General features: G+C 38.8%; 2 protein-coding genes and 1 non-coding gene across 3 annotated transcripts; 1 reads left to right on the forward strand and 2 right to left on the reverse strand.

Moving 5' to 3' along the window:
* Positions 1 to 44908: 44908 nt before the first annotated feature.
* On the reverse strand, positions 44909 to 80213 carry BEND2 (BEN domain containing 2). The gene is made up of 16 exons (XM_070366623.1): positions 80091 to 80213; positions 75402 to 75509; positions 74415 to 74519; positions 73510 to 73915; positions 71886 to 72008; positions 70260 to 70430; positions 68919 to 69068; positions 67359 to 67544; positions 64735 to 64854; positions 63070 to 63177; positions 57227 to 57397; positions 54702 to 54902; positions 53346 to 53461; positions 51006 to 51222; positions 48228 to 48428; positions 44909 to 45105 (listed from the first exon to the last, which is right to left on the reverse strand). Exons 1-16 carry the CDS (start codon positions 80211 to 80213, stop codon positions 44909 to 44911), a joined length of 2703 nt encoding a protein of 900 aa, XP_070222724.1.
* A 42088-nt stretch (positions 80214 to 122301) lies between these two features.
* SCML2 (Scm polycomb group protein like 2) lies at positions 122302 to 243441 on the reverse strand. The gene is made up of 15 exons (XM_070365948.1): positions 243280 to 243441; positions 219569 to 219614; positions 217196 to 217264; positions 210338 to 210408; positions 209274 to 209508; positions 205856 to 205944; positions 195624 to 195867; positions 156098 to 156315; positions 153555 to 153681; positions 151582 to 151785; positions 150468 to 150650; positions 129704 to 129817; positions 128764 to 129018; positions 125212 to 125369; positions 122302 to 124113 (listed from the first exon to the last, which is right to left on the reverse strand). The coding sequence occupies exons 2-15, from the start codon at positions 219588 to 219590 to the stop codon at positions 123985 to 123987; spliced, it is 2118 nt and encodes a 705-aa protein (XP_070222049.1). The 5' UTR covers positions 219591 to 219614; positions 243280 to 243441; the 3' UTR covers positions 122302 to 123984.
* Positions 150123 to 150194, forward strand: TRNAY-GUA (transfer RNA tyrosine (anticodon GUA)). The gene has a single exon. It is a non-coding gene; the product is annotated as a tRNA-Tyr (tRNA).
* Positions 243442 to 248266: the final 4825 nt, after the last annotated feature.

Raw genomic sequence — 248266 nt, forward strand, 5'->3', positions numbered from 1 at the left:
TGGGAGGGATTGGGGGCAGGAGGAGAAGGGGACGACAGAGGATGAGATGGCTGGACGTGAGTCTGGGTGAACTCCGGGAGTTGGTGATGGACAGGGAGGCCTGGCGTGCTGCGATTCATGGGGTCACAGAGTCGGACACAACCGAGCAACTGAACTGAACTGAACACATATATGTGGAGTTTAGAAAGATGGTAACGATAACCCTGTATGAGAGACCGCAAAAGAGACACAGATGCATAAAACAGTCTTTTGGACTCTGTGGGAGAGGGCAAGGGTGGGATGATTTGGGAGAATGGCATTGAAACATGTATAATATCATATGTTAAATGAATCACCAGTCCAGGCTCGATGCATGATACAGGATGCTCAGGGCTGGTGCACTGGGATGACCCAGAGGGATGGTACAGGGAGGGAGGAGGGAGGGGGTTTCAGGATGGGGAACACGTGTACACCTGTGGTGGATTCGTGTTGATGTATGGCAAAACCAATACAATATTGTAAAGTAATTAGCCTCCAATTAAAATAAATTTAAATTTTAAAAAATGAAAAAAAAATTTTTTTTCACCATTGAGGATAATGTTTTCTGTGGGTTTATCACAGATTGCTTTTATTATGTTGAGGTATGTTCCTTCTATGCCTGCTTTCTGGAGGGTTTTTATCATATATGGATGTTGAATATGTCAAAGGCTTTCTCTGCATCTATTGATATAATCATATGGTTTTTATCTTTCAATTTGTTAATGTGGTGTATCACATTGATTTATTTGCAAATATTGAAGAATCCTTGCATCCCTGGGATAAAGCCCATTTGGTCATGATGTATGATCTTTTTAATATGTTGTTGGATTCTGTTTGCTAAAGTTTGTTGAGGATTTTTCCATCTATGTTCATCAGTGATATTGGCCTGTGGTTCTTTTGTGTGTGTGTGGCATCTTTGTCTGGTTTTGCTATTAGGGTGATGGTGGCCTCATAGAATGAGTTTGGAAGTTTACCTTCTTCTGCAATTTTCTGGAAGAGTTTGAGTAGGACAGCTGTTAGCTCTTCTCTAAATTTTTGGTAGAATTCACCTGTGAAGCCATCTGGTCCCGGGCTTTTGTTTGTTGAAAGATTTTTGATTACAGCTTTGATTTCCATGCTTGTGATGGGTCTGTTAAGGTTTTCTGTTTCTTCCTGGTTCAGTTTTGGAAGGTTATACTTTTCTAAGAATTTGTCCATTTCTTCCAAGTTGTCCATTTTACTGTCATATAGTTGCTGATAGTAGTCTCTTGTGATCCTTTGAATTTCTGTGTTGTCTGTTGTGATTTCTCCATTTTCATTTCTAGTTTTGTTGATTTGATTCTTCTCCCTTTTTTTCTTGATGAGTCTGGCTAATGGTTTGCCCATTTATCTTCTCAAAGAACCAGGTTTTAGTTTTGTTGATTTCTGCTATAGTCTCCTTTCTTTTTCATTTATTCCTGCCCTAATTTTTATGATTTCTTTCCTTCTACTAACCCTGGGGTTCTTCATTTCTTATTTTTCTAGATGCTTTAGATGGAAAGTTAGGTTATTTATTTGATTTTTCTCTTGTTTCTTTTTTTTTTTCCTAATTTTATTTTATTTTTAAACTTTACATAATTGTATTAGTTTTGCCAAATATCAAAATGAATCCGCCACAGGTATACATGTGTTCCCCATCCCGAACCCTCCTCCCTCCTCCCTCCCCATACCATCCCCCTGGGCCATCCCAGTGCACCAGCCCCAAGCATCCAGCATCGTGCCTCGAACCTGGACTGGCAACTCGTTTCCCACACGATATTTTACACGTTTCATTGCCATTCTCCCAAATCTTCCCACCCTCTCCCTCTCCCACAGAGTCCATAGGACTGTTCTATACATCAGTGTCTCTTTTGCTGTCTCGTACACCGGGTTATTGTTACCATCTTTCTAAATTCCATATATATGCGTTAGTATACTGTATTTATGTTTCTTGAGATAAACTTGTATTGCTATGAACCTTCCCCTTAGCACTGCTTTTACTGAATCTCATAGGTTTTGGGTTGTCATGGACTCATTTTCATTTGTTCCTATGCATATTTTGATTTCTTTTTTTATTTCTTCTATGATTTGTTGGTTATTCAGAGGCGTGTGTTTAGCCTCCATATGTTTGTATTTTTAATAGTTTTTTTTTTTTTTTTCCCTATAGTTGACCTCTACTGTTACCACATTGTAATCAGAAAAGATGCTTGGAATGATTTCAATTTTTTAAAATTTACCAAGGCTAGATTTATGGCCCAGGATGTGATCTATCCTGGACAATGTTTTGTGTACACTTGAAAAATAGGTGAAATTCATTGTTTTGGGGTGAAATGTCCTATAGATATCAATTAGGTCTACCTGGTCCATTGTATCATTTAAAGTTTGTGTTTCCTTGCTAATTTTGTTTGGTTGATCTCTCTATAGGTGTGAGTGGTGTATTAAAGTCTCCCATTATTATTGTGTTACTGTTAATTTCCGATTTCATACCTGTTAGCCTTAGCCTTCAGAGAAGGCAATGGCACCCCACTCCAGTACTCTTGCCTGGAAAATCCCATGGATGGACGAGTCTGGTAGGCTGCAGTCCATGGGGTCGCTAAGAGTCAGACGCAACTGAGCGACTTCACTTTCACTTTTCACTTTCATGCATTGGAGAAGGAAATGGCAATCCACTCCAGTGTTCTTGCCTGGAGAATCCCAGGGACAGGGGAGCCTGGTGGGCTGCTGTCTATGGGGTCGCACAGAGTCGGACATGACTGAAGTGACTTAGCAGCAGCAGCAGCCTTATTGTGGTGCTCCTATGTTGAGTGTGTGTGTGTGTGTGTGTGTGTGTGTGTATTTGTTATATCTTCTTCTTGGATTGATCCTTTGATCATTATGTACTGTCCTTCTTTCTTTTCAAGGCCTTTATTTCAAAATCTGTTTTATCTGATATGAGTATTGCTACTCCTGCTTTCTTTTGGTCTCCATTTGTGTGAAATAGCTTTTTACAGCCCTTCACTTTCAGTCTGTGTGTGTCCCTTGGTTTGAGGTGGGTCTCTTGAAGACAGCATATATAGGGGCCTTGTTTTTGTATTCATTCAGCCAGTCTTTGTCTTTTGGTTGAGGCAGTCAACCCATGGACATTTAAGGTAATTATTTTTTTAATTTAATTTTATTTTTAAACTTTACATAATTGTATTAGTTTTGCCAAATATCAAAATGAATCTGCCACAGGTATTGATAAGTATGATCCCGTTGCCATTTATTTTGTTGTTTTGGGTTTGAGATTATAAACATTTTCTGTTTCCTGTCTAGAGAAGATCCTTTAGCATTTGTTGAAGAGCTGGTTTGGTGGTACTGAACTCTCTCAGCTTTTGCTTGTCTGTAAAGCTTTTGATATCTCCTTCATATTTGAATGAGATCCTTGCTGGGTACAGTAATCTGCATTGTAGGTTTTCCTCTTTCATCACTTCAAGTATGTCCTGCCATTCCCTTCTGGGCTGAAGAGTTTCTATTGAAAGATCAACTGTTATCCTTGTGGGGAATCCCCTTGTGTGTTTTTGTTGCTTTTCCCTTGCTGCTTTTAATATTTGCTCTTTGTGTTTGATCTTTGTTAATTTGATTAATATGTGTTTTGAGGGGTTTCACCTTGGGTTTATCCTGTTTGGGACTCTCTGGGTTTCTTGGACTTTGATGGCTATTTCCTTCCCCGTTTTAGGGAAGTTTTCAGCTATTATCTCAAGTATTTTGTCATGCCTTTCTTTTTTTTCTTCTTCTTCTGAGACTCCTATGATTCAAATGTTGGGGCATTTAACATTGTCACAGTGGTCTCTGAGGTTGTCCTCATTTCTTTTAATTCTTTTTTCCTCTCTGCTTTAGTTATTTCCATCATTCTATCTTCCACCTCACTCATCCTCTCTTCTGCCTCAGTTATTTTACTATTGGTTCCCTCCAGAGTGCTTCTGATCTCAGTTATTGCATTATTCATTCTTGATTGACTCTTTTTTATTTCTTCTAGGTACTTGTTAAACATTTCTTGCATATTATCAATCCTTGTCTCTAGTCTATTTATCTGTAACTCCATTTTGTTTTCAATATGTTGGATCATCTTTACTATCACTATTCTGAATTCTTTCTCAGGTAGACTCCCTATCTCATCTTTGGTTTGGTTTGGTGGGCATTTATCATGTTCCTTTACCTCCTGTATATTTCTCTGCCTTTCATTTTGTTTAGATTGCTGTGTTTGAGGTGGCCTTTCTGTAGGCTGAAAGTTTGTGGTTCCTCTTTATTGTGGAGCTTGCTCCCTGTGAGTGGGGCTGGACTAGTTTGTGTCAAGGTTTCTTAGTTAGGGGAGCTTGCATCTGTGTTTTGGTGGGTGGAGCTGCATCTCTTCTCTCTGCAGTCCAATGAAGTGTCCAGTAGTGAGTTTTGGGGTGTCTATGGGTTTGGCATGGCTTTGAGAAGCCTGTATTTTAATGCTCAGGGCTGTGCTCCTGCATTGCTAGAGAATCAGCATGGTATGTCTTGCTTTGGAACTTGTTGGCTCTTGGGTGGAGCTTGGTTTCAGTGTAAGTATGGAGGCTTTTGGATGAGCTCTTGTTTATTAATGTCCCCTGGAATCAGGAGTTCTCTGGTGTTCTCAAGATTCGGATTTAAGCCTCCTGCATCTGGCTTTCAGTCTTCTTCTTACAGTAGCCTCAAGACTTCTCCATCCATACAGCACAGATGATAAAACATCTAGGTTAATGGTGAAAAAATTCTCCACAGTGAGGGACACCCAGAGAGGTTCACAGAGTTACATGGAAAAGAGAAGAGGGAGGAGGAAGATAGAGGTGACCAAGAGGAGAAGAGGGGGAGTCAAAAGGGGAGAGAGCAATCAAGCCAGTAATCACACCCCTCTTTTCAAAGAGAATGGGCTGCCTTTCTGGGTTCCTGGTGTCCTCTGCCAGTGTCTAGAAGTTGCTTTGTGGTAGTTGCTCAGCATTCAAATGATCTTTTGATGAATTTTGGGGAGAGAAAGAGGTCTCCCGATCCTATTCCTCTGCCATCTTGGGACCACCCCGTCACTCCAGTATTCTTGCCTGGAGAATTCCATGGACAGAGGAGCCACGCAGGCTATAGTCCATGTGGTCACAAAGAGCTGGACATGACTGAACTACTAACTTTCACTTTTCACACTTTTAAAAGGTGCTTGCTTCTAAAAGAATCTTGAATCACCAACATTAAAAACTTACTACTGAGGTAACACATCTCTTAAACTATAGTCTTCTATTGTTTAGAAAACACTGAAGATTCTGTCACAAGGGTTATGTTATGAAGACTCCATATCTTATGAAGATTTCAAATGAGACTTTATCTTGAAATAATGACACTGCACTTCATTCTCCCTTATCTTTCTCCCCCTGCCCTAGTTGAGAAATATGTATAGTCCATTTCTCTTGTAACAGCCCCAGTTAAATTTCCCAGTTACCTTAGGAGCTTATGGACCAGTCCAGCTTCTAGCATCCCTAAAAGAGAGAACCTCAGGTTCTATCTCACCCACTGGTGAACAGCAATTCTGTTTCTGTTGCTATAGAGAACACAGAGTCCAGTAGAGTATGGTTGGCCCTGTTAATATTTTGAATATTAAAAGGAGACCTCAACTGTATCTAAATGTACCCTAACTAGCATGCATGCTCAGTCATGTCCTACTCTTTGCAACTCTATGGACTGTAGCCTGCCAGGCTCCTCTATCCATGGGATTTCCCAGGTAAGAATACTGGAGAATGTTGCCATTTCCTCCTCCAGGGGAGCTTCCCAACCCAGGAAATGAACCAACGTCTCCTGCATCTCCTGCATTGGCAGGCAGATTCTTTACCACTGAGCCACCTAGGAGGCAAAAATGTACCCTACCTAAAGCTACAGTGAACCATGCCAGATGCATATACATAAGAATCTCATATGCAACAAAGGTCATCATACTAATCAGTGGTGAACTAAAGGCGTATTAAATACACTCTCTTGGGCCAATTAACTAACTAAATCAGAAAAAGAAAAATAGCCTCAAAGTTAGATTCTTTCACTATACCACAAAATAAATTCTTGATGGGTTGATAATTAAGAGAAACACAAATTTAAATACAAATGCTTAAATCATATGGACATGGTACCATACTTCCAAAATATAAAAGCAGAGAAAGAAATCAATATGATCATCTATGAACACCATAAACAAAATTAAAAGGCAAATGAGCAAACAAGGAACATATTTGTACTATATTTAATATTATTGATCTAGATACTTTAAAAATCTGTTTCTTTTAAAAGATGAAATGGCAAAAGTTGGTGAAGGTTGTGATAAATACTTCACAAAAGAGGAAATAAAAATGGCTAATAAATGTGTGAGAGAGTATTCAACTTCCAACTAATAAATGAATGCAAATTAAAGCAAGATACTACTTTTACCTTTCAAACTGATAATTTAGAAATGATAATTTAGAAACTGTCCTACTCTGTTTTGATAAATGTGCAGTGACATGAACAGTCCCATTACCATCTTCAAATGCTATAAATTGGTAAGACTTTCTGAAGGGAAATTTGGCAATATTAGAACAATGTCTTTAGAAAATACCACAAACTTCATCCAATAATTCTTTTTCTAAGGATTAGAGATATTAATACTAAAGAGATAATCAGAAAAGTAGGCAATGATGAATGTACAAGTATTATCCCCCCAGCTTTGTCTACAATAGAAAAAAATGGGAATCACCTAAAAGAATGGCTAAATAAATGTCCCTTGGACAGCAAGGATATCAAACCAGTCAATCCTAAAGGCAATGAACCCTGAATATTCACTGGAAGGACTGATGCTGAAGCTGAAGTTCCAATACTTTGGCCACCTGATGTGAAGTCGACTCATTGTAAAAGACCCTGATGCTGGGAAAGATTGAGGGCAGCAGAAACAGGGAACAGAGGATGAGATAGTTGGATGGCATCACCAACTCAATGGACATGATTTTGAGCAAACCCCAGGAAATAGTGAAGGAGAGGGAAACCCAGCATGCTGCAGTCCATGGGGTCACAAGGAGTCAGGCACTATTTAGCAACTAAACAGCAACAACACCACTTATTTAATAAAACCTTAAGAATCCAGTAAAGAACATATTTTCAAAGAATACTCAACTACATGAGAAAATGCTAAAAATATAACAGAAAAAGCAGGATATAAAACTGTATACTTCATGTCACAATTTTATAGTGAAATGCAATGAAGAAATGTTAGTAGCAGTCTCTGTAGTGAAATTATGCATGGTTTCTAGTGTCTTCTTTATTCTTTTCAGTGTTTATCCCCACATTTTTTATTTTTAAAAGTTATTACCTATATAATCAGGAAAAAAGCAAATGATATGTTATAATCCTTTTTAGCTTTATCATATTTCCAGAGAGAAATTCTGTCTTGATTATTCATAAAGTGAAATGTTCTTTTTCCAAGTTGGAAGAGCCTATACATGCTAAGGACTGACTCTAGGTCAGCTATCTGGGTGGGCCTGGCAAACTCCTTACTTTGTTCCTCAGGCAACTTCCCAGTTCAATGTTTTCCATGCCAGCCTTCTCTGTGGCACAGCTTAGAAGTTCTGAATTTTTTAAGAACTCAAATGAAGATCCTCAGAAAACATATTTGGTTAGTAGTTGCCAATTCAATGAAGCAGTGAAAGTAATGGGGAGTAAAGATACAGAATTCTTTTTAAAAGTACTCATTTTACTTGAATTATTTATAAAGAAAAGAAAAGGGAGGAGGGAAACCCCTTGGACCTAAAAAATGGCTGCAGTGTCCATTGAAGGTCACCATTCTGGTTGTAGGATGCTGTGTAACATCAGTTCAAAGCTTACTGGCTTCATACAGAGATAATCTATTATCTCTCATGGTTTTCTGAAGTTCAGGAATCTGGGTGAGTCTGGCTCAGTCTCTCATGAGGTTGCATTAAGATATCAGCTTGACTGGGGCTGGAGGAGGATTCACTTTCAACATGATTCACACTCATGGCTGGTAAATTGGTACAAGCTGTTGTCTGCAAGCCTCAGTTCCTCTCTCTGAGGGCCCCAGCACAAAGCTACAAAGGTGTCTTCATGGCATGCTGCTGCCTTCTCCTAGCGGGAGGCATTCAAGGCAGAGGACCCAATGCTTCTTAGGACCTAGCTCTAGCAGTTACACTGTCACTTCCAGAATATTGTATCGGTGACACAGGTCAGCCCTATTCAATGTAAGAGGAAAGGGGAGGGGAGGGGTCGGGTGTGAATACCAGGAGGCAAAAATGGTGGAGGCCATTACGGAGGTGGACTGCCCAGTTACCTATCCAGAATCTTGACAATGACCACTTCCTGACAAAACCACAGGCTTTTGTTTAGATGTCTTTCTTTTCCCAATCCTGCCACAGTGAAAGGAATCCAACCCATCCCCAATGCCACTGGTGAGACTAATTGAGCTAAATGTAATTATAGTCCTTTTGACAGTGATTGGCTCAAAATTCCAGAACTAAGCCAGTTAGCACAGGATATTCTCCCAGCCTCCAGAATTATTCAGGTCAGTGAGGCATAAGAGGACACTTTTGGGGTGCTTCTTAAAAGAGAACCACCAGAATGTAGATGCAGACGTAGAGGACAGATTTATGAACACAGGGTCAGAATGAATTGAGAATGAAACATTGAAACATGTAAATTACCATATGCAAAATTAGATATCCAGTGGAAATTTGCTGTATCATGCAGGCAGCTTAAATCCAGTGCTCTGTGACAACCTAGAGGAGTTGGATGGGGTGGGAGGTGGGAAGGAGGTTCAAGAGGGAGGGGATGTGTGTATACCTATGGCTGATTCATGTTGATGTATAGCAGAAACCAACACAATATTGTAAAGCAATTATCCTCCAATTATAAATAAATACTTTTTTTTAAAAGAGAACCATCACAAAACATTATTCCTGTCTTCCTCAGGTGTTTTGGGGTGTGGATCTGAGCCCCAGGGGTGCTAAAGCACCATCTACCAGCCTGAGAATCAAGCCACCCAGTGGAGGAGAGCTGAGAAATACTTAAGAGAAAATAAGTTGGTCTTCTTAGGACCAGAGCTGATCACTGCCCTGACAATGAGCTAGTCCTTTATTTGGGGGTAATTAACTTCCTATATTTTTGAAGGTACTTTAAGATAGGCTTCCTAGTATGTGCAACCAAACCTGATTTTTCCCACTTGCAAAATGGAGATATCATGAGGCTAAAAGAAATGAAAGACAAATGCTTTCACTAAAAAAAAAAAAAAAAAAACCTTGCTTTTCAACATAGGGGTAATTAAATCTACTTGAACTACACCAAAATTTGGGACAGCTAACCTGATATGTGGATAAAAGTATTACCAAGCAGGTGTGATCCAACACATCCAGAACCAGTAATGGTTACATCGAAAGGCTGAACAGATGACTGCTTTGGGGGTGCAGTGTTGGGACTGCCTGAACAAGATGTGCTGGGATCTAGGGCCCAGGCAGGTGGAACCATAAGCTTGAGATTTTTGAGCTGTGGCAGGGGACACCAGGAGGGGTCACATAAAATTGGTCTTCGAAATGAGCATCAAGTGGCCTCAAGATGTCCATCACTTCTGGCCAGTGTCTGAAATGCCATAGGAGCCTTTTTATTTAAGGCTGAGAGGAGAAACATGATGAAGATTTACAGTCACTAGCATCATACCATGAATTGAGGTCTTAGGCCTGCCTGAGATCTGTGTGCAATATTTGTACAGAATAAAGGAACATGCCATGGAGGTGAAGGGACAAAGAAAGAGGTCCAGGAATCTGGAGGGCACTGAAGACTAACTTGGCTGCATCACACTTTTGCAGATGGCATAAAAATTTGAATGATCTACAGTTTCGCCAATGGCAGGTTTATTTACAATATTTATGAAGCACATAAATAGACCTGCTATAACGACAGGCACTGTACTGAGGGCACTGCATTTACTTATTTAATCCCTTCAGCAATCCCATGAAATAGATATTCTTATCATCCTTATTTTACAGACTAGGAAACTATAAAATAAGGCACAGAGATATAAGAAACTAGCCCAAGGCCACATAGCTAGTAATCAAAGCACAGAGAGTTTAAGTGACTTGCCCATGGTCACACAGCTGATAAGTGGTAGAGTCAGGATTTGAATACAGCCTTTGCTGCCAGAGCCCATGCTCCTAACCACCATGCCTGCTGTCTATGCTATCATATTTCAGTTTCTTTGCAGATTTGCTGCTAAATGTTCCCTGGTAGGGATGTTCCTCGGAGAAGGCAATGGCACCCCACTCCAGTACACTTGCCTGGAAAATCCCATGGATGGAGGAGTCTGGTAGGCTGCAGTCCATGGGGTCGAGAAGAGTTGGACATGACTGAGCAACTTCACTTTCACTTTTCACTTTCATGCATTGGAGAAGGAAATGGCAACCCACTCCAGTGTTCTTGCCTGGAGAATCCCAGGGACAGGGGAGCCTGGTGGGCTGCCGTCTATGGGGTCACACAGAGTCAGACACGACTGAAGCGACTTAACAGCAACAACAGCAGGGATGTTCCTCTCTGCATGACTATTCAGACTAGGATCTTAGTGAAGCTGGAGCAGATTTAAGTACATGTGGTAGCTGTGGGTGATTTTTCTATCAGGCCTGGCCCTCAATCCTGGGACACTGGGTCACCACAAACTCTAGTTATTCTGTCTTCAACCAGCCTGATGAATAGCCATAACTTTGGGCCTGTTAAAAATGCAGCCAATCACAAGGGACTCAGGCCAACCATTTCCCTCTTTGCCCAAGCTTCCTGATCATTCCAGGCCTCTGCCCATTACACGCCCTCCTTCTTAAATACTATCATCAGTGCTGGGGTCGTTAGGGAGAAAACCAATGAAGAGGAAATGATTGTAAAAGTTACATCTGCTGTTCGGGCAGCTGTTCTCTTTCCTCATTAGGACAATCAATCATTTTTCACCATCATTTTTGTAACTGGGAAAAGCCTTCATTTATTCTAAGATCTAAGGAGCAGGAATGAGGGAGTTAGATCCCACAGGTCTTTAGCTGATGGGATTTTTTTTTTTTTTAATATTCTGTCCTCGCCAATGACCTAATTAAGCTTTACAGAGAATGATAAACTCTCAGCTCCTCTGTCTCATTTCCATCTGTGCTTTTGCAGAAAAGGCACTCCATGCCCCTATCAGTCCATGCCTTCTCTTTCAGCTTTCTTGTATGTCTCATCTCTGCAGACTAAGCTCAGCTTTCTCTGACTTCCTGTGAGGGCTTCTTAGAAATGTATTTTCATCACTAAAACCTCATAGCCAAGTCACAGATTGTCATGGAGGCATTAAGTCATATATCCATGGAATCAGAACTGTAGGGGAGGAAATTCACCACTTGTAAAGATGATGAGTCACAACTATGGGGGCAGACTACCCAGGTTCAAATAGTAACTTTGCCCCTTACTAGCTATTTGAGCTTGGGCACATTACTGTGCCTCTTGGTGCCTTGGTGTCCTCATCTGTAAAATAGAGAAAAGTATGTACATATGCCCTAGAGTTGTTGTTGTGGGGATAAGTTAAATAATAGTATATATAAAGCACTTAAAACAGTGCCTGGCATCCAGTAAACGAAATTTTAAGTGTATCTATTATTATTGTTGCTGCTGTTGCTATTGTTATTATCTAGTTCATCTGTCCATGATGCTTATATACCCTCTTAAACATCTTCCTCTTCAAACCCCTGAAATCTGATCAGCCCAACCATCTGCCTTCTCCATGCCTGTGTCCTGACTGTTGAGAGCTTTGGGGAAAATCCAACAATTGTGTGGACTGCCAATTCATGTTCTCCAGATACTCCATCAGTGTGCCCCCATGCATCAACCAGGATCCAGGCAGAAAGACAAAGCACTGCTATTTCAGTAGAGGTAAACTAGGGACAGGAGATGAAACTGATGAAACAGACACTGAAGAACTTGAAAGGTAGATAGGCGACACTAAATAACACAAGAATTAGTGGCCTCCTGGGGACGTGAAGGAACAAAGGGAAGAGGTTGAAGTTATCAGAACCTAGAAACCTAGAGAAGGGACCCCATGGGGCTGCGACCCAGATCCTCATAGAGGTGATAACACCCATCTACAAGGGGACATAGGCTGATTATGAGAGTGCTGAGAAAAATGCAAACTGGATGGGAATCAGTTAGTGCTAGCATGATGCTCACAGCAACAGGAAATAAACATTAAACTCACAGGAAGCAAACGGGAAGGAACAGCCACCTGGCCTGCCTACCATAGCCACACTGATCTTTCTAAAAAGCAAATGTGGCCAGGTCACAAACCTTCTTAGAGCTGTGGCTTTCACTGCATCCCTAGTAGAGTGTGGAGCGTAGCTTGTTGTACAGACCTCCTAGAGCTGGTCCTGGTCTGCTCACTGGCACTGTCTTTTCCCCTGCTCCAAACCATCTCCCTGACCACATTCATGCCATGTTGAAGTCACTGCATTCTTCCAAACACTCCATGCCTTTGTTCTGGCCTGGAAAGCTCTTCTCTATGAAGTCTTTGTTGATCACCCAAACTAGGAATGGCTAGCCTTCCTGTGTACCCTCCCTGTAAACGCAATGTACTTCCTTTAGCAGATCCAACTGGGGCCCTGCCCACATCTCCTTGGAAGAGATGTTTACTAGGACAAGGAAGACACAGAAGGATGCTTACTATGAACACCTTTGATTCTATATTGGCCCATCAGAGCACATTTGGCCAGGTGTGCAGGAGGAGTGCCAGGGAGTTAATGCCACTCTGGGCAGCCCCCAAACACTGATGAAGAGGGATCTGATGGCTAACTGCCCCAGCCAAGTGGCCCCTTGATTGGAAGAATGAGGCACCTTTACATCAGCTCCTAGAGTTTCCCAGGGAGAAAGAACCCTAGCTGCCTATGGTAGTAACTAGCTTAAAAATGCACCCTTAGTTAGATTTCTTCTGTTTCCTGCCTCAATTCCGAAATCTTTTCTACCAGTGTTCCCTGGCATCACTTCCCAAATAAATTACTTGCATTTAAATCCTTGTTCCACAGGCCTACTTTGGGAGAAACCCAAATTAAGATACTTCTCTCACAGCCCATTACATAGTGCTGTACTTCAGTTTAAAGGTCCCTATTGTATCCTCCAGTTATAATACAGTGCCAGGAGGACATAATATGTCCTCCATCCATCCCTTATGAGTAAGAGGAGAGATCTGAAAAGCAAAGTAGTGGCTCTTTATAAACATGATGTGTGATGAGCAGGTGTTATTGAAGAAGGATGGCAAGGGGCTTTGAGATTATAATTCACGTTTTTGGAGATAGGGCTACTTGGGGAGCCAAAGAAAGGACATAGAATTGTTACTTTTAATTCCTCTGTTTCTTCAGAGGAGATGAAAATAGCAGTAACAGAATCATTCATACACACACACACACACACACACACACACACACACACACAGAAATGTGAGAGACAGGAATTTTGCCCCTTTCACCATGCCCCATAGCTCTGGCTCCCACAGCAGCTGTCACCTTTAATTCTAACAATTATATATCCCTTTATGCTACTCTAAGAAATGCCATGCCCAAATCACATCACTATGGCAGCCCTTTCACTCTGAGAAGCTCAGAAAGCAGGCAGTTCTAACATTGTCTGGCATGGCTGATGTCCGGCTTAGAGGCCATCTGCTCCCTCTCTAATCAGGACCAGCCATGGTGGGAATACTCCCTCCAACTTAATCCTTCCTGTGAATGAGACTGATCATAAATAAGAGCCTTGTCATAATGCCCAAGAGTGTCCCAATTCTCTTATGACTGCTAGCATTAGAAATAAAACCTCCATCCTCAATTAAAAAATAAATAATTTTTTTAAAAAAAGAAAAGAAAGAAAACCTTCACAGTCAAATAAAATACCACAGTCATTTCAGCTTTTTGTGCAGGAGGGCTTCTGTGCAGCCCAAGGACTGGGTTCTATTATGCAAGTTATTCTGACCTCATCCAGCCAAGCTCCACATCAAAATTTTTCACTATTTGCCCTCCTGCCTGGACAATCAACGCATTTCATGGTTCTTTCCAATAATATAACTACTAAAGAAGATTTTAAATTATAATTGTTTTATTATCTAACTTTTTTGAGCACCTACAATGTGTCAGTACCACTTACAAAGCGCTGCACAAAGTATTTTACACACAGCAGCTCTTTCAATCCTCAAAACAACTCAGTAAGAAAGGTAAGTGGATTAGCTTCATGTCACAGCAGGGGAAGCAGAGAGTATGCCTGACTAGCTTAAACACAGGCTTTCCAACTCTCAAGCATGTGCACTTTACCATAGTATTATTCTGTCATTATTTCAAACTTCATACAGTAGAATTTTAACACTGAAGAGGACCACAGAGATTAACTAGCATCTAACCCCCTTCTGAGATGTTATTCCTTGATAATTTAACACATGGTCTTGGCAATCAGATAGACCCGAGAAGGAGTTCCAGACCTGCCACTTAACTAGCTGTGTGATCACAAACAAGACATTTACTCTCTTTAAGCTTTTAGTCTCCCCATCTGTAAAACAGGGCTAACAGGCCTCTCCTGAGAACAGGATTGTTGTGAGGAAGAAAGGAGATTCTGTATGAAAAGGACTTAGCTTGTTGCCTAGCAAGTCTCTATTAAATATTAGCTAACACTAATGTAGTACTAACTACATTCAGTTCAGTTCAGTTGCTCAGTCGTGTCTGACTCTTTGCAACCCCATGAACTGCAGCACACCAGGCCTCCCTGTCCATCACCGACTCCTGGAGCCTACCCAAACTCATGTCCATTGAGTCGGTGATACCATCCAACCATCTCATCCTCTGTTGTCCCCTTCTCCTCCTGCCTCCATCCCTCCCAGCATCAGAGTCTTTTCCAATGAGTCAGCTCTTCGCATCAGGTAGCCAAAGTATTGGAGTCTCAGCTTCAACATCAGTCCTTTCAATGAACACCCAGGACTGATCTCCTTTAGGATGGACTGGTTGGATCTCCTTGCAGTCCAAGGGACTCTCAAGAGTCTTCTCCAAGACCACAGTTCAAAAGCATCAAGTCTTCAGTGCTCAGCTTTCTTTATAGTCCAACTCTCACATTCATACCTGACTACTGGAAAAACCACAGCCTTGACTAGACTTTGTCAACAAACTAATGTCTCTGCTTTTTACTATGCTGCCTAGGTTCATCATAACTTTCCTTCCAAGGAGTAAGCGTCTTTTAATTTCATGGCTGCAGTCATCATCTGCAGTGATTTTGGAGCCCCCCAAAAATAAAGTCAGCCACTGTTTCCACTATTTCCCCATCTATTTGCCATGAAGTGATGGGACCAGATGCCATGATCTTCGTTTTCTGAATGTTGAGCTTTAAGCCAACTTTTTCTTTCTCCACTTTCACTTTTATCAAGAGGCTCTTTAGTTCTTCGCTTTCTGATATAAGGGTGGTGTCATCTGCATATCTGAGGTTATTGATGTTTCTCCCGTCAATCTTGATTCCAGCTTGTGCTTCATCCAGCCCACCATTTCTCATGATGTACTCTGCATAGAAGTTAAATAAGCAGGGTGACAATATACAGCCTTGACGTACTCCTTTTCCTATTTGGAACCAGTCTGTTGTTCCGTGTCCAGTTCTAACTATTGCTTCCTGACCTGCGTATAGGTTTCTCAAGAGGCAGGTCAGGGGGTCTGGTATTCCCATCTCTTTCAGAATTTTCCACAGTTTATTGTGATCCACACAGTCAAAGGCTTTGGCATAGTCAATAAATCTAGGTATTCTTTTAAGTACTCGTCGCATATCAAATTCATCTTAATTCCCACAAATACTTTAGAAAGTAGCTGCTATAATAATCCCCACTTTACAGATGGATTAACTGAGGCATGTATCAGCCACCTAACCACAGATCTAGGAAGTTCAAAAGAACACTAAGTAGGATAAATGCCCAAAAAACTACACCTAGGCTTATCACATTCAAGCTGCAGAAAGTCAAAGATAAAGAAAAAAATTCTTAAAAGAAGATAGAGGGAAAACTTATCTTACTAATATAGAAGCAAAGATAAGAATTACATCTGATTCCTCGTAAACCATGCAAGCAAGAAGAGAGTGGACCAAAATATTTAAAGTGTTAACAGAAAAAAACCACCAAACTAGAACTCTGTAACCTTTGAAATTATCCTTCAAAAGTGAGGAGAAATAAAGATTTTCCAGGATAAAAATTGTGGAGAAGGCGATGGCACCCCACTCCAGTACTCTTGCCTGGAAAATCCCATGGACAGAGGAGCCTGGTAGGCTGCAGTCCATGGGGTTGCGAAGAGTTGGATACGACTGAGCTACTTCACTTTCACTTTTCACTTTCATGCATTGGAGAAGGAAATGGCAACCCACTCCAGTATTCTTGCCTGAAGAATCCCAGAGATGGGGGAGCCTGGTGGGCTGCCGTCTATGGGGTCGCACAGAGTCAGACACGACTGAAGTGACTTAGCAGCAGCAGCAGCAGGATAAAAATTGAGGGAATCTGTTGCCAGAATATCTGCCTTGCAAGAATGTTACAAGAAGTTCTTTAGACAGAAGGAAAGTGATATAGGTCAGAAACTTGGATCTACATAAATAAAGAATAAGAGAATGAATTTAAAAAGGAAAAGTAAAAATTCTTGTTTTTCTTATGCTTAATTGCTTTACCAGAAAACAATTTGTTCAAAATAATAATAGCAACAATGTATTCAATTATGTACGCTTATATGTATATATACATACTTATATATAAATGAAATGAGTAACAGTAATAATACAAGGGATGGGAGAAAGGAATTAGGAATATTTTGCTGTTATGAAGTACCTGTGCTACCCATGAAGTGCTATAGTGTTACTTGATAGTGGACTTACATTTGCTATAAATGTATATTGCAAACTCTAGAGCAACCACTAAAAAAGTAAATAAGTATAATTGATATGCTAAAAATAAGAGAAAATGGAATCATACAATGTGCTCAGTTAAAACCACAAAAGGCAGAACAAGTGTGAAAGAAAAACAGAAAAAAAAGAATAGGGGTAATAAATAGAAAACAATAACAAATATGGTATAGTCATTCAACTATATCAATAATCACATTTAAATATCAATGTTCTAAATACACCAATTAAAAGACAAAGACTCTCAGAGTGAGTCAAAAAAAACAAGATAACTATATGTCTACAAGTAACTTACTTTAAATATAACGATGCATATAGAAAAGTAAATGGATGGAGAAAGATGTATAATGCTACCTAACACTAAGAATCAAAACAAAACTGTAGTAGCTTAAATTAGTTTTCAACAGAACAGACTTCAGAGCAAGAAAAGTCATCAGAGATAAAGAGGGGCATAAAATAATGTTAAAGGGTCAGTTCTCCAAGAACACATAATATGCATATTTTGGAAGCAGCCAAAATGTTCTTTAGAAAGTGAATGGATAAATAAAGTATGCTACTCAGTGGTAAAGAATCCGCCTGCCAATGCAGGAGATGCAGAAAACGGGGGTTTGATCCCTGGGTCAGGAAGATCCCCTGGAGGAAGAAATGGCAACCCACTCCAGTGTTCTTGCCTAGAAAATCCCATGGACAGAGGAGCCTGGAGGGCTACAGTCCATGTGGTCAGAAAGAGTCGGACATGACTTAGCAACGGAGCACAGAGGCATGTCCAGACAATGGAGTGTTTGTTATTCAATGCTAAAGAAAAAATGAGCTATCAAGCCATGAAAAGACATGAAGGAAACTTAATGAATATTACTAAGTGAAAGAAAACAATGTAAAAGGGCTACATACTGTATGATTTCACCTCTATGTCATTCTCAAAAAGGCAAAAGTATGTACACAGTAAAAAGATCAGTGGTTGCCAGGCATTGCTGGAGAGAGAAAATGAATAGCCAGGACACAGAGGATTTTTAGAGCAGTGAAGCTATTCTGTATAATATTACAGTGGTAGATGTGTGTTATTATACATTTGTCCAAACTCACAGAATGTATAACATCAAAAGTACTTTCCACTCAGTTTTCTGTGAAACTAAAATTTCCCTCAAAAAATAAGTTTATTAATTTTGCAAAAAGTAAAATAGAACATTCTGCAATGAGCAATATAGTTCAAGCTTCAGCTAGATGTAAAAACAAAAACAAGCAAACAAAAAACCCTAGACAAAAAAGTGTTACAGGTAACAAGAGCAAAGCCAGAAATTTGAACCTGGCAATCTCTCTGGAGTGAGTGCATTTGCCCACTGTACCACTCTGCCACTTAATTGTTGATTACTATTATTTGCAAATGGGAAAATGGGGATTCAGAGCGATGAGCCACTTGCCAAGTTCCTACATTCAGCGAGAGACAGTATAAGATTCCAGGTTTCCTGAACCTCCGAATCCCAGTTCCTCCTCCAGTCTCACACAGTCTTTGCATTTCTCCATGTCTTCCTCATCACAATATCTGGGAGGATGCATGTCTATTGTCCTGAAAAGGGGAAAATTTTTGTTTCAAGTATAACATAGAATACTCAAAAGCTTTTGAAAAAAAAAAGAAACATCTCCTCTTCACTAATGCAAACAGTCAGTGAGTAAGTGGTGAGTCCAATCTGCGTCAGGACTCCAGCAGTTTTAGCATGCTTGGGTTTGGCACCAATTTGCATAGTTTCATGAGACACATAGGATAAGTACAACACAGACCAGAACGGAATGTAAGTAGATATATATCTTGGAAATGGCTGGTAGAAGGAGTTTTGTTTTTTTGTTTGTTTGTTTGTTTAGTTTTTTTTTTAAAAAGACATTGAGAGTCACTAGAAAAGAGGAGACTTTTGAATTCTTTCAAAGTTAGTCCAGCTGAAACAGGTATGCTTTGGTATAACTCCCTGACCCATTTTTTTCTCCTGAAAAGAGACAAAGAGCCAAGATAGCCAGATGTGAGGGACAGTCTGTCTGTAGAAGGCCCTTATTTGATTAGACACTACTTTCATTTTATACCAGTTCATATTTCCAAGAGCATTGCTTTGCTTCATTTTACATCCCAACTTCTATTTCCTTCCACAAAACCCAAGGCTCAGTATTTTCGAGTTAATACCACACTGCACCAGAATGCATGATTATGTGCAGTCTAATTTCCTTTAGGTCATGTTCACATTCAGATATTTTATACATATTGAGAACAGAGCCATCTTTGCTTTGAATTTTTAAGCTGTGAGTTTGCTCTGCTCTAAGATAAATTAGACATTTTTCCTAAGGCTTAGTATGCTCTGGTGAACTACCCTAAGGCCTGGGAGTTTCAAACAAATGTCTTCTCCTTTCAGGAAACTAAGCTGAGTCTCAAAGAATGTCCCTAGCTATTGTGATTTCTTATTATTTCCTTTCATTAAGAAATCTCATAGTTTAGCATGATCCAATGCTTCAGTCACAATTGGCTGAGTGATGTTTGCTTAAATAACAGTCGTTCCCAGATGGCTGTTTCTAGCTTCAGGTCAAAAGATAATGAAACTAAAGAGTGATCAGGGTTCAGAAATCATTGCCATGTTGCAGGGTGTGTAAGCATAATGCAAGTCTATCAGGTCCTCTGCTTCATGGCAAACCTGAGAAGGAGAAGAGAAGTTGGAGGGAGGCTTTTTCTTTTTTACTTTGAGTTTTTTGTCTTTTTAGTTTTTGTTTTCTTTGCTTGTTTGCTTGGAAAGTTAGAGAGAAGAGGAGCTTCTGGTTGCTCAGGGTGAGGGCCTCAGAAAAGTGAAAAAGGAGTGTGTGTATGTACATTGTTTATACGTGAGTAATGGGATGTCACATACAACAATCACAATAGATATCCCATTTCCAATAACCAGTCCAGGGAAGAATGTCCAAGATGATAGAACTTCTCATGTATAATTAATCCTGTGGTAGTTTTATTGTCTGGGAAGTTATAAGCATCTTAAGGAGCCTGGCAAAAAATTAGGCTTGGATGTAAATGGTACTTTCATTTAACTTCATCCTAATATACTTCTATCAGAGGCTTCCCAGGTGGTGACAGTTGTAAAGAACCCACCTGCCAATGCAGGAGATGTAAGACACCAGGTTCAATCCCTGAGTTGGGAAGATCCCCTGGAGGAGGGCATAGCAACCCACTCCAGTATCTTTGCCTGGAGAATACCATGGACAGAGGAACCTGGTGGTTGTAAAGAGCTGGACACGATTGAAGTGATTTAGTATGCACACATACATACTTCTATCAAGACATTCAAATTATGAAATGTCAAAGGTCCATTTACAATCTCTATTTTTACCCCATGTGAAAAAATACATTATCCCATTAAATATACTTGGTATATTCTGAGATCAACTATAAAGAGTCCTACCAAAGAAGGAACACCTTTCTTTCACTCTAAAAATTAACATTCAAAGATAGGTAAGCCAAGCAATGATCCCCTTCCTGTGTATGCTGATTTACAGTTTACAAGCCATTTTCACACAAATAATCTTTGATTGCTACAATAACTCAATGAAAAAGGGCAGATATTATTTGTGTCATTTTACAGTTGAGGAAACTAGAACCCAGAGAATATGGGAGAGACTGGCCAGTTATTTACCAAGCTGTGTTCCTTTTTAGCATATAGATCCCTTGAAGTTAGTCATGAATATGTGATTCCTGTCCAATAGAATGCGGGGAGAAGTTATGTGTACCATTTCACAGCCTGACCCTTAAAACCCTCCAATATATAAGCTTCTAATCTTTTTCCTCAATGACTAGATGAATGAAGACTATTACAAGGACTTAGAGGACAACACGGAGAAGGCAATGGCACCCCACTCCAGTACTCTTGCCTGGAAAATCCCATGGACAGAGGAGCCTGGTAGGCTGCAGTCCATGGGGTCGCTAAGTCAGACATGACAGCGATTTCACTTTCACTTTTCACTTTCATACATTGGAGAAGGAAATGGCAACCCACTCCAGTGTTCTTCCCTGGAGAATCCCAGGGATGGGGAGCCTGGTGGGCTGCCATCTATGGGGTCGCACAGAGTCGGACACGACTGAAGCAACTCAGCAGCAGTAGCCAGCAGAGGACAGCAAAGCTACAATATGGAAGAAGTCCAAGTCACCACTTGGAGACTCAAGAGAATTGTCCAGGAAAGTCAATCAACCAGGCATATGTATTGGATTGTTGTCTGAGTGAGAAATAAGTTTATGTTATTGTAAGTGATTGGAATTTGGGGGTAGTTTGTTGCAGCAGTACCCTACATTAATACAGAGAACTTCAATGATTTTACCCAATGCTATACAAAGAGTTTTTAAAAAGAAAGCGAGAGAGAAAGAGAGAGTGGGCACGCACACCAAGACTAGAACTTTGTTCTTCTAGTGCTTAGTTTAATATTCACTTGTTTATCATTACCAATGATATGTAAGGCACCCTGTTTGTAATCCAGTAATTGAAGGATTGAAAAGTATGACAGGTAAGTCATATGGAAGCTCTTTATGTCTCTCCCCTCTCTGATGGTCTCCTCTTTTTGTTTCTTCCATGTAATCTTCTTGTAGTTCCTTTCTCCAGCATCAAAGCAACAACCAAATATAGTAATAGATACTAGCCTTTACTGACCTGAGAGGACTCATATCTGAAAATTACCTCTCCTGTGTTCCCTTCCTTCCTGACAGTACAACCAAGAATTAATAAAGCATATATTCTCTCCTGTGAAAGTGTTAGTTGCTCAGTTGTGTCCAACTTTTTGTGACCCCATGGACGTAGGCCACCAGGTTCCTCTGTCCGTGGGATTTCCCAGGCAAGAATACTGGAGTGGGTTGTCATTCCATTCTCCAGGGGATCTTCCCGACCTAGGGATAGAACTCGGGTCTCCTGCATTGCAGGCAGATTCTTTACCTGGTCTGAGCTACCAGGGAAGCCCATTCTCTCCTACTGACACAATCTCAAATAGACTTCCTTTAGAAGGAACCTAATAAATGAAGCTTCCAGTACATGGAGAAAACAAACAGTGACTGAAGTTCCATTAGGTATGGTCATAAATTATGTCAGAGAGTCAGAGGCCAACTGCCAAGGCAAGCAGAAGAAGTGAATCCTTTAAGTGAGAGACACTAGTGAGCTGCTACTGCTGCTAAGTCGCTTCAGTCGTGTCCGACTCTGTGAGACCCCATAGACGGCAGCCCACTAGGCTCCTCTGTCCCTGGGGTTCTCCACGCAAGAGTACTGGAGTGGTTTGCCATTGCCTTCTCCAGACACTAGTGAGAGGAAGGTACTATTAGGCTGTCGAGACGCAGGCAGTTGTTCAGGACCTTGGAGAGCTACTGGTGAGCACCACTGCTCTGAGATTATTTATTCTGAGACCCAATCACATAGTTTTGCCCTTCCTTCTGAATCTCTAGTTGATAAGGGGGTCCTGTCCTTTCTATGAATGTTAGTCTTTACAGAATAAGAGATTCATTCTCATTTTTTCCGAGAAGTTCAGGGCCTATGTCCAGTAGGTAGGTTGGAGCTGTTTCATCTAGCCTAAAGGCCACATGAGATGTTCACACCTCAGAAAATCTAGAAGAGTACATAATCAAGAGACTTCAAAAAAAAAGAGAGAGAGAGAGAGACTTCATCCTCTTTATGTTCTAGAAGCTCTCTCCCTCTCTTCTGGGTGAAAGGCTAGTGCTTAGCGGGGCCTGAGCTCTAAACTTTTCACCGAACTGAAACTTTATTGCCAAATGAACCACATCATTAAGTCTATAACCCCCAAGAGGAAGATCACCAAAATGATGGGCCCCCTTCTTTCAGAAGGCATGTTCTCAAGCAACTTAATATTCTATGAAAAAGAGATTATATAGAAAAATAAATTTGAGAAACCCTTAATAAAAATTCTAAATACTTTAAGGGTTTTCACATATATTTTCTCTCTCTCTCTTTATAAAATACAATGTGATGAACATCTTCAGACACGTTTTCTTCCCCTCTTTGGATTAGTTTTTCCTCTGCAGACATGTTCCCCAAAGTAAAATCCCTGACTTAAAACAATATTATCACTTGATAGGTATGGCCAAATTCAATTGGGATTGCATAATTTTACTTCCCTCAGCATTATATGAAAGTATCAGTTTTTCTAGTATCAAATTAGTTATTTGATTTGTATTCTTCAATTACTAGTACCTAGTACTCTTGCCTGGAAAATCCCATGGACGGAGAGGCCTGGTGGGCTGCAGTCCATGGGGTCCCTAGGAGTCAGACACGGCTGAGCAACTTCACTTTCACTCTTCACTTTCATGAATTGGAGAAGGAAATGGCAACCCACTCCAGTGTTCTTGGCTGGAGAATCCCAGGGATGGGGGAGCCTGGTGGGCTGCCGTCTATGGGGTCGCACAGAGTCAGACACAACTGAAGCAGCTTAGCAGCAGCAGCAGAACTGTGTCTAGCCATAATACTATATTCAATAAGTATTTCCCATATACTTCTTTATTTAGCATAGATCCTCATTTGGAATTGCTAGTCTTTTTCTTCTTTATTATTAAGATATCATTTTTTAAAATTTTCCTAAGATATTAAAACTCTGTTTTTCATATTTGTTAAAAAATATTTCCCCTGTGTTTTTAGTTTCTTATACACTAAGCTTTAAATTTTTACATAGCCAGAAATTGTCAGTTCTAATTGTGATGGCTTTCATTTTAAAGCTTATAAAATTTATAGAGAATGCCAGAGACCACATAAAGTTCAATGTTTTTCCTTATGAATTAATTATGTGTGTGTGTGTAAAAGTGCTGCACTCAATATGCCAGCAAATTTGGAAAACTCAGCAGTGGCCACAGGACTGGAAAAGGTCAGTTTTCATTCCAATCCCAAAGAAAGGCAATGCCAAAGAATGCTCAAACTATCACACAATTACACTCATCTCACACACTAGCAAAGTAATGCTCAAAACTCTCCAAGTCAGGCTTCAGCAATATGTGAACCATGAACTTCCAGATGTTCAAGCTGGTTTTAGAAAAGGCAGAGGAACCAGAGATCAAATTGTCAACATCCACTGGATCATCAAAAAAGCAAGAGAGTTCCAGAAAAACATCTATTTCTGCTTTATTGACTATGCCAAAGCCTTTGACTGTGTGGATCACAATAAACTGTGGAAAATTCTGAAAGAGATGGGAATACAAGACCCCCTGACCTGCCTCTTGAGAAACCTATATGCAGGTTAGGAAGCAACAGTTAGAACTGGACATGGAACAACAGACTGGTTCCAAATAGGAAAAGGAGTACATCAAGGCTCTATATTGTCACCCTGCTTATTTAACTTCTATGCAGAGTACATCATGAGAAACGCTGGGCTGGAAGAAGCACAAGCTGGAATCAAGATTGACGGGAGAAATATCAACAACCTCAGCTATGCAGATGACACCACCCTTATGGCAGAAAGTGAAGAGGAACTAAAGAGCCTCTTGATGAAAGTGAAAGAGGAGAGTGAAAAAGTTGGCTTAAAGCTCAACATTCAGAAAATGAAGATCATGGCATCTGGTCCCATCACTTCATGGGAAATATATGGGGAAACAGTGGAAACAGTGTCAGACTTTATTTTTGGGGGCTCCAAAATCACAGCAGATGGTGATTGCAGCCATGAAATTGAAAGACGCTTACTCCTTGGAAGGAAAGTTATGACCAACCTAGATAGCATATTCAAAAGCAGAGACATTACTTTGCCAACAAAGGTCTGTCTAGTCAAGGCTATGGTTTTTCCTGTGGTCATGTATGGATGTGAGAGTTGGACTGTGAAGAAAGCTGAGTGCTGAAGAATTGATGCTTTTGAACTGTGGTGTTGGAGAAGACTCTTGAGAGTCCCTTGGACTGCAAGGAGATCCAACCAGTCCATTCTAAAGGAGATCAGTCCTGGGTGTTCTTTGTAAGGAATGATGCAAAGCTGAAACTCCAGTACTTTGGCCACCTCATGGGAAGAGTTGACTCATTGGAAAAGACTCTGATGCTGGGAGGAATTGAGGGCAGGAGGAGAAGGGGACGACAGAGGATGAGATGGCCTGATGGCATCACCGACTTGATGGAAGTGAGTTTGAGTGAACTCCAGGAGTTGGTGATGGACAGGGAGGCCTGGCATGCTGCAATTCATGGGGTCACAAAGAGTTAGATACCACTGAGCCACTGAACTGAACTGATATATATATATATATATATATATATATATATATATATATATAAATCTGGCATTGTGGTGTGATGCATGAGTCTAAAGTGTTTTTTCTCTAAATCAGTAACAGATGTGTGCTCAGTAGCTTTAGTCATGTCAGACTCTGTGTGACCCTATGGACTATAGCTTGCTAGGCTCCTCTGTCCCTGGGATTCTCCAAGGCAAGAATACTGGAGTGGGTTGCCACGGTCTCCTCCAGGGTATCTTCCCAACCTGGGATTGAACTTGTGGTGTCTCCTGCATCTTCCACATCACAGGCGGATTCTTTACTGCTGAACCACTCGGGAAAGCCCAGTAACAGATATCCCAATGCAAATTCTAGTCAAGTTTTCTTCTTCCATGGTGTCTTTTGACTTTTAACAGTGGCTCTTGGTAACACATGTGGGTTGAAACAAGAGGGTGAGTTTCAAACTTCATTAGGGGAAATAATATGAGATAAAATAGAATTATCTAACACTTCACTGTGTGGGTTTAATCACCTTGCTCTCAAAGGGTTAATGATCTTGTTGTCAAAGGTCAAAGTTTTGTTTACTCCATTTATGTATCTGACTATAACAATCTAGTGGCAGTAAGGTATTTTAAAGTGGGTGTTGACATTTCACTTATGCTACAATTCAGGTGTGTAGTGTAACTGTGGTTTATTTCTTAAAAACCTAACATATTATTCTTCACAAACCCCAATGGCACTTATTTTCAATGGCTAGGGTCTTCTCAAGGTTAGAGCTTGGATGATGGAAATGGGTTGATCTTACAGAGATGTCCTTATATTCTCTCATGCTGTGTTCACTGCTGGCTGTAAGAAGTCAGTGTTGCCAGCTGATGAACTTGTGATGTGCTTCTGGTTTTGTGTTTTTGGCTCAGTCAGTGTTCTAGGAGAATATTGGCCCTCTTCATGTGGCTGTTTCAATCTCCTCTCTAGAAATTCTTCTGAGTCCCTGTTACAACCTCCTCTTTGCCTTCTGCAAACAGAGCTCACTCTTTATCCTCTACTCTAGATCACTGTGCCCTGTGATGTCCAGTCCCAGTTAGGCTTCTGGGCTCCAACATAAGATCCACACCACAAGGGAACTTAGATTGACTCAGGCATACTAACCAAGTCCTCACTGCAGAGGATACTCTTTTTGCTCCACAGTGATGCCTGTTACAAACTAATTCACCCCTCCCTCCAGATGTTGTGAAGTGGCTGCTAATAGTTTACAAAGTCCTTTTCTTTGGAAAATTTCCCCCAGCTGAGCAGGAGCCACATGTTTAGGAAGCTATGCCCGCTTCCCACCTTTGGGGTACAGCCCACAGTCAATGACTAAATGCCACATAGGTATGTAATTCTGGCCTCCTTATCTCAAGGGGAAACAGTTCTGTGGTGAAGTTCATGCTATAGAACTCCCTGTGGGTTAAGGCTAAAGCTAAGAACACATACTTGCCTAGCACCTTCCCGTACCCTATCACCCTTCCCACATTCCCTTTCTCCTAGGCGCATTCCTCCAATAAACAGCATGCACTGGAATCCCTGTCTCAAGCTCTGCTTTGAGTGAACATGACCTAAAATATTATGTCTGACCATGCCTCTCTTTATTAGGCTGAGACATCCCATGATGGCAAAAGGTCTCTGTCCAGAAGACTCCTCTGAAACTTTTAAGCAGTAAATGAGGCAAAAGTTCATTGGCCTCAGTTTTCCCCAAATGTGTCTGTCAGAACCACCCTCATCCTTTTCCTCAAGACTTGCCTATATGAGTTTTTAATACACCAAAATACTAGTTTTGTCAGTTGCAGAAGTTTGCAAATATCTTCTCTCACCCTGTGATTTACCTTTTCACTCTTACAGAGTTCTGTAATAAACAGTGCTTAAGTTAATATCTAATTTATCAATAATGCCCCTTTCCTATGGTTAGGTATCTTCTGTATCTTGTTTATACAATTCTTCCCTACTCCCCAACCTCATGAAGATACTTTATATTGTCTTTTAGGAACTTTTTATTTTTCATGTTTAGGCTTTTAGTACACCTGTAATAGATGTGGGGATATAGCATGAGATAGAAGTTTAATTTAATCACAGTTACACATTGTCACCTAGAGGCTGACATCCTGGAGTGCGAGGTCAAGTGGGCCTTAGGAAGCATCACTACGAACAAAGCTAGTGGAGGTGATGGAATTCCAGCTGAGCTATTTCAAATCCTAAAAAGTGATGCTTTGAAAGTGCTGCACTCAATATGCCAGCAGATTTGTAAAAGTCAGCAGTGGCCACAGGACTGAAAAAGGTCAGTTTTCCTTCAAATCCCAAAGACAATGCCAAAGAATGTTCAAACTACTGCACACACTCATCTCACACACTAGCAAAGTAATGCTCAAGTTCTCCAAGCCAGGCTTCAACAGTATGTGAACCATGAACTTCCAGATGTTCAAGCTGGATTTAGAAAAGGCAGAGGAACCAGAGATCAAGTTGTCAACACCCACTGGATCACAGAAAAAGCAAGAGAATTCCAGAAAAACATTTACTTCTGCTTCACTGACTACATCAAAGCCTTTGACTGTGTGGATCACAAGAAATTGTGAAAAATTCTTCAAGAAATGGGACTACCAGACCACCTTACCTGCCTCCTAAGAAATCTGTACGCAGGTCAAGAAGCAACAGATAGAACCAGAAATGGAACAATGGACTGGTTCCAAATTGGGAAAGGAGTACATCAAGGCTGTACATGGTTAATCTGCTTATTTCACTTATATGCAGAGTACATCATGAGAAACGCTGGACTGGATGAAGCACAAGCTGGAATTAAGATTGCCAGGAGAAATATCAATAACCTCAGATACGCAGATGACACCACCCTTATGGCAGAAAGAGAAGAGGAATTAAACAGCCTCTTGATGAAAGTGAAACAGAAGAGTGAAAAGCTGGCTTAAAACTCAACATTCAAAAAATGAAGATGACGGCATCTGGTCCCATCACCTCACAGCAAATAGATGGGGAAACAATGGAAACAGTGAGAAACTTTATTTTGTGGGGCTCCAAAATCACTGCAGATGGTGACTGCAGCCATGAAATTAAAAGACGCTTGCTCCCTGGAAGAAAAGCTATGACCAACCAAGACAGAATAGTAAAAAGCAGAGACATTACTTTGCCAACAAAGTCTGTCTAGTCAAAGCTATGGTTTTCCCAGTAGTCATGTATGGATGTGAGAGTTGGACCATAAAGCAAGTTGAGTGCCAAAGACTTGATGCTTTTGAACTGTGATGTTGGAGAAGCCTCTTGAGAGTCCCTTAGACTGCAAGGATATCCAACCAGTCCATCCTAAAGGCAATCAGTCTTGAATACTCATTGGAAGGACTGATGCTGAAGCTGAAGCTCCAATACTCTGGCCACTTGATATGAAGAACTGACTCATTGGAAAAGACACTGATACTGGGAAAGATTGAAAGCAGGAGAAGGGGATGACAGAGGATGAGATGGTTGGATGGCATCACTCACTCGATGGATATGAGTTTGAGCAAGCTCCAGGCGTTGGTGATGGACAGGGAAGCCTGGTGTGCTTCAGTCCATGGGGTCGCAAAGAGACAGACACGACTTAGAGAATGAACTGAACACATTGTCTGGGCTTCCCAGGTGGCGCTAGTGGTAAAGAATCCGCTTGCCAAGGCTGGAGAAGCAAAAGATGAGGATTCGATCTCTGGGTTGCAAAGATCCCTTGAAGTAGAAAATGGCAACCCACTTCAGTACTCTTGCCTGGAAAATTCCATGGACAGAGGAGCCTGGCGAACTACACCCCATGAAATTGCAAAGAGTCAGACACGACTGAGCTACTGAGCATACACACACGCACCCACTGTCTCAGTACTATTCATTCTAAGGACTGACAATTCTCTTCTAGAGTGCAACATACACCATACATTAACCTTAACTGTGGATATGTTTCTGGATTATTCATTCTACTCCATTGGTCTATTTTTCTATCCCTGAAAAATGATATACTGTCTTGACTACTATAGATTTATAATAGCCTTCTTATCCAATGGATCAAGTTTTCTCCCTTATTCTTCTACTTAAAAGGGTAATGGTTATCCTTGGCCTTTTGGATTTCCATATGAATTTTAAAATCAGTTTGTCAGGATACAGGATGCTTGGGGCTGGTATGACCCAGAGGGATGGTACGGGGAGGGAGGTGGGAGGGGGGTTCAGGATGGGGAACACATGTACATCTGTGGCAGATTCATGTTGATGTATGGCAAAACCAATACAATATTGTAAAGTAATTAGCCTCCAATTAAAAAATTTAAATTAAAAAAAATCAATTTGTCAATATCCACCAAAAAACATTCATTGGAATTGCATTAAATTTAGAAATGAATTTGGGGAGAATGGGCATCTTTTGTGTTCATATTTACTACTGTATATCTTCCCATTCTTATATTCTTTTAATGTCTGAGAATAAGGTTTTATCATTTTTTTCTGTAGAGTCTTGCACATCCTTTATTAGATGTGTTTCTTGGTATTTTATATCAATTTCTTTTCAGTTTGTTGCTGGTATGGAGAAATATATTGGATTTTGGACTATTGAGCTTTTACATCCAGGGTCTGTGCTAAAATTCTCGTATTAATTTAAATAGTTTATCTGCCAAATCATTTGTATTTTCTATGAACATAATCATATATATAAATAATGACAGTTTTCTGTTTTTTTCTTTACAATTCTTATGCGTTTTTCTTGTTTTGCATACTAGCCAGAACACTCTGAACAATGTGGAATTACAGTGGTTATCAGGGCATCCTTCTCTTATTCCTGATCTCGAAGGGAAAGTTTTCAACATTTTATCATTTAGTATGTTCACAGTAGGGCTTCCCTGGTGGCTCAGATGGTAAAGAATCTGCCTGTAATGCAGGAGACCTGGGTTCAACTCCTGGGTTGGGAAGATCCCCTGGAGGAGAGCACAGCAACCCACTCCAGTATTCTTACCTGGAGAATCCCTTGGACAGAGGAGCCTGCCAGGATGCAGTCCATGGGGTCGCAAAGAGTTGGACATGACTGAGCGACTAAGCACAGCACAGCATGTTCACAGTCTTTTAGAGATTAAGGATGTTCCCATCTTCTCTGACTTTGCTAAGAATTTCTACCATTAAAGGATGTTTAATGTTATCAAATGAATTTCTACAGCTATTGAAATGATCACATCCCCCCCCCTTTATTCTATTAATGTGATAAATTAAAAAGCTGGATTTTCTAATTTTAACTCAACTTTACATTCCTGAGTCAATTTCTATTTGGTCATGATTTATTATGTTCCATGAATATTCTAACTACACATCTCTTGGTGCACTGTGCACACATTTCTTTCTGTGCTACATATATAAGAGCTGGAGAAGGAAATGGCAACCCACTCTAGTATTCTTGCCTAGAAAATCCCATTGATGGAGGAGCCTGGTAGGCTACAGTCCATGGGGTCACAAAGAGTCGTACACGACTGAGCGACTTCATTATTCATTATATGTAAGAGTAGAATTGCTGGGTCATAGAGTGTGGAACGGAGAAGGCAATGGCACCCCACTCCAGTACTCTTGCCTGGAAAATCCCATAGACGGAGGAGTCTGGTAGGCTACAGTCCATGGGGTCGCGAAGAGTCGGACACGACTGAGCAACTTCACTTTCACTTTTCACTTTTCACTTTCATGCATTGGAGAAGGAAATGGCAACCCACTCCAGTGTTCTTGCCTGGAGAATCCCAGGGACGGGGGAGCCTGGTGGGCTGCCATTTATGGGGTCGCACAGAGTTGGACACGACTGAAGTGACTTAGCAGCAGCAGCAGCAGAGAGTGGAAGTTGCTTTCAAGGAAAGAGTATGACTTTAGGTGCATTTAGTTAAGGCTTTAGCAGGACCTGTACGGGGAAAACACACAGCAAGCAATTAAAAACATGGAACTGGAGTTTGAGTAAAAGACAGATGCGGATTTGGAAGGCATAAAGTTTGTATTTGAAGCCAATGGAATGGAATGCTCTGTGTAGGGCAGGATCACAGAAGAGAGAAAAGGACTCTAGATCAACAGGTGGAAAACACCTGTAGCTAGGAGGCAGGAGGACAAAGAGTCAGTAGAAAGAGGCATTACTTCAGATGGGTGGGAGGAAAACTGTGAGTATCAAGCTTTGAACACTATGGAGAAAAATGAGGTCCTTAGATTTGGTGACTAAGAAGCATTCACACTATTTTCTCCATTGCTATAGTTGCTGCTACAGCTACTGCTATGCTTCTTCGTTCATTTGCTTTTAATATTAACAAAGTTCTTTAGTACTTTTGGAGTCATGCCAATTTGCAGGACTGTTATCACCCTGGCAGCTGCTAAGAACATTCTCTACCATCCCACAGAAATACTCCAGACAGAGTACTTAATGAGCACTTACTAATTATAGGCCTATCAGTCAAAATTATGACCTCCAAAATAGAAGGCTTTGGAAAGTCAGCTGAAGGTGCATGTGTCACAGCACAAAGCTGTCACACAAATGGAGAGAGAGGGAAAAAAATAGGCTCCCTTGAAAAACTATTAATTTTACAGAATTGGGTAGCTGAGGCTTGGGGACTTGACATACCTAACTTTCCTTCATGCTACCTCTTGCAACTCCTGTCACTATTTAAGGCTCCTTTCAAAGGCTACTGGAGAAAAATCATGAGGAAAGAGAAAGGGGAAGAAAAGGGAGGGTCAGCCAAATTATGTGGATAGAAATGCCAAAGAAAAGTTTGGGAAGATTTCAGTACTTTGTGCTTGTATCCTCTGTGCATGGAATAAAGCAACATATACACTATACATCATTAGGTACACAGATGCTGCTGCTGCTGCTGCTAAGTCGCTTCAGTCGTGTCCGACTCTGTGCGACCCCATAGACGGCAGCCCATCAGGCTTCCCGTCCCTGGGATTCTCCAGGCAAGAACACTGGAGTGGGTTTCCATTTCCTTCTCCAATGCATGAAAGTGAAAAGTGAAAGTGAAGTCGCTCAGTCGTGTCTGACTCTAGCGACCCCATGGACTGCAGCCTACCAGGCTCCTCTGTCCATGGGATTTTCCAGGCAAAAGTACTGGAGCAGGGTGCCATTGCCTTCTCCGAGGTACACAGCAACAACCCTCAAATGTGCCATGAATGTTCTTCCATAAGATAAATGTTTATAATATTTTCACTCTATTCCATGATAAGGAAAGACAATTAACCTTGCAGAAAACATCTCATTAGTATAACAAAAGGTCAAAAAGCAATTCAAAATGGGAGTAAGAAATGAATGACAAAAAAAAAAAAAACTAGAGTGGATAACTTTCAAACCAGAAGAAAACAAAAATGAAAAAACAAAGAGGAACAAAACAAGAAAGGAAAAATTAACCCCAAATACAGCAGTAATCTATGGTTTTTAATCACTATCTTTAATAGATAAGTAAATCTATTTCTATTAATATTTGGTAGGTGAAAAACAAAACCTAGATATGGGCTATTTATAGGAGGCACACCTAAAACACATAAATGACTAAGATAAAAGGATTAGAAAAAATATATGTATCAAATAACAACAAAAAATCTATCTAGCAAAATTAATATCTGGCGAAACAGAACTTAAAGGAGAAAGACAGAAAGAATAAAGCAGAACCTAACTAGATGATAAAAAGAACAAGGAAGCTATAATAATTTTGAACCTGTATGCACTGAATAACGTAATTTCAAAATTCAGAGTCACATTTTTATAACAGATTCACCATCATTAAAGATTTCTACTTCTCTCAAAAAGTTATCAATAAGGTAGGCAAGAAATATATATACATTAAAAACAGTAAAGATTAAAAAAAATAAAAAATAAAAACACTAAAGATTAAATCCACACTAAAAACACAGCCTGATCTAGTATCTATACAAAGAATATTACACTCAATGGAGAATACACACTTATTTTGAAATGTAACAGTACAAAAATTGATTACAAAGAGACTATTAACCTTGTATTCCTGGTGGTAAGAGATCTGCTAATACTATTGGCTCTGTTTTTTTTTTTTAATTTTTTATTTGTATTTATTTGGCTGTGCAGGGTCTTAGATGTAGGATTTTTGGTCTTCATTGCAGCATGTGGGATCTTTAGTTGTGGCACGTGAACTCTTAGTTGCAGCATGTGGGATCTAGTTCCCCTACCAGGGATTGAACCCAGATCATTGCATTGGAAGCATGGAGTCTTAGCCACTAGACCACCAGGGAAGTCCCTATTGGTTCTCTTAGTTCAGAGACTGAGACAGTCTGAGCTTCATGTGGCCAAGTCAGGAACAGCTGGTCAACAGTCCCAAAGTACATGTCAGATTCAGTACATGTCAGAAAGAAGGCTTTCTGATGAATCAGGAAACATGAAATAAATGAAATCACTTCAAACTCCACATTTTGGGATTCAGAAGCAAAACCACTTAAAACACAGTAAAACAAGAAAAAAATCTGTGAGTTTTATTTTCCAGTTTTCTGTTCGTCCTTGGTTCATTTTTCTATCCATTGCAAACAATCAAATCATTTTAACGTCCATCTTCCGTTTCTGTTGTACTTTCACGGATATTATTACTTGATCCTTACATTAAATCTGTGAGGTTGAAAAAGTATTACTATTCTTAGCTACTAAACTCAAGTAAATGAAACCAGCCTCCCGCCCATCACCAGAAAAAAAAAATTCTTTAATGATAGAAGTGCCAGATCTTGTTGAAAAATATTGGCATATAATTCTGGATATCCAACAGCATGTTTGTAGCACCCACACATATCCCTAACCCACTAACATAAAGCCCATTTTTGCCACCAGGGCTTTATGAAAGTGCTAGAAAATTAAGGCTCCCTCAACCCTCACAGTCCTCAACCCAGAACTGACGGGATCTGTCTACGAAATGCTTCAGCTTCCTCACCCTCAGGTAAGAGAATTCTGAGTTTCTTATACCACCTCCCAGAGATCCTCAGTAGTTTTAAGTTCCAGTAGCACCTGATATTAGCTCCTTCCCATGTCCGTCTCATTTCCTCACCGCACTCCAGTGTTTCCTTCACCTCTCAGTTAAATGATTTGCACTTGAATCCTTGTCTTGAGATCTATGTCTACAGGAACTCAAACTAAGACAATCTTTCACACTTTAAAAAAAATTGCATCATGTTTTGCACAGTTTGTACTTACTGCTTTTTATTGCTGTTGTTACACTGGGTCTTTGTTGCATCAGGCTTTCTCTAGTTGCAGTGCAAGGGTTTCTCATTGTGGTGCTCAGGCTTCTCTAGTTGTGGTATGTAGACTTACTTGCCCTGTGGCATGTGGGATCTTAGTTCCTCGACCAGGGATCAAATCCATGTCCATTGCATTGGAAAGCGGATTCTTCTCTTTTTAACAATTTTATTTATTTACTTTAATTTTTGGCTGTACTGGGTCTTCATTGTCGCAAAGGTTTTTCTCGAGCTGCAGCAAGAGGGGACTGCTCTCTAGTTGCAATGTGCAGGGTTACCACTGTGGTGGCTTCTCTCGTTGCAGAGCATGAGCTCTAGAGCAGGCAGGCTCAGTAGTTGTGGTTCCCAAGCCCTAGAGCACAAGCTCAGTAGTTGTGGCGAATGGGCTTAGTTGCTCTGCAGCAGGTGGGACCTTCCCAGATCAGGGATTGAACCTGTGTCTCCTGCATTGCCAGGTGGATTCTTAACCACTAGACCACCAGGGAAGTCCCTGTACTTACTGCTTAATGTCAGAGATAATTAAGTCATTAACATTTCATTTTGATCTTCTGAAATATAGGGAATTTATTGTAAAATATAACCAATGAACACAGTATTTAGTGAGCACCCTCAGCATGCATAGCTGGGTACTAATGGTCTTATGCACAATATGACACCATAGAATAAGAGCTGTACTAGGCTATTGCAGAGGGAGAAAGTACTAAAGAAGAGTAGACTATTTAAGGTCGGAATTCAGTAAGGACATGGGGCCAGGAAGGGGTTAGCAATTCTTCATATTATGGTTGTCACAAATGATTTGTCTATGTATGCTCTAAAAAGTTGCATAGGTCAACTCTCCAAAGGCATCCTGAGACTGCAGTGGGGTTTCCAGGCAGCAACTGCAACATTCAACACTGTCACTTTCAGTGGGGACTGCTCTTTCTCTGGAGACCTTTCGTGAAAGCAGCGACTGTCTGGGCAAACCTGCCCACTCTTGTATCCGTGTTTTAAAAGGCCAAATCCATTCTAAAGTAACTAAGGCTTTTTTCCCAGGAAGAATAACTTTGAATTCTCTGCAACATGTGGGCTCTGCTTTTGGAATTATTGTTTTTTTCCTCTAGGGGGATATTATACCCTTGTCTGAATAAATGAAGCTCATATTAAAAACTGTGGCAATGAGGGAAACAAGAAAATCAGAAGGAAACAAGTGCTTAAAATAACCAGGAAAGAACCTCCCTTGTTCTTTCTTGTTCTTGTTCCAGAAAGTGGCCAGTGCATGCAGACAAGGCAAAGAGTTCTTGCTCACTTAGGATCAAAATGGATGGGCTCAGCAGAGTCAGATACCAGTTATACTGAGCATCACAAACTTTTTATCTTTTATTGTTTTCAAACTTCACATGGCATATCTGGAAGTCAAGCACTGTCTTGCCTTGGGTAGAGACTAGAGAAGAACTCTAGACCAATAGCTTTCAAGGGGCAAATTCCTTTTCATGTAGACTATGTCTTACTTGAATCTTCAATATATAAAGCAGATTTAAAAGTGGTATTTGTCTAAATGTATTTTATAAATTCTAAGTCAGATAAGCAGCACTCAAGGTTTACCAAAAAAGAAAGAAAGGTAAAAAAGAAAACATAAAACCTACAACTGTGTGTAATATGATGTTGACATAATGAGAACTATTACAAGTTCTTTTATTTGGGGATGATGACATATAACTGAGCACAGCACACATGAATGGGGGCAGTATTTTACATGAGGACCAATCTACAAGCTTAAATTACTCGGCGGGGGGGGGGGGTGCCGGGGGGGGGGAACCACCACCAGCAAAACAGAAACACATGACAAAGCTGTAAACTTCCAAAATAATAACACATTTACATGAATATGACTCCAGTAAACAAATGAACATACCAGAAAGAAAAACTGCATAGAGGATGCTGCGGTGAGCCACCCAGACCTCCCCTTCAGGACAGACATGCCCATCCCCCAGGTGCGGTGTTTGAGGCTGACAGCTGTCAGCTGAGGCCTCATCTGGGAACTGCTGTCAGCCAAAGAGAGCCACCTCACCCAAAGTCACACACCCAATGGCAGGCAGCTCACACCCAATGACTGGTGGGTGAGGAGGCATAAAGCCTTCACCCCCATGCTTCAAGGAAGACAACAGGGGAGGGCCATCCCAGCCACAGAGCTAAATGATTTGAGCTGAGGCCTTAGCTGTGACTGACTCCTCCTCCTGATGAATCCTGCTGCCTTCATTCCCCCACAAAAGCACTCCACCACTACCTTCTGCAGGGAAACACCTGCCTCAGTTTCCCAGACAGTTGAAGGAACAACATATACCCATGTAGCCTACACCTGGATCCAAGAAGCACTCTCCTTTTACTATGTTTTAACGCTTTCTCTCCATATACATGTAACATATATAAGTGTTTTATACACACACACACAGTTGTTGTTGTTTTATGGATGTAAGAGTTGGACCATAAAGAAGGCTGAGTGCTGAAGAATTGAGGCTTTTGAACTGTGGTGTTGGAGAAGACTCTTGAGAGTCCCTTGGACTGCAAGGAGATCCAACCAGTCCATCCTAAAGGAAATCAACCCTGAATATTCATTGGAACGACTGATGCTGAAGCTAAAGCTCCAATACTCTGGCCACCTGATGTGAAGAGCCAACTCACTGAAAAAGACCCTGATGCTGGGAAAGACTGAGGGCAGGAGAAGGGGGCGGCAGAGGACGAGATGGTTAGATAGCATCACTGACTCAATGGACATGAATCTGAGCAAAACTACGGGAGATAGTGAAGGACAGGGAAGCCTGGCATGCTGCAGTCCATGGGGTCACAAAGAGTCAGACACGACTTAGCGACCAAACAACAACATATATATAGGGCTTCCCTGGTGGCTCAGTCAGTAAAGAATCTGCCTGCAATGCAGGAGTTCTGAGTTTGGTCCCTCAGTGTATACACACAACTTCCCCTAATTTTTACTGAAAATCATCAAATCTACAGAAGGATTAACACCACAAATAATCATATACTCCCACTGAGATTCAGTAATTATTAGCATACTTTCTTTTTCCCTATCTTTTCTTTTTGCTATACAATTTGAAAGTAGGATTGAAGACATAATCTCACGTGTCTCCTAAATACTTTTGCAGGCACCACTCAAAAATAAATGCAATCTACACCACCACAATGCTATCATCACACCTAAGAAAATGAACAATCATTCCATTAATGAGAGGTTAAAGTTTTTTAATGCTGCTTTCAATGATACTCTAATCAACCATTTTTGAAATCCCTGGGGTTTCTTAGAATAAAGTTTGAAAGCTATTTTTCTAGAGTAATAATCTAGAAAGCACAGGCCCATTTGAGAAAAAAGAGTCAATCTTTAATATAAGAACAACAAAGCTTGACTCCCTCTGCCACCCCTCAATAGACCCAAATAGTATTCAATAATAGCCTTGTGTATCATACTCATCACACATTAGAATACTTGCTTGCATACGCAGATGCATGCTAAAGTCTATGAATTAGTTACTATGATTTAGTGACTGACAAGCTGGTAAATGTGCCTATGTGAACACTTCTGTTCTTAAGCCCACAGTTTGTAAATTTGGTGACAACTTTACTCAGTATTTTTAAGCACTGGCTTCCCCAATGGTAAAGAATCCACCTACAATGCAAGAGATGAGGATTCGATCCCTAGGTCAGGAAGATCCCTTGGAGAAGGAAATGGCCACCCACTCCAGTATTCTTGCCTGAAAAGTTCCACAGACAAAGGAGCCTGGTGGGCTAGTCCAAAGGGTTGCAAAGAGTTGGACACAACTGAGCACACTGAGCACATTCTTAGGCAGATCAAAATGGTGTTAAAACTGTAATTACTCTTGGAGCCCAGTAAGTAAGCACAGATATAAGTACAGGATACTACATTGCCAGGCACTGCAAAAACATATCAATATATTACATCTTCCATAAATAGGCACCATTCATCACTTAAGTAAACCAATTAATTTGAAAATGCAAGCGTTAATAGAGAAAAGTGATATCCACTAAAATGAATATTTTATTTCAGTAACATCACTTTAAAGAAAGTGACTTACCTAGAAATTCACTTAAGTGGTGCCATTAAAAACCTGAAGTATCAACATTCTTGAGAAATGAATATGTTAGCAATGTAAATATATTAGTGCCTCCTCAGGCTGGGCTTGAATGGGCCTGTCCAAGTCAGATATCTCAGTTAAGCAGGACCTTTATCTGGTCATCTGGGCTTCCCTCATAGCTCAGTTGGTAAAGAATCCACTTGCAATGCAGGAGACCTGGGTTGGATTCCCGGGTTGGGAAGATCTGCTGGAGAAAGGATAGGCTACCCACTCCAGTGTTCTTGGGCTTCCCTTGTGGCTCAGCTGGTAAAGAATTCACCTGCAGTGTGGGAGACTTGGGTTCGATCCCTGGGTTGGGAAGATCCCCTGGAGTAGGGAAAGGCTACCCACTCCAGTATTCTGGCCTGGAGAATTCCATGGACTGTACAGTCCATGGGGTCGCAAAGAGCCAGACATGACTGAGCGACCTCCACCTTCACTTTTATCTGGCCATTTAGGGATAAGGGTAACATATTGGTCCTTTAATATATATGTTATTAATGGTCCTGGTAATAGATATGTTCCTTTTTCTCTATGTGTCTGTCTGTCTCCCCCCACCCACCAACCCGACCCATTCCCACATCACTCTTTCTGTGTTTGAGATGGGGAAAGAGGAGAAACCTACCATTGACTACATCTTGAAGGCTGGAAGTTGGCATTTCCTTTAAACAGACATCTAAAATAGCTTTTGTTTCTTGATGGAAGGAGAGTTTGAGGGAGAATGGATACATGTGTATGTATGGCTGAGTCCCTTTGCTGTCCACCTAAAACTATCACAACATAGCAAATGAAGCAACTGACAAACAACTAATCTCAAAAATATACAAGCAACTCCTACAGCTCAACTCCAGAAAAATAAGTGACCCAATCAAAAAATGGGCCAAAGAACTAAATAGACATTTCTCCAAAGAAGACATACAGATGGCTAACAAACACATGAAAAGATGCTCAACATCACTCATTATCAGAGAAATGCAAATCAAAACCACTATGAGGTACCATTTCACGCCAGTCAGAATGGCTGCGATCCAAAAGTCTACTAGCAATAAATGCTGGAGAGGGTGTGGAGAAAAGGGAACTCTCTTACACTGTTGGTGGGAATGCAAACTAGTACAGTCACTATGGAGAACAGTGTGGAGATTCCTTAAAAAACTGGAAATAGAACTGCCTTATGATCCAGCAATCCCACTGCTGGGCATACACACTGAGGAAACCAGAAGGGAAAGAGACACGTGTACCCCAATGTTCATCGCAGCACTGTTTATAATAGCCAGGACATGGAAGCAACCTAGATGCCCATCAGCAGATGAATGGATAAGAAAGCTGTGGTACATATACACAATGGAGTATTACTCAGCCATTAAAAAGAATACATTTGAATCAGTTCTAATGAGACGGATGAAACTGGAACCTATTCTACAGAGTGAAGTAAGCCAGAAAGAAAAACACCAATACAGTATACTAACGCATAAATATGGAATTTAGAAAGATGGTAACAATAACCCTGTGTACGAGACAGCAAAAGAGACACTGATGTATAGATCAGTCTTATGGACCTGAGCACCACAACTAGACAGTAGCCCCCACTTGCCGCAACTATAGAAAAGCCCCTGTAGCAACAAAGACCCAGCACAACCAAACATACATTTTAAAAATTAAATATAAAGAAGAAGTATATGGAGAAATGGATAAAACCCATTTCCCGTGATGCAAAATAATGAAGTGGCAACCAAACAATTCCTATGAGCTCCAGGGGGACCTAGAAGGAGTAGAGATCAGAGCTGCTCCATCTCAATGGGTCCTGTGGACAGAAATAAGGATCGTTCTGGGCCAACGACTAAAGAGCAGAGGGGACAACTAGCTATCTCAGCTGAGGGCTAAGAAAAATGGCAAGAAAGCGATTTTGAAACCTCTCCCCAGCCATAGCACTGTGTAAGACCCCTATAACTACGGATAAAAACTCCCGCCAGTTGGTATTCTCCCCAACCTACTATCTGCATTCACATCCTAGGGGCTCTTCTCGCAGTTGTAGGAAACTCACATGCCTTGAATAACTAATGCTAAGTTTCCACTCCAGCGCGTGGAGGCTGAAACCCGAGCCTAAGAGCGACGTCATCAAGATGGCGTCACAGGTCGCTCCGACTTCGCTCACCCTCACAGGAACCACCAATCATTCGTGAAGAGGACACCACTGAGGGGAGCCTAGAATGCGGGGGTGAGGCTGAAGCACCCTCTGCACCGCAGAGCCCCAGATACCGCGTGGAAAGTTCGGGGAAGAGGCTCCACACACCACCCTGCCCCTCCCCCATGCCCGCGCAGCTCCTCACTGCTGTCTCCCCCGAGTCTCTGAGTCCTCAGGTGGGAAAGGGGCTGGGGGCAGGTGGTGGCAGGAAGCCAGTGACAAAGTGGGTCACTTTGTGGGAGCCCCTATTCCAGTGTCGCCCCACAGGGCTTGCCCACTGGGAGTCAGACTGTGACTCAGAAGGGGCCGAGGGACTGGCAACAACCCAGCACTTGTACCGGGGCTGAGACCGTACTTGCAGCGCCCGAGCAGTAGTCCCAAGCAGCCCCTGCGCTCAGCTGCAGCACTTTGACCAGGCCCCTTGGTGGGGCCCTCAAACGAGGATTTCTGCCGGCCCCAGAGCCTGACTTGCCTACTCAGGCAAGCGCTGAGGAAAGCGTCTCCTGGCCGGTCTCTCCAGAGGAGCAGACACCTGGACGCTGGGACGCCAGCCGTGCGGGAGCTGAGAATGGGTTGGCGGGGCTGAAAACCTCCCGAGAACAGCCGGAACCTCGTGAAGGGGTCCCGTGCTACCGCCCAAGGTGGAGAGGAATTCAGAGCCGAACCCTGCCTGGAAAGCCTGGCATTACCCGACCCGGTCTGCGCAGCCTAGTGAACTAAAACCTAGCCCTGCCCACTGGGGACTCCCGGGGGCGGGGCGGGGCGGGGGTCTTGGCCCAAAGCGGCTGGCGAGATCACCTGAAAGCTGTGAAATCAAAATAGGAATTGTTATATAGAAAAAGTGTCTCTTGCCCATCTGTATTGGTGTCCTGAGATTTAAACCTGTCACCCGCCAATCTTTCAAATTAATTTCACTGATCATTTGAGATTCCCAATTATTCCATCTCAGAGTGAATGTGCAGGCGATTTTTTAATCATGGTGAAAAAAATTCATTGCAAATTTAACGTGAGTTAAAATAAATTGGGGTGAAGGAAGGAGTGACAAGCACTTTACTTTTCTACACAGGAGTGAATGTGGTTAGATCGCCACTATTGCCTAACGTTGCAAAGATATCACTTCACTAGATGTGGATATGGGCTATAAAGGAAAGTAAAAGCCAGAGCTAAACATTGAAGCCTTGCTGACCAAAATTAAAATATTGGCATATATTTAAATAAATATTAAAAGTATAAAATAATATTATATGCTTTAGTAACACTTGTTTTACCCAGGAAGGACAAAACATTTCCAAAGTTTTCAAGATCCCTACAGTTATACCCACAATGGTAAATTATTGTTACTGGATTAAACTATTCTGTTTGCTTATCAAGCAAGAAAGCAAACATTCTAACTGTGCCACATTAATGAACCTGGCTGCAAATGTTATCATTAAATTAAAAACGCTATGCAGAAAGTGTTAGTCGCTCAGTAGTGTCCACTTTGCCACCCTAAGGACTTTAGCCCGCCAGGCTCCTCTGTCCATGGGATTCTCCAGGCAAAAGTACTGGAGTGGGTTGCTATTTCCTTCTCCAGGGGATCTTCCCAACCCAGGGATCAAACCCAGGTCTCCCACATTGCAGGCAGATTCTTTTATGATCTGAGCCACCAGGGAATAGGTATAGATGACATTAGTAAAAGTTCTATAAAATTACATGAAAAAAAAGCATCTATTAAGAAAACAAGATGTTTATTTATTGTATTTATTTCGAAAACAATACACTAAAGATATATTTATCAAAAACAAGTCTTATGAACAGGCATTTTAAATGTTTAATATTGGACTAATACAATAACAAAACTGACCTGTGAAATTTTGAACATTGTTGTTGTTCTGGATACAAAAGGTATAATTTAGTTTAAATAAGATCTGAAACACCTTTATGAAACTTATTTTGCTCAATGGGTATGATATTAAAATTATGTATATATGGAAGTGAAGTGAAAGCTACTCAGCTGCTCTTTTTGACCCCATGAACTGTAGCCCACCTGGCTCCTCTATCCATGGGGATTTCCCAAGAAAGAAAATACTGGAGTGGGTTGCTGTTTCCTTCTCCAGTGTGTATATAACTATGACTCAAACTGTGGGGACAATTTTAAATACTTTTTAAAAAAATGTGCATTCTAATCTGTGCTATCTAATATAATAACCACTATCCACATGTGACTATTTAAATTTTAATTTTAATTAGCTAAAATGAGATACAATTTAAAAGGTAATTCCTACATCTAAGTAGCCACATCTCAAAGTACTCAAAAGCCACAGGTGGCTACTACCATGTTGGGCAATGTAAAATCATAGAATTTTGCCAACACAATGGAAAGTTCTATTGGACGGGGCTGGTCTAGTAACTAATGTAAACAAACACCATAATAGAGCTAACTATATAAATCTTGAAAAATTTCTGCAAATATGCAGTTTTTGTTTTTGTAATTCTACTTCTAATACAGGAAATATTTGAGATACCACAAAATACAAATCAAATTTTAAATCTGCATGTACAATTTGAAAGTTAACCTTGCCTAGGGTATAAATTAACGTTTATATATTAACTGTATTACTAATAGTTTGTAAAATTATTTGCAAAATAATAGTGAATAGTGAAGCCAAAGACTAATTTGGATGAATTAATCTGAAATTAAGAATCTGCAAAATTTTTTGGTTATATGTAAGCCATACTGCCCTTCTGAAACAGTGTAGCTTAACTCAAGCTCTGTACTGCAGAATCACTTGACATACTGAGTGTCAATACCAGCAAGTTCCCATGCTTGGTATTATGGTTTGCCTAACCAAGTATGGCTCTATGTCACTACTTATATCTGCATCACTAACACTCAGATTACATCTGTCATTAAGAACTAAATGTACTATTTTCACTCTACATTAAAACAGCAATAATAACAATCTAGCTTAACTCAAGCTCTGTACTGCAGAATCACTTGACATACTGAGTGTCAATACCAGCAAGTTCCCATGCTTGGTATTATGGTTCGCCTAACCAAGTATGGCTCTATGTCACTACTTATATCTGCATCACTAACACTTAGATTACATCTGTTATTAAGAACTAAATGTACTATTTTCACTCTACATAAAAAACAGCAATAACAATCTAGCTTAACTCAAGCTCTGTACTGCAGAATCACTTGACATACTGAGTGTCAATACCAGCAAGTTCCCATGCTTGGTATTATGGTTCGCCTAACCAAGTATGGCTCTATGTCACTACTTATATCTGCATCACTAACACTTAGATTACATCTGTTATTAAGAACTAAATGTACTATTTTCACTCTACATTAAAATAGCAATAATAACAATCTAGCTTAACTCAAGCTCTGTACTGCAGAATCACTTGACATATTGAGGTCAATACCAGCAAGTTCCCATGCTTGGTATTATGGTTCGCCTAACCAAGTATGGCTCTATGTCACTACTTATATCTGCATCACTAACACTTAGATTACATCTGTTATTAAGAACTAAATGTACTATTTTCACTCTACATTAAAACAGCAATAATAACAATCTAGCTTAACTCAAGCTCTGTACTGCAGAATCACTTGACATACTGAGTGTCAATACCAGCAAGTTCCCATGCTTGGTATTATGGTTCGCCTAACCAAGTATGGCTCTATGTCACTACTTATATCTGCATCACTAACACTTAGATTACATCTGTTATTAAGAACTAAATGTACTATTTTCACTCTACATTAAAACAGCAATAATAACAATCTAGCTTAACTCAAGCTCTGTACTGCAGAATCACTTGACATATTGAGTGTCAATACCAGCAAGTTCCCATGCTTGGTATTATGGTTCGCCTAACCAAGTATGGCTCTATGTCATTACTTATATCTGCATCACTAACACTCAGATTACATCTGTCATTAAGAACTAAATGTACTATTTTCACTCTACATTAAAACAGCAATAATAACAATCTTTAGGAGTTTACTATCATTCTCTTATTGAGAGGTTCTTATTGGAATACTGCCCATCACTTTACTCATAAAATGAAACATCGCCTATCTTCCTAATGCAATTCTGCCTTCCTTGTGGGCAAAAAAAGAATGTAGGTTATTTCTTTAAGTGTGAATACTGATCTACAATGCTACTACAACAGGCTAATTTTGGAGTTAATAACTTGAGAAACTTACAGGGTGGTACAATAGCAAAAAAGAAAAGGTTGGATGGCTAACATTTAGTCAGCTAAGTCGGGATCTTTTGGCTTGGACTCTGTTGAAGGAGTTGTTGGTGGAAGTAACTGTATTTCATATGTGGGCCACTCCAGGTCACATCTAAGACTATAGATACAACTATTGATAGCCATCACACACAATCTCCAGTCGTATCCATTTTCTGATAGATCACAAGTCGGGTAGATTTCCTGGAGAAACTCTGGTGGTAAAGTCCAAAAATATGACAATTAATTAGAAATCACTTCCCAGAGAAATGAATTTATTCAACCTTAGTACTATTTCTCTTTCTGTGAAAAGGTCATTAAGACTTTAATTAAAACACATGGACTGTAACTTTCATTAAATTAGCTGAACAATCTTTTCATCTGAAAGGATAATAATATGAAATAGCACCATTCTTCAATCACACACACACACACACACACACACACACAAACCAATATCCCATCATCTTACTATGTAACCAGGATGGAAACCCTCTGCTCTCTTCAGTGCCCAATATAAACTTTCCTTATTCTTAAATTTATCAAACACACATCTAGCATGTTATTCATTGTATCATAAAGACATGCTATTAATAATAAGGCTCTAATACACCAGAGGCTGCAGTGTCTTTCATAATTTTAGAGGCAAGAAGCTGTGACTGCTAAATTCTTTGCCACTGCTTGGTTTATCTCAGACAAAAGAAATAAGAGTCTTTAGATCTTGCAGTTAAATGAAAACTTCTGTAACAAAATGTGACAGGGCAACATACCTCAAGGAGCACTCTTAGAGAAAGTGGGAGGACAAAGGGAAAGGTGGGGAAGACAGGTGTTAACCAGAAGAACAGAGCTGCTCTTAGATACTTTCTTAGGTAATTTCCTAAGGACCTTTGAGCTCTTAGAAAAAGATCTGGCAATCACTACAGGCCAGCATTACTTGGCTACATTAATGTCATCTGCTTTTCAATAGGATTAATAGGCTGGAAAAAGGGTAAACTATTAGGAGATCCAACCAGTCCATTCTGAAGGAGATCAGCCCTGGGATTTCTTTGGAAGGAATGATGCTAAAGCTGAAACTCCAGTACTTTGGCCACCTCATGCAAAGAGTTGACTCATTGGAAAAGACTCTGATGCTGGGAGGGATTGGGGGCAGGAGGAGAAGGGGATGACAGAGGATGAGATGGCTGGATGGCATCACTGACTCGATGGATGTGAGTCTCAGTGAACTCCGGGAGTTGGTGATGGACAGGGAGGCCTGGTGTGCTGCAATTCATGGGGTCGCAAAGAGCTGGACATGACTGAGTGACTGATCTGATCTGATCTGATCTTGTCAGTAATTTTTATATTGATTACATGTTGAAGTGATGATATTTAATATATTCTGGTCAAATAATATAGATTTTTAAAATTTAAATAACAGGCTGGGAAATCAAGACAATGCCATAAACACAGTGTATGTCCAAATTTTTTAGCATGTCATGTGACAAAGTAAAAAAGCTTTCATATTCAAAGGGCTAACAGATCAGTGGTAGCCTGGAAGGAGGCTTTAGTGGTATAACACTGGATTCAGCATCAAGTTCTATCCTGCTTCATATTTTTATTAACAAAAAAGAAGTTATGGAAAGCAGGCTTGTCCCATCTCCCAAAGACAGCAAAACTGGGACAGATAATAGACTGGAAGACAAGTACCTGCAAAGCTTCCTATTGAAAGCTTTTATTTTATTATTGACTGCAATGAGGAACCGAAATTGGTTGGTTGTTTCCCAAAATGTATTATCTGAAACATTAGTCATAAAAGTTTCTTAGTGGGGAAAGATTTTGGTTGTGCACATAAGAAATGCTTAACTCCAGAGTTAGTCTCCACTGAAAAATCCCACAGTAAAGAGATATGGTGAATCAAAGGTGACAGATGCCGGTGGGAATGCCTGCTCTGAAAGATTCGCTGTATTAGAGGACCTAATGTACTTCCTATTGCTATAATAGAAATGGAGGGGAGAGGGGCAGGAGTAAGGGTTGTTTGCTCATTACAAATATACAGCCTATTAACTATCTCCATATGGACCATTCTCTAAAGAGATCTTAAATTATAACTGAGCTCTCAGAGAGCATCACATACTAGTTTCTTATATGACATCAATATCTTTGGCTTCTGGACATATTTATCAGTGACTACTAATTTCCAGAAGAGTTCCCTCCAAATTATAAAATCTTAGGATAAAAAGTGAAATGAGAATAGAAGAATAATGAGGTTTACCCATTGCTGATACCAATCAGCAATCAGCAGTTAAAACACATTTTTTTAATTAGAAAGATTATTTCTTCTATAAACACCTTCATTTCCAAACTGGTTACAAACTGTTCTTTTTTTTTACTGTAAGGTAAGAGGAAATGGGTTTTGATTTTTTGCCTGGTGGGTTAGTTCAGTGATGTTTAAACTGCAAGTTGTGACCAATTTCTGGGTCGTGAAATCAGTAATAGCAGCACTTTTTTTACTAAAAGTTAATAGAATAGAAAATATTGAAACATAACTGTTATAGAAAGAGTAAGTTTTGTTTGTGAAATTTTTGCTTCAGTTTTTTAAAAAATCACACACACACTGAGTCACAATGTAAAACATATTTCTTACTATGGGTTGCAATAAAAAAAAAGTTTGAAAACAACTGGATTAGATGAGATAGCAAATGCTTACAAAAGGTGCTGTAAGTCAGATTTCTTTAGTGTAGTGTGAAACACAAGTGTTCTTCAAATCTGATGGATGTGAAACGTGTGATATGAAGGCAGGAACCAGCCAACTGAGATTAGGCCAGGGCTCAGAACTGTATCTTTGCTGGGTACCAGTGACATAAGTAAGAAATATTCTGTTTACTGCTTGGTCTAAATTTAATATTTCACAGAGTTGCTGCTGGAAGCTTTATTATTTCATCTATTTATGCCATAGATAAAGACTATACTATGCTCATGTGCACAAGGGAAAACTAGCAAATTAACCTCCTGTACTATTGTTGACACTTCTGCAAACTGATAAAGCCCAGCAGCTTCAATTTTGATCCCCAGTAAATGAAGGTGTTTGAGTTTCCATTCATCTGGCAGTCCATACCAGAAGTCACAGTCGATAATGCCTTTCCTGTTCTAATAATGCTGCTCAAGACAGAGCAATTAGCCCCGAGAACCCAAAGGCAAAAAGAAACACATTCATGAACCTGCTCCTGTCACACCCTAATGGAATTAGTAAAAGAGCAGCCTCTCTCCTCAAAACTTACACAAACTGAATAAATTTTTCTTTATCCTCTCTGACACACTTTGCTTTTATTTATTCTCACATATTCAACATGTAACAAACCTCGAAGAGCATTAATCTTATTGGCGTTCAGGGAGTACACTCCAAACTCCGTACTGCCACGGACACTATTTATCAGGACTTCCTCTGTGAACAGGCTGAGAATAAGGTATCTGGCTGACAGATCTGGGCGAGACTTCTCTTTTGCTGTCATCAGAAGTGATTTTGGCATCTGTATATTTCTACGTGGATCTCCAAGATATTCTAGAAGCAAAAGAGAAAGAAGATGTCGATTTTCATGGCAAATGTTAGGTTCAAGTTTTTTAAAACGTTGTAATAGAAAAGTTGATTTTGCTGAACTTTCAAGGCTCAAGAATTTGAGAGCTTGCATTTCCCCTTGAGTGTGGATTAGTGGATTTAACATTCATTAGCAGGATACACTCAAGGGGATATGCATTCAGCATGCACAATGCACAAACAGCGATCTTGAAGTCACCTCAGAATTCTGCCTATTACACTGTGCTAATGAATTGGAAGATTCAGTATAGTTAAGATGTCAGTTTTACCTAAGCTGATCTATCAATGGAATGAAGTTCAAATAAAAATTTCTACAATTAAAAAAATGAGAAATTGAGAGGCTAAAAAAATTAAAGCTTTAACTTTTTAGTGTATCATGAGACAGCATTAGAAATGAGACAGGAATCACTCCTGATACAATGGTACATGCTCTGATTGTTAAGAGAACAATTCAGTACTCTGCTACCTTTTAGGATATAATCAGTTTTAACATTACATTTGGTAACAAATTCTAAGTAATTATTTAAAATTAATTTTATTGCATCAAAAATTCTAACTAGTTTTCCTTAATTGTTTTCCTACTTATAAAAATTTTTTTTCAAAATTAAGGATCATGATTCTTACTAAAATATTTATAATTTTTAAATGTAGGGTTTTTTATTTGGTATTGTTTATCATTCAAATATCAACAAACTTATCTTAGAATATTGTATTTTAGATAAGTTACTTGAACTTAAAAATAAATTTTAAGCCTGTTTTTATTTCTCAACTTTATAGCCTAATCATTACCGTCTTTCTTCAGTCCATAGTGATTAAATTAACCATACTTAAAAATATATTGTACATATAACAAAGAATTACTTGTTCAAGAAAATATATTAGACAAACATATGATTCTTACAATAAACATATTTTTCATCTTGGAAATCCATCATTTAAGGGGTGAGAGTATAAACTGTTGAATCACCCAGATCCAACAATTGGCAAGAGAGATTAAATTATTTTAAAAATTCACTCAGTGGGTCCAAAGACTTAACATCTGTAAGGTTAATCTAGCAATATATATTGAGTTCAGAAAAAAAGGTAAATACTATTTAACCTGGTAATTCAAATTCTGAGGATGTAATTTAAAAGAATCCAAAATATGTACAATTCTTCTTTTTTGGTGGCATGATTTTCATGATTGATGATTTTCTCTAAAAAGTCCTCAAATGAAAAACAAAAAATAACAACAAAAAGAGGGAAGTAGCTAAATAAATTATGTTATACTTACTCAATGAAATGTTATATGCCTGTTAAAATGAAATGATTATGAAGACTGGATATTCTTAAGGAAAAACATATATTTAAAAGAAGAGTAATTATATGGAGACCATAAGTCTTTAAAATGTTCATAAGAAAAAAATGCTGGGAGAAAATTAAAACATCCACAATAGTTTGTTAAGGTATCTTAATTGTGGAAACTTTTCTTTCCTCCGAAATATATTCCAGTTTTCAATAAAATGGCGTAATAGACTACACATAAATTGTGATGGCTGCCTGGCTCACCATCTGCTTAGCTGTCCTGTCCTCTGATTCTAGCTGAGTCAGGGTCAGAGACCTGTGACCTAAGCTGCCCAAACTGGATTCCCTCTCCTGGGAATCTGAACAATGACAACAGAAAACTAGAACCTAAAAATCATGGAAGATACAGACACAGAGCCCCAGAGATATCAGTGGACCCCAGATGCCATGGTCTCAGGGCTGCTCAGGCTCCTGCCTGTGGCTGTGTGTCCTCTGCTCCTTTTAATCTAGGAACTATTCACCCAGTGATTTTGTTGTGGTGGTATAATTTGACCAGAGTTTGTTTCCATGGTGTACATACAGCCTTATTATAATGGAAAAAATATACTATAAAGATACATTATTTAAATAATTTTGTCTGATCAGATTCATAGGTAATAGTCTACTTAGGGCTGATATGGAGGGCCAGGGAAAGACAGAAAACAGTTTTCCTACCTCAGGTGCCACTAAATTCCAGCATCCTGGGGAAAGGCAATGCAAGGTGTGAGTGCACAGTCACCTACAGAACCCACTCTACTTGACACTAACAAAGCAGGCTATGCCTCCACCACTTAGCTAGCAGTGAGGGCCAGTGTTCTGATGAACGAGATTCATTAATTCATGCAAAAACACTTTATGAAGCATCTACAATGTGCCTGGCACACAGAGAGCAAGACCCCGAACTGCTCCTGGACCATCCAGCTGTAGCTCCTCTTTTACCTGCAGAGAAAGGTGACTAACCTGAGAGAGTTCACACCAGTCAAAGGAATCAGCTGAGAACCACTTTTCAAAGGAAAAATACTAGACTTAGTTTAATGTTAAAAACTATCAGTCTCAGAACTAGGTCTCTATAGTTCATTAACCACAGATATAAGAGATTTAAGTTGTTTAGCTTTCTCATGAAAATTTTCAAACACACATAAAAGTAAACAGAAAAATATAAGCCCCACAAATGTATCACTGAGATTCAACATTTATCAGCAAGAGAATTTTAACACTCACCTAGTGTTTCAGAAGAGACTGCTGTACCATCAGTGGAAGGTTCTTGAATTCCTTCAGGGAAAGCTCTGCTGTTCTGGGGAGAATTCCCATGTTCTCTTGTTTCTGAGATAGCTTCTGGCTGAGAAACCTGGAAACTACTTGCACCGTCATCACCATCTCTTTCATCATTCGAATCTCTTTTGCGTTTGGTAGGCCCTCCATTCTTATCAACAGTTTTCTGTTGAAACACAAAATTGTATCTATAAACAAAGTCCCATAGTGGGAAAATACGGACATGCTTCATCATCTACCAGGGCCCTCCAGGGTGATGAGGAAGCAACTGTTTCTAATCAGCTGGGCTGAAGCACATGAATCCTGTGTGGCATGAAATAAAACTATAGGTGGATTCCTCCTCCAGCTGCCATGACTCGCTGCTTCTTGGGGGACTTTGTTGTTGTTCAGTCACTCAATCACTGTCTGACTCTTCCTAATCCCACAGACTCCAGCACACCAGGCCTCCCTGTCCTTCACCATCTCCCAGAGTTTGCTCAAACTCATGTCCATTGAGTCGGTGATGCCATCCAACCATCTCATCCTGCCCTCAATATTTTCTAATATCAGGGTCTTTTCCAATGAGTAGGCTCTTGGGGGATTTAGTAGCAGTCTAATGAACTAAATGGGCTTCCCTGGTGGCTCAGTGTAAAGAATCCGCCTGCCAATGCCAGAAACGATTGTTCAATCCCTGAGTCAAGAAGATCTCCTAGAAAAGGAAATGGTAACACACTCCAATATTCTTGCCTGGAGAGTCCCATGGACAGAGGGCTACAGTCCATGGGGTTGCAAAAAGAGTCAAGACACCACAACTTAGTGACTAAACAACAACAAACAACAGTTGTTGGCACAAAATAAGTGCTTAATGAACATATCATAAATAAATGAATACATGAGTTTCTCAAAGATGACAACTTTGAGTTTGTTTTTTCTTTTTTTTCTCTTTCCCCAGTGGTCTTCTAATCTGGCTGTACATTTGAGCATTTGAATTACCCTAGAGATCTTGTGTTTTCTTAAAGCAGTGCTGGGGCCCCACTCACGGCAAATTCAACCAGAATCTCTGGTGGATGGAGTGGGAGAGCTCCAGCATTACTTTTTTTTTTAAGTGACTCACATGTTTTTAACATACACCTAGAGTTGACCACTGCTCTAGGTTAGGGCTTCTAGAACTTCAATGTGCACAAAAATCACCTGGGGGTCTGGCTAAAATTCAAATTCTGCTTCAGTTAGTCTGGTATGAAACTCAAGACTGCATTTCTCACAAGCTTTCCAGTGCTGCTGCTGGTCCACGGACCCACTTTGAGTAGTAAGGACCTATCCTTCTCCTAATTAAGGACACAGCAGGCACTGGCAGATGCTGCTTCTCTTCTGATGCCTAAGCAATATTCAAATTACCATTTCCAGGCAGTATCATAATTTTACATTCAAATGTTTAAGGTGTAATTTTTGTAGGATATAAAAGGGAATGTGAAAAATAAGCAGATTTGGTTTCATACAGATGGTGCTTGAGTTATCACTGAAATCAAGCCATTCACCAAGAAAATATAAGCTCAGCTACAAATATTCTTGGCAAACAGTTTCCATCAACTTACTCTAGAGACACAGGAGTGACTAGATATGGTGAGAATAAAATGGAGGCTTTAGAGAGGTGGGTGGAAGTTAGGAATTGTCATTATGTTAAATGCTTCATCAGAAGGCAATAGACATGACTCTCTTCCCTACTGACCTGTTTGTGTTTAAAAAAAAAAAAAACAAAACTCAAATGCACTCTGAAGACAGGATCGTGAGAGAGAAGTCAGAGTCCCACTTACCATGTAGCTATACAGATTATAAAATATCTGTGAAAACTTAACCTCATGATATGCATCATTTTCACCAGTTTCTGCCATCACTGAAGGTGAACAAGTAATGAAGTACCTTCCTTTTCTTCTGTGCCATTCCTAACTACCATTAGAACAGCTAAGTAGCACCACAGTCTGCTCTTTTATGTGTTACTCAGTGGGATCCTGAAAAAGACTTGCCAAATATCTTTGTAGTTGAAATCTTTTTCTGGTGTAACCCTTGGCTTGAAATATACTAATTATAACACTGTATTTATTTTATCTTTAGGATATTTTTATGGGGCATAAAATGTCAAAGAGTTAAATAAACAGGCAGGATGCAAGAGAACACACCTTGCCTCTAAATTAAATAAACAAGAATTTGAGCACATGGACTGAAGATCTTGTATGTCAATACAATCAGTTCTGGAGTTGTATGCAGTATGTACTTATACAGCAGTGACCATATTTAGATAAAAAAATCACTTACTAGTGGTCTTCTTGAACTTAAATTGCAGATCAGAGAATTGACATTGGAAATACAGGCTTGCCACTCTTCTCCATGTTCACTCAAATCATAGTTGGGAAAAACTGCTGCCAGATGTTCTGCAAATAGCACCAAGAATTCACGAAAATTAAGAGGGAAAGAACAAAGAAACTGACAAAAAATTTTATTTAAAATACTGAAATTTTCTCTTTCTCATTGTCATTCTTTTCTCTAACTAAGAGTTTAGGAATTCTACTCAAAGAGGATGCTTAGCTGAATATCTCATTTCTTCTAATGTGCAATTCCCTAAAACACTGACCTAAGGAGCCCATGATGAGGTTTTGGTGCTTTAGAGAAAAGAATGTGTTACAAAAAGTCAATTATTTCAGGTGTTAATACCCTTTAATAACCCTATGGATAAATTAGATCTAAACACAGAAGGAAACCTGTAAGGAGAAAACAGTATTATTACAAACATTATCACATCATGATCCAGTTACTTGTGCATATTACATGTCTATCTTCCCCACAAGCTACTCCCTCTGCCTAGAATACTCTTCCTGTTTTCTTTATGTAGCTAAGGAATCTTTCTAAATGTCTTGTCCTTAGGAAGTCCTCCCTAATACCCTCAAAGTAGGTGCTCTGCTCTCTGAGTTTCCACATTACCACACTGGAATGGAATTGATCTGTTTCCCCAATGTGCCCCTTTCTAGACTGTGAACTCCTGTGGTCAGAACTACTTATTCATTGTTGTATTCTTAGTGCCTATGAGTTCCAGGACCTCCATACACATTACTGGAAGACAAGAAGGCAGGAGGCCAGAGTGGATTAATTATGAGATGCTATTTCTGTGTTGTCAGTTCCTAGCAATGAAACGTGCTTTATTTTCCCACTTTTTCTTATTTTGGCTTTTTCTTTATTTTTTAGTGCCAAGTTTCAGCACTGAAGAATTGACCTAGTATTAACCATAAGCAACTATAACCAATAAAGTTTAAGAATTGACCTAGTATTAACCATAAGCAACTATAACCAATAAAGTTTACCTTATTTGATCAGTCTATGAACACGTTTTATTCTTTAGAAATTGCTACCCATTATACACTACTAAATTGTAAAAATCTAGGTTAGACAAAGTGAAAAAGTGAACAGTTCTAAGATTTACACACACTTCATTATTTCTTCAACTATCAATAACACAATGAGCAAAGATCCTATAATGACTTTACATACATCTTTTTTTTTCCCCCATGCCGTGTGACATGTGGGATCTTAGTTCCCTGACCAGGGATCAAGCCCACACCCTCTGCAGTGGAAGCACAGAGTCTTAAGCACTGGACCTCCAAGGAAGTCCCTACATACCTCTTATTGCAGCTATTTTGTTTGGATCCAGGGATTGGCAACCTTGGGAACTGATACCTACTGAGGTGGAAGTCAGGATTTCCTCGGAGAACAAAATACGAACCAAGTAGCAGGCTGCGTGCCTAGGTATGGCCTTCTTTTGTACAGCCATCAAATGAGTATCACGAATTGTCACATTTCTTCTTGGATCACCAAGATATCCTTTAAAAATATAGGGGAAAATTAAAATCCTTGTTTTTTTCATGCAAGGTTACCAATAAAGTCTAAGAATATTAAGCTAATTGATTTTTAATTCACAAATTTTCTACTTGGGCGAATTTTTTTCTATACTTATTTCATCTTTTTCTTAAATGAGTCTATTTGATGCCATCTACATAACTGTTAGCAGGTTTCACCTTTGTTAGTCTTGAATTTGCTGTACTTGAACTAATCAGTTCATTGTCTTGAATAAATTTAATTCTTAGGCCACAGGTGCATATACAATCACGTTGCTCTGAGATCCCATTGCTCCCTTCTAAATTCTAAAAGTACACTCAGAGGTATATTACTGAGTGAGTATATGGTCCCTGAAGACAATTTAGAAAGTGTGAGTGGATATAATTTGAAAAATTTTTAAATAGCATTTATAAAGTATCTACTATATATCAAGCACTATGCTAAATATTTTACATCTATAAGCTCAGTTTCATCATCCTAACAACCTATTCTCACTTAACAGATGAAGAAACTGAAGCCCAACGGAGGTAAGTTATTTGAACAAGATCATGCTGCTGGTTATAGAGCTAGTTTTATAAGCTAAGTCTGTCTGGTGTTATGCCAAGTGCCTCAAACCTAATGTTTTCTATTGTTTTTTTCTCAACACAAAACTGAAACTATACCTTATATGTAGCTTGGATCCTGCTTTTTTCCAGTTATCATTATACTTTGCATATTTCTCCATTTTCTTTTTTTTTCCAAGTCTGTATTCCTATCATCATGATTTTCCTGACAAGTGATATTTATGTTGCACTTATGTTCTGTGCATTGTGTTAAGAGCTTTAAATGAATTATCCCATTTGATCCTCACAATTCTATAAAGTAGGCACTATAATTTTTGTCACTTCACAGATAAAGAAACTAATATTTAGGTCAGAGCATATTAGGTCATATAGTTAGTAAGACACAAAGCCAGGATTTGAACACAGGCAGTCCGACTCAGTAGTCCATGCTTTTAACTGTTATGCTTACTGCCTCATATATCGTGGTATACCAGGAGTCACGTAACTAATTCTCTATGATTGCTTACTGAACTGTTTCCAATTTCTCATAAGTCTATAAAAATTAATTCTTGTACCAAAATCTTAATGCAAATCTTTTTTATTATACCTTTGGATAGAAGTGGGATTACTGAGTCAAGTAAAATAAATACTTTTACAGATTTTTAAACAAATTACCCTTCAGAAAGTTTTCACCAATTTATACTTCTAACAACAGCATATCACAGTGCCTACTTTATACGAAGAACACAATTTTTTAAGTTTCTTCTAGTTTGGGTAATAAAATAATTTAAAGAAAAAGGGTCTCCTCTGGGATGACAGTCACCAAACCACAGTCCACAGGACAATCCCACCACCAGTTTTGGTAAATACGGTTGGACTGGCACACAGCCACATTGATTCACTTACCTACACCTGTGGCTGCTTTCATACTACAGCAGCAGAGCTGAGTGGGTGTGACAGACACTAGATGGCCCACAAAGCCTAAAATAGTTATTATCTAGCCCTTTACCAGAGAAGGCAATGGCACCCTACTCCAGTACTCTTGCCTGGAAAATCCCATGGGCGGAGGAGCCTGGTAGGCTGCAGTCCATGGGGTCAGGAAGAGTCAGACACGACTGAGCGACTTCACTTTCACTTTTCACTTTCATGCATTGGAGAAGGCAATGGCAACCCATTCCAGTGTTCTTGCCTGGAGAATCCCAGGGACAGGGGAGCCTGGTGGGCTGCTGTCTATGGGGTCGCACAGAGTCGGACACAACTGAAGCGACTTAGCAGCAGCAGCAGCAGCAGCAGCCCTTTACAGAAAAAGTATGTCGAGCCCTACCCATGGATATTAATAATAGATTACCTACTTAGAAGTAGGTACATGTAACTATTAAGTATTAGGAAGACTTGACCTTAGAGGCCATGGAACCTGGGGTGTTCTCATCTCTGCCACTGTGGCTTGATAGGCAACACAAGAGATGTTAAGAAACATGAACTTTAAAGTCAGAGAGAACTGGGTTAGAGTTCCAGAACTGCCATTCACCAGCTCTGTGATTTTGGGAATGTGGGTAATACAAGTAGCTACATCATGAAGTCATTATGAATATTAATAGAGATGAGGCATGTCAGTTGATCAGGACAGTGTCTTGCACATAGTACATACTCAATAAATATTATTCCTTATTACTAATATCATCTAAAACCTGTCCTCAGAATAGGAAAAAAAAGTTTGTATCAAGTAAGCTGAAGAATATAGGTTAAATAGTGTCACTGCACACTCGCCAAAATTGGAAGGCATGAGGACAGATGATGAGGAAGAAGCTTGGCTATTGTCATCTTCCAATACAATTGGGTGACTCATTGTTTCAGGTCTGTTTTCCGTGCTGTTTTCTTCTGTCACCAATATTTTTACAGGTACAAGTGCAAACAGAAAAGAAGTCTCAATTGCATGTTCTGTATAGAGGAAACTATCCTTCAGGTATGAAAGGGATATAAACATTCTCAGACAAAAGAAAATTTTAAATGTTTGTCACTAGCAGACCTACTCTTAAATAATGGCAAAAGGAAGATCTTGAAACAGAAAGGTTATGATGACAGAAGGAATCTTGGAGCATCAGGAAGGAAGAAAGAACAATAAAAAGAGCAGGAAAGTGCATGCAGAGAAATTCAATCATTCATACTTTGCTGGGAGAGATGTAAAATGGAACAAACTGGAAAACAGTTTGGAAGTTTCTTATAAAACTAAACCTGTAATTACTACATGACGCAGCAATTTCTGGGGCATTTAGAAATCATGAGAAATAGAAGCTCATGATGACAAAAATCTGCATGTGAGTGTTCTTAACATCTTTATTCATAATAGCCAAAAACTAAATAACCCAGATGTCTTTCAACAGGTGAATGGTTAAACAAACTCTGGTAAATTCAATATCAGAATATTATTCAATTATAAAAAGGAATAAAGAACAGAAAGAGCAGAAATATGGGCAAATACAACACTATTATGAGTTTTGTAATTCATATGTAATGACTGAAATGAGAATACCATTTGACACTAAGACAATGATAGTTAAAATTGAGAAGGGCAAAGGAAACTAGAGTTAAAGTTTCAACACATCATTCTAAGGAGTAAAATGTTGATACCAGTAGACTGTGACAAGCCACATACATATATAACAACACCCAGAGTGACCAGAAGGAAAACTATACGAAGCAATATACTCAAAAACAAATAAATCAATATGAAATACTAGAAAATGTTCAGGTAACCCACAGAAATGCAAAAAATAAAATCAGGAACCAAAGAAAAAATAATAAAACTGCAGACTTAAAACGCTGATATCAATAATTACTTTAAATGTAAATGACTTAACCATATCAATTAAATGGCAGTAATTGATAAAGTGAATAAAAACAAGACCCAACTATATGCCATCTATAAGAAAATCTATAAGTTCAATTACAGTAATAAATTGAAAGTAAAATGATAGAAAAATATATACCGTGCAAATATTAACAATAAAAAGAGTAGTTATGTGGATATCAGATAAAATAGACTTCACAGGCTTCCCTGGTGATCTACAGGTTAAGAATCCACCTGCCAATCCAGGGGACACAGTTCAACTATTGAAGCCAGCCTGCCTAGAGCCCGTGCTCCACGACAGGAGAAGCCACTGCAAAGAAAAGCCCACACACGGAAACTAGAGAAAACCCAGGCACAGCAATGAAGACCCAGTAGAGCCAAAAATAAAGAAATCTTTCTAAAAAGTAGACTTCAGAGCAAACAAAGTTACTAGAGACAAAAAGGATGAAAGGCTCAATCCCCCAGGAAGACATACCAATCTTTAATATGCCAAGCAACAGAGTCTCAAAATACGTGAAGCAAAAAGTGAAAGAGTTGAAAGGAGAAATAATCAGATCTACAGTTATATTTGAGGACCTCAACACCCTCCTGTCAGCAACTGGTGGAACAACCAGAAAAAGCAGCAAAGATATAGAAGACCCAAACAATACAATCAACCAACAGGATTCTCATTAGAGAAGGAAATGGCAACCCCCTCCAGTATTCCTGCCTGGAGAATTCCATGGACAAAGGAGCCTGGCAGGCTACAGTCCCTGGGGTCGCCAAGAGTCGGACACGATTGAGTGACTATCACTCATTCCATCCAATAAAAGCAGAATACATATTTTTGTCAAATGCCTGTGCATCATTCACCAAGACAGACCACATTCTGAGCCGGAGAAACATCTCAACAAATTTAAAAGAAATGATTAATATATGGTATATTGTCTGACCATAATGGAATCAAATTAGACATCAATAATAGAAAGAAGAAAATCTTTAAACACTTAGAAAATAAACAGCATATTTCTAATTAATACATAAAGAGGACATTTCATGGACATGATAAAATGTATAGGACTTAATAAAAATACAACACATCAAAATATATGGGATGCAACTAAAGTGATACTGAAAGTGAAATTTACAGCACTAAATTCTTACACTAGAAGAGAGGAAAAAGTCCCAAATCTATAATCAAAGCTCCCGCACCAAAAGTGAAGAGAAGAGTAAAAGAAACCCAAAATATACAAAATATAATGAAATAATAAAAAGCAGAAATCAATGAAAATGAAAATAGGAAAAATAGGAAAAGAAGCAAACAGCTGGTACCTCAAAAAAGATTAATAAAGCTAATAAACTTCTAGAAAGACTCACAAAAATAAAAAAGGTGATGTAAATCATCAATATCAAGAATGCAATGGGATATTTAGCAGCCATTAAAAAGATAATAGGGAATACTACAATTCAGTTTACGCTCACAGATTTGATAACTTAGAAGAACTGTACCAATTCTCCCAAAATTACAAATACTAAAACTTAACCAAGATTACAGAGACAATCTGCTGCTGCTGCTGCTGCTGCTGCTAAGTCACTTCAGTCGTGTCCGACTCTGTGCGACCCCATAGACAGCACAGCCCACCAGGCTCCCCCGTCTCTGGGATTCTCCAGGCAAGAACACTGGAGTGGGTTGCCACTGCCTTCTCCAATGCATGAAAGTGAAAAATGAAAGTGAAGTCGCTCAGTCATGTCCGACCCTCAGCGACCCCATGGACTACAGCCTTCCAGGCTCCTCCATCCATGGGATTTTCCAGGCAAGAGTACTGGAGTGGGGTGCCATTGCCTTCTCTGACAGAGACTATCTAAATAGTCTTATAACCATCAAGGAAATTAGATTTGCAATTAAAAAGCTCCCCCCAAAAAGGAATCTACAAGCCCAAGTTGATCTGTGGGTTTAACATAATTCCCATCAAAATCCCAGCAATTTTGGGGGGAAACATAAACAAGCTTATTCTAAAATGAGGATGGAAAGGCACAGGTACTAGAATATTTAAAATGATTGTTGAAAAAGAAGAATAAAGTAGGAGGAATCATTCTACCTGATGACAACGTTTACTGTATAACAACAACAATCACAAGGTTGTGGTTTGGTAGAGGGGTAGAAACATAAATCAGTGGAAAACAATAGAGAACCCAGAAATAGATCTAATGGTTTTTTATTACTGAATAAAAGCAATTCAATGGAGGAAAGATTGTGCTGCAGCAACTGGATAGGCATAGGGAAAAAAAAAAAAAAGAAGAAGAACCTCAACCTACATCTCACACCTTATACAAAATTAACTCAAATGTGAACTGTAAAAGATAAAACCTTTAGAAAAAACATAGGAGAAAAAATTGGGGATCAAAGACTAGACAGAGTTCATAGACTCTATACTAAAAGTATAAAATCCATAAAAAGAAAGTATAAATTGAACCTCAAAAAATTAAAAATTTTCTCTCTGCAAAACAAAACAAAAACACCTGTAGAAAGGATGACAAGGAAAGCTGCAGATAGGAAGAAAATATTTGCAAACCACATAAACAACAAAAGATTAGTATCCCAAATATCTAAACAACTCCCAAAACACAGCAGTAAAAAAAAGAAAAAAATTATAGAACAGACATTTCAGAGAAAGAACATACAGATGGAAAATTAGCATACGTGAAGATGCTGCACACCATTATCCAAGGCAAATGCATATCAAACCCACAACAAAGTATTAATGTATACCTATCAGAATGGATAAAATTTTTAAAAATAGTGAAAATACCAAATGCCAGTGAGGATGCAGAGAGAATGAATTACTTATACATTGCTGGTGGGACTATAAAATCAGTCATTCTGAAAATAGTTTGCCTGTTTCTTATAAAACTTAATATGCAATTATACTACCCAGCAACTGTGCTCTTGAGCATTTATCATAGGGAAATGAAAACTATGTTCAGACAAAAACCTGCACAAGAATGTTTACATCAACTTTACTCTTAATACTTAAAAACTGGAAACAACCCAGATATCCTTCATTAGGTAAACAGATAAACAAATCATGGTACACCAATTCCATGGAATAGAGCTCAGCAACAAAAAAGGAAGAAACCACTAATACATGCAGCAACTTGGATGGATCTAAAGGGAGTCTTTGACTGTATGGATCACAATAAACTGTGGAAAATTCTGAAAGAGATGGGAATACCGGACCACCTGACCTGCCTCCTGAGAAACCCATATGCAGGTCAGGAAGCAACAGTTAGAACTGGACATAGAACAACAGACTGGTTCCAAATAGGAAAAGGAGTACGTCAAGGCTGTATACTGTCACCCTGCTTATTTAACTTCTATGCAGAGCACATCATGAGAAATGCTGGGCTGGAAGAAGCACAAGCTGGAATCAAGCTTGCCGGGAGAAATATCAATCACCTCAGATGTGCAGATGACACTACCCAGATGGCAGAAAGTGAAGAAGAACTAAAAAGCCTCTTGATAAAAGTGAAAGAGGAGAGTGAAAAAGTTGGCTTAAAGCTCAACATTCAGAAAACTAAGATCATGGTATCCAGTCCCATCACTTCATGGCAAATAGATGGGGACAGTGGAAACAGTGGCTGACTTTATTTTTCTGGGCTCCCAAATCACTGCAGATGGTGATTGCAGCCATGAAATTAAAAGACGCTTACTCCTTGGAAGGAAAGTTATGACCAACCTAGACAGCATATTAAAAAGCAGAGACATTACTTTGCCAACAAAGGTCCATCTAGTCAAGGCTATGGTTTTTCCAGTAGTCATGTGTGGATCTGAGAGTTGGACTATAAAGAAAGCTGAGTGCAGAAGAATTGATGCTTTTGAACTGCAGTGTTGGAGAAGATTCTTGAGAGTTCCTTGGACTGCAAGATCCAACCAGTCCATCCTTAAGGAAATCAGTCCTGGGTGTTCATTGGAAGGACTAATGTTGAAGCTGAAACTCCAATACTTTGGCCACCTGATGCGAAGAGCTGACTCATTTGAAAAGACCCTGATGTTGAGAAAGATTGAAGGCAGGAGGAGAAGGGAATGACACAGGATGAGATGGTTGGATGGCATCACCGACTCAATGGACATGAGTTTGCATAGGCTCTGGGAGTTGGTGATGGACAGGGAGGCCTGGGGTGCTGCAGTTCATGGGGTCGCAAAGAGTCAGACATGACTGAGGGACTGAACTCCAGTGAACTTAAATAATATGAGTTGATTAATAGAACACTGTCTTGCAATGACAAAATTATATAGAGAGAAAACACATTAATATTTGGATGGATTGCAGATGAAGCTAGGTAAGGAATGACAAGAAAGACGTGGGTATGTTTATAAAAAGGCAAAAGATGGTTCTTGAGAGTGACAGAACAATTCTGTATCATGACTGGTAGTGGTCAATATCCAAACCTTAACACTTTACAAAAGTGCAGAGAACTAAACACACACACACACACACGAATACAAGTAAAACTGAGTACATCTGAAAAGATCTGTAGATCATATCAATCTCAAAATCTTAGTTGTCATATTTTACTATATTTTTGCAAAATACTACTACTGGGAGATATTGGGTAAAGGGTACATAAGATCTCTCTGTATTACTTGCAACTACATTTGATTCTGAAATATCTCAAAATGAAAAGTCTAATGTTGGGAAAGCAATCACTAAGAATTAATATTAAGAATGCTGATGGGTCTAAATTAGATTGCTACTCATAATAGGCATCACTTCAAACTCACCAAATCCAGGAGTTAGGAAGCAAGGTTTTGAATCAGTTTGTTGGTCACTGTCAATTTTTATTACACTTCCATGATTCTCTGCTTCAGAACTCATTTTTGTGCTGGATTCTGTTTGAACAACATTTTGATAAGGAAAACATTTTCAAGTACTGAAAAACAAGAAATCTCAACAGTAATTTTTATTTCAAACAAAACTATCATTCAGAAATGAAGGAAAAATAAAGACATCCCTAGACAAAAGAAAACTAAAAAGATGTCACGATTGACTTACCCTTAAAAATGGCTAAAGGAAAATCATCTGACCAAAAGGATATGATGAAGAAAGGAAATCTGGAGCATGAGGAAGGAAGAAAGAACAATAGAAAGAACAAAGGGACTTCCCTGGTGGTACAGTGGTTAAGACTCAGTGCTTACACTGCAGAAGCCATGAGTTTGATCCCTGGTCGGGGAACTAACATCCCACATGCCATGTGGTGCAGCACCCCCCAAAATTTTTTTTAATAAAAACTTTTTAAAAATATTAATAATAAAGAAGAAAGAGTAGAAATACACATGCAAAGAAACTAGATCATTTATACATTGCTAGTGGGACTATAAAATGGTACAGCTACACTGGAAAACAGTTTGGCAGTATTTTACAAAATTCAACTTACAATTATCATCGGACCCTGCAACTGTGCTCTTGGGTGTTAGCCCAGAGAAGTGAAAACTGATGTTCATACAGAAACCTATACATGAGCATTCACAGTAGCTCTACTGCAAATAGCCAAAAACTGGTAACAACTCAGACATCCTTCAACTGGTGAACAGATAAACGATGGTACATGCCTACCATGGAGTACTCAACAATAAAAATGTATTGATCTACACAGCAACTTAGATAAATCTCCAGGGAATTATGGTGAATGAAAAAGGCAATCCCCAAAGGTTACATATTATGTAAGTCTATATAAAACTCTTGAAATGACAAAATTATAAAGAATGAAAACAGATTAGTAGTTGCTGAGGGCAGGTACAGGGAATGGTAGGGGTAGGAGCATGAGAGAAGAAAGGTAGGGGTGGTTTTAAAGGGCAAAAATGAGAATCCTTGTGGTAATGGAAATGTTCTGAATCTTGACTGTGATGGAGGATATGGAAATGTATTCAGGTTGCAAAATGATATAATACTAAATCACATACACAAACATAAACACACATAAAACTAAAGACAGCTCAATAAAATCTGTGGATTTTATCAATGTATATACCCTGGTTCTGATACTGTATTATAATTTTGCAAGGTGTTATCTTTCTGGGAAACTTGGTAAAGTATACACAAAATCTCTCTATTTTTTTAAATTTTATTTTATTTTTAAACTTTAAAATATTGTATTGGTTCTGCCATATATAGAAATGAATCCACCACAGGCATACATGTGTTCCCCATCCTGAACCCTCCTCCCTCCTCCCTCCCCATACCATCCCTCTGGGTCATCCCAGTGCACCAGCCCCAAGCATCCAGTATCGTGCATAGAATCTGGACTGGCGACTCGTTTCATATAATGGCATGTGCAGCTAAAATTTTCTTTAAAAAAAAACTTAATTTTTAATTAGGAAAAGCTCATATCAAGGGTGTTAAAAAAACCTAAATAGTGCTACTTATAATATGTATCATTACAAACTCACCAAAATTGGAAGGGATGAGGACATATGAAGCATCTTCATCTCTGTTATATTCCAATAAAGGTGGTTGATTCATCACTGGAGTGTCATTTTCCTGGCTGGTTTCTACTTTGAGCGACATTTCTGTTAGTAAAATGTTATTCAAATGCTGTGAGAAAAGACTCTACCCTCATACCTATATCTGATGAAACTATCTTCCAGTAATGAAGAAAAAATAGATATTCACAAAGGAAAACCAAACGTATTTGTCACTAACTGATTTATGCTTAAAATGGCTATAGGAAAATCTTCTAACAAAAAGTATAATAGAATTCTGGAGCATTAAGAAGGAGAAAGAACAATGGAAAGAACAGAGATATGGATGCAGAGAAATCAAATCACTCATACATGGCTGGAAGGAATGGAAAATGGTACAGCTACCCTGGAAAGCAGTTTGACAATTTCTTATAAACTAAGGATGCAGTTATTGATATTTATCCTAGCAATCTTGATTCCAGCTTGTGCTTCTTTCAGCCCAGCGTTTCTCATGATGTACTCTGCATAGAAGTTAAATAAGCAGGGTGACAATATATAGCCTTGACATACTCCTTTTCCTATTTGGAACCAGTCTGTTGTTCCATGTCCAGTTCTAACTGTGGCTTCCTGACCTGCATATGGGTTTCTCAGGAGGCAGGTCAGGTGGTCTGGTATTCCCATCTCTTTCAGAATTTTCCACAATTTATTGTGATCCACACAGTCAAAGGCTTTAGCATAGTCAATAAAGCAGATGTTTTTCTGGAACTCTCTTGCTTTTTCCATGATCCAGTGGATGTTGGCAATTTGATCCTCTGCCTTTTCTAAAACCAGCTTGAACATCTGGAAGTTCATGGTTCATGTACTGCTGAAGCCTGGCTTGGAGAATTTTGAGCATTACTTTACTAGTGTGTGAGATGAGTGCAATTGTGTGGTAGTTTGAGCATTCTTTGGCATTGCCTTTCTTTGGGATTGAAATGAAAACTCACCTTTTTCCAGTCCTGTGGCCACTGCTGAGTTTTCCAAATTTCTGGGAGAAATATCAATAACCTCAGATATGCAGAGGACACCACCCTTATGGCAGAAAGTGAAGAGGAACTAAAAAGCCTCTTGATGAAAGTGAAAGAGGAGAGTGAAAAAGTTGGCTAAAAGCTCAACATTCAGAAAACGAAGATCATGGCATCTGGTCCCATCACTTCATGGGAAACAGATGGGGAAACAGTGGAAACAGTGTCAGACTTTATTTTTTGGGGCTCCAAAATCACTGCAGATGGTGACTGCAGCCATGAAATTAAAAGACGCTTACTCCTTGGAAGGAAAATTATGACCAACCTTAGATAGCATATTGAGAAGCAGAGACATTACTTTGCCAACAAAGGTCTGTCTAGTCAAGGCTATGGTTTTTCCAGTGGTCACGTATGGATGTGAGAGTTGGACTGTGAAGAAAGCTGAGCGCCAAAGAATTGGTGCTTTTGAACTGTGGTGTTGGAGAAGACTCTTGAGAGTACCTTGGGCTGCAAGGATCTCCAACCAGTCCATCCTAAAGGAGATCAGTCCTGGGTGTTCATTGGAAGGAATGATGCTGAAGCTGAAACTCCAATACTTTGGCCACCTGATGCAAAGAGTTGACTCATTGGAAAAGACCCTGATGCTGGGAGGGGTTGGGGGCAGGAGGAGAAGGGGAAGACAGAGGATGAGATGGCTAGATGGCATCACCGACACAATGGACATGGGTTTGGGTGGACTCCGGGTGTTGTTGATGGACAGGGAGGCCTGGCATGCTGTGGTTCATGAGGTCACAAAGAGTCGGACACAACTGAGCGACTGAAGTGAACCGAACTGATGAATAAATACTCATATCAAGTTTACCCTTAACAGTCAAAAACCGGAAACAGAGGTTTTCAACAGATGAACAGAAAAATAAAGCCTGGTACATTCACACCATGAAATAATACTCAGCAATAAAAAAGAAGGAACCATTGCTACACACAACAGTATGAATGAATCTCCAGGGAATTACACTGAAGGAAAAAACCAATCTCAAACACCACATGATTCCATTTATATAACTATGCTGAAGGGACAAATAATAGATCTGGAGAACAGATTCACAGTTACCATGAAACAGGGCAGAGGGTAGGAGTAGAGGGCAAATGTCAGTTGGAGTGAGATGGGTGTGGTTATAAAAGAGAAATATGAGAGAACATGGTAGTGATGCAGCTGTTCCAAGGCTTACCTGTCATAGAAGAGACGTGATCTGTACATATGAAAAAACTGTATAGAACTCAATACACACATATTAATGCAAGTGAAACTGGAGGCATGTCAATAATATCTGTGGATGGTATCATGTTGATATGTTGGCTGTGGTAATTTTCTATCATTCTGTAAGATGGTACCATTTTACCATTTTACAATGGTAGATACCATTTTACCATTGGGGAACACTGGGTAATCAGAACACAGGATTGCTCTGTACTATTTATTATAACTGCATGTGCAGCTAAAGTTTTCTGAAAATAAAAACTTTCATTAGAAAGAGCTACCTCTATCTTACACTATGGAGAGTGAGGAATCTAAACTAAATATATGTCAAAGTATCATTTCAAACTCACCAACACTGGGTAGAATGGAGAGATGTGAAGAGCCCATATCTGGGTCACTGTCATTTCCCACTACAGTTTCTCTTCCCACAATAGTTTCATTTCCCACAACAGTTTCATTTCCCACTGTCTGATAGCTGTTATCCATGGTGGTTTCTGCTTGTCCTGGCATTTCTGTAAGTATAACTTTTTCAATTGCTGAAAGATAAGAACTCTCAAGTGTGAACTCTATACTGGGTGAGACTGTCCTTCAGGAAAGAATGGTAAATAAAGACATTATGACACAAAGGAAAAAAGATCTTTTAATTTTCCCTAGCAGATTTTCCCTTAAAAATGGCTGAAGGAAAATCTTCAAAAAACAAAACATATTATTAAAGAAGGAATCTTGGAGCATCATGAAGGAAGAAATAACAGTGGACAGATCAGAGATATGGATAGAGAGAAAATGAATCAACCACTCTTTGCTGCTGTAAACGTAAAATGGTACAGCCTCTCTGGAAAATTGTTTGGCAGTTTCTAATAAAACTAAACATGCTATTACTTATAAGACCCAGCAACTGCACTTTTGGCATTCATGACAGAGAAACAGAAATTTATATTTACACAAAAATCAATACATCAATGTTCACAGCACTTTACTTGAAATATCCAAAAACTCAGAAAGAAAAAAAACAAATTTTCTGCAATGTATGAATTTAAAAAAAAAAAACATCTCAGAAAGAAAAAAAATAAATTTCCTTCAATGTATGAATTAAAAAAAAACACACTGTGTGTGTATACATACACACACACCATGGAAAACTCTTCATCAATAGGAAGGAACTATAAGGAAATAAAAATTTATATTTACACAAAAGTATGTACATGAATATGTATAGCTGCTTTACTCCTAAGAGCCAAAAACTGAAAAAAAAAATCCAGATGCCCTTCAACAGGGGAAGAGTTAAAATGTTGTATATCCATAGCATGGAATATTCTGCAGCAGTAATAGTAATAAACTGTTGACACATGCCACAAACTGGATGACTCTTCAGGGAATTAGGCTGAGTGAAAGAAGCCAATCCCAAAGTTATATGGTATGTTATTCCACTTATATAACAATCTGAGACAAAATTATAGAAACAGAGAAGAGATCAATGGTAGCCAGGTGTTAGCGATGGGTCTTGGAGAAAGCAAAGCCTGGTTGTGTTTGTATAAAAGCAGTAGCAAGGGACCCTTGGGTGATGGTAACGATCTCTACCTTGACTGTGGTGTACTCTCTCACTGCATAGTGCTAAATACACACATGAAAGTGTACACACACATACACGTAAAACTGGAGGCACCTCAATAACGTCTGTGGGTTGTATCAATGTCAGTATATGGGTTGTGACACTGTACCAGTGTTTTGCAAGGTGTAGTCGTTGGGAAAAATAAAGCATAAATAGGATCTCTGTGCATTATTTTTACAGCTGCATGTGAATCTTAAATTATACCAAAAAGTTTTAAGAGCTACAACTGGCTTGTATTAAGGATGTGGATGGATCTAGACTAAACAGTGCTTACTCACAATATGTATCATTTCAAACTCACCAAAATTAGGTGGGGCGGAATGAGATGAAAAGTCAGTACCTAGACCAGTGATACTTCCCAATAAAGCTGGATAATACACTGTTTGAGAGCTGTTTTCCACACCAGTTTCTTCCTTTATTGGCTTTTGTGTAAGGATAAATTTTTCAACCCCTGAAAGAAAAGAACTCTTAATGGTGAATTCTACATGAAATGAAACTATCCTTCAAGTAAAAGGTGAAACAGAAACATTTTGAAACAAAGGAAGACTAAAAGAATCTGTCCCTAGCAGACTTACCCATATGGAGAGTTTAAGGAATATCTTCAAACAGAAAAGAGAGGATGAAAGAAGAAAATTGGGAGCATCAGAAAGAAAGAAAAAGCTATGATAAGAACAGAAATATGAATGTAAAGAAACTGGATCATTGCTGGTAAGAATGAAAAATGATACAACCTCTCCAGAAAACTGGCATTTTCTTACAAAATTAAACATGCTATTACCATAAGACTCAAAAATTGCACTCTTGGAATTCAAGACAGAAAAATTAGAACTTACATTTATACAAAAACCAGTACATGGATGTTCCTAACATCATTACACTTAATACTAAAAACCATAGGGAAAAAAACTAATGTCCTTCCATGGCTGAGTGGTTAAAAACAATTACTGCATATTGAAATCCTGTAAAACTATTCAGCAAAAAAAGGAAGTTTTGTACATGCAACAACGTGGATGAATCCTCAAGGAATTATGCAGAGTGAAAAAAATCCTCATAGTTTAGGTACCATAAGATTCCTTTTGTATAATATTCTTGAAGTGACAAAATTATAGAAACCAGTGTTTGCCAGGGGCTAGGGAATGAACAATGGGGAAGGAGAGGGTCATCTAAGAGAGGTGGGAGTGGCTATAAAGGGGCAAGAAGAGGCATCCTTATGGTAATGGAAATGTTTCTACATCTTGACGTGGTGGTGGATATTACATCTACTCATATGATGAAATCAGACAGAAATAAATATAAACACATACAAATTACCACAAGTAAAACTAGGGACATCTCAATAACATCTGTGTATTATATCAATGTCAATACCTGAGTTGTGATATTCTACTAGTTTTGCAAGATGTTATCATTGAGAGAAAAGGGTCAAGTGTAAAAGGGGTCTTTTAATTATTTTTTTTTTTTTTTTTGGTGAGTTCATTAAATTTAGTTTATTTTTTTTTTCTTATAAATGTATGTGAATCTAAAATTATTCCAAAATAAAAAGTTTAATTTTAAAAAACGGACTACTACTAACTTGCATTAAGGATGCTGATGCGACTAGATTACATAGTGCTACTTATACTATGTATTATTTGAAACTCACCAAAATTGGGTGGGAGGTTGACTGATGATGAACTCGGGCCACTGTCATTTCCTGATATTGAGTAACTCATTGTCTCAGGCTTGTTCTCTAGGCTGGTTTCTGCTACCTCTGGCATAGTTACAGTAAAAACATTTTTTGAGTGCTTAAGAAAATAACTGTCAATCATTAATTCTATATGCAGTAAAACTATGTCTCATTAAGAAATGAGAAATAAATATATTCTTACATGAAGGAAAACTAAAAGAACTTGTCTCTTTGAGCATCAAGAAGAAAGAACAATGGAAAGAGAATAAATATACATGAAGAAAAATTATATCACATATATATTATGGGTAGAAGGAAAAATTACACAGCTCCTCTGAAAAATAATTTTAGCAGTTTCTTATAAAACTAAACATGGAATTACATGTGACCCAGAATTGCCCTCGTGAGCATTCATCTCAAAGAAATGTAGATTTATATTTATGTGAAAGCCGGCAAAGGACTGTTCATAGAGCTAAACTTATAACAATGAAAAATAGGAAATATCCCAAATGTCCTTCAATGGGTGAACAAATAAACAGTTACACACCCATACCATAGAATACAACTCAACAATAAAAAGGAAGAAACTCTTGATACAAGCAATGTGTGTGTGCATGTGCTCAGTCGTGTCCAACTCTTTGCGACCCCATGTCCTGTAGCCCACCAGGCTCCTCTGTCCATGGGATCTCCCAGGCAAGAATACTGGAGTGGGTTGCCATTTCCTCCTCCAGGGGATCTTTCCACCCCAGAGACCAAACCCATGTGTCCTGTGTCTCCTGCATTGGCAGGTGGATTCTTTACCACTTGAGCCATCTATGTTCAGTTAAAAAAAAAAAAAAAGCCATGCCCAAAAGGTTCTATAGTACTTATGCCATTTAAATAACAATATTCAAATGACAAAATCATAGCAAGTCAAATTTGGGCTGGCCTGGGGCAGGGTGGGAGGAAAGGGTGACCAGAAGGAAGTAGCTGTGGTTAAGAAAAGGGCAATATGAAGGGTGTTTGTGGTAATGATGGAAATGTTCTGTATCATGACTCTGTGTGTGTGTGTGTGTGTGCGCGCGCGCGCGTGTGTGTGCGCGTGTGTGTGTGTGTGTTAGTCGCTCAGTCATCTCTGACTCTTTGCGACCCATGGACTGTAGCCAACCAGGCTTATCTGTCCATGGAATTCTCTAAGCAAGAATACTGGAGTGGGTAGCCATTCCCTTCTTCAGGAAATCTTTCCAATCCAGGGATCGAACCCTGGTCTCCCACATTGCAGGCAGATTCTTTACCATCTGAGCCACCAGGGAAGCCCAGAGCAAACACACTGATGCATGAAATAAAATTGCATAGAACTAAATGCACACACACACACACGTGGATTTAATCAATGTCAGTATACTGTTTTTTTTTTTATTTTACTATAGTTTTGCAAGATGTTTTTATTAAGGAAGATAGATGAAGCAAAAATAGGATCTCCATATAATTTCTTACAACTACACATGAATCTAAAATTACCTCAAAATTAAAAGCATAATATATAAAAGAGCTACCATGGAGTTGCATTAAGGAATCTAGATGAAACAGTGCTACTTGCAATGTATATCATTTCAAACTCACCAAAATTGGGAGGAATTAAGTCAGATGAGACAGTATCCTGGCCCCTGACATTTTCCAGTAAAGTTGGGTAATGCATTATCTTAGTGCTGCTTGCAAGGCTGGTTTCTGCTTCTCCTGGTGTTTCTACAAATAAAAAATTTTCAAGGGCTATAATATAAAAATTCTCATCCAGGAATTCCATACTGAGTGAAACTGTCCTTCAGAAAAGAAGGGGAAACAAAGACATTATCGCACAAAGGAAAACTAAAAGGTTTTGTCCTTGGCAGACTTATTCTTAAAGTAAATTTAAAAGAAAATCTTCTACCAGATAGGATATGATGAAAGAAGGACTCATGAAGCATCAACAGGAAGAAAGAACAGGAAGAGAGCAAAAATATGGCTCCAGAGAAACTCATACCTTTCTGGCAGGAATGGAAAATGGTACACCTACACTGGAAAACAGGTGAAAGTACAAAGTGACAGTCGCTCAGTCATGTCTGACTCTTTGCAACCCATGGACTATAGCCCACCAGGCCCTCTGGGCATGGGATTTTCCAGGCAAGAATACTGGAGTGGGTTACCATTTCCTTCTCCAGGGAATCTTCTCAACCCAGGGATCAAACCCTGATCTCCTGCATTGCAGGCAGATTCTTTACCATCTGAGCCACCAGGGAAGCCCAGTAGTTTTTCATAAAATTAAACATGATGTTAACATATAGCGAGCAATTGCACTCTTGGGTATTCATGTCAGAGAAATGAAAACTTCTATTTACACAAAAACCTGTACATGAAGATTCACAGCAGCCTTAGTCCTAACATAAAAACCTGGATTACAAAACTCTAAATTTTCTTAAACAGATGAATGGTTACACTATGACACATCCATACCAAGTAGCAGTACTGAGCAATAAAAAGGAAGGAACTACTGAACAACTTGGTTTAATCTCCAGGGCATTATACTGAGTGAAAAAAGCCAGTATCAAAATGTTATATACTATATGCCTCCAAATATATAACAATTTTGAAGTGACAAAGTTCTAGAGATGAAGAATAGATAAGTGGTTTCTAAGAATTAGGGATAAGGGAATGAAGAGGGCCAGGTCATCAGAGGGTGATGGGCATGGTTATAAAAAGGCAACACAAGTGATCCATGTGATGGAACTGTTGTCCCTTGACTATGGTGGTGGACATACAAACCTTATTACATGATCAATCAGAATAAAACTAAAAGTACAGACACACAGATGAATACAAGTCAAACTGGGAACAGTTGAATATGATCCATGGATTATATCAACATCAATATCCTGGTTGTGATATTTTACCATAGTTTCACAAGATGTTATCACTTTGGGAAATTGGGTAAAGGCTATGACTCTGTATTATTTCTTACAACTACATGTGAAGCTACAATTATCTCAGTATTTTTGTTGTTGTTGTTCAGTAACCCAGTCGTGTCCGACTCTTGGACTGTGAACCCATGGACTGCAGCATGCCATGCCTCCCTGTCCTTCACCATCTCTCAGAGTTTGCCCAAGTTCATGTCCATTGAATCGAAAAACCACTAGCACTAGTTTGCATTGAGGAAGCTTTTTAATCTAGATTACCAAGATGCTATTTAAAATGTGTGCCATTTCAAACTCACCAAAATTGGGAGGGATGCAGAGAGATGGCAAGGCAGTGTCTGGGTTCATGTTGTTATTTATAGCTGAATCTCTCACTGTCTCAAAGTTGTCGTGCAGACTGGATTCTGCTTGTGGAAGATGTGCTGTAGGTTGTGCTAGAGAATCCTGGGCAGATGAGAGATCATTGTTGGCACTTTCATCACCTTCATTGAAAAGGGACAGATAAAAACGCCTAGTTTCTGGGCTGCCTGACTCATGATTCGGCTGTAATGAGCATGCACAGACAATCACGGGAAGTGGTGGACTCTCGCTGCACTCCAGTTGCTGCCGTTCAGGGGATGCTGCTGACTGAAGAGATGTTCCTCCTGCATTGGTCTCAGCATCATTTTCCTGCCTCTCTGCTGGTAAAGATGGGTTATCATCTCCCTGTCCAGGATAAAAGAACAGGATGGGTTAAGGTCCTTTCTTTGGATTCTAGACATTAATTTTTCTATGAGGTATACAGTCAAAACCTTTATGCGTAAATCCAGATGATCTCTAAAATGACACATAGACAGTATAAATCATCTGTGAGTAAAAATAAACATTGAAAAGTAGGTAAAATCATTAATACCTTATTTTCCCTGCAACATCATTTTCCACAGTCAAGTATAAATGCTGAGTTTTGATTATATGATTTTTATTCCTCTTCATACCTACATTTTGATTGCACTTTATACCTTATGGTTACAAACAAAAATATTCAGCATCATGTCTCAAATCTAAACTTTAGCATTCTTCCAACAGAAGTTTAGTTTCCAACCTACTGCTAAAGTATAAATCAGTCTTGCTAATCTCAGACTTATTAGCTCTCTCTCACTTGTAACTGAGTGGTTCTTTAGGAAATATAGGTTTATGGAAGTAGTAAAAATGTTCTAATACTTACACAGGGTGACATCTGTGGTGTCTCCAAAGAACGCCGTATTTCTGAAACTAGTTCACGAAGGCGGTTAATTTGACTATTGATGATTTCAGTAAGTTCTTGCAAATTCTGTTACAATAAAAAAATTTAGTGTTCCTTTCTGGAAAAAACAGTAACATATAAGAAAATACCAATAAACCAAATTTTGACTGCCAGAATCAAAGAAAGTTCTCAAGCCATCAGAAATTTCTTGTTTCCCACTTGATGCCTGGTTGTTGGTGATCCAGAGCCAAGCTGGCTGAGATAAAGCACCCCAACTTCCCACTCAACTACTCCATATCATGCAGGCATTTGAAGAAGCTTGAATACTGGAAAGTAAATGTACCACAATTCCTATAAGCCATCACATTTATGATGGAGTCATTTTACATCAAGGAAGGTGCTTTTTTAGGAAAGAAATGTTCAAATCTGCTAAAAGGCAAAAGAGCCTCTTTCCATACAATGTCAGTATAAACTAACAGGCAGAGAGCGGCCCATTCCAGAAAGAATAGTGAGCCAAATACAATAGATGTTTGGCTTCAAAGTATTTTACAGTCATGCAATTAACAACCTTACAAAACCTTTGAGTACACAGCCCCTCTATGCCAATCAGTATGTAACTGATAAAACCCGAAAAATCCTGAAATACACAGAAATTTCATTCAGGCAAAAATACACTTATACAAAGAGGTCAGAACCACTACCTCATTCATTCATTAATTCAAGTTAAACGTTCATTGGGGGCTTACTACCTGTCAGAACAACTTTGCTAGATGCTGGGAATATGGACACTAAAAAAAAAAAAAGAAATACTCCTGCCCTAAGGAACTTCTATTTTAGCTGAAGAGAGAGAAAAATAGACAATATCAATAAATAAATTGATTAGCAGCCTAGAACAGTGTCCATGCACTGGCAGCATCAGTATCACCCACAGCTTGTCAGAAATGCAAAAAAAAATCCCCCACCTCAGACCTGCTGATACAGGAACTCATCGCTAGGAGAGAGCCCTCCAAGTAATTCTAATGCATGATCAAGTATGAGACTCACTGGCTTATTACACTGGGATAAATAGCACAGGGTCTAGGGGGACAAGGTTGAGTTCAAATACTAGAGTTCTACCGCTTATTAGCTCTATGAACTTGGGCACTTAACTTCTCTATGCTTCAATCTTCTCATATGTAGAATTGGGGGTAAAAATCTCAAAAGTTATCCTGAGGACAAAATGAGGTAATGGAGTCTTATACTGATATTAACATAGTAATTATAGTACATAATAACCAGTCCAATAATGCTCATCTATTATTATTATTACTACCAGTGCCATGACACAAGTAATAAGTGTGCACAGAAAAAATGGGACCCAATCCAGACTGGCAGTTATGGTAGGCTTTTCAGAGAAGGAAATGACTATGTTGAGAATTAAAAGGTGAGAAACTATTTGCTTGGTGAGGATGCATGGAAGGGCATATAGAACAGAAAGAACAGAAAATTCTAAAAGACCAGAACATGAATTAGCATAATATATTTAGGGAACTATCTATGGCTTAATACAAAATGTGAAACTTAGAGGAAAAAGCATTGGGGAAGAAAGCTGGGGAGGCAAGTAGTGCCATTTTGAGATTTTCACCCAATAGAAACTCAATCATGGGAAAGACATGAGGCAAACTCATCTTTAGAAAAGATTAAAATGCAAAATGGTGAGGATCTGAATCAAAGATGTGGTGGTTATGATGTACAAGAAACTGTTTTGAGTGATATTAAAGAAAGAGAATCCTTAGGACTTGGTTAATGGGGGAGAGGGGAAGGAACTAGTCAAAGATAATGTCTGGATTTCCAACTTAATTAAAGACATGATGGTAGTTAACCTGAGAGAGGGAATACGGAGAAAATTATTTTGTACACATTATACCAAGTTCTTCAGCAGGCATTGGCTAGATACATTCATGATTCTGGGGCCATGAAAAGTGGCAGAGGCTAAAGACATAGATTTGGGAATCAGAATTGTATCAAAGCAAAACCTTTGATAGAGAGAATCATTCAGATAGATTTAGACTGAGCAGAGGGGGACCAGTGGACAGCACAATGAACTTACAGGAGAAAGATGTAATTTCAAAAACAGAACAACACTTTTAATAATCCAAATGCTCCTAGACACTCAGGATGATATCACACAATAAAATAAAAATATTAATGCTATAAAACAGTGGCAATCAGAAAATAACAAATTACTGACAATTACAAATATAATTGATTGTGCCCCAAAAATACAAACACAACATCAGGAAGACAAAGACAAGGATATCTCTCAGAATGCTGTACATAGGTCAGAGACAGAAAATGAGATGAACATTAAGCAACACGGATGATGTAAGAGTTGTCACATCCAATTACAAGTCACTCCAGGGACTTTGCTAGTGGTCCAGTGGTTAAGAATCCACCTTCTGATGCAGGGGACGTGGATTCAACCCCTGGTGAGGGAACTAAGATCCCACACACCATGTGACAACTAGGCCCACATGCTACAATTAAGATCGATGCAGTCAAATTAATTAATTTTTTAACAAAATAAAAATTACTCCAGAGGGAATAGAGTATATGGAAAGGAAGAAATGAAGAAAAATTCTATCAGAGCTAAAGAATGGCACAAATATTCAAACTGAAAGGGCCCATGGATATATGGGAAAAAAATAAAGATTCTAAAAGTTTCCAAAGCCAGAGAAAAAATTTCACCTATAAAAAAAAAATCATAATACTAACGGACTTCTCAAGAGCACTTGATGCTAGAATAGAATTTCAATGGGAAAGTAATTTTGAATCTAGAATTGCATACTCAGCATGTGGGACAATTATGGGGAATAAGAGACATAAAAGGACACAAAGAAAATTTCAGATATACAAGGACTGAAAATTCAACTCCTATGCAACTTTCTGTGGGAAAAAAAATGTTTAAAAAGTAGTTACTCAGAGAAAATTGTAAAGAAAGCAAGAGGAGAATCCAAGATGAAGAAGCCATGGGATCCCAGAAACAGCAGGCAGTCAAAAGAAGTACTGAGATGACAGTTATGCCTCTAAAGTAATTGGTGCAAATTATAACAGGAAGGATTTGTTTGCAAAAAATTACGTAAAGAAGAAAGCAGACTCTATTCAACATGGAAATGACTCTGAAGCTCAAAAATCCTAGCAAAGAAATAAAAAGGCATATTTCTCCTTTCAACAAAAGTAGTCAGCAGAAAATCCAAAAGAAATAATCTTCTATAGAAGAAAATATTTAGACAAATAAAAAGTCACTGTTCAAATAAATCCAACTAGAATATGACATGATTTTGAGCGCTGTTGGAAGACAGGAGAGAATCCGCTGACCTTGATGCTTAGGACCCTGACTAGTAGAAAATTAGCAACTTAGCAACTTATAAGATTATATTTCTTAATTAATTCAAAATAGATTAAAGACTTGAATGTAAGACCAGAAACAATAAAACTCTTATAAGAAAACATAAGCAGAAAGTACCTTGACATCAGTCTTAGCAAAGTTTTTTGGATATGATTCCAAAGGCAACAGCAACAAAAGAAAAAATAAACAAATGGAACTATATCAAACTAAAAAGAAAAAAAAATTCTGCACAGTGAAGGAAACCATCAACAAAATAAAAAGGCAACCTATTGAAGGGGAGAAGATATTTGCAAATTATGTATCTGATAAGAGGTTAAAAACTAAAACATATAAAGAACTCATAGAACTCAACAAAAAACAACAAACTGATTAAAAAATGGGCAGAGGACTTGAACAGATTTTCCAAAGACATACAGATGCCCAATAGGCACATGAAAATGATGCTCAACATTTCTAATCAGGAAAACACAAATCAAAACCACAACATGATATCATCTCACAGCTGTCAGAATGGCTATTATCAAAAGGACAAGAAATAATAAGTGTTGGCAAGGATGTGGAGAAAAGACAACCCTCCGTGCTTTTGGTGGGAATGTAAATTGGCACAGCCACTATGGAAAATAATATGGATGTTCCTCAGAAAACTTAAAATAAAAATACCATATGATCCAGCAATTCCACTTCTAGGTATCTGTCCAAATAAAATGAAAAACTAATTTGAAAAGATACATGCACCTTTACGTTCACTGAAGCACTATTTACAATAGTCAAGATATAGAAACACCCTAACTGCCCATCAATGAATAAAGAAGATGTGGTATATATACAGACAGTGGGAAAGTACTCAGGCGTAAAAAAGAATGAAACCTTGTCATTTGTGACAACATGGATTGCTAAGTGAAGTAAGTCAAAAGAAGACAAACACCATGATTTCACTTACATGCAGAACCTAATAAACAAAACAAAAGTCACAGATACAGAAAACAGTTGGTAGCTGCCAGAAGGGAGTGTTGTTGCAGGGTGGGCAAAATGGGTAGAGTGGATCAAGGGATACAAATTTCCAGTTATAAAATAAATCATGGAGATGTAATGTACAGCATGGCAACTCCAGCCAATAACGCTGTACTGCAAATTTGAAAGTAACATAAGAAAAGTTGTCATCATAAGAAAAAAAATTTGTAACTGTATGGTGACAGATGATAACTAGACTTATTATGGTAATCATTTTGCAATGTATAAAAATGTTTAATCATTACACTGTACACCTGAAATTAATATCATGTTGTATGTCAATTAAGCTTCAGTTAAAAATAAAGATATATGTTTCCCTATGAGGCCAAAGATACCATTTGTTTGTATAGAAAATAATGTTTATAAAATCCTAGCACTGTATGTACTGATTAATTTTTATTTCTGTAAATAATTTGTATCTAAAACATGGAAGGCTTAGTAATAGTTTACAGAGCAGAATTTATATATTTGTCAGTGTTAGGAATGTGAGAAATGAGCATTAGAAAGAAGATAAATGGAGGACAGTGTATGGAATGGAAATGTCTAATTCTTATACAATGGGGTGTGATTACAGTTAAAAGACTGCTGTCTAAAGCTGACAGAACAGGTAATATAAGTTTAATAGCAAAAACTAACAGAGAGCAATAAACTATAAATTCAGTATAACTAATTTCAGAGTGGGGAAGATGAAAGAGCTAAATTCCTAATTTTTCAAAGTGATAAGTTAACAGTTAACACCAAAAGTTAACACAAAAAGAAATAGGGTGTATTATTTGTATAATGATAGAAACTACAAGAAGAATTTAAAATAGACTGTTAAAAGTGGTTACCTCCAAGGTATAGGGCCAAAGGTGGAGAAGAAAAGACTTTCATGTTTCATTTAAGCCATTCTCTATTCTTTAATTTTTCATTTAAGCCATTGTCTATTCTTTAACTTTTCTTTGAACTGTGTGTATATGTTTTACTTTTATGATTAAGAGAGCTAAAAACAGGAAGTCAGGCGCTTAGATAACATAAATGACATTTAAAGAACTGGGTTATAAAGATAAGCAGAGAGAGAAGATGACAGCTAGAGAGGGATAGGAGGCCAAAAGAAGTGATTTTAAAAAATAACAGTGGGAGAATGAATATGCTGAGAGTGACAGAGACAGAGGCTGAAGATCCAGGAAAGAGGAGGGTGATGGATGAAAGGAGGTGTCTGAACACAGGGAAAGAGGATCAGATGCAGAAACCAGAGGAAGTGATAGTGTTAGCCTTACAGGGGGAACCCTTTTCCCCCTCCAGTGGTCAGGAAGGAGGTTGGCAGAGATGGAACTAGGCAGGTTTGTGGGCTGTGAGAAGAATCGGGACTTGGAGGGGATTTCTGCTCCACGCTTCACCATTTTCTCCATGAAATAAGCGAGAAGGATTGGGGTTGTCTGAGGGTCACCAGTCCCCAGCAGAGGTCCTCCCCTCTGCTTCCCAGCCTGGCTGGACAGGGCTGGGGTTTTACTAAAGGGGATGCTGGGAAGGATAAAAAACAACAGGTGGAAGTGCTGCCCCTCGTGGCCTAGACCGGGAAGGGAAGGCGCTGAAGACAGGAGGGAGCCGGCACAGGAGGCGAAATGGAGAGGATCCCCCAGGGCCCACTGCAGGGCTGTGACTCTGAAACCTGGGCGTGTCTGATGGGAGATGCTCCATCCCACCGCGTCTTGCACAATCGTTCAGAAGGTCCTGGCAGAGCCCTGTCAACCTCATTCATCAACCTCGTGGATCCTGATGTAAAGCAGGCTGGGCTAGCACTGCTCAAAATCAGAACTCCCTACTTAGCCCCTACGTTCCTGCTCTCTGTACATCCTTCCCCAGAAGACACCAAAAGTCCCCTTTACGTGTTCCACTTCTGTTCTCAATAGTGATAATGATAAAGACTCTCATAAACACTTCTTACTTTTCAAAGTATGTTAGTTCATTGTATCAAAGAAATGTTACATGTTAAGAAACATTTGTTATAAATGTTCATTATTGCTAGGGTATGCAGCTCACAAAATCCTTGATAGTTACATACTTCTATCAGTCTCCACCAATATGTCAATTTTTACAAAATCCCCTCAAAATTATATAAGATATACTCATTAAAAAAACAGTGGTGGGCTGCCATTGTACTTCAACTGAGATATTTTAACACGCATTTAGGCATAATAAATTTCATCCAAATCAGCCAACTTCCTTAAAAGAGAATATTGGAGAAATTCAGTATTGAACAGTCTAGATGAAAGACACTTAACTACAGTTGACCAGTTATGGGCTATATTTTTTAAAAAACAAAAACCATATTTTTATTTCAAGTTTTTCACTTAGGAATGTTGTTCTAAGTAGATATTTTTTAAAGTATCACAATGGAATGAATAATCATAGAGAACTTGGCATAGCAAAATTTCTATTAATAGTACAATGACACTCATGCTGCAACTAAAAGATCTTGCAGGCCACAATGAAGATGGAAGAACCCACAGGCTGCAACTAAGACCCAGAGCAGCCAAATAAATAAATATTATTAAAATGAGTACAATGACATTAAATGATGTAAAGAAAATTATAATCAATATTTTGGAAAACTACATTTAAGACACAACTTTGATACCTGACAATAGCGTTGGAGTCGAATAATTTGGTTATGACGATGTCCATTAAATAAATCTTCAGCTGTATGGTTCTATTAATATCAGAAAAATAAGTAAGTCAATACTTAATATCTCTAGGAACCAAATAAAGCACTAAAAATATATACTTTGCTCTATATTAATTGTTTTCTTTTTTACCTCAAAAGTATTTCAGAAATCTACAATATAAAGCATAGATGAAGTAAAACCAAACCCCACAATCATGAGGATGAAAAAGATAAAAGCCAATTAAAAAGAAGACTAAAAGAATGAAGTTATTATATAAGCTTAGATTAAGAAAAGCTCCTGAATATTCATATGAACAGTTTATAATATACATACAAATAGACATAGTCATAAATGTATGTGTATCCTGAATTAGTAGACACACTTATTTCCTAGCTCTGTCTACTAAGTGGGACTAAGATCTACTAAGTAGGACTAAGATCTTGCTACACAAGAGTAGCAATGAACACACCTAGCATCCAGAGCTTGGTTTCTAAATACCACTCTCCAATAAAAGGAACCAGAGGTGAATTGAAAGACAGGTGAATTCCAGAGCTGGGACAGGGAAAAGTATATATGAGGCTAGAACATCTTGTAATGTCAGAAAATATGGAATTGCTCAAAAAAGAAGGAGAATGTCAAACGGTCACAGGAGCCAGAAGGAGCTCTCAATATATCATCAAAGCTGTAAAATTTGATTGATAAAATAGTGGCAATATTGGATTATAATGTATATAATACAATAAATGCCCACCAGTCCATATTGATATAAAATATATAACTGAATAAATAGGGAAGAAAAGATAGTTATTCCTTACAAATTAATTCCACAATAAATACAAAGAAATAAGGGAAACAGAAAGTCACCAATAGGCAAACACCACAGTAGTAAATGTTGCAGATAAAATCCACGGTAAAATCCATGAGCTAACTCAACACCAGAGAAGGCAATGGCACCCCACTCCAGTACTCTTGCCTGGCAAATCCCATGGACGGAGGAGCCTGGTAGGCTGCAGTCCATGGGGTCGCTAGGAGTCGGACATGATTGAGTGACTTCACTTTCACTTTTCACTTTCATGCACTGGAGAAGGAAATGGCAACCCACTCCAGTGTTCTTGCCTGGAGAATCCCAGGGATGGGGAAGCCTGGTGGGCCCCCGTCTATGGGGTCGCACAGAGTCGGACACGACTGAAGCGACTTAGCAGCAGCAGCAGCAGCAACTCAACACAGAGCAAATAGTTGAGGACAGGATATGAGCACAAAGTATACTCCTTCCCAAAATATTTATTAATTACAAAGGGGAAATAGTAATTTTACAATGAAAAAATCCAGACCACCACCAGATGATTGGTGTTAACATCACCAGTAAAAAGACATATGGACATCTCAAACTTCTGATATGATTCATGAGGAGACAACATTGTGTATGTGGTGTTCTTGCCAAATTGCATAATTTCAATCTATTCAAAAGAAAATATCAGACATACAAAAATCAAGGACACATTTTACAAAATAAATGATTAGTACATTCATCAAAATGGTCAAGGTCACAAAAGACAAGGAAAGACTAAGGAGTTGTCACAAACTGGAAGACGCAACTAAAATCAATGAGGAATACTGGATTAGAACAGAAAAAAGACTGGAGGAGAGGGGATGGTGAAAATCAAACAAGGATGCAGTTTAGCTAATTGTAAGGTACCAGTATTAATATCCTGGTTTTGAAAACCGTACTGTAGTTAAACAATTACCATAACTTTAAGTTACGCAGGTCAGTTAACATTAAGGAAAATTTTGTGAAAGACAAGAACTCTCTGTAATGTATTCGTAACTCTTCCATAAATCTAAGTGAAAGAAAGTGAAGTCACTCAGTCGTGTCCGACTCTTTGCAACCCCATGGACTGTAGCCCACCAGGCTCCTCCATCCATGGAATTTTCCAGGCAAGAGTACTGGAGTGGATTGCCATTTCCTTTTCCAGGGGATCTTCCTGACCCAGGGATTGAACCCAGGTCTCTTGCATTGCAGGCAGAGGCTTTACCGTCTGAGCCACCAGGGAATCCCCCATAAATTTAAAACCATTTAAAAAATTAGAAAAGTTACTGAAGCAGGGTACAAAACCACTATGAATTTCTATTAGATAAGGAAAAGAGAAAAATAAAATGGTAAAGTACTCATGTAAGAGAAATATTTCCTTGGGCTCACAAGTTCAGAGTAACTCCACAGTAAATGAAAGCTGAAAAGAATTTTAATCACTGTCTTTATGACAGTAAATGTGAATACATTTGGCAATTATCAATTAATACTACAAAAATATTCAGTCTGATGTACATTCATTAATGACACTTCCACCTTCTCCACAATCAGGTGTTCATGTTCTTACATAGGGAGGGTTTATTAATAAACCAAAAGGAAATATAAAAGAAAGAATTGAAAGAAAAGCTTTAAGGCTTCAAAGGCCTAAAGGACCTCTGCCCATTGCAAGCATTACAATAACATGGAAAGATATTTGCAGAACTGTTTTCTCATTAAGTCAACTATACTTAGGACAAAATTTTCCATTAAGCTTAACCCCTTATGTACTTTAGGATGGAAAGACTAGTCTTCTAGTAATCTGGTACCAGAACTGCTTTAAAAACAAATATTTCTAACCACAAAGAACTAATGTTGTATGACTTTTAACTTTCAAATAATCCAACAGTGACACTCTGTGGACAAAGCAGGAAGCACTTAAGCACCGGTTTTTCTTAATAAAATTACTCTAAGACACCTTAAATCCCTTTTTGGAATAAAACACAGTATAAATAAGTAAACAGACAGAAAATAGCCATTTGATTTAATTATAATAACTCTTTATTCTAAGGATAAATTATGAACTATAAGGATAATTTTAATAGAACTATACCAAGTAACTATCAGTGTCTTTGTTTTTAAAATTATCTGAATTAGCCCTGCATCACAAATTTATTAGGCAGTAAAAATTTTATGGAATTATAGTAGATTAGTATAAAAACAATATTGTCATCTTACCCTTCTACAATGCTTTATGCTTTTCAAAGTACTTCCACATAAATATGTCAAAAACCATGGCTCTTGGAAGGCAAATAACACTATACCTCAAAGATTAAAACATCAGGGCTGACAGAAGTTAAAAGAACTGCCTACAATAATTAGGTGGTATTACTATCCTCATCCTCATGTAAGTAAATTACTGTATTTTCTGTTAAACTTAATTATAAACAGTTTAATAATCTATTTTATTCAACTTCAGAGATCTAGAAGCATAGCACAATATGATGAAAATGTAAAATAGCACAACCACTTCAAAAAACTGTTTGTCAGTTTCTTATAAACTTTAATCTACCCTGTGATCCAGTATCTCCACTCCTGAGGATTTACCCAAATTAAATGTAAACATATGTTGACAAAGAGACTCCCATAATAATGTTCATAGCCACTTTACTTGTAATAACCAAAAACTGGAAACAACCCTAAAGTCCATCAAAAGGAGAATGAATAAACAAATCATAGATATTCATACAATGGAATATTACTCAGTAATAAATGGAAATGAAATATTGCTACAACCAGATGAATTTCAAAACATCACTCTAAGGAAAAGAGACCATGGCATGAAAGAATGCACACTGTGTGAGTCTAGATATTGTAAAGTTCTAGAACAGGCAAAACTAATCTATGATGGAAAAAAACATCAGAATGGTATTTCAAGGTTCAAGGGGATGGAAACTTACTGCGAACAGTTATGAGGGAACTTTCTGGGATGATGTAAATATTCTTTACCTTGATAGAGGGGGGCATACATATTTGTTGAAACTCGCTGAACTTAAGATCTCAAGTTATACTTAAGATCTGTGCATTTCACTATATGAAATTAAACCCAATCTATTAAAAGAAAGCTGAATGAAAAAAAGAAAAATTTTCACTTTACTGTACAAACCATGTGATCATCTTCTGGAATAGATAGTCGCGCTTTTTTGCACAACGGCACAGACTCCACTTCCTCTGAGTCAGGGTTACCTCCTTTTAAAATTGCCAGACATGAAACTATTTGGCTATTTAATGCTTCAAAATCTTCCATGTCTAAAAAGCAAATGCATAAAAAAGTTACTTAACACACTCACGGCTTTAATAAATTTAATATGGATAGATATGTTTTCAGAATGCCAACTCAGGTTGAATTGGAGTTCTAGCTGAATTTTAGAGAGCAACAAAATGAGAATTCTTCTATTAGTGCTTTAGGATAAACTTTATTGCCCACAAGTAGGAATAAGAACACAGAACAAACATGGTTCCAAATTCTGAAGCAAATGCTTTACAATCTAAATGCTACAGCATAAGTGCTGAAAACAAATGAACAGAGCATGAGTCCTAACTGCTCTGGTCAAGGAGTTCAGAGGCTTTTCACTCAGGGAGGCTGCAGGCCTCCAAATTTAAGTCAGGAGTCTTTTCGAGCTTGGGCCTCCACCATGGTGTGGCCTGGGCAGACCACTAAGACATCAGCTTCTCCCCTGACAGGTGAAAACTGGGCGAAATTACATCTAAGGTCATCTCAATGCTAAAATTATGACTGCTTCCATAGTTAAATTTTATATTAAACCTAAATAACTGCATGTGAAAAATAAGCCAAAATCTCTTCTAGAATTATGAAGGCTCATTTATGGTTGAGTCATTCATCTCTGCAACCAGAAAAAGACATTGAGTGCAATGCTATTATAGCATATCTTGCTGGGAGGGTCGTTCATGAGAGAGTTAATACCCTTTATCCATCCTGAGCCAGAGTAGTAATAAGAGGCAGAATGATAAGATTCGAGTTTCATCTCTTTTCCTATTTCCTTTTCATTCTACAGTAGAGATACTAGTCATGAACGAAGGTTCAGAAGCAAGAAATCAAAAGAGATAAAGACTCTCAAGTTAGATAAATGCTGACTAATATTGTGGGGAAAATTCAATTATGAAATACCTCCAATTTGAGCTATAACCTCACTTTAAAAAAAAACTCACTTTTTATTTTTAAACTAGTTGCTTTTTTCTGACTAATACAAGCTATGGATAATTAAACTGTAGTGTTCTCATACAAAGAAAGAACTACACAGCAATGGGAATAAACCAACTGCTGCTATACACTGTGAGAATGAACCTCACAACCATAGCATTGAGTAAAAGACACAAAAGAGAATATAGTTGTGATATCATGAATTTATAATAAGAAATATGTATTTGGTCTCTATCCTGGTTTCTACCACTGAGTTCCTAAAATCCTTAAAATGTTTTAAGTGATGAGTGATCAGATATCTTTTGTTATGTTATTGAGGTTACTTTTGGAACGTCTCTGGATCACCTAAGGATAGAGGCTGGTCACCAGAGGAACCAACCACGTGACTAGTAGATGGGCACTTCCAGTCCCATTCCCCTAACCTCCAGGAGGGGAGAGGGGCTGGAGGTTGAATCAATCACCAATGGCCAATGATTTAATCATGAATATGAAATAAAGCCTCCATAAAAACTCAAAGAGAGTTCAGAGAGCTTCCGGGTTAGTGAACACACGGATATTGAGGAGAGTGGAGCTAGGAGAGGGCTTGAAAGCTCTGTGCCCTTTCCTCATACCTTGCTCTGTGCATCTCTTTCATTTGCCTAAGTTATATCCTTTTATAATAAACCGTTATTCCAGTAAGTAAAATCTTTCTCTGAATTCTGTGAATCTCACTAGCAAATTAATCGAACCCAAGCAGGTTGTGGGAACCTCTGATTTGTAGCAAGTCGATCAGAAGCACCAGTAACAGCCTGGGCTTGTGACTGGGATATGGGCAGGGGGAGACAGTCTTGTAAGACTGATATCTCAACCTGTGGAATCTGACACTATCTACATTAGGCAGTGTTAGAATTGAGTCGAATTCTCAGACACCCCGCTGGTGTCCAAGAATTGCTTGATGTTGTGTGGGAAGCCCCAACACACTCAGTAGAAAGATAATGTATGATCTGACTGACCTAAAACTCAATCTAAAGACAGACAAAAATAATCAATGGTGAGAGACATCAGGACAGCACTACCTTGCAAGAGAGTACTGACTAAAAGGGAGGTGAGAGCTGATTCTGGGGAGCTCATAACCTTCTATCTTTTGGTGTGGGTGTTGGTTATATGTGTGAATTAATTTGAAATTTTATGCTGTGTATTTATGATTTGTGCATATTTTTGCATGTGATAAATTTCTATAAAAAGTCAACCTAAAATTAAGTTCTTTATAAAAAATTCAGAATCTAAATTAAGTAATCCATCACTAATAAATATCATAACCCTGAAATACAATTCCTTTTCTCTTTTTTTTTTACTCTCTATTTTATATAGTAGTTTGACCATACTGTAAACTGAACAATTTTGTATGCCATTTATAATTTTTAAAATAGTTTAAATGCCTGCATAATATTCCATTATGTGTATGTCCACAGGTTATGTTATCTGTTTTCTGTTGCAGGACATTAATACAGCTTCCAGTTGCTCACTATTTTGTTATAATGATGTGTACACATTCAAATGTAAATAGTTATGTATATCTCTGAGTAGTTCCTTATAGTGGATATATAGAAGAATCCCTAGGTCAAAGGCTATGAATCTTTCAGGGGCTCTTGACAGGTGCTGCCAAAATGTCCAAAAAGGTTACACTAATTTACATTCATAAAAACTGTAGTGCAATTGTTTTTCTCCATTAACACTAAAACAAATCATGTAAAAATTGCTAATCTGATAAATGAAAGTTTATTTCATTTTTTGTATCCCATTTTAATTTGCATTTCTCGTTACTAATTCAGTTGAATATTTTTCAGATGTTTTCTATCTATTAAGAGTTCTTGTCCTGTAACTTGTTATTTTTCATGTCCATGTCCTCTGCTCATTGCCCTATTAGAGTTTCAGTGTTTCCTGTTTGATTTGCATGATGTCTTGCTATCTTAAGGATAGTAACTCTGGAAAATGCATATTTTTAGGAAATACTTTTCCCAGGTATTGATGTAATTTTTGAGGTCTGAGTTTGTGAGATAGGGAGGGGTTATTTGTCCTTAACTTTATCAAATTAATTAATATTTTTGTGCTTTCTTGAACTGCTTCTATACTCAATCTTCCACTAGGATTAGAAAAAAACATTCAACTATGCTTTCATCTAGTCTTCCATACTTCCATTTACTGCATATTCAGCTCTTCAATTCATCTTGAAATTATTTAAGAGTGATGTGAGGCAAAATCAAGTGGGCTTCCCCATTTCTAATAGTTAACCATTCATACCAGCATGATTTGCTACGTAATATGATATTCATATTAATATACTGTAGTATATTAACTCTAAATTCTTTATTCTGTTTATGATCTTCCTATTGCATTAAATCTGGCTCCCTACTTCAAAACTAGTACCATAATATTTCAATAATTGTACTTTTAAATGTTTTGTGTGTTTGATATGGTAAATTACCACCTGTCCATTAAATAGGTTTTCCCAAGGCTTTTTAAAGGTACACTAGGGTATTTTTTTCTCAACCAGGAAAAATTTGTGTCTCTCCACTTACTCAAGCCTTTTTTCATGACCCTCAGTAAAGTATGTGCTTTCCTTTCATATAGGTTCTGCTATTTTTTTATTCCTTACAATTTTAAATATTTATTTGTAGCCATTATCTTTGGGGTTTTTTCCCTATATATCTTCTAAATTGATGCTGGTATGTGAGAAAATAATCTGTCCTTATAATTTAAAAAATTATCTAAACTGCCCCAAGGAAAAAAAATCTCAACAGATCTATAACAAGTAAAAAGATTAAATCAATCACCACAAACCTCCCAGTAAAGATAAGGTGTGGACCAGCGGACCTCAATGCTGGATTCTACCAAATATTTAAGGAGAAATTAACACACCGATCCTTCTCAAACTCTTCCAAAAAATTTAAGAATTACTCTGATACCAAAGTCAGATAAAGACATAAGAAAAACAGGCCAATATCCCTTATGAATACAGATGTAAAAAATCCTCATCAAAATATTAGCAAGTCTAATCCAACAGCATATTAAAAGAATTATTCACCATGACCAAGAGGGATTTATCCTAGGAATGCAAGGTTGGTTTAACATAAGAAAAACAATCAATATAACACATCACATTAATAGAATAAAGAGGGGAAAAAAACAAGATCATATCAATTAATGCCAAAAAGACATCAGACAAAATCCAACACCATTTCTTACAAAAATTCTCAGAAAACCAGGAACAGAGGGGAAATTCCACAACTAGATAAATAGTATTTATGAAAACCCACAGCTAACATCACATTCAGTGGTGAGTGACTTGAAAACTTTCCCCCTACGATCAGGAGCAAGACAAGGATGCCCACTTTCACCACTATCAACATTATACTAAAAATCTTAACCAGAGCTATTAGGCTGTCTGGAGGCAGAAATGCCAAATCACTCCAGTACACTAGCTGTGAGAACCCCATGAACTGTATAAAAAGGCAAAAAGATATGACACTGAAAGAGGAGCCCCCCAGGTCAGAAGGTGTCCAGTATGCTACTGGGGAAGAGTGGAGGACAACTACTACTATCACCAAAAAGAATGAAGTGGCTGGGCCAAAGGGGAATTGACACTAAGCTGTGGATGTGATACGTGAGGAAAGTAAAACCCGATGCTGTAAAGAACAGTATTGCATAGGAGCCTGGAATGTTAGGTCCATGAATCAAGGTAAATTAGAAGCAGTCAAACAGGAGATGGCAAGAGTGAACATCAACATTTTAGGAATCAGTGAACTAAAATGGACAGGAACGGGCGAATTTAATTCAGATGACCATTATATCTACTACTGTGGGCAAGAATCCCTTAGAAGAAATGGAGTAGCCCTCATAAATCAACAAAAGAGTCCAAAATGCAGTATTTGGGTGCAACCTTAAAAATGACAGAATGATCTCAGTTCTTTTCCAAGGCAAACCATTCAACATCACAGTAATCCAATACTATGCCTCCACCACTGATGGTGAAGAAGCTGAAGTTGATCAGTTCTATGTAGAGCTAGACGACTTCCTAGAACTAAAATCAAAAAAAAAAAAAAAAAAAAAAAGATGTCCTATTCATCACAGGGGATTGGAAGTAGGAAGTCAAGAGATACCTGGAGTAACAGGCAAATTTGGCCTTGGCATACAAAACGAAGCAGAGCAAAGGCTAACAGAATTCTGCCAAGAGAAAGCACAGGTCATAGCAAACACTCTTTTTCAATAGCACAAGAGACGACTTTACACATGGACATCATCAGATGGTCAAAACTGAAATCAGATCGATTACATTCTTTGTAGCCAAAGATGTAGAAGCTCTATACAGTCAGGAAAAATAAGACATGGAGCTGACTGTGGCTTAGATCATTAGCTCCTCACAGCAAAATTCAGGCTTAAACTAAAGAAAGCAGGGAAAACCAGTAGGTCAGTCAGGTACGACTTAAATTCCCTATGAATACACAGTGCAGGTGAGGAACAGATTCAAGGGATTAGATCTAGTAAACAGAGTGCCTGAAGAACTATGGACAGAGGTCTGTAATACTGTACAGGAGGCAGTCAACAAAACCATCCCAAAGAAAAAGAAATGCATGAAGGCAAAACGATTGTCTGAGGAGGCTTTACAAATAGTTGAGAAGAGAAGAGAAGCAAAAAGCAAGGGAGAAAGGGAAAGTTACACCTAACTAAATGCAGAGTTCCGGAGGATAGCAAGGAGAGACAAAAAGCCTTCTTCAGTGAACAATGCAAAGAAATAGAGGAAAACAACAAAGAGTAAGACTAGAGAACTCTTCAAGAAAACTGGAAACATCAAATGAACATTTTATCCAAAGATGGGCACAATAAAGAACAGAAACGGTGGAAACGTAAAGATCTAATAAAAGCAGAAGAGATCAAGAAGAGATGGAAAGAATACACAGAGGAAGTGTACAAAAAAGATCTTAATGACTCAGATAACCACGACGGTATAGTCTCTCACTCAAAGCCAGACTTTCTGGAGTGTGAAGTCAAGTAGGCCTTAGGAAGCACTCCTTCTAATAAAGCTAGTACAGATGATGGAATTCCAGCTGATCTATTTAAAATCCTAAAAAAGGATGCTATTAAAGTGGTGCACTCAATATGTCAGCAAATTTGGAAAACCCAGAGCAGTGGCCACAGGACTGGAAAAGGTTAATCCTCATTCCAATTCCCAAGAAGGGCAGTACTAAAAAATGTTCAAATCACTGGACAATTGTACTCATTTCCCATGCAAGTAAGGGTATGCTCAAAATCCTGCAAGCTAGACTTCAGCATTATATGAACTGAGAACTTCCAGATGTTCAAGCTGGGTTTAGAAAAGGCAAAGGAACCAGAGACCAAATTGCCAATATTTACTGGATCATAAAGAAAGCAAGGGAATTCCAGAAAAACACCTACTTCTGCTTCACTAACTACACTAAAGCCTTTGACTGTGTGGATCATAACAAACTGTGGAAAACTCTTAAAGAGACGGGAATACCAGACCATCTTACCTGTCTCCTGAGAAACTTGTATGCGTGTCAAGAAGCAACAGCTAGTACCCTACATGGAACAACTGACTGGTTCAGGATTAATAAAGGAGTACAACAAGGCTGTTAACTGTCACCCTGTTTATTTAACTTATATGCAGAGCACATCATGTGATATGCCGGGCTGGATGAGTTACAAGTTGGAATCAAGATTGCTGGGAAAAATATCAACAACCTCAGTAATGCAGATGATACCACTCAAATGGCAGAATGCAAAGAGGAACTAAAGATCCTCTTGATGAGGGTGAAGGAGGACAGTGAAAAAGCCACCTTAAAACTACATATGAAAAAAACTAAGATCATGGCATCTGGTCCTATCACTTCATGGCAAAGGGAAAAGGTAGAAGCACTGACAGATTTCCTCTGTCAAGCCTATGATCTGTACAGATGTGAGAGCTGAACAATAAAGAAGGCAGAGCACCATAAGAATCGATGCTTTCAAACTATGGTACTGGAGAAGACTCTTGAGAGTCCCTTGGAAAGCAAGCAGATCAAACCAGTCAATTTGAAAGGAAATCAACCCTGAATACTCTTTGAAGGGACTGATGCTGAAGCTGAAGTTCCAACTCTTTGGCCACCTGATTCGAACAGCTGACTCACTGGAAAAGACTCTGATGCTGGGAAAGATGGAGGGCAGAAGAAGAAAGAGACAGAGGATGAGATGGTTGAATGGCATCACCAATTCAATGGACCTGAACTTGGACAAACTCCAGGAGATGGTGAGGGACAGGGAGGTCTAGCGTGCTGTAGTCCATGGGGTCATGGAGAGTTGGACACAACTTGGCGACTGAACAACAACAATTAGGCAGTCTTATGCTACCCTGAACACTTACAGATGATTAAAATTATAAATATATATATATATATATTTTACCACAATAAGAAAACTACTTAGCTACCGTCTGTGAAATCTCCTAAATTTTTCTTTCAGTTAGATAAGATAAAAGGGATCTAACTAAAAGTACTGCTTTGCAACCTCCTTTTTCTACTAAACATGTATTGGTCTTTCCAAACACAAACCTCTAGGTATACTGCAATCACTTTAACAGCTTCTCAGTTTCCTACCATGCAAATAGGCCATGAATAATCTATTTAACCAGTCCCTAACTCATGTATATTCAAGTTACTTCTAAAGTTTTCCCTCTGGCAAAGAACACAGCTGAACAGTCTTGCACTTCTGCAAGTAGTCCTGTGGGATAAATTCTTAGAAGCAGAAATGATAGGTAAAAGGGTATCCACAACTGAAAATTCTCCTCTATTTCTTTCCATACTAAGGAGGGCTGTTGTTGATGTTTATAATACACTAAGAAAGCATCCTGTTGGTCTTGTATATAGTTTTAAAACCAGAACCAATAAAAAGTGATGACTTCTGGCATCATTTAGACCAGGGTTGGCAAACTACAGCCTGCAGACCAAACCCACCCTACTGCCTGTTTTTATGTAGCCCAGGAGCTACAAATGGTTTTAGTTGAGGGTTTTTTCCCCACATTTTTAAGTTTTAAATTTTAAAAAACACACACAAAAGAAGAATATTTCATGAGATGGAAAAATTATAGAAAATTCAGCATCTATAAAGTTTTACTGAAACACAGCCATATACTCATCTACTAATATAATATTCTTTTCATGTTTCAACAGCAGAGCTGAGTAGTTGCAACAAGAGGCCTTACAACTGCAAATCTTAAAATATTTACTATCTGGCCCTTTACAGAAAAATTTTGCTGACCTCCAATCAAAGCAGCAATATTTCAATGTTTTAAAGAGTAGTAAACCCACTGTTTCAAAAGCTACAGGTGCACTTGGCTATCCCAGCCAATTTTCAACATGCCAGCATTTTGGAAACAAAGATCTCTAAACCAACCTATAGATAGTTTTGCACTAATGTAGATCCAAAAAAATTCTTAAGCAGTATTCCTTAAGTCTCATGCAAACAATTACACACTACAATATATAAAATAGATAGCTAGCAAGGATGTACCATACAGTATAGGGAACTCTACTCAATAATCTGTAATGACCTATATGGGAACAGAATCTTAAAAAGAGTGGATATATGTATATCACTATGTATAACTGATTCACTTTGCTGTACAGCAGAAACTAACACAATATTGTAAATCAACTATACTCCAATAAAAATCTTAAAAAAAAAAAAAAGAGTAGTAAACCCAATTCTCTATGCAAACAGCGAAGAGCATACTGTCATAGTTAATGAAGGGATGTTCCCAAGGGGTTAATGTCTTCTGGCTCTGTGTATAAATGAGGAGGCAATGGGTCTCCCATTTCCTTGTGATTGTGGCTGAGAAGCAACAACTAGAAGGACAAGTAGCTAGAGTTCTGGCTGCAGGATTATACTTTCCATGGACTTTTTTTTGGGTGCTAATGTAAATAAAATGCTGTGTTTTGAATTTCAAGTTTCAAATGTTTGTTGCTTGTATACAGGGAAGGTACTGATATTAACCTTGTATCCTGAGAATCTTGCTATAACTGCTATTTATTAATTTATTTATTATATAATTGCTTGCTATAATTGCTTAGGAGGTTTTTTTGGTGATTCTTTGAGATTTTCAACATAGAAAATCATGTCATCTATTCCATGGACTCTTGACCCAAGTTGTTTCTCCCAAAAGTTCAGTTTTAGCTTTGCCACCAAATAGTTATAATTTTAGTTGCCAGATATAAATAATTTTTTAGAGACAAAATATACTCTCCCCAGTGCTTTCCAAGGCTACCTCCCCACTCCCCATAGAATAAAAACAGAAAAAGAGACATGACAGAGCTTAAATAAATGGAAAATGCAAGCACAAGTAAACACTGTGCTATTAGCACAAAGCTTGGCCTTCTGACAATAAAGACTTAAGGTAAGAGAAGAATGTTTAAGCAATTTACTGGAAATGGGGACTGGGGATCAAAATTACGCACAGGAGGAAATTTAACAAAATTACCATGTGAAAATACAGGCAGTTCCTCAGGGATATCACTGTCATCTTCAGAATCTGTTAGTAGAAGCAACACTTCTTCATCAGAAGAGTTCTCAGTAAAATCTGTATCAAAGTTTTGTATTAGCACAACATCAACATCATCATCATCATCATCATCATCACTGTCTTCTCCAACAGATAAAACTATACAATCTAAGAAGAAGCAAAGAGAATGTGTAGATTAGATGCCACATTAAATAAAAAGTTTCTAGCAAAAACCACCTTATAAAGTTATGGAGTGTTTAAAATACATTTTAGCTGAAAAAAATTAAATATTTTCATATCTCCAATCATTGCCAAGTTAGCTAAGAAATCAATTGTTTAGTATAAAGCTTAGAGAGATATATGTATACATAAACACAAATAGTATTATTTCTAGGACCTTCAGTTCTATAGAGCAATAAATTTCTTCTTTAAGAAATTAGACCACCTGGCCCATGCACTGTGTTCAGTGATATGCTTTTAACTTTTAAATGATACAACTGAGATTATACAACCACACTCTGGGGTGACCATGAATTTCCAAACTTGTTCTCTAAAAATTAATATTAATCTTTAAGATACTCATACACATATCTTTATTTTCTTTCTCCTAATTTGCATATTTACCATAAAACACAGAGGCTGCCCAATCTGTCTTTGATCAAACACAGCCTCAAAATCAATGCCCCAATCTCAAAAGATGTTATAATGAATCAACTCGCTAGCTTATCAATTCTATAAACTCAAAATTCCACATAAAATGTTGGTGCTGAGTATGCTGTAGGGTATACAGAAGTAGAAACATAAGGCACACATGAAACATATATTATGAACCAATGTTACCTCAGTGAAATGCAAATCTAAAAGGAAATAACAACAAAGTTGCAATATTTTTTAAAAGTCTACATAATGGCTGAAAGTCTTGGTCCTTCTTGGACCCCAACCCTGCCTGAGAGAGAAAAGAAAGAATAAAAGATCAACTTGTTCCAAAAAGTCAGCACGAAGTACTCAAAAAATAAGTGGCTAAATATCAAAAGCCCATAATGTTCTGGCATCCCTAGAGAAGCGGTGGGGAGGCGGGGGAGGACGGACACCCCACCCCACAAAGCGCTGCTACAATTTGAGGTTAGAACTCGCTGTGCCAGCAAAGCAAATCCTCTCCTCCCAGGAGTGCCCCAGCCATTAAGCCAAATCACTTTCCTGTGCAATGCACAACATGCCACACTCTGCAGCTGCTGGTGGCGCAAGCACCAGAAGCCTTGCAATGAAGTTCAAAATAAAAACTGTGACTGCACAGAACTGCTTGTGTGCCAGTGTACCACACTGCCCTCTGGAGGGCGTGGGAAACAACTGAGGTGGCCCACCCTCTGGCACGGTGAAGACTGAGACTATTCTACCGCCACTAGAGGCCCTGGAAATAACTGCCGCCCTCGTGCCGGAAACGAGGCTGGCTCTCACCACATAATGGCGCCATTAGACTCGGCATCCTCTGGTATCACCTCAAGTCCCAAGGACGCCATAAACGCCAGAGACCTGAAAACCTCAGGATCCCCTCCACCGCCCCCGCCCCCCAGAACGCCATGAACTCTACAACTGCCTTGAGCCCCAGAATCCCCTTAAGCCCCTAGGACACCAGAAAACCTGCGCCCCACCCCCGCCCCTTCATGCCCGGGGCGCCATGAACCTAGGACTCCGTTATGTCCAGATAGCCTCAAGCCTCAGGGATGCCATGAACCCCAGAACCCCCCAAGCCCCAGAACCCCCCAAAGCCACAGAACCCCTAAAGCCCCAGAACCCCCAAAGGCCCCAGAACCCCCAAAGGCCCCAGAACCCCCAAAAGCCCCAGAACCCCTCAACCCTGGGAACCCACAAGCTTTGGATCACCTCTAACCCCTGGGGCACCATGAACCCTGGGACCCCAAAAGCCCCAGGACCAGCTAGAGTCTCTCGAACACCCTAGCCCCAGGCGTGCCTGACCAATATGGGACTGAAGCCGAGAGGCCATAACCAGTCGTGCCCTGACCAACACCCGGTCAGTCCCGTGGTCACCCACGCAACCCTCTAAACGGACTGGGTTCAAACCGTATCAGAACCTTTCCCCGAACCAGGTAAGGAGAAGGAAAAGCTAGTGGGGGTCAGCTTTGGGGGCATCTTACCATCCTCGTCAGACATTGTGAGGCGGGATGCCCAGCTCTGAGTACCTCAGGCTGGGTGTCTGCGCTGCTGCTGGAACACGACCTGCCTCGCCGAATAACTGCCACAGACTGAGGTGCGGAAGCCAACGTACGCAAACCACCCAAGCTTCTACGGCTGCGCAGTAGTGCCCGGCTCCCCCGTAGGGGAGGGGGAGACCACGCAGGACGCAAAGTGTGGCGGTTTGCCTCCCTCCCTTTCTAGCTAAGTGTACTTTTTCGACACATTAAAAAAAAAAAAAGTGAACTAGTAGCCATCAGGGTAATTCCACCATAGGAAGCTTGTAGAATGTAAAAGATTTGAGTTCAGACTTTATCTAAGGTTTTCTGAGTTTTGTACTCATATTCAACACCAGCTTTAGGTACATATCTGGGAATAATCCAACTTTCAAAATGTGCCTTTAATAAGGCCCACTAAACCTGTGCTTTCCAGGTGGCGCTAGGGGTAAAGAACCTGCCTGCCGATTTAGGGGACATAAGAGACGGGGGTTCAATCCGTGGGTCGGGAAGATCCCCTGGAGGAGAACATGGCTATCCACTCCAGGATACTTGCCTGGAGAATCTCCATGGACAGAGGAGCCTGGCAGGCTACAGTCCATAGGGTCGCAAAAAATCGGACATGACTGATGTGACTTAGCACACAGCACACATTTGTGCCACCCTGCCCTTTAGCCGGACCGCTCCTTACTTGCTATTTTGCAACAGCCATGTGCGTGCACCATTCCTTCACTAAGTAATAGCTACAATTTACCGAGTGCTGAATGGCAACCCACTCCAGTATTCTTGCCTGGAAAAATCTCATGGACAGGGGAGCCTGGTAGGCTACAGTCCATGGGATCGCAAAGAGTCGGACATGACTGAGTGACTTCTCTTTCTTTCTCTCTTTCTCTTTTTCTCTCTCTCCACATACCAGTCACTAAGAAGTTGGTATTACTGTTGCATAGTAAAAATGAGAAAACTGAGGCTTAAAGAGTTTCATTAACTTGCTCAAAACCCCATAGCTGGTGGCAGAGTTATTATTTGAACAAAGGTATTACCCCCCAACCCCACACCCAGGCCCACACCTCCCTGCCCCATAGCAGATGCTCCCATCCCCTGTTATTATATCCTGCTCAATTGCTTCTGGATCTTTCTCACATCCCTTTAAGCCTGTTCCAGAAGGACATTTGTCCTAATAATACCTGCACCAAGACCCTTTTCTACAGCCCCTTGGTAAGAAACTAGTAGCTTCTTCTCTAGGATTCCACAGTGGGTTCCTGTCACCTCTTTTTAGCACTTGTCACTTTGGTTGATAACAGAAATCTGTGGACATTCTTCTCTCCTTCTAAGTTCCAGAAAAAAAGCACCACATCTTCTTTATATTTAAATGGCACTTCCCTCCCAAGGTTCTAAGAATTAAATGTTATAAAATATAGAGCACCCAGCACAGTGCCTGGAATTTTGGTTTCATTTCATCAGGGCAGTTATACAGTGACTCTTGGCACTGTACATCTTGTCATTTGGGGGGAAGGGTAAGAGCTTTTTCACTTGTAAGAAAGAAGGATCTATCTCCTTGGGTAGAAATGTAGAGTTGCTTCCCGGGAGTACAAGAGTGTAAATATGTGTAAGAGGGTGCACAGGGAAGCTGAGTGATAGAAAGGATGCAATATGCTGGTGTTAAAATCAAACACAAACAGAGACCAGACTTGAAAACTTCCTGAGCATACAAAACCAGTTTAGTCACACAAGCAAAGCTTAATTTAGTTTATTTGGCAAGGCAAGTGAGGCTAACTTCACCTGGCTCACTTCTTGCTTATGCTTCTGAAAATCATAGGTGAAACAAATTATTCCCCAAAATTGATATGAGGTGACCACTAACCAATCCTCTCATTTAAGAAAATGCTAATATTATAATGAATCTTTGTGAAGAAAATCACTGCCTCCACACTATATAAGCTGCTTTATAACAATATACCTCTGCGTCTCATTCCATGTTTTAGTTTCAGTGCTTCCGGTCTGCAAAAGGTCCTTTTGGTGTGTGCAAAATAAACTTTCACTAATTACTGCCTCAGTGATTCAATGGTTTTACTTATTTTTATTTTTTCTGAACTTTTGACACTGGTGCTCCCTTTCAACTTCACATTCACCCTTTTGTCTTCTCTGTGAAAATGGATATGGACCCTTAATTTTTCCCTTTGCCAATAGCACAGTTTAAGCTTCTTTCAGTAGGAGGTATTGAAGACAGATTGCAGAAGGAACAAGTTTTACCCTACAGGGCATATTTCTGGCAAGTTCCAGAGGGTCGATTTACAACAAGTTCCACCAGCGCAGCAGCACAATGATTTGTATCATTCAGTCATAGTTGTGCCCTGTGCCCACTGTCAGCCCTAGAGGTAGTCACTGTTCCTTATAGCTGTTATTTCTATATTCGTTAGAGTTTTCTGTATTTCTTACTAGCCAGTCCCTCATTACTACAATACACCATTATACTTAATACATCCTTGTATTAAACTTTCTCTGTTCCAATTATGTGATTTTTTTCCTCTTTATTGTATATCCAGACTGATCCACTCACCCAGTGGACCCAATCAATGTCTGTTCTTAGAATGTAACTGAACATCCAACAGATGCTCAACAATCCCTTCACTTTCATTTCTATTGAGAACTCTCCATTCTTTCGATTGACCCCTCTTCTCCATGCGGGGACACAGAATGGTAGGTGGAAATGCTTCATTACCATGGTTCTGTCCTACGCCTCGCTTTCCTCCTCCTAGTCGGCCTAAGCTGCATCAACCTGACCAAGTAGGGCAGAATGTAGTGTCCGGGAGACCTTGCAGACATGGGAGAAGTGGGAAGAGATGCTGGTAGTACCATCAACCTAGGCTGAGGTGAGAACTGAGCCACCATCCTACAGAAGAGGAGGTATTTTAATCAATACCCAGTGCAGTCATGGAGTTCTGCTTCCTGTCACAATGGACAGGGGAACTGCAGAGCAGCCATTCTGGAAGACAACTAAAAATGCTGGATGAAATGTTCTAAAAATAGTATCTGAGAACATACTGTATAGCACAGGGAAATCTACCTAATGCACTGTGGGTGACCTGAATGGGAAGGAAGTCCAAAGGGAGAGGATATATGTATATGTTTGGCTGATTCATTTTGCCATACAGTAGAAACTAACACAACATTGTAAATCAACTATACTCCAATATAAATTAATTTTTAAAATATATTTTTTAAAAGCTAAAAATATAAATAAAATAAAAAGAGTCTCAAAAACATCAAAAAGTTAACATTATGAGCAATTACTGAGCTAAGAGCTGGGAAAGACCAGAAAACTAGAGAAGTGTGAGCAGCTTAGAGGATGGCTTCTGCTCTAGGGTATTTACTGCTCTTCCATAAAAGGATGAGAGGCCTTGCTATAGTACTGTTGGCTTTGTTGAACTGAGTGACAAAGTCAGACTCTGGGAGCCACCAAACACATAGGGCTGGTAAACCACTTCCTCCCTTGGATGGGGACCATAAAGAGTCATACCTTCAGAGTAAAAGTGATCCAACATTAAACAATATTGAGCAAGTTTGAGCAAGCTCCAGGAAATGGTGAAGGAGAGGTAAGCCTGGTACACTGCAGTCCATGGGGTCACAAAGACTGGACATGACAGAGTGACTGAACAACAACAACAATATTAACCAATAATTAACCACACCAGCTGTCTGGCATAAGCAAATAAAATTTTTTTTCCTAGGAAGAGAACATAAACTTATTTCCCAAAACAATATTTAAATAGAATATCTAGCATGAAATGAAATATGATCAGATATAGAAAACATAAGAGAGCTGAAGAAAGAAGCAATTAAAAAATCTATGCTGGGGGGACAGAGGCCTCTGCTGCACCCTCTAACCTCCATGACAACACAGGGCTTCCATGCACAGTGACCCTGACACAGGCATCTTGCTAGTGACCCAGGTCCTCTGGAGGAAGCTGGTCTGGGGGCATCTCAGGACATCCATAGGAAGGATCCAGACTGAAAATCCTCGAGGCCCCAGGTTTTCAGGAAGGAGCCTCCTCACCCTTTCAGTTAAGTTCAGTTCAGTGGCTCAGTCGTGTCCGACTCTTTGTGACTCCATGAATCGCAGCATGCCAGGCCTCCCTGTCCATCAACAACTCCCAGAGTTTACACAAACTCATGTCCATCGAGTTGGAGATGCCATCCAGCTATCTCATCCTCTATTGTCCCCTTCTCCTCCTGCCCCCTATCCCTTCCAGCATCAGGGTCTTTTCCAACAAGTCAACTCTTCACATGAGGTGGCCAAAGTATTGGAGTTTCAGCATCAGTCCTCCCAGTGAACACCCAGGACTGATCTTCTTTAGGATGGACTGGTTGGATCTCCTTGCAGTCCAAGGGACCCTCAAGAGTCTTCTCCAGTACCACAATTCAAAAGCATCAATTCTTCAGTGCTCAGCTTTCTTCACAGTCCAATTCTCACATCCATACATGACCACTGGAAAAACCATAGCCTTGACTAGATGGACCCTTGTTGGCAAAGTAATGTCTCTGCTTTTTAGTATGCTATCTAAGGTTGGTCATAACTTTCCTTCCAAGGAGTAAGCATCTTTTAATTTCATGGCTGAAATCACCATCTGCAGTGATTTTGGAGCCCAAAAAAGTAAAGTCTGACACTGTTTCCACTGTTTCCCCATCTATTTCCCATGAAGTGATGGGACCACATGCCATGATCTTTGTTTTCTGGAATGTTGAGCTTTAAGCCAACTTTTTCACTCTCCTCCTTCACTTTCATCAAGAAGCTTTTTAGTTCCTCTTCACTTTCTGCCATAAGGGTTGTGTCCTCTGCATATCTGAGGTTACTGATATTTCTCCCGGGAATCTTGGTTCCAGCTTGTGCTTCTTCCAGCCCAGCGTTTCTCATGATGTACTCTGCATAGAAGTTAAATTAGCAGGGTAACAATATACAGCCTTGACGTACTTCTTTTCCTATTTGGAACCAGTCCATGTCCAGTTCTAGCTGTTGCTTCCTGACCTGCATATAGGTTTCTCAAGAGACAGGTCGGGTAGCCTGATCTCTGTTCATTTCCAAGGCAAACCATTCAATATCACGGTAATCCAAGCCTATACCCCAACCAGTAACACTGAAGAAGCTGAAGTTGAACGGTTCTATGAAGACCTACAAGATCTTTTAGAACGAACACCAAAAAAAGATGTCCTTTTCATTATAGGGGACTGGAATGCAAAAGTAGCAAGTCAAGAAACACCTGGAGTAACAGGCAAATTTGGCCTTGGAATACGGAATGAAGCAGTGCAAAGGCTAATAAAGTTTTGCCAAGAAAATGCACTGGTCATAGCAAACACCCTCTTCCAACAACACAAGAGAAGACTCTACACATGGACATTACCAGATGGTCAACACCAAAATCAGATTGATTATATTCTTTGCAGCCAAAGATGGAGAAGCTCTATACAGTCAGCAAAAACAAGACTGGGAGCTGACTGTGGCTCAGATCATGAACTCCTTATTGCCAAATTCAGACTGAAATTGAAAAAAGTAGGGAAAACCACTAGACCATTCAGGTATGACCTAAATCAAATCCCTTATGATTATACAGTGGAAGTGAGAAATAGATTTAAGGGACTAGATCTGATAGAGTGCCTGATGAACTATGGATGGAGGTTTGTGACATTGTATAGGAGACAGGGATCAAGACCATCCCCATGGAAAAGAAATGCAAAAAAGCAAAATGGCTGTCTGAGGAGGCCTTACAAATAGCTGTGAAAAGAAGAGAAGTGAAAAGCAAAGGAGAAAAGGAAAGATATAAGCATCTGAATGCAGAGTTCCAAAGAATAGCAAGGAGAGATAAGAAAGCCTTCCTCACCCTTTAGTGACAGAAAACTGTGTTCCGGCAAAGCCAGGGAGAGAGACTCACAGTCCCAGGCCTTTCTAGTGTCCCCTACAAGTGACAATACCAGCTGAGGGCACCAACCCTTGCATAGTGTGTGGAGCTAAAGACCTCAACGTTTGCCACGGTGAGAAAAATAGAGCGAGGAAAGGTTGGCAGGGCTCTTGCAAGACAACAGAGAAGGGGATGGAAAGCAGGGTCTCCAAGGGAGCTGGAGGAGCAAGCTGGGGAGCATGGGGCCCAGCTCCAGCCACTACTCCCAAGGGAGGGTGGCCGAGGCATTGCTCACTGTCTTCACTCATGTACCCAGCCCGGGCTGCACCCACCAATGCCAGGGGAGCTGTAAACACTGGTGCCCAGGTCTGGGCCCCAGAGATCCCCCGGTCCCTGGTCAGGGGGAGCTAGGCTCTGAGGCTGAAGAATTCCAGGGTTTTCTCACAGGTACCGGGCTGAGAGGCACTGCTCTGCACCCCACGAGAGGCTGGTCACTGGATCTTTGCATTTAACTATCACATCACCTGACAGGTTCATGTTATCAACCTGGTTCATGGACAGTTAAGTGAGCAGGGAAGAGGAAGTGAAATGACTAAATGCTCACTCTGCCCAAAAGACAGAGAAGGGTACAAATAAATATTCTAACAAAACAGCAGTGACCCCTACAGTTCAACTTCATCAGAACTACTGCAACCTGGATGACCAATCAGGGATATGAAAAGATGCTCAGTATGACTAAGCATTGGGGAAATGCAAATCAAAACCACAATGAGATAGCACCTCACACCTGTCAGAATGGCCATCATCCAAAAACAAACAAACAAACACACAAATAACAAATGTTGATGAGGATGTGGAGAAAAGGGAACCCTTGTACACTGTTGGTGGGAATGTAAATTGGTGCAGCCACTGTTGAAGAACAGTATGGAGGTTCCTCAAAAACCTAAAAATAGAATTACCATATTACCCAGCAATTCCATTCCTGGGTATATATCCAAAAGAAACAAAAACACTAAAAAAGAAAGAAAGAAAGAAAGAAAGAAACAAAAACACTAATATGAAAAGATACATGGACCCCAATGCTCATAGCAGCATTATTTGCAATTTCCAAGATATGGAAGCAACCAAAGTGTCCATCAATGAATGATATGAAAATGTGATTTATCATATCAATGGATATAAAGATGTGATTTATATGTATATGCATATAACTAAAATTAAATAATTGATTATATTCAATTCAAATTATTTAATTTTAAATAAATGAATTATAAAATTATTGATCCAGCAAACAAAAAACTACTGCAACCCAGGGCTAGATTCACAAGGCAGTACTGATGGACGCCAAACAGCCTGAAATGCTGGGGACTGCAGAGTCCAGGTATGGAAACTCACACTTGACCAAGACATGTGTCCCTGCGTCCTTGCTGACCCCTCCACCCCCACCTCCTAGGGTCACAATGAGGCTATTGTATCCAAGGCCTGAAGAACAGTTCTCATTGTGGGGTGGAGGGGTAGCAACAACACAGGTACAAGTTTGACCAACTTAAGTTTTCTGTGTAAAGACAGGGAAAAGCCTGGGAGAGGGACAGAACACCGCTTCCAGTGGTGGTAAAACTGGATCGCATTGGCCCATTAAAGCCAAAATGGGGATGGGGTATGTGAAAGAGACTGTGGGGGAAGATGGGGCTACGCCAGGGGCTGAGAATAGAAAAGACACTCCAGAGAGGACACGGAGGGAATTAAATCCAACCCTTCTCCACTGCTGTGTGACCTACACTTTGTAGGTGGCATCAGGCGAGGTAAGTGGGACAGCAGCTTGTCTGCCTCCCCAGCCGAGCCTGGACCTGGGACCCTGGTGGCTCTGGGGAGCACCCTCTCCCCTCCAGGTGGCGGCCATCCGAAGACACAGGACTTGGGGCCTCTCCTCACCTGTCTTCTTTGTGGCAGTAACGCGAGTCCCACATGGCTTCCTGGCTGCGGTGCCTGGCTCCTGGGCTCCTGGGCGCCTGGGTGAGGTGGGGAGATCCGTCTGCACCCCACCGCCCTTTTGCGCTGGGAAGCAGCTGCAGCGTACACAGCCCTCCCGTCATGCCCAGAACTTTCTTTTCCTGAGCCTGGAACCTACACTGCCAGCGGTCAAGGCTTCTGGGTGCCTTCCTGGATTCTTCCCTAGCCCCCAAAGCTCTTCTGAGATCTCTGCCAAAAGCTGGACCTCCTGAACCTTGGCGATATGGAAAGGAATCACTAATTTCACTTGAAAGAGAAAGGTGGTTGTGCTAGACTGTTTGTGGGCAGTACTGAACTCAGCAAACAACTCGGGCGTCTCTCAGAGGGATGCCTCCTCCTCCTCCTCCTCTGAGAAGAGCTCAGAAAAAGGTAGAATGAAACTGCTGGAGTCGCCCCCAAGGACATAACATGGACGGGGGTGCCTCGGGGGTTCTGTGTATTGTGGATGATCTATGGGTTTTGTTTGCTGAGACTCCCCACCCTCACTGGCTGCCAGGATGATTCGTCCATAATGTAGGTCTCCTTGTGAGCTCCCACCACACACACACCCTAAATTTATAATTCTTTGCTTGCTTCTCACAGCACAGTCCTTGAAAGTGAAAGTTGCTCAGTGGTGTCTGACTCTGCGATCCCATGGACTATACAGTCTGTGGAATTCTCCAGGCCAGAATACTGGAGTGGGTAGCTGGTCCCTTCTCCAGGGGATTTTCCCAACTCGGGGATCAAACCCAGGTCTCCTGCGTTGCAGGCGGATTACCAGCTGAGCCACCAGGGAAGCCCAGCAATACTGGAGTGGGTAGCCTATCCCTTCTCCAGTGGATCTTCCTGACCCAAGAATCAAACCCGGGTCTCCTGCATTGCAGGCAGATTCTTTACCAGCTGAGCTACTAGAGAAGCCCTTGAGCACCATCCAAAGCTGACCCAACGGCCTTCCTATTCCAAGCTTCCTTCTACTCTCCAGAATCCATGCTGAAATTTATTTTAAGAACAAATCTAAAGTCTTCTTTAATATCAAGGCCAAACCGCTGCTTTCCTGGGCTTCCAGTATAATTAGGTTTAAGCCTTGAATAGGATATGGAAAAGGGACTGAGTGGAGGGAGGCAATGCTGGAACAAAGGGATGGTTCCTATACCCTTTGTGTCAAGCTGCTTCCCATCCTCCTCTCCCCGAATTCTCACACCCCTGGAGGCAAGAGGTTATCCTCCTATCTGAGAGCTTAACAAAGGGCCACAAACAGAAAATAGCAGAGGGGGGGGTGGTTAACCTTGAGTCCCTTTGGATATATCATTCTCTCTCAGATCTCTTTGTAACATCCCTGGAAACACTCTTGATGTTTGGGGGGCAAGAAAATGCTCTAAAAGGAGAGACCAGGAAAACACCACGGGGCCCATTGTGGACAGGGTAAAGCCAGGAGGAGCCTCCCTGAGGATGTTAGCACACCCAGCACACCCAGTGGCCTGCCAAGACCTTCATATCAGGGCCCCCCACTATAGAGCACTGGAGATTCTCTACTGGGGTTCAGAAGAACACTATAGGTTACCTTCTGTTTAGTGTAATCCTCTTCTGTTAAATTTTGGATTTTGTACGATTTTATGACATGGACAGGAGTACCGTGTATTGACCTTTCCCTGAGGAGTGGCTCTCTCCTAGGCTCTCATGGCTTCCCAGGGTTGTGCCCTCACTGGCTGCTGCCCTGTTACCCTTCAGGCTGTGAGAATTGCTTCGGAAACCTCTGAACCATACCTTCAAACTCCTCTGACTTATCCCACAGCAAAGAAGAGGTTGACAACAACTGGATCCTCCCTAGTCCGGCCAAATGGCAATTTCGAATGGTCTCCATTTTTACAATTTTCAAATCTACTTACCATATGCCATGGCATAAACGCCTTTGAACTTTGATAATAATGGAAGATCTTTGGCAACTTTCTTTAAGGCAGGAGGAATACGAGAAATGTAATTTATAAATTTTGGACTAGAGCAGTTATTACACATTTATGGTTAACACTTCTTAAGGTTCAACCAAAATTCAGTTAAAATCTCAAAGCTGAGGAAAACTTCATAGCTAAAAATTACACATTATAGAAACTATTAATTAGATATAGTTGTCAGCTATTGTTGTTCTTTAGCTGCCAAGTCGTGTCCAACTCTTTCCAACTCCATGGACTGTAGCCCACCAGGCTCCTCTGACCAGATAGGATTTCCCACGCAAGAATGTATTTGCCATTTCCTTCACCTTGGGACCTTCCCAACCAGGGATCGAACTCACATCTTTTATAATGGCAGGTGGGATCTTTACCCCTAAGCCACCAGGGAGCCCTGTCAGCTATGAATTCCTCATAAAGATAAAAAGAATAAACCCTTTTTAAAAGAAAAACAAACATCCTCTCTGCCTCTAAATTCCATATGGCTCTTTTCCTAGAAGATAGAGACATATCCTTTTAACTTTAGTATCTCGTAGGTTGCATCAGTTGTTGTTATTCAGTCAATTAGTCGTGTCCAACTCTGCGACCCCATGGACTGCAGCACACCAGGCTTCCCCGCCCTTCACCATCTCCCAGAGCTTGCTCAAACTCATGTCCATTGAGTTGGTGATGCCATCCAACCATCTCATCCTCTGTCACCCCCTTCTCCTCCTGCCCTCAATCTTACCCAGCATCAGGGACTTTTCCAATTAATCAGCTCCTTGCATCGTGTGACCAAAGTATTGGAGTTTCAGTTCAGTATCAGTGCTTCCAATGAATATTCAGAGTTGATTTCCTTTAGGATTGACTGATTTGATCTCCTTGCTGTCCAAGGGACTCTTAAGTTTTCTCCAGCACCAGAGATGGAAAGTATCTATTCTTTAGCACTCCTCCTTCTTTATGGTCTAACTCCCACATCTGTGCATGACTACTGGAAAAACAACAGCTTTGACTATATGGACCTTTGTCAGCAAAGTGATGTCTCTGCTTTTTAATACGCTGTCTTCAGTTCAGTCGCTCAGTTGTGTCCAACTCTTTGCAACCCCATGAACCGCAGCACGCCAGGCCTCCCTGTCCATCACCAACTCCCAGAGTCCACCCAAACCCATGTCCATTGAGTTGGTGATGTCATCCAACCATCTCATCCTCTGTCGTCCCATTCTCCTCCTGCCCTCAATCTTTCCCAGCATCAGGGTCTTTTCAAATGAGTCAGTTCTTCGCATCAGGGGGCCAAAGTATTGGAGTTTCAACTTCAACATCAGTCCTTCCAATGAACACCCAGGACTGATTTCCTTTAGGACATATGCTGTCTAGATAGCATTTAAATTGTTTTCTAATGCCCAGCAATGCTTTTCAGACTTAAGCCTCTTGATGAAAGTGAAAGAGGAGAGTGAAAAAGTTTGCTTAAAGCTCAACATTCAGAAAACTAAGATCATGGCATCTGGTCCCATCACTTCATAGCAAATAGATGGGGAAACAGTGGAAACAGTGGCTGACTTTATTTTTCTGGGCTCTAAAATCACTGCAGATGGAGATGGCAGCCATGAAATTAAAAGATGCTTACTCCCTGGAAGGAAAGTTATGACCAACCTAGAAAGCATATTAAAAAGCAGAGACATTACTTTGCCAACAAAGGTCCATCTAGTCAAGGCTATGGTTTTTCCAGTGGTCATATATGGATGTGAGAGTTGGACTATAAAGAAAGGTGAGCACGGAAGAATTGATGCTTTAGAAATGTGGTGTTTGAAAAGACTTTTGAGAGTCCCTTGGACTGCAAAGAGGTCCAACCAGTCCATCCTAAAGGAGATCAGTCCTGGGTGTTCATTGGAAGGACTGATGTTGAAGCTGAAACTCCAATACTTTGGCCACCTGATGCAAAGAATTGACTCATTTGAAAAGACCCTGATGCTGGGAAAGATTGAGGGCAGGAGGAGAAGGGAACGACAGAGGATGAGATAGTTGGATGGCAACACCAACTCAATGGACATGGGTTTGGGTGGACTCTGGGAGTTGATGATGGACAAGGAGGCCTGGCGTGCTGCCGTTCATGGGGTCGCAAAGAGTCGGACACAACTGAGCGACTGAACTGAACTGAACTAAGGACTACCTAGAGGGCTTGTTAAAATATAGATTGTGGGATTCCACTACTAGTTTCTTATTCACCATGTCTGAATCCTAAAACATGATGCTGTCAAAAAGTTTGGAAAACTCAGCAATTGCTACAGGAGTGGAAAAGGTCAGTTTTCATTCCAATCCCCAAAAAGGGCAATACCAAAGAATGTTCAAACTACCATACAGTTGTGCTCATTTCACATGCTAGCAAGGTAATTCTCAAAATCCTTCAAGCTAAGCTTCACAGTAGGGTGAACTGAGAACTTCCAGATGTACAAGCTAAATTTAGAAAAGGCAGAGGAACCAAACTGCCAACATCTGTTGGGTCACAGAAAAAGCAAGAGAATTCCAGCAAAACATCTATTTCTACTTTATTGACAATGCTAAAGCTGTGTGGATCATAAAAAACTATGGAAAATTCTTAAGGAGATAGAAATACCCAGACCAACTTACCTGCCTCCTGAGAAACCTGTATGCTGGTCAAGAAGCAATAGTTAGAACTGGATATGGAACAATGGAATGGTTCAAAACTGGGAAAGGAGTATGTAAAAGTTGCATATTGCCACTCTGCTTATTTAAATTATATGCAGAGTACATCAGGTGAAATGCCAGGCTGGATGAATCACAAGCTGGAATCAAGATTTCTGGGAGAAATATCAACAACCTCAGATATGCAGATGACACCACCCTAATGGCAGAAAGTGAAGAGGAACCAAAGAGCCTCTTGATGAAAAAAGCTGGCCAACATTCAAAACACTAATATCAGAGGCAGTCCTAAGATAGCAGAGGAATACAATTGGGAGACCACTTTCTCCCCAACAAATTCATCAAAAGATCATTTGAATGCTGAACGACTTCCACAGAACAACTTCTGAATGCTGGTGGAGGACACCAGGCACCCAGAAGGCAACCCATTCTCTTTGAAAGGAGGTAGGACAAAATATAAAAGACAAAAAGAGAGGCAAAAGAGTTAGGGACAAAGACCCATCCTGGGGAGGGAGTCATGAAAGAGGAGAAGTTTCCAAATAGCAGGAAACTCTCTCACCGGAGGGTCTATGGGGAGTTTTGGAATCTCAGAGCGCAACATAACCAGGAGAGGAAAAAAAAAAAAAACCACAGAGTACGCACCAAACTGCAACTCCCAGCAGAGAAGTAGCCCAGATGCTGGCCTCCACCACCAGCAAGCAGGGGCTGGACAGGGAGGTGTGGGTTGCATGCTTAGGGTAAGGACCTGGCCTGAATGCCCTGTGGACAATCTGAGGGAGCTAACTTGAGATAGCAACCCAAACTGTGGGATAACCAGAGAGAGGGGAAAAAAAAAAAGAGGGAGAAAACTTTGCCACAAAAACCTCTAACCTAAGGCACAGCCTGGCCTGCTCACAGCACAAAGGATTGAGCAATCACCAAGGGAGAGCTAGCTGGCTGCTGACTGGCCCCTCCCACCCAACCAGAGACAGAGAGGCAGGTGTGCGATAATAAGAGCTGCAAGACAAGGGGCAATCTCGGCCCCAGATACTGGCATCCTCCGCCAATCTGTGAGCAGGCTCGCAGTTGCTAATTAAGGCTTCCTGGGATCCTGGACGGTTGACATCTGCCAGGAGGGTTGCAGCCTGAGATCAGCTCCCCAGAGGAGAAACATGGCACACCTGAGATGGCACTCTGATGGCACACCCAGGACACCAAGCGACTGGGACCAGGGAAAGATTAAGACCCACGGCCCAACTGGGACAGTGTGCTTGCCAAGCACCTGGTCGCCTGAGCTGCTAGGACCTGGGAAGGGCACGAAATGCACACCCAACCGAGTCTGTGCCTTTGTGGAGTACCCGAGAACGTGAACCTGAGCAGCTTAGACCTAGGAAGTGCATGAAACACAGAGCACGCTTTGGACAGCACCCCCACAGAGCAACCTGGAGCCTGAGCAGTGTAAGCACACCAGGAAAGCACATGGAGCCATGACCTGGGCAAACCCAGTGTGGGCCATACAGTGCAAGCACTCGCCACACACGCCTGTGATATTTGTTTGCAGGGTTCCTCCCTCCCCCCAACAGAACTGAACAAGTAAGCCTAAATAAGTGACCACCTTTGCCCCCTTGTGTCAGGGCAGAAATTAAACACTGAAGAGACTTGCAAACAGAAGTAGCCAAATAAAGAAGAGGGAACTGCTCTGGAACTGACAGGTGCAACAGATTAAAACCCAGTAGTTAACAATGACGAAACATTGGAAGGGGCCTACAGACCTTGAGAAGACGTATAATCTGGAACAAGGAACTATTTGAAATTGAACTGACCCACACTGCCCTCAACAGCTCCAAAGAAATTCCTAGATATATTTTTACTATTACCGTTTTTTAATTTTTAAAGTGCTTTATTACTCCTTTAATTTTCAATTTTATAACCTACTCAGTTATAACCATTACCTTGCAAAAAAAAGAGACCCTAATTTTAAAGCAAATTTCTTATATATACTTTTTATAATTTTTGTGATTTTGTTTTGTATTTTTAATATTTTGTTTTTGAGAGTCTAACCTCTGCTCTAGATTTTTAATCTTTGCTTTTTGGTATTTGTTATCCATTTTGTACCTTTAAGAATCTAAAATTCAGTACCCATTTTTACTTAGGGATGTGATTACTGGCTTGATTGCTCTCTCCCCTTTTGACTATCTCTTTCCTCTCTGAGGTAACCTCTACCTCCTCTATCCCACTTCTATTCTTTACTTAACTCGGTGAATCTCTCTGGGTGTTCTGGGTTGTGAAGAACACTTAGGGAACTGATTACTGGCTAGACTGGTCTCTCCCCTTTTGACTCCCCCTCTTCTCCTCCTGGTCACCTCTATCTCCCTCCTCCCTCTTCTCTTCTCTATGTAACTTTGTAAACCTATCTGGGTGTTCCAGACTGTGGAGAGCACATAGGAAATTGATTACTGCCTAGATAGCTTTCCTCACTTTTGACTCCCCCTCTTCTCCTGGTCACCTCTATCTTTCTCTTCCCTCTATCTCTTCTCCATGTAACTCTGTGAACCTCTCTGGGTATCCCTCACTGTGGAGAATATTTTCACCATTAACCTAGATGTTTTATCATCTGTGGTGTATGGATGGAGAAGTCTTGAGGTTACTGTCAGAATGAGACTGAAAGCCAGAGGCAGGAGGCTTAAATTCAAAACTTCAGAACACCAGGAAACTCCTGAATCCAGGGAACATTAATTGACAAGAGCTCATCCAAAGGCCTCCATATTTACACTGAAACCAAGCTCCGCGCAAGAGCCAGCAAGTTCCAGAGCAAGACATACCGTGCTAATTCTCCAGCAACTCAGGAATACAGTCCTAAGAAATAAAATACAGTCTGCACAAAGTCACACCAAACCCACAGACACCCCAAAACTCACTACTGGACACTTCATTGCACTGCAGAGAAAAGAGATCCTGTTCCACTCACCAGAACACAGACGCAAGTTACCCTAACCAAGAAACCTTGACAAACCACTAATCCAGCCCCATTCACAGGGAGCAAGCTCCATAATAAAGAGGAACCATAAACTTCCAGACTATAGAAAGGCCACCCCAAACACAGAAATTTAAACAAAATGAAAAGGCAAAGAAATATTCAGCTGGTAAAGAAGCTTGATCAATGCCCACCAAACCGAACAAAAGAAAAGGAGATATGGAGTCCATGAGAAAAAGAATTCAGAATAATGATAGTAAAGGTGATCCAACATCTTGAAAACAAAATGGAGTTACAGATAGAGACAAGGATTGAGAAGATGCAAGAAATGTTTAACAAGGACCTAGAAGAAATAATAAAGTCAATCAATAATGAATAATGCAATGATTAAGATCAAAAGCACTCTGGAAGCAACCAACAGTAGAATAACAGGCAGAAGATAGGATAAGTGAGGTGGAAGATAGAATGGTGGAAATAGCTAAAGCAGAGAGGAAAAAAGGAAAAAGAATTAAAAGAAATGAGGACAACCTCAGAGACCTCTGGGACAATGTTAAATGCCCCAACATTTGAATCATAGGAGTCCCAGAAGAAGACAAAAAGAAAGGGCATGAGAAAATACTTGAAGAGGTAATAGTTGAAAACTTCTCTAAAATGGGGAAGGAAATAGCCACCCAAGTCCAAGAAACTCAGAGAGTCCCAAACAGAATAAACCCAAGGAGACACACCCCAAGACACATATTAATCAAATTAACAAAGATCAAACACAAAGACCAAATATCAAAAGCAGCAAGGGAAAAGTAACAACACACAAGGGGATTCCCATAAGGATTACAGCTGATCTTTCAATAGAAACTCTTCAGCCCAGAAGGGAATGGCAGGACATACTTAAAGTGATGAAAGAGAAAAACCTACAATGCAGATTACTATACCCAACAAGGATCTCATTCAAATATGAAGGAGAAATCAAAAGCTTTACAGACAAGCAAAAGCTGAGAGAATTCAGCACCACCAAACCAGCTCTTCAACAAATGCTAAAGGATCTTCTCTAGACAGGAAACAGAAAATGTTTATAATCTCGAACCCAAAACAACAAAGTAAATGGCAACGGGATCGTACTTATCAATAATTACCTTAAATGTCAATGGGTTGAATGCCTCAATCAAAAGACAAAGACTGGCTGAATGGATAGAAAAACAAGACCCCTATATATGCTGTCTACAAGACACCCACCTCAAAACAAGGGACACACACAGACCCAAAAACTGAAGGGCTGGAAAAAGATATTTCATGCAAATGGAGACCAAAAGAAAACAGGAGTAGCAATACTCATATCAGATAAAATAGACCTTGAAATAAAGGCCGTGAAAAGAGACAAAGAAGGAAGGACACTACATAATGATCAGGACACTACATAATGATCAAAGGATCAATCCAAGAAGACGTAACAATTATAAACATATATGCACCCAACATAGGAGCATCGCAGTATGTAAGGCTAAGGCTAACACATATGAAAGGGGAAATTAACAGTAACACAATAGTGGGAGACTTTATTACCCCACTCACACCTATGGATAGGTCAACCACAGAAAATTAGCAAGGAAACACAGTCTTTAAATGATACAATGGACCAATTAGACCTAATTGATACCTACAGGACAGTTCACCCCAAAACAATGAATTTCACCTTTTTCTCAAGTGCACACAGAACATTCTCCAGGATAGATCACATCCTGGGCCATAAATCTAGAACTGGTAAATTAAAAAAAAAATCATTTGAAGCATCTTTTCTAATCAAAAAAATAAAAAACCTACAGGCCAATATCACTGATGAATATAGATGCAAAAATCCTCAACAAAATTCTAGCAAACAGAATCCAACAACATATTAAAAAGATCATTCATCATGACCAAGTGGGCTTTATCCTAGGGAAGCAAGGATTCTTCAATATTCATAAATCAATGTGATACACATTAAAAAACTGAAAGATAAAAACCATGTAATTATCTCAATAGATGCAGATAATGCCTTTGACAAAATTCAACTTCCATTTATGATAAAAACCCCTAGAAAGCACACATAGAAGGAATAAACAAAGGAATAATAAAGATTATCTTCAATGGTGAAAAATTGAAAGCATTTCCCCTAAAGTTGGAACAAGACAAGGGTGCCCACTCTCACCACCACTATTCAACATAGTTTTGGAAGTTTTAGCCACAGCAATCAGAGAAGAAAAAGAAATAAAAGGAATCCAGATTGGAAAATAAGTAAAACTCTCACTGTTTGCAGATGACATGATCCTCTACACAGAAAACCCTAAAAACTCCACCAGAAAATTACTAGAGCTAATCAATGAATATAGTTAAGTTGCAGGATATAAAATTAACACACAGAAATCCCTTGCATTCCTATACACTAACAGTGAGAAAACAGAGTTATTAAGGAAACAATTCCATTCAACATTGCAAGGAAAAGAATAAAACACTTAAGAATAAATCTACCTAAAGAAACAAAAGACCTATATATAGAAAACTATAAAACACTGGTGAAAGAAATCAAAGATGACACAAATAGATGGAGAAATATACCATGCTCATGGATCAGAAGAATCAATGTAGTGAAAATGAGTATACTACACAAAGCAATCTATAGATTCAGTGCAATCCCTATCAAGCTACCAATGGTATTTTTCACAGAACTAGAACAAATAATTTCACGATTTGTATGGACATACAAAAAACCTCAAATAGCCACAGCAATCTTAAGAAGAATGGAACTGGAGGAATCAACCTTCCTGACTTCAGACTATGCTACAAAGCTACAGTCATCAGGACAGTATGGTACTGGCACAAAGACAGAAATATAGATCAACAGAACAAAATAGAAAGCCCAGAGATAAATCCATGCACCTATGGACACCTTACCTTTGACAAAGGAGGCAAGCATACACAATGGAGAAGACAATCTCTTTAACAAGTGGTGCTGGGAAAACTGGTCAACCACTTGTAAAAGAATGAAACTAGAACACTTTCTAACACCATACACAAAAATAAACTCAAAATGGATTAAAGATCTAAATTTAAGACCAGAAACTATAAAACTCCTAGAGGAAAACATAGGCAAAACACTCTCTGCATAAATCACAGCAGGATCCTCTATGACCCACCTCCCAGAGTAATGGAAATAAAAGCAAAAATAAACAAATGGGACCTAATTAAACTTGAAAGCTTTTGCACAATGAAGGAAACTATAAGCAAGGTGAAAAGACAGGGTTCAGAATGGGAGAAAATAATAGCAAATGGAACAGTTGACATGGAATTAATCTCAAAAACATACAAGCAGCTCATGAAGCACAATACCAGAAAAATAAAAGATCCAATCAAAAAATGGGCCAAAGAACTAAACAGACATTTCTCCAAAGAAGACATACAGATGGCTAACAAACACATGAAAAGATGCTCAACATCACTCATTATCAGAGAAATGCAAATCAAAACCACAATGAGGTACCATCTCATGCTGGTCAGAATGGCCACCATCACAGAGTCTACAAACAATAAATGCTGGATAGGGTGTGGAGAAAAGGGAACCCTCTTACACTGCTGGTGGGAATGCGAACTAGTACCGCCACTATGGAGAACAGTGTGGACATTCCTTAAAAAACTGGAAGTGGAACTGCCATACAACTCAGCAATCCCACTGCTGGGCATACACACTTAGGAAACCAGAATTGAAAGAGGCACGTGTACCCCAATGTTCATCACAGCACTGTTTATAATAGCCAGGACATGGAAGCAACCTAGATGCCCATTGGCAGACGAATGGATAAGAAACCTGTGGTACATATACACGATGGAATATTACTCAGCTATGAAAAAGAACACATTTGAATCAGTTCTAATGAGGTGGATGAAACTGGAACCTTATTATACAGAGTGAAGTTAAGTCAGAAAGAAAAACACCAATAAAGTATACTAACGCATATATATGAAATTTAGAAAGATGGTAACGATGACCCTATATGCGAAACAGCAAAAGAGACACAGAGATAAGAACAGACTTTTGGACTCTGTGGGAGGTGAGGGTGGGATGATCTGAGAGAATAGCATTGAAACATGTATGTTACCATATGTGAAACAGATCACCAGTCAAGGTATGATGCATGAGACAGGGCACTCAGGGCTGGTGCACTGGGATGACCCTGAGGGATGCGATGGGGAGGGAGGTGGGAAGGGAGTTTAGGATGGGAGATACGTATACACCTGTGGCTGATTCGTGTCAATGTATGGCAGAAGCCACTATAATACTGTAAAATAATTAGCCTCCAATTAAAATTAATTAATTAAGAAAAAACCATGATCCAGAGAGAAGACCTCCCCAAAAAAAAAAAAAAAACCACTAAGATCATGGCATCTGGTCCCATCACTTCATGGCACACAGATGTGGAAAAAGTGGAAGGAGTGACAGATTTTATTTGCTTGGGCTCCAAAATCACCGTGGACAGTGATGGAAGGCAGGAAATGAAAAGACGCTTGCTTCTTGGAAGAAAAGCTATGACAAACCTAGACAGCGTATTAAAAAGCAGAGACATCACTTTGCCGACAAAGGTCCATATAGTCAAAGCTATGGTTTTTCCAGTAGTCATGTACAGATATGTGAGTTGGACCAAACGGAGGCTTGCTGCCAAAGAACTGATGGTTTCAAATGGAGCAATCTCTAGGAGATAGTGAAGGACAGGGAAACCCTGGCATACTGCAGTTCATGGGATCACATATAGTGGACACTACTCAGCATGAAGAGAAAAATATTAGCCCGGCTCAATAAAAATGGAATCATCCAGTAACTGGTTTGCAGATATAAAAGTTGTCAGGAGGACATGGGACAGCTTTCTTAAAGTTGTTTTAAGTGTTCACAGCTCATAGTTACGTCTTCAAATCCTAGTTAAACATGCACACACACACACACTTTGTTTGCATCTATGACAAATCTTTCAGTCTTTTCATAAAGATGAGGGATTTTTTTCAGTTTTCCTACAGGGCCAAAGTTCTAGGACCCACAACAGATTTCCCAACCTGAGAATCTGGCAAAGGGACTGAGAACCCCTAGAGAATTTTACTTTGGAGTCCAGTGGGATTTGATTACAGAACTTAACACTGGACTGGGGAAACAGACTCTTGGAGGGCACAATCAAAACCTTGTGCGCACCAGGACCCAGGAGCAAGGAATAGTGAGCCCACAAAAGACTGACTCAGACTTGCCTCTGAGTGTCCAGGAGTCTCCAGTGGAGGTGTGAGTGGTGTCACACCTCCAGGGTCAGCGGTGGCCTGCTGCAGAGTCAGGGGCACTAAGTGCAGCAGTGCATGCACAGGACTTTAAAGGAGGTCACCATTATCTTCATTACCTCCACCACGGTTTGGTCACAGGTCAAACAGGGAGGGAACACAGCCCTGCCCATCAACAGAAAATTGGATTAAAGACTTACTGAGCATTGCATCACCCATCAGAACAAGACCCAGTTTCCCCCATAGTCAGTCTCTCTATAAGCTTCCTTCCATAAGCTTCTTGTCCTTCAGAGGACAGACAGAATGAAAACCACGATCAAAGAAAACTAATAAAACTGATCACATGTACCACAGCCTTGTCTAACTCAATGAAACTATGAGCCATGCTGTGTAGGGCCACCCAAGACAGAGAGGTCATGGTGGACAGTTCTGACAAAACATGGTCCACTGGAGAAGGGAATGGCAAACCACTTTAGTATTCTTGCTTTGAGAACCGCATGAACAGCCTGAAAAGGCAAAAAGATAGGACACTGAAAGATGAACTCTGCAGGTCAGTAGGTGCCCAATATAATACTGAAGAAGAGTGGAGAAATAATTCCAGAAAGAATGAAGAGATGGAGCCAAAGCAAAAACAACGTCCAGTTGTGGATGACTGATGATGGAAGTAAAGTATGATGCTATAAAGAGCAATATTGTATAGGAATCTGGAATGTTAGGTCCATGAATCAAGGTAAATTAGAAGTGGTCAAATAGGAGACGGTAAGAGTGAACATCAACATTTTAGGAATCAGTGAACCAAAATGGACTGGAATGGGCGAATTTAATTCAGATGACCATTATATATACCACTGTGGGCAAGAATCCCTAACAAGAAGTGGAGTAGCCCTCATAATCAACAGAAGAGTAAGCCCACAAGAGACAAATCAACAAAATACTTGCATGCAACCTTAAAAATGACAGAATGATCTCAGTCCTTTTCCAAGGCAAACCATTCAACATCACAGTAATCCAAGTCTATGCCCCAACCAGTAATGCTGAAGAAGCTGAAGTTGAACGGTTCTATGAAGACCTACAAGACCTTCTAGAACCCCCAAAAGATATCCTCTTCATTATTGGAGACTGGAATGCAAATGTAGGAAGTCAAGAGATACATGGAGTAACAGGCAAATTTGGCCTTGGAGCACAAAATGAAGCAGGACAAAGGCTAACAGAGTTTTGCCAAGCATTGATCACAGCAAACACCCTCTTTCAACAAAACAAGAGAAGACTCCACATGGACATCACCAGATGGTCAATACCGAAATCATATTGCTTATATTCTTTGCAACCAAAGATGGAGAAGCTCTATATAGTCAGCAGAAACAAGACTGGGAGCTGACTGTGGCTCAGATCATGAACTCCTTATTGCGAAATTCAGACTGAAATTGAAAAAAGTAGGGAAAACCACTAGACCATTCAGGTATGACCTAAAGTGGAAGAGACAAATAGATTTAAGGGATTAGATCTGATAGACAGAGTGCCTGAAGAACTATGGACGGAGGTTCATGACATTGTACAGGAGGCAGTGATCAAGACCATCCCCAAGAAATAGAAATGCAAAAAGGCAAAATGGTTATCTGAGGAGGCCTTAAAAATAGCTGAGAGGAGAAGAGAAGTGAAAGGCAAAGGAGACAAGGAAAGATGTACCCATTTGAATGCAGAGTTCCAAAGAATAGCAAGGAGAGACAAGAAAGCCTTCCTCAGTGATCAATGCAAAGAAATAGCAGAAAACAATAGCATGCAAAAGACTAGAGATCTCTTCAAGAAAATTAGATACCAAGGGAACATTTCAAGCAAAGAGGGGCACAATAAAGGACAGAAATGGTAGGGACCTAACAGAATCAAAGGATATTAAGAGGTGGCAAGAATACACAGAAGAACTATGCAAAGAAGATCTTTATGACCCAGATAACCACGATAGTGTGCTCACTCACCTAGAGCCAGACATCCTGGAATGCGAAGTCAAGTAGGCCTTAAGAAGCATCACTAGAAACAAAGCTAGTAGAGGTGATGGAATTCCAGTTGAGCTCTTTCAAATCCTAAAAGATGATGCTGTGAAAGTGCTGCACTCAATATGCCAGCAAATTTGGAAAACTTAGTAGTGGCCACAGGACTAGAAAAGGTCAGTTTTCATTCCAATCCCACACAAAGGCAATGCCAAAGAATGTTCAAACTACCACACAATTGGCACTAATTTCACATGCTAGCAAAGTAATGCTTAAAATTCTCCAAGACAAGCTTCAATAGTACACGAATCATGAATTTCCAGATGTTCAAGCTGCATGCAGAAAAGGCAGAGGAACCAGAGGTCAATTTGCCAACATCCACTGGATCGTCAAAAAAGCAAGAGAGTTCCAGAAAAACATCTACTTCGGCTTTATTGACTACACCAAAGCCTTTGACTGTGTAGATCACGACAAACTGTGGAAAATTCTGAAAGAGATGGGAACACCAGACCACCTGACCTACCTCCTGAGAAATGTGTATGCAAGTCAAAAAGCAACAGTTAGGGCCAGACATGGAACAACAGACTGGTTCCCAATTGGGAAAGGAATGCATCAAGGCTGTATACTGTCACCCTGCTTATTTAACTTATATGCAGAGTACATCATGTGAAATGCCGGGCTGGATGAAGCACAAACTGGAATCAAGATTGCCAGGAGAAATATCAATAATCTCAGATATGCAGATGACACCACCCTTATGGCAGAGTGAAGAGGTACTAAAGAGCCTCTTGATGAAGGTGAAAGAGAATGAAAAAGTTGGCTTAAAACTCAACATTCAGAAAACTAAGATCATGGCATCTGGTCCCATCACTTCATGGCAAATAGATGGGGAAACAATGGAAAGTGACAGACTTTTATTTTCTTGGGCTCCAAAATCACTGCAGACGGTGACTGCAGCCATGAAATTAAGAGGCTTGCTCCTTGGAAGAAAAGCTATCACCAACCTAAACAGCATATTATAAAGCAGAGGCTACTTTGCTGACAAAGGTCCATCTAGTCAAAGCTATGGTTTTTGAAGTAGTCATGTATGGATGTGAGAGTTGGACTATAAAGAAAGCTGAGCGCAGAAGAATTGATGCTTTTGAACTGTGGTGTTGGAGAAGACTCTTGAGAGTCCCTTGGACTGCAAGGAGTTCAAACCAGTCAATCCTAAAGGAAATCAGTCCTGAATATTCATTGGAAGGACTGATGCTGAAGCTGAAACTCCAATACTTTGGCCACCTAATGCGAAGAATTAACTCACTGGAAAAGCCCCTGATGCCAGGAAAGATTGAAGGTGGGAGCAGAAGGGGACAACAGAGGATGAGCTGGTTGAATGGCATCACCGACTTGATGGACAAGAGTTTGAGTAAGCTCCAGGAGTTAGGTGATGGACAGGGAAGCACGGCGTGCAGCAGTCCATGGGTTCACAAAGAGTGAAACTTGACTCAGCAACTGAACTGAACTGATGGCTTTTTTATGCTTATAGAGATAGTCCCAATTTAGAGTCTGAGAAATTCTACTCTGGACCATGTACTCTCCAATCATAGAAGTTACAAAGACAAAAATCAGAAAGCAAATGCTCGATGTGTCCAGAGGGCTTTGGTGCTCAAGTTGCAGAGTCCTGCTCCTTACAGGAGGTTGAAGGATGGACTGAGAGGGAAAACTAGAGCACAGATTAATTAATTAAGTTCACAGGTAAACCACGCTAACATGGCATGATAGTCCCTGGACAAAAATTTACAAACCACACAGTGAAAATCAACACCCGCTACTCCAGTTACTTGAGATTATCATCCCTGGAGCCTCAGCTGGGGCCTGGTCATCTCCAATGAACAGTGATAAGTTTCTGGATTCCAAGGCACCAGCTCCTGGGACAGGTGGGCTGAGGGGTCGAATCTTGAAGGTGATTCAACCACAACCCTGAGCCTCCAAGGCTTTTCCAGCACATAAGTTGGGAGAGTTGAAGGCTGAGTAGCAGTATAGCTTCTGGCCCCCAGCAGCAAAAGCACAGCCATAAAAAAAAAAGCACAGGTCATAAACTCTGGTGAGATGAGGGATCTGGGGGGCACTGCCATTTTCTAGCATGCTTGCATCATCACCAAAGTAACAAAAGCTTTGAGTACAGATAAAGCTCATTGATTTAACTTCTTACTGCCTCCCTGGAGTCTCATTTAAGGCCCTTGCAAAAGATAAGCCCTTTGCTCCTAAGAATCTGTTTACCAGTAGAATTAGGCCAAGTGCTAAAACCAAGTATTTAGACACATAAAAACACAAACTTACTAGAGTACTTCTTTTTCAACTGTAACTGATTCATACATTAATATGATGTGGTAAAAGCAAGTAAAATCAAATCTGAGGCTTCATATTAACTGAGGTTATTTAACTTTATTATATTTTAAAATCTGAAGACTGTAAAACAGTATTTATACAAACACCTGAGGACTGTTTAACTGGGCACAGCATCTTCACACAAACAATTTGAGAGAAGACAGTTTAAATTAGAATTTTTGTCTTAAAACACAAAGTGAATAACATAGATGAAACCACCCTTTAAATAGTAGCATTCTCATATAAAGTACATTTGGTTTTCTAAAAAAGAAAATGTACATTCTTGCCCCTGGTGTACATTTTATTGGCATTTATAACAAATGGCTAATACTTTTAGCACAGATTCTCATAGCTTATAAACATTACACCAAAGTTGTACAAAGTAATAACAATTAACATATAGCACCATTTCCCCTCAAAAGTTCTAACTTTAAAAATAAAACCCAAAACGATAAGTCAGAATTAATGCATCTTCCAAAATTTAGCAGAATAAATGGCTCAGAACTAAGCAAATTAACTAACAACATTGCATAGGACAGAGAACTTCCCTGTATGGAAACCAATCTGTGGATTGTTTCTTATCCCCTGAAGACTAAGATGAGAGGTACTAGTGATAGCAAATGATGCAAATATTTTTTCAGAATAAAAACATCCAACTATATAAATAGTTCACCATTACCTCTGTGGCAATGCAAAGTGCCATATTAAATTCAAAAAGAACAGGTTAACTTGTTTGAATACCTACAAGTATAGAATAATATATAAATACAGTATTGAATTCATATGAGGAATAAACATAGACAATAAAATATATATATTTTAAAATTTGGGCACAGGTGTCTTCATGTAAGGGCTTTCCTGATAGCTAAGTTGGTAAAGACTTCGCCTGCAATGCAGGAGACCCCGGTTCAATTCTTGGGTTGGGAACATCCACTGGAGAAGGGATAGTCTTCTTCATATAAAGATGTGAGAAAGAATCCCAAGTTAAATGTCTAAGCTTGGAGAAAATATGTAAAGTTTAGAAATAACAGGTATTTCATTGAAAAAATTTAATTGGACTCCATCAAACCACCCTTGTAGTATAATATCTCCTGCATAGAACAACTACTCTATAATTGTTCAAAATTCATCAAAAACTGATAAAAACACTTTAAGAAAGTTTATAAGCTTGTTTTTTCTTTAAATATTAACAAATACAACATATAGAGAAATAGTAACAAAAGGAAGATAATTTATATGGCTATTCCCTTTCAGGAAATTGATAGAACACGAACAGAACATTGCAGTAACAGACAAAGTATTTGAGAAAGAGATGATATCTATAGTTGCATCTTTAAATTCTCTTCTAAGGAAAACTTCGCGTGAATTTCATTAGAGAGCCTGTCAGTCCCTGATACTTTCCCCTTTGGGATTTAGCTGTTTTGGTTTTACATATATACATTAACCAAAATCAAAGGTGTTTCTTTGTTTCCTGCATGAAGTGTATTTGTAAACTCTACAATAAAATAATAAACAGATAAAGAACTGCCGATTTGAATATGCTAATACTAACATGTTAATGGCTTTTAAAGAAGTAGACCGGACTTATAATAGAGTTCTGCAATTCTGGATATAATGTAGTTTTAGAGGAACTGTCTACAAAACAAAAATTGCTATGAGAATAAAAATACTTTTACATTAAAAGTTATCAAAACAACTGAAAATTATGTCTAATCTAAACTTATATATTTTTTCAATTATATTTTCCTTCTTTAAGTTTTTCAATATAATAACATAACTTTAAGGCTGGCCCCAATTTCAGCCCCATATACTTCATAATCACATCACTTTTGAGTAGTAGCAGAGCCTTCCCATCAATTTCCTACAGAGAGAAATAAATTGTAATTATTAGCACTGATTTCACATTTTGTCAAGTTACTTACATATAAGAACATGTAAATAGAGAGTAGCTGTACATTCTCAATATATATTCTCTGAATATGCATTTATTATTAAAAACTATTAAAAACATAACTTATGTGAAACATCATTTGAACATTTCTAAATTCACTTCAAATTTTAAGAAAAAGTAAACTTAACCTAGTATCTTTGAAGAATGGCCTTTAGCATCAAACTATCTGATTTTAAAAACTATGTGTTGAATATAATACCACATATCTATGACAAATGGGAGATAGAAAACTATGAATTGTAGAAATGAATTTCAGACAGTCATTAACTTTCTTAGAAAGGCTGGGAATGTATGTCAGCATTAATGCAAACTGTAAATGTGCTAAACGGTGTTGTCTTTATGTTGAAAGCTATTCACTTAATTATGTGCAGCTAATTAGATGCTAAAACATATTACTGATTTTCTTACAATATGAAAAAGGATACAAAAGGATACATTTGGTCATGAATTTGATATGTCAGAAAAGACTATAAACATTATTTAACAGACACAAGGTATCCTCCTAATACTATTTATTTGCTTAATAAAACAATTTATGTTTTGGAAGTATGTTTGATTTTCCTGAGTTCCTATTTAAAATAAAGCTGCACTTAATCTTATACAGTTAATGGATTCATCGGGCATCATAAGAAGGACACCATGTTATAAAGGTGGTCATTCCCTCCTACTCACAATCCCAGGGCCAAGCAGGGAGCAGGTGGGGAGGAGGATCTTTGTAGCTGGTCTTACAAACAAGAATACACCTGAGAGTGGCCATGCTGAATCATCTTCTCTTGAGAACTCAAAGACGTGTAAGTATGTTAGGGACTTGGGTACCCATTTAAAGCAGAGATCCAGCCTCTATCCTTTAAGGATCTAACTTTGGGCAAAGTGAACTCTCTCAAATATGGGAAAATCAGTTGATAGGGTTCCCCCACCATCCACACTAATCAGTAACCAACTGAAGGGCCTGCAGAGAGATAATTCAAACTCATTACATTAGGAAAACTGGATCAAAAGATACATTACATGTTGCCTGAAGAGGTCAGCAAGGGGGCCTGACTTCTGAGGATCTTTATGTTTCATAAACTGTATCACTTCATCCACAGACCAGGTTTCAGGGTCCTTAGAGAAGCCTTGCTTCAGGACACTGGGGTCAGGTACAGCTATATAACTTGGAGCTTCAACTGGGGGGGAAAAAGACAAATCATACTTGACCTGATCATTATTCTGAAAGAAAAGATGTTAAGCAAGGAATAATTTTATCATTCCTGGAATGTTCTGTGAAGTACCCCAGCATGGACCCAGGATTTCAAAGGTAAAATTTAGTGAAAGCCTAGATAAAGATGACCTGAGGATAGCTACCCAAGAATGTCCCACTTGACCTCCTCCAAACAACAAAAGCAACTTCAGAATGTACCCTAGAGTTTCAAAGATCATGATACAGACCAAACAATCCAAGGCCTCTTTGACCACAGGCAAATACAGAAAAAGACCTGTAACTTAGGTTAAATCAAGGTTAATCTAAGCTAACCTATTGCTCCCTTCCTTTAAGTATTTTGAAGAATTTCTCTCAATCTTCCTCCTCTTGAGAAGACTCAAGATTAGGTTTGAGTCTTTTACTAGGTAATTGCAATGAAAATCCAAAAAATTTAGAGTTTTATAATTGTTTTAATTCACTTTAATCAATAAATTTTCAATAAACCATATTATCTCTTGAGAACCAAATTAGTTCTTTCACTGAATCTGTCCCATGTATTCAATAAAGATTATTTTTAGCATCAATTTATTCTTTAAACTCCTGTCTCTCAAGGCTTAAATGCTTACTTGAATTTTGAATAAAACAAGATTATTTTGTACTTAGGTCAGAAGCAACTTTAACATTATACGGAATACCTCTTTCAAATTTTACTGCATAGTGATAGATATTTTGGTTGAAGGTTTATATATTTAAAAAGAAATCAAAACATGAAATAATTTAAGTGCTCATACCTCAAAAAGTTATAGTTTTGCTATTCACTAAGTTGTACTCAAAATTTCTTTCTGTCCAGACACATATTTGTTTCCTTAACCAGAGTGCCTGACTCTCTAAAGTTAGTGTACGATAACAGAAGTGGGTTTGGTGCTTTGCTAGGAAGATTTGTTTCTCTAAACAAAGACCATCAACACAAATTTGATCTTTTTGTGTGTGTGAATTACCCAAAAGTGGACATTTTCTTTCCTGTCATCTGTGCTCTAGCCATTTTAGGGAGAAGTATTCTGGGTATTCACCCAAGGAAAGGGCAAAGAAAACAGAAGATGTAAGAACTTGCAATGGTAAATTTTTGGTGTAGCTTAGAATTTTATATATTTTCTTTTTAAATATTATAACTTTGATGTGAAATAAAAATTCTTTACTAAAATCTATCCTACTTTCTCCTTGAGAAAGAAATGGCAACCCACTCCAGTACCCTTGCATGGAAAACCCCATGGACAGAGGAACTGGTAGGCTATACAGCCCATGGGGGTCGCAAAGAGTCGGACATGACTGAGTGACTTCACTTCACTCACATCCTACTTTCTACTTGTCAGAAATAAAAATGGTGGTCTACCAAGAAACGCTGCTAGGTTGTATCAACTCGAGTAAAAGTGATGATGATACAGACCATGTCATGCCTGAGGCAGTCTAACAATTCAGACAGAAAAGTCTTTTCCTTTAACTCAAGAAAGACTCAATTTAATATTTAAAAAATTACTGGCAAAGCTAATCATACCTCTAAATTAACATATATTTGTGGGATTTTTTGTTTCTGTCATCAGAATCTGGTATGGGTTATGTCTTGATGTAAAAATAGGATTTCTGGTATAAAATTATAATTTTGTATTAAAAATAAAACAGCTGTGAGCCCACCTATCTCTAATCTACCATGGAAAAATACTTTAATTGGGCCCATATCTTCAAGACAATCAGAGAAGGTTATAAACATTACATTAGTAGTATTATTCACATAATTATATGAAAAATAATTAAAGTCCAGTCACACTCTTCTCCTTAATGGCTCTGTCTTATATACACTAGGCGATCAGTAAATATTTCTGGTATAAATGAAATGAAAGTGACTTGATTTTATCCCAGATGATACTGAATTTCTTTCCTTTAATAAAAATCAACAATTTGTTTCATTCAAATATTGGGGTGGGGCAGGGCAGGAGGTTGTGTGAGCATCATCAGAAATAAAGGTAGACTCAGCTGTAAGTAACAGTTCCAACACCTTAAAGAAAATAAAGTGAAATGCTTACCTATTCTCTGAAGATGTACATACAGCCTTGGAGTCAGAGTGCCTGGACTGGCCAAGCCACTTTCTAGTTGGGAGACCTTAGTTAAGCGACTTCTCAGATTTCTCACCTGAAAATGTTTACCACCACCTACATCTCGAGAAACTGTTGTAAATATGTAATGCATGAAGCAATGTAAAATATTATGTGCTGGCACATAATATCAGACGGTAATGAAGATGATGATGAGTTTATTACTATTAAGTAACGTTATTACTATTAAGTCTTTCCACACCTAGGAAGACTAGAAGCTGGCATCCTCAAACCCCAAAACAGGCTACTTTGGCATGGTAGTGTTAGATATACATTTGGAAGTGAGATTCAGCATTAGAAGTAACCTTTAGAGCATTCTTCTAAGAAGGCCTATCTTCATAAGCTCATATAGTGAAAATATCTAAAAACTTACAATACACTACCCTTTTATAAAATGAACACCTATCTTTAGATTCTTTACAAAAATCACTCCAAACCCAGAGACAATCTATATGGGGTATGTGAGATAGGAGTGACAATATTAAATGTGTCACAGCATGTGTACAGATGATATCCATGATAAAAGACAAGGGAGTGAGTTGATTCCTACTTCCTTTATTCCTCAACCTTGCCTAAATGCCTATCTGGTGAAAAAAGACAAAACACTTATTCCCTCCACCCCAACATCCTTAATCTTTAAAAGGGTACAGGATAGAGCTATCTTTGCACGTGGAAGGCTGTTCTGACTCTTTCTAAATGAGTGGTAGGATGCTGTACAGTTTATACACATCATGCTCTCCTGGTCGGTGTGAGGGAATGACTGAGAGTGTGGAAAACAGGGAAATGGCTGCAGCAACAGGATGCCAGAGCCTAGATCTGGGAGCCAAGTACAGGCTGGGGCCAGGAAAGGTCTCAAGAGGGACAAGGAAGGGAGCACATCAGAATGAAGAGGGAGTGCATCCTTCCAGGCCTCAGAGTCATACGAGGTTTGTGAGTCCAGACAGTATCCAAGGAAATGAGAAACTACAATGGAATGAAAACCAATAAAATAAAGAAGTCTCTATCAGAAACATGATTGGTGATCCAGATCCCCAGAAACAGTTCTGTAATGCCATGAGGATTAGATCATCTGCAGCAGCTTGGCCCTGACAATGATGTGAAGGGGAGGACTCTTACCTCCTCAATTTTGACAATTTCTTCAATGTGATAAACTCTCAGGGGATGATGTGGGGCATAGGAACCTTAAGGGGAAAGACAAACCCATCAGACGAGAATCATTGTTTTGGAAAATACCTTCACTTTCCCTCTGCACTTCCAATTCAACTTCAAGCTGACTACTCTTGATAGGTGATTTGGTCTCCACTACTTTGAGGCTTGAGGTGCATGGCATACTTTGAGAACCATTCATGGAGACTGGAGTATGAGTGCTTATAGGATTTTTTCTGGCAGGACTCAAAGAATTTGCTGAACTAAGTGGTGACTTCTTGGACTCTTCAGAAAGCTTTTCCTTTTTGGCCATGCCATCTTCCTCAGAAGGTAATACTTCCTCTACAAGAAAAAAAAAAAAAATACGAAGGCAATAAGAAAAAAGACAGAGGCAATTATCTTCAACAGACTTACAGTTTGAATACTACTAAAATGTCAAAAATCCCCTAAATTGGCAACAATAGTTTACTTAAGCCATGGTGTAATGAACTACAAACCTCTAACACAAAGCACATGGCTATCCCCTTCTTGATTTCACTGTCCTGAAATCCAAATTGATTCTAATGACATCATCTATTTTTCTCATAAATAACCTTTGCCAGTCTTGCCACCAAGACTATGAACACTTCACTAAAACATTTATTTTTACAAATACAGTTCTTACACAATTGGTTTCTAACATTTGCTTACTACCTGGGCACTTAAAAAAAAAAAAAAAAAACCTTCACTGGAGAAATGTTTTAGGTTTTTCTATTCCTCTTTCTATAAAGCTTTTGCAATACAAAGCTGAATGGGAATTGCTGCTATAATTGTTTTTCTTTAATCTAAGGAGAAATGACAACTGTGCATTTCTTAAGGGAATGAAGTGCTCAACAAAGCTGCCAAAGTAATAAATAGCTAACTGCCAAACGGATTTGGCAGTTGGGAAATATACTCCCCTATTCCCAACACCAACACTCAACAGCATACATAAGTGATAGCAGAATGACTTTTCTTTCCAATCTTGCAACATGTAACTACTGTTTACCTTCAGAGGGATGCACTATTATTTTGGGTTGCTTAGGAGAGAGAGGAGCAACATAAGGCAAAGGTTGTTCAGAAGGTCGTTTGGTGATTTTCTTTTCCATTATATCTTCTTCTACTGTTTTCAAAAAAAGAGATGTCTGTTTTAACTAATTAATATACTTAGGCATTTTCATATCAACAGCATAAAACACTTCTTTGTATATCATTTGTCTACATAACTTGATCAATAATCATTTGTTTATGAACAAGATGTGCTCATTTCATCCTATTAAATATTTCAGTGATATACAAGGGTTAAAACCATTATATCCAGGCTTCACTTATTCTAGGGTCATCATATTTTTCTAACTCTCTCAGGCAGCAGTGAGGCAACTAAAAAGGCCTGAGAAAATTGCTCCCATGAACAAAAAAGTTTAAGAATTCAGAGAAGTTAGAGTAGATAGAGTACAAAGAACACTCCATTTTATAGGTAACAATCCTGGCCTAGGGCTACTCTTAAAACAATTCTACTGCTTACTTATCATTCAACCAAATGCATTTCTTCTTAAAAGACCATTCTTTAAGGCATAATCCTAAAATGAATCAATATTTTGATTTAATCTCCAACTAAAAGGAAAAATAAAGTACAATAAAAATCTATAAAGTAGGATAATAGATCTTCAGAAAGGAGACAGACTGCAATGACAAAGTACCAAAGTCAAACTTCATCTAGTTAAAAATGGCTAAGGGTCAGGCATGTCCCTTAAAATCCTCTGATAAGTAATTTTTAACCATCCTGTTACTGACTGATTACGAATGAGTCTAAAAGCGTTCTTGACTTTTGATTTTATTTTTAATCATCAACTATAAAAATCAACAGCCAAAACATATTTCAGTGAATAAGACGTATTTCTACAATTAGGACTGTTAAATTCTAAGAAAAGAAATAACTGACTTTTTTCATACCAATTTACTGATACAGAAAATTTGAACACTAAAGTATACAGTTTCTACAGTTTTCTATAGGTATTTACTTCAGAATTATAGCAAGAGCAGAAAAATTCTTTACTTACCTTTTATGTACAACATTATAATACTTTATGAAGCTAGTATATGGTCTACTATCTGGGATTGATACAAACATAAAACTGATTCTTGACTTCTGTTTCTGGGTACTGTAGTAAGCTAAGGCATGAAACTGTTCTTGCAGAGTAATTAGAAAAAGCCAGATAATTTACAAAGTACTTTAAAAGTCATCATAGAGAGGCACTTCCAAGATGACTGATTAAGGACTTTCCATTCTTTCATAAAACTAATGACAGCACTGGCAAAATCAACTTCTTCAAAACTCTGGATGTTAACAAAAGGCTTAAGTGAGTGAAAGCCACTCAGTCATGTCTGACTTTTCTGACCCCATGGACTATAGCCTGCCAGGCTCCTCTGTCCATGGAATTCTCCAGGCCAGAATACTGGAATGGGTAGCCATTCCCTTCTCCAGGGGATCATCCCAACCCAGGGATCGAGCCCAGGTCTCCTGCATTGCAGGCGATTCTTTACTGTCTGAGCCACCAGGGAAGCCCAAGAATACTGGAATGGTTAGCCTATCCCTTCTTCAGGGGATACAACAACCAAAAAAGCGTTTATTCAAGAAAAATGGCTGAATATCAGAACAACAAATTCTGTGACATTTTAGCTTCCCCCATCTTAATCTCAGTTTTTCAGCAGTTTTGCAAACCAATAGCTTCGCAACTAAAGTAGCTGTGAAAGCCAGCAGCCTAACACTGGAAGGGGCACAAAGCATTTGGAATTCTACAAAAGCTTCACCCTCAGAGAACTGTCTCTGTAAACTTCTGATCTCTGGGTTTGTTTTATTTGACCTAAATCAGAGGCTGCTCTGTGTGAACAGTCCTATCTCCAAAGCACTGGTCAAAAATTAAACCAAATCAAAACCAAAAAACCACGACAGTGGCAAATGTTTAGTGGTGAAGCTCTCTAAGGCAGGATTATCAGTTGGGGCTGACAAAAAGCTTGACCAAAAGAACGGGAGAATGAGATGTCCATTAGGACACTTAGAAAAGCACTGAGATATTCCTGCAAATCTGTAAGGCCGCATGTATGTGCATGGCTTTATGAATGCCTAGGGAAGACTTTGGAAGGCCCTAATCTTTCATTTCTTGACAACTATGAAGCGCTGCAAGGAATGTTGAAGGTAAGTTTCAACACACCAAAAAAAACCCTTGACAAAGGCTGGAAGATATACTGGTTCTGGGCACTTAGGAAAATCCCTGTACAATCACTAGCTGACCACTAAGGTCATAGTAAACACCCTCTTCCAACAACACAAGAGAAGACTCTACACATGGACATTACCAGATGGTCAAAAGCAAAATCAGATTGATTATATTCTTTGCAGCCAAAGATGGAGAGACTCTATACAGTCAGCAAAAACAAAACCGGAAGCCGACTGTGGCTCAGATCATGAACACCTTACTGCCAAATTCAAACTGAAATTAAAGAAAGTGGGGAAAACCACTAGACCATTCAGGTATGACCTAAATCAAATCCCTTATGATTATACAGTGGAAGTGTCAAATAGATTAGACACTAAGGGACTAGATCTGATAGACAGAGTGCCTGATGAACTATGGACTGAGGTTTGTGACATTCTACAGGAGACAGGGATCAAGACCATCCACAAGGAAAAGAAATGCAAAAAAGTAAAATGGCTGTCTGAGGAGGCCTTACAAATAGCTGTGAAAAGAAGAGAAGCAAAAAGCAAAGGAGAAAAAGAAAGATATAAGCATCTGAATGCAGAGTTCCAAAGAATAGCAAGGAGAGATAAGAAACCCTTCCTCAGCAATTAATGCAAAGAAATAGAGGAAAACAACAGAATGGGAAAGACTAGAGATCTCTTCAATAAAATTAGAAATACCAAGGGAACATTTCATGCAAAGATGGACTCGATAAAGGACAGAAATGGTAGGGACCTAACAGAAGCAGAAGATATTAAGAAGAGGTGGCAAGAATACACAGAAAACTGTACAAAAAAGATCTTCACAACACACATAATCCTGATGGTGTGATCACTCACCTAGAGCCAGATATCCTGGAATGTGAGGTCAAGTGGGCCTTAGAAAGCATCACTACAAACAAAGCTAGTGGAGGTGATGGAATTCCAGTGGAGCTCTTTCAAATCGTGAAAGATGATGCTGTGAAAGTGCTACACTTAATATCCCAGCAAATTTGGAAAACTCAGCAGTGGCCACAGGACTGGAAAAGGTCACATTTCATTCCAATCCCAAAGAAAGACAATGCCAAAGAATGCTCAAAATACCAGACAATTGCACTCATCTCACACGCTAGTAAAGTAATGCTCAAAATTCTCCAAGCCAGGCTTCCACAATACGTGAACTGTGAACTTCCAGATGTTCAAGCTGGTTTTAGAAAAGGCAGAGGAACCAGAGATCCAATTGCCAACATCTGCTGGATCATCAAAAAAGCAAGAGAGTTCCAGAAAAACATCTATTTCTGCTTTATTGACTATGCCAAAGCCTTTGACTGTGAGGATCACAATAAACTGTGGAAAATCCTGGAAGAGATGGGAATACCAGACCACCTGACCTGCCTCTTGAGAAACCTATATGCGGGTCAGGAAGCAACAGTTAGAACTGGACATGGAACAACAGACTGGTTCCAAATAGGAAAAGGAGTACGTCAAGGCTGTATATTGTTACCCTGCTTATTTAACTTATATGCAGAGTACATCATGAGAAACGCTGGACTGGAAGAAACACAAGCTGGAATCAAGATTGCCAGGAGAAATAACAATAACCTCAGCTATGCAGATGACACCACCCTTATGGCAGAAAGTGAAGAGGAATTAAAAAGCCTTTTGATGAAAGTGAAAGAGGAAAGTGAAAAAGTTGGCTTAAAGCTCAACATTCAGAAAATAAAGATCATGGCATCTGGTCTCATCACTTCATGGGAAATAGATGGGGAAACAGTGGAAACAGTGTCAGACTTTATTTTTTTGGGCTCCAAAATCACTGCAGATGGTGATTGCAGTCATGAAATTAAAAGATGCTTACTCCTTGGAAGGAAAGTTATGACCAACCTAGACAGCATCTTGAAAAGGAGAGATATTACTTTGCCAACAAAGGTCTGTCTAGTCAAGGCTATGGATTTTCCAGCGGTCATGTATGGATGTGAGAGTTGGACTGTGAAGAAAGCTGAGCACCAAAGAATTGATGTTTTTGAACTGTGGTGTTGGAGAAGACTCTTGAGAGTCCATTGGACTGCAAGGAGGTCCAACCAGTCCATCCTAAAGGAGATCAGTCCTGGGTGTTCATTGGCAGGACTGATGCTAAAGCTAAAACTCCAATACTTTGGCCACCTCATGTGAAGAGTTGACTCACTGGAAAAGACCCTGATGCTGGGAGGGATTGGGGGCAGGAGGAGAAGGGGACAACAGAGGTTGAGATGGCTGGATGGCATCACTGACTCGATGCACATGAGTTTGGGTAAACTCCGGGAGTTGATGATGGACAGGAAGGCCTGACATGCTGCAATTCATGGGGTCACAAAGAGTCGGACACCACTGAGCAACTGAACTGAACTGAAGTAACTGAACAGATGTCAGTAGTCACATATAACAAAATTAGCCCATGAAAAGTCATTAAATTAGTCCAATAAAGTCTCTTAAAAATAGAAACATCACCAGCAACAACAGACCCTAAGAATGAGTAGGGAACCTGATTTTCAGACTTGCTGCATTATATTACTTTTAAATTTCAATTAAAAATTAGGAGACATGCAAAGAAATGGAAAGTATGACCCATACATGGTGGGGCGGTGAGAGTCAACAGAACCTGCCTATGAGAAAGCCCAAACATTGGACTTACCAAGCAAAGATATCAAATCAGTTATTTTATATGTGGACAAAGAACTTTAAAAAAAATCATGTCTAAAGAATTAAAAGAAAGTATAAGAACAATGTCTCACACTATTGATAAAGTGATAAAAAATTATTTAAAAAAGAATCAAATAGAACTTCAAGACTTGAAAAGAGTAATAAATGAAATAAAAAGTAATACACTAGGGGGCTCAACAGCAGATTTGAATTATCAGAAGAAAGAATCACCAAATTTTGAAAAAGGTCAACTGAAATTAGTCTGAGGAACAGGAAAAAGAAAAGACCATCACAGCACTATAAAGCAATTATCCTCCAGTAAAAAAAAAATTTTTTTAAACATCAATGTAAAACAGGAAATGTGGGTGGTCTTGTCCAATCTGACTCCAAGATTTGAGGAGTTATGCAGTACACAATAGCTGCATAAATCCCATTACTAAGTAACTGTTGTTATTTAAGAATTAAATAAAAATATTTTTCTTCAAAAAAGAAGAAAAAATGAACAGACCTCAGAGACCTGTGGGATATCAAAGATCAAGCAGTACCAAAATACACATAATGAGAAACTCCTGGAAGGAGAAGACAGATAATAAGGAACAGAAAGACTATTTGAAGAAATAATGTCTAAAAGCTTCCCAAATTTAATGAAAACTGTTAATGTGCACAATCCAAAAAATACAAAAGTCTCCAATTATGATAAACTCAAAGATATCCACATCTAGAAAAAAACACAGTCAACCATCAAAAGCAAAAGATGAAAGATGATATTGAAATCAATAACAGAAAAGCAAATCATACATACAAAGGATCCTAAAGAAGACTAGCAACTGACTTCTCATCAGAAACTACAGAGGCTAGAAGGAAGTAGAAATATATTCAAAGCACTGAAACAAAAAGATGGTCAATGAAGAATTATATATCTAGCAAAACTAATCTGTTAAAAATGAAGGAGAAAATAGGAAATTCTCCATAAAGAAAATTTGACAAAAACTCTCATTTGTCTCATTTTTAGAGAGGTACCCTGTAAGAAACACAGGGGACTCCTTCAAGATGAAATGAAAACAGACAATAACTTAAATCTACATTAGAAAAAAAGAGTACCATTTAAAATGTATAAAATGTAATCTGTATGACAATAATAGCACAACGAAGGGTGCAAGAAATAAAGTTATGCTTCAGCAAAGTTTTTGCTGAAGTTTTAATACCAACCAAATTAAGTTGGTATTAATCCAAACTGAAAAAAAGACCTTCACGACCAAGATGATGATCACGATGGTATGATCATTCACCTAGAGCCAGATATCCTGGAATGTGAAGTCAAGGAGGCCTTAGAAAGCATCACTACGAACAAACCTAGTGGAGGTGATGGAATTCCAGTTGAGCTGTTTCAATTCCTGAAAGATGATGCTGTGAAAGTGCTGCACTAAATATGCCAGCAAATTTGGAAAACTCAGCAGTGGCCATGGAAAAGGTCAGTTTTCATTCCAATCCCAAAGAAAGGCAATGCCAAAGAATGCTCAAACTATCACACAATTACACTCATCTCAACGCTAGTAAAGTAATGCTCAAAATTCTTCAAGCCAGGCTTTAGCAATACGTGAATCATGAACTTCTGATGTTCAAGCTGGTTTTAGAAAAGGCAGAGGAACCAGAGATCCAATTGCCAGTATCTGCTGGATCATCAAAAAAGCAAGAGAGTTCCAGAAAAACATCTATTTCTGCTTTATTGACTATGCCAAAGCCTTTGACTGTGTGGATCACAATAAACTGTGGAAAATTCTGAAAGAGATGGGAATACCAGACCACCTGACCTGCCTCTTGAGAAACCTATATGCAGGTCAGGAAGCAACAGTTAGACATGGAACAACAGACTGGTTCCAAATAGGAAAAGGAGTACGTCAAAGATGTATATTGTCACCCTGTTTATTTAACTTATATGCAGAGTACATCATGAGAAATGCTGGGTTGGAGGAAGCACAAGCTGGAATCAAGACTGCCGGGAGAAATATCAATAACCTCAGATATGCAGATGACACCATCCTTATGGCAGAAAGTGAAGAGGAACTAAAGAGCCTCTTGATGAAAGTGAAAGAGAAGAGTGAAAAAGTTGGCTTAAAGCTCAACATTCAGAAAATGAAGATCATGGCATCCGGTCCCATCACTTCATGGGAAATAGATGGGGAAACAGGGGAAACAGTGGCTGACTTTATTTTTCTGGGCTCCAAAATCACGGCAGATGGTGATTGCAGCCATGAAAATAAAAGACACTTATTCCTTGGAAGGAAAGTTATGACAAACCTAGATAGCATATTAAAAAGCAGAGACATTACTTTGCCAACAAAGGTCTGCCTAGTCAAGGCTATGGTTTTTCCAGTGGTCATGTATGGATGTGAGAATTGGACTGTGAAGAAAGCTGAGCACCGAAGAATTGATGCTTTTGAACTGTGGTGTTGGAGAAGACTCTTGAGAGTCCCTTGGACTGCAAGGAGATCCAACCAGTCCATTCTGAAGGAGATCAGCCCTGGGATTTCTTTCGAAGGAATGATGCTAAAGCTGAAACTCCAGTACTTTGGCCACCTGATGCGAAGAGTTGACTCATTGGAAAAGACTCTGATGCTGGGAGGGATTGGGGGCAGGCATAGAAGGGGACGACAGAGGATGAGATGGCTGGATTGCATCACTGACTCGATGGATGTGGGTTTGAGTGAACTCCAGGAGTTGGTGATGGACAAGGAGGCCTGGCGTGCTGCGATTCATGGGGTCACAAAGAGTCGGACACGACTGAGCAACTGAACTGACTGAATCCAAACTAGACTGTTTTAAATAGAGATGTTAATTTTAATCCCCAAGGCAATTTAAAAAATAACTCAAAATATAGTAGGGCAGTCGCAAGATGGTGGAGGAATAGGACGGGGAGATCACTTTCTCCCCCACAAATTCATCTAAAGATCATTTGAATGCTGAGCAACATCCACAAAACTTTTGGACACTGGCAGAGGACACCAGGCACCCAGAAAGGCAGCCCATTCTCCTCGAAAGAAGGTAGGACAAAATATAAAAGACAAAAAGAGAGACAAAAGTTAGGGGCCAAGACTTTTCCTGGGGAGGAAGTCATGAAGGAGGAGAAGTTTCCAAACACCAGGAAACCCTCTCACCGGTTGGTCGCTGGGCAGTTTTGGAATCTCAGTTGAGTTCAGTTTGGTCATATCTGACTCTTTGCGACCCCATGAATCGTAGCACACCAGGCCTCCCTGTCCATCACCAACTCCCAGAGTTCACCCAAACTCGTGTGTATCGAGTTGGTGATGCCATCCAGCTATCTCATCTTCTGTCGTCCCCTTCTCCTCCTGCCCCCAATCCCTCCCAGCATCAGAGTCTTTTCCATTGAGTCAACTTTTCGCATGAGGTGGCTAAAGTATTTGCATTTCAGACTCAGCATCAGTCCTTCCAATGAACACCCAGGACGGGTCTCCTTTAAGATGGACTGGTTGGATCTCCTTGCAGTCCAAGGGACTCTCAAGAGTCTTCTCCAACACCACAGTTCAAAAGCATCAATTCTTCAGCACTCAGCTTTCTTCACAGTCCAACTCTCACATCCATATATGACCACTGGAAAAACCATAGCCTTGACTAGACGGACCTTTGTTGGCAAAGTAATATCTCTGGCTTTTTAATATGCTATCCAGGTTGGTCATAACTTTCCTTCCAGGGAGTAAGCATCTTTTAATTTCATGACTGCAATCACCATCTGCAGTGATTTTGGGGGCCCAAAAAATAAAGTCTGACACTGTTTCCCCTGTTTCCCCATCTATTTCCCATGAAGTGATGAGACCAGATGCCATGATCTTAGTTTGCTCAATGTTGAGCTTTAAGCCAACTTTTTCACTTTCCTCTTTCATCAAAAGGCTTTTTAATTCCTCTTCACTTTCTGCCATAAGGGTGGTGTCATCTGCATATCTGAGGTTATTGATATTTCTCCCGGCAATCTTGATTCCAGCTGGGCTTCTTCCAGCCCAGCGTTTCTCATGATGTATCTCAGAGGGCAACAAAACTAGAAGAAAAAAAAAAACCCACAGAATACGTGCTGAACTGCCACTCCCAGTGGAAAAGTACCCCAGATACTCACGTCCAGCCACCAAAGAGTTGGGGCTGGACAGGGAGTCACCGGCTGCATGTTTAAGGTAAGGACCGGGCCTGAATGCCCTGAGGACAATCTGAGGGAGCTAATGTGAGATAGCAACCCAAACTATGGGATAACCAGACAGAAAAAAAAGAGAACTTTCCCATGAAAGACTAACCTAATGCGCATCTTGGCCCACTCACAGAACAAAGGATTGAGTGAATACCAATGGAGAGCTAGCTCCTTTATACAGGCCCCTCCCCCACTGGAGGCAGATAGGCAGGTGTGTGATAACAAGAGCCAGAAGGCAAGGGGCAATCTCGGCCCCAGAGACTGGAATCCTCTACCAAACTGTGAGCAGGCTCCCATTGCTAACCACATATTCCTGGGATCCTAGAGGGATGACATCTGCCAGGAGGGTTGCAGCCTGAGTTCAGCTCCCCAGGTGAGACACACAACATATCAGAGACAGTGCTCTCACAGTGCACCGGGGAAACCGAGCAGCCAGGACCCGGGAGGTGATTAAGACACACAGCCCAACTGGGACAGTGTGCTTGCCAAGCACCTGGTCACCTCAGCTGCTCAGACCTGGGAAGGGCACAAAACGCATGCCCAACTGACTCTGTGCCCTTGTGGAGAACACGAGAACCTGAACCTGAGCAGCTTAGACCTGGGAAGTGCAGGAAACGCAGGGCCTGCTTTGGACAGTACCCCTGCAGAGCAACCTGGAGCCTGAGCAGTGTAGACCTGGAAAGCACATACCACCATGAGCTGGGGCAAACCCAGTGAGGTCCCTACACTGCGAGCACTCACCACACATGCCTGTGATATTTGTTTGCAGTGTTACTCCCTTTCCACAACACAAGTGAACAAGCGAGACTAAATAAGTGACCACCTTTGCCCCCTTGTCTCAGGGTGGAAATTAGACCCTGAAGAGACTTGCAAACAGAGGAAGGCAAAATAAACAAAGAAGAGGGAACTGCTCTGGAACTGACAGGTGCAACAGATTAAAACCCAGTAGTTAACACTGACTAAGCATTGGAAGGAACCTATAGACCATGAGAAGTATAAGCTGAACAAGGAAATATCTGAAACAGAACTGAGCACACACTGCCCACAACAGCTCCAGAGAAATTTCTAAATACATTTTTACTATTACCATTTTTTTATTTTTAGGTACTTTATTACTACTTTAATTTTCATTTTTATACACTACTATTACCTTGCAAAAAAAGACCCTATTTCTAATGCAAATTTCATATATATTTTTCATAATTTTTGTGATAGATTTTGTTTTGCATTTTTAATATTGTATTTTTCAGAATCTACTCTAGGTTTTTAATCTTTGCTTTTTGGTATTTGCTATCTATTAACTTTGTACCTTTAAGAATCTAATCTGCAATAACCATGTTCACATAGGGGTGTGATTACTGGCTTCATTGCTCTTTATACTTCTGACTCTCCCTTTTCTGCACCTGGTCACCTATATCTCGTCCCTCCCACTTCTATTCTCTACTTAACTCTGTGAATCTCTCTGGGTGTTTCAGGCTGTGGAGAACACATAGGGAACTGATTACTGGCTAGACTGGTCTCTCCCCTTTTGACGCCCCCTCTTCTCCTCCTGGTCACCTCTATCTCCCTCCTCCCTCTTCTCTTCTCTGTGTAACTCCCTGAACCTATCTGGGTGTTCCAGACTGTGGAGAGCACATAGGGAATTGATTACTGCCTAGATAGCTCTCTCCCCTTTTGACTCCCCCTCTTCTTCTGGTCACCTCTATCTTTCTCCTCTCTCTTCTCTTCTCCATGTATCTCTGTGAACCTTTCTGGGTATCCCTCACTGTGGAGAATTTTTTCACCATTAACCTAGATATTTTATCATCTATGGTGTATGGATGGAGAAGTCTTGAGGCTACTGTAATAAAAAGACTGAAAGCCAGAGTCAGGAGGCTGAAATCCATAACTTGAGAACACCAGAAAACTCCTGAATCCAGGGAACATTAATTGACAAGAGCTGATTCAAAAGCCTCCATATTTACACTGAAACCAAGCTCCGCGCAAGAGCCAACAAGTTCCAGAGCAAGACACACCACATTAATTCTCCAGCAATGCAGGAACACAGCCCAGAGCATTAAAATACAGGCTGCCCAAACTCACGCCAAACCCATAGACGCCCCAAAACTCACTACTGGACACTTCATTGCACTGCAGAGAGAAGAGATCCAGCTTCATCCACCAGAACACAGATGCAAGATCCGCTAACCAAGAAACCTTGACAAGCCACTAGTCCAACCCCACTCACAGGGAGCAAGCTCCACAATAAAGAGGAAACACAAACTTCCAGCCTAAAGAAAGGCCACCCCAAACACAGAAATTTAAACAAAATGAAAAGGCAAAGAAATATTCAGCAGGTAAAGGAGCATGATAAATGCCAAAAACAAACAAACAAATAAACAAAAGAAAAGGAGATAGGGAGTCTACCTGAAAAAGAATTTAGAATAGTGATAGTAAAGATGATCTAACATCTTGAAAGACAAATGGAGTTACAGACAAATAGCCTGGAGACAAGAATGGAGAAGATGTAAGAAATGTTTAACAAGGACCCAGAAGAAATGAAAAAGAGTCAATCAATAATGAATAATTCAGTAACTGACATCAAACACACTCTGGAGGGGCCAATAGTAGAATAACTGAGGCAGAAGAGAGGATAAGTGAGGTGGAAGATAGTATGATGGAAATAATTAAAGCAGAGAGGAAAACAGAATTCAAAGAAATGAGGACAACCTCAGAGACCTCTGGGACAATGTTAAATGCCTCAACATTTGAATCATAGGAGTCCCAGAAGAAGAAGACAAAAAGAAAGGGCGTGAGAAAATACTTGAGGAGATAACAGTTGAAAACTTCCCTAAAATGGGGGAAAAAATAGCCACCCAAGTCCAAGAAACCCAGAGAGTCCCAAACAGAATAAACCCAAGGAGACATACCCCAAGACACATATTAATCAAATTAATGAAGACCAAACACAAAGACCAAATATCAAAGGCAGCAAGGGAAAAGCAACAATAACACACAAGGGGATCCCCACAAGGATAACAGTTGATCTTTCAATAGAAACTCTTCAGCCCAGAAGGGAATGGCAGGACATACTTAAAGTGATGAAAGAGAAAAACCTACAATGCAGATTACTATACCCAACAAGGATCTCACTCAAATATGAAGGAGAAATCAAAAGCTTTACAAACACTTTTAAGTTTAATTAGGTCCCATTTGTTTATTTTTGCTTTTATTTCCAAATTCCAAATTCCAATAAAAAATTATTTATTTATTATTTGCTTTATTTCTGGGAGGTGGGTCATAGAGGATCCTGCTGTGATGTATGTCGGAGAGTGTTTTGCCTATGTTCTCCTCTAGTTTTATAGTTTCTGGTCTTACGTTTAGATCTTTAAGCCATTTTGTGTTTATTTTTGTGTATGGTGTTAGAAAGTGTTCTAGTTTCATTCTTTTACAAGTGGTTGACCAGTTTTCCCAGCACCACTTGTTAAAGAGATTGTCTTTAATCCATTTGTATATTCTTGCCTCCTTTGTCAAAGATAAGGTGTCCATATGTGCATGGATTTATCTCAGGGCTTTCTACTTTGTTCCATTGATCTATATTTCTGTCTTTGTGCCAGTACCATACTGTCTTGATGACTGTAGCTTTGTAGTAGAGCCTGAAGTCAGGCAGGTTGATTCCTCCAGTTCCATTTTTCTTTCTCAAGATTGCTTTGGCTATTCGAGGTTTTTTGTATTTCCATACAAATTGTGAAATTATTTGTTCTAGCTCTGTGAAGAATACTGTTGGTAGCTTGATAGGGATTGCACTGAATCTATAAATTGCTTTGGGTAGTATACTCATTTTCACTATATTGATTCTTCCAATCCATGAACATGGTATATTTCTTCATCTATTGGTGTCCTCTTTGAATTCTTTCACCAGTGTTTTATAGTTTTCTATATATAGGTCTTTAGTTTCTTTAGGTAGATATATTCCTAAGTATTTTATTCTTTTCGTTGCAATGGTGAATGGGATTGTTTCCTTAATTTCTCTTTCTCTTTTCTCATTATTAAGGTGAAAAGACAGCCTTCAGAATGGGAGAAAACAATAGCAAATGAAGCAACTCACAAACAACTAATCTCAAAAATATACAAGCAACTCCTACAGCTCAATTCCAGAAAAATAAATGACCCAACCAAAAATGGGCCAAAGAACTAAATAGACATTTCTTCAAAGAAGACATGCAGATGGCTAACAAACACATGAAAAGATGCTCAACATCACGCATTATCAGAGAAATGCAAATCAAAACCACTATGAGTTACCATTTCACGCCAGTCAGAATGGCTGCAGTCCAAAAGTCTACAAGCAATAAATGCTGGAGAGGGTGTTGAGAAAAGGAAACCCTCTTACACTGTTGGTGGGAATGTAAACTAGTACAGCCACTATGGAGAACAGTGTGGAGATTCCTTAAAAAACTGGAAATAGAACTGCCTTATGATCCAGCAATCCCACTGCTGGGCATACATACTGAGGAAACCAGAATTGAAAGAGACACGTGTACCCCAATGGTCATCACAGCACTGTTTATAATAGCCAGGACAGCCAGGACATGGAAGCAACCTAGATGTCCATCAGCAGATGAATGGATAAGAAAGCTGTGGTACACATACACAATGGAGTATTACTCAGCCATTAAAAAGAATACATTTGAATCAGTTCTAATGAGGTGGATGAAACTGGAGCCTATTCTACAGAGTGAAGTAAGCCAGAAAGAAAAACACCAATACAGTATACTAACGCATACATATGGAATTTAGAAAGATGGTAACAATAACCCTGTATACTAGACAGCAAAAGAGACACTGATGTATAGAACAGTCTTTTGGAATCAGTGGGAGAGGGAGAGGGTGGGATGATTTGGGAGAATGGCATTGAAACATGTATAATATCATAGATGAAACAAGTCACCAGTCCAGGTTTGATGCACGATACTGGATGCTTGGGGCTGGTGCACTGGGATGACCCAGAGGGATGGTATGGGGAGGGAGGAGGGAGGAGGGTTCAGGATGGGGAACACATGTATACCTGTGGTGGATTCATTTTGATATATGGCAAAACCAATACAACATTGTAAAGTTAAAAAAAATAAAAATAAAATACAATTTCTAGCAGGAAAAAAAAAGCTTTACAGACAAGCAAAAGCTGAGAGAATTCAGCACCACCAAACCAGCTCTTCAACAAATGCTAAAGGATCTTCTCTAGACAGGAAACAGAAAATGTTTATAATCTCGAACCCAAAACAACAAAGTAAATGGCAACAGGATCATACTTATCAATAATTACCTTAAATGTCAATGGGTCGAATGCCCCAATCAAAAGACAAAGACTGGCTGAATGGATAGAAAAACAAGACCCCTATATATGCTGTCTACAAGACACCCACCTCAAAACAAGGGACACACACAGACCCAAACTGAAGGGCTGGAAAAAGATATTTCATGCAAATAGAGACCAAAAGAAAGCAGGAGTAGCAATACTCATATCAGATAAAATAGACTTTGAAATAAAGGCCGTGAAAAGAGACAAAGATGGAAGGACGCTACATAATGATCAAAGGATCAATCCAAGAAGATATAACAATTATAAACATATATGCACCCAACATAGGAGCATCACAATATGTAAGGCTAAGGCTAACACATACGAAAGGGGAAATTTAACAGTAACACAATAATCGTGGGAGACTTTATTACCCCACTCACACCTATGGATAGGTCAACCGAACAGAAAATTAGCAAGGAAACACAATCTTTAAATGATACAATGGACCAGTTAGACCTAATTGATACCTACAGGACAGTTCACCCCAAAACAATGAATTTCACCTTTTTCTCAAGTGCACACAGAACGTTCTCCAGGATAGATCACATACTGGGCCATAAATCTAGCCTTGATAAATTCAAAAAAATTTAAATCATTTCAAGCATCTTTTCTGATCACGAGGTAAGATTAGATGTCAACTACAGGAGAAAAACTAATAAAAATACAAACATAAGGAGGCTAAACAGCATGTCTTGAATAACCAACAAATCACAGATGAAATCAAAATATGCATAGAAACAAATGAAAATGTAACCACAACAACCCAAAGCCTATGGGATTCAGTAAAAGCAGTGCTAAGGGGAAGGTTCATAGCTGTATACGCTTACCTCAAGAAACAAGAGAAAAATCAAATAAATAACCTAACTTTACACCTAAAGCAATCAGAAAAAGAAGAAATGAGGAACCTCAGGTTTAGTAGAAGGAAAAAAAATCATACAAATTAGGGCAGAAATAAATGAAAGAGAAACAAAGAAAAATCAACAAAACTAAAAGCTGGTTCTTTGAGAAGGTAAATAAAATAGACAAACCTTTAGCCAGACTCATCAAGAAAAAAAGGGAGAAGAATGAAATCAACAATATTAGAAATGATAGTGGAAAATCACAACAGACAACACAGAAATTCAAAGGATCGTAAGAGACTACTATCAGCAACTATATGACAATAAAACAGACAACTTGGAAGAAATGGATGAATTCTTAGAAAAGTATAACCTTCCCAAACTAAACCAGGAAGAAACAGAAAATCTTAACAGACCCATCACAAGCAATGAAATCGAAACTGTAATCAAAAATCTTCCAACAAACAAAAGCCCAGGACCAGCTGGTTTCACAGGTGAAGTCTATCAAAAATTTAGAGAAGAGCTAACAGCTATTCTACTCAAACTCTTCCAGAAAATTGCAGAGGAAGGTAAACTGTCAAACTCATTCTATGAGGCCACCATCACCCCAATACCAAAACCAGACAAAGATGCCAAACACACACACACACACACACACACACAAACTACAGGCCAATATCACTTATGAAAGTGAAGTCGCTCAGTCGTGTCTGACTCTTTGCGACCCCATAGACTGTAGCCTATCAGGCTCCTCTGTCCATGGGATTTTCCAGGCAGTAGCACTGGAGTGGATTGTCATTTCCTTCTCCAGGGGATCTTCCCAACCCAGGGCTCAAACCTAGGTCTCCCGAATTGTAGATAGACCCTTTACTGTCTGAGCCACCAGGGAAGCCTGGTGAACTTCACTGATGAACACAGATGCAAAAATCCTCAACAAAATTCTAGCAAACAGAATCCAACAACATATTAAAAAGATCATACATCATGACCAAGTGGGCTTTATCCAAGAGATGCAAGGATTCGTCAATATTTGCAAATGAATCAATGTGATACACCAAATTAACAAATTGAAAGATAAAAACCATATAATAATCTCAGTAGATGGAGAGAAAGCCTTTGACAAAATTCAACATACATTTATGATAAAAACGCCCCAGAAAGCAGGCATAGAAGGAACAAACCTCACATAATAAAAGCCATATATGATAAACCACAGCAAACATTATCCTCAATGGTGAAAAATTGAAAGCATTTCCTCTAAAGTCAGGAATAAGACAAGGGTGCCCACTCTCACCACCACTATTCAACATAGTTTTGGAAGTTTTAGCCACAGCAATCAGAGAAGAAAAAGAAAAGGATTGGAAAAGAAGAAGTTAATCTCTCACTGTTTGCAGATGACATGATCCTCTACACAGAAAACCCTAAAAATTCCACCAGAAAATTACTAGAGCTAATCAATGAATATAGTAAAGTTGCAGGATATAAAATTAACACACAGAAATCCCTTGCATTCCTATACAGTAACAATGAGAAAACAGAAAAATTAAGCAAACAATTCCATTCAACATTGCAATGAAAAGAATAAAATACTTAGGAATAAATCTACCTAAAGAAATAAAAGACCTATATATAGAAAACTATTAAACACTGGTGAAAGAAATGAAAGATGACACAAATAGATGGAGAAATATACCATGTTCATGGATTGGAAGAATCAATATAGTGAAAATGAGTATACTACCCAAAGCAATCTACAGATTCAGTGCAATTCCTATCAAGCTACCAATGGTACTTTTCACAGAATTAGAACAAATAATCTCACAATTTGTATGGAAATACAAAAACCTCAAATAGTCAAAGCAATCGTGAGAAAGAATGGAACTGGAGGAATCAACCTGCCTGACTTCAGACTATGCTACAAAGCTATAGTCATGAGGACAGTATGATGCTGGCACAAAGACAGAAATACAGATCAACAGAACAAAATAGAAAGCCCAGAGATAAATCCACGCACCTATGGACACCTTATCTTTGACGAAGGAGGCAAGAATATACAATGGACAAAAGACAATCTCTTTAACAAGTGGTACTGGGAAAACTGGTCAACCACTTGTAAAAGAATGAAACTAGAACACTCTCTAACACCATACACAAAAATAAATTTAAAATGGCTTAAAGATCTACATGTAAGACCAGAAACTATAAAACTCCTAGAGGAGAACACAGGCAAAACACTCTCTGCATACATCACAGCAGGATCCTCTATGACCCACCTCCCAGAATAATGGAAATAAAAGCAAAAATAAACAAACAGGACCTACTTAAACTTAAAATCTTTTGCACAACGAAGGAAACTATAAGCAAGGTGAAAAGACAGCTTTCATAAAAGGAGAAAATAATAGCAAATGCAGCAACTGACAAGGAATTAATCTCAAAAATATACAAGCAACTCCTGCAGCTCAATTCCAGAAAAATAAACGACCCAATAAAAAAAATGGGCCAAAGAACTAAACAGACATTTCTCCAAAGAAGACATACAGATGGCTAACAAACACATGAAACAATGCTCAACATCACTCATTATCAGAGAAATGCAAATCAAAACCACAAGAGGTACCATCTAACGCCGGTCAGAATGGCTGCTATCAAAAAGTCTACAAACAATAAATGCTGGAGAGGGTGTGGAGAAAAAGGAACCCTCTTACACTGTTGGTGGGAATGCAAACTGGTACCGCCACTATGGAGAACAGTGTGGACATTCCTTAAAAAACTGGAAGTAGAACTGCCATATGACCCAGTAATCCCACTGTTGGCCATACACACCAAGGAAACCAGAATTGAAAGAGACATGTGTACCCCAATGTTCATTGCAGCACTGTTTATAATAGCCAGGACATGGAAGCAACCTAGATGTCCGTCAGCAAACGAATGGATAAGAAAGCTATGGGACATATACACAATGGAATATTACTCAGCTATTAAAAAGGGAACACATTTGAATCAGTTCTAATGAGGTGGATGAAACTGGAGCCTATTATACAGAGTGAAGTAAGTCAGAAAGACAAACAGCAATACCGTATATTAACATATATATGTGCAATTTAGGAAGATGGTAACAATGACTCTGTATCTGAGACAGCAAAAGAAACACAGACATAAAGAACAGACTTTCAGACTCTGTGGGAGAAGGCAAGGGTGGGATGATTTGAGAGAATAACATTGAAACATGCATATTACCATATGTGAAAAAGATCACCAGTCCAAGTTCGATGCATGAAACAGTGCACTCAAAGGTGATGAACTGGGACAACTCTGAGGGATAGGATAGGGAGGGAGGTGGGAGGGGGGTTCAGTATGTGGGACACATGTACACCAATGGCTGATTCATGTCAATGTATGGCAAAAATCACTGCAGAGTAGTAAGGTAATTAGCCTCCAATTAAAATAAATTAATTAAAAATAGTAATCAGAACAAGGAAATTAAAATGGCACACAAGAAAACATCTATTTAAAACAAAAGAATGCAATAATGGAGGAAAAGAACTCCCCCCTCAAAAAAGACACATATAGAAAACAAATATCAAATGGTAGATGCAAATCCTATCTTATCAGTAAGTATATTAAATGTACATGAAATAAACACTCCAGTAGACATTAGATTGGCATAATGGATTTTTTAAAGTTCCAGTTACAAACTTACTACAAGAGACAAACTTTAAATTCAAATACACAAGAAGGCTGAAAATACAAGGATGGAAAAAATATACCACACAAACAGTACTGAAATGTCTATACTAATATCAGACTTTAAGAAAATCCTAAGGAATTCATACACATACAGAAACCCCAATGAGAACTAATAAACAAATTCAAGGTTATAGATTATAAGATTAATATACAAAAATCAATTGTATTTCTATATACTTGCAATAAACAAGCCAAAAATTAAGTTGAGAAAGTAATTCTATTTACAATAGCATAAAAAAGAGTGAAATATTTAGGGATGAATTTATCAAAAGAACTGCCAGATGTACTCTCTGAAAACTACATCACTGTTGATAAATTTAAAAAGACCTAAATGAATGGAAAGACATTCTGTGTTCATGAACTGGAAGACTCAATATTAATATGGCAATTATCCCTAAACTGAACCATAGATTCAACACAGTCCCTATTACAATCCCAGCTGGCTTCTTTGCAGAAACTGTCAAGCTTATTCTAAAACTCATATAGAAATGCAAGGGACTCAGAACAGCCAAAACAATCTTTAAAAAGAACAAAGTTGGAAAACTCATCCTTCCCAATTTCAAAACTCACTACAAGAAGCTACAGTAATCAACATAGTATAGTACTTCCATGAGGATAGACCTAGAGATCAATAAAATAGAAAATCCAGAAATAAACCCTTTATTTATAGAAAACTCATTTTTGACTAGGGTGTCAAGACAAGAGGGAAAAAGTGGTCTTTTACAAACAGTGCATGAACAACTAGATTTCACATGTGAAGGAATGAAATTGGGCCCCTACATCTCACAACACAGGGCAAAACATGGAGTAAATCTTTATGAACTTGTATCAAGCAATGTTTTCTTAGATATGACAACAGAAGTACAAGAAACTAAAGAAAAAATAGATAAATTGGACTCCATCACAATTAAAACTTTTTTACTTAAAAGGACACCATTAAGAAAGTGAAAAGACAACTCACAGAATGGGAGAAAATATAAACAAAGCACATATCTGAATGGAACTTTTTAATCAGAATATAAAGAATTCCTTATATATTTATATATAACAAATATATAATATATACATATATAATAAATATAAAAATATGTCTTATAATGAAGACAAATAATCCAATTAAAATGGGCAAAGGATTTGAATACACATTTCTCCAAAGATGATGTACAAATAGCCAATAAGCATAAAGATGTTCAACATTAGCCACTAGGGAAATGCAAATCAAACCACAAAGATATTGGGCTGGCCATAAAGTTTGTTCCAGTTTTTCCATAAGATGTTACAGAAAAACTCAAAGTTTTTGGCCAACCCAATAGCTCTGAGGTTTTGATTCTCAAGTTAATTATGAATACAATGAGAAATTACTTTTCCATTTTGAATGAACAAAAAACTATATATTATACATGCCTGGCTTCCCTGGTGGCTCAGACGGTAAAGCATCTGCCTGTAATGCAGGAGACCCAGGTTCAATTCCTGGGTCGGGAAGGTCCCCTGGAGAAGGAAATGGCAATCTACTCCAGCACTCTTGCCTGGAAAATCCCATGGACGGAGGAGCCTGATAGGCTACAGTCCATGGGGTCGCAAAGAGTCGGACACGACTGAGCGACTTCACTTTTACTTTATACATGCTTAGTTAGTTCACTGTGGCTAAAAGGTTTACCTTAAGGAGGACACAAGGAAAAACTGAATTATACAAGACTCTCAAGTTAGTGAAGAATCTAATGTAAGATTAGTATAAAATTTTACATTTTCTCTTACCTGGTTTATTTTGATCATTCTCTTCAGGACTATGAGTATTACCTCTATAAGAGCTAAAAGGCTGGCTACTCAAAAGGTTATCACACTGCAGGCTGTGGCACAAGTTCTCAAGAAAGCGAAGAACAAATGATGCACTGTTCACTGGAGGCAGCTGGATGGAATGAATTTCCCCATCAAAAGTAGCTATGAAAAGATGTCAGAGTCACATCATAAAAAGATGAGAACCATAACACCAACAACAAAAAAGCCATCAATATAGGAAATATAAATCTAATGTGTGATTTTTGTAATTTATAAAGGAATAATCTTAAATTATATAAGTTCCTCTCATTCAAACACAATAGTCCGAACTAAGAAAAGCATTCTCATTTAAAAATATTCATAAAGTAAACAACAACAATAGAAACCCACTGATCTACAATACTTTCTACTCTTCCAAACATTGAGTGAAGTGATTGAGTGAAGCTGCTCAGTCATGTCCGACTCTTTGCAACCCCGTGGACTGTAGCCCACCAGGCTCCTCTGTCCATGGGATTCTCCAGGCAAGAATACTAGAGTGGGTTGCCATTTCCTTCTCCAGGGGATCTTCCCGACCCAGGGATCGAACCCAGGTCTCCCGCATTGCATGCAGACTCTTTAACCTCTGAGCCACCAGGGAAGCCATGGGTATAAATGCAGTATCTGATCACACAATCATGAGAGCCATATGTATCTTATCCCTTAATCACTTCTTGAATCACATTTTTATTTAGAGATTCTTATATATTAGTCTGTTTTCTAAAAAAAATTAAAATATATTAATATAAAGCTCACTTTATCTATAGTAAGCTTAATAAAGAAGGTAAAAGGAAAAATCTGTACCTCTTACTTCAATTTACAGTATTACTGACATTATTAGTTTATTTTGAAAGTTAAACTTTTCAAAACAGGGTTAAAAAGTCTATAAACATATAATTATTATAAATATTCTATATATTAACAAAATAAATATTGGATTATCATCAATAGAATAAAAAATTAGAAAATAATCTATGTATTTTACAAAATCTTTGCCTTCTTGAAACCTAAAATCCAATTAGAGAACAAAAGCTGATAAAGGATTAGATGTGCATACCGGTTATCACTTCTCCTCCACGATCATCTGGCTTAAGGAATTCAAAAACAGTCTTACTTTGAATGGCACAATCCACACAGGCCTGCACCGTCTGCCGGAGCACCACATTGACAGGGCCTGGGCCAAAGTGGTCTGGCAGCTGCTGGATTTTGTTCTGATCCAGGTGAGGGCCACAGTTTCCATGTTTGTTTATATAGACACAGACTTGATGAAAAATGTGTATATAGATATAACAATGAGATTGGTTAGAAGGAACACAAACACTACATCATCACTATATATCCCATTAGCCACACTTCACTCAAAGAGAACCTAAACATAGTTAATATCAATTATCATTTCTGTTATCTAAAAATATGTAAACATAGTTTCACATTGTAAAAATATATTAAACCTAGAAAGAAATAATCCAAAAGCTTCTTCAATTTTCTAGATTTCTGTCCAAACTAATTATAGAAACAATAGAAGTTTTAGTAGCATCACAAAACAATTCTTTGCACATTCCCATATTAGATAAAAATGGCTTAGAGACAAGAATATTTTCACTTTTTTACTGCAGTCACAGTGCAAGAATTTTCTTTCAAAACTGGTCATGTTAGCACATTCCTTTTGGACCGAATTTATTTTAAATCAACAATACTGCATTTATTTATTACATAGTATTTTCTAAAGTAACCACATAATTTAAGATATGTGTCACAGTAAGTTCTAATGACCTGGAGAAAATTTTTCATTAATTTTAAGAAAATTAAAATGTTCTTTCTATACATGCTGAGGTTCAGAAAAGAAAATTTTAAGAATAAATGCTTTCCTTAGTATAATAAAAGCATTTAGCATTTAGAAGTAAATACCCTATAATCACAGTCAAGTTTCCTTAATTTTTCTTCACTGAGAATCAAATTCTAACCAACATACAATGTAATATGATTATTACCAAAAAGAAAATATATTGTCCCCCTAAATCAAAAGGCATGTTATTTTTCTCCACTGCTTTATTGCAAAATTTTCATCTATATAAAGTCTGTATTTAGTACAATAAAAACCCATTAATCTCACTTTCACCATGTTGAAATATATGATAATTCTCAACTTTTTGGCAACAGCCAGAGGAAGGATCAACCCTGTCATAGAAATATCACCTACTAAAAACAACCTGAGGTACTGATGGCCTTGACAAAGTTCTACTGAGCACAAATGAGCTAAACAAGGATTTCAATGTTTATACTCATTTAGTCAGTCTCACCAGCTAATGGACTAAAAATCAGAAATAATAAAGTGACAAAATGGGAAATGTAACAATAATTATTTTTAAAGTGATACCTATTTCAAGAAATTAAACTATAATTTCTTTTCAGTAAGAAAAGAAAAATTGAGGGGAAAAAGTCCAGGGAAGAGAAGAATGTAAGAGAAAGATAATTAAGAATCTAGGAGAGGAAGCAATAAAACTTGCTATAAAAAAAACAGGAAGGAATAAGGAAATCTGTAGAAGATGACAAATCAAAGGGATTAATTAGTTTGGGTGCCTGTCATTTCACACTCTTTACACAGCAAACAGCAATTTAAAGTCATCATGTCCCTTGACAGGCAAGGATCTGTGAAAATTTTAAAAGGCATTTAAAAAAGGTTTGAGGTAACTTTAAAAATATATACAAGACAAAAAGACAAATTGTGAAATGAAATAATGGGAAAACAAGAATAGATTTGACAATAATGCAAATGTTATAAATTTTACCAAGAGGGATAAAATATCTTAAGGATGCTGAATTTTCAGGTGACTCATGTATTTAAACAGACTGTTTTTCCTTAACATCAAAATAAACAACTAGAATTTCAAAATATTTTAATATGAAAAATGCTCAAAGAAATGCTTATTATCATCTTTTCTCCCTCTTATTTTATTTTCAGGACTTCAAAGACACTGAATATAATACAACAAAAATACTAATTTTATACTCTTAAAAATACTAATTTACCTGTAGACATCACTATTTTAGATGACCCAGGGAAAACATCCTTATCATATGAAATGTTACCATGTTCTCTGGCCAGTGCATTTTCAGAAGTTGAAGATGTGGAGCAAATGACAGGAATACGTTTTCCCTGGTAAAAAAGAAAAAATTCCTAGATAAGGAGGTCAGAAAATCATTAGCATCACTGGTCCACAAATGATCAGTGGTCAGAAGTCCTTTGGGATGGAAATTTCTTTATTACAAATTGTAGTACTTTTCAAACTGTGCTAAGAGGGGACCATAAGCTAGTCAAGTAGGAGAGAAAGAGACCAAGAGACTGGGATTCCCAATGCTATCCCTGCTCCACCTAGTCATACCTTAGACAAAATAATTATTATATAAAACTTGTGGTTTGTTTGTTGCTTTTTTGTTTTTTAGCTTTCCAGGTGGCTCAGTGGTAAAGAATCTGCCTGCTAATGCAAGCGATGCAGGGTTCCTGGGTCGGGAAGATGCCCTAGAGGAGGAAATGACAACCCACTCCAGTATTCTGCCTGGAGAATGCCATGGACAGAGGAGCCTGATGGGCTACAGTTCATAGGGTCTCAAAGAGTCAAGACACAACTGAGCATGCATGCATCTAAGTTTTATACACTCTGGAAATCTAATCCAGGAATTCATCAAATGAGGTTGGGGAACCTCAACAAGGCAGAGGACAGTTTGTCTTCAGAAAGCAGTCACTCATCTGGGTTTTTACTGTATCTAGCCTGCATTTCTCCATATTACACATGATAATTTTGACAAAATTAAAAGTGGCTTGCTAAAGTCCATACAGAATTATGCCCACTGTATCTAAGAACAAATGTCTTCTGGGTATTGTTAAAATTCACTAGTGGTTTATATTATATCAGCTCTTGGTGTTTTCTAGGAGCTAACTTCAAACAAGACTCTTTGAGTATCAGAAAAGAGGACTTTGGGCCTAGAAAAGGTAATAATAGAGATATTTAAAAGGCAGGGACAAAGGAGAAAAAGTAGAACACTCAGTGCTGTTGGATTTTTCTTTGTTTAAATTAGTGACCGTTATCTGGGTTCACAGTATAGCAGTAAATTATGTTATTTTTAAAGTGTTGTTGTTTAGTCACTAAGTTGTGTCTGACTCTTTTTCGACCCCATGGACTGTAGCCTGCCAGGTTCCTCTGTCTATGGGAATTCCCAGGCAAGAATATTTGCCTTCTCCCAGGATCTTCTCCAAGGGTCTTCTCGACTGAGGGATTGAACCTGCATCTCCTGCACTGGCAGGTGAATTCTTCAATGCTGAGCCACCAGGGAAACCCTTTTAAAGTATCAGATCAGATCAGATCAGTCGCTCAGTCATGTCTGACTCTTTGCGACCCCATGAATCGCAGCACGCCAGGCCTCCCTGTCACATCACCAACTCCCGGAGTTCACTGAGACTCACGTCCATCGAGTCAGTGATACCATCCAGCCATCTCATCCTCTGTCATCCCCTTCTCCTCCTGCCCCCAATCCCTCCCAGCATCACAGTCTTTTCCAATGAGTCAACTCTTCGCATGAGGTGGCCAAAGGACTGGAGTTTCAGCTTTAGCATCATTCCTTCCAAAGAAATCCCAGGGCTGATCTCCTTTAGAATGGACTGGTTGGATCTCCTTGCAGTCCAAGGGACTCTCAAGAGTCTTCTCCAACACCACAGTTCAAAAGCATCAATTCTTTGGCACTCAGCCTTCTTCACAGTCCAACTCTCACATCCATATATGACCACAGGAAAAACCATAGCCTTGACTAGACGAACCTTTGTTGGCAAAGTAGTGTCTCTGCTTTTGAATATGCTATCTAGGTTGGTCATAACTTTCCTTCCAAGGAGTAAGCGTCTTTTAATTTCATGGCTGCAGTCACCATCTGTAGTGATTTTGGAGCCCAAAAAAATAAAGTCTGACACCGTTTCCACTGTTTCCCCATCTATTTCCCATGAAGTATTTTAAAGTATACTGAGTTTTAAATAAACTGCCCCAAAGATAAATACACCCATGCAGTATTTTCAGTGTGGTTTTGAAGAGGTCAAACACTATTCAGTCTTAAGTTGATCCAAGATTCTACACCTTTATACTTAAGAGTATATTTCTTACAGACAACATGTATTTGGATCCTATATATAACAGTTTACATCTGCTAGTCCCAAAATCCCAATCCCTTTCTCTCCCCCTTCCCCCTTGTAAAAAGCCTTATACACTCTTGGTACATTCCTCAAGGGTATCATAATACTCTTGTTATTGTTCAGTCACTAAGTTGTGTACAAATCTTTTGAGCCCACCAGGCTCCTCTGACCATGGGATTTCCCAGGCAAGAATACTTGAGTGGGTTGCCATTTCCTTATCAAGGGGATCTTCCCAACCCAGAGATCAAATCCACGTCTCCTTTATTGGCAGGTGGATTCTTTACCACTGAGCCATCTGGGAAGCCCATATAACACTCTTAGTAAATCCTAAACTGTATGTTTAATAATAAGGCACTACAGAGACCCATAATAGAAATTAGTAGGAGATACAACTAACCTTTCTTCCTGAGTGTGGGCCTTTTTTCTTTGTTGTGGTATTCTTAACAGAACTTCCCTTCTTGGGGTCTGAAGGACATACAGGTGGTTTAGGCCGACCTGATTTCTTAGTCTGATGTGTTGGTAATATTATAGCACTGTTCTGTGGAGACTGCATTGAGCGCTGAGCTGCCTTGGAAGGAGGCGGCTGTGTTTTTGTGGTATTCTTCGTAATAAGAACTGAGAGAAAAAACACACAACACAAAAATATGATTAAAGTAAATGACATAATTAAAGTATTTTCTTCTTGATTCAAAAGACATTTAACTCAATCTTTAAAAATATTCCAAAGGTTACTCATTGAAAACCACCTGAAATAAAGGTACCATTTAAAATCAAGTTAAAGATATTTTAAGATTTTAGATTATCAGGAAATAGTCTGATTCTCCAGAAAAAATAAAGATGCTCTTATAAGAACCAGTAACTTCAAACTTATCTGGCACACTGAAAAACTCTATCAATTTACCTTTTGTCTGTTTCTAGTATTTCTAGTCCTTGGCAGATAAAAGTTTTTCCTTTAGAAAATACTATCCAATGATGCCATATATAGGAATAATTCTGCCCATCAATATAGAAAAACATAAAGCAGCTACAATGGCTCCTGCTTCATCTTCTAAAGGTCAAAGGAATCCCCCTACTTGATTTTTAATGGCTAAAAGATATTATATCCCTATATATATATATTTAATAGTAAAGTTTTATAAGCTATAATATAGACTCTACATTAACATGGTCACAGAAGGACTGTCATATCCAAATGATTTGAATTTGTTACTTGCAGCCCAATCAAGACAGCTTTAATATTTCAAATGAAGGTTACTTGCCAAGTTACTCTTACATATATTCAAAGTAAAAAGAGATATTTTTAGTATTAATCCCTTAATTTCATTAGTATAAAAAAATGAATTTTACATAGTAAATAGTACTGATGTCAAAAAGTCTTTACAGGAAGAGCTGAGCTACCAGGGAAGCCCCGTGACCCTGTATACATCTATGAAAAAAAAAAATCAACTACTTGTATTAGGTCCCCGGTAGCTCAGCTGGTAAAGAATCTGCCTGCAATGCAGGAGACCCCAGTTCCATTCCTGGATTGGGAAGATCCCCTGCAGAAAGGATAGGCTACCCACTCCAGTGTTCTTGGGCTTCCCTGGTGACTCAGATGGTAAAAAATCTGCCTGCAATGTGGGAAACCTGGGTTTGATCCCTGGGTTGGGAAGATCCCCTGGAGGAGGGCGTGGCAACCCACGCCAGTATTCTTGCCTGGAGAATCTCCATGGACAGAGGAACCTGAAAGGCTACAGTCCATGGGTTGCAAAGAGTCAAACAAGACTGAGTGATCAAGCACTGAAATTTTATTTTGAGAGCTTCGTTTTACAACTTAAGGCTTCCCTGGTGGCTCAGTGGTAAAGAATCCACATTCAATGCAGGAGACGTGGGTTTGATCCCTGGGTCAGAAAGATCCCCTAGAGAAGAAATGGCAACCCACTCCAGTATCTTTGCCTGGGAAATCCCATGGATAGGGGAGCCTGGCAGGCTACAGTTCATGGGGTCACAAAAGAGTCTAAGAAAACTTAGCAAACAAACAACAGCAACATTTTACAACCTGAAACAAATTTACCACTTTGCTTCTCCCATCCTCAAAGACAAGGTGTAAACTGACTTTCTATGGAGAATACCACATCTTCCCAGCAGCCTTTTTATCTACCTCTATCAGTCACCAAGTCAAGAGGGTGGAACAGCTCAGCTGCCAGGGCAAACGGAGGACCACTTAACTGCCGCCTTCTCTTTTCTCTTCCCCTTATTTATAGTAATTCACCTACTTACACCTGCCTCTTTTTAACTCTTTATGATCATCTAATTTATACTCCATGCTCATTTCCACTTTTTTCAAATAACTCTAGCAACATAATTCACATTTGTTCTTCTTACAGTCTCCCTGATATCATCTTCAGGAACTGAAAGATCATACTTCTTTTTTTTTTTTTAATTTTATTTTTAAACTTTACATAATTGTATTAGTTTTGCCAAACATCAAAATGAATCCATCACAGGTATACATGTGCTCCCCCTCCTGAACCCTCCTCCCTCCTCCCTCCCATACCAATCCCTCCAGGTCGTCCCAGTGCACCAGCCCCAAGCATCCAGTATCGTGCATTGAACCTGGACTGGCATCTCGTTTCATACATGATATTTTACATGTTTCAATGCCATTCTCCCAAATCTTCCCACCCTCTCCCTCTCCCACAGAGTCCATAAGACTGTTCCATACATCAGCATCTTTTTTTGCTGTCTCATTACACAGGGTTATTGTTATCATCTTTCTAAATTCCATATATATCGTTAGTATACTGTATTGGTGTTTTCCTTCTGGCTTACTTCACTCTGTATAATAGGCTCCAGTTTCATCCACCTCATTAGAACTGATTCAAATGTATTCTTTTTAATGGCTGAGTAATACTCCATTGTGTATATGTACCACAGCTTTCTTATCCATTCATCTGCTGATGGACATCTAGGTTGCTTCCATGTCCTGGCTATTATAAACAGTGCTGCGATGACCATTGGGGTACACGTGTCTCTTTCCCTTCTGGTTTCCTCAGTGTGTATGCCCAGCAGTGGGATTGCTGGATCATAAGGCAGTTCTATTTCCAGTTTTTAAGGAATCTCACACTGTTCTCCATAGTGGCTGTACTAGTTGCATTCCACCAACAGTGTAAGAGGGTTCCCTTTTCTCCACACCCTCTCCAACATTTATTATTTGTAGACTTTTTGGATCTCAGCCATTCTGACTGGTGTGAAATGGTACCTCATAGTGGTCTTGATTTGCATTTCTCTGATAATGAGTGATGTTGAGCATCTTTTCATGTGTTTGTTAGCCATCTGTATGTCTTCTTTGGAGAAATGTCTATTTAGTTCTTTGGCCCATTTTTGATTGGGTCATTTATTTTTTCTGGAGTTGAGCTGGAGGAGTTGCTTGTATATTTTTGAGATTAGTTGTTTGTCAGTTGCTTCATTTGCTATTATTTTCTCCCATTCTGAAGGCTGTCTTTTCACCTTGCTGATAGTTTCCTTTGATGTGCAGGCTTTTAAGGTTAATTAGGTCCCATTTGTTTATTTTGCTTTTATTTCCAATATTCTGGGAGGTGGGTCATAGAAGATCCTGCTGTGATGTATGTCAGAGAGTGTTTTGCCTATGTTCTCCTCTAGGAGTTTTATAGTTTCTGGTCTTACGTTTAGATCTTTAATCCATTTTGAGTTTATTTTTGTGTATGGTGTTAGAAAGTGTTCTAGTTTCATTCTTTTACAAGTGGTTGACCAGTTTTCCCAGCACCACTTGTTAAAAGATTGTCTTTAATCCATTGTATATTCTTGCTCCTTTGTCAAAGATAAGGTGTCCATATGTGTGTGGATTTATCTCTGGGCTTTCTATTTTGTTCCATTGATCTATATTTTTGTCTTTGTGCCAGTACCATGCTGTCTTGATAACTGTGGCTTTGTAGTAGAGCCTGAAGTCAGGTAGGTTGATTCCTCCAGTTCCATTCTTTTTTCTCAAGATCGCTTTGGCTATTCGAGGTTTTTTGTATTTCCATACAAATTGTGAAATTATTTGTTCTAGCTCTGTGAAGAATACTGTTCTTTGAAAGGATAAATAAAATTGACAAACCATTAGCCAGACTCATCAAGAAACAAAGGGAGAAAAATCAAATCAATAAAATTAGAAATGAAAATGGAGAGATCACAAGAGACAACACAGAAATACAAAGGATCATAAGAGACTACTATCAACAATTATATACCAATAAAATGGACAACGTGGAAGAAATGGACAAATTCTTAGAAAAATACAACTTTCCAAAACTCGACCAGGAAGAAATAGAAAATCTTAACAGACCCATCACAAGCATGGAAATTGAAACTGTAATCAAAATCTTCCAGCAAACAAAGCCCAGGTCCAGATGGCTTCACAGCTGAATTCTACCAAAAATTTAGAGAAGAGCTAACACCTATCCTGCTCAAACTCTTCCAGAAAATTGCAGAGGAAGGTAAACTTCCAAACTCATTCTATGAGGCCACCATCACCTAATACCAAAACCTGACAAAGATCCCACAAAAAAGAAAACTACAGGCCAATATCACTGATGAACATAGATGCAAAATCCTTAACAAAATTCTAGCAATCAGAATCCAACAACACATTAAAAAGATCATACACCATGACCAAGTGGGCTTTATCCCAGGGATGCAAGGATTCTTCAATATCCATAAATCAATCAATGTAATACACCACATTAACAAATTGAAAAATAAAAACCATATGATTATCTCAATAGATGCAGAAAGCCTTTGACAAAATTCAACACCCATTTATGATAAAACTCTCCAGAAAGCAGGAATAGAAGGAACATACCTCAACATAATAAAAGCTATATATGACAAACCCACAGCAAACATTATCCTCAATGGTGAAAAATTGAAAGCATTTCCTCTAAAGTCAGGAACAAGACAAGGTGCCCACTTTCACCATTACTATTCAACATAGTTTTGGAAGTTTTGCCACAGCAATCAGAGCAGAAAAAAAAAAAAAAGGAATCCAAATTGGAAAAGAAGAAGTAAAACTCTCACTATTTGCAGATGACATGATCCTCTACATAGAAAACCTAAAGACTCCACCAGAAAATTACTAGAACTAATCAATGATTATAGTAAAGTTGCAGGATATAAAATCAACACACAGAAATCCTTGCATTCCTATACACTAATAATGAGAAAACAGAAAGAGAAATTAAGGAAACAATTCCATTCACCATTGCAATGGAAAGAATAAAATACTTAGGAATATATCTACCTAAAAAACTAAAGACCTATATATAGAAAACTATAAAACACTGGTGAAAAGAAATCGAAGCTCTTCTACCTCTAAGATAATCAACTGTGCTCCCCTTGTCTACATCCAGCTTCCTTATCTGTCATTTTTTGCTTCATACCAACTGATCATGCTTTTCATTCTCATTATAAGACTTAGTCACAAGCCCTCTTCATTTTCATCCAATCTATTAGCTATCTTCTGGCTTTACTTTACTCCCTATTAACCTGCCCCCAACTGTCCACCTCCACCAAATTCCCGTAACTAGTATCCCTTACGTTATCACCACCTGATCTTTGATGATGTCCAACATGTCAGCTCCAACCTCTGAGTCACACTCACATTTGTTTTCTCTCGTCCTAAGCTATAGAACAAAGGTCAGCAATCTTTCTGTAAGGAACCAGACAGTAAATATTTTAGGCTTTAAATGTCATATGTGGTCTCTGTCACACAATCTTCTTTGTCTCTTCAGTTTTTTAAATCCTTTATGAATATAAAAAGTATTCACAGCTCACAGGCTACAAGTGGCCCTCAGATTATAGTCTGCCAACTCTGTAACAACAGAACATTAGGATATTGCTGATCACTGTAACATCTATGCTAATCTCAACTAAGGTGTCACTGCTTGAACTCACTGATTTCAAAGTATGTTTCCATGGCAGAACATTCTCCCCCTTTTAAGTTCCTCTCTCCCTCTCACCTTATTCCTTTCAGCAAATGACCCTACCTTCTACTTTAAGAGAAGATTAAAGGCTATCTTGCAGGAGTGATCATAACCATCCCATTTCTTCATCTTCAGTTCAGTTCAGTTCAGTCACTCAGTTGTGTCTGACTCTTTGTGACCCCATGGACTGCAGCATGCCAGGCTTCCCTGTCCTTCACCAACTCTCAGAGCTTGCCCAAACTCATGGCCATTGAGTCGGTGATGCTATCCAACCATCTCATCCTCTGTCGTCCCCTTCTCCTCCCACCTTCAATCTTTCCCAGCATCAGGGTCTTTTCAAATGAGTCAGTTCTTCACATCAGGTGGCCAAAGTATTGGAGTTTCAGCTTCAGCATCAGTCCTTCCAATGAATATTCAGGATTGATTTCCTTTAGGATGGACCAGTTGGATCTCCTTGTAGTCCAAGGGACTCTCAAGAGCCTTATCCAACACTACAGTTGAAAAGCATCAATTCTTAGGTGCTCAGCTTTCTTTATGATCCAACTCTCATATCCATACGTGACTACTGAAAAAACCACATCTTTGACTAGACAGACCTTTGTCAGCAAAGTAATGTCGCTGCTTTTTAATGTGATGCCTAGGTTGGTCATAGCTTTTCTTCCACTTTCACTTTCTCCATCTTAAAATACTCTTATTTTCATTCATGCTCATCTTTTCCTCTTGTATCAAATGAAGTTTTCTCTTTTCTCTCCTAAGCCAAATCCCCTTTCACTTAAGTCCATAACCATCTTCTTTGGTTTCTCTGGCATTTTACAGTTTCAATTATCTTCTCTCTTCACACTAATCACTTGATCCCCAAACTCTTGCTCTCTCTTACAACCTTTATATATATATATATATCTCTTATTTTGAAGTTTCCTTCCCTAGTTTCTGGGACTTTCTAGGGATGCATAAATCTTCCTTCTACTCACTACCATGATACAAAGAAGAATCACTTACTCTTGATATTTCAATTTCCTTATTAGTCTGCATTTCCTTCAGTTCAGTTCAGTTCAGTCGCTCAGTCGTGTCCGACTCTTTGTGACACCATGCGTTTCCTTAGCCTCCTATAATAAGCTATTCTTCCTCCAACCACTTTAAGGTCAGTGATGACCTCTTCCTAGTAACTAAATCCAAATAAATCCTCATTCTCTTGATGAATCTCTTCAACTCCACAGTTCTGGTCCCTACCTTTTAATATATGGCATGAAGAAAAGGAAATACGATTGGGCTCTGGACCTGAGGTTAAATTCCTGCACTAGATTAGTTTAAGACAGAACCTAAGAGTATAGGAGGGCCTCAAAAAATATTTACCAAATAAATGAAAAATACTTTCAACCTGCAAGCCAATGTTTCACCTCCAAAACAAATATATTTTATATAAAGAATTACATAGTAACAAATAAAACATTACTTTGTGGAACGTGGCAAATGTAATGAAAGCAATATTTGATATAAAAATGTTGACATTTGATATTAATAAATCTTGGGACACAAATATTTGAGCTGTAGCTTCAAATAGTCTCCCAAAATATAATATTCTACTTTATAATAAGAACTCTTTGATGCATGGTAAAAACATATGTATGAGCAAAGAAAATGCATTATAAAAAATTTTATGCATGAAAAATTTTTTCATTTTAGAAAGCAAGCTTTTCAAAGGCAAAGATTCAGTTTGGTTCACTGCCATACTCCCAGCGCCTAGAACAAAATACTTTTTAAACTACTTTAACTAAAGAGGAATGAATAATCATTCAATACACTGAACAACAAAATTAAACTATATACACTATACATGTATTTTCATCTCTCCTCCAAAAAGCAATCATATAACATATACAGACCATGCTAAAACCCTATTCAGTATTAAACTATTTTAAAGGAAAATAGATTTGTTTAAAAGATAAGGATAAAATTATATATATAGCACTACAACCATGTGTTCATAGTGGTAACAGTAAAAACATATTTGAAAACAGTATATAAAATATATATAGAAGGATATGCTAATCATCTTCAAAAAAACTTTTATGTGAATACCTAACACAAAATTTACCTGATTCCTCAGCTTTTCTTCAGGTAAGAGAGACAATGTTTGGGTAAGATAATGAAGTTACTCAATTATGAAAATGCAAAAGAAATGAACAAATTTGGAAAACAATCAAAAGGCAGGAATTAAAGTCAAGAGGAGGCCTCGAACAGGGGGAACCAAAGAAAGAAAGGAGTTAGATGCCAACACTAATTTGCTACCCATTATATGCTAAGCACTTCAATATCTGTTATTACGTGTAATCCTCCTAAATGACCTATGAGGTAGGTATTGTTCCCCACTTTACACAAGAGGAAACTCAGGTTTTGTGACGTTAGGTAACTTTGTCAATATCACCCATTTGGCTAAGAGGTTTCTAACTTCTAATTGCACTTTTTCTAATATGCCACCTTGCTTTCTGTCCTCTAACAGAAAAAGGTATTAAATTCACTCTCCTGAGTCAAAATGTATGTGTTTTTTTAAAAAAGAAGTCCCAGAAGACAACCTTGTGAACTCCTATGTGAGATTTCACTAGTAGTTGCAAGGTGCACTCTGACAGAGGGAGTCTTGTGTTTTTTTTTTAAATAAGATATGGAGGCATACTTATAGGGAGAAAACATTAACAAGTACAGACAAAAACATGCTGATAAAACTCTTCATGACTGGGGATTTAACCTTATTTAATTATTTACTACCAAATTAATGTACTCATTAAATGTACATTTCTGTTGACACATGAAGATGCTTTATTATTGAAAGATACTCTTTGCACTGTTTGAACTATGAAAAGAGAGTAGCACCTCAGAAAAGGAACTATAGTTAGAAATGAACAACAACCCCCTATTTTAAGTGACTGCTGGTTTGGTTTACATGTGGCTGACTTGAGAGGAACTAACATGGATTCAGTTCAGTTCAGTTCAGTCGCTTAGTCGTGTCCAACTTTTGCGACCCCATGAATCATAGCACAATCATCACCAACTCCCGGAGTTTACCCAAACCCATGGCCATCGAGTCGGTTATGCCATCCAGCCATCTCATCCTCTGTCGTCCCCTTCTCCTCCTGCCCCCAGTCCTTCCCAGCATCAGGGTCTTCTCCAATGAGTTAACTCTTCACATGAGGTGGCCAAAGTACTGGAGCTTCAGCTTCAACATCAGTCCTTCCAATGAACACTAAGGACTGATCTTCTGTAGAATGGACTGGCTGGATCTCCTTGCAGTCCAAGGGACTCTCAAGAGTCTTCTCCAACACCACAGTTCAAAAGCATCAATTCTTCTGCGCTCAGCTTTCTTCACAGTCCAACACTCACATCCATACAAGACCACTGGAAAAACCACAGCCTTGACTAGACGGACCTTTGTTGGCAAAGTAATGTCTCTGCTTTTGAATATGCTATCTAGGTTGGTCATAACTTTCCTTCCAAGGAGTAAGCGTCTTTTAATTTCATGGCTGCAATGAAATTTCACCATCTGCAGTGATTTTGGAGCCCAAAAAAATAAAGTCTGACACTGTTTCCCCATCTATTTCCCAAGAAGTGATGGGACCAGATGCCATGATCTTAGTTTTCTGAATGTTAGGCTTTAAGCCAACTTTTTCACTCTACTTCACTTTCATCAAGAGGCTTTTTAGTCTCTCTTCACTTTCTGCCATAAGGGTGGTGTCATCTGCATATCTAAGGTTACTGATATTTCTCCCAGCAATCTTGATTCCAGCTTGTGCTTCTTCCAGCTCAGCGTTTCTAATGATGTACTCTGCATAGAAGTTAAATAAGCAGGGTGACAATATACAGCCTTGACACACTCCTTTTCCTATTTGGAACCAGTCTGTTGTACCATGCCCAGTTCTAACTGTTACTTCATGACCTGCATACAGGATTCTCAAGAGACAGGTTAGATGGTCTGGTATTCCCATCTCTTCCAGGATTTTCCACAGTTTATTTTGATCCATGCAGTCAAAGGCTTTGGCATAGTCAATAAAGCAGAAATAGATGGTTTTGTGGAACTCTCTTGCCTTTTACATGATCTAGTGGATGTTGGCAATTTGATCTCTGGTTCCTCTGCCTTTTCTAAAACTAGCCTGAACATCTGGAAGTTCACGGTTCACATATTGCTGAAGCCTGGCTTGGAGAATTTTGAGCATTACTTTAACAGCGTGTGAGATGAGTGCAATTGTGCGGAAGTTCGAGCATTCTTTGGCATTGCCTTTCTTTGGGATTGAAATGAAAACTGACCTTTTCCAGTCCTGTGGCCACTGCTGAGTTTTCCAAATTTGCTGGCATATTGAGTGCAACACTTTCACAGCATCATCTTTCAGGATTTGAAAGAGCTCCACTGGAATTCCATCACCTCCACTAGCTTTGTGCGTAGTGATACTTCCTAAGGCCCACTTGACTTCACATTCCAGGATGTCTGGCTCTAAGTCAGTGATCACACCATTGTGATTATCTGGGTCATGAAGATTTTTTTTGTACAGTTCTTCTGTGTATTCTTGCCATCTCTTCTTAATATCATCTGCTTCTGTTAGGTCCCTACCATTTCTGTCCTTTATCGAGCCCATCTTTGCATGAAATGTTCCCTTGCTATCTCTAATTTTCTTGAAGAGATCTCTAGTCTTTCCCATTCTGTTGTTTTCCTCTATTTCTTTGCATTGATTGCTGAGGATGGCTTTTTTATTTCTCCTTGCTATTCTTTGGAACTCTGCATTCAATGGGAATATCATTCCTTTTCTCCTTTGCTTTTTGCTTCTCTTCTTTTCACAGCTATTTGTAAGGCCTCCTCAGACAGTCATTTTGCTTTTTTGCATCTCTTTTCCATGGGGAAGGTCTTAATCCCTGTCTCCTGTACATAGTCACGAACCTCCATCCATAGTTCATTAAGCACTCTATCAGATCTAGTCCCTTAAATCTATTTCTCACTTCCACTGTATAATCATAAGGGATTTGATTTAGGTCATACCTGAATGGTCTAGTGGTTTTCCCTACTTTCTTCAATTTAAGTCTGAATTTGGCAATAAGGAGTTCATGATCTGAGCCACAGTCAGCTCCCTGTCTTGTTTTTGCTGACTGTATAGAGCTTCTCCATCTTTGGCTGTAAAGAATATAATCAATCTGATTTTGGTGTTGACCATCTGGTGATGTCCATGTGTAGAGTCTTCTCTTGTGTTGTTGGAAGAGGGTGTTTGCTATGACCAGTGCGTTCTCTTGGCAAAACTCTGTTAGCCTTTGCCCTGCTTCGTTTTGTACTCCAAGGCCAAATTTGCCTGTTACTCCAAGTGCTTCCTGACTTCCTACTTTTGCATTCCAGTCCCCTGTAATGAAAAGGATATCTTTTTGGGTGTTAGTTCTAAAAGGTCTTGTAGGTCTTCATAGAACTGTTCAACTTCAGCTTCTTCAGTGTTACTGGTTGGGGCATAGGCTTGGATTACTGTGATATTGAATGGTTTGCCTTGAAACAAACAGAGATCATTGTGTCGTTTTTGAGACTGCATCCAAGTAGTGCGTTCCGGACTCTTTTTTTGACCATCATGGCTATTCCATTTCTTCTAAGGGATTCCTGCCCGCGGTAGTAGATACAATGGTCATCTGAGTTAAATTCACCCATTCCAGTCCATTTACTTTGCTGATTCCTAGAATGTCGACGTTCACTCTTGTCATCTCCTGTTTGACCACTTCCAATTTGCCTTGATTCATGGACCTGACATTCCAGGTTCCTATGCAGTATTGCTCTTTACAGGATTGGACCTTGCTTCTATCACCAGTCACATCCACAACTGGGTATTGTTTTTGCTTTGGCTCCATCCCTTCATTCTTTCTGGAGTTATTTCTCCACTGATCTCCAGTAGCATTTTGGGCACCTACCAACCTGGGGAGTTCATCTTTCAGTTTCCTTTTTGCCTTTTCATACTGTTCATGGGGTTCTCAAGGCAAGAATACTGAAGTGGTTTGCCATTCCCCAGAGAAGGCAATGGCACCCCACTCCAGTACTCTTGCCTGGAAAACCCCAGGGATGCAGGAGCCTGGTAGGCTCCAGTCCATGGGGTCGCTAAGAGTCGGGCATGACTGAGCAACTTCACTTTCACTTTTCACTTTCATGCATGGAGAAGGAAATGGCAACCCACTCCAGTATTCTTGCCTGGAGAATCCCAGGGACAGAGGCACCTAGTGGGCTGCCATCTATGGGGTCACACAGAGTCAGACACGACTGAAGTGACTTAGCAGTTGCCCTTCCCTTCTCCAGTGGACCACATTCTGAACATGGATTAGAGATACAAATTAATAGGATCTTGCTTTTGATCTAAAAATATTTGATAGAGGTATGACTGATTACTGTTCTCCATATTTTTCCATCCATCATTTACTTAATGGGCTTCCCTGGTGATTTACTTAATACCCAGTGTGTTCTTTTTACCAATCTAGGAAATTTAGGAAATTCAGAAGAAATAAATATGGTCCCAGTAATACAGTTTACATCTTATATGTATATTTGTGCATATGTATATATATGTACATAATTCATATTGAAAGGTTGTTGTTGAACCACACAAAGACGCCGGGATCCTTGGCCTCGAGGAAGAAGAATTCAATCCAGGGCCAGAGAGGAGGCTTGATCGCTCAGAGCTTTTGTGTAATAGGTTTTATTAAAGTATAAAGGAGATACAGAAAGCTTCTGACATAGACATCAGAAGCGGGTAGATATATTATTGTTATATAATCCTTGTAAAGACCAGACCTACTCCCATAATTTACATTTTAAGATAATATGATTAGGCAGGTTTAATCCAGAGACTGTCCTCAGCCAGGATACATAATCCTAAGGAATGTAGAGGAAAAAAATGTTTGTCCTTTCTTTCTCCTTGAGAATTCCAGACCCCTCTCTCCTTGGGGACCCCTAGACTTCTTATCAACCTGCCTAGGAAATGACTCTCTCAATATCTCCTTAAGCATATAGATATGATTTCTTTCTCCTCAGAGACTGAATGCTATATATATAAAACCATACCATAAGGGCAGAAACCACTATGTAAACAGATGCCTTGAATCTGAGGCTAGAAAGAGACAAAATCGAGGTATGAATAGACAAAAATAGAAAAGCAAAATACAGTGTGGAAAAATCAAAACTGAGTAAAAACAAAAAAACTGTCACTGTAAACATTTAACTTTGGAAACTTTTTCAGATTTAGAAATTTTTCACGAGTCATCTTCCTTATATTTAAAAATGTATGTACAATGAAACTGTCCTTACTGTTAATGATCTTTCATACTAGTAACCATAAAACCAAAGAAACAACACAAACCTCAATTTTGAAAAACATGGAAATTATTAACAGAGATGGCTACACCTAACCTATCCAACCTGGAGGCCTGGTATTCACAGAAACTCAGTCAAGGTACCCAATGTCCCTACTTGGAACTTTACTCTCTGTTTTATACAGCCCATGTTGCCACAAACTGATTGGTCATGGGCAGCAGTAAGAGCCAAGGGGAGGCAGAGTCAAGTGTAAACCCTCTGAACTCCCTTCCTTCATTCCTGCTGCCATCTCATGCCACAGCAATGGCTTCCTTGACTGGTATCTTTAGACACTACCCCATTTCTTCTCTCTTCCCAAATCTATAACAAAGAAGCCACAATCCCATCCCAGAAACCTTCCTTTAGGAATTAAACGTTCAAAACTGACAAGCTTCAAAACTAGCTTTTTGAATACACAAGGAGTATTACTGTAACATAAGAGTAACTCTACTTTTTCATAAGCATACTGACAGTCTTTTAAATACATTTATTTCCTTATTTTTAGCAATAAAAAATCCACTTAGAAAATCTCAAATAAGCTAAGAAAAACTCTTGAAGGAAACCACAGGGGTAGTTACTAGTGGAAAAGAAAATAAGCAAGCAGGTTCCTGTCCCTTATAACAGCAGGCATTTTGGAAGGCAGAAGCCAGCTGAGGACTATGAATTTTCTCAGAAGGAGCGGGGTAGAGATAAGATGAACATGGAACTCTGGTACTAGCCACTCTTTATACCTATTCCCTCTTCCTGCTTCTTACTATCTAGTGCAGAGATAGTGGTTCCAGACTAATTAGGTTCAAATCCACATAGTATCTATGAGAAATAATAGCTTGGGCAAATTATCTGAAATCTGCATGTGGTACATGGTATATACTCAATAAATGCTGCTGCTAAGTCGCTTCAGTTGTGTCCGACTCTGTGCGACCCGAGAGACGGCAGCCCACCAGGCTCCACCGTCCCTGGGATTCTCCAGGCAAGAACACTGGAGTGGGTTGCCATTTCCTTCTCCAATGCATTAAAGTGAAAAGTAAAAATGAAGTCGCTCAGTCGTGTCTGACCCTTAGCGACTCCATGGACTGCAGTCTACCAGGCTCCTCCGTCCATGGGATTTCCCAGGCAAGAGTACTGGAGTGGGTTGCCATTGCCTTCTCCGCTAGCTGTTATTATTACCACCATCATCATCCCTGTCTCATCCTACTCTTCCTTCCCAGAGGGTGCTCCTTGCCCTCTTCATCAGTGGATTGGATATTGGGGAAATCTTGCTGTCAATGACTAACAAATGGAAGAAATAAGTCCTCCAAAGAAGGAACTCCTATTTATCTACATTATCTACAGCTAGTATCTTCACTCCTTATTTTTATAACCAAACTTCTGGAATGATTAGCTCTCATTCACTATTATTTTCATTTTCTCAATTTTCCACCCTCTACAAGCATACTCCCAGGCACCTCTTTTTAGGAAATCTCTGAGTGCTAACACCACCCATAACCTCCTATCACTGACAGTGATGTTTCTTCCTGTTCTTATTTGACTTCCAGCAGCACCAAACACTTCTTTTTAAAGTTTTCTTGGATTTCACATGGCCACTAACTCCTTGTTCTCCTCCTGCCTCCTCTCTCACTTTTCCTATGGTGTTCCCAAGGATAAGCTATCTTCTCCTTACCCTCATCGCATTTTGAGCACTTTAGTTCACATCCTTGATTTCAGCTACTGTCTACACATAATAATGATTCCCAAATTGTTCTCTTGCTCACTCAAGCATTTACATGCCCGTGTTCCCCTACCACAGCCCCCACAAGCCTATCCCAAGTTCCAGAGCTGTTTTCAACAGCTAACTAGACAATTTAAATAGGCATCTCAAACTCAACAGGTCCAAAAGCAGAATCTTCATGCTTATCCTATATGTTCTATCTTGATGAATGACATTACCTTTTTCCACAAAATTACCAGAAGTCAAAAATCTTGAAGTCATCTTTGTACTTATCCTCCCTTCACATGTCTAACCAAGACTATTTCCTTTAAGTATTTCCTAATTGTGTTCCTTATGCCTGTCAGTGACTTGGTCCAAGACCTCATGACTTCTCATATAAGCTACAATACTAGCTTTTTAACCAGCATTCCTGGCTGCCATTTTCAATCCATACTCTATAGCACATTAGCATGACTTTTTCAAAGTATAAATTGTAAGTAACTTTTCCACTTAAGATCATCAGTGATGCCACATTATCCATATGCTAAAATCTGAATTCCTTGGCCAGGTATCCAAGACCCACTACGTTATCTTCACAGCTTCATCTCTTTCTGATCTATCATTTCAGTCAGCCATAATCATCTGCTTCAAAGCCCCAAACATTCTGACCTTCACTGTCTTTGCAGAAGCTGACCCAAGAAAAGCCTTCTCTCTCCTGTCACTAGCTAAACTACCTACATTGCTTGGAACTCTGCTCAAAAACCGGCTCTGAAAAATTCTAGCACTAAGCTCCAAGTCACTCCAAGTCAAACCATAGAATCTTAATATTCATACAACACACATACTATATTTATCTCTACTGGCACAGATCTTATAGTGTGTGTGCATGCATCCTCAGTTGCTTCAGTTATCTCTGACTCTTTGCGACCCTATGGACTGTAGCCCGCCAGGCTCCTCTGTCCATGGGATTCTCCAGGCAAGAATACTGGAGTGGGTTGCCATGCCCTCCTCCAGGAGATCTTTCCAACCAGGATCAAATCTAGGTCTCCTGCTTTGCAGGTGGATTCTCCACCAGCTGAACCACCAGGGAAGCTCTAAGTGCTCCCAAATTTGTAAGTTTTTATATGGTTTTATATTACATGAATTAAAAAAAAAAAACATACTGGAGGAGAAAAGGGAAGAGAAATTTGTGTACTTCAAATGAGCCAGAGACTACATATATATTATTAAAATTTGTGCTGAAAATTTTGTAAAACAAGTACTAATATCTCGATTTTACACATAAAGAAACAGAGGCTTGGGAAAATAAGCAAAATCCAACTCAGTATCACACATCCAGTCTAGAAGTGGTAGAAATGGGATTCAAATTCAGGTTCGTCTCACCCAAAAGCTAATGCTCTTTGCTTAAACTGGGTACTATTTTTAATTAATGAGGGAAAAAATGAAAAGATGTGGTCTTTTAATTAAAATATTTTCTTCTATAAACTTAATGAACAAGATGCAGAATTATATTTTTTCGGGTTGAAATTTGAGGAAGCTTACATGTAAACAGCAAAGAAAAATATTTAAAGTAATACTGAAAACAAATTATCAATATGCCCTTAATAATTCAGTGTTTTAGGTGCTTTAGTTTTTTTCATTTCTCTTGGCCAAATATAAACCCTTAAGGGAAAAAAATTGCATCAAATATTGGAGTACTTTCTGACAGTTTTTCTTTACTCTTTTAATTTTCTTGTGGATTTTCTCTAATTGAAATATTTACAATCATAACACATTTTGTATCTATTAATTACTAGAATAACAATTAACTAGATGAGACCAAATTAATACAATTTTGTGTACATGAACACAACATATGCTTCTGAAGATGTCCTCAGCTACTCTGAATAACTTTTGGCAATAATATTTCTCATTTTTTAAGTAAAGCTTCCTAATGCTTATATACCAAAATATTATCAGCAATTGTATCCAGATGACAGGAATATAAGCAATTTTTAGATTTTATTCATCACTTATCTTTGTTTTCTAAATGTTCCACAATAAATACCAATTTTGTCACTGAAAATATGAACTCCCCAACAAAGATAAACCCAGTCACTTCCTGAATAAGAATAGAACCAGTCACTCTATTTAGATGTCTCTAAAGAAAACAGTCATTCAACATAAGAAATATAAGATTCTATTTTGACAAAAAGCCATACAACTTTTAGACTAGCATACATAAACCCACTGAAAATAACATTAGAAAAGTTCACACAGGCTCACTGTATACCTACAGTGACCTTCAGAATCTACAGCTCAGGCTCCAGCAGTTTCAGAACTGAAGAGCAGATCCCTTTAGTACCAAGGCAGAAATATTTCAGAGAAGTTGATTCAGCAGAATATAATCATGAAAGCATCTCTACTGCTCAAGCAGTTGATCATCAGAGACATAGGGTGCCTACCATTCATAGTAGCAGGGGCACTCTCTGTCCTGGTCAAATATACTTCCACATTTCAATCCTGCCTCCCCCAGGTCTCTGCTTATCCTTCCGTTTATCATCACTTAAAGAATTCTCTACCATACCACTTTTAAATGTTGGCTTAAAACTCAACATTCAGAAAAAGAAGATCATGGCATCTGGTACCAACACTTCATGGCAAATAGATGGGGAAACAGTGGCAACAGTGGCTGACTTTATTTTGGGGGGCTCCAAAATCACTGCAGATATGAAATTAAAAGACACCTACTCCTTGGAAGAAAAGTTATGACCAACCTAGACAGTATATTAAAAAGCAGAGACATTACTTTGCCAACAAAGGTCTGTCTAGTCAAAGCTATGGTTTTTCCAGTAGTCATATATGGATGTGAGAGTTCGACTAGAAAGAAAGCTGAGCGCTGAAGAATTGATGCTTTTGAACTGTGGTGTTGGAGAAGACTCTTGAGAGTTCCTTGGACTGCAAGGAGATCTAACCAGTCCATCCTAAAGGAAATCAGTCCTGAATATTCATTGGAAGGACTGATGCTGAAGCTGAAACTCCAATACTTTGGCCCCCAGATGCGAAGAACTGACTCATTTGAAAAGACCCTGATGCTAGGAAAGATTGAAGGTGGAGAAGAAGGGGACGACAGAGGATGAGATGGTTGGATGGCATCACCAACTCGATTGACATGAGTTTGAGTAAACCCCGGGAGTTGGTGATGGACAGGAAGGCCTGGTGTGCTGCAGTCAATGGGGTCACAGAGTCGGACACGACTGAGTGACTGAACTGAACTGAACTTGACCAAAACAAACATAAAAGTCCTTTTTTGACCTCTGCACCCCACTCCTCACTCTTCATTCATTTTAAAAGGTTTATTTGCTTCACAACTAATCACCACAAGGAAAAAAATACAAAGGAAAACAAGATCTCTAATTTTTAGTGGTAACCGTTCTGGTTTCTATGAAGATGGGACTTGTCTTTTCAAATTTAACCTTTGCTGGACCTTGAAGCCAGTTACCTATTGCAACCTGAGGACTGCCCAGTTTCCTGCTCACTGAACAAACCCTTAGCTCCTCCACTGTCCTTCCTGACTGTCCTTCTTGACCCATGTAAGGTTTCTCTCAACACCAAGAACCACAGCTTTACAGTATTAAAAATACTTTAAACATATAATAAAAGGTAACTCACACATAAAAGGAAATTCACTCAGAAAAATAAAGATCTTACTTAAAAGAATTTGCTTTTAAGTGACACAAATGAACTTACTTACAAAACAGAAAAAGACTCACAGACTTAGAAAACAAACTTACGGTTGGGAGGGTAAGGGATAGTTAGGGAGTTGCGGATGGTCATGTACACACTGCTATACTTAAAATGGATAACCAACAAGGACCTATTGTATAGCACATGAAACTTTGCTCAATGTTATGTGGCAGTATGGATGAGAGGGAGATTTGGGGGAGAATGGATACATGTATATGTATAGCAGAGGATGAGACTGTTAGATGGCATCACTGACTCAATGGACATGAACTTGAACAAACTCCCGGAGACAGTGAAGGACTGAGAAGCCTGGTATGCCACAGTTCATGGAGTCATAAAGAGTTGGAAATGACTTAGTGACTGAACAACAACATGTGCATGGCTGAGTCCCCTTCGCTGTTCACCAGCAACTGTCACAAAACTGTTCATCGGCTATACCCTAATACAATAAAAAGTTAAAAACAAAAACAAAAAAGAACTTGCTTTTGGGGTCTTTAGAGTGCATTCCCATTTGGGAAGTGCTGCCATGTCTTTTTTAGTAGTCATGTCCAACTCTTTGCAACCCCACGGATTGTAGCCCACCAGGCTCCTCTGTTCACAGAATCTTCCAAGGAAGAATACTGGAGTGGGTTGCCATGCCCTTTTCCAGGGGATCTTCCCGACCCAGGGATCAAACCAGAGTCTCCTGCATTGCAGGCAGATTCTTTACCATCTGAGCCACCAGGGAAGCCCAGACAACTAAGTCAAAATCAAATACATTGAAAAGATCTGTAGCTTTGAATCAGTCCTTCCCCCCATTTCAAAACAGGGCTTGGAGATCTAATATAAAAAGATTAAAGAAGAGAGAAGAAATTCTTCAAACACCTGCCTTATAAAATATAATCTGCATAGAATATTCCAACTTAAGGTGATTTAAAACATGTAGTAATGTTTCTGGGAAAAATTTTCCAAACAAAATTGAAAGGATATAGGATAGCTCTCTAACTTATACAAATTGCAAAAGTCCAGTTAAATTTGTTCATCTCCAAGCCTAAGTGACAACGCCTTCTTCCCTTAGCATAAATGCAAAATTAAAATAAAATCTATTAGTTGAATTTATATTGTTTTTTCCTACCCTGTTATATAATTATATCTTATATGTATTTAGTCTAGAAACAAAATCATAAAAATGCAAGAACAAGCTAGAAATCACAATTAGAATTCAGAAGGGTTTTAAAAGAATTGTTTTAAAAACATATTTGTTTTTGACTTGCAGATCACAGGTGCTTTGTAAACCAGTCCCTTCAGCCTCAAGCGTGGTGCTTTCCATGAAGATCATTTTAATTCACAGTTACTACTCCTATCTGCTCAGTTCATAAGAAACTAAGATTTTGGTTAAAATGACATTACTGAAGAAGATAACAGTTACCAAAAATGACAAAAGAAAATTTTCAAAGGAAAGTTTGCACAAAAAGAAGCAACTTTAGTTGTGTCAGGTCAATTCATATCATCTAACAAGACTCAGCTTTTAAAAGTCACTCCATCCAGGATGGAGTGACTTTTAAAAGCTGAGTCTGTGTATGGATTCATTTCAATATTTGCAAAACTAATACAATATTGTAAAGTTTAAAAATAAAATAAAATTTTCCAAAAAAAAGGAAAAAAAATAAAATAAAATATTAAATAAATATTAAATTTAAAATAATAAATATTAAAAAGAAAAGCTGAGTCTGCAAAACCAATACAATATTGTAAAGTTAAAAAATTAAATTAAATTAAATTAAAAAAGAAATATAAAAATAAATAAACAAAAGTCACTCCATTTTTAAACCATAGTGTCTTTTTCTTATCAAATGACTTCTATAGAGTGACTTTCATTATGCTCCAAAAAAAAAAAAAAAAAAAAAAAAATCACAGCAGTCACCACTATAATTTCCACAAAACACATTAAATGTATGATACAATACTAGCAAAATATATTATATACATTTCTATATCATAAAAATCCTTTTAATAAGTCTCATGTAATACCAGTGAAAAACCATGCTGAATTCCTCAATGCTATAGAAAAATGATCAAGTCTGATTTACAATAAGGTTGTTCTTTTCTATTTTAAAATATTTTTATCATGTAAATAAGCAAAATCTGACTTTTCCTTGTATTATAAAACAATTTTTAGAAGAGACTAACCAAATAATTGGTGCCAACAATTTAGCACAGAATATGTAGAACAAAATAGAGGATTTTTTTGTTGTTGTTAACAGAAATGCCTGCGATATTTAGTATACAAAAGCTAACAAAGCAGACAATGAATTTCTTTAACCACACTTCAATTGCAATAGAAAGAAACTCTGGGGGTAATTCCTACCTTTAGAAATATTCAAGAGAAACAAGTTGGTGCTGTATTTACCACGAGGGTGATTTAGGTTCCACTTGATAGCCTTTCTCCTTTACCAGGAATAAAACTGCCTTTCTGGAGAAAGCGAGTTAACAAAGCCCATGTTGCTGGAGTAAGCCTGAATTTCTAGCAAATAGAGATGAAGCTATTTGCATTTGCTAGTTTGGGGAAGGGGAGAGTGGGAGGAGGGGACTAAGAGGACTGCTAAAGTAATTCACATATTGTCTGTGGGCTGTATAGACAGTGATCATCAGTCACCTGCTCAAACTTCCTTCACTCCTGCCTTCAGAAAAGAACCAAAGGTTACCCTGGGTCAGAGAATCTGGAAACAAATAAGAAGACAAGCAAAAATCTTAACTGCCAACCCGATTGTGTCCATAGAAAAAGTTATCCCTGCTGGTCTACTAAAAATCAAGATATTTTAATAGTCTCAAGAGTACTTGTTAAAATATATCATAAAACAGAAGAAAAAGCTTCAGGCTGTGCTTGCAATTACTGCAATACTTAGCTGAAGTACTTAAAGAAAGGACATTTGTTTTTTTCTTCAAGATACTCCTTTGCATCATAATAGCTATCTTATTTGCACAAGCAAAACATTTGTTCCAAGCTGTTCATATGAAAAAGAAAGTATCAACTGTTTAAAATTTCTTGGCTTGTAAGTGAATAATTTGGGCTGACAGCATTTCTAACTATTTTATACCAAACAGGAAAAATACTAAATATACTAAGCATCAATCAAGCATCAGCTGCTCAGTCTTGTCCAACTCTTTGGGACGCTAGGACTGCAGCACACCAGGCTTCCCTGCCCATCACCAACTCCCAGAGCTTGCTCAAACTCATATCCATCGAGTTGGCAATGCCATGCAACCACCTCATCCTCTGTCGTCCCCTTCTCCTCCTGCCTTCAATCTTTCCCAGCATCAGGGTCTTTTCCAATGAGTCAGCTCTTCACATCATTTTATTATAAGCTACATTAAGGGCAAAACTCTAAACAAATACTCAAATGTTTATTCAGAAGCTTTCTGATAGAACTGATACACCTTGAATTTTTTACAGCCTTAATTTTATGCACCTCTGTTATTTCTGACCCACCATAACATAGAGAAATGAAAAGTGCTGCTTTATGTGGTATTTACTCAACACACAGTCATATAAAGAGGGAAAAAATTGGGAAACATGTCTGAAAAACTATAAAATCTTAATTTTAAAATTTAGAGAGGTGAAGCACAAGTTATAGAAACCACATAGTCCTCTGGTTACCTGAACAAAGAGCAAAAGCAGCCATAATTCATGGTTTTGGTTTTTAAAAAATGAGAATGAGATGGGGGTGGAGAGTAAAGCTACTTCTTGTCCACACATAAAAGCTTTGAAATACTTCTCAAAAAACTAACTTTGAAAAAGAATATATATATGTGTGTGTGTGTGTGTGTGTGTGTGTGTGTGTGTGTGTGTGTATACTGGCTGTACAGTAGAAATTAACACAACATTATAAATCAACTATACTTCAATAAAATTTTTTTAAAAGATTAACTTTTAAACAGTTCCAAAGGAAAATATTACAAAGGGCAAAATAAGACTATAATGTAAAATGACTAATTATGTATTTTAAAGGATCAGAAGTTTAGATTTTAAAACCCACTCCCTTAAAATTTTAATTAAAAAACTGAACTATATACATGTGTGTGTGTTAGGGGAAGCACACTAACTGAAACTGTCCACCCTGGCCAGGCACCATAATAACCATCTGCATGAGCTGTTTTACGACAGGAAGTCCTATTAAAGAACACGGAACTAATAAGCCACCACCAACCGGAAGAGTTTGGAAAAGGTCAAAAGGAGACACCACATGTCCAACCATCTCCCAGAATCCTTCTCACTGGCATCCATCTTCGCTGAACAAGGCATGCACCACCAGGAAGGACTCTGAGTCAGAATGACTGGCTGAAGACAACCCCGAAACTAATCCCATCACCATAAAATCAGAGACTGTGAGCCACATGGCAGAGCAGTTCTCCTGGGTTCCCTTACCATACTGCTCTCCTCCTGGGCACCTTTTCCCAATAAAATCACTTGCCTTGTCAGCATATGTGTCTCCTTGGACAATTCATTTCCAAGTGTTAGACAGGAGCCCAGTTTCAGGCCCTGGAGGGGTCCCCCTTCCTGCAACATGTGCATACACACAACATAAAATAAACCATCATTCAAAGAAGCAGCTAGTGCCCAAGATAATCATATTTAAAACTTATTTTTCACTTTAATCTTAAGAAAAACATTCTTATTCATACAATTTATGTCTGAATTACCAACAAAGAAAATCTAATATGCCAGTTCTATCAATTATTCATAATCAGAAATGTTTTACAATATTGTGAATGAAATGACATGTTACCACTGAGTTCCACTTGGAAATTAAAGTTGTTTCCGTGAGAGGCAGGGAGTGAGGGACCCAAATAAACTGAAGGATTTGATCAAGAAGAGTTAAAATGATCACTGACAGCATACTGTGCCATTATACAGGAATGCTTGGCTACACCTTTCTGATTCCAGGTTTTCCCCTGCTCCACATTTCCCTTCAGACCAGAGGAATTCCTCTATACCCTTGGGATCCAGAAACTTTATATTCTAAGCATCCGGAAGCTTGCTGCCCTCTTTCCTGGTCTGTATGGCTACAAATGCTTAAAGAATTAGACTACATGATGACATTTCACACCAGTGTGGGTCATTAATCTATAATCAATGAGGCATAAATCTGAAGCTAATAAAATTAGTTAATTAATGTTTCAGAAATTATACAAAGTTAACGTTTAATTTATATAGTTAACTTAAAGAGTATTTAAGTACTTTTAAAGTCAGGTAGAATGGTTTGTAAGTATTTATAAACAAAAAACTTTGAATATCTCACAATATTAGAAAAAATTAACACTGAATCAAAGTTTTTAAAAGAATCCTGTTTCTGAGTTTCCCCAATTTCTCAGAACACTAAAAACCTACATTTACTGTGTTTATAAAACAAAACAGCAACATATTTGTTCACAAAATTTTCCAAATAAAGACAAGAAAAAGAAGGTTTAAAAAAAATACATAGCCTTTAAAATAATGATTGACCCAGCTCTGATTCATGTATTAAACACTTGGACTTTAATAAAATGACTGGCTATAAATTCCAATAAGTGTATATGCTGGAAACAAAAGGAGGGCAATATGAAAAGAAACCAATAGTTAACCAACAGTTTACAGGGCATTCCTAAATTTATATCATTTATTTAGAAGAGAACTAAGATATAAGATACAAAAGGAAGGGGGAAAACCAAAACAGAGAACAGCAAAATCAAATAAATTTTGCAAGAAAAAATCTACAGTGGACTTTGTTTTAGTTTACTTGATTCAGCCTTAAGTTGCCAAGGACACAGCAGCACACACTTCCTTCCTCTTTCTCACCAAATGCCCCATTCAGGTCTCTAGAATAAATCTGATGAGCTGTGACAGCACCAAATAGAAGTAAAGGGCTTTGAAAGTAAAGGGTGAGAGTTGTTAACAAGAGCCAACAAAGGAAAATTTAAATAAACAAGAGGGGGAAAAGCCACTCAGCTTGCTTTATTTTTTTATTGAAAGCATGTTTCTCAGAGGATTTCTATACCAGTGATAGGCCTGATAAGAACTTAGCTCGTTCTGATTATAGAAGTGTTAACACCAGGGAAAAAATAGTTAGAAAAAGTTTTAAGGTAAGTTAAACCTTATTACTATTCTTGAAAAGAAAAGCAGTAAAGCTTAAATAAGGTTTTTAATGCAAAGTCAAATAAAGTAGCACTCATGGAAGCTTCACTATATTTAAGAAATTATGCAAGTGAATTGTCTTTGCATGCATGTTAAATAATTTCAGTCCTATCCAACTCTTTGTGAGTCCATGGACTATAGCCTGCCAGGCTCCTCTGTCCATGGGATTCTCCAGCCAAGAATACTGGAGTGGGTTGCCATTTCCTCCTCCAGGGGAACCTTCCTTATCCAGGGATAGAACCTGCAGCTCCTGCATCACAGGTGGATTCTTTACCATTTGAGCCACCAGGGAAGCCTGAATTGTCTTTACTCATTAATTATTTGAAAAGGTTTTATGTGCTATAGTCTTAAAAAAAATGGAAAAGCAATTAAAAAAAGGTTGAAAAAATTCCAAACTGTTTGAGAAATATTCAAAACAAATAAAAATACAGATTTTTAAAAATTCATGAAATTCTACTAATTTAATATCATTTGTCCCTTTTGAAATTATTTACGCCCCTTAAGATATTTAACATTCAAGTCAATAAGTTTAATATTTCTGTACATTCTCTTAAAAGACCATCAGTTCAGTTCAGTCGCTCAGTCGTGTCCGACTCTTTGCGACCCCATGAATTGCAGCACGCCAGGCCTCCCTGTCCATCACCAATTCCCGGAGTTCACTCAAACTCACATCCATCGAGTCGGTGATGCCATCCAGCCATCTCATTCTCTGTCGTCCCCTTTTCCTCCTGCCCCCAATCCCTCCCAGCATCAGAATCTTTTCCAATGAGTCAACTCTTCACATGAGGTGGCCAAAGTACTGGAGTTTCAGCTTTAACATCATTCCTTCCAAAGAACACCCAGGACTGATCTCCTTTAGAACGGACTGGTTGGATCTCCTTGCAGTCCAAAGGACTCTCAAGAGTCTTCTCCAACACCACAGTTCAAAAGCATCAATTCTTCGGTGCTCAGCTTTCTTCACAGTCCAACTCTCACATCCATACGTGACTACTGGAAAAACCATAGCCCTGACTAGACAGACCTTTGTTGGCAAATAATGTCTCTGCTTTTCAATATGCTATCTAGGTTGGTCATAACTTTCCTTCCAAGGAGTAAGCATCTTTTAATTTCATGACATTAAAAAGCAAATGACTGACGAAAAGGTTTTATTTTTATGACAAAGAGTTGATTATGTGCAACAAATGAAGCACACAAATCCACAAGGAAAGGAATAATAAGAAAAAAGTGGGAAAAGGTAATTAGCAAGAAAATTATAAAGGACTACTAATAGTTAAAATGCATGGAAACAAAAAGATTCAACCTCACTAGTAATCTAAGAAATAAAAAATTTTAAAATAACATTTTTAAAATTAGGAAAAATAAGACGATAATGCCCAAAGTTGACCAGAGAAGGAAAAAACATTTTCACCCACCACTGAGGGGAATGGATGTGAGTATACCTTTCTGAATGACAATTTGTCAGCCTTAGAAACATACCCTCTGACTCAGCAAACTTATTCTATGTAGATAATTAGAGAAGTGTGCAAAGATATATTCTTCGTATCATCTAATTTAATAACATAAGTGTGTAAAAAGCCTAAATTCAAACAAAACAGAAGTTCGGATAAATAAATTATGGTACAGCCACATGATGGAGCACAAAACAAGTAAAATTGAAATTGGAGGAATGTACTTCACATGGTAATACAGTCACAAGATATAATGAAAAAAGTAGACAAAAGAGTGGAGTATGCAGTATAACCTCTTTTCAAACTGAAACCATGAATTAATTTAGACACAAACGTAACATACCAATACATTCTGGTTTAAACAACAACAAAGCCACAGATAAAAGTCCCCATTACCACCCTTTCCAGAAATAATCACTATTACAAATTTGTATAGCCTTTCAGATATGTTCTATGTATTTATTTACATATGTCTATAGTTTCTAGTAGGCATTCATGACTGGCCTGCTGTCCCCAGTCTATCCCTGGGTTGGGAGGATCCCCTGGAGAAGAAAATGGCAACCCACTCCAGAACCCTTGCCTGGAGAATCCCATGGACAGAGGAGCCTGGTAGGCTACAGTCCATGGGGTCGCAAAGAGTCGGACATGACTGAGAAACTTCACTTTCACATAGTTAAATATAGGAATACATACTTATTTTAACTTAATGGTATTATATTGTATGTACTAGGGAGGTTGTTCTTTTCAATAAATACATCTTGGAGTTTTCTTTCTTAGTAAACAGGAACAGTCTCATTCTTCTAAATTCTTCTATATGATTTTTAAGAATAAATACACTATAACGTTTTTCTACTGCTTTGCTGTGTCTGTATTCTTAAGCTATATGTGCAAAAAAAATTTTTTTTAAGCATTATGAAGCCAAATACAGATAAAACTGTTTGCCATGGTTATCTCAGTATGCTTTTCTCATTGTTCTGCTTTAAGCATTTATTACTTTTTCTATTAGAGAAAAATAATATTAAAAATAATAAAAAATAATTTTAAAACATTTCGCTTTCAAGGATGTATCACATTAGGATTTCCATGATGGTTCAGTGGTTAAGAATCCACCTGTCAATGCAGGGGACACCAGTTCAATCCCTGGTCCAGGAAGATTTCACAGGCCACAGGGCACTAAGCCCGTGTGCCACAGCTACTCAGTCTGTACTCTAGAGCCTGCAAGCCACAGCTACTGAGCTCAGGCTCTGCAACTACTGAAGCCCACAAGCCACCACTACTGAAGCCTGCATGCCATGGAACCCAAGTTTCACAAAAAGAAAAGCCACCACAATGAGAAGCCCATGTACCACAATAAGAGAATAGCCCTGCTCACTGCAACTAGAGAAAACCTGCACAGCAACGAAGACCCAGCAGAGCCAAAAATAAATAAATAAAAAGAATATATCACATTATGTCCAAGAAATGATACTTCTATATTATAGCTGCCATTTAATGAATGACATATTGGCTAAAGTAAATGTTTTCTCTACTCAAAAACAGAGTATTTCAAGCTTGTGTAAGTATAGTACTAACACTATTAATCTATCTGCAATTAATAAGCAATGCTTGAAAAAAATAAAAATGAATCATACATGCAATGTCTCTGAATATCAACTAACAACTTTTAACCATACTCTTCCCAGAATCCTAAGGTTCTTGCGGGAACATCCGTGAATCTTTACATATCAGAATGTGGCACCAGGGGGCATATCTTTGTTTCTATTCTACTGCTTCCAAATACTATTTTGGCACAGGTTGGATTGTGTATGAAAGTCACTCAGTCATGTCCGACTCTTTGTAATCCCATGGACTGTAGCCCACCAGGCAACTCCATTCATGGGATTTTCCAGACAACAATACTGGAGTGGGTTGCCATTTCAATTTGCAGGGGATCTTCCCGACACAGGGATCAAATTCAGGTCTCTCCCACTGCAGGCAGACACTACCATCTGAGCCACCAGAGAAGCCAGGTTGGATTATTTGTATTCAAAAGTAGTTATAAATGAAACCACAAAGCTACAGTAATCAAAACAGCAATGGTATTGGCACAAAACCAGACATACACATCAATGAAACAGAACAGAGAGCCTACGGTCAATTAATCTCTGACAAAGAAGGCAAGAACAAACAATGCAGAAAAAAATAATCTTTTCAACAAGCTGTGCTGGGGAAGCCAGACAGCTACATGTAAACCAATGAAATTAGAACAGTTCCTCACACAATATACAAAAATGAACTAAAAATGGTTAAAAGACTAAAAAACACATGACACCATAAAACTCACAGAAGAGAATATAGGCAAAGCATTCTCTGATATTAACTGCAGCCATATTTTCTTAGATAAGTCTCCCAAAGCAAAAGAAATAAAGAGAAAAAAATAAACAAATGGGACCTAATCAAATTTAAAAGCTTCTGCACAGCAAATGTAACCATCAACAAAATTAAAAGAAAACCTATAGAATGAGAGAAAATATTTGCAAATGATATTTGCAAACCACCAACAAGGGGTTAAGATCCAAAACACACAAAGAAGTCATACAACTGAACATCAAACAAATCAAAACACCAAACAAATCAAAAACAGCAAAAAAAACAATCAAAAAATTGGAATATGAGAAAACTCATACAGATATTTCTCCAAAGAAGACACACAGTTGGCCAACAGGCACGTGAAAAGATGCTGAAAATCACTAATTATCAGAAAAATGAAAATAAAAGCCACAATGAGTTATTATTTCACACTAGTCAGAATGGCTATCATCAAAAACTCTACAAATAATAATCAAGCATCTTCTCCGACCACAATGCTATGAGACTAGGTATCAATTACAAGAAAAAAAAACTGTAAGAAACACAAACATACGGAGATTAAACAATATGTTCATAAATAACCAACAGATTACTGAAGAAATCAAAAGGGAAATCAAAAAATCTCTAGAAACAAATGACAATGAAAACACAACAACTCAAAACCCGTGGCATGCAGCAAAAGCAGTTCTAAGAGGGAAGTTTATAGCAATACAGTCCTACCTCAAGAAACAAGAAAAACATTGAACAGACAACCTAACATTACACCTAAAACAACTGGAAAAAGAACAAAAAACCTCCAAAATTAGTAGAAGGCAAGAAATCATAAAGATCAGAGCAGAAATAAATGAAAAAGAAATGGAAGAAACAATACTAAAGATAATAAAACTAAAAGTTGGTTCTTTGAGAAGATAAACAAAATTGGCAAACCTCTAACCAGACTCATCAAGAAAAAAAAAAAAGAGAAGAATCAAATAACAAAATTAGAAATGAAAAAGGAGAGACAATGCAGAAATACAAAGGATTATAAGAGACTATTATGAACAACTATATGGCAATAAAATGGATAACCTGGAAGAAATGGACAGATTCTTAGAAAAGTTCAATATTCCAAGACTGAACCAGGAAGAAATAGAAATTATGAGCAACCCAATCACAAGCACTGAAATTGAAGCTGTGATCAAAAACCTCCCAAAAAACAAAAGCCCAGGACCAGATGGCTTCACAGGAGAATTCTATCAAACATTTAGAGAATAGCTAATGCCTATCCTTCTAAAACTCTTTCAAAAATTTGCAGAGGAAGGAACACGTCTAAACTCATTCTACAAGGCCACCATCACCCTGATACCAAAACCAGACAAATACAACACAAAAAAAGAACCCTACAGGCCAATATCACTGATGAACAGATGCAAAAATCCTCAACAAAATTTTAGCAAACAGAATTCAGCAACGCATCAAAAAGCTCATACACCATGATCAAGCTGAGTTTATTCCAGGGATGCAAGGATTCTTCAATATATGCAAATCAATCAATGTGATATACCATATTAACAAATATAAAAATATAAAAGTCACATGATAATCTCAATAGATGCAGAAAAAGCCTTTGACAAAATTCAGCACCCATTTATGATTAAAACTCTTCAAAAAATGGGCATAGAAGGAACCTACCTCAATATAGTAAAGGCTACATATGATAAGCCTACAACAAACATTATTCTCAATGGTGAAAAACTGAAAGCATTCCCAAGGATGTCCACTTTCACCACTACTACTCAACATAGTTTTGAAAGTCCTAGCCACAGCAATCAGAGAAGAAAAAGAAATAAAAGGAATCCAGATCAGAAAAGAAGAAGTAAAGCTCTCATGGTTTGCAGATGACATGATACTGTACATAGGAAACCCTAAAGACAGTATCAGAAAATTCCTAGAGCTAATCAGTGAATTTAAGCAAAGTTGCAGGATAGAAAATCAATACACAGAAATCACCTGTATTTCTATATATAGTAACAATGAAAAATCAGAAAGAGAAATTAAGGAATCAATCCCATTCACCATTGCAGCAAAAAGAATTAAATATCTAGGAATAAACTTACCTAAGGAATCAGTCCCATTCACCATTGCAGCAAAAAGAATTAAGTATCTAGGAATAAACTTACCTTACAGTTCAGACAAAAGAACTGTACACTGAAAATATAAGACACTAATGAAAGAAATCAAAGATAACATAAACAGATGGAGGGATATTCCATGTTCCTGGGTAGGAAGAATCAATATTGTGAAAATAACCATACTACCAAATTCAATCTACAGATTCAATGCAATCCTTATCAAATTACCAATGGCAGTTTCACAGAACTAGAACAAAAAGTTTCTCAATTCACATGGAAACACAAAAGACCCCGAAGAGCCAAAGCAGTCTTGAGAAAGAAGAATGGAGCTGGAGGAATCAACCTTCCTGACTTCAGGTTATACTACAAAGCTACAGTCATCAAGACAGTACAGTACTGGCACAAAAACAGAAATATAGACCAATGGAACAAGATAGAAAGCCCAAAATAAACACATGCACCTATGGGTACCTTATTTTTGACAAAGGAGGCAAGACTATACAATGGGGAAAAGACACCTTCTTCAATAATTGGACAGCTACATGTAAAAGAATGAAAGTAGAACACTTCCTAACACCATGAACAAAGATAAACTGAAAATGGATTAAAGATCTAAATGGAAGACCAGAAATTATAAAAGTCTTAGAGGAAAGCATAAGCAGAACACTTGATGGCATAAATCAAAGCAAGATCCTCTATGACCCACTTCCTACAATAATGGAAATTAAAAAAAAGTAAACAAGCGGACCTGATTAAACCTAAAAGCTTTTGCACAGCAAAAGCAACTATAAGCAAGGTGAAAAGACAACCCTCAGAATGGGAGAAAATAATAGCAAATGAAACAACTGATGAAGGATTAATTTCCAAAATATAGAAGCACCTCATACAACTCAATACCAGAAAAGCAAACAACCCAATCAAAAACTGGGGAAAAGACCTAAATAGACATTTCTCCAAAGAAGACATACAGATGGCTAACAAACACATGAAAAGATGCTCAACATGGCTCATTACTCAGTTCAATTCAGTTCAGTCGCTCAGTCATGTCAGAATCTTTGCGACCCCATGAATCGCAGCACGCCAGGCCTCCCTCTCCATCACCATCTCCCGGAGTTCACTCAAACTCATGGCCATTGAGTCAGTGATGCCATCCAGCCATCTCATCCTCTGTCACCCCCTTCTCCTCCTGCCCCCAATCCCTCCCAGCATCACAGTCTTTTCCAATGAGTCAATTCTTCGCATGAGGTGGCCAAAGTACTGGAGTTTCAGCCTCAGCATCAGTCCTTCCAAAGAACACCCAGGACTGATCTCCTTGCAGTCCAAGGGACTCTCAAGAGTCTTCTCCAACACCACAGTTCAAAAGCATCAATTCTTCGGTGCTCAGCTTTCTTCACAGTCCAACTTTTGCATCCATACATGACCACTGGAAAAACCATAGCCTCGACTAGCCAGACCTTTGTTGGCAAAGTAATGTCTCTGCTTTTCAATATGCTATCTAGGGTGGTCATAACTTTTCTTCCAAGGAGTAAGCATCTTTTAATTTCATGGCTTCAGTCACCATCTGCAGTGATTTTCGAGCCCCCCAAAATAAAGTCTGACACTGTTTCCCCTGTTTCCCCATCTATTTCCCATGAAGTGATGGGACCAGATGCCATGATCTTCGTTTTCTGAATGTGGAGCTTTAAGACAACTTTTTCACTCTCCACTTTCACTTTCATCAAGAGGCTTTTTAGTTCCTCTTCACTTTCTGCCATAAGGGTGGTGTCATCTGCATATCTGAGGTTATTGATATTTCTCCCGGCAATCTTGATTCCAGCTTGTGCTTCTTCCAGCCCAGCGTTTCTCATGATGCACTCTGCATAGAAGTTAAATAAGCAGGGTGACAATATACAGCCTTGACGCACTCCTTTTCCTATTTGGAACCAGTCTGTTGTTCCATGTCCAGTTCTAACTGTTGCTTCCTGACCCGCATATAGGTTTCTCAAGAGGCAGGTCAGGTGGTCTGGTATTCCCATCTCTTCCAGGATTTTCCACAGTTTATTGTGATCCATGCAGTCAAAGGCTTTGGCATAGTCAATAAAGCAGAAATAGATGTTTTTCGAGAACTCTCTTGCTTTTTCCATGATCCAGTGGATGTTGGCAATTTGATCTCTGGTTCCTCTGCCTTTTTTAAAACCAGCTTGAACATCTGGAAGTTGACGGTTCACGTATTGCTGAAGCCTGGCTTGGAGAATTTTGAGCATTACTTTACTAGCATGTGAGATGAGTGCAATTGTGCGGTAGTTTGAGTATTCTTTGGCATTGCCTTTCTTTGGGATTGGAATGAAAACTGACCTTTTCCAGTCCTGTGGCCACTACTGAGTTTTCCAAATTTGCTGGCATATTGAGTGCAGCACTTCACGGCATCATCTTTCAGGATTTGAAAGAGCTCAACTGGAATTCCATCACCTCCACTAGCTTTGTTCATAGTGATGCTTTCTAAGGCCCACTTGACTTCACATTCCAGGATGTCTGGCTCTAGGTCAATGATCACACCATCGTGATTATCTGGGTCGTGAAGATCTTTTTTGTACAATTCTTCGTGTATTCTTGCCACCTCTTCTTAATATCTTCTGCTTCTGTTAGGTTCATACCATTTCTGTCCTTTATCGAGCCCATCTTTGCATGAAATGTTCGCTTGGTATTTCTAATTTTCTTGAAGAGATCTCTAGTCTTTCCCATTCTGTTGTTTTCTTCTCTTTCTTTGCATTGATGGCTGAAGAAGGCTTTCTTATCTCTTCTTGCTGTTCTTTGGAACTCTGCATTCAGATGCTTATATCTTTCCTCTTCTCCTTTACTTTTCACTTCTCTTCTTATCACAGCTATTTGTAAGGCCTCCCCAGACAGCCATTTTGCTTTTTTGCATTTCTTCTCCATGGGGATGGTCTTGATCTCTGTCTCCTATACAATGTCATGAACCTCAGTCCATAGTTCATCAGGCACTCTATCTATCAGATCTAGTCCCTTAAATCTATTTCTCACTTCCACTGTATAATCATAAGGGATTTGATTTAGGTCATACCTGAATGGGTCTAGTGGTTTTCCCTACTTTCTTCAATTTAAGTCTGAATTTGGCAATAAGGAGTTTATAATCTGAGCCACAGTCAGCTCCAGGTCTTATTTTTGCTGACTATATAGAGCTTCTCCATCTTTGGCTGTAAAGAATATAATCAATCTGATTTCGGTCTTGACCATCTGGTGATGTTCATGTGTAGAGTCTTCTCTTGTGTTGTTGGAAGAGGGTGTTTGCTATGACCAGTGCATTCTCTTGGCAAAATTCTATTAGACTTTGCCCTGCTTCATTCTGTATTCCAAGGCCAAATTTGCCTGTTACTCCAGGTGTTTCTTGACTTGGTACTTTTGCATTCCAGTCCTCTATAATGAAAAGGACATATTTTTGGGGTGTTAGTTCTAAAAGGTCTTGTAGGTCTTCATAGAACCATTCAACTTCAGCTTCTTCAGTGTTACTGGTTGGGGCACAGACTTGGATTACTGTGATACTGAATGGTATGCCTTGGAAACAGAGATCATTCTGTCGTTTTTTAGATTGCATCCAAGTACTGCATTTCAGACTCTTTTGGCTCACTACTAGAGAAATGCAAATCAAAACTACTATGAGATATCACCTCACACCAGTTGGAATGGCCATCATCAAAAAGTCTACAAACAATAAATGCTGGAGAGGGTGTGAAGAAAAGAGAACCCTCTTGCACTGTTGTTGGGAATGTAAATTGATACAGTCACTATGGAGGATGGTATGGAGATATCTTTAATAACTAAGAATAAAACCACCATGATGCTGCTGCTAAGTTGCTTCAGTCGTGTCTGACTATGTGCGACCCCATAGATGGCAGCCCACCAGGCTCCCCCATTCCTGGGATTCTCCAGGCAAGAACACTGGAGTGGCTTGCCATTTCCTTCTCCAATGCTTGAAAGTGAAAAGTGAAAGTGAAGTTGCTCAGTCGTGTCGGACTCCTAGCGACCCCATGGACTGCAGCCCACCAGGCCCCTGTGTCCATGGGATTTTCCAGGCAAGAATACTGGAGTGGGGCGAAAACCACCATATGACCCAGCAATCCCACTCCTAGGCATATACCCTGAGGAAACCAAAATTTGAAGACACATGTATCCCATTGTTCATTGCAGCACTATTTACAATAGCTAGAACATGGAAGCAATCTGGATGTCGACTGACAAGATGAATGGATAAAGAAATTGTGGTACAAATACACAATGGAATATTACTCAGCCATAAAAAGGAATGCATTTGAGTCCATTCTAATGAGATGGATGAATCTAGAACCTATTATACAGAATGCAGTAAGTCAGAAAGAGAAAGATAAATACCATATTCTAATGCATATATATGGAATCTAGAAAATGATACTGAAGAATTTATTTGCAGAGCAGCAATGGAGAAACAGACATAGAGAACAGACTTATGGACATGGGGAGAGGGGAGGAGAGGGTGAGATGTATGGAAAGAGTAACATGGAAACTTACATTACCATATGTAAATAGATAGCTATTTTTAAAAATAGGGAATTTGCTGTATGGCTCAGGAAACTCAAACAGGGGCTCTGTATCAACCTAGAGGGGTGGGATAGGGAGGGAGATCGGAGGGAGGTTTAAAAGGGAGGGATATATGTATACCTATAGCTGATTCATGTTGAGGTTTGACAGAAAACAACAAAATTCTGTAAAGCAATTATCCTTCAATAAAAAAGTAAATTTTTTAAAAAGTAAATTTAAAGCTGTAAAAAAAGTAAAATTCTACCAGGAAAACACACACACACACAAAGTCTACAAATAATAAATGCTGGAGAGGGTGTGGAGAAAGGGGAATCGTTCTACACTATCGATGGGAATACAGATTGGTGCAGTCACTATGGAAAACAGTAAGGAGGTTCCTTTAAAAACTAAAAATAGAGCTACCATATGATCCAGAAATCTCACTCTTGGCTATATATCCAGAAAAGATGAAAACGCTAATTTGAAAAAATACATGCAACCCAGTGTTCACAGAAGCATTATTTATAATAGCGAAGACATGGAAATAATCCAAATGCCCATCAACAGACAACTGGTTTAAGAAGATGTAGTGTGTGTATGTCAGAGAAGGCAATGGCACCCCACTCCAGTGTTCTTGCCTGGAGAATCCCAGGGACGGGGGAGCCTGGTGGGCTGCCATCTATGGGGTTGCACAGAGTCGGATACGACTGAAGTGACTTAGCAGCAGCAGCACTGTGTGTGTGTGTGTGTGTGTGTGTATGAAGTGATGTGAAAGTCGCTCAGTTATGTCCAATTCTTTGCGACCCCATGAACTATACAGTCCATGAAATTCTCCAGGCCAGAATACTGGAGTGGGTAGCCTTTCCCTTCTCTAGGGGATCTTCCCAATCAGGGATTGAATCCAGGTCTCCCACATTGCAGGGTGACTCACCAGCTGAGCCACAAGGGAAGCCCAAGAATACTGGAGTGGGTAGCCTATCCTTTCTCCAGCAGATCTTCACAACCCAGGAATTGAACCAGGGTCTCCTGCATTGCAAGTGGATTTATCACCAACTGAGCTATCAGGGAAGCATATACACACACACACACACACACACACACACATACACAGTTTATAGGATTACAAAAATGCATAATTAAAATATACAACAGTAATAACATGAATTTGAGGGGCATAAATGGGTAGAATATTCTGTTTCCTTTATTGTTTTGATGCAGAATAAAGATATTAATTTCAGACTTCCTTTAAGAAAACATGTTAAAATTCCTAGAGTATTATAAAAACAGAAAATATAGTGTATAACTTCCAAACAAGAGGGGAACAAATGGAGTAAGAAAAAATAATCCAAGGATAAGAAAAGAAACTAGAACATGGAAAAGGCAAGACAAATAAAAAGCACAAAATAAGATGGCATATTGAAAACTCAATATATTTGTGATTACAATAAATATAAATAGATTAAAAGCTCCAGTTAATGGAGAAGGAAATGGCAACCCACTCCAGTATTATTGCCTGGAAAAGTCCATGGACAGAGGAGCCTGGAGGGCTGCAGTCCATGGGGTTACATGACTGAGCATATGTGCATGAGGGTGGAGGGTGACAGGTTGGTAGCAATAAACTGGTAGAACTAAAAAAAAAAAAAATAAGCTCCAGTTAAAAAAACAGACTAGCCGACTGGCAATTAAAATCCAACTATCTGCAAGAAACGCATCTCTTTAGGACAGATAAAAGTTGAACATTATAAAGAGAGAGAATTATGTCACATTTGATAGTGGTGAATACTTATTTACTTATTTACGTAAAATCTTTTTCTCTTCTGTTTTTGGGGGAATCAATCTAACGAATCTTCTGCTGCTGCTGCTAAGTCACTTCAGTCATGTCCAACTCTGTGCGACCCCATAGACGGCAGCCCACCAGGCTCCCCCGTCCCTGGGATTCTCTAGGCAAGAACACTGGAGTGGGTTGCCATTTCCTTCTCCAATGCATGAAAGTGAAAAGTGAAAGTGAAGTCGCTCAGCCGTGTTCAACTCTTAGTGACCCCATGGACTGCACTGCAGTCTACCAGCTCCTCCGTCCATGGGATTTTCCAGGCAAGAGTACTGGAGTGGATTGCCATTTCCTTCTCCAATGAATCTCCTACATTTATATATATTGTTTCTCAGTGTCCTAAATTGAATTCTATCATCTACCCATCTCTTACTCTTGTGCTTCTCAAAGTTTGGGCTTCAAACCATGTGCAATGGAAGCACCTGTGCCCCACTCCAGACTTACTAATTCAGAACACCAACTCAAGAGTATCAGGGTATCAGCCTTTTAACAAGGTCCCCCAGTTGATTTAAGTATAAGAATTATTTATTTAAATGTTGACCCACAAGGTTCTGTCGGTCCTCGTCTACCTTCTGTTACACATGCACCAAAAATCACACCCAAAACTTCCACCAGTTATTGTTATTAACAGTATGTGTAAGCTGCCTTACCTCCATAATCCCCACCCCTGCCAATAACTATAATCCCACCTGACACAAAGAATACTTATTTGAATGAACCTGATGATTCTTAAAGCCACTTTGTCAACCAAGACCTAACTTGTAGGCATCATACCTGCATGTGCATCAATCCAATGGACATGTTCACCTGGACGTCCTAAATTACCCTGCATCAATCAGTTAGGATTAAATTCAGCTAACAGTAACAGAAAAGCCTAAAATAGTGGTTTATATAACACAGAAGTTTATTTCTCTCAAATAACAGTCTGGAATAGGTTAGTATAAAAATTCTGCTCCACAAAGTTCTCAGAGAGTCTGGCTCCTTTCTGCTTTCCACTTCAAAATGCCTAGAATATGGTTCCCATTTTATAGTTCAAGATAGAGCTCCATCCAAAACAACCACATTTCTAACAACAGAACAGAAGCAAGAAGGGAAAAGGGTACATTCACCTCTCTGTAACACACTATCTGTGCTTTTATCCCACTGACAAGGATTTAAGTGTCAAGACCATAACTAACTGCTAAAGCTAGAAATCTAGTCTTTATGTTAGGCAGCCAAACTGTTACTAAGGGGAGCAAAAGGGTAGAGACCAGATACTGAACGACAATAGCATTCTTGACTACACCTTCCGAAGTTACCATGTCCCAACTTGAACTCATCAGTTTGCAGAACACACTGTGCAATTTCACACCTTTGTGATGTCTTTATCTCCTACCTTTATCTCCATTCTGCCTGTCCAACTCCTTCTCCTCTCTTAATACTTCCATCATACATCTTTTTGTGAAGCGTTCCTTTATGCAACCACCTTTACCGCCAGCCTAAACAAACCAGATGTCTTTCGGCCACCTTGGTATCTAGCATATATCTCTATTTTTACACTGTTAACTTTGTATTGTATCTTTTTAAAAGTCTATCCCTCCATTCATCCCTCTCCCAGTAGAAGGTGAACTTCTTGAGGGCAGAGACTATGCCTTATTTTAGTATCATATACAGATACATAAATCTGTATCAAACTAACTTGTACAAAAATCAACCATTAACATCTGTTACCTAAAATTATGACAGCAGGGAATGGGTAAAAAGAGGTACCTAATAAAAAGAACATCATGGTATGTAGTACTGTAGAATAATGGGATGTCTTAGAATTCCAAATTACATAAGATTCTACTAGCAGTTACAAGAAGATTATGGCTATATGCTCATACTTAAGTACTGCCTTCCTCCACACACATTACCTATTCATTTCCTACACCCATCTTTCTTTTCTTTCTGGTATAAATTAATATAGTGGGGTAAATTTTAAGTAGATTTATATTTTATTCCACTAATAAGTTCACATTTAACTTGGATCAAATGATTGGTTTCTGTGCTTAGACTCCAGTTAAATCTCAGCAGTTATTTCATCACAGAAGACTGGGTTAGGTATGTCTATGTCCTTGGAAGAGTCAACCAAGGAGCTTCAATATTTTGATGTCTTTTTTCTGAAAGAAAATATCTAGGCTAGATAGCACAGTATTCAACTTAGGAAGCACAGCATTACAACTGATAAACACTTGACTGAAATAACATACTAAATAATATACTAGTTTATGATGGCTTTCATAGTCAAAAATTTTTAACATGCATAAGTAAAATCTTTATAGAAGTGAAATCAACACTATCAAAGCACCAATTTAACTTGAAAAATCAACCAAAATCATGTAAAACATGTATAACAATTGCTATGCCCAACCTTTAAAAAAAATCTTCAAGATATTAACAATGGAATGCCATGTGTAATTTTAAATAGGATATCAACTATAAACATAGCTAAGCACCCCAAAATGCTTACAGCAGCAAAGCTTCAATGGTGTAAACGTGGCCTGCAGCTTTGCCCATACTGGCCAGCGTGGTCTATCAATTCAGACCATTATGTTGTGCTGACCCTCAAGAATTCTAATTATAATCTTTTACCTCAAGTTCTCTAACCTGAACAGTGTCCTCACTGTTCTGCCTGCTGTTCCTCAGTTGGGCATGAAGTCCTACCCTCAATGTCAACAGCAGTTAAATCTAACTTCAATAAAATAAAAGAACATGTATTAGTTAGTTATTATCTTACCATTACTTCCTAGTGGTTGTAATATATCTCCTGTCAGGTTACACCACCCAACTGGGAAAATATCTCGACAATCATACTTGCACCAATAATTGAAAGCTCCGCTCCAGCCATCAAATGTGATATAAACTTCATCTCCTTTAACATTTCCAATAGTTGCAGGGCAGATCAGATAAGGGTTCTTTCTGTCTACAGCTTCAAGTTTCATCCCCACTTTAAAATTATTTAGAGGTGGCTTTGGTGGTTCCTACCAAAATATTAAAAAAAAAAGTTTTCATTGTTAAGATGTATTAAGAAGCATTTGCTCAACTGTATTCTTACAATCTTCAGCAACCAAAAATTAAGCTTCATGTTTATCAGTGAAATACAGGAAGAGACAGTTCTTACAGATCCCTTTGAAACTCTGCTATACAATATCTCACTTACTCTGGAGCATAGTCAAGAACCTAGAAGAAAACAAAACCAGCCTGATGGTCGTTTATTCATTCAAGAAATATGTATTACATACTATGTACCAGGAATTTACCATTCATAGGTGAACAAAAATGTCAAGATCCCTGTTCTTGTAGACATTACATTCTAATAGTGGTGGTAGCAGTGGTTGCGAGGCCAGACAGGATGAAGGGGAGGAAGCAATAACAAGAAATTTTAGAAGAGGGAGTCAAACAAACCTAAAAATATGTAAATTATAGAGTAATTTGAAAGATAAATCCAAAGAGAAGGAATAGCAACAGATAATATCTAAAAAGAAACTCAAAATATAAAATGTAGATACACGAATATCAAAGTCACAGTCCAGGGTCATTTATGATATGCAATCCAGAAACAAATATTTAAAAGCATTCCGTAATTACAAAAAGCTAAAGCATACAAATGCTAAGAGGATTCTTAGACCAAGGGCTACATTAAAAGCAACATCTTTTTTTCCACTCTTGCTTTTTATCCCAGTAAATGGCACCATCAGCAACCCAGTTACCCAAGTCAGAAACCTGCAAATGGCCCTAGACCTGTGGTTCGCAGCCTGACTAAACATTAGAATTTCCTGGAGCCACACTGCCAGAGATATTGATTAAACTGGTCTGACATGGGGCACATTTTAATTGCCCAGATGATTCTACTGTGCATCCAAGGCTGAGAACCACTACCCTAGATGCATCCTTTCCCCCTAACACTCACATTCAGAGACTACAACCTGCCAATTCTACCCCCTAAATCTCTAGAATAACAACATTAAAAGTTAATTTTCTCTTCATTAAGACTTCCAGAAATCAGAAAATAAATACTAGGGAACACATTATAAAAAGGTTAACCTTCAATTTCCTCTATTTCTTTGCATTGTTCATTTAAGAAGTCTTTATCTCTCTCTGCTCTTCTCTGGAACTCTGCATTCAATTGGGTGTTATCTTCCCCTTTCTCCTTTGCCTTTCCCTTTTTTTTTTTCCCTCAGCTATTTGTAAGGCTTCCTCAAACAACCATTTTGCCTTCTTGCATTTCTTTTCCTTTGGGATGGCAAAGCAGAGACATCACTTTGCTGACAAAGATCCATATAGTCAAAGCTAGTTTTTCCAATAGTCATGTACAGCTGTAAGAGTTGGACTATAAAGAAGGCTGAGTGCCGAAGAATTGATACTTTCGAACTGTGGTAATGGAGAAGACTCTTGGGAGTCTCTTGGGCAGCAAGAAGATCAAATCAGTCAATCCTAAAGGAAATCAACCCTGAACATTCTTTGGAAGGACTGATGCTGAAGCTCCAATACTCTGGCCACCTGATGTGAAGAGCCGACTCACTGGAAAAGACCCTCATGCTGGGAAAGATGGAGGGCAGAAGGAGACGGGAGCAACAGAGGATGAGATGGTTGGATGGCATCACCGACTCAATGGACATGAGTTTGAGCAAACTCTGGGAGATAGTGAAGGACAGGGAAGCCTGGTGTGCTGCAGTCCGTAGGGGCGCAAAGAGTCAGACACAACTTAGTGACTGAACAAAAATAACCACCTTCAATTGTTGAGCATATGCACAGTTTAAATATTCTCTATATATTCATTTAATTCTCACAACAGTCCTATGAAGTCAGTGCAGCTATAATACCCATCTTGCAAGATGATGAAACTAATGTACAATGGCCTAAGACTACACCATAAGTATCAGAGCTCGATTTTAAGTCTAAGTAGCCAACTTTCTGGAACACTCTACACCCCAACATCTGCCAAGCCAATTCCAACTCTTCCACACCTCAAAGCCCAGTTCTCCTGGTCTCTATAAAGCTTCCCTGAACAAAGCCTGCTATTGCGAAGCCCACCAAAGTGGCACTCTTGCCTTTCAATTGTGAAACTATTAAAATATGTTCACTCTTCTGAGATCTTTTTCATATTGTTATTTCCAGCACAGTACTCAATGGCAAGCATTTTTTAAATGAATGAACAAAAGAATCACCTGGAGAACAGTAAACAAGCTCTGAACTACCTCTTTCAACAAGATATAATTTTTAAAACCTATCTGGTAGATGGATTCCTTTTAAAAATGTCCCCTTTAAATCCATCTCATCATCCCATGCTTTCTCTGATCCCTTAGTCATGTCTGACTCTTTGTGACCCTATGGACTGTAGCCCACCAGGCTCTTCCATCCATGGAATTCTCCAGGCAAGAATACTGGAGTGGGTAGCCATTCCCTTCTCCAAGGGATCGTCCTGACCCAAGGATCAAACCAGGGTCTCGTGCATTGCAGGCAGATTCTTTACCATCTGAGCCACCAGGGAAACCCCTATTTCTTCTAAATTTCATGAATACCCTATCAAATTTTCTTACACAAATAAGTATTAATAGAGCTCTAGAAGAAAACAAATTTTAGTTTGTTTCATAACAAATTAACTCTTTTTTCATAACATAGTAAATGAAAGGGCTTTATCACAAAACAACCAACCTCCTTCCAGATTTAGATAACTTGCAAAATGGTTCCCTCTGCTGTCAACAAAAGGTAATGATACAAAAGTTGCTTTGCTGCTAAGTCACTTCAGTCGTGTCTGACTCTATGCAACTCCACAGACGGCAGCCCACCAGGCTCCTCTGTCCCTGGGATTCTCCAGGCAAGAATACTGGAGTGGGTTGCGATTTCCTTCTCCAATGCATGAAAAGCGAAAAGTGAAAGTGAAGTCACTCAGTCGTGTCCGACCCTTAGCGACCCCATGGACTGCAGCCTACCAGGCTGCTCCATCCATGGGATTCTCCAGGCAAGAGTACTGGAGTGGGTTTTCATTGCCCTTTCCATGTCCTATTTGTATGGAAATACAAAAAACCTCTAGTAGCCAAAGCAATCTTGAGAAAGAAGAATGGAACTGCAGGAATCAACCTGTCTGACTTCAGGCTATACTACAAAGCTACAGTCATCAAGACAGCATGGTACTGGCACAAAGACAGAAATATAGATGAATGGAACAAAATGGAAAGCCCAGAGATAGATTCACACACCTAAGGACACCTTATCTTTGACAAAGGAGGCAAGAATATACAATGGAGAAAAGTCAATCTCTTTAACAAGTGGTGCTGGGAAAACTGGTCAACCACCTGTAAAAGAATGAAACTAGAACACTTTCTAACACCATATACAAAAATAAACTCAAAATGGATTAAAGATCTAAATGTAAGAACAGAAACTATAAAACTCCTATAAGAAAACATAGGCAAAACACTCCCTGACATGAATCACAGCAGGATCCTCTATGACCCACCTCCCAGAGTAATGAAAATAGAAGCAAAAATAAACAAATGGGACCTAATTAAACTTAAAAGCTTTTGCACAACGAAGGAAACTATAAGCAAGGTGAAAAGACAGCCTTAAGATATGTTTTAAAAGAATATAGTTTGTCATTATCCATTCTTGAATGACTTCCTAAACACAAAGATACAATCTGCAAAAGCAAAAGCTTAAATAAAAAGGGATCATTCTCTTTTCTTTTACTGTAAGAAAATGATTCTGTTCTAAAAGGTGGCTAGCAAAGAATGGCCTTTTAACCTCCCTTCTTGCTTACCTACAATATGGTTCTTCTTACAGGCTATTTTCCCCTACATCCCACTGATTGAAGCCAGTCTTAGCATTATCTACATTACCCTTCTGCCTGAAATATTTTTACCCTTGTAGTCTCCAGGTTCATTCTCTCCCTTTCTTCACATCTTCACTCAAATGGCACCTTCTCAGCAAGACCTTCCTTGCCAAACTATCTAAAATGTCACCCCTTTGTTCTCCTTAGCATATACAACTATCAAGCATAATACAATGCATTTATTATGACTTACTATAAATTTACTCAGCTAGAAGGTAAGCTCCATAAAGGAAGGAGTCTTTTATAGCTAAGTCTGTAGCTATATTCCTGGAGTCTACCTCTGATCACAAACTCCTATCCTTAAATTTCTACTTCCTTACTTTTAATCAACTACTTCTTTGATTTAATCAAGAATTCTAGTCCTTTAACCTTCATTTATTCATTTACAAATATTTACTGAGTGCCTACTAAGTCCCAGGCACTACTGAAGGTTCTTGATATATATTGGGTTGGCCAAAAAGTTCATTGGTGTTAATGAACTTTTGGCCAACCCAATATTAGCTGGCAAAATAAACAAAAAAAACCCCACCTGTGTACTGCTCACATGCTAGTAAAGAGAAAGATGAGGAACATAATAAGTAAAATATATTCTGTGTTATAAATGATAAATGCTTTGCAGAAAGAGAGAGCAGAATAAGGGAGATCCAGAAAGCAATATAGGGGAGGGGTTGTGAGATTATAAATAGGACAATCAGGGCTTCCCTGGTGGCTCAGTGGCAAAGAATCCACCTGCCAATGCAAGAGACATGGGTTTGATCCCTGATCCAGGATAATCCTGCATGTTGTGGAACAACTGAGCCCATGCACCACAACTACTGAGGCTGCATTCTAGAGCCCGGGTGCCACAACTACAGAAGCCAGTGTGCCCTAGAGCCTGTGCTCTGCAACAAGAGAAACCACCACAATGAGAAGCCTGCACACTGCAACTAGAGAGTAGCCCCTGCTCACCAAAACTAGAGTAAAGTCTGTACAGCAACAAACATGCAGCATGCACAGCCATAAGTAAATAAATAAAATTCTTTAAAAATAAATGAATAGGGAAATCAGGATGAGCCTCATCTGGAAGGTGACATGTGAACAGAAGCCTGAAGGAGATTATTAGCCAGTTATCTAGAGGAAGAGTGCTTTAGGCTGAGACAACAGCTAGGAACCAAGGCCCTAAAACAGAGACGTGTCTGAAATGTTCAAATAACAAGGAAGCAGCGTGTGGCTAAAATGTAGTATGCAAGTAGGAGGGCAGTAGGAAACAGGTCAGAGAGATAATGAGGGGTCATATCATGTAGAATTATGGAGGCCACTGTAAGAACTCTGGCTTTTACCCTGAGTAAATCAGGGAGCCCCTGGATGACTTTGAGGAGAGGAGTGATATAATCTCACTTATGTTTTAAAAGGAATATTCTGGCTGCTATGTTGACAACAGACTGTAAAGAGATCAATAAAGAGGTTACTCAGTAATCCAAGTGAGAGATAAGGGTTAGGGTTGTACCAGTCTGACAGCAATTGAGATGGCAAGAAGTAGTTGGATTTCAAATATATTTTAAAGATAAAGGAAATGGGGTTTCCATGTGGACTGGATGCAGTGTGTGACAGAAATAATCACCAAGGTTTTTGGCTTAAGCAAATGGAAAGACAGTTGCTATTCCTTGATATGGGAAAGGCTGCAAGTTGAGCAGTTTGATGTCTATTAGACACATCCCCAAGGAGGGATACTGAGTAGGTGGGCTGGATATAGAAGTCTGAGTTGGGAGCAAAAGGTCTGGACCAGAAATATAAATCTGAAAGGCATCTGCATATAAACTGAACTTAAAGTCAGGAATTAGATTAATCACCAAGGAATTAATGCAGATCAGTTTCTCAAACACGACACTATTGTCATTTGGGATCAGAACATTCTGTTGTGGGGGCTGTTCTGTGCATTGTAGGATGTTTAGTAGTATCCCTGGTCTCTACTCACTAGATATAAGTAGCACCCCCACACACACACAGTTGTGATAACCAAAAACATCCCCTTCATACAGAACTACTGTATGAAGAAAAGGACGAAACACTCAACTTCTATCACACCCTTTCACATCCAGGTTACAGAGCATCACCATTTTCTTCTCTGCACCCCAAACCAACTTATCCCCTTGTCCTGGTTCTATTATCTCCAAACCTTAGTTCAGTATCACCCTCCACTTTACCTATTTACACTTAGCTGCTGAGCACTTCTGGAGAAAATTCCCACATATGTATTACATGCAGTGCTACACATGTTTAGTCTTCATCCTCAGGTGAACCCTCCAAAATACTGTCATATGTCCCTAGGTCGATCCCCCTCCCCATCCCATATGGCAGCTATTCCAAACCTTTATCATTTGCCTTAAGACCAATGTTTCCTCATTAAATGTTTATTATTTTATTTGTTAAATGACTTTCTCCCCAACCACAGAGTAAGCTCTCTGTCTTGGTGGTGGAATATAGTAGACTTTCAGTCTATGTATGAATCCTCCCCTCTAGCCTTTGTCAGTTTCCCATTTCAGAGTAAACTGAGGCCATTAGGAATGAACTCTAACAATATTCTGCCTTCACGATTATAAACTTCACTCTATCTGAGGACACTTTTCAGTTGGTCTTCAGTTCTTGCTAATGTAACTGATGAACTTCCTCTATAAAATAGTCAAGAATCTGCTTTCCTTTTAACTGACCTCTACTAAGTTCCTGATATGGGTACTTATATATTATAAAGGTGAGTGGATATTTCTCAAGGTTCTAAACTTGACACTCTTCTCTCCTTCTCTGTATTGCCTTTGAACTGGCTCATTCACACTTAAGGCTTCTATCACTACCATTTGAGCTAAAAAATCCCAAATCCATGTACCCAAGCCAAATCTTATTTCTAAATTCTAAATATTTTATGTCAATGTCTGGTGGTAGTCATTCCTCCTCAAACTTGCCAGAGGCACTTTTCAACATATCAAAAACTAAACCCATCTTCTCCCTAAGTATTCACCTTCCTGTACTTCTTATTCTTTCTTCATTCATTGAACAAATTAAGTATGTACCAGGACCTAGGATAGGCAATGAGAATACAAAGTCATATTAACTTCTCAAAAGGAACTATAGTCTAGGAAGCAAGAGAGAGTGAAAATAATAATATAATCCAATATCTACAAAGACTGACATATGCACAAAGTGCTACAGAAGTATAAGAATAGAGAGGTGAAATTAGGGAAGGTATCTTGGAGGATTTAATGCCTGAGATGAATGTTACAAGAAAAATAGGAGCAAACCATAGATAACCAGTCTTTTTAAAAGGGGAACATGGTATGGATAGGCTATTACAAACAATTTAGAACTTAAGATCCAAAGCAAGAAGTGGTAACTGTAAACCAGATCACAGGTTACCTTAAAGGCCATATTAACAAACATACTTCATCCTGAATGCAAATGGGAACTTCAAAGGAGTTTTAAGTATGGAATAATGAAGCATGGCTTCTGTATCAGATATTTCTAGCGTTGTATGTAAGGGTGTTAGAGGCAGTTACAAAGCTAGTTGAATAGTCCAGACAAGAGAAAAGCCTGCAGGAGTGGTAGTAAGTAGGAAGAAGAGACACAACAAAGATAATTAGCAAGCTAAGTAGGTGGGCCTTCCTAATTAATCGGCTATCCAGAGCGCAGGGTCAAGAAGGAGTGAGGACTAGGAGTGGCGGACTAGGAGTGGCTCCTAGTTAAGTTTCAAGCTTGGCTGAAAAGGGCACCGCACAAGTAAGTAAGAGTAAGAAAAGAAATCCAATAGAAAAACAGCAAAGGCTATAATCAGCCAATTCACAGAAAAATAAAAGGCCATTAAAGATATTTTGAAAATTCCATTTCACTGGTAATTACTTCCATACAAATTACAATGGGATACCATTACCATCCCCACCTCCAAAAAAGATTCACCAAATTTTAAAAGATGGATAACATTCAATGCTAGTAAAGGTATGGGAATGTGAATATATCTAAACACTAATACTGGAGAATAGTTTGGAACACCCTTTTTAGGTGCAACTTAACAATATATTTAAACACTACTTGAAGGACATTGGAATTCTACTTCTATTAATAAGAGTGTAGCCATTCATACTTATATAAAAAGTTCTATACAAGAATGTCCACTGTAGATGATTTAAACAGAATATGGAGACAACCTAAACATTAATCCTTAGGGAGAGATTATACCAGTTGTGGTAATCCATATCACAGAAGAGAGCAATACAACCTAAAATAATGTATGAAACAAAATGGAAATTTCCAAAGCATACACACTTTAGGGGAAAAACTAAATCACAGAATACGTTCCAATTTACATTTAAGAAATAAAAGTCCATATATGTTTGTAAATGCACAGATAAAGGTCATGAAGAACTATTTGGAGAGAAGACTAGAATGGAGGAATGGATAGGATAAATGGACACTCATTTTCCACTTTAGTTAAGGATATAGCTTGATTCCTCCAAACACAAAGATAAATTACTTTTATAATTTTAAAAATGAAAAACACAATGTATGTGACATGTGACTAGCTGATAAAACAACTTGATAATTAAAATAGATCCAATGGCTTTTCTAAAGCCACAGTCTAAGCTAATAAGTATTTAATAAAGACTATTACAAAACATCTCTTTTGTTATTAACTATTGTCAAATATGCTTTACACAGTGCCCAAAAGGACTGCATTCACTTGTGCCCCTTGCTGGTAAGCAAGCCCACTTATAGCATTTCATGCTGCTCAAAGCTGTACTCAAAGAATTTTTCTCTGCAATGTAGAAATCATGTCAATTGACATTTCACATCTTTGTACATTTAATCTTCTTGAAAAAGTTTTAAAACTATAATCAATGTTTACCATTCCTGATACGAATGGCTGTAATAAAATTTAAGTGACTGAAAAAACAATGAGGACAGAATGAGAAATATTTTGACCCATAATTTAACTAAAACTTAGCTTTCATTCACTGTTTCTTAACACAGTGTACTCTCTTTTAACATTTTCTCAAGAGCATAAACTATTTTTGGATTTTTCCCTCTTTGTTATATAACAAGTATTTCCTTATAAAAAAATTCTTTCTGATGACTGTTTTTAACATTCTTTTACTTCTGCAACCAAATCTGTCCAAATAACTTTCAAGTTTTCTTGTCCCATCATTTTCTCCAATATCAAAGAGATGACTAACATTGCAAACTGAGAAGTTTCACTTCTGAAGGTAAATAAAAAATAATAACAAACATCTGCTTCCAGTAAAGTACCCATCTGTATCTGAGGTCAAGAAAGAGGTACTAATTCACTTTGACTACTGAGTGATGAAAACTGAGCCTTTTTTATGACTCGCTGTTATGGGCTGAACTGTGTCTCACCCCCTATCCCACCAAAATACATATGTTTAATTCCTCATCCAATACCTCAGAATGTGACTGTATTTGGAGACACGGTCTTTAAAGGAATAATTAAGTTAAAATAATGTCATTATGGTGGGTTCTAATATGACCAGTGTCCTAAGAGGAGGAAATCAGGACACAGATATGTAACTAATGTAAAGACTCAAAGAGGAGAAGATGGCTGTCTTATAAACCAAAAAGCATGAGAGAGTCAAAGTGAGAAAATAAACTTCTGTTTAAGCCACTGTTATGAAATGAGTTACATCTTTTCAAAATTCATAAACTGAAGCCCTAATTCCCAACGTGAGTATATTTAGAAGCAGGGCCTTTAAGGAGGTAATAAAGGTTAAGTGAGGTCATAAGTGTGGGGCTCCAAGTCCAGGACTTCTTTACAAGAAAAGAAAGGAAAACCAGAGATTGCTCTCCTTCTACCACATGCACAGAGCATAGGCCATGAGACACCTCACCAGAAACCAGCCCTGATGACACTTTGATCTTGGACTTCTAGCTTCCAGAAATGTGAAAAAATAAATTTCAGTTATTTTAAGCCACTGAGTCTGTGGTACTTTGCTACAGCAGCCTGAGCAGACTAACACATTTGCCAATCAAGCAGTTTGCAAAGTACTTTCGATACACATTAGAGAAGACAAAGCATTTAAGAATCCCCACTAGATCAATTAAAAAAAAAAAAAAACCACAGCCCAGTTGATGGAAGCTTTTTATAACATCTTTCTTACCTTCTTAAAGAATGCTTCAGGTGCCATTTCAGATCCAGTCAGTGTTCGCAAGAGGAACATTGGCCAAGATGATGTGTTCATCTGGTACCCTATTTTATAAAATAAAGCAGGTATTTCTTTTAAAAGCTTCTCTGTGATATTATAGCAAGTTGGCATAAAAAAACGTTCCATTTACCATTCTTCTCCAAAGAATGACTTTCTTATCGAGGAACGCAGGAAATGGGCTAGAGGAGCAGGTGCACCCTCCAATCAGTGCTACTGCATCCACTGTACTGTTAGACAAGAATGCTACAGTGGGGGTAGAAATTCTCATTTTTAAAAAGCCACTAGCTAGGGTTCACAAACATACACATATATGCTGGGAATGGGCCATAATACTAGGAGAGATCCAATTCAAAACCCAGGAGAGCTTCCATTCCCCACCAACCACCACACATGCAGAGTAATAAGGCTGCAAAAGACTACCAGCCCCTTTTTCCTCAGAGCCTCTACCTTACTTCCTTTCAGAAAGACAGTTTTCTGTCAAACTCAGTAAATGTACACTTATGATGGTACATTTCACTGTATGTAAATTTTACCTCAAAAGAAAAACAAACTGTAAATAAACAGTGAACTCTAGTTAATGATATGCATGCTAAAGTATTTAGGGGAAATGTACTGACGTCAATAACTTATCCTGAATTGCATTTAAAAACATAATTCACTGATGAACTGACAGAAAGGCAAGTAAGCAATAAAGCAAGTATAGTAAAATGATAACGGGTAGAATATAGGTAGTGGGTATTTCTTTCACCTTTTCTGTATGTTTGAATTTTTCATACATTAAGTTGGGAAAAAAGACAGCTCTCACTTTAGCAATCTCTACACACACTAAATGATCTTATATTAGGATTTGTATCAAATGCTATCAAAATAGACTCAACATGTGTATTCTCTAGAGATCTCATCAATTTACGGTGACTATCACAGCATGTGGCATGTGCAGCAGGGAGCAGGAGTCTGCTAGCTTTACTATTTTCTGGGGGCAATCTGTTACATGCAATACTTGCCTGCCTTGATGCCAGAATTGGTTGGTGAGAACTTTGCATGTATCTCTGATGAATACATGCATTAATATAGGGAGGCACATGAATCACATTGCCAATGGGTCCATCAATAGGATAAAATATACAAGAAAGTTCAGACAGAAAGTCATTTTATAATAATAATGTATCAAAACACCCTTAATCTGACTAGGAAAATAATTGTTGCTGGGGAATTGTAAAGGGTTGTTACACACTCCCTTAAAATAAATCAATATTACTAGTGATACTTAATATTAAATAGTTACCAGAGCATGGATTCTCCACACTATTGTTAGAATACCGCATAACAATCATTCTCTGGTCCTTATGCCTTTCTCTTAACCTGCATCTTATCCTATTACATGAGGTACCATGACTTTTTTTTAATTTAGCATTTTCCTTAATTCTGAATTGCCTAGAGTCAAACATAGATCAAAGTGCATGTAAAAAACTCAAACACAGCTAAAACTAATTCATGATATTAGGAAGTCTGGACAGTAGTTACCTTTGGAAAGGAGGAGGATATGACTGGGGATCAGCAGGAATGGGGCTTCTAGGGTGCTGACAATGCTCTCTTTCTTTATCTGGGTGTTGGTGTTTATACATGTTCATTTATAAGCTCGGAGAAGGCAATGGCACCCTACTCCAGTACTCTTGCCTGGAAAATCCCATGGACAGAGGGGCCTGGAAGACTGCAGTCCATGGGGTTGCTGAGGGTCGGACACGACTAAGCAACTTCACTTTCATGCATTGGAGAAGGAAATGGCAACCCACTCCAGTGTTCTTGCCTGGAGAATCCCAAGGATGGGGGAACCTGGTGGGCTGCCATCTATGGGGTCGCACAGAGTCGGACACGACTGAAGTGACTTAGCATTTATAAGCTGTACACTTTTCTCCATGTATGTTAAAACTCTAAGAAACAATTTTAAATAATAACCTTAACATTTAAATAAATAAACCTTTTAAAAAGTAAAACTATGTAAGTTGTGTTATATTAAAATGGAAACTAAACTATTCAAAAGCATCTCATAAGCAAATTGGCAAAAATTGTATTTTTTTATTATGTGGTGTCACAATAAATACTAATCAGCACGTATTGCTATATATTTCATATTTTTAATTAATAAACTCTAAAAGTAATTTGAAAAAAGAATGATTATAAATTTGGTTATATGTCTGAAATGCTGACAATCACAACAGCTATGTTTCCTTTAAACAAAATACAAACACATACTAGCATACTGTCAATAGAGAAATAAAACCCAAACGAGGAAGCATTAAGCCTCAGATGTATATCTGTTACAGAAGTCTGTATGATTTAAGATATTATAAAAATAAGCAATAACAAAATGTGAATGTTATGAAGAAAAGGGGAAAAGCAGAAAACACACATATCCTAAACCATCTTCTTGGGAATAACACATACTTGATTAGTTTTTAAAAATACTTTAAACCAAGTTAGTATTAATTAACCACTAGAACAAAGACAATATAAAACGATGTTGCTAGAAAGAACAGTTATTATTGTCTTAAATTTTTTATTCTCACATCATCTTCCACTAGCTGGAGACAAAAAAATTAATTGTCTCACTGTGCATTATAATACAGCATTTTCATTTTTAGCATTGTAAAAAAGAAACAAAAACCAATACCCACCATTCATTCAGAATGTGCAAGTAATAAACTAAATACTTATATTCTACAGAATACCATGGTACACCAAAGTATTAAAACAGAAAAATTTTTGCACAAAATTAGGGTCACGTACTTTGTTTCTTTTAAAAACTTGGTCAAAATCAAGAATTTTATATTAAAAACCTTTGCTAAAGAGTTCCATCAATCTCTTCCTTTACAAAGACCTAAAGGTACTGATTCCTACCCCTCTCACTATGATTTCTTCCCACACAACAGGTGTAATGAAATTCCCAAGCCTGACACTGGAGTCCCAATGTAAAATCATCTCCTTCTGCTGTGCTAATCCCCATAACAAAAAGGATGAATGGCTCATTAGACAATACTGAGGGAGGAAGTGACTCATATCAAATGCTACAAACTTCTCCCCCAGAAGGGTTTCTGAATCTGCATGTGTAATCTGCTTTTGACATTTCAAGTTTTAAGGCAGAAGGAGTCTTGCTCTGGAGTGGGGAACCTTTAGCCACACATATGCCAAATATGTACTTAAATGAAACTCTATAACAATGGTAGTGAGTTACTTTCTCAAACCTTCTCCACAGTAACCACCATCCGTTTGCCAGAATGCCCAGGAGAAGAGATTTTTAAAAGGTCAGTTAAAATTATTTCTACTGAATATTACATTACCAAGAATATGTTGTTTTAAAACTGTTTATCCTTACCCAGTGGAGGCTGAAGTAAGTCCCCTTCCTTTTCACATGTCCCAACAGGCTGTATGTCTGGAGAATCAACAAGCCGCCAAAAGTCATTTTGGTTATCACTACCATCCAATCTTAAACGGAGCCTGGCACCTGTAACTCCAACAACTGTAGCAATACATACTGAAGTCGTATTGCGAGGGTCATGGGCTTCCAACTTCATGCCAACTTTGAAGTCATTAGCTGGCGGAATCTTAGACTATATACATAAACACATACAAATTAAATTCTGTTAAAACTCTCTAAGTGTAGGAAAATCAAACGATCAGTTATGTTACCAGAATACATGAGGAACATTTTAAGTAACAGTTGCAACAGTTGGTGAACAAAATGAGAGCTGTAAGGGTTAAGAAAAAGATCTCCAAATTCTCTCCTTGGCTTGACACACAGCCTGACATGGTCACCCACTGCTTGTCACTCATCTGCCCACTTCCAGGCAAACCAAATACAACCTCTAAAATGCATCCTGAGTGTCTTTCTAATATAAGAATTTGATTAGGCCTTTCCTCTTAAAGTAAGCCAAAAGGCAGCTTACCACTGCCTACTGTAAAGTCCAAACAGTCAGTATAGTTTAAAAGCCACCACACTTTAACCTCACTCCCATACTATCACCTCTATCTACTTAGTGCTCCAGCCACCCATACCATCCCTCAACACTCAGGTTCTTTTATGCCCATGTCTCTTTCCTTTGGATGTTCTCTCTGCCTGGAATATCCTTCCCCTCATTACAACTACCTCAGATAGGACCTCTTCTGTGAGCCCTTTTCAGTATAGTTATCACACTTTTTTATCATTAATTATTTACATGGCTGTCTTTCCCTCCACATGGCCAGTCATAAGAGCTTAGTATATCTGACATAAAGTAAATTCTTAATCAATGAATGCAAAGAGACCATCTGGTTCTTAAGCAGCACTGCCACAATCCCACAATCGCTTCACACTAATAGAACCTAATAACAGATTCCCTTCAACAAGTTAATAGTTTACAAAAATAAACATAACATGGTATCTACAGAATTTTGGCATACCTGTCTGAAATACTCTGAAGGAGCACTTAAAGATCCAGTCTCTTCCAAGTATTTTTCCCATTGAAAATGATCTGGAAAAAAACATGCAAAAATAGGTGGTTTTTTTGGTTTATTTTTGGGCCCTGCCAGCATAGCTTATGGGATCTTAGTTCCCCAATCAGAGAGTAAACCCAGGCCCATGTCAGTGAAAGCTATCAAGTCTTAACCACTGGATTGCCAGAGAATTCTCAGGGTTTTTTAAAACATATATAATATGTATACTAACTTTCAGGAATAAAATGGATTTTAGTTCCATGTCTCTTTAAAGAAATACTTCTCAAAGGACAGATTCAAACTTCCTCATTTGACTACCAACATGGAAATAAAAAATAAGACCATTTCCTGATAATAATGGTTCTGAAATAAATGATAATCCAGATCTTCTTGATGTAATGAGGACTGCATCACAGTGATTCTAAAAACATGAACTCTAGAAACAACTAAAGGACTTTTTATAGAGTAATAGCAAATTCTACTCATTTGTCTCTAATACAAATTTACTCAAAATATGTCTTTATCATTTCATCCCATTACTCTGAAACTGCTTCTTTGTTTTTCACAGGGATCTAAAGGTGTGTGGCATAGCAGAAATAAAGCATTAATTTATGGAAAGAAAAACTCAGCGTTGTTTCTCAACTGACTATTAGATCTCCATCCAGGGTGTCAAGAATATGGTGGCAGAATAAAGCAGAAACCACTCATCAGTGCAATGACTAACACAGATTGTTGTAACGATCTATATTTTCTGCAAACTCCTTCTGTTCTTTGTCTCACTTAGTCTTGATGACATAGGTCAGAAGGCAGTATGCTTTTCCCAGACACTTCAATTCACTGTGTCAGTCACAATGCCCTGAAAGACCTGACAGCAGTATTAAAGGTACTATTAACTCACATAAACTTTAATTCTCATCAAACATGAGGGTTTTTTTTTTCTATACTCCCTGTTTAATCTCTTTACTATAAAAATATTAGGGTTTCACAGTTCCCTCCCTAGGGGAATCTGCATTACTAGCCCCTTATACATTCTTCAAAGGCTGTAACAGTTCCACTTACACACACACATTCACACACTGCTGATAAATGTTTAACAGCCAGCTTTCCAGAAAATACAAACAAAAAGCCTGACTGGAACTGTTGGTGTTTGCATATTTCTGTGATGTAAATACCACCACCACGGCTGAATGAAAGATGCCAAGGTAAAGTTACCAACCACACAGTTAGGAAGAAATGTGAGCTGATGTGAAATGTGAGCAAGATTCGGAGTATCACTGTTGCATGAAATTATGCATTTAATATGTGTGCATACGTATGGTATTAAGCATGTCATTTCCTAACACTGTATATACCCTTTTAGAGATTTTTCCACTTTAAAAAAATACTGGGTTTAATTCTGCTTCCAGATCATGGAAAGCAAGCACTACCAAAGTGTTGAAGAGCATGCAGCAAAATGTCAAGAACACAGGCTCCTGACATGAAAATGCTATCTTTCAGTCTAACTCTGCCTTTTACTAGCCAGTGACCCTGAGCAAGTCACTTCATTTTCTCGGCCTCAGTTCCTTTATCTATGAAATGAGAAAAGTAATACGTATGGTTATAAGGTATTTTTGAGAACTAACTGAAGTAGTATGCATATAAATAACTTGATAAATACATACTATTTAGTGAAATAAAGATGACATAAAACTAAATGTCATCCATTGGATCACTGAAAGCAAGAGAGTTCCAGAAAAACATCCACTTCTGCTTTATTGACTATGCCAAAGCCTTTGCTGTGTGCATCACAAGAAACTGTGGAAAATTCTTCAAGAGATGGAATACCTGACCACTTTACCTGCCTCCTGAGAAATCTGTATGCAGGTCAAGAAGCAACAGTTAGAACCAGACATGAAACAACAGACTAGTTCCAAATATGGAAAGGAGTATGTCAAGGCTGTATACTGTCACCCTGCTTAGTTAACTTATATGCAGAGTACATCATGTGAAATGCTGAGCTGGATGAAGCACAAGCTGGAATCAAGATTTCCGGGGGAAATATCAAAAACCTCAGATATGAAGATGATAACCACCCTTATGGCAGAAAGCGAAAAACTAAAGAGCCTCCTGATGAAAGTGAAAGAGGAGAGTGAAAAAGTTGGCTTAAAACTCAACATTCAAAAACTAAGATCATGGCATCCAGTCCCATCACTTCATGGCAAATAGATGAGGAAATAATGGAAAGAGTGACAGACTTTATTTCTTTGGACTCCAAAATCACTGCAGATGGTGACTGCAGCCATGAAATTAAAAATCGCTTGCTCCTTGGAAGAAAAGCTATGACCAACCTAAACAGCATATTAAAAAGCAGAGACATTACTTTGCCAACAAAGGTCCATCTAGTCAAAGCTACAGTTTTTCAAGCAGTCATATTATGGATGTGAAAGTTGGACTCTAAAGAAAGCTGAGCACCAAAGAACTGATGCCTTTGAACTGTGGTGTTGGAGAAGACTCTTGAGTGTCCCTTGGACAGCAAGGAGATCCAACCAGTCCATCCCAAAGGAAATCAGTCCTGAATATTCATTGGAAGGACTGATGCTGAAGCTGAAACTCCAATACTTTGGCCACTTGATGCAAAGAACTGACTCATTTGAAAAGACCCTGATGCTGGGAAAGATTGAAGGTGAGAGGAAAAGGGGACGACAGAGGATGAGATAGTTGGATGGCATCACTGATGCAATGGACGCGAGTCTGAGCAAGCTCCAGGAGGTGGTGATGGACAGGGAAGCCTGGTATGCTGCAATCCATGGGGTTGCAAAGAGTAGGACATGACTGAGCAACTGAACTGAACTGAAATGTCATAGTTGTGCCTAAACTTAAGAATACTGGATAGCTATATCAAAAGTGAAAACTGAGATCCATGGCTCCAAAATTTAACTGACCAGGTTGCTTCAGTGACCTCCTAAGCACTAACCTGACAATCAAGAGACCCAAGGTTCTAAATGAAGCTCTACCACCATATGATCTTGGAGAGCATTAAAAAATAGAAGAAGAAAACAAAACATGAATGGAGGAAAAAAATCTGACTAGGATGTCACTAAAGAGCCACCATACTAGGATGAAAGGAGTATAAGTTGGAAATAATAACTGAGAAATCAAAGCCATTTCACAATTAGACCTCAAAGAACTTAAGACTTTTCCACAAACCAGTTACATTTGTAAAATTTTTCAGTGACACTGGAAAATAATTAATTCATCTAAGACAATGTTTAAAATATTCTATCACCATTTGTGTCTTCAGTCACTCAGTTCAGTTGCTCAGTCGTGTCCGACTCTGCAACCCCATGAAACACAGCACACAAGGCCTCCATGTCCATCACCAACTCTGGAGTCCACCCAAACCCATGTCCATTGAGTCAGTGATGCCATCCAACCATCTCATCCTCTGTCGTCCCCTTCACCTCCTGCCCTCAATCTTTCCCAGCATCAGGGTCTTTTCCAATGAGTCAGCTCTTCGCATCACGTGGTCAAAGTACTGGAGTTTCAGCTTAAACATCAGTCCTTCCAATGAACACCCAGGACTGAACTCCTTCAGAATGGACTGGTTGGATCTCCTTGCAGTCCAAGGGACTCTCAAGAGTCTTCTCCAACACCACAGTTCAAAAGCGTCAATTCTTCTGCGCTCAGATTTCTTTATAGTCTAATTCTCACATCCATGCATGACCACTGGAAAAACCATAGCCTTGACTAGACGGACCTTTGTTGGCAAAGTAATGTCTCTGCTTTTTAACATGCTGTCTAGGTTGGTCATAGGAGAAGGCAATGGCAGCCCACTCCAGTATTCTTGCCTGGAAAATCCCATGGATGGAGGAGCCTGGTAGGCTGCAGTCCATGGGGTCGCTAGGAGTCGGACACGACTGAGCGACTTCACTTTCACTTTTCATTTTCATGCATTGGAGAAGGAAATGGCAAGCCACTCCAGTGTTCTTGCCTGGAGAATCCCAGGGACGGGGGAGCCTGGTGGGCTGCCGTCTCTGGGGTAGCACAGAGTTGGACACAACTGAAGCGACTCAGCAGCAGCAGGTTGGTCATAACTTTCCTTCCAAGGAGTAAGGAAGTCTTTTAATTTCATGGCTACAATCACCATCTGCAGTGATTTTGGAGCCCAGAAAAATAAAGTCAGCCACTGTTTCCACTGCTTCCCCATCTATTCGCCATGAAGTGATGGGACCGGATGCCATGATCTTAGTTTTCTGAATGTTAAGTTTTAAGCCAACTTTTTCATTCTCCTCTTTCACTTTCATCAAGAGGACCTTTAGTTTTTCTTCACTTTCTGCCATAAGAGTAATGTCATCTGCATATCTGAGGTTATTGATATTTCTCCCGGCAATAATGGGCTATAATTTGAGCTAGCAAATACTTGATACCAGTGCTATATAATACAAGTGCTTTCTATCGCACTGCTAGTTAATGTAACCTTTGGAGCCTTAATTTTTTCCTTTGTTCATAAGGCAAAAATTCTTAGTCTACAACACTATTCAGCTTGGATGCCCATATGATGAGAGTCTACCAAAAACATAGTGGAAACACACACAGCAAAAGGCTTTACTAATTTAGATTTGGTACATCTATAATACCACAGTGAGAATTCCTGACCAAAATAGTTCAGAAAGTAGCAGACAAGCCTGAAGTCCCTGTCTCTGCATTTTTATCCTCATTGACAGATTAGCAGCTGGGGGTGGGGGAAGGGGGGTAGGGATTTACTGTTTCAGAAAAGAGCCCTGGGAACTGATAGGCCTTTTCAGGAGACAGATGTACATAATGTTGTGATCTGCTTGTTGCTTGCACGTGTCTGTGGTCCTTCTTGTTTGATTTGTAATCTATTCTATCTAGTCCATACACTAGCCCAAAGACCTTTTAGCAAAATGAACATAATCTATGAGGCCCCCTATTCTTCTCCAGAGTAAACCAGAATCATAATGTCTTCCACCAGTGCTAGGCTTGGGTTCAGAGGCTACGTACAGAAAATGAGCAAAGTATTTAGAGCTTGAAGCTTCTCAGCTGAATGATCAGCACCCACTACCTTATAGTATTTACCACAACTATAACTGGACATTTGTTTAATGTCTACCAAAGCTCAAAGCAACTGAACATACATGCATGCAAGCTCAAAGACTGTAGGAATCGTGTTTGTCTTATTCACTACTGGATTCCCACAGAAGGTCACCAGTATCTCCCAGGCACTATACTAGATACTGCAGATGCAGCAGTTAATAAAACAGAGAAATATCCTGGCTCTCCAGGAGCTGACCTTCTAGTAGTCACTCATTGATTTCTAAAATAAGATGTTAGGGTCAGGACACTGAGAAATTTCTGCAAATGTCTGTCAATTTGACTAAGTAATCTCATTTTTAATCAGAGTTTCTCAAGCAGTAAAGTTTGAAAATTTTGAAAAATTACTAGTTTCAACTTTTAAGAATATATTCTTCAAATTGATTTTCATGAAATTTCCAGAATAGGCAAATCTAGAGAGATAGAAAGAAGGTTAAGTGGTTGCCTAGGGAGAGGCACCATGAGGAAGAGTGACTACTAGCTAGGTACTAGGGTTGCTTTTTAGGGTGATGAAAATATTCTAAAACTGATCATGGTGATGGTTACACAACTGGGAATACACTACTGAGAACCACTGAACTGTACACTTGAAATGGGGAGATTGTATGGTATGTGAATTATATCTCAATAGAACTATTATATTAAAAAATGGAAAGGAATTTGTAAGGATGAGGAAGAGCACTCTAGCCTAACAGCCTCCATTTCCTTGGAGAGTTTTGGGGATTGGAAGGAAGAGCTGAGGAACAAGTAAGGCCAATGAGAAAGAGAACTAATGAAACACTGAGGACCCAGCTACAGTAATAAAGAATGACTCCATGGGATTACCTCTACAGGCAATCTTTTCATACGAACAGAAAGTCATGAATGAACTACTTACTCCAAGAGTGGGGCTAGCACAGAAGGTACAACAGAAACACAAGGGGCAAGAGGCTTGCCTGGAAATCGCTGGTAAACACACTAAGTTTGCTGTTGTATTTTTTTTTTTAATTCAGCCTCTTGTCTGCGTATGACTTATTTCCTCATTTTCCATAAGAGCAGGTGCAATGGGTCAGAGTCTATCTCCTGAATCTCTGATATACTGCTACACACATGCTATTAACAATAAAAGCTTAAAATATGAATTAATAACTCAGACAATAAAGTTAACATTTACTGAACATTTACTATCAGCCTAGGCATTATATTAGGTGCTTTACATTCCTTTTCTTTAATTCTAATAGTTCCATGAGTAAGTAGTTATTATCCCTGTGCTACACAGGAGAAAAGAGAGACTAAGAACATTGAGTAATTTGCCCAAGGTCACAAGGCTAGTAAAAAATGAGGCCAAGATTCTAGAAGAGGTCTGTCAGATCCCCTAAATGCCTAAGCTTTAATCGACTAGATTGTCTTTTGACCATCAAAAAAGACATTCACATTGACTCTAGTGTTAGAAAGGTTTTTATTAAAAATTAAATTATTTTAAATTGGTAATACATGGTAATTAATAACTAGATATCTTTACCTTGGCAAAACTGCACTGAAATACATAGTTATCTTTTAACTTAATCTCTCTCTATGTGAAACCAAAGTAAAATTTTCAAAAAATACTATCTTTTTGGTCTTTCCTATTGCTTACATTTTATATTTACAAGAGCTTACTATACATAGATTATACCAAAAGCAATAAGAAAAGAGTTCATACTAACACTGAGTGAAGACAAAATATATGTTCTACTGAACTGATTTAAAACCTACCATTTTGCACAGAAGATGTGCCTGATTGAGGAGCTCTCTCTTGATTCTCCTTCTTTACACCCATTGAGTCTTTAAAAAAAGAAAGAAAATAGTGAGCAATACCAGAAGAAAAGAGCAACAGTTTGAAAGAGTACTTACAAAAACCTAAACTGTATTTTCTAATAGGAACCAGTTTCAATTTTATAATTAAATCCTCACTTTCTGCACAGGACTTCACTTTCTAATATATAATGTATTTTATAATTTATTTGTTTATTGCATGTCTCATTTCACTCAATGTAAGCCCCAAAAGGTCAGACATTTTTTCATTTTGTCTCTTATTCACTACTTTTTATCCTCAGTGCCCAAAAAGGACTTGGCACACAGAACATTCTTGAACATTTGTTAAATAAATGAACAAACCAAAATGAGCTGAGCTGATCCTTACAATATTCAGATTAATGTGTCCCAGCAATAAAGTGCATACTTTTGAGAATTTAGAACAACAGAGAAGCTAGAATACAATGTAATTCAACGGACTGTTTGTTGTTGTTCAGTCACTTAGTTGTGTCTGACTCTTTGTGACCCCATGGACTGCAGCACACCAGGGTTCTCTGTCCTCCAACAGATTAGGAAAAGTTTTTCTCTGTGCTAGGCTGAGGAGCTCAAATAGCACCGGACCTTGGAACTTCACCAAATCTAAGATATATTTCATCCACATTTATTATAGTATGTATTTCTTAAATGACTCATTGTGATTATTATGCTGAAAAACTAACCACAATCTTCAATGTTATCAAATAAGCAGTCACTCTTCTTAACTTCCCCATTGTCTTAAATATTTTAAACGTATCTGTTTCAATCAGGACCCAAATAAAGTCCATACAGACAGTGGTAGGTACATTTCTTAAATTTCTTTTGATCTGTAGGCTCCTCCCCCTCTGTTTATTTTCCCTTCCTCTAGCAATATTTTTGCTGGTGATATCAGTTCAGACTTTTCCAGTCTGCTACTTCCTCATGATACTGGGTTCTCTGGTCCTTATAGTTTCTCTAAATTGATACAGCTATTTCAAGCCAGACGAGCTTAACCAGATTCAGGTTTAGCTTTTTTACAAGGAAGAGAGAAAATGACTTCATAGGTGGTGGTGTGTACTCCTCACAAGAGGTTCCTAATATACCTAGTTCTCTTTTTGGGATATGAGCAGCCACATATGACTATTGCCTAGATCCATTAGCTCATCAGTGGTCGCATAAGGGAGGTATTCTAATTTTATCATCCTGTCTTTATTAGCCAGAAAACTTCTATAGAGAGAAAACTCCCCTCTTCAACCATTCAGTTGCACTGAGGTAGAGACCACAAAAAGAAGTCACAATCAATGCTTTATTCTTCCTCCTTTATTCTCTAGTTTTCAAAATAATGAATTGTATCCGCACCATTCTCCACAGATGACCAATATGTATTGTTTTGATTTTTAGTATCGTTATGAACCAATGGACTTAATAACATGGTGTGTTTCCATCTAGTGCTGTTTTACCCTTACTGATGCTTGAACTGTCAAGTGACATGCTTCTTAAAGAAGAATATAGGAAGGATGCCAGGCGTACCATTAAAGGTATCAGATCTACTTTCTGGTTATGATTGACTCTTCAAGATATGTGAACACTCAAGAGGGATGTATGGGCTACTTTCTATTTAGATAATTTGACTAATATAAAGTAAGTACATATTTATATTTACTAAATAGTTCTACAGTAGTATTTTCTAACAGAGAAGAAAGTGAAATTATAAAGGCCTGGTTCCTGCTCAAGGAAAGCTAAAAATCTAGGTACAGAGACTATACTAAACCAATACACTTGACAAAAACAGAAATAGCAGAGCACAACATTCAGCATGCAGCCAGAGTAAAAGTCATGAGAGAAAGAGAACTTAAACTGGGTCTTGAAGAAGGAACAGGATTCATGACAACAAAAATATGAAGAATATATTATGGGAAAGAAAATACAACTCAAAACAGAGAGTGAAAATGACTGTGACACACTCATGGGACAGTGAGCTGACTTCTCACTAGAGCAGGACAGGATGAAGCATTTTTTTATCATCCTATTTAAGTAAGAAAATCTGGACTGTGATCTTGGCTGTCACAGATTGTTATATGACCTGTACACTTAACCTCCCTGAGTGTCAGCTTTCTCACTTATAAAACTAAGAAGGGAAAACAAGATTACCTTTAAGAGCTATTCAGTTCTAAAACTCCAATTCTTAGCACCTAAACTAACATCTGCCATTAATTTCATTTTTCAAAAAAGCTTTTTTTTTTAAACATTCAGTCTACCAAAAGATACTAATTTCAAATGATTGACTAAAAGTATCATCTTTAGACAAGTAAATCTTACCTTCTTCCACTGTCTGCCCCATGGTATCTCTCTCTGGTGTGCTTTCCTACAAGGAGAAAAATCAATTACTGCCTCCTTTTAACATAATACATTTCTGCAGGGTGGTATTATTAGAAATCAGCTATAATGGGACTACATCAAATTAAAAAGCTTCTGCACAGTGAAAGACACTAAACAAACTGAAAAGGTGACCTACTGAATGGTTAAAAAAAAACTGCAAATAATATACCCAATAAGGGGTGGATATCCAAAATATACAAGGAACTCATACAACTTAATATCAAAAAACAAACAAACCAATTAAAAAATGGGCAGAGGATCTGAAAAGATTATTTTTCCAAAGAAGATACACAAACGGCCAATAAGCACATAAAAAGATGTTCAACATCACTAGTTATCAGGGAAATGCAAATCAAAACTTTAATGAGATATCATCTCACAGAACGGCTATTATCAAAAAGACAACAAATAACAAGTCTTGGTAAGGATGTGGAGAAAAGGGAATCCTTATGCACTGTTGGTGGGAATACAAATTGGTGCAGATACTATGGAAAACAGTATGGAGATTCCTCAGAAAATTAAAAATAGAACTACCACACGATCCAGCAACTGCACTCCTGGGTATTTATCTAAAGAAAACAAAAACACTATTCAAAAATATATTTGCAACCCCATGCTCATTTGTATTATAAATATTGTAACATTATTTACAATAGCCAAGATATGGAAGCAACCCAAGCATCCATCAGCAGATAAATGGATGAAGACGATGTGGGGTATATATACACAATGGAGCATTACTCAGCCATAAAAAAAAAAAAAAAAAGAATAAAATCTTGCCATTTGCAACAACATGCATGGACCAGGAGGGTATTATGCTAAATGAAGTATGGCAGACAGAGAAAGACAAATATTGTATGATTTCACTTATATATGGAATCTAAAAAAACGTAACAAAACAAAACAGTCATAAATACAGAAAACACGTTGTTGCCAGAAGGGAAGGGGTTGGGAGAAAGAAAGCTGAGGGAGATTAAGAGGGACAAATTTCCATTTGCAGAATAAATGAGTCACAGATATGAAATGTACAGTGTGGGGAATACAGTCAATAATTATGCAGTATCTTTGTATGGAGTGAGCAGGCCCCTGATGGCTGAGACAGTAAAGAGTCTGCCTGCAGTGTGGGAGACCCAGGTTCGATCCCTGTGTTGGGAAGATCCCCTGGAGAAGGAAACGGCAACCCACTTCAATATTCTTGCCTGGAGAATCCCATGGCTGGAGGAGCCTAGCAGACTATACAGTCCATGGAGTCGCAAAGAGTCGGACATGACTGAGCGACTTCACTTTCACTTTCATCTTTGCATGATAACAGATCATGATTATAAATAGACTTATCCTGGTGATCATTTTGAAATGTACAGATACCTGGAATCACTATGCTGTGTAACAAAAACTAACATAGTGTTGTAGGTCAATACTTTAAAAACAAAGAAACAAACTCAGAAAAAAAGATCAGATTTGTCACTACTAGTAGAGGGGTTGGGGGAAGAGAAGGAGAAATTGGCTGAAGGCAGTCAAAATGCACAAATAAGATAAATAATGCTAGTTATAAAATAAATAAATGCTAGGGATGCAATGTACCACATGATAAATATGATTGACACTGCTGTATATTACATATGAAAGAGATTAAATCCTAGGAGTTGTCATCATAAGGAAAAACTTGTTTTCTATTTCTTTAATTGTGTATCTTTATGAGATGATGGATGTTCACTAAACTTATTATGATAATCATTTCATGGTGTATGTAAGTCAAATCATGCCAATTTTATCAGTAAAATTGGAAGAAAAAAATAAAGGTTAAAAAAAAAAGAAATCAGCTATAGAGTTAGATCATTTTAATCTCTTTCCCTTGAATAAAAATAAGTTCAGTAGATTAGTAGTTGCCAGGGGCTGGGGGAAGAGGGGCTCAGGAGTGACTGTTAATGGGTATGGATGTAAATATGGGTAAGGGGTTTCTTTTTTAAGGTGAGGAAAATGTTACGGAATTACACAGTGGTGACGGTTATAGAACCTTATGAATACACTAAAAACCACTGAATGGTACACTTTAAAAAGATTAAATTTTATGGTTAAATGAATAAAAAAGAGCAGATGGTAAGCTAGTAGAGTTGAGATTCAAACTAACAACTATCCCAAAAGCTGACTTACGCCCATGTTACCAAGAGGTGGAAGAATTATAACTGTGTTGATGAAACCTGTAAGAAGTGCCAATCTTCTATTTTTTTTTATTTTATTTTATTATTTAACTTTACAATATTGTATTGGTTTTGCCATATATCAACATGAATCCGCCACAGGTATACATGTGTTCCCCATCCTGAACCCTCCTCCTTCCTCCCTCCCCATACCATCCCCCTGGGTCATCCCAGTGCACCAGCCCCAAGCATCCAGTATCGTGCATCGAACCTGGACTGGCGACTCATTTCATATATGATATTATACATGTTTCAATGCCATTCTCCCAAATCATCCCACCCTCTCCCTCTCTAGATGTCCATCAGCAGATGAATGGATAAGAAAGCTGTGGTACATATACACAATGGAGTATTACTCAGCCATTAAAAAGAATACATTTGAATCAGTTCTAATGAGGTGGATGAAACTGGAGCCTATTATACAGAGTGAAGTAAGCCAGAAAGAAAAACACCAATACAGTATACAAACACATATATATGGAATTTAGAATGATGGTAACAATAACCCTGTATACGAGACAGCAAAAGAGACACTGAAGTGTCAATCTTCTAACAAGATAATTACTTGTTAAAAGGCCTCTGTATTTTGAGCCACTAAATCTTTCATTAATTCAAACTTTTTCTGCATGTCCTTGATATGCCAGGCACTCTACAAAAAAAATAATATACTGTCCTTGACTCTCTAGTCAAAAATAGGCACATGAACAAAACACATTGAGTGTTATAAAAGAAAAAGTACATGAAACATTGACAAAGGGATAGCTACCTCTCACTACTCTGTGTGCCTATAGTCAGAACATGATGATGTACGTAACAGAAGGTAATTTGTTACTTAAAGGAAGCCTATGGGGAATATGTTCTCTAAGCCACCCAGAACATCACCTGCACCTCTAACTCAACAGATTTATACTCAAGCATCACCTCCCCAAAACTTGCTTCTTCTAACATTTTTGTTTCTCTTACTAGTTCCACTTTTCCAGGTGCTTGGCCTTAAAACCCCAGCTATGACTAAATGAAGTTCTCTTATTTCACTCACATACTCAATCAGTGGCCAACATGTGCTCTCTCATTTCCCTTTCCCCTGCTATTAACCGGTTTTGTTGTTATTTAGTCACTAAATCCTGTCTGACTCTTTAGTGACCCCACGAACTGTAGCCCACCAGGCATGGGATTTCTCAGGCAAGAATACTGGAATGGGTTGTCATTTCTTTCTCCAGGGGATCTTCTCAACCCAGGTATCGAACCGGAGTCTCCTGCATTGCAGGTGGATTCTTTACTGCTGAGCCACCAGGGAAGAGGGAAGCCATTAACTGGTTTACACCCTCATTAGCTCCTGCCTGGTCTAATACCATAGCACCCTAACTGGTCTTATCACAAAGGTCTACCCCCACCCCAAACTACCCAATACACAATGTCATACATTGTCTGAACTGTTTTCTGCCCAAATTACCCTCCTACTTTAGTAATCTCATTGACTACTGAATTGAACAAATCTTCGTTGGGACATATTTAAAGCCACTCATAATTTCAAAGCCACCTGACATCTACCACCTATATACCACCTGTGGCCTAGCCCAAAACTCATCATGTTATTCTATCTACATGGGACACCCTTTCCTCCTCTTCTGCTTCTGGAAATCCTATCCATCCTTTAATGCCCAATATAAATGCAAGCTCCTTCTTGAAGCCTTTCTTGTTCCTTTCTACATTACCACCATCTGTTTGCAGGTGTGATCTGGTTATTTATATAATCATATTTACAGAATTCTTGTTATATGTTTGATGCTGTTTGGATAGAAGATACACAATCTACTACAAAAGAGCTATAAATCTAGTGGGAAAGACATATTAACAAATAGTTATTTTAAAAAAGCAAGACAATATACAGGCTCTTCAGGAAGGTAGGAGGTACTATTAACTTGGAATATATCAATAAAAGAAGGCTTCTCAGAGGTGTGTAAACTGGTTCTTCAAAGGTGAACATTAAAATGAGCAGAGAAGACAGAGAGGAATTTCAGCTTGAGGGCACAAAATGAGTGAACACTAAAGAAGATCCTGCCTGGTCTACTTGATTATGAAATGCTGGAGCTGCTCCGGTTCCTTCTGGGCTCTCACCTCCCTCTACAGTCTCTCAGGAGCCAAGCATACACAGACAACTTGCAAAGTATTACCTTTCCCTCCCAGATCGCTCCTCTGAAAGTCAGACTGAAATAATTAAATGGACTTGATATTTGATACCACTGTGGAGGATACTGTCAGTTAAGGACTACAGCCCAACAGTGAAAAATGTAAAGTGTGCTGAATCAAAGCAGAAAGTAAAGGGAGATGACCACAATCCAGGTAGGGACCAAAGGAAGTTAACCAACTCTAGTCAGAAAGGAAAAACTTGTGAATTACATTAAAGTAAATCCCATTACTACACAAAGGATTTAGTTCAAAAAACTGAGGGATGAATCACACACAGAAGATAAACCCAGGTTCCTATGTTCTTCTCTAAAATCTTCATAAGTGAGTTCTTAATCCAAACTGGTATCAACTGTTCCCATTAGTTGAGTGATTTTGTAAATCTTAGAAGGTAAAAATATGTGTTTAGAAATAATTAAAAACAAATATTTTATCTTCTTCCCCCCCTCATTTATCTTAACTGAGGTATAGTTGATTTGCAGTATTTGATAATTTCTGCAGTACAGCAAAGTGACTCAGTGATACACACATATACATTCTTTTATATATACTTTTCCTGAAGACATGTACCATGTCAGAGTAACCAGAGATCAAATTGCCAACAACCGCTGGATCATTGAAAAGGCAAGAGAGTTCCAGAAAAACATCTATTTCTGCTTTGCTGACTATGCCAAAGCCTTTGACTGTATGGATCACAATAAACTGTGGAAAATTCTGAAAGAGATGGGAATACCAGGCCACCTGACCTGTCTCTTGAGAAATCTGTATGCAGGTCAAGAAGCAACAGTTAGAACTGGACATGGAACAACAGACTGGTTCCAAATAGAAAAAGGAGTTCATGAAGGCTGTATATTGTCACCCTGCTTAGTTAACTTATATGCAGGGTACATCATGAGACACTCTGGGCTGGATGAAGCACAAGCTGGAATCAAGATTGTCGGGAGAACTAGCAATAACCTCAAATATGCAGATGACACCACCCTTATGGCAGAAAGTGAAGAAGAACTAAAGAGCCTCTTGATGAAAGTGAAAGAGGAGAGTGAAAAAGTTGGCTTAAAGCTCAACATTTAGAAAATGAAGATCATGGCATCCAGTCCCATCACTTCATGGCAGATAGATTGGGATACAGTGGCAGACTTTATTTTTCTGGACTCCAAAATCACTGCAGATGGTGACTGCAGCCATGAAATCAGATGATGCTTACTCCTTGGAAGGAAAGTTATGACCAACCTAGATAGCATATTAAAAAGCAGAGACATTACTTTGCCAGCAAAGGTCCATCTAGTCAAAGCTATGGTTTTTCCAGTGATCATGTATAGATATGAGAGTTGGACTATAAAGAAAGCTGAGTGCTGAAGAATTGATGCTTTTGAACTGTGGTGTTGGAGAAGACTCTTGAGAGTCCCTTGGACTGCAAGGAGATCCAACCAATCCATCCTAAAGGAAATCAGTCCTGAGTGTTCATTGGAAGGACTGATGTTGAAGCTGAAACTCTAATACTTTGGCCACCTCATGCAAAGAGATGACTCATTTGAAAAGACCCTGATGCTAGGAAAGATTGAGGGCAGGAGGAGAAGGGGACAACAGAGGATGAGATGGTTGGATGGCATCACCGACTCAATGGACATGAGTTTGGGTAAACTCTGGGAGTTGGTGATGGACAGGGAGGCCTGGCGTGCTGCAGTCCATGGAGTCGCAAAGAGTCAGACATGACTGAGCAACTGAACTGAACCATGTTCACAAGCTGGAAGATTTCTTCAATAGGCTTTAAAATGCACTAATCCTAAAATAAACTGGATTTAATCACGATTAAATTTTGTTTATCCATGCTGCTGCTGCTAAGTCGCTTCAGTCGTGTCCGACTCTGTGTGACCCCATAGACAGCAGCCCACCAGGCTTCCCTGTCCCTGGGATTCTCCAGGCAAGAACACTGGAGTGGGTTGCCATTTCCTTCTCCAATGCATGAAAGTGAAAAGTGAAAGTGAAGTCGCTCAGTCATGTCCGACTCTTAGCGACCCCATGGACTGCAGCCTACCAGGCTTCTCCGTCCATGGGATTTTCCAGGCAAGAGTACTGGAGTGGGGTGCCATTGCCTTCTCCGTTGTTTATCCATAGGTACAGTATAATCAGGCTTCCCATTACTACTTCCCATTACTAACTCCCATTCCCAATCAGGCACTACTAGTAATGTACCCACCTGCCAATACAGGAGACATAAGAGACAAGGGTTCGATCCCTGGGTTAGGAAGATCCCCTGGAGAAGGAAATGGCAACCCACTCCAGTATTCTTGCCTGGAGAAGCCCACAGACAGAGGAGCCCAGCAGGCTACAGTCTATAGAGTAGCAAAAAGTCAGACACGACTGAAACCACTTATTAGCACACTGTGTAATCAAGATGGCACAGTATTGGCATAAGGGCAGATATATAGATCAGTGGAAAGAAAAAGGGCAGATACATAGATCAATGGAAAGAAAAGTCCTGAAAGGTTCACATACATATCGTCAACAGATTTTCAACACAGTGTCAAGGTAATTCAGTGGAGAAAGGATGATTTTGGGTTTTTGTTTTTTTTTTTTCCAACAAGTGGCGCTGGAACTAGTCTACATACAAAAAAAAAAAAAAAAAATTGATGCAACAGGCAAGGGCTTAATCTTCAAAGTATACACAAACACACAGTCAAAGGCTGTGGAAAATTCTTAAAGAGGTGGAAATACCAGACCCCTGGCCTGCCTCCTGAGAAATCAGTATGCAGGTCAAGAAGCAATAGTTAGAACTGGATATGGAACAACAGACTGGTTCCAAATAGGAAAAGGAGTACGTCATGGCTGTATATTGTCACCCTGCTTAGTTAACTTATATGCAGAGTACATCGTGAGAAATGCCAGGCTGGATGAAGCACAACCTGGAAAGAAGACTGCCAGGAGAAATAGCAATAACCTCAGATATGTCTGAGTGAACTCCGGGAGTTGGTGATGGACAGGGAGACCTGGCGTGCTGCAATTCATGGGGTCACAAAGAGTCGGACACAACTGAGTGACTGATCTGATCTCTGATCTGATGCAGATGACATGACCCTTGTGGCACAAAGTGAAGAAGAACTAAAGAGCCTCTTGATGAAAGTGAAAGAGGAGAGTGAAAAAGTTGGCTTAAAACTCAACATTCAGAAAACGAACATCATGGCATCTGGTCCCATCATTTCATGGCAGATAGATGGGGAAACAATGGAAACAGTGACAGAGTTTATTTTTTTTGGCTCCAAAATCACTGCAGATGGTGATTGCAGCCATGAAATGAAAAGACGTTTGCTCCTTGGAAGATAAGTTATGACCAACCTAGACAGTACATTAAAAAGCAGAGACATTACTTTGCCAACAAAGGTCTATCTAGTCAAAGCTATGGTTCTTCCAGTAGTTATGTATGGATGTGAGAGTTTGACTAGAAAGAAAGCTGAGCATCAAAGAATTGATGCTTTTGAAATGTGGTGTTGGAGAATACTCTTGAGAGTCCCTTGGACTGCAAGAAGATTCAACCAGTCCATCCTAAAGGAAATCAGTCCTGAATATTCATTGGAAGGACTGATGCCGAAGCTGAAACTCCAGTACTTCAGCCACCTGATGCGAAGAACTGACTCATTTGAAAACACCCTGATGCTGGGAAAGATTGAAGGCAGGAGGAGAAGGGGATGAGAGAGGAGGAGATGGTTGGATGGCACCACTGACTAAATGGACATGAGTTTGAGTAAACTCCGAGCATTGGTGATGGACAGGGAAGCCTGGCATGCTGCAGTCCATGGGGTCACAGAGAGTTGGACATGACTGAGCAACTGAACTGAACTGATACACAAACAGCTCATACAACTGAACAACAACAGAAAAAAAAAAACAATCAAAATATAGGCAGAAGATCTTAATAGACATTTCTCCAAAGAAGACACATAGATGGCCAGTAGGCACATGAAAAGATGCTCAACAATACTAATTATCAGAGAAATGCAAATGAAAAGTACAATGCAAATCAAAACCACGCTGGTCAGAATGACCATCATTAAAAAGTCTACAAATAACAAATGCTAGAGAGGGTGTGGAGAAAAGGGATCCTCCACTACACTGTTGGTGGGAATGTTAAATTGGTGCAGCCACTATGGAGAACAATATGGAGATTTCTCAGATAACTAAAAATAAAATTACCAAATGGTAAGAACAAAATAATGCCTACTTGCAGTGACATGGATGCAAGTAGAGATGATCATAATAATTGAAGTAAGAAAGAGAAGAACAAATACCATATGCTATCACTTGTATGTGGAATCTAAAATATGGCAAAGGGGGAAGGAAGAAGAGGGAGGCTCAAGAGGAAAGTGATTCATGTATAATCAGGGCTTATTTGTGCTGTTGTATGGCAGAAACCAACACAAGATTGTAAAGAAAGTTTCCTCCAATTAAAAAATAAATTTAAAAAAAAGAATCATCAGCTCAATACCAGAAAAACAAACAACCCAATCAAAAAGTGGTCAGAAGACCTAAACAGACATTTCTCCAAAGAAGACATACAGATGACTAAAAAATACACGAAAATATGCTCAACATGGCTCATTATTAGAGAAATGCAAATCAAAACTAAAATGAGGTATCACCTCACACTGGTTAGAATGGCCATCATCAAAAAATCTACAAACAATAAATTCTGGAGAGGGTGTGGAGAAAAGGGAATGCTCTTGCACTGTTAGAGGGAATGTAAACTGATACAGCCACTATGGAGAACAGTATGGAGATGCCTTTAAAAATTAGGAATAAAACCACCATATGATCCAACAATTCTACTACTGGGCATATTCCTTGAGGAAATCATAAGTGAAAAAGACACATGTATCCCAATGCTCACTGCAGTACTATTTACAACAGCTAGGACATGGAAGCAACCTAGATGTTCATCAATAGATGAATGGATAAAGAAGTTGTACATATATACAATGGAATATTACTCAGCCATTAAAAGGAACACATTTGAGTTAGTTCTAATGAGGTGGATGAACCTAGAGTCTGTTATGCAAAGTGAAGTAAGTCAGAGAAAAACAAATATCATATGTTAATGCATATATATGGAGTCGAGAAAGATGGTACTGATGAACTTATCTGCAGGGCAGTAATGGATATGCAGACATGGAGAACAGATTTGTAGACACTGTGGGGGAAGGAGAGTAGGACAAATGGAGAAAACAGCACTGAAACATGTACATTGTCGTATGTAAAACAGATAACCAGTGGGAAATTGCTATATGACAGAGGGAGCTCAAACTCAGTGCTCTGTGACAACTTAGAGAGGTGGATGGGGTGGGAGATAGGTTCAACAGGGAGGGGACATATGTATACCTGTGGCTGATTCATGCTGATATATGGCAGAAACCAACAGAAATATTGTAAACCAATTATCTTACAATTAAACATAAAGATTGCAAAAAATAATAAATTTTAAAAACATTAAAAAAAAATAAGTTAAAATATGGCACAAATGAATCTATCTACAAAACAGAAACAGACTCACAGGCATAGAGAACAGACTTGTGGTTGCCAAGGGAGTGGGGGTGCAGAAGAAGGAAGAACTGGAAAAGTAGGATTAGCAGATGTAAACTACTATATATAGGATAGATAAACAAAAAGGTCCTACTGTATACCACAGGGAACTATATTCAACAACCTATGATAAACCATAATGGAAAAGCACACAAAAAAGAATGTATAAGTGAGTCACTTTGCTGTACAGTAAAGATTGGCACAACATTGTAAATCAACTATACTTCAATTAAAAACAACAAAAAAGAAAACAACGCTTCACTCACAATAAACAAAAATTACCTTGAGACAGTTCATAAATCTAAACATAAAGCCTGAAAGTATAAAATTTCTAGAGGAAAACACAAAAATACTGTAATTTTTAATTAGACAATGATTTCTTAGGTATGACACAAAAAGCACAATGTATAAAACAAATAATTGATAAATTGGGCTTCATCAAAACTAACAACTGCTCTTCAAATGATACTACTAAGAAAACAAAAAGATAACCTACAGAACGGAAAAAAATGTTTTCAAAACACAGATCTGATAAAAGATCTGTATCCAGAATATACAAAAAACTGACAACTCAATTTTAAAAAGGCAAACAGAGCCCAATAAAAGCATAATTGGCAAAAGACTTGGACAATCACTTCACTAAAGATACACAAATGGCCAACTAGCATGTGAAAAAAATGTTTAAAATCATCAGTATTCATGGGAGCACAAGTTAAAGCCACCATGATATATCACCACATAAATGGTTAAAATTAAAAAGACTGACACTACCAAATGTTGGTAAAGATGAAGAACTGGAACTCATTCATTGCTGATGGTAATAGAAAAACAAGTATTTCTATTAAAATAGAACCTTCTTAGAGCTAAACACAAAGTAAATATTCTTAACTTTAAAACTAATGTTTTGGAATCCAAAGCACTTACTTTAGAAGTAGAACCACACACCAAAGAATAAAATATTCTACTTATCCCTAGATAAAAACAGGAAGAATTCCAGACCCCTTTAGTTTGAGATTAGCCATATTAAATAAAACCAACTCTTTTATTAGAGTTTAGAAACATTTCCTTTTCAATTATCATAGTCATTCAACACCAGTGAGCAGACCTATCCTCCTGTGAAGTCCAAAGTCATGTCAAATAAAGACTTCAACATACAAAAAGAACCCAAACTCTTTAGGAAATGAGTCAGTGACTCAATAAACCTTCCTTTTCAGTCATTATGGTGTTAAAGTTCACTGAGTTGTTAAGAAGACATCAAAAGTGAGCTTGTGTTCATCGCAGTAATTTAAGGATTCTTTCAGGGTCACGATAAAATCAAAATCATTTGCCCTAAACACTCTTCTTCACTATAAACAGCCTTTACTGCTTTCCCTCGAGCCACATAGCTTCCATGTTCATTTCAATGTTAAATGAAATAGTTTTCCCCTTAAGAGACTATGATCCTGCCCCATTTTATTTCCTTTATATATATAAATATATCACAGCATCTAGAACAGTGCTAGGCAAACTGAACACCTGAGTGAATATTCACCAACCTTTAATAAAACATTATTTCTTTTCAAACATTTTGAAAGTCAATCATCTCATTGGAGACTTATTTTATTTCTTACTCTCCCCAAGTTCAATACTTGGCATATGCAAATGTATAAATTCACATTCAATTTATGCATCAAATGTACAATCAAAGTGAATGCTTAAGCTTACTTTTGAGCAAATAAGGATTTCTGTGTTAGAAAGTATCACTAACTACTTAAACTATCTTAAACTTCAAAGGGCCTTGCACTATACATACTAAACTGTACAGCAAAATATTACAGTGTCCTCCTTGTTACAAATATTCCCAAACTTTAAAATAAAACGAATTAAACTCTCTGATGGGAAAATGGATAACTCCATTGCAAAGAAACAAATATACCAACTATTTCTCTATTGGACTCTCAAACTACAAAAGTCAATCCATTTAGACCTGTAAACAGAATAATCTTTTTTGTTTTAAACACATACTTTTATTCACAAACATGTACCCATAATCCCATGGGTCAAGCAAGGGTTTATGCCCATCAGAATCAACAAGGCAAGGCCTCTGCCCTCTGGGAGCTCCCCTGCAGGGCTCCCAGGCTGTGTTTCCAACCAGCGTTTAGCAGGTATCAAAGCAAGTCTTGTATGTTTACCTGCTCACCTCTCCTCACACACTACAAAGTGATTGAGAATCACTTACTCTTCCTTATAGTTCTCCCACAACTAGCACAAAGACTTGCACCTAAAAAGAAGTACTCAAACGTTCTGATAGTAACTAAAATCTCACTCTAATTGTATACATAGGTCTCTACAGGATTACATGAATAACAGATTGAAGTTATTTAAGCATGGAGAGAAACATAGGACATGTACTAGGCTGTTATTAAGGCTTCCTTGGGAAGGTAAAGATAAGATAATGGTATGTGTGGAGGCATTATAAATCTATTTTGTGTGATATAATTCTATTTATATAAAATTTTGCATAAGTTTGCATAAAGTAATGCAAAAATATTTTGGTGATCCTCCTTTTGTGCATCACAGGGTGGTGAGATTTTAGGTGAACTTTATTTTATTCCTTATATTTTTACGTATGATTTGAATTCTTTACCATAGTATATATTAAATAACCAGAGAAAGTTATTTTCATTTGCGGGAGAATGTACCCTGTCAGTTATTTTTTCTTTTTTAATAATCCCTAAATGCCTGGCTTATCACACAAGTTTTAATAAATTATGTCGTTACTGTGATGGTTACTGGTAGCCATAACAATTACACAGAAATATTATTTCTAGTGCTCAAAGCCATTACAAATTACTTCATCTCCCTGAGTCTTGGTTTTCCCATGTGTAAATTAAGACTATTACCATCTACATTTTGTACTGTAGCCATGAAATTAAATGCAGTTATGAAATTAAATGAGATAGTGCAGGTAGAGCATCTAGCATAGTATCCTGAACAACTAGAAACTCAAAGACTGTTTTCTATCCCATCCCATCTGTCCTAATTAAAACTCCCCAAGATGAATGAGTTTTAGCATTAACACAACAGCAATTATGCTGTAAAATGAACCTATATTCCTACTTTGATTCCTGAGAATTACCTATTCACTTTCAAAGTACAAACTAAAATGTTAAGTTTAAGACACTTTTAAATTAAACTAATAAATATACATATACGTAATGCCCAGACATATAATTACCAAAGAAAGCAGCCACCATCTCCCAACTAGCACTATCAGAAAGCCTATACATTCTAGCTGGAGTCAAAAAATCTTGATGTCACTCCATACTGGATGACTCTGAAGTATAATTATTCATGAATGTATTATTTCCTTTAGGGTTGGTGAGTATTAAAAACAGCCTTAGGTTTTTTGTGAACTAAAATGGCCTTTATGAACTACTAGAAGCTAGAATAGTTTGGGGATTTGTTTTCCTTTTTTTTCACACATTCATCAACTCTCTTAAAAATTAGAACACAGATAGGTAAAAGGAGGGGTAGGAAATCACATATAATGATTAATTTCTCTCTGGTCTACAAAAGTCCCACTTCAAGATAAACATATACACAAATTGAATGGGAAAGACAAGCACTTGCCTAGCACTGAATACTAGGAGAAATCTGTATAGATTTTGATGTAAAGGAATATTGGTTAATTTAATAGAAAGTATCTTTGACTAACTAATTTAAGAAAAACAGAAGTTGTATTGTCCCTCTTAAAATGCCCCCAGCATTATAATGTAATTCACTTATGTCTTTCAGATACAATAGGACAGACATTATAGAAGTTAGAGGACTATACCACGTTCTTTTAGTAAACTCTGGATAGCATCAAATCATAGTTGAATCTTCAGAACACCTCAAAGATACTGTGGAGTTAGAACATATGACTGACATACCAGATGTGCAATACAGCACAGCTGTTAACTTTCCGGAAAATATTAGGACCCTGATCTTCTTTCAAAAATAAAGACATACCTCATTTCCACAGTGGCAGTCTGCAGAAGAAACTGCAGAAAAGCTTAACTTTGCTCTCAATATACTTTGAACTGCCTCAGCACTTTAAAAAAAAAAAAAAAAAAACTCAAATAAGACCCCCAAAGTAGTTCTCCACGTTACATGGGAGAGAAAATTTTAATGAGAAAAAAAATTAGAAGTTTTGTTTTACTTTTGCCAGAACTAAGAGAAGTTGTTTCACTAAATGCACATAAGGAGCAACGTCACGCCATTAAAAAAAAAAAAAAATTCAAATATAAGCCAAAAAAGTACTAGGTTATAGTATCTGACAATGGCATTTCCTTTACCAAAGACCACAATTACATTAAATCTAGCACTTGTATCTAGCAGGCTTTGAACAAGGATAGATAGTAGGGGGCAGGGGTCTTTTACAAAATCATTCGTTTTGCAAATTATATCTTATAACAGACTTAAGAGCTGATAATAAATCAAAAATGCTTTGAAAGTCTTACACTGTTTTAAATCATTTTCTTAGTATGATTAAACAATGCAAAACAATGATTAAAGTGGAATTATTCAACCTAAAACTCCTATTGCTCTTATCTGATTCTGGAGAAAATTCTACAATTTTTTAATTTTTATTTTTATTTTTTTTACATTTTTTTTTAAAAAGACCATTTAAAAGAACTATTTAGCAAGTTAATGGGTCCATAATTCTAAGGGCTCTTCCATTATTTGTTTGGGTGTTTTTTTCTTTTAGCCTTTCCCTTGTGTTTTGTTTTGAAAAAAAGGTAATACACCTTGAGTCTCTAATTAGAGACCACTATCTGAACAGTCAATAAAGGATAACATTTTGACAAGGACAGGAACTAAACAAGTCTGACTAGCAGGAAATTTCCCAGGGCCCTTTTAAATTTAGGCTATTAGTCAGATGTTCTAAAATGGATGGAATTACAGAATCTCAACCTGAGAGAACATAAACAAAATACAGGTGCAAAGCTGAAAAACTAAATGTGTTCCCTCACTAACAGCAAAGTTTGCTACCATATGTACCAAACAGAAGCCCCAAAGGTGGGGATAACGTCCAAATTTAAGCATTCATTATTCACCTGTTCATTCAACCTCCCATTTGACAGATATTAAAATCCAGATTTTTTGAAAGAGTTGTGACCTTAAAAAGAGATAACACTGAATTTTTATAGGTGTAGAAAAGATTCTCAACTATATCTTTACCAAAGTAATCTTTCCTGATGACCGGAGTTTTGGTAATAAATATAATGATAACACCCATAATACAGAGTTGCTGGGTTCCCTCACTTTCTGTGATCTGGCCTCTACATTCCCTCTTCTAAAACTGCTTTCCAAGGCCCCAGTTACCTCTCAAACATCAAACCCTATTTCAGCACTGAGTCATACTTCTCCTTGACACTTTAGGAGCCCTCTGTGATAGATCCATCAACCCAGACACCTCTCCTCTTTGAGCCCCACGTGTTATTTATTCCCTGGTTGTCCTACATCTATTATCCCTCTGTGTCTACTTCCTCTCGCTCTCCTAGCCATTGATCTTCTCTAGTCACTCAGTCTCTTTCTCTACATTCTAGAAACTTTTAGAATCTAGAATCTCATTCTATTTCATGGTTCATGCAAATTTCTATGTGGATAACTCCTATATCAAAGCCTCTTGTCCCAACCTCTCTCCAAAATGTCTACTCTAGCCAAGTGAACATCACTCTGAATGCCTCACAACATCAAATACAACATACTTCTAAAAATCAAATTCTGGGGATACATGGAGGTCCAGTGGTTAGGACTCTCAGCTTCCACTGCAGAGGGCCCAGGTTCCAGCCCTGGTTGGGCAACTAATATCCGGCAAGTCGCATGGCATGGCCAAAAAAAAGCAACAAACAAAATCAAACTCTTTTGCCCTCCAAAATGAGTTTCTCTCCCTCTGCTGCCTACTCTAGACATTACAAACTACCAATCTTTCTGAATTAGAAGTCATCTCACTTTTCACTTTCATGCACTGGAGAAGGAAATGGCAGCCCACTCCAGTGTTCTTGCCTGGAGAATCCCAGGGACGGGGGAGCCTGGTGGGCTGCCGTCTGTGGGGTCGCACAGAGTCAGACATGACTGAAGTGACTTAGCATAGCATTGAGTATCCTATTCCTCTGTCCAATATCTTATCAGTTACCAAGTTCTGTTGATTCTTGAAGCTTAGAAATAAAGTAGTGAAAGAAAAACGATTCAAATCTAGGTGTGTCAGACACCAAAACAAAAGACAGAGCTCCAAACACTGTTCCTGCTTTACAAGGGAGAAGTAAGGAGACAGACACCCTGCACAGAATGGATCCTTGAAGACAGGAAAAAATGAAGATTATGGTCCCTGGGGTCTACTGATGGTGGTGCTGGCAGTGGTAATAATAAATACTAAGAGCTGTCACCTACTGAGCTCCTGCTAAATGCGTGTACCCTACTAGAAACCTACTCTGGTTCACTTTTGTATTCTGTAATATCTATCCACCAGGTCTATCACAGAGTAGGGCCCCCAAAATGTTTGCTAAATTAGTAAATCTGTTGTGCTACATTATGCTTATATCTAAACCATATAGTCCTAGAATACCGTAGTTTTAAAAAAAAATTTTGGTGAGATTTTCTTTTGGCTGTCATTGTTCTCCATTCTCTCCTGCAATGTCTACTCTATAGCTTAGAGTCTAAATCAATGGGCCAAGGATAAAATTCTGTGGGATCTGAGACAGTCCCCCACTCCCACAACTTCCTCCTTTCCAACATCTGATAGACCTTCATTTTTTTTTTACTCTGAATTTGATTTCTAAAATGTTTGAAGTCTCAAAAAGACAGGCCCCAATACAAATGTTGTTATTATAAGTATTTTTCCAAGGAGAACTATGTGTACTATGCTGTACCAGAATTCAGTTTATAAATTCCAACTACATAACAGTTGAACTAAAACACGTGCTTTAAACCAATATTCACAAAAAAGAGAGAAAAGACACAGAACCTACACACAAAATAATTTAGTGGCAAAAATATTTCATTATATCCCCTTGAGCATAATCAAAAGTATAAGAAGTTTCAAGGCTAAAAGCCTTGAACATATGGTTGCTGGTGGTTTTAAAGAAAAGGTTGAAATAGGCGGTCAAAGTTATATACACACATAAGTCACCACAGACTCTTAATGAAATAGCACAGGTAGAATGCTTTTTCCTTTTTAGTCTGCTGCTGCTGCTGCTTCTAAGTCTACCTTGTTGTAAAGATACTGTTTTCAAACTTGAAACACAAATGCAAAAGTTCTTTATTGCTCAGTCAATATGCAAGATAACAGGGAGTCTAAATTAACTGCATAAAACAACACCTTTAAGTTTTTCATTTTGACATGAAAAATTTATTATTTTGATTTCAAGAAGTACTGCACATTTACACCAAAATGCAAAAGCACTTATTGATTTAATTTAAATATATTATAGCTATATATTTTCCATTGACAAAGAGAAGCTGCCTCTTTTAACTAAAAATTTGTTCCTGGTAAGATGATTACCTTGATACAGTTTCAAAAAGTGTATACAGTTGGTCCTCGGTATCCACAGATGCAGAACCCATGGATACAGAGGACTGACTGTACTAATCCATTTTATAAGGTACTTGAGCACCTGTAGGTTTTGATATCTGAGGGGGTCCTGATACCAACACCCCATGGATACAGAGAGACAACTGTAGGATATCCATTGCACAGCTTAAGTTTTGAACTGGACATGATTCATCACTTTAAGATTTCACAAGCACCTACTCGATTTACTCAGTAATCAAATTTCCCATTTTCTGATATATTTATCAAATTAATCAGGAAAACACTTCAATTCTAAGGCTGCAATTACCTTTAAAAATAAAATCCCATCTCTGAATTGTGAATAATCAAAATCAATGTTTTTAGCAGTGAAGATGTATCAAAACAAGTTTCCTGGAGGAGCAGTTTTAATTATGCTTCAGTAAAGTCTGACCCCAACGAATTAGAAATTAGTTATTTTTCTGTGTCAAAGCAAACTCAAGAAGAAAACAACTATTTTTAAGAATTTTTAATTTATCTAAAGAATTAAAGTCTCAAGTTAAATAATTAATCCCCTACAATTTTAAAACAATACATATATGAAATCTATGCATTTAATTAAAAAGTATGTCATGTCAGAAAACAGATAAATGAAAGAGCTGCCAAAATCCCAGTTTATAGTTGTAAATTCCTAAGGTTTTAAAGCACAGCCACAGGCTAATTGCCCAAAGACCTGCTGCCCACAGACATTTGCAGATGACTGAAGTTAATAGCCGGGCATGTCAATTTACTACGGGCAGCTCTCAGTGCGAACATTGTGACAAAAGAATTGGGTCAGGTTACAGCCTGTTGCTATTATCACGTCTAGATTTATGGTTTCTAACACTGGCCCTACAAGAAATAATGGAAATGATGACAGCAACAATCCCTGCTAGACAACAGATTACAGAAAAGCAAGTAATAAACCATAATCTGAAGTGACCAGAAAACTAAACATCCCTGACCATACTTCAAACATGAAGCAGGTGTCAGTAAATGACCTATTTAAATATTTCTACAATCTCTCAAAATCTCAACACAAAAAAATCTCAAGTCTATAATCTAAAACCAAGCAATATATAAATGTATTTAAATTACTGAGTACTATATTTTAATTCTTTTAATAATCAAAGACAGTGTAGTTCATTTGAACAGTTTATCAAATTCTACCAAATTAATAAAAAACAGAGAATAATGATCATTACCTTTCAAAAACCTTTAAAGTATATTGGAAAACATTCCAAATAATACTTCACATCTTTCAAAACAAAAAAAAAAGGCAGTTTCACAGCAAAGGGCACAAGTTTACAACTGTATTCAGGGAGGCAAGAGAACCGAAGAAACATGTGATTCACTCACTGCTTAATTTAAAACTAAAAGAAGTTTGTCAATACATCTGCTTATAAGACTATGTCAAGGCTACAAGGTACCCAAGCAAATAGAGCTGTTTGTCTGGAGTTCAGCACCAGTTAACCCTTATGAGAAACAGAGGTCGAGAAAAATCAAATATGTATTCTAAACACAAAAAGCAAAGAGAATTCCATCACCTTTCCTGAGAAAAGAAAGTGTTCTCAAGATATGCCCTAGAATTGCAATATATCTGTCCCTTCTGAAGTTTACAATGGCACGTTACCATAAAAGGTGGGCACTCTTTCCGCTCTTACAACAATTTGCTCCTATAAACTTAGGAAGAGGCAGAGTCACAGCCATAAACACAGGTCACAAGTAGTAGGTAGTCAAATACTCTCTACCTTCAAATGTTTCCCAGCTCTTTACTCATACAAAGCATATTCTTTTTTTAACTCCTTAGTTAAATAAGAAACTCACTAGTCTATGTCAGATGAATATGAAATTAAACTGAACAGCACCATCATATAAACTGCTTATAGGAGCCTTAAATCTTTCACTGTTAACACAGTAAGATATTCTCATTTCTTTAAAACCTTTCCACCACATGCCTAAAAAATGAAAGCAAGAGAAAAGTTTAGGGATATATGTTTAGTAGAAGTCACTTAGCATAAAAATAACTAGTATTATTATTTCTAAAGTAACCAAGGATTACTTATATTAGACAACATAAAGACAAAATAAGCAAAAATGCCTTCCTCATGAAAACCAAACAGCACATGCATATTTCAAATCTTAATTTTTATTTTAAATTTTATGAAGTTAGCCTACTTTAAGAACCGTCACCTCTGGTATCTTAAAAAATGTTATCACTACAGTAAAGGCATTTCTACTCTTAAGAGTAACCAAAGCCCAAACTAGTTAGAGCCTAGAAAACTTACTTGCCACTAAATCATGCCAAGCTATTTTAATCTAAAATAAACAACAGTGGTTTCTCTCATTTATTTCCCCAAGACAAAAGGATTATAAAGATTAAGAGCCCAAGCTAAGGTAGGGTAAACTTTTTCTTTCAAACTGACCCACATCTGCCGTTTTCAAAACGTCCAGGCTTTTGCTTCCTAAAATCAATAATCACTTCAAATTCTAAGATATGATGGATGTAGTAATTTTCAGACATTAATAATGTTCCTTAAATTCCTAAGGGTATTTGATTTTCTCACTCCAAACTACAAAATACCTGGTAATGCCAGACCAATATTCATACCATAACCTCACAGCTCTACTAGCTGATGGCTAGCAGAGTTCACTTAATTCATATCTTACATATCCTAAAAACCTGGAATATTACTAGGAAGAGACAATTTGACTTCCAGGGAGATGAGCTAAAAGAGAACATGACCTCATATTTCCATTCACACTTGGCATAAACATAAAAAGGAACAGACAGAGTAACCTGGCAAAAAAAAAAAAAAACACAAAAATTGAGGTGACTAATGACTCAAATAGCAAAGGATCCTTTGCACCCTTCAGTGTTCCAGTTTCTAAAGTTCCAACAGTCATTTCTATTAACCAAAACGGGGGGAGGGGGCAGTAAATTTTCAAGTGCAATTTTCCTCCTCCCTCCCTCTCTCCCCACATTCTAAGAGCTCAAGCTAAAATTGGGATTTGGGCCTTCCTTAAATGAAACAAGGGGCTACATCATTCTCATTCAAAAAAATTGGCATTTACTCAGCCTTCACAAGGCACTTTACTATCATCAATTATTTCTCAGTGAGGCAGTGCAGGATTACCCTGACCATTTCACTGATGCGGAAACAGACACCAACAGCAAAGGGAACAGGGGCAGGAAGAGGGGTGATAGGAAGCATCTGGGAGGAACAGGCAGGCAGCTAAAAAGGAACAAACCCTAAAGAAAATGAGAGTCACATCTGGCTTATAGCTGACCATCATAACCCTTGTTATTTTTTAGCTCATAGAGACTTCTGAAATGTTATGAAAAAAAGAAAGGGCTCTAAATTGTCACTTAATATCTAGTTACAGCCTAAACTACTCAGTCATAGAAGTTACTTAACATTAAAAAATACCCACTCTTCAGAACCCATACTGATTTCAATTTATACCAGTAATTCATTTTCTCCCTCAAGCCTAACCAGTATGACATCTGTTTGACCCAAAAAAACAATCTCTCATAAAAATATATAGCTTTGGGCTTCCTTGGCGGCTAAGTGGTAAAGAATCTGCATGCCAATGCAAGAGACACAGGTTCGATCCTGTGTACGGGAAGATTCTACAGGCGGTGGAACAATTAAGCCTATGGCTACAAGTACTGAACCTGTGCTCTAGAGCCCAGGAGCCACAACTACTGAGCCCATGTACCACAGCTACTGAAGCCTGCATGCCTAGAGCCCATGCTCTGCAACAAGAGAAGCCACCACAATGAAAAGCCCATACACCGCAACTACAGAGTAGCCCCTGCTGGCCACAAATAGAGAAAAGCTGGCACAGCAGTGAAGACTCAACACAGCCAAAAATAAATACATAAAATTATTTTAAAATATATATATAGCTGTGTATAATCATAACAAAAGAGGAATAAAGTTAATATCACATAAGTCAGAAATAATTCAAATTAAGACTCAAATTTTGTTTAGAGAATTATGACCAAAACACTGACTCCCTGAATTTGCCACTGAAAGAAAAAGACTACTTGTTCTACATTCATAATGATTTTCTTAACTATAATCTTGAGATTTTCAGTAATAAACTACTAATGGGAAGCCTTAAACACCCTAGAAACCAGCACACACAGCAGTAGGTTGAACTGAACGCCATACTACAGACAGCACAGGTACTTAATAAAGATGTGTTGATTGAACCATAAATCAAAAGGACTGACCAACTGCTGCCTCAAGAGAAAAATCACCTCTTTAAGACTGACTCCAGTTTTTTTGTACATATGACATCATTAACTTTAAAGCATCCTCACACATTAACAATGTAGTTTGCCCACATTAATCTTTTTTCAAAGTATTAATTTCAAAACAAATCAGGTTCTCTGGGGGGAAACAGGTATACATCCTTGGAAGATCATGAGGTTGTGTGATATACATGAAATTTACTCAAAAATGACAGAGCCACTGAAAGTACTGTTGGGCTAAGTTTTTGAAAAAAACCCATCTGACTGTTTTGAAGAATATGGATAAAGACACAGACAAACAAATTCAAGGCATCATGTAAGTACTGATGAACTCTAGTCTCAAAATCCCAAATGGACTCAATTCCAAAAGCTATTTTCACATTCCTGCCATTGAATATACAAAACCACATAGTTAAAGAAAACATTCATCCTTGGAAACACATTTAATGAGTAAGAAAAAGAATGGTAAGAAAGGCAAAACTGTCCTTATTGAACATTTCCAAGCAGTGTTATTGAAAAAAAAATAAATATGCGTCTATAAGTTATAGTTAAAATACAACTGATTGTCATAGGAAGTTGTACTGCATAAATGTTACACATTTTATAATACTCTTTCCCCAAAACAGACATATGAACATCTCGGAAAGAAAACCATCTCCAATAACTTTGTATATCATATACTCATAAGGAAGTATTCACTTTCTCTGCCTCAGTTTCCCCTCCTAACCGCCCCACGCACTCTTAGAGACGTCTGTCCTAAAGTCAACCTACAGGTAAGTTGTAAATGCTAATCTAATTCTTCAAAGTAGAGGCTAGTTCCAAATTGTAATCACACTTTATAATGAATGACAAATGTATTACAACCTTTAAAAAAAAAAATCAATAGTTTTAAACGTAAACTTGTCACTACCTGTGCTGCCCTAACATTTGGGGTGAGGGACGAGGGGAAGGCGGCGCGAATTTACAGCTCAGCCCTCAAAGTTACGTACAACTTCAAGACGCAAAATCTATTCAACTCTCCTACTCGCTCTCCCCCTGGCGATTCACACTAGAATGTAGCACAACCACTATCCAGGTGGAAAAAGCGAGAACGCTATCTCGAAAAAGAACAGTGGTCCTGCGACCCAGTCTTGCCGCGATACCGCAGCGGCCGCCTCGCCGTTCCTGAGAGCAGCAGACCCACTCTTCGGCCCCCCACTCCCACCCGCACCCCACCGCCAGAGCCTGCCGCGCCCTCCCGCCCCCTATCTCCCCCGAGAGCGAGGCACCAGCGCTGCCCTCAACCCATCCGCCCCGAGTCCCGGGCCGCGAGTCTAACGTACACACCTGGCACCGGGGCCCAAGCCCGCGCTCGGCCACAAGCGCATCCTTCCCAACTGACATTTCCTTCAGAAACTCCAAAAGTTCTCTCACAAGTCTCCGGAAAACTCCGGGACCAGTTTCAGCACAGACTACCAAAGTCATCCCTACTCCTCAGCCCCGCCGCCCACCTGCGTTGTCCCGGGACCCCAGCCCGGCCCCACCCACGGGCGGAGGATGCTCTAGAAGGTGCTGTCCGCGCTTCGGGTCAGGGGACCGTTGGAGTGAGGCCTCCGAACGCCGCGGGCGGGATGGGCCGGTGCCGGGCGACCGGGCCCCAAGTGTGAGGGGCGGCGCGAGAGCGATTGAGGGGCGTCGCGGAAAGCGCTACGCGGGGCAGGGGAGTCCCGGCCTTGGGGGCGAGGCCACCGAGGGGTAGGGGACCTTTGGGGTTAAGCCTCGGAGAGTGGCTGACTGGAGTGAGGGACCGATCTGGGGCCGGACCCCGCGGAGCGTTGAGGGGGCGTTCCTCGCGGGGGACGCGCCGCCGGAGACTCCCTACCTTCCGCGGAAAACAGCCAGAGCCCAGAACGCCAAAACTCCTCCTCTCTGGTCTTCACGGAGCCCGGAGTCGCCTCACACCTCGAGTCTCGTCGGCGAAAAGAGCGAAATTCTATCACACAGATCCCGCGAGCCAGCACCGGTCTTCACACCGCCGCCGCCATGTTTGAGAAGCCGCGCGCGAAGCCGCGCATGCCCCGCAACCGCCACCGCGGCCCCGCCCCCTCCCCTCCGTCCGCGTGCCCTGCGGTTGCCGCAGCCGCGCACTTTGACCGTTTGCCGCGTGCGGGGCCCGAGCCGGGGGCTCTGCCGGAAGCTCCTGCGGCCGGTGTCCAACAGTGAGACTCTGCAAACCCGGGCAAGACCTTGGCAGTTTTCCCTCGTCCGTTCCCCGCAACCCCGCCCCAATCTGCCCTCCCGCCAAAAATAAAAATAAAAAAAAGTCGCAGCCCCTGCACCCAAGACCGTGGTGGGCCCCCAACTCGGAGCTCAGGATGTGCATCAAGTTTCATCCAAGGGGAATGCTTTCCCCTTAGCCATCGACTGTGACTCTCGGCCACCGCCCACCCTGGCCACGCACCGAAAAGGCAGGCGCTTCCCTAGGAGCTCGAGCAAATTCGATGAGCAAGGAAAAAGCAGTTCGTTAGAGCAGCTTGAGCAAAGCCACTCCTTCGCGGGTTGCAGCATAGTCCTCGAAACAGCTTTTCTTTTTTTTCCATGAGTTTTTGCCAGCAATCCCCTCCAGCTCCACATTCCAGATTTAGTTGTTCCTTTAAACCCAGGCTTGAGCTAACGGGAACTAGATTAACCTGGAGAGTAAAATAATTCGCTCACAGGCTTGAAAGTACTCGGGAGCGTCTTCGAGAGTGGGTTTTGGGGTCTCCTCTGCTCAATTCCCTGGCCCGGAACCCAACGGTTTGCGCAGGTGGAGGTCGCAACTAGGGGCAGGGGGCGGGCGTTAAAAAAAAGCTCCAAAGGGAATCTCTCCCGGCACAAAATGTAGCAGACAAAAAACCAGAGAAAAACATCCCATTCCTCGTTGTGAGGTTGGGTATAGGCAGATTTAAAACTTTTGTCTGAAAAATAATACAATGTGCTGTGTTAGCTAAAAGTAAACCATTGGCAGGCCTTTCTCTCTACAACTTTTTTCAAAAGTAGAATGAAGGTTTTCCATCCATGATCTGCTTAACTTAGTACATGAGTTTTACTTAGGACATGAGTTTTAAAATCATAATTCGGGAATAGAAACCGAATTTTTTTTTTTTAAATGTGGAATATATCCATTTTCTACAATGCAGAATAAAATTATTTTCATAGGACACAACTTATGCAATGTTAAACAAGGACCAAATTAAAGTATTATTTATTGTATCTAAACACTAGAAAATAGCACAAGATCAAATTGCGTCCTTTAAAATGAATAAATAAATCTTAGTGCAAAATTCAAGAAAATTTGAAGATGAAAATAGAAAAATTAGGCCATTATTAGGTGCAAACTAGGGCTTCCCTGGTAGCTCAGACGGTAAAGCATCTGCCTGCAATGCGGGAGACCTGGGTTCTATCCCAGGGTCAGGAAGATCCCCTGGAGAAGGAAATGGCAACCCACTCCATTACTCTTGCCTGGAAAATTCCATGGATGGAGGAGACTGGTAGGCTACAGTCCATGGGATTGCAGAATCGGACACGACTGAACAACTTCACTGGTTCACTGGTTCAGGTGCAAATATTAAAGTGAGATTTGTTGCATCAGTTGTATATTATCACATAGGAGGAAAAGTTGAAATGGTCTAAGATGAAGGTTCAAAAATGTTTTTAAAAGCTAGAAAGTTACCTTTAACAGAAAAAAAATAAACATTTAAGTTTAATCTTAGCAAACCCTTAGTATGGGCTACTGAGGGGGGTAAATTTTTAATTACTGGCCATTGTCTTTCTAATCCTGATGCAGTAGAAATATCTGAAATTCATCCTACATTCTCTGAAAGACTTATCACTTAAGACTCTTACACATACGGACCATTTATTAAATTGTAGAAATAGTACTCTGATTATAAACTGCCTGTTTCAAGAATGCCTCATCTACTTCCCATATTTCCCATGAAATTACTGAAGCCCTAATTCTAATAATGTAATTCACATTATCTATATTAGAATATCTTCTCAATGACTGTGATCACCTAGGCATTTATAGAAGAGTCTCCTTGTTATATTAAATGTTATTAACAATAACAGCCACCATCTATTGAGCACCTACCAAGTGCTGAGAATCATGATAGCCTCTTTAGATACATAATTTTCAATATTCCTAACATTCTTTCACAAAGTTCTTATTCCCATTTTATGGAAGAGGAAATGTAACATTACATCCCAAATAGGTGCCAGAATCAGCATCTGAATATACACTTGAAACGTCCCTATCCCTTCCAACTTAGTCATCAATCATATGCTTTTGTTATAGACCATGTATTTTGTTCAGTTGCTCAGTCGTGTCTGACTCTTTGAGACCCCATGAACTGCAGCACTCCAAGCTTCCCTGTCCTTCACTAACTCCCAGAATTTGCTGAAACTCATGTCCATTAAGTATCCATGATACCATCCAATCATCTCATCCTCTGTCGCCCCCTTCTCCTGCCTTCAATCTTTCCCAGCATCAGTCTTTTCCAGTGAATTGGCTCTTTGCATTAGGCGGCCAAAGTATTAGAACTTCACCCTCAGTCCTTCCAATGAATATTCAGGGTTGATCTCCTTTAGGACTAATTGGTTTGATGTCCTTGCTGTCCAAGGGACTCTCAAGAGTCTTCTCCAGCACCACAGATTGAAAGCATCAGTTCTTCAGCACTCAGCCTTCTTTATGGTCCAGCTCTCACATCTGTACATGACTACTGGAAAAACCATGGCTTTGACTATACAGACCTTTGTCAGCAAAGTGTATATAGACATCCAATAAAAATTATTTTATTTACTTGTACCTTACTTTTCTCCCTTTGCAAAAATAAACTCAAGACTGCTTTTTAACCTTAGCATAGGTCAGAACATCACTGTTTCTTTTACATTACACAGAAGTGTCTTGCACACAGTAGAAAGCTGTTAAATATTTGTTGAATGAGTGAATAGATGAATGGATAATGAATACCTACTATTATGATGTTTAATTTTGCCTATAAAACATGAAAATGAGACTATATGAACTGGAAGAATAAGGACTAAGACTAGTAAAATCTAAATTTCATGCTTATTTTTCAAGCCTCAGATTTCCTTCTGTGGATTTGCTCCTATAGTTCTCCTGACTCAGCCCAAAACCTGTGACAAGCTTAAAGGAGATCTGTCAGCCCCAGCCAGCCCAAATCGAATGCAAAATACTCCTGTATCTCAAGTATGTTTGATTACTTCCTTTTGTACCTTTCTTTTAGTTCAGTTCAGTCGCTCAGTCATGTCCAACTCTTTGCCACCCCATGAATGGCAGCACGCCAGGCCTCCCTGTCCATCACCGACTCCCAGAGTTCACTCAAACTCACGTCCATTGAGTCAGTGATGCCATCCAGCCATCTCATCCTCTGTTGTCCTCTTTCGTCCTGATCCCAATCCCTCCCAGCATCACAGTCTTTTCCAATGAGTCAACTCTTTGCATCAGGTGGCCAAAGTACTGGAGTTACAGCTTTAGCATCATTCCTTCCAAAGAACACCCAGGACTGATCTCCTTTAGAATGGACTGGTTGGATCTCCTTGCAGTCCAGGGGACTCTCAAGAGTCTTCTCCAACACCACAGTTCAAAAGCATCAATTCTTCAGCGCTCAGCCTTCTTCACAGTCCAACTCTCACATCCATACATGACCACTGGAAAAACCATAGCCTTGACTAGACGGACCTTTGTTGGCAAAGTAATGTCTCTGCTTTTTAATATGCTATCTAGGTTGGTCATAACTTTCCTTCCAAGGAGTAGTCGTCTTTTAATTTCATGGCTGCAATCACCATCTGCAGTGATTTTGGAGCCCCACAAAATAAAGTCTGACACTGTTTCCACTGTTTCCCCATCTATTTCCCATGCAGTGATGGGACCAGATGCCATGATCTTCATTTTCTGAATGTTGAGCTTTAAGCCAACTTTTTCACTCTCCACTTTCACTTTCATCAAGAGGCTTTTTAGTTCCTCTTCACTTTCTGCCATAAGGGTGGTGTCATCTGCATATCTGAAGTTATTGATATTTCTCCTGGCAATCTTGATTCCAGCTTGTGCTTCTTCCAGCCCAGCGTTTCTCATGATGTACTCTGCATAGAAGTTAAATAAGCAGGGTGCCAATATACAGCCTTGACGCACTCCTTTTCCTATTTGGAACCAGTCTGTTGTTCCATGTCCAGTTCTAACTGTTGCTTCCTGACCTGCATATAGGTTTCTCAAGAGGCAGATCAGGTGGTCTGGTATTCCCATCTCTTTCAGAATTTTCCACAGTTTATCGTGATCCACACAGTCAAAGGCTTTGGCATAGTCAATAAAGCAGAAATAGATGTTTTTCTGGAACTCTCTTGCTTTTTCTATGATCCAGCGGATGTTGGCAATTGGATCTCTGGTTCCTCTGCCTTTTCTAAAACCAGCTTGAACATCTGGAAGTTCATGGTTCACGTATTGCTGAAGCCTGGCTTGGAGAATTTTGAGCATTACTTTACTAGCATGTGAGATGAGTGCAATTGTGCGGTAGTTTGAGCATTCTTTGGCATTGTCTTTCTTTGGGATTGGAATGAAAACTGACCTTTTCCAGTCCTGTGGCCACTGCTGAGTTTTCCAAATTTGCTGGCATATTGAGTGCAGCACTTTCACAGCATCATCTTTCAGGATTTGAAAGAGCTCAACTGGAATTCCATCACCTCCACTAGCTTTGTTCATAGTGATGCTTCCTAAGGCCCACTTGACTTCACATTCCAGGATGTCTGGCTCTAGGTCGGTGATCACACCATCGTAATTATCTGGCTCGTGAAGATCTTTTTTGTACAGTTCT

The sequence above is a fragment of the Bos mutus genome, chromosome X (genome assembly GCF_027580195.1).
Source record: "Bos mutus isolate GX-2022 chromosome X, NWIPB_WYAK_1.1, whole genome shotgun sequence".
NCBI lineage: Eukaryota > Metazoa > Chordata > Mammalia > Artiodactyla > Bovidae > Bos > Bos mutus.

Excerpts from the sequence above, each read along its gene's own strand:
- SCML2 (XM_070365948.1), bottom strand. The coding sequence starts at position 219,590 with ATGGGGCAGACAGTGGAAGAAG. Across the intron at positions 153,682-156,097 it reads GCCCACACTCAGGAAGAAAG|GGAAAACGTATTCCTGTCAT; the intron begins GTTAGTTGTATC and ends CTTTTTTACCAG. Across the intron at positions 150,651-151,581 it reads TGGAGGAGAAGTGATAACCG|CTACTTTTGATGGGGAAATT; the intron begins GTATGCACATCT and ends ATCTTTTCATAG.
- BEND2 (XM_070366623.1), bottom strand. The coding sequence starts at position 80,213 with ATGGTGAAGCGTGGAGCAGAAATCCCCTCCAAGTCCCGATTCTTCTCA. Across the intron at positions 54,903-57,226 it reads CCTCATGCCTTCCAATTTTG|GATATCTTGGTGATCCAAGA; the intron begins GCGAGTGTGCAG and ends ATATTTTTAAAG. Across the intron at positions 48,429-51,005 it reads AGTCTCTTCTGAAACACTAG|AATATCTTGGAGATCCACGT; the intron begins GTGAGTGTTAAA and ends TTTTGCTTCTAG.